Source organism: Pinus tabuliformis, chromosome 5_1, assembly GCF_031772625.1.
Source record: "Pinus tabuliformis cultivar Carrire ecotype Pingquan chromosome 5_1, CPIR1, whole genome shotgun sequence".
Lineage (NCBI taxonomy): Eukaryota > Viridiplantae > Streptophyta > Pinopsida > Pinales > Pinaceae > Pinus > Pinus tabuliformis.
In genome coordinates, this window is record NC_142305.1 from 369,802,425 (window position 1) to 370,090,782 (window position 288,358).

General features: G+C 37.1%; 2 protein-coding genes and 1 pseudogene across 2 annotated transcripts; 2 read left to right on the plus strand and 1 right to left on the minus strand.

The window, feature by feature from the left end:
* Nucleotides 1-68,672: 68,672 nt before the first annotated feature.
* On the plus strand, nt 68,673-207,367 carry LOC149164990 (protein PELOTA 1-like). Its single transcript, XM_089429674.1, has 4 exons — nt 68,673-69,295; nt 75,999-76,031; nt 206,761-206,879; nt 207,090-207,367. The coding sequence occupies exons 1-4, from the start codon at nt 68,673-68,675 to the stop codon at nt 207,365-207,367; spliced, it is 1,053 nt and encodes a 350-aa protein (XP_089285800.1).
* An 11,161-nt stretch (nt 207,368-218,528) lies between these two features.
* Nucleotides 218,529-219,066, plus strand: LOC149164991 (chaperone protein dnaJ 11, chloroplastic-like; annotated as a pseudogene).
* Nucleotides 219,067-252,900: 33,834 nt separating this feature from the next.
* LOC149164992 (lipase-like PAD4) lies at nt 252,901-253,678 on the minus strand. Its single transcript, XM_089429676.1, has 2 exons — nt 253,554-253,678; nt 252,901-253,221 (listed from the first exon to the last, which is right to left on the minus strand). Exons 1-2 carry the CDS (start codon nt 253,596-253,598, stop codon nt 252,901-252,903), a joined length of 366 nt encoding a protein of 121 aa, XP_089285802.1. The 5' UTR covers nt 253,599-253,678.
* Nucleotides 253,679-288,358: the final 34,680 nt, after the last annotated feature.

The following is a 288,358-nucleotide window of genomic DNA, read 5'->3' on the forward strand; positions in this document are numbered from 1 at the left end:
ATCCTGACCATTGGATTGTAAGTTACAAAATTACATAGTAAAGGAACACACTTTACGTAACTCTACACTAGACCAAGTTATACTTAACTATTTCCTATGTGTCGGAATATCCTAACATCCCCCCTTAAGAACAACTTGGGATATGATGGAAGGATGTACAAATATGACACAATAGGAGTAGGAAGGAGCCACTAGAGCCTATCCCCCCTTAGTGACAACTTCCTGAACTCCAACCATAAATTGAAGTTTATTAAACTTCGCCTCTATGAGAACCTTTGTAAAGATGTCTGCAACTTGATCATCTCTTGAACAATATTGCACTTCAAGAACATGGTCATGAATGAGCTTTTTGATGAAGTGCATGTGTATTTCAATGTGTTTTCTGCGTTGATGTTGGACTGGATCTTTGCATAGTTGAATGGCACTTCGATTATCACACCAAAGTGTAGTCGGATGTTGTTGCTGAAAGCCAAACTCTGACAGAATCTGATGAAGCCACACGGCCTCCTTACTAGCTTCTACGACAACACGATATTGTGCTTCTTCTAAAAAAGAGAAATGGCACTTTGTTTATTGCAAGCCCATGTAATAGGTCTTGAACCAAGAGTGAACACATAACTTGCAGTAGAGTTCTGATCATCAGGGTCACCAGCCCAATCGGAACCAGTGAAGCCAACCAATAGAGGAGATGCTTCTCCATTGTAATGAATCCCAAACTGAACTATACCTCGAGCATAACAAAGTATTCTTTTAGCTGCTTTCCAATTACTTTCATGTGGGTTTTTCATAAACCAAGTAATAAGACCAATAACAAAGGAAAGGTCAGGACGAGTATGGGTCAGATACAAAAGTTTTCCTACAAGTTGACGGTATAAGGTAGCATCAACTTCAGCGGAAGTACAAGTGACTAAAAGTTTGGCTGCAGACTGAAAGGGAGAAGGGGCTGCTTACAGTCTTCCATGTGAAAATGGTGTAGAATATCACAGGCATACTTGGACTCAGAAAGGGAAATACCTTCCTTGGATTGCAAGACTTGAAGACCAAGAAAATAATAGAAGTGTCGTAAGTCTGTCATTTCAAACTTCTTTTTAAGGTTGGAATTCACATGGTTTATAAGGTTGGGATCAATACCAGTAAGGATAAGATCATCAACATAAAGGACAAGAATGATAAGAGACTTGCCCACTTTCTTGGTGTAGAGAGTACTGTCATAATGACACCTAGAAAAGCTAGTTTCTAAAAGAAAGCTATCCATTTTGGCATACCAAGCTCGAGGGGCTTGCTTGAGACCATAAAGTGATTTATTAAGCCAACATATAAGGCCGGAGTTTGTTTGTATAAGGCCAGTAGGTTTTTCCATATATGTTTCTTCATTTAAGTCCCCATGCAAGAAGGCAGATTTAACATCCATCTGATGGACTTCCCATTTGAAAGAGGCAGCAAGGGAAAGGAAAGGGCATATAGAGTTCATTTTGGAAATAGGGGAGAAGGTTTTAGTATAGTCAATGCCTTCTACTTGTGAAAAACCCTTAGAAACATGGCAAGCTTTATGTTTATCAACTTTTCCATCTGGTCCATACTTGGTTTTGTAAACCCATTTGCATCTAACAAGTTTTCGTCCATTTGGTAGAGGAACAAGATCCCATGTATCATTTTCCAATAATGAATGATATTCTTCATTCATAGCTACGTCGCAATCGCGATGTCCTAAAGCTTCTACAAAGGTGTCAGGATCATAATTCGCTGAAGCTTCAGCCAATAAAGAAAAGGCTCTATCGAATTGATAACATGTACATCGTTGATCTATAATATCACTGGCAAGAGCACCTGCTGCATCCCGAGTAGCACAAACCCATTTTGGAAGATGAAAAGCTGAAGGAGGATCCTGAGAAGGTGGGGGAGGATTGTCATCCTCACTATCATCATCTGAAGAAGAAATATTTTCAGAAGTAGAAGGGATAGAGAGAGGTGGCACATCCGCTGAACTAGGCTCGTAGGACGATGTATTTTCAGCAAAATTTACATCTCTTCTAATTATAACATTTTTGGACTTAAGTGGGATAAGTATATATCATTTGACATCTTTAGAATATCCAAAAAAAGTACATTTTTCACTCTTAGGTTCTAAAGCATTATGTTTCTCCTCTGGAATATGGGCCCATGCTTCACTTCCAAAAACACGAAAGTGACTTACATCTGGTTTAATTGAGCTCCATGCTTCTTCTAGAGTTATATTCTTTAAAACCTTAGTAGGAGTGCGATTTATTATGTAATTTGCATAATTAATTGCTTCTGCCCAAAAATTAAGACTAGGTCCTTTAGATTGAAGCATACAATTAGCAATTTCCTTTAAGGTGCGATTCTTCCTTTCAGCTACACCATTTTTTTGTGGAGTATATGGAACAATATGTTGCATTTTAATTCCATTCTTAGTGTAAAAGTTGATGAATTTGTTGTTAACATATTCTCCGCCATTATCAGATATTAGCTTAAGAATTTGATGTCCAGATTGTTTTTCAACAAAGGCCTTAAAGGCCAAGAACATGTTAAATACTTCACTCTTGAGTTTTAGGAAGTATACCCAAGTGCGTCTAGAGAAATCATCAATGAAAGTTAAGAAATACTTGTAGCCATAGAATGAAACAACTAGAAGTGGACCACATAAATCACTATGCACAAGCTGTAAAGGGGCTAAGGCGTGCCAAGAGGCACATTTTTCAAAACTATCCCAATGATGTTTTCCAAGTACACTTCTGGAACAAACACTATCTCTGCAAGATACCATTGGAAGACCTGTCACCATAATTTCTTTACGTAGATTCTGAAGGGAGCGATAGTTGAGGTGACCAAATCACTCATGCCAATGTTTTCTCACTTCATCATTATGAGCAACAAATAACGAGGGAAGATTTGATGACCCAAAGTTCTTAAACTTATACAACCTTGTAGAATCATAAGCAATGCCAGTAGCTAAAATATGTCTAGGATCTCTTAGGTCCTTAATTACAACATCGTGAGGTGAAAATTCAACAATTTTACCTTCACCTGAATGGGTTATCTAATATACAGATAGAAGGTTGCAGGATAAGCTTGGAACACATAATACATCATTAAATTGGCCATTGTCTAGATGAACAGTTCCAGTCCCTACAACACTAAGAGATCTATCATCACCAACATATATATTTTTGGTGTTATAATCATTTAAAGAAGAAAACATGGCTTTGTTTTTGGCCAAGTGATAAGAAGCTCCAGAATCAATGAGCCACTCATGAGAATGAGAAGAAGAAGATACATTTAGTGCATAACCAGACCAAGATGCTTGACAACCACATGCAGAAAGTGCTATTCCTGAAGATGAAGTTGAAGTAGAAGAGTGCTCCAAATAGATGTTATGCTTCTTAATTTCTTCTTCCAAGGCTTCCATCTTCTTAAAGCATTTCGATTCTAATTGGCCATCTTGATTACAAAAGTGGCAATGTTTATTAGTCTTATTCCCTTTGTTTTTATTTTCCTTATCATTTTGTTGAAATGATTTTTCATTTTGAGACTAAAATTGCTTAGGACCCTTGTTTGGTTTAGGACCATTCTTTTTAGGATACAGCTTCTTAGGATTCTTTGAATTTGGTTACTGCTGGGTGGCTAAGGCTTTCTTAGAAGATTTTCCAAGATTAAGAAGACCAAGGTGTAAGATTTTTTCTTGTTCTCTTATTAAAGAATCACAAAAGGCATCAAAATAGGGGGACTTGTAGTCTTTTCCTTGAGAAGGAAGGCTTCTCTTGTAAAATGGAAGGTGGAAACAAACACAGAGTAGGCTTGTCCCAACTTAGTAAGAAAGGAATAGATAAGGTTACCATCTTCTTTCTTAACCTTAAAACCTTCCAAGAGAAGTCTAAGGGTCTTGAACTTGGAAAATAAATATTCAATGGAAGAAAAATTATTGGGGTCAAATGTAAGCAACTCATTTTCAAGTTGATGGGCTCTAAATTCATTTTTAATTCCAAAAAAATTAGTGATCTGTTTCATTGCTTCATTAGGAGTATCAAGTTCTGCAATATGGAATCTAAGTTCTTGAGAAATAGGCATCCCTATCAACCCACATGCTTGTTCTTGCCTATTTTCCCATTTGGCTGCCTTATCTTCATCTTTCGGTTTGGTTTCTTGGCTTGAGGCTATTCTGTAAAGACCTTTACTTCTAAGTAAGTCCACAATGTAGGATCACCATTGGAATTAGTTGGTGTTGTCAAGAATAACTTGGCATGGACTTTCCATTTTAACATAAACTAAAGCTATAGATGCTGAAAGTAAGTGTTCCAATGGAAAGATATCAAAAAATTAGGTTGATTAAAAAAAATTGCTCTGAAAACATTTTCTGGATGAAGAAGTTATGTCTTTTTGAAGAAAACTTGTTGAAGATGCCGACAAAGTACATAAATATGCGGAAATAAATGATAATGTTATATAAAAAAAATCCACCCCCTTTCCAAATTTAATATAATTAGCTCACTTTAAAAAAAAATTATGTGACTCACTTTTATGAATAAGTGAAAGTCACTCTTACAATGGTACTTTATGATCTACCCATTAAATTGTAACTTAAATAAAAGATAAAGAGACTTTAGAATTATAAGTGACTCACTTTTTATAATGGGTGAGAACACTTTTACATAAAGTAACTTTAAAACATAAGTTACATATGCTTTTTGAAAAAGTAACTCAACAAAAGGAAAGACTTGAACTCAAGACCTCTATTCTAATAAAGTAACTTTGGACCAAGTGAGCTAGTTTAAAAGGTTGGTAATTTTTTGGAAAAGAGGAAGTAGTTTTTTTTTTAGTCACCAAAGCTTTGGGGTGCGTGCTTACATGAGAAAATTCTTTTTTGCCTACAAAACAAAAACCATAAAACCCAAAATGGACATACAAAAAAAAAACCATATGGTTTGAAGTTAGCTTTACCTGGAAACTAACAATTTTACTCAACGTTTCTGATTTTCCGAGATCACACTAAGGCGCAGTGGAAAAGAGCATACACATGAGAAGAAAAATTCCTTTCTGTTTTCTATTTGCCCATATCGTACAGAGTCGTGGGGCAAAGAGCATACACAAAAATGAAAGGTGTATATTCGGTAATAAAAAACAAAGAGATAAATAAACTGAAATAAATAGAGAGAAAATGACTAGAAACTGCAAATAAACACTATATACCTCCAAATCTTAAAAATGACGTAGCTAGGGCTACCAGAAACCTTTTCGCATGAAACGAAAGGGGTTCTTCACTGGAACAAATGCTCCTAACATAATAGAGTGGTCCTCTCGGCCCGAAAGTAGTCAGAAATAGTAGATCTAGGAAACAACAGTGAGATGCAGTTCTATCGGCTTCAGATTTGGATCACCAATGGATGTGTCCCTCAACTTGGGTCTGATACCTATAGGAATTTATAGGGTAAGTTCCTCAGATAGAACACCAAAGGACAATTCTCACAAACAGATCATAGATCAATACACCAGTATTGTTGACGTGGTTAAAACCCTCAAAGAGGGAAACCGTCCACGACCTAAGCCAACGTGACCACTTCAGGGAATTTTTTAATAAAAGAATGAAAATTTACATAAGCTTCTCTCATGAATGGTTAACCTACAAATGACCCTACATGCTCTTTAAATAGAGATCATGGACCAATCATGTGTTAAGCCATAGATCAAGCGTCGGTAATACCAAGGAGAGAATGAACCGTCAGATCACTTCATGTCTAGAACATATCATGACCATCAGATTGTAAGTTACAAAATTACATAGTAAAGAAACACACTTTACCTAACTCTACACTAGACTAAGTTATACTTAACTATTTCCTATGTGTCGGAATATCCTAACAATTAGTTGAGGGTTGACATGGTTTTTCCTCTAGAATCTCTGATTTGGTTTATGTTTGGTTTATTCCATGAGATCCCACATTCATGCTTTGAATATGACATGGGGCTGATTGACTGAAAGAGATATTTGGTTTAGCCCAATCTATGGTCAGGTGGTTCATGGAAGTCCCTGACTTGGTTGGTATCTTCATATTTTAAAAAGAGTTATTCTTCTATTATGATTCATTTATATTTGTTAGAAATATATTGGTGATATTATGGCTAGGCTTCCATGGTTTATATGTTGGTTATTTTCTGGTTATATGTTGTCAATATGATGTGTATCTTCTAGAGCTCTTGTCATGAATTGTTTAACTATTGATCAGTCGATGAATGAATGGACTAATAAGTGTTGTTGCAACTATGTGGAGAGGGAATAGGGTCTTCTTGGTGATTTTTAGTTGAATCTAAGAATTTTATGACCAAATATGAAGTCATGACCTAATGCTTAAATGTTTTCTATGTGTTTGGAAAATTGTTTGTTATGTTCTAGGTAGTCTAAATCAATTTCCATGTTAAAATGTTTACCCTTGTTTTAATGTCATCAATGATTCTACCAAGTTTCAATAAGTTCAAGGAAACGGTCTAGAGGCTAACCTAGAATTGAGGTTCAGATATGGGGACCACACCCCATGAACTTGACAATTTGGGTCACAACAACATCTAGGGAAGCTTGTGAGTGCGGTTGGAGACCTTCAACCACATGGAGGCCTTTTCATGAATGGGGTTGGTGGTTAAGTTGTATGAAAAGGAGCCCCAACTCAGGGTTTGATCGCTTGGGGTGGTTCTTTGGCCCCTGAGTGTCCATGTAGCCTTGGGGAATGTTGTGAGTTTTTAATGAGTGGTCAGTTTTAGGTTGCACTTCCTTAACAGGAGCTAGGAGGCCACATCATATCATAGTAAATCTTTGTCTCATGTTACCCCTCACAGGGCGATGAAAAATGGCTAAATATGGGAGGGGTGGCTAAATGAGTTTGCATGGTGTTCCCAAGAAGATGATATCGAACAGAGATGCCAATTTCACTTGCAAGTTTAGGAAGTAGTTGTTTGCAGCATTAGGGATAAATTTAACTTCGAGTGTGACTTTTCATCTACAAATGGATGGACAGATAAAGAGGGTTATCAGGATGCTTGAGGACATGTTGAGGATGTATGTCATGCATCAGTAGAGGAAGTGGGAGGAGTATCTTCCGCCGGTATATTTTTCATATAATAAAGGGTATCAAGAATCCTTGAGGATGAGTCCATTTGAGGCTCTCCACGGGCGGATTTGTATTACTCCTATCAGCTGGAGTGATCCAGTGAACAAAGTGTTTATTGGACCAGATATATTGGTGAGATGGAATAGGAGATGTAGGGCATTAAGAAGAATTTAAAGTTATCACGAGACAGGTAGAAGAGTTATGCAAATCAACATAGAGTATTCAAGGAGTTTTAGGTTGGAGAGCATGAGTACTTGCGCATCAAGCCCAAGAGGAGTTCCTTGAGGATTAGATCATGTGCCATGCTAGCGCCTCAGTATTGTCATGTTTTTGATATCCTTAAGAGGATTGGAATAGTGGCCTACTAACTTGCAATGCCGTGAACAGTGAAAGTCCATGATGTTTTCATGTTTCAATTCTTAAGAGATATGTCCATGATGTTGGTCATGTGATTGATTGGTCTATATTACAGGTGGAGCCAGAGGGAGATTGTGATTAAGCAAGATTGTGAATAAAATGTTAAAGTACATTTTTGAACGTGTGCATGAATTTAGCATCATACTCTTAAGACACTCTAATTCTAAAGATTAAACAACTTAAACTTAGTTTCTAAACATATCTACCGGATTTTAGTTAAAGTTAAATAGAAAAATAATCAAAAAAATCATTTCATCTATTAAATAAATTACACTTAAATATATTAAAACTTTGAAAAAAATGAAAAATATAATTTAATATAACGAATAAATTTACAATAAAATAAATAAATAATAATAATAATAATAATATATAGATATATATAATTAATAAATAATAATACATAAAAGAAATATGCCGATATTTAAATTTTGTAATTAAAAATTAAAATTCACATCTGAATTGTTGAAATCTTCTTAAAATAAAAATTATGTAACTGAAGCACGAGAACGAATTTCGAAATGTCAAACAAATTTTTTAATTTAGAGTAGTTAAAGGGTATTCAAAATTTAATATAATATTTCAAAATTAAAATATAAAATTCACTTAAGAATATATAATAATAAAGCATATAAATATTTTATTTTCACAAATATCTAATAGTGAATCGAAATAAATAAATTAGATATATGATAATTAATACTGAAAAGTTTTATTAAAAAATTAAGATGGTTTATGTTTGAATTTTCTATAATACTGAAAAGTTTTATTAAAAAATTAAGATGGTTTCATTCATGCTTGAATTTTCGATAATACTGAAAAGTTATATTAAAAAATTAAGATGGTTTAATTCACGTTTGAATTTTCTTGTTCTACGAAAACGTAAGGGAATTATTTAGACAACTTTTATTTAAATAAAATAAAATTTGATTAATTATTATTATAAATATTAAATTTAACTAGTTGTTATTATAAATTTTAAAGTAAGTGTTAATATAAAATTTATTATTTAAATTTGTGTGTTAAAAGTATTTTTGTTATTATAATGATCTGAATAATTTGTTTCTCTAGTTAGTAAATGAATTTATAATATTTAGAAATTACCCATTCTCCAAAAATTCTCATTAAAATTTTATATAACAACAATCTTCAAAAATTCAATATCCAAAATGACAGCCCTTACAGGAAGAGAACACAATCCTAGCATATATATGTACCGCTAGCAATCCCACTAATAAAAAAGAGTTCGCCTTCATGTTTGCGGCTACTAATGACCGTAGATTTTAAATCGAGACTAGTGAAGTATTCTGATATTTCCTTCTCTTCCTAGCACTTGGGAAGGTCTGCAGGGGAGACTCCAATCTTGCCGAAGGACCGCAACCGTTCTTCACAAGGAAAACCATATTCAATCCCGACGATAAACGGTCGTTTAAATGGCAGTGCACAAACCATACTCCTGTCCAAAGAAACCATTTTTAATATCAAGCTGTAATTAGGGAATAAATTTGGTATGATAATTATCAAATTGAAGAGCGAATGAGTTTATATATATCTAATCTTAGATCTAGATCTATATATATGATCTAGATCTAGATATATGATAATCTTTTCAGACTAGATCTAGATGTAATCTTTTGCCTTTTTCCTCTACGGCTCGGTTCTACAGGGAAGTTAAATATGGCTCCCAGCTTCGCGAAAATAGCTGCTGGCTCAGTGTCGTCAGCTCCTGGAGGGCAAGCTCCTGCCCATATTGTCAGTGAAGCCCCAGCACCCACTATCCAGGTGGTCCAAGCCTCACTCGATGAGGCTTTGAAGTTTTCTGAAAGTGCCCTAATTTGTCGGTTCAATGGTTTTTGGCCGCGACTAACAGCTCTCCACAATTGGATCTCAGAGGTATGGAAGCCTGTAATTTCTGATGAAATTAATATCTACCCCTATGCTAGGGGTTTCTTTATAGTAGATTTTGAAAATCCTGAAAGCAGACAATGTATTATGGATTCTGGCCCTTGGTTTTGGGAAAAATCAGGCTTATTCATGAAGCCATGGAACCCATCATTCGATCCCTCAATAGCAGTGATAACCTTAGCACCAGTTTGGGTGAGATTGCCAAGCCTACCCTTGCATCTCTGGAATCTCTCCTCGCTAAAAGCCATTGGAAATGCAATTGGGAAATTTTATTGCAGGTGTCCAGAAACAGAGGAATATGCCAGAACCACCTATGCACGCATTTGTGTGGAAATGGACTTCAGTGCCGGATTCCCAGCGGAAATAAACCTAACAAGTAAAGATTATGTGTGGAACCAGAAACTCGATTATGAAAGTGTCCTCTTCCGATGTCGATCCTGCTTTGAAACAGGCCATCTAGCCAAAAATTGCCCAAAAGCCTGCCAGAAAAATCCTGGTAAAAAAAGCCACCACAGATCTACTTGGTGGGAAGGAGCACAAAAAGAACACTACACTATCATCAAAGAAGAATACTCTAGAGAAAACTCTGAATCACAAGAAATTGGGCAAGACAGAAACAACTCTCAAGACAAGCATGGAGAAAGCCCTGCCCAACAACAAAAAAGTGCACTCGACAACCCTTCAAGTGTCAACAGTTATGAGGATTCGAATATCGTGCAAAATAAATCTTCATTTAACAACAAAGCAGATCTCCTAGACCAAACCTCTTCTCCGACTATCTTCAAAAGGACGAACACAATTGATCGCGAAGCTAAGACACCATTGTCTCAAGAACCAGAAGAGATGAAGGAGATGCAAGATAAAGGAAGTTGGAAGACCGTAGAGAAAAAAAAGAGAGCTACAACACCAATCTCGCCAAGAAAGACGAGGAGCCAGACAATTAAAAATTAAAAATATTATAGGTCCGATAGACCAATTTGGTCTCAGTGGACGGTAACCACTATCATCATCATCATCATCATATATATTTAATACTTGTCCTTGAAGTATGACAGTGAGCACGGATACTAAATCACTATTTTCACCTTGATGGAGAGAGTTCTTCCAGTAATAAATTTGTAGTTGTTATTCCTTGGTTTACCAGACCTAGATGTAGATTTGGTTTCTTTAGGCCCTCCACTGGATGTAAGAAGCCGCTGCTCTATATAAAGCCCAAGTTACTATGTCCCAAGTTCTCTACTGACATGCCTCTTTCCAAGGTTGTTGAATTGGTGCACGCGGGATAAAATTTGTCAGGTCTTGTTCTTCCTGTCCACTCTACGTGTAGGCTACGGTCATCACAGTCCAAGACACCACATCTTGCTGATGGTTTGCAAACACATTGCATGCTCTGTCTACACTACCAAAATAAACTACAACCATCACAGTCCACGAGCGTACATCTTACACACTCTCGCATTTGTAAAAAAAATGTTTACAAACAGAAACTCCAAAGCCCACCCAATACCAATGCCACATCATGGAAGTCATCGTTCTCGCGCAACACTGACCTTGACATCAGGTGAAAAGACTTGAGCTGCGTCACGAATGCTTAGGTTAGTTATTGAATTTTGAAACGTATGAATTTATTGCCACATTTGAACAGAGATTATATTGTAGATACTCTTTTTTAGATATTCCTTTTTAGCATAAACACAGTTACAAAAATGAAAGTATTCATTGGGGGAGATTGGGAGGGATGTAATTATAATAATGGACAAGGTATAAGTGTTAGTTTTGAATTTTATGTGCATAAAGCTTTGAGTTTGATTGTATTAATCTTCAATTAACCATCTTTTTTAAATTCATTGGGGGTGATTGAGAGGGATGTAATCATAATAATGGGCAAGGTATAAGTGTTTGTTTAGAATTTTATGTGCATAAAGGGTTGAGTTTGATTGTATTAATCTTCAATTAACCATCTTTTTTTAAAGCTAGTTGTTTCATAGCTAATCTTTTTTGACCAAAGCATTTTACAAAATCACAAAATTTTTTGAAATAAAACAATCATAATATAAAATTATTATGTTGTTGGATTAAAACATCTCCATACTTGTATTTAATTTGGTAAAACCAAATATCTTGCAGAGTCACAAAAATGTCTAAGTTGGAAAACCAAGATGTTATTTATAATGACTTTAGGCTCCTTGCAAAAACTTTCGACCATATACCTATGCACCGTGCCTTTCGTTTGTCATTCTTTCTTCTATCTACCTACTAATGTCTAAGTTGGAAAATCAAGATGTTACTTATAATGATTTTAGGCTCCTTGCAAAAACTCCCAACCATATACCTATGCACCATGCCTTTTGTTTTCCACTCTTTCTTCTATCTACCTAAAATGCGAGATGTCAAAGTGACTATGGCTTACTGTGCTCAAATAGAGTCATTGAAACATATTGTCGGCTTCCTCTTCAAATTTATAAACCATTATGACTTACTGTGCTCAAATAGAGTCATTGAAACATGTTGTCGGCTTCCTCTTCAAATTTATAAACATATTTACAAATAATAAGTAATAATTACTATTTATAAATTATATTAATAATTAAGTTATGTTTATAATTTTCATTCTATTACTATTTATACTATCCACTAATAATTAAACTATAGTAAAGTTTTTAATCATAAATAATATTAATTATTATATGAATTTAAAATATCTTTAAAACATAAAGTAGCAATATTCTAAACACAATACATTATTTTTATATAATGAATTAAAATTAATATTAAAATCAGTTTCAAAATCAACCTAATTTAAATATTTTTTTTTAATTTTCATTTTTTACTTAGAAAATACTATATGCATGGTTAAAAACTCTACATTTTGTGACCTTAAGAAATTGCCTATCTAAAGCATGTATTGGTTAAATTAAATTGACACAATCGTAATAGACTAGTAGGCGAGAAACAAAATCAAGCCTCCTAAGGATGGTTGTGTGTTAATAGTCTCAATAATTAATACAATCTCATGGGGAAAGTGAAATCTATGCGAATACCCCATAATGAAAGTCTGATCTCCTAATACTTCTAGGAAATCAACCCATATAACCTGACCCTAATGTTCATTATATGAGCATTGTGTGATTGAATATTTTTTTTAAATCATTAATTTTTAAAAGTGTTTTATATTTATTATTATGCAATTATAAATTAAAAATGAGCATTTACAAAGATGAAAACCATTATTTAAAAGTCAGTCACATAAATTTGGGAAAGAAAAAAAATTCAATTCATATATTAATTATTTACATTATTAAAATAAATTAAAAAATAACAATTTAGTTAATATATAAAAAATAAAGCATAATGTTTTAGTTTTACTAATGAAAAGCTTTTTCTTTGCAATTGTTTTTGTTTTCCCCTAACCATAAAGTTGTTTAGATGTTATTTTAAGAATTTATTTTTCAACATTTAAAGCTTGTTCCATATTTAAGGTTGATATTGTTGTATCTACTCCAATAGTGGCAAAAGCCACATTTGAGAGAACAAAGGTCGTATAAACCTTAGTTTACACATGATCTCGCTATTTTCAATATTCCATTAAGAATAGAATGGAATATTTGGTTGAAATCTTCAATTGATTATGTAAAATTCATTTTAATATTTGACAATTCCACAATTAAGAATGCTTTTGTTTTATCCTCATCAAACTTCTTGATAAATTTCTTTTAAAAATATCCCAACTAGCAATGGAACCACCATAACATTTGTTGAAGCTCCTGAATCTACAAGACAATTGTCAACATTTTGATTGAAAATTTCAGCAGTCAAGAGAAATCAAATCTGCATAACATTAAATTATTCTCATTTCCTAAGGGAAACTCATTTCCTTTAGGGGCAGAGAGAAGGTATGAAAACTAGTCAACAGTTTCTTGGGTGGATGCTCTGTTATTTTTAGGAACCCTACAAAAACAATTCATAAACTTTGAAGTAAATTACCCATAGGTTCATTTCCATTCCTACGTATTATATCAAATTCACTATAAAGTTCTTCATAATCATACTTTTTCTTGAGCAATGACAGAGAGTTCCATGAATTATTCGAACTATGAGCTGATTTAGCTAGTAATGTGTTATGTTTCTAGTGTGTGGGTAATCAATTGACATATTCCACTTTCCTAAACAATTTTTAAATTCTAATATGTAACATTAGAATTGATTAAGATGCCTAAATGAAAATATTGGCTTGTCTTTAGTTGATGGGTCAAAATGAGCTTGGAGAATAACATGTGTTACACTTATTGAAAACATACAATTAGATCAAAATGTAGCTTTGTATCCCTTATTGGGTTGGGTATTTACTAACTATGGTCAAGGTCAACCATTTATGGTTTTCAAAACTAAATAATTTAATGTAGCTAATATAAGATGTAAATGCATTTTCCAGATCTGACTAAAGCAAAAGGAAAACATAGAACCATACATGTTCCTATCAATGACCCATTGATTTAGATTCCTAAGAGTAAATATAAGAATATGAGTAGATAACAACAAACCTAGAATAATCTAGCATTAAAAAAACCATCCATAGACCTATTTTCACATACTTTGACAATTGTTTTTAGAGGATCTCTCAACACATGCAACATATACAACAAAGAATTCATCTTCATGTTAAATTGCTTCTAGTTTTAGGGATAGCATAAATTGTTTAATGCACTCCTCAACAGTTATGAGTCCATCTAGATTAAACTGAAAAATAGGGAAAATATATGACATATGTTTGTACTTATAGTTATCTACAAAAAATATACAAGCTATTGTTGATGTGGAGTAATCTCGATTTGATGGAACAAAGAACAATGAAGGTGGTCAGATGAGGGTTTCATTCAAACATAATATTTAAGAGAAAAAATTATGCGTGTTTGAATATCACTAGAATCTGATTCCAACTAGCCACACAATATGTCTCTTAAGAAACTCTTAAACTAAAAGTACAATGAGAATTGTTTTGGTTTCAGATTTCACAATCAAATAAGAACGTAAACAAAAAACAATTCATAATCTTTGTATGAGAGTAAAAATACACTGCAACATATCATAAGAAATGTTAACATAATATCACAAGATTCAATTAGAGTTGAATATGAATACTGTTATAAAATGAATACCACATGCATCTATTAACTAATAAAAATGATGACATTACATAAGACACATAACTCATAAACAAATTAAATACTGAATTTTGTCTTCAGAAAAGATTAGCCTCAAAAATTGATTATATATTTCAGGCATTCAGTTCCATAGTTCATCGACTCTTACACCAATGTAATAGACCATATAAGTACTAAAATAATTACAAAATATTCAATATTTTCTTTAGTCATTGATGAAGCTAAAAATGAAATAATGTCCTTATCTAAGGATAATTTCCGAGAAAATTGGAAAACTCTTTCAAACTTCCTCTTCATCTTCAGAGTCCTTATATTCAATGGTGAGCTGATGAAGAAAATTTATTTGGATAAATCTTACCCAATCTGTATACACCTGAGAAATGTACAAAAGTGAATTATATGGAAATGAACAATGTTTACTTTGCACATTGATATTAAATTCTAAATAAACCTCTTCCTTTTACTATACTTAACATCAAATTTTGAAATTAGTTTGATTTTTCAAAAGGAAATTGTAGAAAATTTTGGAAAGTTTGTTGGATCCAAATTTTGGTTTCAGTCATCTCTCTCATATATTGTAATGTGTAATATATTTTTTTTGTTGATTCAGAGAACTCAGGACTGCCTCCTTTATTGGTTTCGATCTAGTAATATCAAATACTTCATTGATGTTTTTCCCAATGTCCCATACCTTGATGTAATGTTCAATAGCTTTCTTGGTCCACATTTGGATTTCATTCGCTTTTGTTTCTTTGTGGTTTAATGAAGCATACATGAGTCTCTTCTCCTTCTTAGTGGTTTTTAGGAATGTGCTAATGTTGTAATGAAAATTTTGCTTGAACACTTCTATATTCTTCAACCAAATATTCAATACTTTCATCGATTCACAATCTCATGATAAAGTATACTAATTTTATCCATTCTTCTATAGAATCTAGCTTGGTCATTTTTTAGTGTTTATTTCACCTACACTACTTGTTCTTTGAATACATTCATACTCTGTTTAGCATCATGATCTTGTTTCACTTGACACTATAGAGTTTCAACTTTTTCTTTTTGTGTTGCAGTCATAACTTCAAATTTGCTTTCAACTTCTTCTTTCAATATCTGATTTTCTTGTTCATGTGCCTTTCTCATTTGCTCAATATGTTGGGAATGATTGAGATCTAATTCAATCAATTTAATTTCAAACTAACTTCGTAAGTTGGCTCTTTCAATAGTAAAACATCCAAATAGGGTCACAAAATGAGCTTGACAACTCTCTTCACTAAATTCTTTTCTCTTTTTGATTTGAAATTATAACTCTTTAATTCTTTGCAACTTACTTTTATAAGTTGCTCCAAGTTCATTGTCATGATATTTTTGACTGTTAACAAATGATCCAAGGGCATGTGAAGTTTCTTTAGCATTTTTTCTCACATATCCAGTTGGCTTCTAGCTATGTTCAAACATTGTTTCAAGAGCATTAAGTTTCCTCTTCTTAACCCTTCTTACAACAAATTTTGTTTATGTATGGAAATAATATTCAGCTAAAGATGGAACAATTTCATATACTAGTTCCATCTCAATGACATGGTGAAAAGGAAATGAAGTTAGAGGAATTTTTGAAGAGATGGGAGTCATGGAAATTGTGGGGGATGTTTTTGGTACTAAAAGGTTAGTGGTTTTAGTGTGTTGCTCAATTGACTCTCTCTCTTTTTAAACACTCTTTGTAATTGTTGAATGAACAATTTCTTGTTCATAGTTTTCATCATTCTCCATATCTACATTTTTGTCAACGCCCTTTTTGGAAATTAACTCTTCTTAGGTGATTTATTCACAGGGGTCAAGGACAATAATTTCTTTAGGGAAGAAATTATGCTTGGTTACTTTCTCCTCTCCTTCGTGTTTTTGGTCCTTTACCTTTATTATTATCATGATTTATTTAATGATTTGACCTTGATGTTGTTGTTCTTTAACATTAACATATTTTCCAGCCTTGGGAATCGTTGATTGTTAGACCATAACATAAACATCAAACATATTTTTAATTTGAATTTTTTCAAACTGCTCAAAAGAAGACGATGGTTCTAAAAGTAGCCGAGGAAAATTAACTTTCACACATTAAAAAGATTTCAAATATTCAATTATAATAGAAGTCAAGACACTTTTTTCTTTAGGATAATCTTGATAAGTGTTTTCTCTAAATTCCTAAAGTTTTTCCCTATCCTCAACACTCATTAGTTTTCCTCTTTCAATCACATGATAAAAACTATCATTTTTTATGAAAACATCAACAAAAGGAGGCTTTTGATGAGTAAAAGTTTTTATATAGCTTACAACCTTATAATGTTCATTTATTATTTCACTAGGGTCATAAAAAAATGGGGTAATGAGTGAAAACAAATATTGTTAAGTTATTCAGCTTCTTTGAATGCATGACTTGTGTCCTTCAATTTTATTCTTCTAAACATAATTGGAAAATTTGGCCAAATCTTCTTTGAAAGTTTACTAATTCTTTCTGATTGACCATTTAATGTTGTTTGATTTTCTAATTCTCTAAGAGAAATTATTTCAGGCATCTACCTTGGTAATACATGTGGACCAACCTTACTCCCATATATTCTGATATAGGAAAACAACTCTTCAATGAACTAGTCTCTTATTTGATCAAGTGCATCTTTTAGGTCTTGACTAATCCTTGAAGAAGCACTCCCAAAGAGGAATTGATGTAGAGGGATCATTACATAATTGCAAATATCATAAAATGAAATTTATAATTACTTTCCTATAACACTGAAGCATAATTTTGAATGGGAATCTAATCGTGAGTGGGATAATTCCACTTCATGAGAGGAAAGGGGGTAGTGGAAATAACAATGTCTAGGAGATAAGAAGACATAAAAAAATGTGCTCATAGCCTAGAGGGCATGAAACTGCCAACTTCAAAGTATCTGTCATGTTTTGAGATAGAATATTAGACCAATTGAAATTTGTTGAGTCATGGTGGATACTATGAATCAATGAAAACCATTGAGTTTTGAAATTCTCAATGTCCCTTTCCCCATATAATATAGACAACATTTTGATGATGAACCTAAAAGGCCTTCTGAAAATAACAACAAGGAAATCCTTATATGATTTTAGTTTGAAGCCCTCTTTCTCTTCCTACAACCAATATTCAATCAATTTATCATAACTTTTTCCACTTGTTTTAAAAATTGTGTTGTTGAAATTATCAAGAAACTTAGAAGTAAAGAAGGGGTTAAGAGAACTGATCTTATAAATTACTGAAAGGGTGTTTGACCTCCAAGATTCTATCACATTTCTATTGGAATATGTAATTTTGCATGCATGAATGTCAATATGACCCAAAATCCATTGTATCTGTAGGTTTTGACCTCGTACAAAAATTACCTGCATACGAATTCTAAAACACAGAAAATAAACAATGCGAGATCATAACACATAAAACACATATACACAGAGATTTTCCCTTGGATCTCAAAACCGGGACTACCAGATTGATTTTTTATTATATTCCTTTCAATGTTACAATACATATTTATACATGTTGAAGCATCCAATACCATGGACCAAAAAAGAATCACATCGAGAACCATGGACCGAAAACCATAGGTAGGTTCGCCCATAGTCATGGAAATAATATAACACAACCAAAAATTCTCCAACTTATTGTTTTCTTTCCACGGGGGCCCACAGGAGAGCTTAGTCATTTTTCTAGCCCTGAAACGTCCATTGTTTCTCTACACCAAGAGAAATTCTTAGAGATCACAAATTGTGTCAATGCATCTGCATTATTCTTCAAAGTGCCCGCCTTTACCAGCAACACCTTTTTGTCTTCTATCATATCCCTCACAAAGTGATACTGAACATCAATTTGCTTTGTCTTTGAATGGTATGCAGGGTTCTTTGCCAAGAAAATTATACTTTGGCTGTCACAGTCTATCCTTATAGCTCCCTATACTAACCCCATACTTCAACATAATCTCTGCAACCAAACTGCTTCCTTGCTTGCATGAGTGGCTACCATGTATTTCACCTCTGCAGTTGATAGTGCCACTACAGATTGTTTCTTACTCATCCAACTAACTGCACCTCCAAATAGGTTAAACACATACCCACTTGTAGATCTTCTCTTATCCAAATCTCTAGCCTAATCTGCATCAACAAAGCCACGGATATCCAAAACTATGTCCAATATTGGTCTTCCTTGGTAGCACAAACCATAATCACTAGTGCTATGCAAATACCTAAAAACCCGCTTCACTATTGTCCAGTTCTCCTTCCCTAGTTTTGACATAAGCTTGTTGAATACTCCCATTGCATGTGCAATGTCTGGTCTAGTATAGACCATTTCATACATCAGGCTACTGAATGCACTTGCATATGGAACATGTTGGGTCCCTATAATACTAGTGATTACCCCATTACTATTGTAGTTATACCCCTTATTTATATTGATGTACCCATGTAGTGCCCATATTGTTACTATTGTGCCACATAGAAGCCCACTATTGTCATTGTTGTGCCCTACAATATTATTGTTATGTAGGCTTTGATTGTATTGGGACCACTTAGACTCCTATATATAGAAAGGAGGTATTTGCATTTGTATCATCCAAGAATTGTTCATTTATGTAATGTAAAGGAGGTTGCCCCCTCGAAGAGGCTGAATTATAAGGCGTGGATCTCTCTTTTCTATCTTTTTGTGAGCTGGTTTCATAACATTTGGTATCAGAGCTTTGGATTCTAGGGTTTCGCTGCTCCAAACAGGTCATCGTGGCATTTTCGCTATAACTTTTTATCTATGACGTTTCAGAAGTCGCAAAAAAAACCCATTTGAGAAGACATCGCGCTGAACCTTGGGTCCAAAGTTCAGAGCGTTTCACGTGATATTTTCTGAGATATGATCTCAGGAAGTTGGTCTTTTTGATGACTCCTGAATTACACTCAAAACAGGTGACCTGGGGAAAATCGTCATAACTTTCTTTCTGAGCATCGGATTGAAGTTTTGTAAGAAGGTAAAGAAATAGGACGGACTGTAGTTTCTTGTGGGTGTTTTTCAGATCCAAAGGTCGAAACAGTGACTCGTGGCACGTCATACAACTTCGCTCTACTGAACCAGTCTAAAAGCAAGTCACCGTGGGAGATTTCACATAACTCTTCCTTGGAGAATCCAATTTGGCTCAGACTTGTGGCATCGGAAAGAGGACGCAGAAGGCTACTACAGATAGCAATTTCAGAATTGGATGATCCGAAATTACAGAGATACATCAGATTCAATATCAGGCTTCTATAAAGTGAAAAAAGGTGTGTAGTTTTTATTTTTATTTTTGTGTAAGCTTGGTTTAACGGAATTCAAAGGGCATAGTAAAGCATTATTATTGGTAACTGATGCCCCGAGGAAAGAAAATGCAAACACCTAGTAAGGAACCTAAAAGCTCTAGCATGACTCATGAAGAAGAGGAAGAAATGCTACATGATATATCAAAATTACAAGAACAAGTGCAACAAATGTCATGCTCACAAAAGCTAACAGAAGCTAAGATAAGTGGCGTGGAATCTAAGGTAAATGGCGTGGAATCTAAGATAAAGGGCATGGAAGCTAAGATGGAGGATTCGATGGCAAATTTGAAGATAGATTTGAATACAAACATGGAAGAATTGAAGAAGTTGCTACAAGAAAGGGTCACTAATGGTGAAAAGGTAGTAAAGGAAACTCATGATGAGAACAAAAGAAATGTTAATCATGATTCCATAGACTCTAATGTTGGATCAAAGACTCACCATGTTCCAAAAATCGATATGAGGAAGTTTGATGGCAAGGATCCCGCCACATGGATATTACAGATGGAGCAATTCTTCGATCTCAATAATGTGCAAAACACACAAAAGGTACGTATGGCAACTTTATATTTGGAACCAAATCAGTTTGTATGGTATCAATGGCTTTGTTCTCGTAAACCATTTATCACTTGGGCCATTTTTACGGAAGAATTAATAGCACATTATGAGGATACAAAAAGCAACACTTTTTTTAGCCAATTGATAAGTCTCAAACAAAAGGGTTCAATAATGGAGCACATTGAGGAGTTCCAAAAATTGAACATAAGGGTAAAAGATATTCCAGAAGATCATAGGATTGATGTGTTCATAGGGTCTTTAAAGGATAATATCCAACATGATGTGTGCCTTTGGGAACCTGATTCATTAGAGAAGGCATTCAGGTTAGCAAGAAAAATGGAAAGCAAAATTATGGCAACTAGGAAGCATACCATTCACAACTATAAAGAAGGAAGTGTTGTTGCCCATAGTCTTCCACAACCTACAAGGTTGACACCACAACAATTGGAAGAAAAAAGAGCAAAAGGGCTTTGTTACAATTGTGATAGCAAATACACAAAAGGTCATAAGTGTGCTGAGAAGAAATTATTCTACATAGATTGTGAAGAGGAAGAAGAAAAGGAGCAAGAAAGGTCAAAAGAAGAGGATATATTCCAGGAACAAAGCCTAGATGAAGAACAAATAAATCCGACCATATCTTGTAATGCATTGGCGGGAATTACCACTCCTCAAACCATCAAGATAGAAGGACAAATCAAGAAGAAAAAGGTAATAGTGTTGATTGATTCAGGAAGCACCCACAATTTTATTCATTGTAGGGTAGCAAAAGAATTGAATTGCTTCCTATATCCAGCACCAGAGTGTCAAGTGATGATTGCAAATGGAGGAACAATAAATTGTTCTGGAAAGTGCCATAATATCAAGCTATCCATGGGAGAATATGTATTGACTAGCCCAATGCTTTCCATTCCAATGGGAGGTGCTGATGTTGTACTAGGAGTCCAATGGCTACAATCCTTGGGTACAATAGCTTTTAATTTTCAAGAACTTTTCATGAAATTTTCTGTGGAAGGAAAGGAAGTTGAATTAAGGGGTATTGCAGGGAAACCAGGAAAGATAATCAGCTCTAATGGAATGACAAAGCTTCTAAAAAAGGAGCAAAGAGGTGTAATTGCACAATTATGTTCGCTAGATGTTTCCACATTGGAATCATCTATTTCTCCAGATCTCCAAAAAGTCCTGGACAATCATTCCAAGGTATTTGAGACTCCCAAAGGTCTCCCACCTATGCGTGATCATGATCATGCTATTCATCTGATTCCAGGAAGTGTTCCTCCAAACATCAGGCCGTACAGATATCCATATGTCCAAAAAAGTGAAATTGAACGTATGGTTGCAGAAATGCTAGAGGCTGGTATAATTCAACCGAGTCAAAGTTCTTTCTCAGCTCCAGTAGTATTGGTGCACAAGAAGGATGGATCATGGCGCATGTGTCCAGATTATAGGGAGCTCAACAAGCTCACTATTAAAGATAAGTTCCCCATTCCTGTTATTGATGAATTACTGGATGAATTGCATGGATCAATTTACTTCACCAAGTTGGATCTTCGTTCGGGATATCATCAAATCAGAATGAAGATTGAAGACATTCCGAAAACAGCATTTAGAACTCATGAGGGTCATTATGAATTTTTGGTCATGCCTTTTGGCCTTACCAATGCACCTTCAACATTTCAAGGTTTGATGAATTCAATTTTCAAACCATTCCTTAGAAAATTTGTGTTAGTATTTTTTGATGATATACTAATCTACAGCAAGTCTTGGAAGGATCATGTTGAACATGTTGACAGGGTGCTACAACTATTGGAGGAGAAACAATTATATGCAAAAAGATCCAAATGTTTCTTTGGAGTCCAGGAGGTGGAATATTTGGGTCATATTGTATCTCATGAAGGAGTTAAGGTAGACCCTAGCAAAATTAAAGCCATTAAGGAATGGAAAATCCCCACATCCATAAAGCATCTGCGAGGATTTCTTGGGTTGACAGGGTATTATCGCAAGTTTGTTAAGAATTATGGGAGAATAGCAGCACCTCTAACAACATTATTGAAGAAAGATTCATTTTCATGGACTTCGGAAGCAACAAAGGCCTTTGAACATCTTAAAGAGGCAATGTGCCAAGCACCGGTCTTAGCTACACCGGACTTCACAAAAACCTTTATTGTGGAATGTGATGCTTCAGGAAATGGAATTGGTGCTGTTCTAATGCAAGATGAAAGACCCATTGCTTTTGAAAGTCGTCCAATCAAGGGAAAGTTTTTAAGAAAAGCTATTTATGAGAAGGAAATGTTGGCAATACTCCATGCACTTAAGAAATGGCGACCCTACCTAATGGGAAGACACTTCAAGGTAAAAACGGATCATGATAGCCTTAAATACTTTTTAGAACAAAGATTATCCTCTGAAGAGCAACAAAAGTGGGTCACAAAGATGTTGGGTTATGACTTTGAAATCATCTACAAAAAAGGGAAGCAAAATGTGGTGGCAGATGCACTCTCAAGAAAGGATGAGGATGTGGAAGCATTGTTGTGTGCCATTTCTATTATCCAACCAGATTGGATAAACGAAGCAAGGGAGGAATGGAAGAATGACGAAGAAGTGTGGGCACTTATTCAAAAGCTACAACAAGATTCCAGTACTTCTGATACATTTAGCTGGAAAAATGATTCGTTATGGTACAAAGATCGCTTATACCTCTGTAAGAATTCCCAGCTAAAACAAAAGATTCTTATGGAATTGCACACTTCTCCCTTAGGAGGGCACTCAGGATTTTTAAAAACTTACCACAGGGTTAAGAAGGAATTTTTTTGGGATGGCCTTAAATCAGATATTCAAAAGTTTGTGGCGGAATGTTTGGTTTGCCAGCAAAATAAAGTTGAAACAATTAAGACACCGGGTCTATTACAACCTTTATCCATTCCAAGCCAACGTTGGGAGGAGGTTTCAATGGATTTTATCACAGGTTTACCCAAGTCTGAGGGAAAGAGTGTCATCATGGTGGTAGTTGACAGACTTACCAAGTATGCACACTTTTGTGCATTATCACATCCATTTAAAGCCAGTACAGTTTCTACTGCATTTATGGAAACAGTTCAAAAGCTACATGGAAACCCAAAGATTATTGTAAGTGACAGAGATCCCATTTTCACTGGAAATTTTTGGACAGAATTATTTTCTTGTCTTGGTACTCAGTTAGCTCATAGCTCATCTTATCATCCTCAATCTGATGGGCAAACTGAGATAGTAAACAAATGTTTGGAAGGATATCTTCGTTGCTTTGTATCTGATAAACAGACACAATGGGTCAAATGGTTGCCTCTGGCTGAATGGTGGTATAACACTTCCTCTCATACAGCAACAAAAATGACCCCATTTATGGCACTTTATGGGTATCAACCACCATCCATCACATCATATTTAAGAGAAAATTCTAAGGTTCAGGCAGTGGAACATCACATCGAACATCAACAACAAGTCCTCCAACTCTTAAAGGATAACCTCGTGTTGGCACAGAATAGAATGAAACAACAGGCAGATCAACATCGCAGTGAAAGAAGTTTTGATGTAGGTGATTGGGTATTCCTACGGCTACAACCATATAAGCAAATGTCCCTCAAGCAAGCTAAGAAGGATAATAAATTATCACCAAAGTATTATGGTCCGTACAAGGTGTTGCAAAAGATTGGTACTATGGCATACAAATTGGAGCTTCCTGCAGCTTCTCGATTGCACCCAGTTTTCCATGTTTCATGTTTAAAGAAGGTTATAGGCGACAAGCTCCCAGTTCAAACAATATTGCCAGAACTTGACGAAGAAGGAAAAATTATATTGGAACCGGAAGCAGTCATAGAAACAAGAACTCGACAGCTACGAAATCGATCAATTTCAGAGTACCTTATCAAGTGGAAGAACTTATCCGCTGAAGATTCCACATGGGAGGATGAGAATTTTATGCAGAAGTATCCAGAACTACTCAAGCGTTGAGGACAACACTTTTTTGAAGGAGAGGGGCATGTTGGGTCCCTATAATACTAGTGATTACCCCATTACTATTGTAGTTATACCCCTTATTTATATTGATGTACCCATGTAGTGCCCATATTGTTACTATTGTGCCACATAGAAGCCCACTATTGTTATTGTTGTGCCCTACAATATTATTGTTATGTAGGCTTGATTGTATTGGGACCACTTAGACTCCTATATATAGAAAGGAGGTATTTTCATTTGTATCATCCAAGAATTGTTCATTTATGTAATGTAAAGGAGGTTGCCCCCTCGAAGAGGCTGAATTATAAGGCGTGGATCTCTCTTTTCTATCTTTTTGTGAGCTGGTTTCATAACAGAACACGAGACATATCCTCTTCCTTTTCTTATGTCTTGGGACACTATTTAGCAGATAACTTTACACCTACAGGAATAGGAACCTTCACCGGTTTACTATCTTGCATATTAAACCTCTGTAGTAATGTCTCGACATACTTCCTCTGGGTTAACTAGAGCTTCCTCTTTGCTCGATCTCTTTTAATTTCCATGCCCAAAATATAGTTCGGAACACCATGATCTTTCATGTCAAATTTCGAGGGAAATTGGGTCTTCAAATCCTGGATAATTTCTTTTTCATTTCCAACCAGAAAAGTATCATCCACATACAAGACCAGATAAATAACACAGTCACCAATTAATTTAAAATACAAATTGTGATCTGCTTTGCTTCTGGTGAAGCCAAGTCCCCATATAAATGTATCAAATTTCTGATACCACATGCTTGGTAACTGTTTTAACCCATACAGAGACTTCTTTAACTTGCATACCAGTTCTTTCTTACCCTTCACCACAAACCCTTCAGGTTGCTTCATGTAGATCTCCTCTTCCAGATCCTCGTGAAGAATGTTGTCTTCACATCCATCTATTCTACCTCAAAAGAAAAAGCATCAACAACATATAAAAGTAACCTAATAGAAGTTACCTTGGCAACAGGAGAAAACTATCACCAAAATCAATTCCCGGCACCTGGGAATAACCTTTTGCTACAAACTGAGCTTTGTATTTCTCCACCTTTCCTTCTGCATTTGTCTTCTTCTTGAACACCCATTTGTTGCCAATGGGTTTCCTTCCAGCCAACAACTCCACCAAATCCCAAGCCTCATTTTTGTGCAAAGATGCTATTTCATCAACCATGGCCTCTTTCCAGAGTTTTCCATCCTATGAATCTACTGCTTCCTTCACAGTTCTGGGATAATCATCAGTAATAGATAAAGCAAAATTTGAACAAAAAGTATATGGACTATACCTTTCTGGCTACCTTCTTTCTCGAACTGATCTTCTTACACCCGGAGTTTGTGGCTCTTCATCTTCTGATTCCTTCTCTTCTCTAGAGTATGATTCTTCCTCCTTTATCTCAAACTCTATCTTCTCAGGTTCCTTTGGTTGGAATTCATGTTTAATAACATCTTTCACCTCTCTGAACACCACATCTTGGCTGTACACAACCTTCCTTGTTGCTGGGTTCCAAAGCTTATAACCCTTGAAACCGTCCTTATACCCATTAAAGATGTGTTTTTCAGATTTACTATCCAACTTGGTTCATTTCTCCTTTGGAACATGTACATATGCATCACATCCAAATACCCTCAGATGTGAAAGAGAGGGTTTCTTACCAGTCCATACCTCTTATGGAGTCTTATCCTCCAAAGCTGATGAAGGTGATCTCTTGACCAGGTAACATGTTGTCTACACCGCCTCTACCCAAAATTCCTAGCCTAACCTGGCACCACTTAGCATGCTTCTTTCCCTTTCCATCAATGTCTTGTTCATTCTTTCTGCAACTCCATTTTGCAGAGGTGTATATGGAGTAGCCTTCTTCCATGCTATACCACACTTCTTATAGAATTCTTCAAATTCCTTACTACAAAACTCTCCACTGTTATCTGTCCTTATCACCTTTATCTTCTTCTATGTCTGGTTTTCCACCAAATCCTTAAATTCTTTAAACCTGTCAAAGACTTCATATTTCTTCTTAAGGAAATATATCCATGTATTCCTTGAGAAGTCATCTATAAATGATACATAGTACATAGACTTACCCAGTGATGGAACCTTCATAGGTCCAAACACATCAATGTGCACAAGCTCTAATATTTGTTTCGCCCTCTTACCACCAGAGGGGACACTCACCCGATTCTGCTTCCCTTATACACAATTTTCATAAAAATAAAAATCCATAGAGATATTACTCATACCTTCTACCATACCTATACCATGAAGTATTCAAAGGCCCTTACTCCAATATGTCTAAGCCTTTGATGCCACAGCATGGTCTTCTCTCCAGAGACCACTAGATTTTCTGCTCCACTTTCAGGAACCACAGAACTGTTGCACCCATCAACAATCATGCTACTTTGCAGCTTGTACAAAGTTCTAATCTAAACTCCCCACATCAATACCAGTGCTCCCTGAACCATCTTGTAGGTATCCTTCTCGAACACTGTTTTTACACCAGCATCATCCAACTTGCTTAAAAAAATCAGATTTTTGGCCAATACAGGAATATGCAGAACACCTAGAAGTGTACTAACCCTTCCATCTTGCAACCTCAACTTTACTTTTCCACGACCAACGATTCTATCCTTCCTATCATGCCCTAAGAAGACATCACCACCATCGTATTTCTCATACTCATGGAACCACTCTCTATGGGAAGTGAAGTGAAAGGATGCACTTGAGTCAATCAACCATGCCTCATGATCTACATGTGTACTTGAAGAAGCCAAGTACACATCCCCACCTTCATTTAAGGTGGTTTTTGCCTCTATAGAAGGAGCATCATCAGATCCCTTTCCTTTATCAGGAGCTTTAGATTTACAGTCCCTTTTGCAGTGCCCTTCCTTTCCGCAGTTCCAGCACACCACCTTTACAGATTTTCCTGGAGATTTAGATCTCCCTCTAGATTTATATCTCCCACTCAATGAATTATCTTTGTTTATGTTCAGGGACCATCCTCGTACAGACAAGGCATCACCATTCTGGCTCTCCATATTTTTCCATCTCATTTCCTCTGTCAGAAAGGATGAGACTATTTCATCAAACTGCAAGGCAGTTGCATTGCTACCTATTGTAATAACCAGACTATCCCATGAATCTGGTAGAGAACACAACAATCTGATGCACTTATCTTCATCTGAAATTTTATTATCAACATATGTTAACTGACTTACCACAGTATTAAATGCGTTCAGATGCTCTCTCACCGAGTCTCCATCTTTCATCCTCAAGTTATACAGCTTTTTCCGCAGGAACAATTTATTCACCAGAGACTTAGATTGGTACAAAGTCCCTAACTTGCCCCACAAAGCCTTCGTCGTAGCTTCCCTTGATACATTCAACAATAATGAATCTGAGACACATAATCATATTATGCTCTTTTCCTTCTGATCCAAATTCTTCCATTCTTCATCGGACACTCCCGTTGGTTTAGTACCTGGATCTACTACGATCCACTGATCTCTATCCACCAATAGATCCTCCATATTGGTTTCCACAACTCAAAACTCTGACCATTAAATTTCTTGATCTCTATCTTTCCACTGCTCGTCATTTTCTTTCACCACCAGAATCAATCTCGCAGATCTCCCACTAAACAGGGTCTACCATAGGTTCGAGCGAAACTCCTCTGTAACAAAGGCGTCCCCTTAAAGCCAAAATTTCTCTGATACCAAATGTAGGTTTTAACCCCTTACAGGAATTACCTACACACGAATTCTAAAACACAGAAAATAAACAATGCGAGACCGTAACACATAAAACACATATACACAGATATTTTCCCCTGGATCCCAAAACTGGGACTACCATTGTCCAAGAAGGAATTCCCCAGGGCATTTCCTTGGGCCCCGTAGAGGGGGGCTACCCGCCCCCCTCAAAACCCCCCAAACAGGGGGGGCTACCACCCCCCGTGTGATCCCCCCGTTGAACAATCAGCGCAATGAAGGAGGGGCTTTGCCCCCCCTCTAACCCCCCGGTTCACTACGTAGGTTAGTCGTGGAAAGAATATAACACAACCCAACAATATCATGTCATAATAAGTAGCGATTTTAGCCCTAGTGGAAACCATGTGTAATTCCATCCTTCTAATGTTCTAATATGGTGCATTTTTCTCCTTACTAGAACTTTCTGACTTTAACCACTCCATATTCTCAAAGAAATTATAAATCTCCTCCCATTTCATCACACCTATGTCTTACATTTTGAAAGTGGTGTTGGAAATCAAAGTTGAGTTCAAATAATAACTTCATGGTTCTCAATCTTCTACCCCTTTTAGGTTTTCTTTAATCTATTGAACTCCTGACATTAAAGCAGGGGATTTGTTCTTTTTCCCCATTTTGTGACCTTTATGGGAAATAAAACAAATAATTAAGATTTTTTATGAAGGTAAGTCCAATTGGATAAAATGAAACCTTTTGAAATATCACAACTTACTAAAAGTTGCAGGTTATAGAACAAACTGCCACAATTTAAGTTGAAGTTTATGTTTTCAAGTTGTGCTTGCAAAGAACAATTAACATAGGAGGATTAATCAGAAACACAAGGTTTTGAATGTCTTGGACATCGAGTTGTTTAATTCCCATGACATGGAACAAATTTAAAATTAATGTGAAAATACCTCTCAACCATTTTTTGAAAAACAAGGCAAGATCAACATCGCAGCTGGGAAAACCTATATTTAAAACCTACAACGAAACTAAACAAGTGGCTCATTTTATTAGGTAAAAAAAATTAATGAGTGGCACTCCAGTTGAGAAAAAATATTATTTTATATGCATATGGAGGTCTGAGAAGTTGGGTAGTCGAATAGTTGGAGGTACTTTGAAAAAAATAAATAGATTTATTGGTTCCGACGCCAAGTCAAAACCAAGTCAGGGCAAGGTCTAGGTTCGAAGGTTGGAGGAATTTTTAGGTTGAGAGGTGAGAGCTCAAGAGATTATTTTTTTTAGAAGTAATCATATGTCCAACTTCTCAAAAGGAGTATTGATATATTTAAAGAGGTCAATAAAGGGGAACTCAGTGGCCAACCCTTGCAATTCGAAAGGACCATTGAACGAACCTCATAGTTGGGATGAAGCAAAGTCTGGTCACAAGAAGCACCACAAGGTGAACAAAGACACAACCTCCTGACCTCACATTGTGGGCACAATAGTTATTCAACAGTTCGAGGTGCATGAAAAAAAAAGGAAATGGGGAGAAGGAGGCTCGACTCCCCACGCCATGTCGAGCCTGACATCCAAACCTGTTCTAGTGGGACCCATAGTGGGAGGTTCCCGATCCTGACTAGTTGGAGGTCAAACAATGCTTTCTTTTGACAATGCACATAGTGAGATAACCTTGAATCCCAACTGTGTCATGCACAAGAAGGGGCACTACATAGAAATTTGTGTAAGGATTCATAAAATAGTAAGTTTTTTGTCCTTGTATGTCCCAAGCCATCTACAAAATAATAAATATGATAACACATGGTCCTTATCATGCATTGTATTAATTTAACACCACTACAAATGGATGATCTGGCAATGGTCCACCCTCCTCACTGTACACTGTATCAACTTAACACCCCTCCAAACGAATGATTTGGCTGCACAAATATCGTTGCAAAATAAGACGAAAATCACTTTGAACCAATCATAATGCAAATAGATATATTTAGGAAATAATATATACTTTACAAATTGTTTATTTAATTTTTGGCGAACAGAGAGCCGACCTCCTGGCCTTATGTTTTGGGCTTAGTAGTTAATTGTTAATCCAAGATGTGTGGAAAGAAAATGAAAACGGTGAAGGAGACCCAATTCTCGACCTCAAGTCAACCCCAACCTCCCGACCTGATCTAGTGGGACCTACAGTTGAGGTTGATTATAGTTGGATTCGACAGCGATTGAGGTGTGTTAAGTGAAAGCACGCACCAATCAACCCTAACTCCTAACTTGTTTCCCTTGGGACCCACAAGTACTGTCCCAATGGAATGACCTGAGCTGTAAAGTGTAAGCTCATGATATGTGTCTGTAATTATTTATTTATTTTTGAAAATTTCTCATCTCTTTAGATAAGTTTCATGAATGAATATCCTATCGAGTATTAACAAATCAATTTGTTGCAGTTCGAGAAACACACGTTGGGAGAGTCACATACTTTATTAACAATGTCTTTCCATGGTACAGATTCAATTAAAGCAAGTTTTTCAAAGTTTCACACAAATTTTATCAAGCGTTAAAGATGTAGGTAGTTTCATTAAATGCATAAGATTTCATAAAGTTTAGTGAACATTGTAGTACAATCCATACTAAAAAAAATGATATTTGATTATTATTATTGTAATTATAATTATATTATCATGAATTTTTGTGGGTAGTTGTCAATAATAAATTACTAGTCAAATAAAATAAGTGAACATATGAACCTGTTCCACTACATAATATGGAGTTGGGAGTTGGCAGTGAAACAATTTGGCGAAATGAGAGAAGTCTTAATCCTTGGCTTGCTTTGGGGAATTTTGTCTGTGGAATAATTGTTTGTTTATTACTGTCAGACTCGCACTATCCCCAAATTAAGCCATTGATTTGGCTCAAACAATTATGTTTTTACTATATGGAAACTCTAAATAAAATAAATGCAAATACTAAATCACCATTAGTAGAGAGGTTCTACTATATTAAATTTCCTTGGGATTTTGTAAGGACAATTAATAATAGCTCTCTCAAGAAGATGGAGTGTGTAATTAATGCAATATTGTCTCTATTTACAATGTTAAGTAGGAAAATCCTAATCATTGTAGATTTTGAAATCCTTACTCATTGGAATCATAATTAATTATATGTAATTTATAATAAAAATATAAACTTATTTTTTTAAGAAATGTAATAATAATAAAATTTACGACAATAAATTATTTCCTAAAAAATAATGTTTATGTTAACTAATGGTTTTGGAAATTTTATTATGTATGAAAATTTTTCAAAGTACCATGTAAAACAAATAATTTATTTTTAAAAATAAATAGGAGTATAAAAATTAATTAGTAATAATATAAATTTCAAAGTGCGAAAGCATTCAAAATGTCACCAATACCTAGACTAACTACGATAATGTTTAAAAAAGGACTTATTTTATTGCAAATAATAGGTTACATCAGGGATAGACTTTCAAACTGGTCTATGCGTTGATGAGGGCCACAATCCCATTTTACAGAATGTGAATGTCCATTACAAATTTTGAAGATATTCTTACCTCTTAGATTTTAGGATGTAACTCCACATGAGGGCTTGTGTAAAATGTGTTGGAATGTACTCTCTTGGGTATGGCACAACCTCATGGCAGGAATTGACTTGCATTGGATTGTTGTTGAACTTCTTGAGGCCTGGATCCTTACCCTATGTAGTACCTCAATACTGACTTGACGGGTAGATGAATTCATCCCACCATGATCAATGTGTAGCACATCCCAATTATTGGCAAGAGAGTAGGAGGCCCTTTAGCAGGAATCAAGTTCTTGGTTGGACGCAGCCTACCTAGAATTCCTTATCCTCAAGTGGCAAGTGTGTATAGATCAATAACTCGCCCATTGCACCCTTGTCCATATGGATGATGTTAATTTTGAAACCTTGAGGAGAATTCCACCATCTGTGTGTCGAATTCGAATCTTTATATGTTATTTTTGTATCCTAAGAACCTAGTGGACTCAGAAAGAGTATCCTTTTCATAAACATGGGAGAGATAACACCAATGGAAACTCTAGTGAGTTGTTGTAAGTTTGCAAGGACGATGACCTAGGTCCGGCTCGTAGCAAAACCACTGTAGCAAAGCCATTGCTAAATCCACTCTGGATGGTTAGAGTGCACAAGAAGGGAGCAAGACCTAATAAAAGCCACCTGATCCAAGGCCCAACGAACTACTCTTAACTTGCCAAGACCTCCTTAATCAGACCATAGTAACATCTTGCATAAAGTCACATTTTAGAGAAGCTAACCAAGAATGAAACGTTATATCTCTAATTATATAACCCTTATACATCGAGCCTAACGACGACCTAGTCATGATAATGTTGCATTAGACGCCTATGCATCTCTCTATCATTATGCGATGGAACAAGGAGTGACGTGGTGAGATGCATATTTCTCAAGATGGGCACAAAAAAAAATCATGAGGGGTCAAGGTTTGAGCCCAAAAATAACAAAATTGCATGCACTTATGGATAAGGTCGACCCCGACTGGCCTTTGAGCTGACTACTACCATCTAGGCCATTGAGGCGCTACCATGTGGAAGTTGAATGATGTTGTTACAATGATATATTGCCATGTGGCATGTGTGCATGTGTATATATATATATGTATATAGATATCTATATATATATATATATATATATATATATATATATATAGATATAGATATATATATATTAAACTTAGTCAGGGTCAAGATTGTGCCCGGGTCAAGCAGGTTGATGTACCAGCGAAGGCGATTGATCCTCACTAGGTCAGAGGTTGGGTGTCACGCCCCTACACTAGCGGTACTCTTCCAACCACACTATAGGAGGTGTGGCACCACTAACCATGTTCTTTTTAGCAATACTTGTGATCGTGGACTGTGCCTACTTTATATACTTAGTTTACTTTTCAACTTTCCTAAGTATACTTTCATTAACACAACGGAAACTTTCTTACATCATTCATCATTATTATCTTTTAACATATATGTACAGTAGATAATAAATCGGGAGGGGAAACTCCCTGAAATATGAGTCTTCCTGATAATATAAATACTTCATAAAGTATTCAGTTTTACAGTCTTTGTAGGAAACCCCAAGTTTCCTCAGTACAATCTCTTTCAAATCGTGCAATTCGCCCTACACCATTCAGACTACCCGAACCACCATTCAGAGTGCCCAAGCATACTTCTGCCCATCGCACCTCATTGACTATTGCACTGTTCAGCACATCGTTCAACCGTTCAAGCGAACGCCCTCGTGTTCCCTCGCCCATTCTGTCATTTGGCCCGGCGCCCTCACACGCCCTCGCTCGAACACCTTCGAACGACTTCGCCCATTGGTTCTTTTGGCCCGATGCCCTCGCATGCCCTTGCCTGAAAACCTTCGAATGACTTCACTAGTTCGGTCATTCAGGCAGACACCCTCACTCGAACGCCTTCGAACGATCGTTCACACAAACACCCTCAAACGCCCTCGCACACCCTCGCCCGAACCCCTTCGCACGACATGCGGCTCTGATTTCTCCATATGCTGCGGCTTCATGCTATGACCCAAGAGTCCGCCTGCACTTCGCCTAATTTTAGACTCTCCAAGTAGCTCGCCCTCCGAGCTTGCATAAACACTTGGAAGCTTTACTTGAATGATTTTTGCCACCATCTCAATGCTTTACTTATATGGCGGTTGGCCCATCATTTTAGGTGTCGACTCACCAAGCTGACCCACCATTTCATCCAACTCACTCTAACTTTGCGTCGGCCCATGGTGTGGGTGCCCATGTGCAGGACTGCCCCCACATATAAACATTCCACCACCGAACACTTAGTCATTTTTTTCAAACACACACATGGCAGCAACAGAATATTAAATATAAGCAAGAGAGTACATCTATTATTTGACAATGATATACATTTATATCACATTCATGTGACCATTGGGTTCCACATCCCAAGGTCTCTTGGAGGTTCATGGTTGTTCACATTATAGACCAACCCATAGATGATTAGGTGTCCAGCATTCCCCCCCTTAATCTGAAGGGGTATGTATGAGTCCAAGAAGTGAGTTGTAATACAAAATGTGCAAAACAAATGGTAGCACTAGGCTGAATGTGTTATGAAATCAGCTCACAAAAAGATAGAAAAGATAGATCAACACCTTAGAATTCAGCCTCTTTGAGGGGGCAACCTCCTTTAGATTACATAAATGAACAATTCTTTGATGATTCAAATGACAAAACCTCCTTTCTATATATAGGAGTCTAAGGAGTCACAATATAACCCAGCCGACCTAACAATAATAATATAAAGGCACAAAAATAACAATAGAGGGATTCTATGGGGCATAGTAATAACAATATGGGGAGAATAGAGGCACAACAATATTAATAAGGGATACAACTACACTAGTAATGGGGTAATCACTAGAATTATAGGGACCTAACATGCCCCTCTCCTTCAAAAAAGTGTTGTCCTCGATGCTTGAGAAGTTTTGGATGCTTCTGTATAAAATTCTCATCCTTCCATGTGGAATCTTCATCGGATAAGTTCTTCCACATGACGAGATAATCTGAAATTGAGCGATTTCGTAGCTATCAAGTTCTTGTTTCTATGACTGCTTCTGGTTCCAATATAATTTTTCCTTCCTCATCAAGTTATGGCAATATTGTTTGAAATGGGATCTTGTTGCCTATAACCTTCTTTAAACATGAAACATGGAAAACTCGGTGCACTTGAGAAGCTGCAGGAAGCTCCAATTTGTATGCCATAGTACCAATCTTCTGCAACACCTTGTACGGACCATAATGCTTTGGTGATAATTTATTATCCTTCTTAGCTTTCTTGAGGGACATTTGTTTATATGGTTGTAGTTGTAGGAATACCCAATCACCAACATCAAAACTTCTTTCGCTGTGATGTTGATCTGCATGTTGTTTCATTCTATTCTGCGCCAACACGAGGTTATCCTTTAAGAGTTGGAGGACTTGTTATTGATGCTCGATGTGATGTTCCACTCCCTGAACCTTAGAATTTTCTCTTAAATATGATGTGATGGATGGTGTCTAATATCCATAAAGTGCCATAAATGGGGTCATTTTTGTTGTTGTATGGAAGGAAGTGTTATACGAGGATTCAGCTAGAGGTAGCCATTTGGCCCATTGTGTCTGTTTATTAGATACAAAGCAACGAAGATATCCTTCCAAATATTTGTTTACTATCTCAATTTTCCCATCAGATTAAGGATGATAAGATGAGCTATGAGCTAATTAAGTACCAAGACAAGAAAATAATTCCATCCAAAAATTTCCAATGAAAATGGGATCTCTGTCACTTACAATAATCTTTGGGTTTCCATGTAGCTTTTGAATTGTTTCCATAAATGCAGTAGAAACTTTACTGGCTTTAAATGGATGTGATAATGCACAAAAGTGTGCATACTTGGTAAGTCTGTCAACTAACACCATGCTAACACTCTTTCCCTCATACTTGGTTAAACCTGTGATAAAATCCATTGAAACCTCTTCCAAATGTTGGCTTGGAATGCATAAAGGTTGTAATAGACCCGGTGTCTTAATTGTTTCAACTTTATTTTTTTGGCAAACCAAACATTCCGCCACAAACTTTTGAATATCCGATTTAAGGCCATCCCAAAAAATTCCTTCTTAACCATGTGGTAAGTTTTTAAAAATCCTGAGTGCCCTCCTAAGGGAGAAGTGTGCAACTCCATAAGAATCTTTTGTTTGAGTTGGGAATTATTACAGAGGTATAAGCGATCTTTGTACCATAACGAATCATTTTTCCAGCTAAATGTATCAGATGTACTGGAATCTTGTTGTAACTTTCGAATAAGTGCCCACACTTCTTCATCATTCTTCCATTTCTCCCTTGCTTCGTTTGTCCAATCTGGTTGGATAATAGAAATGGCACACAACAATGCTTCCACATCCTCATCCTTTCTTGAGAGTGCATCTGCCACCACATTTTGCTTCCCCTTTTTGTAGATGATTTCAAAGTCATAACCCAACATCTTTGTGACCCACTTTTGTTGCCCTTCAGAGGATAATCTTTGTTCTAAAACGTATTTAATGCTATCATGATCCATTTTTACCTTGAAGTGTCTTCCCATTAGGTAGGGTAGCCATTTCTTAAGTGCATGTAGTATTGACAACATTTCCTTCTCATAAATAGCTTTGTGTAAAAACTTTCCCTTGATTGGACGACTTTCAAAAGCAATGGGTCTTTCATCTTGCATTAAAATAGCACCAATTCCATTTCCTGAAGCATCACATTCCACAATAAAGGTTTTTGTGAAGTCCGATGTAGCTAAGACCGGTGCTTCGCACATTACCTCTTTAAGATGTTAGAAGGCCTTTGTTGCTCCTGGATTCCATGAAAATGCATCTTTCTTCAATAATGTTGTTAGAGGTGCTACTATTCTCCCATCATTCATAATGTTAGCTAACTATACCAATAGGTTTCATATTTCATGATTGGCAAAGAACGTGCCAAATATGCTATGCTTTGGTGATGCAAAGATCCCATATTTTCAAGAAAAGACAATGTGTGTATATAGCTTGATGTTGACTAAATCTTGATGGGTGGTCCAACAGCTTAATCTGGATCATGCCATGTTTTAATTTTCTGTTGTAGAATAGAGAAAGAAGTCTGTCCAAACTGTTTAATCTTGGCAGACCAGTAGCTTAGGTAGAGAAGTAAGGTTCCCAGCTGCTTAATCTGGGACCTTGGAAGCAATACGGGTAGTTCTAGATAGAAAATCAAAAGAAAAAGCCAAAAGAAAAGAAAAGGCACATAAGGGTCTGCAAGTCTAAGTGCACCCTCCATGAAGAAACAAAAAATGCTAGACAAGTAGATGGGCAGGTAGATGGGGTTGTAGAAATGTCATTAATTTCAACTGAATTTTGTTGGTCCAGCATAAAGGAACATCAATGGATGGAGAAGGTCCTCTTCTCCATCATGTTGCAGCAAAGCAAAGGAGCATGACTAACTTCCTTTCCCCCCCTTTCACATTCATTACTAACATCCCTTCATCAGTTGTGTTCATGAAAGAATTTAAGGCTTTATGTTGGTTCTTATTCCTTTAAAAGCCACATTTCTTGTCTAAAATTCTTTTCATTTTGATCTACTCCCTAAGCTAAGTTGTTTTCATATAAACTTAGTGATATCACTCCTCATTCAGCTCTTCCATTCATATTAACCCCTAACTTCTTATTATCTAAATCCCCTATGTTACCCTTTCCCTATTATTATAAACACTATGGTGTATAAACCCCAAGCATTCTATAAATATCCCTTCCCCTTGGCATTATAGCCATATGTTCACTGTCTGGGATTAAATTGACATCCGGTCAGTTTAAGAACCCAAACCCAACCCCTCTTTCCCCTTCAGAAGTTATCTAAACCATTAACCCCTTCATTTGCTAAAGAACCTTGTAAAAAATCCCATTTTCACCCATAACCCACTTTATTTGCGAAAACACATGAAAAACCCACTTTTTCATTTTACCCAAAGTTTGGGCGCTATGCGTGTTTTTTATAAAAATACATTGAAAACCATATAAATTTGCCAAACTCCAAAGGTTCCCGCTGGGCGCATCTTCCAAAAAATATATTATTTTAATCCCTGCCCGCGTCCGTATCAACCTGGCACCTTAACGATCCGTCGACCGTCAGATCTGACCCTTTTCATCCGACGGCTCTCATGCATTTCGGACCGGGCCCAACGCCCGTAAGTTACCTTCCAAAATTTGTCAGAGGGTGACGTCAGGCCTCTGCCACGCGTCACCCCCAAATCGTATCGGAGCACCCTCTGACAATTCCGCTTCCGTATAGAGAGCGGTGCGATATTATACCGCTTACCGATTCCAGTTTCTGCGAACCCGCTCTGCCAGCGTCACTGCTACATCACCACCACGTCAGCGCCCCCGTCCGCCAATGCTCTGACCTGCCCGCCACCTCACCATCCCCATGGACTACTCTCAAGCCGCCACGTCACTCGATGACGTCATGCTAATGTCATCCGACCGTGACCCCCCTGATGACGTCATGCTGACGTCATCCAAAAAAGGTGCCAAATAACCCAAAAGTCTATATTTTGGCCAAAATTCATGTTTTTCGTTACTTTTGTAAAAAATACTGTTACTCCCCCTGCATGCATTTTACGTCCAATTCCATCGCCGACCAGCTGAAATCAACCAGGAGACCGCCGGCGCTTACATCCCACCTGCATTTGCAAACTTTGCCAAGCAATTCACCAGGTATTTATCAAATTTACCTCCCCTGCGCTTGGTTGTGTCCATAATTGTCGGAAACAAAGTTAAAAGAGTGGGCAAGCTTATAATTTACCGGCAAATCCCCTGTGGCTAGCCTCCATTTTCAATTATAAAATCAAAATTCCTCAGCAGAGCCTTGTTTACCCAAGTTTTCACAAAACATACCGTTGGTTCGCGCATTCATGAACTAAGAACCCAAGCTGCACCAATTCACCCTGAAGAGAGTTTCTTAAAGGCCAAGCATTTGCTCTAGTAGTCCTCGGTGCAATATTTCAATTGCTGCTGTTACAATTTACCCTCTCTTCCTTGCAATTCACATCAATATTGCAAAAATACTCCTCTGTGTTGCTCTGTTCATTAACACCAATTCACATACAAACAGAGCTCTAAAGTAACCATGGATGCACCAGTAGCTCCTGTAGCCTTGAATATTGCTCCATTAAATGCCCCTCAGAGAGAATTGGAATGGCAACCATTAGCAGACCTGGATTATCAGATATCAGAAGAAATGCTAATGCACAGCAAGTACCACATCCACTTGTTAAACGAATTGAAGATTAAACATGAGACTGGAACAGATGTATTGGGCATTTGGGATTCTTTCCTCCCTATTTTCAAGCTCCCTCAGGTCAACCAGTTCCCTGACCTAATCCACCTATGTGCTGACTGCTACGACGCCACTCAGAGGGCTGTGATTGACCCTTCAGGCTCAGTTGTTTTCTATGTCACCCCTGAAGCCATCAGAGAGATGCTGCACTTCAAAACTGAGAAGAAATTAGTTCCTTTATCACTGATTGATTTGATAAAGCAAGGAGCTAAATTGACAGATGCTCAGGTCACCAAACTAAATCAATTGTAAATTGATTCTGACACCGTGAAGTACCCTCCCATTTCTCATGTTTACCTCAACCAATTGGGCAGGGACCTTGTAGACATGATCAGTCCCATTCTGGGCTATAATTCAATTGAGTTTGTTGATGAAACTGTGCTGGTGATGATGCTCATGTTTTCCCCTGGAAAGCCTCCAATATTCTATGACTATGCCACCTACATATCTGACAAAATACATGAGCAACTAATGAACTTGTCAAGAGAAAGGGTGTTCAAATACACCTCCTACATCTACCACTTAATTTTGTATTATCAACATGAGAAATTTCACTTTGCTATGAAGAGAGTGGATGCACAAGGAAATCCAAGGTCAGTGGTTTATTGGTCCTCTGCCTTCCACTACAGATCTTGTTCTCCATACACTTATTGTGAGTTTATAGACCTCTTCATCCATCCAGCCATGTCCCTGCTTCTGAGCTCTCCTCCTCCAAGGCTAACTGATGAGATGCAGAGAGTCCTTCAATTGTCTAAGGTATACAGCATTGGCGATTGGTACTATTACCAAAACCACACCGTCATCAGAATATATGGGTGTGAGTTTCCCCCATTCAGATTGCCCAAATATGTGCCCATGAGATTGTTTGCCCTTAAATACTTCAGGCAGTTTGGGAATGCTGATGTGCTACATTTTTCAGGCAAAGGCAAGAAAGCACAGCTCAAAGTAAGAAACCAATTAGGCCACTTCATTTACAACAAAAGGGAGGAAGGTTGGCAAGAAGCAGACAGAATGCTAGAATCCCTTGGCCTACAGACCAGTTTCCTTTGGAAACCTTATGACCCCAATCACTTCATAACTTTAAGAAGGGTCAAATATAGGCTGGCCAGTTATGACCACGTAAGGTTGCCTCACATAGAAAAATATGCAAATCAAATAAAGTGGAGGAGAGGAACCTTAGAGGAGGCTGCCACACAAGAAGAATTAAATCAAAGAGCAGTTAAAAATCTCCAAAAGATGGTTGACTTAGAGCTTTGTGCACAGGTATTTTCTCTTCCAGGCACTCAAGTGGGAGCAGCTGCCTCATCCTCCACAGCACATCAGCAAGCAGCCAAAGCTACTGATCAAACCTCTAGCAAAGGCAAAGAGAAAGAGATGGAGCTAGAGCAGCCACCTCATGAATAGGTACAGCAGCAGGAAGTGCAGCAACAGCCACAGGTACAACAACAACAAGGGGGGCAGCAAGAAAAGGAACAGCCAGTGCAACAAGAGCAAACATCACAGGCCCCAAAATCCACCGGGCAGCAAGCTCAAGACACTCTGCCTCCTAGGCAGGAGACAACAGTGGAGGCCTCAGTCCTCCAAACCCCACAAAAAGAAGACATAAGTAGAAAGAGGGACAGAGAGACTCCCCTCACAACATCAACAACTCAAGGGGAGAAAAGACACAGAATGAATCCCCTCTCAGAGGAAGAAATGCCTATAGGGCAATCTTTGGGCATGGGCCCACCTAGTATGGAGGCATCTGCAAGTTCCTTCCAGCAGGAACAAGAGAGGATAGTGGGAGGAGAAGTCAGCTCCTCTAGCCAGCAAAGGGAAGCTGAAGCAGGCATCAAACAGCAATTCATTGATATCAAAAGGAGGAATGAGCCACTCAAGATACAGCTCTATAATCATTTATTGAAAATGGCTCCTACTAACCAACAAAGGTTGATGTCTGCATACGATGTACATGAAGGCAAAATGAGGCAAAATGATCATGAGCCACTTCATGCCAACCGCGTTGCAGCCACAATCCCCTGCAGATTACTTAAGGACTAATCTTGAGGTCCTTGCCAAGGACATCCACTCGATGGATCAGATTGAACTACATAAGCAAACGGGTGAGATGGTGTATGCCTCCTTGGCAGATAAAACGTTAGTGAACTACAGGCTGGAAAATAGCCTAAACAACACCACTGCCCAACTTGAGTTGGAGAGAGCATCCTCTCAAGCAAAGGACAACAGAATCAAAGCCTTAGAGGAGATAATCATAGAACTTGGGCATGATCCCATGGGCATCAAGGCTGTACAAGCATTATTGAAGTTAAGAGATGCAGATATGGCAGCGCTAAGGAAAATGGTAAAAGCCCCAGCAACCATTCACCCACAAACTGGAGAAGTTGCCCAGCTGATACATGACCAAGATGCATTAGCTATGTTGGTATCATTATATAAACAGCTGATCCAAACACAAGAAAAATTGGGAGAATCTGAGGCTGCACTGCAGGCAGCATTACAACAAAAAGAAGGAGGAAAAACATCTCAGCCTCCTCCAGAGATAATTAACCTTGAGGAAACTCCTCAAACTACTGCTCCTCCCCCTGAAAAGATAGAACAAACAGCACCATCTACATCAGCACCAGCGCCAACAATAGAGCAGGCTCCAAGCCTGGACATGCAGAAGCTAAGGAGTGAAATCCAAGTCCTGGAGGCCCAAATGACAGAACTAAATGAGGCCAGGGAGAATTTAGTCAAGTTGAATGAAAAATATGATAAATCAAAACAAAATGTAGCTGAGAAAGGAAGAGAGATAAAGGCCCTGAAAGAGAAGATAAAGGAGCTGGAGAAGGAGCTCACCCTTGACAAAGTGACAGTTGAGCTCAAAACAGTTTTTTGGGCCAACATTGGCCAATCCATCACTGATCAATGGCAATACATTGAGACCATTCATGAGCAGATGGAGCTCATAGGGAAAGCACAGAGGGAAATCCAGAGAGCAAGGGCATCTCTAGGCAATATGCCTGAGGTTGCCAATAGAATGATTAATGTGCTTAATAACAGAACAAGTGCTCAGCTGGCAGCAATGGGAATTCCAAACAGGACCGAGACCATCCAGCTGATAAAGAGGGTCCTGACATTAAAAAGCCTGGTACAGACATTGGAAAGAAGAAGCCAGGACATGCAGACAGAGGTTAATAAGTTTATGGACAAATTTACAGTACTACAAGGCAGAGGCCTCCCTGGCTTACTGAACAGCGCAGGGAGACTACTTTCACATGAGCATTATGCCAAAAGGGTCAATACATTTGCTACTAATCAGATCACTGAAAGGCCCAGTACCTCAGAAGAAACAGGACCAGCAACAGGACAAAGTCTCTACAACAGGGTAGAGAACTTATTCTTTATAATGAATGAGATCAAACATTTGTTTGAAGTGCCTCCAAATTTCTATAAATACACAGAGGCAGATGAGACTTTAGAGGCAATTCTAAGACATCAATTGCCCACACAGGAATGGTGGACTAAGACCATACAGATGATATTATAGACAAGAAGCCATTCACCAATTTTTTCATCAAAAAATATAAGTTATCACGCACAGGAAAATTTTGATAAAATCAGCATGCATGGAGAAGAATGGGCTGAGCCAACTCAGCAAAACTATTCGGCCACTAAAGCAGCACTGACAGTCACAGGTGACAGGGCCGAAAAGATACAGGAGGACAGAGCCACAAAGACATGTCATCCAGCATTTATAACAGAACATTCAACCGACTCAGTGGCCTCCAAAGGTCAAAAAAGTCTTCTGACAGAATTGAAGAGCATTTATGTTGTATTCAAAGCTGTAATAACTTCTTATCTGTTGTTCTGTAAAAGTTGGTGAACATATTTATTTCTCAGATGACTCAACGCTTCAGATATTTTGTATGACCATTTGTATATATTCCCCCTCGCATAAGTTTGCAGGGGTTGTTGTTGATTTCTCTTCTAGATTTCTTATGCTGTAAATTTTCAGAGAATTAATACAAAGCTGATGGAATTTCCAAAGCTCTGCGTTATTTGAGGCATTGTGGTGTTTAGCTGAATGTTACAGGATTCCTGCGTATTTCATGGCTCAATAAGTTTTCTTAAAACTCTTCGTTATGTGTTTTTTGTTATCTTTTCATAGCTCATTCATGTTCCGTGTTTCACAGTTAATGGCAAAGAAAAAGAATAGTTCCAGGATTTAATCATAGATTACCCTGAACTCAATCTATGCTATTACAAATGTTTTCTTCAGTTATAGTAATAAAGGTGTAATTCTTAATTGCTGCACCTTCACACTATATCTTTCACAGTGATTATTGTTTCAGGAATTCAAGTTTGCTCCTGTGCAATATATCCCTTTCTTACACCCCAGCTTAGTGGAAAATTCTTAATTGCTTTTCACTGGTTAAACACACTTCATAATCACAATTTCAATTTTGTTTCATGATGTATTTGAATGGCCCTGCAATTTCAGCAACTCAACTCAATATTTCAAACAACCTGTAGCCACAGACTCCATAGCCCAATGGATTAGAACAATCTGAAGATTTCCACCTTAGGTACAAAAACATATCCCTCAACCAAAACATAAAACCAAACCCTGAATTCATAACTAGCCTAAAATCTTCACAAAACAGAGATAAACCTTAAAGAGAGAGCCCTCTCTGATTACAGTTTGGCTAGAAGCTGTAATCCAAAGATTGGTTAGTGGTTACCCCGGCCGTATTCCCTTGGGAGTCAAAGGGAACAACCTGGGTGTTAACATAACTGGCGACTCCACTGGGGAGTTCCTCAGGATTTTCTAATTTCTGTATATTTCTTTAAGCTGCTTCAGTCTATTTTCATGCTAGCTTTAAGATATACACAGTCACTCCATAATCTTGTTTGGCCCTTGTAGACACAAAAATATTCCAAAAAACATACTCAAAAACAAGTTCAGAAGCTGGCTCCCAAGAAGAATCCGCGATATACAAGGTCAAATCCTGACCCCAATCCACCAACTGTTTTTTAAAATCCTAACACAATCCCTAAGATCATTAGGAAGCAGCAAGGACAGGAAACTCTTGCTGATGTAAGTCCTGAGACAGCTTATCCAAACCCTGTTCCAACTCCAATCAAGGTTCTATTTCGATCTACCCTTGATTCCCCCAGTTCACCATCCACATCTCAAAGCCCTTCTTACACACCCCCATCCACTGAACATATTCCCTTGACCAACGCTCTAGTTTCTACTGTTCCCACTACCCCTGTTGTACTGATCATTCATGTTATCCCAGTTATCCCTGTCAACCCTATAAATCCTGCAAATATGGCTAATAGATATGCACCCCTGCAGTTGCCTGCTAATGCTGCAGCTCTACCCCAGGACTACCAATCCAAGATCTCATATTTTGACTCTACTGGCCCTTTCACAGCAATCCAGCATGCCAAGAGGATGCAAGACCATTTTGAGAACTATGAAATAGATGATGATAGTGTGAGAATGAGAATCTTTGTTCAAAGCCTGACAGGGGATATAAGAACTTGGTTTAGATCACTGGCTGTAAATACCATCACAACTCCTGATGAGCTTTATCAAGCCTTTACTAACAGATGGGAGAAAAAGAAAGATCCCCTGCACATACTTGGTGAATATGATACAATCAAACGAGGTCCTCAAGAGACCGTTTTGGAGTATTGTGCAAGATTCAACAACGTATATAACGCAATACCACAGAATTTAAGACCTCCTCCTGATTTAGCCTTGTACAAATTTCCTGATGGTTTTGACCCTGATATGGCATATCAATTGAACGAAAGAGCCCCTGAAACCCTTGAAGATGCCCAAAAGGTTGCTGTCACAGTAGAGGCTAACCTGATTTCCAAAAGAAATAGGGCAAGATTGGAAAAGAGAACCACCTTCAAAGAAGAACCCTCAGCCTTTGATCAAAAACTGGATGCAATACTCACTGGTATGAAGAGATTGGGTGATAGAGTAGAATCAGTTGAGAGAAAGTCATCATGGGAAGCACCACAAAATAACCCTATCAGGAATCCCAATTTTAGGAGAAATCAAAACCCAAACGCTGGCAAGGCCGGTTCTGATCCAGACATAAGACCTCCTTTCCAGGAAAACTATACTGAGGCATCCACTTCGAATGAGCAAACAGATGACACCCACATTAACCTGATGGGCCTGAATGATGAGCAGCACGTTTTACTGAGTCAAGAAGATCATAAGGATGATGACATTCAACAATTCCAAACTAGGTCAGGTGAGTCATTTGACTTTAAACAAGGATATGACACAGCTGTTTATGAAGTTCATAAGCAATACAAGCTAAGAAGCAGAACTATAAATATAACACAGCCTGAAAAAACAAAGGATAGCCAGCAGCCCAAAAGAGGCATAGTCACAGAGCCAAATGACATAGCTGATTCAGTTACAAAAGAAATAACTGTTCAAGAAGTCACTGAACCATTGCCTTCAAAACAACAGCCTAGGGCTACATCACCCTTGCACCCCAATCCAAGTAACACTCCTCAAGAGATGAGTAAGAAGGACAAGCCTCAAGATCAAGAAAAGAATCAAGAAGAATACTTAGTGAACAAGGAAAAGGCTGTCACCCACAACACCAAGATCCCATCTGAAAGACCCTTTGACTTAGAAGCTGAAATTGGCAAATTGAAGGTAGCTATTCCTCTTTCAGAACTAGCCAAGCATGACATTTATAGACAACAAATCAAGAAGTCCCTTCAACTTACTCGTAATAAAGATAATGTCAATGTGTTGGATGACACCCCAGAATTTCTTTTCGGTCCAGAGGTTGATGGAAAGATAGCAGTTACAGGGATCTTACCTTTCTATGTCAGCCTACATGTTCATGATAAGATACTACACAATGCAGTGTTTGACTCAGGTGCCTCTCACAACTTGATGCCTAAATCAGTCATGGAAAGATTGAATCTAGATATTACAAGACCATATAAGGACCTATTCTCATTTGACTCCAGCCAAGTTAAGTTTTTAGGCTTAATAAAAGACTTATGTGTGTCCCTAGTTCAGTACCCAAATAAAACAATTCTAATGGACGTTGTAGTTGCTGATATCCCACCCAAATATGGGATGTTGTTATCAAGATCATGGGGGGCTAAACTCCAAGGTTCCCTACAATTAGACATGTCGTATGCAACCATCTCAGTCTTTGGTCAACCCAAGAGGTTATATAGAGAGTCACTTATGAAATACATGGTCAGCAGTGAAGAAAAACCTCAAAACTTTCCCATATATGTTGTCCATTCTGATATAGATTCATATATTCTCTTCAATGATAATTCAGGTCTTACAAATGATGATGAAACCAAGACACTCAAACAAGATCAGGACATTAATGAACAAGCTGCTGCTCTAGAAATAAAGCTGATCCAATCAAGTGATGAGACTGTCCTAAAAGACAAACTAAATGAAAAACCAGAACTTCAACTCACAATCCCAGATCACAGAGAAGTTATTAAGTCTCCCCTAGAACAAGAGATCCTATGGTTCCTTGAATTTGATGGGTCAGTCAACAAATTAGGGGCAGGAGCTGGAGTTTGGATACATAATGAACTAAACAGTCATGCAGAAGGTCGAGCTTATAGGCTAAATTTCAGATGCACTAATAACATGGCAGAATATGAAGCTCTTCTACTAGGCCTCAAACTGGTAAAATCCTTACAAGCCACAAAGGTTTCAATTATGGGAGATTCAGACTTGATTATCCAACAAGTAAAGGGAAATTTTGTCACTAATGACAAAAGGTTGAGATCTTATAGGTCTGCTGCTGCTGAAATACTAAACTCCTTCACCGAATTCCAAATCACCAAAATCTCTAGAGACCATAATCTTCATGCTCACAGTTTGGCCACATTTGCAAGTACCTGCAAGCTACCTTTTGAGCCCCACCATTGCTTTACAGCTGAGGTAAAACACAGACCTTCTGTCCCAAACAATGTCAAGGACTGGCAAGTATTTGAAGATGATACACAAATAAATAATTTCTTGACCTTGCAACAGGAGTTTGCAGGACTAAATATTGACACTGAGGGAGCAAGTCAATCACAAATACTTGAGGGAGCAAGTCAATCACAAATACTAGATCAACAGAACCACAAGCCAATATCACCCAAAACGGCTAACCAAAGGCTACATCCTACAATCTTCAACAAAGACAACATACAAGAAATTCAACAAATTAGTTGTGAAGAAATAGCTGGTGCTGAAGCTGAAGTGATACAATTGAAAGACAATTTTTTTCCAACAGGCCTAACTCCATTAGAGGATATATTTGATTCAAATGATGTCCCTAGAAAACCGAAAATGCAGCCCCTTAACTCTGCCATTGAAGAATGCAACATTGGAACCATTGAGAAACCCAAGATAATAAAATTGTCTGCATCCTTACCTCCTGATCAGAAGCCCAAATACATTGACCTTTTCAAAGAGTTTCAAGATGTCTTTGCATGGAGTTATGAGGACTTAAAATCCTATGACACCTCTGTTATCCAACACACCATCCCTCTCAAGCCAAATCAAAAACCATTCAAGCAAAAATTGAGAAGAATAAACCCTATACTTCTCCCTGCAATTGAGAAAGAGGTACAAAAAATGTTTAAAGCTGGCATCATAGCACCAATCAGGTTTTCTGATTGGATCTCTAATTTGGTACCTACAAGAAAAAAAACTGGTGAGATAAGACTTTGTGTTGATCTTAGAAATCTAAACCAAGTGTCCCTCAAAGACAACTATCCATTACCTAAGATGGATCACATTCTCCAAAGAGTGGTAGGAGCCTCAAGGATCTCATTACTTGATGGATTCTCAGGCTTTAATCAAATCCTAGTGCACCCTGATGATCAAGACAAAACTGCATTCACAACCCGATGGGGAACTTTCAAATATGTAAAAATGCCGTTTGGATTGAAAAATGCAGGGGCAACATTTCAAAGAGCAATGGATATTGCTTTTGCCAAAGAGATTCATGACTTCCTTGTCATTTATTTGGATGACCTCACACCTTTCTCAAAATCTGACCAAGAACACTTGAAGCATTTAAGGCAGATCTTCTTAACATGTAGGAAATATGGAATTTCCTTGAATCCCAAGAAGTCTCTATTTGGTTTGGAAGAAGGTAAGCTGTTAGGGCATATCATTTCAAAGGATGGCATAAGAATTGACCCAAACAGGATACAAGCTATCTTACAAATGCCCCACCCAAGAAACATCAAAGAATTGCAAGCTTTCTTAGGGAAGATCAATTTCTTAAGAAGGTTTATCCCAAACTTAGCAGAACTGATCAGATTATTGAATAACATGCTAAAGAAAGATTCAAAGTGAAATGGACGGTAGAAGCAAATCAAGCTTTTGAAGGTATAAAATTGGCCCCTTACCCAAACCCCAGTCTTAACAAATCCCCAATTTGATAAAGAATTTATCATCTTCTCTTTTGCCTCCCAGCATACCATTGCTGCTGTTCTATTACAGAAAGATGACCAAGGAAATGAGAAACCCATTGCTTTCTTTAGTAGAGCCCTTAGAGATGCACCTCTGAAGTATCAGATCATGGAGAAACAAGCTTATGCTTTGGTCAAGGCCATTAAAGACTTCAGGATTTACATCCTTTATTCCCATGTTATAGCTTATGTGCCAAGTCCCATTGTGAAAGACATACTCACTCAAGAAAACTTAGAGGGCAGAAGAGGAAAATGGATTGCCAATATTTTGGAATTTGATATTGAAATAAAACCTACAAAACTGATAAAAGGGCAAGGTTTGGCCAAATTAATGACAGAAGCAAACTTCCAAGCCTTAGACATAAACCAGCTGGACAATGAACCGGAGCTGGCGACTCCAAAGATCAATGTAGCCTTTGAACAATCCCCTTGGTATTCTGATATCTGTTATGTGTTACAAAACCTGTGTGCTCCCCCAGGATTGTCCAGAACTAAATGTAGGTTCTTAAAAATGAAAGCTTCAAGATTTTGTGTCATGGAAGGCAATTTATTTTGGAAAAACCATGAGGGTATATTGCTAAACTGCTTGATTGAGAATGAGACTAACAACGTTATGAAAGAATTTCATGCAGGTGAGTGTGGTGGACATTTGTATTGGAATTCCACTATGGACAAAATACGGAGGGCTGGTTACTATTGGCCCACTTTTTTCTCTGATGTCAAGAAATTTACCACCTCATGTCATAAATGTCAAGTGTTTGAGGGAAAGAGAAAGTTACTACCACTTCCTTTGAGGCCTATTGCAACAGAGAGACCTTTCCAACAATGGGGCTTGGATTTGATTGGGGAAATTCATCCCTCATCTTCAGGCCAACATAGATGGATTCTAACAGCTACAGACTACTTTACTAAATGGATTGAAGCTGTTCCATGCAGACAAGCAAATGATTCCACTATCATTCAATTCCTTGAGACCAATATTCTTTCTAGATTTGGTTGTCCTGATAAGATAATAACAGACAATGCTGCGGCATTCAGATCCAAGAAAATGGTGAACTTATGCCACAAGTTCCACATTACCTTGGGCCATTCTACTGCATACTATCAACAAGGAAATGGCCTAGCAGAATCATCAAATAAAAGCCTTGTAAACATCATAAAGAAGGTGTTGGAAGAAAATAAGAAGAATTGGCATAAGAAACTGGTCAATGCCTTATGGGCAGATAGACTGACAACCAAGAGATCAATTGGGATCAGCCCATATGAGTTATTCTATGGGTTAGAAGCCAAATTCCCTTCATCACTAGGAGTTCCTGTTATGAAACTACTTCAAGAAAGTCAAGCAGAGCCAAATAATATGCAAAGAAGGATCAATCAAATGATATGTTTGCAGCAAACTAGAGACCAAGTTTTCAGCAGAGTTCAAGTTTTACAAGAAAAGTTAAAGAAAGCTTTTGATAGAAGGACTAAGGCAGAATATTTCAACATTGGTGACAAAGTCCTCAAGTGGGATTCAAGAAGGGAAGATAAAGGAAAACATGGAAAATTTGATTCCCTTTGGAGAGGACCATTTGCTGTTCAAGAAGTGCAAGGAAATAATACTTACTTCCTTAGGAATCTTGATGAAACTGATTTGGATGAAGGTCCTGTGAATGGCAGGATGTTGAAGCACTATTTTGACTACTATCCATAAGTGCAGCCTGAGTTTCCCTTGTACATATTCAGGTGTATATATTACTTTCTGTTAAAAATGTAAAAATGCAGTTTCTCAAGTTTTATAAGTTATCAGCAAAAGGCAAATAAGTTCAGAGATTTACCAAGATGGGAAGAGCACAATTTTGGCATTTCAAAGAGGAATACTCCAAGTTTTGATACAAGAAGTCAAGGGCCAAGGCATTCTGACCTGCTGTTCTTGGTCTTTCAAATAGAAAAACCATCCCCATGTGGAGCCACTGTTAGCTACCTATACCAATAGGTTTCATATTTCATGATTGGCAAAGAAAGTGCCAAATATGCTCTGCTTTGGTGATGCAAAGATCCCATATTTTCAAGAGAAGACAATGTGTGTATATAGCTTGATGTTGACTAAATCTTGATGGGTGGTCCAACAGCTTAATCTGGATCATGCCATGTTTTAATTTTATGTTGTAGAATAGAGAAAGAAGTCTGTCCAAACTGTTTAATGTTGGCAGACCAGTAGCTTATGTAGAGAAGTAAGGTTCCCAACTGCTTAATCTGGGACCTTGGAAGCAATAAGGGTAGTTCTAAATAGAAAATCAAAAGAAAAGAAAAGGCACATAAGGGTCTGCAAGTGTAAGTGCACCCTCCATGAAGAAACAAAAAATGCTAGACAAGTAGATGGGCAGGTAGGTGGGGTTGCAGAAATGTCATTAATTTCAACTGAATTTTGCTGGTCCAGCATAAAGGAACATCAATGGATGGAGAAGGTCCTCTTCTCCATCATGTTGCAGCAAAGCAAAGGAGCATGACTAACTTCCTTTTCCCCCCTTTCACATTCATTACTAACATCCCTTCATCAGTTGTGTTCATGAAAGAATTTAAGGCTTTATGTTGGTTCTTATTCCTTTAATAGCCGCATTTCTTGTCTAAAATTCTTTTCATTTTGATCTACTCCCTAAGCTAAGTTGTTTTCATATAAACTTAGTGATATCACTCCTCATTTACCTCTTCCATTCATATTAACCCCTAACTTCTTATTATCTAAATCCCCTATGTTACCCTTTCCCTATTATTATAAACACTATGGTGTATAAACCCCAAGCATTCTATAAATATCCCTTCCCCTTGGCATTATAGCCATATGTTCACTGTCTGGGATTAAATTGACATCCGGTCAGTTTAAGAACCCAAACCCAACCCCTCTTTCCCCTTCAGAAGTTATCTAAACCATTAACCCCTTCATTTGCTAAAGAACCTTGTAAAAAATCCCATTTTCACCCATAACCCGCTTTATTTGCGAAAACACATGAAAAACCCACTTTTTCATTTTACCCAAAGTTTGGGCGCTATGCGCGTTTTTTTATAAAAATACATTGAAAACCATATAAATTTGCCAAACTGCAAAGGTTGCCGCTGGGCGCATGTTCCAAAAAATATATTATTTTAATCCCCGCCCGCGTCCATATCAACCTGGCACCTTAACGATCCGTCGACCGTCGGATTTGACCCTTTTCATCCGACGGCTCTCATGCATTTCAGAACCGAGCCCGACGCCCGTAAGTTACCTTCCGAAATTTGTCAGAGGGTGACGTCAGGCCTCTGCCACGCGTCACCCCCAAATCGTATCGGAGCGCCCTCTGACAATTCCGCTTCCGTATAGAGAGCGGTGCGATATTATACCGCTTACCGATTCCGATTTCTGTGAACCCGCTCTGCCAGCGTCACTGCTACATCACCGCCGCGTCAGCGCCCCGTCCGCCAATGCTCTGACATGCCCGCCACCTCACCATCCCCGTGGACTACTCTCAAGCCGCCACGTCACTCGATGACGTCATGCTGATGTCATCCGACCCTGACCCCACCTGATGATGTCATGGTGACGTCATCCAAAAAAGGTGCCAAATAACCCAAAAGTCTATATTTTGGCCAAAATTCATGTTTTTCATTACTTTTGCAAAAAAGACTGTTACTCCCCCTGCATGCATTTTACGTCCAATTCCATCGCCGACCAGCTGAAATCAACCAGGAGACCGCCGGCGCTTCCATCCCACCTGCATTTGCAAACTTTGCCAAGCAATTCACCAGGTATTTATCAAATTTACCTCCCCTGCGCTCGGTTGTGTACATAATTTTCGGAAACAAAGTTAAAAGAGTGGGCAAGCTTATAATTTACCGCCAAATCCCCTGTGGCTAGCCTCCATTTTCAATTATAAAATCAAAATTCCTCGACAGAGCCTTGTTTACCCAAGTTTTCACAAAACATACCGTTGGTTCGCGCATTCATGAACTAAGAACCCAAGCTACACAAATTCACCCTGAAGAGAGTTTCTTAAAGGCCGAGCATTTGCTCTAGTAGTCCTTGGTGCAGTGTTTCAATTGCTGCTGTTACAATTTACCCTCTCTTCCTTGCAATTCACATCTATATTGCAAAAATACTCCTCTGTGTTGCTCTATTCATTAACACCAGTTCACATACAAACAGAGCTCTAAAGTAACCATGGATGCACCAGTAGCTCCTGTAGCCTTGAATATTGCTCCATTAAATGCCCCTCAGAGAGAATTGGAATGGCAACCATTAGCAGACCTGGATTATCAGATATCAGAAGAAATGCTAATGCACAGCAAGTACCACATCCACTTGTTAAACGAATTGAAGATTAAACATGAGACTGGAACAGATGTATTGGGCATTTGGGATTCTTTCCTCCCTATTTTCAAGCTCCCTCAGGTCAACCAGTTCCCTGACCTAATCCACCTATGTGCTGACTGCTACGACGCCACTCAGAGGGCTGTGATTGACCCTTCAGGCTCAGTTGTTTTCTATGTCACCCCTGAAGCCATCAGAGAGATGCTGCACTTCAAAACTGAGAAGAAATTAGTTCCTTTATCACTGATTGATCTGATAAAGCAAGGAGCTAAATTGACAGATGCTCAGGTCACCAAACTAAATCAATTGTACATTGATTCTGACACCGTGAAGTACCCTCCCATTTCTCATGTTTACCTCAACCAATTGGGCAGGGACCTTGTAGACATGATCAGTCCCATTCTGGGCTATAATTCAATTGAGTTTGTTGATGAAACTGTGCTGGTGATGATGCTCATGCTTTCCCCTAACAAGCCTCCAATCTGCTATGACTATGCCACCTACATATCTGACAAAATACATGTGCAACTAATGAACTTGTCAAGAGAAAGGGTGTTCAGATACACCTCCTACATCTACCACTTAATTTTGTATTATCAACATGAGAAATTTCACTTTCCTATGAAGAGAGTGGATGCACAAGGAAATCCAAGGTTAGTGGTTTATTGGTCCTCTACCTTCCACTACAAATCTTGTTCTCCATACACTTATTGTGAGTTTATAGACCTCTTCATCCATCCAGCCATGTCCCTGCTTCTGAGCTCTCCTCCTCCAAGGCTAACTGATGAGATGCAGAGAGTCCTTCAATTGTCTAAGGTATACAGCATTGGGGATTGGTACTATTACCAAAACCACACCGTCATCAGAATATATGGGTGTGAGTTGCCCCCATACAGATTGCCCAAATATGTGCCCATGAGATTGTTTGCCCTTGAATACTTCAGGCAGTTTGGGAATGCTGATGTGCTACATTTTTCAGGCAAAGGCAAGAAAGCACAGCTCAAAGTAAGAAACCAATTAGGCCACTTCATTTACAACAAAAGGGAGGAAGGTTGGCAAGAAGCAGACAGAATGCTAGAATCCCTTGGCCTACAGACCAGTTTCCTTTGGAAACCTTATGACCCCAATCACTTCATAACTTTAATAAGGGTCAAGTATAGGCTGGCCAGTTATGACCACGTAAGGTTGCCTCACATAGAAAAATATGCAAATCAAATAAAGTGGAGGAGAACCTTAGAGGAGGCTGCCACACAAGAAGAATTAAATCAAAGAGCAGTTAAAAATCTCCAAAAGATGGCTGACTTAGAGCTTTGTGCACAGGTATTTTCTCTTCCAGGCACTCAAGTGGGAGCAGCTGCCTCATCCTCCACAGCACATCAGCAAGCAGCCAAAGCTACTGATCAAACCTCTAGCAAAGGCAAAGAGAAAGAGATGGAGCCAGAGCAGCCACCTCATGAACAGGTACAGCAGCAGGAAGTGCAGCAACAGCCATAGGTACAACAGCAACAAGGGGGGCAGCAAGAAAAGGAACAGCCAGTGCAAGAAGAGCAAACATCACAGGCCCCAAAATCCACCGGGCAGCAAGGCCAGGACACTCTCTCTCCTAGGCAGGAGACAACAGTGGAGGCCTCAGTCCTCCAAACCCCACAAAAAGAATACATAAGTAGAAAGAGGGACAGAGAGACTCCCCTCACAACATCAACAACTCAAGGGGAGAAAAGACACAGAATGAATCCCCTCTCAGAGGAAGAAATGCCTATAGGGCAATCTTTGGGCATGGGCCCACCTAGTATGGAGGCATCTGCAAGTTCCTTCCAGCAGGAACAAGAGAGGATAGTGGGAGGAGAAGTCAGCTCCTCCAGCCAGCAAAGGGAAGCTGAAGCAGGCATCAAACAGCAATTCATTGATATCAAAAGGAGGAATGAGCCACTCAAGATATAGCTCTATAATCATTTATTGAAAATGGCTCCTACTAACCAACAAAGGTTGATGTCTGCATACGATGTACATGAAGGAAAAATGATCATGAGCCACTTCATGCCAACCACGTTGCAGCCACAGTCCCCTGCAGATTACTTAAGGACTAATCTTGAGGTCCTTGCCAAGGACATCCACCCGATGGATCAGATTGAACTACATAAGCAAACGGGTGAGATGGTGTATGCCTCCTTGGCAGATAAAACGTTAGTGAACTAAAGGCTGGAAAATAGCCTAAACAACACCACTGCCCAACTTGAGTTGGAGAGAGCATCCTCTCAAGCAAAGGACAACAGAATCAAAGCCTTAGAGGAGATAATCATAGAACTTGGGCATGATCCCAAGGACATCAAGGCTGTACAAGCATTATTGAAGTTAAGAGATGCAGATATGGTAGCGCTAAGGAAAATTGTAAAAGCCCCAGCAACCATTCACCCACAAACTGGAGAAGTTGCCCAGCTGAGACATGACCAAGATGCATCAGCTATGCTGGTATCATTATATAAACAGCTGATCCAAACACAAGAAAAATTGGGAGAATCTGAGGCTGCACTGCAGGCAACATTACAACAAAAAGAAGGAGGACAAACATCTCAGCCTCCTCCAGAGATAATTAACCTTGAGGAAACTCCTCAAACTACTGCTCCTCCCCCTGAAAAGACAGAACAAAGAGCACCATCTACATCAGCACCAGCGCCAACAACAGAGCAGGCTCCAAGCCTGGACATGCAGAAGCTAAGGAGTGAAATCCAAGTCCTGGAGGCCCAAATGACAGAACTAAATGAGGCCAGGGAGAATTTAGTCAAGTTGAATGAAAAATATGATAAATCAAAACAAAATATAGCTGAGAAAGGAAGAGAGATAAAGGCCCTGAAAGAGAAGATAAAGGAGCTGGAGAAGGAGCTCACCCTTGACAAAGTGACAGCTGAGCTCAAAACAGTTTTGTGGGCCAACATTGGCCAATCCATCACTGATCAATGGAAATACATTGAGACCATTCATGAGCAGATGGAGCTCATAGGGAAAGCACAGAGGGAAATCCAGAGAGCAAGGGCATCTCTAGGCAATATGCCTGAGGTTGCCAATAGAATGATAAATGTGCTTAATAACAGAACGAGTGCTCAGCTGGCAGCAATGGGAAATCCAAACAGGACCGAGACCATCCAGTTGATAAAGAGGGTCCTGAAATTAAAAAGCCTGGTACAGACATTGGAAAGAAGAAGCCAGGACATGCAGACAGAGGTTAATAAGTTTATGGACAAATTTGCAGCACTACAGGGCAGAGGTCTTCATGGCTTATTGAACAGCGCAGGGAGACTACTTTCACATGAGCATTATGCCAAGAGGGTCAATACATTTGCTACTAATCAGATCACTGAAAGGCCCAGTACCTCAGAAGAAACAGGACCAGCAACAGGACAAAGTCTCTACAACAGGGTAGAGAACTTATTCTTTATAATGAATGAGATCAAACATTTGTTTGAAGTGCCTCCAAATTTCTATAAATACACAGAGGCAGATGAGACTTTAGAGGCAATTCTAAGACATCAATTGCCCACACAGGAATGGTGGACTAAGACCATACAGATGATATTATAGACAAGAAGCCATTCACCAAGTTTTTCATCAAAAAATATAAGTTATCATGCACAGGAAAATTTTGATAAAATCAGCATGCATGGAGAAGAATGGGCTGAGCCAACTCAGCAAAACTATTCGGCCACTAAAGCAGCACTGACAGTCACAGGTGACAGGGCCGAAAATATATAGGAGGACAGAGCCACAAAGACACGTCATCCAACATTTATAACAGAACATTGAACCGACTCAGTGGCCTCCAGAGGTCAAAAAAGTCTTCTGACAGAATTGAAGAGCATTTATGTTGTATTCAAAGCTGTAATAACTTCTTATCTGTTGTTCTGTAAAAGTTGGTGAACATATTTATTTCTCAGATGACTCAACGCTTCAGATATTTTGTATGACCGTTTGTATATATTCCCCTGGCATAAGTTTGCAGGGGTTGTTGTTGATTTCTCTTCTAGATTTCTTATGCTGTAAATTTTCAGAGAATTAATACAAAGCTGATGGAATTTCCAAAGCTCTACGTTATTTGAGGCATTGTGTGTTAGAAAATTATATATTACGGAGCAATGGAACACATAAAATATTGCAGAAATATAAACACAGAAAACGCACAAAACAAGAGAGACACGGATATACGTGGTTCACCCAGTTTGGGCTACGTCCACCCCGAACAGCCAGTCCTTCCTTTCTATTATCCAGCAAAATGAAGAGATACAACCTACAGCAAAACCGTTGTGATATCCTCTGTTTTCTCTCACAGTCTCACCTCTATGTTTCTCGCTCACCGAATACACATCTATCTCACAGCCTCAAATACAATGCCCTCATATAAAGAGAGGGGTTGCCTTCTAGGGCAAAAAACCCTAAACTAAACATAAGTTCTACCGTCAGATCATCCGCCTAATGAACGGCCCAGATTGACTAGACCCCCCTGGACCCCCCAGGGCAGCGATTATTTTACGGACGGCATTGCCACCCCATTTTGAACTGAGGTCCAATATGCCGGTACTATAGAAGATAATCAGGCTCCACACCCAACAATCTCCCACTTGGAGACTGATTGTAGCAACTCCACCGCTGCTCCATTTACTGGACAATAACTCCTCTTTGGACCTGGCTGTTTCTCATCTTCATCGTCATCCTTGAAGACCAACTGAAACTGAGCATATTCTCAGTTTCTCCCTGGTGACAACTTTTGTTAGCATATCTACAGGGTTCTGGCTAGTGTGTATCTTTTCCAGCTTCAACTCTCCATCTTCCAAAACTGATCGTATGAAATGGTACTTGAGTTGTATGTGTTTTGTCCTGGAATGAAATGCTGAGTTCTTTGCAAGATGAATGGCACTTTGACTATCACTGTATAACGTGCCCATATCATGCTCCTTACCCAATTCACCCATAAACCTTTGTAACCAAATAATTTCTTTACTAGCCTCTGTAGCAGCAACATACTCTGCTTCTGTTGTTGAAAGTGCAACAACACTTTGGATTTTTGAAACCCAACTGACAGCTGTTCCTTCGACAGTAAATACATATCCTGTAGTGCTCCTCCTATTATCTCTATCACCTTCCATATCTGCATCAACATATCCTTGTAGGGATATGTTTGAACCACCAAAGCATAATGCCTGATTTGTGGTACCTCTCAAATATCTGAGAATCCATTTCACTGCCATCCAATGTTCCTTTCCTGGATTGTTCATGTACCTGCTTACAACTCCCACTGCATGTGCAATATCAGGCCTTGTGCAGACCATTGCATACATTAAACTTCCAACTGCTGATGCATATGGAACTTTAGACATATAATCCATGTCTTCTTGGGTCTTTGGGCACATTTCTTTGCTAAGTTTGAAATGGCTAGCAAAAGGTGTACTAACTGGTTTTGCATTTTGCATGTTAAATCTTTTCAACACCTTTTGTATGTACTCATTCTGAGACAATGTTAATTTTCTATTTTTCCTGTCTCTAGTTATTCTCATACCAAGGATTTGTTTTGCAGCACCCAAATCCTTCATTGCAAATGAATTTGCCAATTTTCTTTTGAGCACATTTATTTCCTGCATGTTAGATCCTGCAACAAGCATGTCATCTACATACAATAACAATGTAATATAGCTGCCATCATTTTGCTTTTTCAGATAAACACAATGATTAGAGTGACATCTAGTATAACCTTGTTCAGACATAAACTTGTCAAATTTTAGATACCACTGCCTTGGAGCCTGTTTCAAACCATACAAGCTCTTCTTCAACCTGCACACAAGTTTCTCCTTCCCTTTCACCTCATATCCTTGTGGCTGCTACATATATATCTCTTCCTCCAAATCCCCATGGAGAAAGGCTGTCTTTACATCTAACTGCTCAAGATGCAAATCTTCAGCTGCTACAAGACTTAAAATAGTTCTGATTGAAGTCATTTTAACAACAGGAGAAAATATTTCATCAAAATCAATACCTTTCTTCTGTGCAAACCCCTTCACCACAAGTCTAGCTTTGTACCTTTTCTTTCCTCCATCTTCTTCCTTCAGCCTGTAAACCCATTTATTCTTCAATGTAGTTTTTCCTGCAGGCAACCTGACTAAATCCCAAGTCTGGTTATGCATTAAGGAGTCCATCTCTTCTTCCATGGCTACCTCCCACTTCTTCTTGCTTTCAACCTGCATTGCTTCTTCATAACATTCAGGTTCACCGGAATCAGTCAACAATAAATAATATAATGAAGGAGAGTATCGTTCAGGGGGTCTACTTATCCTGGTAGATCTTCTAACACCACTTTCAGATGTTTCGGGTGCCTGTCGTTGTTGTGGTGGTTGTTGTTGTTGTGGTTGTTGATTATTATTATTTTCAGGCACCTTTACTTTTTCAGTGATTTCATCAAAAACTGTGTATTCCTTGTTTTCCTTTTCCTGTTTCTTTTCTTGCAACTGATTCTTATACAAGACCTTTTCATTGAATATTACATCTCTCCTCCTAATGATTTTGTGATTTTTATAATCATATAAGCGATAACCAAAATCATTAACACCATATCCAATAAAGGTACATTTCTTTGACTTTGCCTCAAGCTTTGTTCTATTTTCTTTATCAATATGGACAAAGGCCTCACAACCAAAAGGTTTTAAAATAGAGTAGTTTACCTTTTTCCCTGTCCATGCTTCCTCTGGAACGCCACCATCCAAGGAACTTGAAGGTCCTCTGTTTATTAAATAAACAGCAGTATCTACAGCATCTGCCCAAAACTGTAAATGCAATCCTGCATGCAATCTCATGCACCTTGCACGCTCCATGATTGTTCTGTTCATCCTTTCTGACACACCATTTTCTTGTGGTGTTCTTGGAACTGTCTTCTCTTTGCGAATTCCATGCTCTGAACAGTACCTATCAAACTCTTTGCTGCAATATTCACCTCCATTGTCTGATCTAAGACACTTCAATTTCTTTCCTGTCTCAATCTCAACCAAAGCTTTCCATTTCTTGAAAGTATCAAATACATCAGATTTATTCTTAATACAATAAATCCAAGTTTTTCTAGTTGCATCATCAATAAAAGTAACATAAAAATTGATAGCCACCGAGAGATGATACCTGAGCAGGTCCCCATACGTCTGTATGCACAAGCTCTAATTTTTCGTTCTTCTTTTCTTTCCCAACTCTGAGAAATCTGACTCTCTTCTGTTTTCCATAAATGCAGTTCTCACAGAAATCCAAATCAACATTCTTCAAACCTGGCAACAAATTCCTTGAGTGAAGAATCTTCATCCCTTTTTCACTCATGTGTCCGAGCCTATGATTCCATAATGCTGCATCTTCTCCTTTGGAAGTCAAAGCATTAACAGAATTAGAAATACCATTGCATAAATACAATGTACCAACCTTTTCACCTTTTGCTATTACCAGGGCTCCTTTTGTGACCTTCCAAGCTTTATCTGTGAAAGTTGTCACACAACCTTCACTGCCTAACTGCCCTGTTGAAATCAGATTTTTCTTTAGATCTCGAACATGCCTTACCTCCTTTAGTAGCCATTGGTTTCCATTCTGCTGTTTTACAAGAACCTTACCCATTCCAACAATTTTACAGGGTTTATCATCACCCAGACGAACTTGTCCAAAATCTCCTTGAACATAGTCATGAAAGTATTTCTTATCAGGTGTGGCATGGAATGAAGCCCCTGAATCTACCACCCAGGAATCAGTAATATTTTCAAAAGAAAGAATCAAAGCATCTTGTAACACCTCACCTGTCACATTTTCTTCATGATTGTTTTCTTGTTGTGCATCTCCTTCTTTTCCCTTCCAAGATCTACAATCTTTCTTTAGGTGTCCTTTCTTTCCACATTTCCAGCACACTATCCCCAATCTGGACTTGGATCTGCCTTTCCTTGATTTACTGCGATATCCTAAGCTCTTTCCTCTTTCCATTTTTCTTCCTCTAGACTCTGCACTCAAAGCATTTCCCGATGTCTCACCGGAGCTTTTCCGTCGCATTTCCTCACTAAGGATAGCACCGACAACATCATCAAACTTTAAAGTACTAGATCCAGAAACAGAGTTACTGAAGGCCATTACCAAACCATTCCAGCTTTCTGGTAATGAGCACAAGAATAACAGAGCTCTAATTTCATCATCAAAGTTTACCCCTACAGAACTTAACTGACTTGTAACTATATTAAAATCATTTAAATGGTCTGCAACAGATCCACCTTCCGACATCTTCATATTAAATAACCGTTTCATAAGAAATACCTTGCTCGAGGCCGAGGGTTTTTCACATAGTTTCGACAACGCCTCCATCAAACCTGCTGTCGTGGTTTCCTTCAAAATGTTGAAAGCGACTGACGCAGCAAGGCACAGCCGTATTGTTCCGAGTGCCTTTCTATCGAGAAGGTTCCATTCTTCATCTTTCATACCCGTCGGCATCTTTGTTTTTCCGCCCAATGGTAGGTATAGATCTTTCTGATACAGATAATCTTCCATCTGCATCTTCCACAGCGAGAAGTTTTGGCCGTTAAATTTCTCGACCCTAAACTTACCATCTTCCGCCATTGCTCCCACTTGAACCAGGAACCCTTCTTTCCTGCGAGTTTATCAGCCAAATAGACCTTCGGCTCTGATACCAGTTGTTAGAAAATTATATATTACGGAGCAATGGAACACATAAAATATTGCAGAAATATAAACACAGAAAACGCACAAAACAAGAGAGACACATATATACGTGGTTCACCCAGTTTGGGCTACGTCCACCCCGAAAAGCCAGTCCTTCCTTTCTATTATCCATCAAAATGAAGAGATACAACCTACAGCAAAACCGCTGTAATATCCTCTGTTTTCTCTCACAGTCTCACCTCTATGTTTCTCGCTCACCGAATACACATCTATCTCACAGCCTCAAATACAATGCCCTCATATAAAGAGAGGGGTTGCCTTCTATGGCAAAAAACCCTAAACTAAACATAAGTTCTACCGTCAGATCATCCGCCTAATGAACGGCCCAGATTGACTAGAAATTACTATACTTTTACAAGGCAATTTTACAGCTGTTTTTAGCTTCGGGGGCGCTACCCCCGAAACCCCCCGCCAGGGGGGGGCGACCCCCCACGGCAGCGATTATTTTATGGACGGCGTTGCCGCCCCATTTTGAACTGAGGTCCAATATTCCGGTACTATAGAAGATAATCAGGCTCCACACCCAACATTGTGGTGTTTAGCTGAATGTTACAGGATTCCTGCGTACTTCATGGCTCAATAAGTTTTCTTAAAACTCTTTGTTATGTGTTTTTTGTTATCTTTTCATAGCTCATTCATGTTCTGTGTTTCACAGTTAATGGCAAAGAAAAAGAATAGTTCCAGGATTTAATCATATATTACCCTGAACTCAATCTATGCTATTACAAATGTTTTCTTCAATTATAGTAATAAAGGTGTAATTCTTAACTGCTGCACCTTCACACTATATCTTTCATAGTGATTATTGTTTCAGGAATTCAAGTTTGCTCCTGTGCAATATACCCCTTTCTTACACCCCAGCTTAGTGGAAAATTCTTAATTGCTTTTCACTGGTTAAACACACTTCATAATCACAATTTCAATTTTGTTTCATGATGTATTTGAATGGCCCTGCAATTTCAGCTACTCAACTCAATATTTCAAACAACCTGCAGCCACAGACTCCATAGCCCAATGGATTAGAACAATCTGAAGATTTCCACCTTAGGTACAGAAAGATATCCCTCAACCAAAACATAAAACCAAAACCCTGAATTCATAACTAGCCTAAAATCTTCACAAAATAGAGATAAACCTTAAAGAGAGAGCCCTCTCTGATTACAGTTTGGCTAGAAGCTGTAATCCAAAGATTAGTTAGTGGTTACCCCGGCCGTATTCCCTTGGGAGTCAAAGGGAACAACCTGGGTGTTAACACATAAAAAACTTGCGATAATACCCTGTCAACCCAAGAAATCCTCGTAGATGCTTTATGGATGTGGGGATTTTCCATTCCTTAATGGCTTTAATTTTGCTAGGGTCTACCTTAACTCCTTCATGAGATACAATATGACCCAGATATTCCACCTCTTGTGCTCCAAAGAAACATTTCGATCTTTTTACATATAATTATTTCTCCTCCAATAGTTGTAGCACCCTATCAACATGTTCAACACGATCCTTCCAAGGCTTGATGTAGATTAGTATATCATCAAACAATACTAACACAAATTCTCTAAGGAAGGGTTTGAAAATGGAATTCATCAAACCTTGAAATGTAGAAGGTGCATTGGTAAGGCCAAAAGGCATGACCAAAAATTCATAATGACCCTCATGAGTTCTAAATGCTATTTTCGGAATGTCTTTAGTCTTCATTCTGATTTGATGATATCCTGAACGAAGATCCAACTTGGTGAAGTAAATTGATCCATGCAATTCATCCAGTAATTCATCAATGACAAGAATGGGAAACTTATCTTTAATAGTGAGCTTGTTGAGCTCCCTATAATCCGGACACATGTGCCATGATCCATCCTTCTTGTGCATCAATAATACTGGAGCAGAGAAACAACTTTGACTAGGTTGAATTATACCAGCCTCTAGCATTACTACAACCATACGCTCAATTTCACTCTTTTGGGCATAGGGATATTTGTACGGCATGATGTTTGGAGGAACACTTCCCGGAATCAGATGAATAGCATGATCATGATCACAAATAGGTGGAAGACCTTTGGGAGTCTCAAATACCTTGTAATGATTGTCCAAGACATTTTGGAGATCTGGAGAAATAGATGATTTCGATGTGGAAACATCTAGCGAACATAATTGTGAAATTATACCTCTTTGTTCCTTTTTTAGAAGCTTTGTCATACTGTTAGAGCCGATTATATTTCCTTATTTCCCTGAAATACCCCTTAATTCAACATCCTTTCCTTCTACAGAAAATTTCATGAAATGTTCTTGAAAATTAAAAGCTATTGTACCCAAGGATTGTAGCCATTGGACTCCTAGTACAACATCAACACCTCCCATTGGAATGGAAAGCATTAGGCTAGTCAATACATATTTTCCCATGGATAGCTTGATATTATGGCACTTTCCAAAGAAATTTATCATTCCTCCATTTTCAACCATCACTTGACACTCTGGTGCTGGATATAGGAAGCAATTCAATTCTTTTGCTACCTTACAATGAATAAAATTGTGGGTACTTCATAAATCAATCAACACTATTACCTTTTTATTCTTGATTTGTCCTTCTATCTTGATGGTTTGAGGAGTGGTAATTCCAGCCAATTCATTACAAGATATGGCCGGATTCATTTCATTTTTATCTAGGCTTTGTTCCTGGAGTATATCCTCTTCTTTTGACCTTTCTTTCTCCTTTTCTTCTTCCCCTTCACAATCTATGTAGAATACTTTCTTCTTAGGACACTTATAACCTTTCGTGTATTTGTTATCACAACTGTAACAAAGACCTTTTGTTCTTCCTTCTTCCAATTGTTGTGGTGTCAACCTTATAGGTTGTGGAAGACTAGGGGCAAGAACACTTCCATCTTTATAGTTGTGAGTGGTATGCTTCCTGGTTGCCACAATTTTGCTTTCCATTTTTCTTGCTAACCTGAATGCCTTCTCTAATGAATCAGGTTCCCAAAGGCGAACATCGTGTTGGATATTATCCTTTAAAGTCCCTATGAACACATTAGTCCTATGCTCCTCTGGAATATTTTTTACCCTTATGTTTAATTTTTGGAACTCCACAATGTGCTCCATTATTGAACCTTTTTGTTTGAGACTTATCAATTGGCTAGAAAAAGTGTTGCTTTTTGTATCCTCATAATGTGTTGTCAATTCTTCCATAAAAATTGCCCAAGTGATAATTTGTTTAGGAGAGAAAAGCCATTGATACAATACAAACTGATTTGGTTCCAAATATAAAGTTGGAATAAGTATCTTCTGTGTGTTTTGCACATTATTGAGATCGAAAAATTGCTCCATCTGTAATATCCATTTTGCGGGATCCTTGCCATCAAACTTCTTCATATTTATTTTTGGAATGTGGTGGGTATTTGATCCGACATTAGATTCTATGAAATCATGGTTAATATTTCTTTTGTTCACATCATGACTTTCCTTTACTACCCTTTCACCATTAGTAAGTATTTCTTGTAGAAAATTTATCAAATCTATCTTCAAATCTACCATACCTGTCTTCAAATCTATCTTCAAATCATCCATCTTAGCTTCCATGCCATTCATCTTAGCTTCCACGCCCTTTATCTTAGCTTCTGTTAGCTTTTGTGAGAGTGAAATTTGTTGTAGCATTTCTTCCTCTTCTTCATGAGTCATTCTAGAGCTTTCAGGTTGCTTACTAGGTGTTTGCATTTTCTTTCCTCGGGGCATCAGTTACCGATAATACTGCTCTACTATGCCCTTTGAATTCCTTCAAAATAATTTTTCAAATCGAGCTTAAGAAATTATTAAAAAAAATACACACCTTTTTTCACTTTGTAGGCACTCGATATTGAATATGATGTATCTATGTAATTTCAAATCTTCCAGTTCTGAAATTTAGACCTACAGTATCCCTCTATGTCCTCTTTACAATGCCACCAATCTGATCGAATTTAGATTCTCCAAGAAAGAGTTATGCACAATCTCCCAAGATGACCTGATTATATACCTTTTCAAAAGAGTGAACTTGTATGAAGTGCCACGTATCACTATTTTGAGCTTCAGGTCTAAAAATTATACACAGGAAACTACAGTCTGTCCTCTTTCTATAACATCTTACGAAATTGAAATCTGATGCTGAAAACAAAAGTTATGACAATTTTCCCACGGTCACTGTCTGGAATGTAATTAAGGAGTTTGCAAAAATACCAACTTCCTCAGATCATATCTCCACAAATATAGTGCGAAAAGCTCTGAAATTCAGACCTGAGGTTCAGTGCAATTTCGTCTCAAACGGGTTTTTTTTTCACTTCTGAAATGTCGTAGAAAAACGTTATAGTGAAAATGCCCCGATGACCTATTTGGAGCAGCGAAACCCTAGAATCCAAACCTCTGATACCAAATGCTATGAAACCAGATCACAAAAAGATATAAAATATAGATCAACGCCTTAGAATTTAGCCTCTTTGAGGGGGCAACCTCCTTTACATTACATAAATGAACAATTCTTTGATGATTCAAATGAAAAAACCTCCTTTCTATATATAGGAGTCTAAGGAGTCACAATATAACCCAACCGACCTAACAATAATAATATAAAGGCACAAAAATAACAATAGAGGGATTCTATGGGCACAGTAATAACAATATGGGGACAATAGGGGCACAAGAATATTAATAAGGGATACAACTACAATAGTAATGGGGCAATCACTAGTATTATAGGGACCTAACAGAATGTGCTCTCTGAAATGTTGGTATAAAGGGTGATGGTTTAAGGATGACCACCAACACTAGAACGCTTAGTGCAGTTCCCAGAACTCTTCCAAGTCTGGCATGAAGCTCAAGTATTCTGCTAGAGGAAGTGCTCTTGATGTTTTGAAGAGGGAAACCTTCAACCAATAAAGGGAGGTCTCAGCCCATATAAAAGGGAGAACCTCAACTTGAAAAGGGATGTCTCAAACCTATGATGGTTTAAGGATTACCAACAACTCTAGAATGCTTAATGAAATTCACAGAAATCTTTCAAAACTGGCAAGAATCTGAAGTATTCTGCTAGAGGAAGTGTCCCCAATTATTTGAAGAGGTATCACAGACTGAAGGCATGCTCAAGGGCATATTTGTCTCTAGATACAACTCTAAATCTGGTGTGGCAGGTTGTGTCTCTGGCTCGCTTGATGTGGCTTTGAAGCTTGTATATGACCATAATTTCCCCCCTGTCAAGCAAAAGGTGAGATGATGGAGAAAACTCAATTGTAAGACTGTTCAATACTCTAGAACAAGTTTTGACATATGACTAGAATATCTTCTTGTTTGTTGATGCCCATTGCCAAGAAGTGATCCATCCAAGATGAATCTTTGTTCTTACAGGAGGTTTTTTTCTGAGGCACCTATTTGAAGAATGACTGGTTTTATGACAGTGCTTACATGGATGAAGATCAAAATAGTGATATTTTAGATGGCCAACTCAGTCACAGTGTTGGCATTTCACAATCTGTTGTTGTGGAAGAGGGGCAGAAGCTGAATGTGAACTATCATGCAGGAATCCAACAGTCTGAAACTGAATGGGCTTTGAGTAGTCTGGAATGTGAAAGGAATCGTCCTTGCCATATCCAAGACCAGTTCTATGCTTGTTGTGGACAAGCTCTTCCCAAGGTCTGGTGACCGACTTGGGAAGTGTAGGTTGAATTTCTGCATCTGCATGTACAACTGCTCCTAAGAGGGGCTTAATGATATGATCAATTTGTTTCTTATGGGAGCCTGTTTAAATGTTCTGAATAGAAACAGGTTCAAAATGCTGACTCCACTTCTGAAATTCTTCTTGCTGAAGCTGAGATTCAAGTTCCAAAAATTCTACCTTTTCGTGGGTATGCTGTAGACATGTTTGAATGTCAACAAGAGTGGTTTTGTTGATTTCGACTATGTTTTCATTAGTGGACATGATTAGAGTTCCTAATAACTCCAATAATCCATGAATTTTTGTCATTATTCAAACAAATCAAGTCAATAAATGACCACAAATGTAATTGTAAAGGAAGATAACTAGAAATGCAATATTTTTCAAAATGTGCCTAATGATAGGAGGGAAATCCACTGAAGAGAAGGATAATCCCATTACTAATTGAAGACTCCTTAAAATAACCAACGCTCCATCAACTTCCAGCCAGAGAACATTCCACTATGATGTTACCATACTTTTAATGGGATTCTGTATACAAATGTTCAAGTGAATTTAGGTAAAGCAATAGCTTCACAGTTTACAGATACCAGGAGATTTGATGTCAAAGGCATGCATGCTGAAATATGAAGGGACTATGTGTTCTAGAATACGAAGAGACTCACACCAAACACGCAAAATTCAAGAGGCATAGTTAGTTATTACTTTGGACAAGGTTGACTAGAAACATTCAATCATGTACCAGCATTCAACACCACCTCTCACCAACAACAAGAAGAAGCTATTCCTAGTGTCCTCTTTTATACCAGCACACTGCATTGAAGGGACGCCATGCATTCCCTTTCACGAAACTAAGCTTACATACAGAATATTAAGCTAATGAATCACTTGGATGCAATGGGAAATCAGTTAGCTTACTCACCATCAATCTGTAACTCAAGGAAGCACAGGCCTAATTCCTTTTTTTCAAGAAATTGACAAAGAACAGTCTCGTTGTGGACACAAACCCCTTCAATAGAATGTACCACGACCAGTGCTCCATTTATGATTCACAGGGTTGATGTAACTCGGTAGAATTCTATAGAAATTTGAGCATGGTCACCATGGGAAGGGTACCACTAGAGCTTCAACTACGTGACTTTCATAATATTCTTGTGGCTTCAACCTCCATGAGTCCTATGGTTAGGCTCACTTGATGTAGGCCTGGTTATACAAGATTTTGAAGCAAACTCTCAAAGCCTCGAAGAATCAACGCAAATTTCAACGGCCTTATAACTATTTGGGAAGTATTACTCTAGATTATTCTCCCGAAATGGATCGAAGTGTGGGAGCTGTATTGAGGATTCATGGAAAAAATGTTGATGAGAATGAGCACATCAATATTGGAGCATTTCATACTCTTGAAATTGATGTGCAACGATCCTTTGTGTTAATAAAGGATGTTTGGGATTCCATGGCTTTGGACACCCTTAAGCAAGCTTGTGATCCTGGAGCAAGCGTTGATCTAGCAATGATCTTAATGCAAGAAGGTCTAGCAAACCTTCTTCTTGTTGAAAAAAATGTGACGACGACAAGAGCCAGGATAGAAACATCAATTTTGCACAGACGTGGTCCAACTATTGCTGGTTACGAGAAGGCTTTAAACAAATTTTTCGAGAATGTTTTGCAGGAAGTTTTGAGACATTGTGACTTCAGTATTTTTCGTTGTCTTGTAATTTCAAGTCCAGGTTTTACAAACGATCAATTCTATAGCCGTTTGTTTCTTGAGGCCAAAAGACGAGAATTAACATCCATTATAGAGAACAAGTCTCAGATTGTTCTTGCACATGCTTCTTTTGGATACAAGCGTAGTCTTGGAGAGGTTATTGATGCTCCTAATGTGATGTCCTTGATAAAAGACACCAAAGCAGCCCATGAGGTAAAAGAACTAAAAGATCCCTCTCTAATTTCAACCAAATTCTACCACCGTTTGTCCCAACAATGGAACTAGGAATAAGACATTCATGTTTTGCATAAAGAAACTAAATTTGGGAAGAAACATTGTACACAGTCTGTTGGGGCAATAGAAATGTCAGAGGAGTTACACTAGAGTTATTGACTGTCACACATATCAGGGATGGTAGGTTTGAGTAGGAAGGAGCGTTCTTTTTCAAAGGAAAGGAATCAACATAGCCTGAACCTTTTAGATTTAATCTTCAACATTGTAACGTTCAATTCAAAGGTCACCCCTACTGTCGCCGGAGTTGAGCACGATGAAAACAACCATGATGAATTCTCTGTTGTAATGTTTGAAATGGCCCATTATATTCAAACAACGGAGTATGGTAGTTATATATATTTAAAAACGTAGTTAAAAATTGCATCTGTTAAACAACGGGAGTGGGAGCAGAGGTATGGGAAACATGGTATATGCATGCAGCGTGGTAATACCACTCTAACAGTCGGGCCCTAGCATCAAGAGAATCATTCAAAGCGTATTAAAGTGGTTCATGAAATTCAAGGTATGGTATAATGTTCAACTCTCGACCAACTAATTCAAGAACAGAGATTTGACAGAGATGGCAGTCTAGAACAGAGGTATAGGACTGACATGTATAGAAAGGCCACAGAAAAACAAGCTCACATAAACAAGTGGATCACACTTGAGTAGGGCAGGAGATCGCTCGCTCTGATACCCTGTCAAACACACACATGGCAACAACAAAATATTATAGAGAAGATGGAGAGTACATCTATTATTTGACAATGATATACATTTTTAGTACATTCATGTGACCACTGGGTTCCACATCCCAAGGTCTCTTGGACTCTCATGATTGTTCACATTCTACACCAACCCATAGAGGATTAGGTGTCCAACAATTTTCATAAGATGAGTTTCGCGTCGCACGTTCCCTTCGTTTGGTGAGCTTGTCACATCGTTCGCATGCACCCTCAACTCATTGTTCAAGCGCTAAGATCATCGCTCGCCCATCATGCGCCCATGCCAACACCCGTTGACCCATCAGTTAAACACACTCGCCTGGAATGCCCAACTCGTGCGCCTAACATACTCCCCCACTCTAAATGATTATCGTCCTCGACAACACCATCATATGACATCGCAAAGTGTCGCTAGCTACAACATCCAAAGAAGCCCACACTACCTGCCTTTGCTCTACCATCACACAAACCATAAATGGTCATGTCTCCATAAATTGGAAAGTCTCCTCAATCCATGATCATTAACCACATCCGTTGCAATCTCCACATGTTGTCCCACCATGGAAGGTTGGTCCCTTCAAATCAAGCTACATTCTCACTGCAACATATCGTGTCGACTCCATCATGTATCGTCATCGTGTGAACTACTGCCATAATACTCCAACACAACTCAAGCATACCTCGGTACACTATTAGCACGCATGAATCAAACTTGTTGGGTAGCTAATCCAACTGTCACGTCCAAACCATGAGAATGAACCTCCTCATGCCATCAGCGGTCATTTCTCTCAGCCTCTTATCAAAACATCGACTCGATCAAGAATCCATCTCCATCTCCATCAAAATGTAAGTCATGCCCAGGTCCATGAAGTAAACTCCATATCGTCTGCAACATACTACCCATGATGTTTGGTGTCGATGTGTTGCATGAAATCAGCTGCATCTATCCCAACATCATCATCCATATGTGTAAAATCCATCTCCTCAAAATGAAGAGATCCTCTCATCAAACCGACTCTCAATGTGCCACACCCAGGTCCATGAAGCAATCTCCATCATATCTGTAATGTGCCTTCCCTCAAGTCTACCACAGAAACAAGTATACACCTGTCTCATCCTCCATGTGCTGCCCATGATCATAGACTAACCAGCTCCCATGTATCAAAAGTGGTTAAGTCTCGGCTCAACCCATGCCCAAGTGTTGCCACCAAGGCATCATCTTCACTGTAACTGTATCACTCCAAAGTGTCTCATATCGATCATCCACATCAAGGCACTCTCTCAAGCACACCCATACGTTTACTCAAAAGTATGCACCCCATACTGCATCAAAGTCCCTGACCTTAGCTCCTCCACACATCAAATCCTCTAAGTCCACCGTAATATAAAGTCCCTAAAAGTCACAACCTCATGTCATCATGAACTCCATGAGTCATCTCCAACCAACATCCTAGAAGGCATGCATGTCTTTGCCCAAAGATCCCTGCAAGATGCCTTAGGCTTTAGCTCTCCATGTAGTACGAATGCTCCATAGTCTACTCACAAATCCAACCAAGTCCATGGCCTTTTTGTACAAGAGTGCACAACATCTCCATCGGCTCATAAGTAAAACACCTCCATGTCACATCAGCAAATCCATCCGCATAACATCCCTACCTTGGCACTCCTTATTGGATGCCCATAAGTGACACCTCTAGAAGTGCTCCTGCATAATTTCCATGCATAAGACTGTGATGCTACATGTCTCCAACTCGATGTCCATGACTCAAGTTCCCCACGTTGTCCAACTAAGTAGACCCATCACAACAATCGATCATCCTCATCCAAGTCTGTAATCCGGTCTAGTGAACTCAGTCACCCAACCCGTATCATCATCACATGAGTCTCTTCCACCATAGCTCCCCCATTGAAGGTTTCACCAAGACTTCCTCTTGGTCTCGACCATGAGAATTCCACCCAAGTATCATCACACTAAAGTGTGTGCCGTTCTCCAATCCATCCATGAGTCATATCAGGCACTTAGCCAATTTCTCCACATGGCTAAATCATGACCCATTCCTTCCGCAATGATCATCACATTCCTCCCTTGTAACGGGTATTTGCACCTTCTACCATAAGGTCACAAACAACCCCAACAAGCTCTGGAATAGTGAATGGTCCTTGCCTCTCCATACAAGGCCTCATCGTAGACATCCATGGTAAGATCCTCCATCGCATCGGCAAACTGATTTTTCCCTTCCTTGCATATGGCCCATCTACCAAAAGCTCAAATGAAACACAAGTATCAGTAGTACTTACTTTATCACGGGGCGCCTCCATGTGAGTTTCCTCATCTCCCAATGTCTACAAACTTCACGATCTTGGTCCAACTTAAACAATTTCTAGTTCATCCTCCATCATTGTCATATCTACAACATCATCAAACATCACGGCTTCCTCTTCTTGGTCATCACAATCTGTAGTTGCAACCTGCTCCATTGCCCAACCAAGTCGAAGAAGTTCATTTTCAACATTCCTTTCCAAGACTTCAAGTTCATCTCGAATCCTTGGCTTCTCTTCTTTTATCTGCTTCAACCTGTATAAGGTCAGTAAGAGCTTCCCTTCGCATTCTTCCAAACCTGCAATGTCCTGTCATTCAGCTTGGTCCAAGCATGATGCTGCATCCCTCCTAAACCTGTCACGAAGTATTACACTTCCTTCGGTAAGTCTAGTTCGACTGAATCAACCTCTGATACCACCTGTCACAAAGTGCAGTGGGATCCATTTTTCTGAAAATCTGATTCTCTGAATCAAGGCTCTAATACCACCTGTCACGCCCTTACATTGACGGTACTCTTCCAACCGCACTATAGGAGGTGCGACACCACCGACCAGTTTATTTTTAACAATACTTGCGATCATGGACTATGCCTGCTTTCTATACTTAGTTTATTTTTCAACTTCCCTAAGTATGCTTTCATTAACACAACGGAAACTTTCTTACATCATTCATCATTATCTTTTAACATATATGCACAACGGATAATAAACTGGGAAGGGTAACTCCCTGAAATATGAATCTGCCCGATAATATCAATACTTCATAAAATATTCAGTTTTACAATCTTTGTAGGAAACCCCAAGTTTCCTTGGTACAATCTCTGTCAAATCGTGCAAGTCGGCTTGCACTGTTCGGACTACCCAAACCACCATTCGAAGTTACCAAGGATACTTCCGCCCATCTCACCTCGTTCATCGTTGCACTGTTCAACACCGTTTAGCCGTTCAGGCGAATGCCCTCGCGTGCCCTCACCCGTTCAGTCGTTCGGGCGGACGCCCTCGCACGCCCTTGCCGGTTCGGTCATTTGGCCCGGCGCCCTTGCACGCCCTTGCCCAAACACCTTAGAACGACTTCGCCCGTTCAGTCGTTCGACCCGGCACCCTCGCACACACTGGCCCGAACACCTTCGAATGACTTCGCGTGTTCGGTCGTTCAGGAAGATGCCCCCGCACACCCTCTCGTGAATGCCATCGAATGATCGTTCAGATAAATGCCCTCAAATGCCCCTGCCCATTTGGTCATTCGGCCTGACGCCCTCGCACACCCATGCCTGAATGCCTTTGCACGACCTGCGGCTCATTTGCTGTGGCTCTGTGCTACGGCCCAAGAGTTCGCCTACACTTCACCTAATTTTAGAGTCTCCAAGTAGCTCACCCTCCTAGCTTGCATAAACGCTTGGAAGCTTAGCTTGAATGATTTTTGCCACCATCCCAACACTTTACTTATATGGTAGTTGGCCCATCGTTTGGGGCATTGACTCACCAAGGCAACCGACCATTTCATCCAACTCGCCCCAAATTCGCGTTGGCCAATGGTGTGGGCACCCATGTGCGGGACCGCCCCCACATATAAACATTCCACCACCCAAAACTTAGTCATTTCCACAAGATGACTTTCGCATCACATGTTTCCTTCATTCGGTCAGCTCGTTGCACCGCTCGTATGCACCCTAAACATGTCGTTCAACTGCCTAGCTCGGCGCTCGCCCGTCATGCAGCTGTGCCAACTCCCGCTGACCCGTCGATTAAACGTGCCCGCCCGGCACGCCCGGCTCGTGGGCCTGACATTAGGGGTCAAGTCGACTAGGTCGACCGAGGTCAGGGCTAGAAATAACAAAACTGGGCATGTGAATGGATAGGGTCGACTGAACAACATTGTTACAATGGTATACTACCACGTGGTGTGTGTGTGTGTGTGTGTATGTATATATTAAATTTACCTAGGGTTAGGACTGTGCTCGAGTCAAGCACCTCATTGTACCAATGAAGGTGACCAACACGATTAGCTCAAAGGTTAGGGGTTGGGCTGAAAAATAACAAAAATGGTTGTGCGAATGGATAGGGTCGACTCCAACCAGCCTTTGAGTTGACTACTCCCACCTAGGCCACTAAGTCATTACCACATAGGAGGTGAACCGCATCGCTACAATGCTATACTCTCACGTGGTCCACTAAATCATTGTCATGTGGTATATATATATATATATATATATATATATATATATATATATATATATATATATATATATATATATATATATATATATATATATATTTCAAAATCTTGTATATTAATATTTTAAATTTTGACGGGGTCAGGACTGTTCCTGGGTCAATCAGTTGAATGTAACAGCAAAGGGGACCGACCCCGACTAGGTCGGAGGTTGGGGGTCAGGCCCACAAATAACAAAAATGAGCCCTAAGAGCTCACAATGCCCCCTGGACCACTCAGCAACTATCACACACAAGATGAAAGGGTTGTTAGAATGCTATACTGCCACGTGGTGTGTGTGTGTGTGTGTGTGTGTGTGTATATATATATATATATATATATATATATATATATATATATATATATATATATATCTGAAGGTCACGACTACACCCGAGTCAAGCAGGTTGATGTACCAACAAAGTAGACCAACCCCGACTAGGTTGGAGGTTGAGGGTTGGGCCCATAAATAAGAAGAATACACTTGTTGGGAGGACAGTCAACCCGTCGGATAGTCAACAATCGGTCACCTAGAGTAAAGCTCATGCAGTGGAGGAATGCCAACTATAGTTGAGTTTGACTCCCAACTTGTGTTGGAACTGTGAGTATTCTACAATTTCATAAGACCGTGCCAAATGAATGTGCATATTTAACATGTGGAGGTAATTTCAAACTTTTAGTCTATGTGTTCATTGTACATGATATTAACTAAACATACCTACAAGCTTACCATCTCCGACACAAGTCATCATTACTAAATAAAACTCCAACCCTCTCAACCAATAAATAGAATTAAAAAAATTAATTATTTACTTGTTTGTGTTGAAGTCTATGAAAAGATTATATAACTTTCAATTTGTGACATTTATAAAATAATTATTAAAATGAGATTTATCTAAAATAATTGTTCTAATATGATACTCAATCTAATATAACTTTAATGGTGACATTTATAAAATAATTGTACTAAGAATAATAATCAATCTCATGTAACAATCACAATAAATAATTTATTCTTTAATTATTTGTCTTTGATTGTGAGATTTATAAAATAATGGTATTAACAATAATATTGAATCTCATGTAATAATAACAATGAATAATTTATTTCATAACAATGAATAATTTATTTCTTTAATTATTTGTCTAGATTCAACTCTACGAAAACATGTTGTAAACTACCGATGTGTAACATTTATTAAATAATTATTATTTATAAAGTGAAATCATGCTGTAACGAACCATGTGTAACATTTATTAAATAATTATTATTTATAAAATAATTGTTAATGAAATAGTTATGTACTAATAATAACAGTGAATCGGATGTAATAATGACACTGCAAATTCCCAGTTCTCCAAAAATTCCTATTCCAATTTTATTATTAAAAAACTCCTCCCTCTTATATTCAATATCCCAAGCGACAATCCGAAAAGGCAACCCTCACATATACATATATATATATATATGCCCTTAGCAATCCCCACCTATAAAAAAACACAGTTAGCCTTCCTGTCTGACGATTATTTTAACTACGCCTCCAACGGCGTTACATTTTACATAGCTTATTCTAACTACGCCACTAATGGCCGTAGATTTTAAATCAATATCGATCCCTCAATGTCTCCAGATTCTGCTATGGTTCTTGATATTTCCTTCTCTCTACCACTCGGGAAGGTCTTCGGGGGGAGCGCACGTTTGCGTAAAAGATAAAATGTATAAGGAGGTCCAGCCTAATGAAAGGAAAGGAAAGGAATTTAACCATTTAATAATCAAAATCAATATTTATACAAACAAACGTTAAACCATCGTCATTATTGAACCATCGTCATTACTGAACAAGCGTTAAGCCATCGTCGTTAAGCGTTAAACCAATATTTTTATTTACATAATAAAAAAGTAATGAGCCAAAAACACCAACTTAAAAATCATATAAAGATGATTTAAAATCAAAATGAAAAAGTAGATGGAGACTGTTGATTCTTTGAAATCATTTAAAGAATCAAAACCGATAGTCATACAATAAACGTTAAACAGACACAAACAAATTTTGGCTATTATTTATTTATTTATTTCATTTTCAAACAATTTCATAGAAAACTTGCCGCTTCATTACGAAACTCCAATCACACAGAAACTTCTGTCTGTAGCCAACTAAATGAAGCAATGTGCCATAAAATAATTCGGTGTCATAATAAATTCATTAGGGTAGGCCGGCGAACATGATAATATTTCAGGTGATTCAGTTGTTTTTTCGTTATAGGCGCATAAATATTTAAATCTTTATCTCTCCAGTGACATTAGATTGTCCCAATTAATCTTCCAGTTTTGGAACAATATAATATAATGAGTTTATCGATGCCTTAATAATTCTCTGACAGAAGAGAGGTTTAAACTTTAATCTTCTTCATTCCGGATGCTGGTTATGTGGTTATGATAATCTCATAATTGTAATTCACAATATCAATATCGTGGAGCGATGAGCCCAATGGTGGGAGTTTCAGAGAGGGACGCAACTTGACTTCACCACGCGGCTCAGTTTAGTTCGACTTCCGGCGTAGCGATCAGATCCTTCATCAGGAAATGCTAAGCTTTGGCTGAGTCATAGCAATTAGCATGGGAAAATATTATTTCTTTTTCTCCATGTAAACTAGACATACAATTTCCTCTCAATGTATGTTTAAAGGACTAAAGTTCTTCAATGAAATTTGAAAATTATAAAAAACCTTCTTCAATGAAAAAAACTAAGAAAAGCCATTTATTACTGACTCTGAAAAATATATGGAACATCAATAAGATATGAATATTAACTTTAAAATTCCTTTCGAATGATAATAGGAAGGTTGAAAAAATAATTTTTTAATTTAATGTATTTTATATATATCAATATATCAAAATAATTTTGATATATATTAAAATTTATATACTAAGTATTTTTAATGTGTAAATACAGAATCATATATTAAGTAGAAATCCAACCCAATCTACGTACTTTCAATTTTTTTTTCAATTCTTATAACCTAAATTATATTTTTTGATGGTACGTGCAGAATTTGATTCCAATTATTGAGCTTTGATTCCACACATAACTGAAGGTTGATGAGACGACAATTATTTTCAAGCAAAGATTTTAAGAAGAAAAACAAGAGCTGAACACTTCAGGGACACTGATGCAAATGATGATAGTAATAATAAATTTATTGAAAATTAATTAACCAATTATGAATGTATTGAAAGTTAATTAACCAGTTATGAGTAGGAGAAATTCAGATCACATAAATTCCTTGTTTTAAGTTAAAATAATACTGGTTTTGATGGAAAATGTGCATTTTCTGATTGAAAATGATTATTGATTTTCTTTTGAGAGCGAAAATCCATGGAAAGACGCGTTTAAAACATTTAAATTACAGTTATTTTCCTCCCGTATATGTTTAAAACATCTAAATTACATTTAAATTACAGTTTTTTTCCTCCAGTATGTGTTTAAAACATCTAAATTACATTTTTACTGCCGAGATGTTAAAAGACTTTCTATTTTGCCAATAGAAAATTATTAATTGTTAGAATGAGAATCTCACTGACACAAAATGGAAGTCATTAAATTTCTTGAGCAATGCCAAGTCTGAAACTTGCAAGAAAAGTAAAGAAGTGAACATCTGTGTTTTATCGTTAGTGCAATATTTATTGTGTTTTGACTTGTTTTCAAATTCTCACACTTCATATCATGAAAAAAAAACTTTCAATTAATGACATTTACGTACAAGAGAAACCCTTTATGTCTGTCTCTTAATTAATTCCATGGTTATTGTGTTCAGAGGTGTCAAAAATGTTTTTCTTTGGTATTTTGAATATAAATGAAATATTTGCATCATTTTAAATTTGGGTTAGTTTTAGATTTTAAATTTGGGTTGGTTTTAGATTTAGATATTTGAAGAAAGTGATTTGTTAAAATACATAAAATATAATAATGTTAACACAATGTTAAAAGAAATGTTATATTTAATTTTCTCAGTAATGTTAATAGATGAATTGGTAAAATATATTAAAATTAGTTAAATTTAAATAAAATAAAATTAGTCGATATAAGTTGATAAAAAAATTAACTATTTAATCAATTTATTCATTTTATTTGTAATTCTTAGAAAAACACAATATTTTGAAGTAAATTTCATTCAATATTGTAATAAATTCAAAAGCATGATACATTTTAATGCAATGAAGTGAGAATAAAAATTAAACATAATTAAAAAAAAATAAGATATGTATTTATAATAATTTCATAATTAAAATAATTATATAAATTAATAAAAATAATTAAAATAGCCACTTAAATTATAACTAATTAAATTAATTATAAAATTAAAACAATTGAAATTAATAAAAAATTAAAATAGCCATCTTAAATAATAAAAATATTTGAAGTTTTAAAAATTAAAGATAACTACATCACCCCAAAAAATGGTATTTCATAAATTTAATATGTATATGCATGGTTTATTATTAAGGTTTTACTTATTAGAATTGTTAATACTAAGTTTAGAATATATGATTTAATAATAATAATAAATGTTATTAATACATTAATATAATTACTAATATTAATATGACATTATTACATTACTAATATTAATAGTACATTATTACTAGAGATTATTGCATTTATTTATAAATTTTCACATTAATAATATGTTAATTTAAACACTAATATATTATAATTATGATCAATCTTTCTGATCAATTTGGTCAAACATAGTGAACATGAAGATCATGTTTAACCATGATAATTGATAGGCATTATGTTTAACATGCTTACAATTAAGCATAGACACATATCTAGAGTCATCATGATGACATAGAGAAAGATATTTAACCTTTGTAGCCAATGTATAAATTGTCAACCATGGTCAATGTTAATCAACTATATGTTGACCATACTCAATGATAGTTAACATTGTTCACTCATAGTCATCCTTAGTCAAACATGGTCAACCATGGTTAATCATGGTCATCCATGGTCGATCATCGCATTGTGACAAATATCAACCATTGCCAATCATCTTTTATAAAATCAATTATGGTCAACCATGGTTAATGATGGTCGACCCTTGTCCAATGACGCATTGTGACAAAGATCATCTCAACATGAAATCAATCATTGTCTCAACCATGTTCTAACATCGCATTATGACAAAGATTGTCTCAATATGTTAATCATGGTCAACCATGTTTTATAAAATCAAACACGGTCATCCATGGTCAATCACGGTCAACCATGGTCAAACATCACATTGTCACAAAGAATGTCTTGATATGAAAATCAACCATGGTTAAGCATGGTCAACCATGGTCCAACATCACATTGTGACAAGGTTTGTCTCGATATGAAAATCAACCATGCTCAACCATTTTTATTTTAGTGTTTATAACATTTATCTTAAGGTTTATATACCTTGGGTTTATATTATTAGTCCCTTGGATTTGGTATTATTCCTTTGGGTTCATTATCCCTCGGGGTTTTAGTGTTAATCCCTTGGGTTTATAATATCAATCCCTTGGGTTTATTATTCCCTTTGGTTTATAATATCAATAATTGTCAGCCATGGTCAATCATAGCCAACGATGGTAAACCATATTTATTTTAGGGTTTATAATATTTACCTTAGCGTTTATATACCTTGGGTTTATAAATTTTTATCCCTTGGGTTTATTAATCTAAGGGTTCATATTCCTAGGGTTTAATATTATTCCCTTAGGTTTATAATCCCTTGGGTTTTTAGTATTAATCCCTGGGGTTTATAATATCAATTATGGTTAACCATGGTCAACCATGTTTTATAAATTCAATCATGGTCAATCGTGGTCAACCATGGTTAATCATGGTCATCCATGGTCGATTGTCGCATTGTGACAAAGATTGTCTCAATATGAAAATCAATCATTGCCTCAACCATGGTCTAATGTCACATTATGACATATTTTTTCAGTATGATAATCATGGTCATCCATGATCAATCATGGGAAATCACTGTCAACCTTGGTAAACCATGTTCAACCATTTCTTATAAAATAACACACGATCATCCATGGTCAATCATGATCAACCATGGTCAAACATCGCGTTGTAAAAAAGGTTGTCTTGATATGAAAATCAACCATGATTAAGCTTAGTCAATCATGGTCCAACATCGCATTTTGAAAAGGATTGTCTCAATATGAAAATCAACTATGGTCAACCATGGTCAATCATGTTTATTTTAGTGTTTATAATATTCATCTTAGGGTTTATATACCTTGGGTATATAATATTTGTTCCCTAGTTTTAATATTATTCCCTTAGGTTCATATGTTGGGTGTGGAGGCTAATTATCTTACTGATTGGTCAGAGGTTTTTGTTTCAGCCGTGTTGGATCTATGTTCCTAACGCGGCAGAAATGCCGCCCATTTATTTTTTGTAAGCGGGCTATAGGGGGGAGCAACAATGATTTTATGAGCCCCCCACCTTGGCGAGGGTTCGAAGGAAACACCCCCAAAGCTAAAAATAGATGAAAACTTTCCTTGTAAAATATTGTAATTTCATAGTCAATATGGGTCATTCATTAGGTGGATGATGTGATGGTAGAAGTTATGTTTATTTATTGGTTTTTTTCCATAGAAGGCAACCCTCGGTTTATATGAGGGAATTGTATTGAGGTTGTGCAATATTAATTTGAGCGAGAGTGAGAGAGGAGGCTATGTGAGAATGAAGAGGGAATTATAACAGATCTGTTGTAGGTTGTATCTCTTCATTTTGTTGGATAATATAAAAGGAAGGAATGGATATTTCTCCATGGTCATAGCCCAAATTGGGTGAACCATGTATATCTTTGTCTCTCTTGTTTTATGCATTTATGTATATGTGTTTCTGCAATATTTTATGTATTTCATTGTTCTGTTAATGAATTTCTAAGGATTGGTATCAGAGTCGAAGGTTTATTTGGCTAATAAACTCGCAGCAAAGAAGGGTTCCTGGTTCGAGTGGGAGCAATGGAAGAAGATGATATGTTTAACGGTCAAAACTACCAACTATGGAAGATGTAAATGGAAAATTATGTGTATCAGAAAGATATGTACCTACTATTGAGCAGAAAATCGAAGAAGCCAACAAGTATGATGGATGTAGAATGGGAGATTGTCGACAGAAAGGCACCACGGACAATACAGTTGTGTCTAGCAGTGTTGGTGGAATTCAACATTTCAAAGGAAACAACAATAAAAGGTTTAATGACAGCATTGGCCAAACTATATGAAAAACCCTCGACCTCAAATAAGGTACTTCTTATAAAGTGTCCATTTAATATGAAGATGTCAAAAGGTGTATCTGTTGCTGATCATTTATATGAATCTAACTTGGTTATGAGTCAGTTAAGTTATCTAGGGGTAAATTTTGATGATGAATTTAGGGCTCTATTATTTCTGTTCTCATTGCTAGAATGTTGGAATGACCTAGTTATGGTTATTAATAACTCTATCTCTCGATATAATACTTTAAAGTTTAATGATGTTGTTGGTGCCATCCTTACCAAGGAAATGCGACGAAAAAACTGTGGTGAAACATCAGGTAATGCTTTCACTTCAAAGACTAGGGGAAGAAAAATGGAAAGTGGAAGGAGCTCAGGAAATTGTAGTAAGTCAAGAAAAGGCAGATACAAATCTAGAGGAAGGATAGTGTGCTAGAAATGTGGGAAAAAAGGACACCTGAAGAAAGAATGAAAATCTCAAAAGGGAAAAGAAGGAGATTAGCAATAAGAGAATAATCATGAAGCGAATGCTCAAGTAATGTGTTGAACGATGCTTTGATTCTTTCATTAGAGAATACTATTGATGCACGGATGGAAGATTTAGGGGCCTCATTCCATGTCACACCTGATAGGAAACATTTTCATGACTATGTTCAAGGATATTTTCGAGAGGTCCGTCTCGATGATGATAAACCATGTAAAATCATTGGAATGGGTAAGGTTTTTATGAAGCAATAGAATGGAAACCAATGGTATTGAAGGAGGTAAGGCATGTTTCAGATATAAATAAAAATATAATTTCAACAAGGCAGTTGGGAGATGAAGGTTGTGTAACTACTTTTATAGACAAAACCTTGAAGGTCACTAAAGGAGCCCTAGAAATAGCAAAAGGAGAAAAACTTGGTACATTGTATTTATGCAATATTATTTCTAAATTTGTTAAGGCTTTAACCTCCACTAGAGTAGATACAACATTGTGCCATTATAGGCTCTGGCAGATGAGTGAGAAGGGGATCTAGATTCTTCAGTCAAGAAATTTGTTGCCAGGTTTGAAACATGTTGATTTGGATCTTTGTGAGAATTTTTTTTATGGAAAGCAAAAGAGAGTCAGACTTATCAGAGTTGGGAAAGAAAAGAAGAGATAAAATTTAGAGCTTGAGCATATATATGTATGGGGGCCTGCTCAGATATCATATCTCGGTGGTTCTCACTATTATGTTACTTTTATTGATGATGCAACTAGAAAAACCTAGATTTATTGTATTTGAAATAAATATGATGTATTTGATACTTTCAATAAATGGCAATATTTGGTTGAGAATGACACAGGAAATAACTTGAAGTGTCTTTGATCAGAAGATGGAGGTGAATATTGTAGCAGAGAGTTTGATAACTACTATTCAGAGCATGGAATTCTCAAAGAGAAGACAATTCCTGAAACACCACAAGAAAATGTTGTGTCATAAATGATGAGTAGGACAATCATGGAGCGTGCAAGGTGCATGATATTGCATGCAAGATTTCCCTTAAAATTTTGGGCATATGTTGTAGATACTATTGTTTATCTAATAAACATATCTCCTTCAAGTTCCTTGGACGGTGGTATTCCAGAGGAGGCATGGATAGGTAAAAAGGTAAACTACTCATTTTTAAAGACTTTTGATTGTGAAGTTTTTGTCCACATCAATAAAGAAAATAGAGAAAAGTTTGAGGAAAAATCAAAGAAATGTACCTTTATTGGATATGATGTTAATGATTTTGGTTATCGCTTATATGATTATGAAAATCATAAAATCATGAGGAGAAGAGATGTCATATTCAATAAAAATGTCTTGTATAAGGATCAAATGCAGGAAAATAAATAGGAAAAGGAAAACAAACAATACACAGTGTTTAATGAGATCACAAAAAAGTAACCACAACAACAACAGGCACCTCAAACACCTAAAAGTGGTGTTAGAATATCTACCAAGATAAGTATACCCCCTAAACGATACTCTCCTTCATTATATTATGTATTGTTGATTGATTCTAGCAAACTAGAAAGATATGAAGAAGAAATGCAGGTAGAAACCAGGAGGAAGTGGGATCAAGCCATGAATGAAGAGATGGACTCCGATAGTGGTAGTTTTAGAGAGAAGGGGTGCAATAATATCATGGAGCGATGAGCCCGATGGTAGGAGTTTCATAGTCAAGGGGCACAACTTGACTTCACCACACAGCTTAGTTTAGTTCGACATTGGGCATACAGATCCTTCATGAAGCAATGCTAAGCTTTGGCTGAGTCATAGGCATTAGCATGGAAAAAGAATTATTTTTTTCCTCTCAACATTGTATGTTCAGAGGATTAAAGTTCTACAATGAAATTTGAAAATTAAGAAATATGATCTTCAATGAAAAAACTAAGAAAAGCCATTTATTACTAACTCTGAAAAGTATATGGAACATCAATAAAATATGAATATTAACTTTAAAATTTCTTTAGAATATACGAATATTATCTTTAAAATTCTTTGTATATGGAACATCAATAAGATATGAATATTAACTTTAAAATTCCTTTCGAATCATAAAAAGAAGGTTGAAAATATAATTTTTATTTTCTTTTATTTTATTATTATTATTATTATTATTATATATATATATATATAGATATATATATATATATATATAATTTAAAATTTATATGTTAAGATTTTTTTTGTATTCTTGGTATTTCATCATGTCTAATATATGAACTCCATTGGAGCAGGGAATTGAACTAGTGACTTCACATTAAGGAGTGTCTTAAGAAAGCACTTGATGAAGGCTATTCAAGACCCGATAAACATATACTAAATATTTTTAATGTGTAAATACAAAATTATATATTAAGTAGAAACCCAACTCAATCTATGTAGTTTCATTTTTTTTCAATTCTTATAACCCAAATTATATTTTTTTGATGGTACCTCATGCAGAATTTGATTCCAATTATTGAACTTGGCTATATGGCTAGATCGTAATAGGAATTATTTTATTGAATAATAATAAGAAGCAGTTCAGGCAATAGAGAAACAATGGTGAAATAAGTTAGTTGGGTTTTCTGTTACAATGGTTCCATATATAACTGAAGGTTGACTAGATGACAATTATTTTCAACAAGAAATTGAGCAAAGATTCTAAGAAGAAAAACAAGATTTGAACACTTCATGGACAATGATGATACTAATAATAAAAGATTCTAAGAAGAAAAACAAGAGCTAAACACTTTATGGGCACTGATGTAAATGATGATACTAATCATAAATTTATTGAAAGTTAATTAACCAATTATAAGTATTAGAAACTCAGATCACATAAATTCCTTTTTTTAAGTTAAAATAATATTGCTTTTATAGCAAATGTGCATTTTCTGATTGAAATTTTCTTATGAGAGCGAAAATCATCGAAAGATGTGTTTAAAATAGTTAAATTTTTTTTTTTCTTCCATATGTGTTTAAAACATTTAAATTACATTTTTACTGCCAAGATGTTAAAAGATTTTCTATTTTGGCAATAGAAAATTATTAGTTGTTAGAATGAGAATCTCACTCACACAAAATGGAAGTCATTAAATTTCTTGAGCAATGACAAGTCTGAAACTTCAAAAATGTAAAGAAGTGAACATCTGTGTTTTATAGTTATTGCATTATTTATTGTGTTTTGACCTATTTTCAATTTCTCACACTTCATATCATGAAAAACAACTTTCAATTAGTGACATTTATTGTACCAGAGAAACCCTTTATGTCTCCTTTCTTAATTAATGCCATGGTTATTGTGTTCGAGAGGTCTCAAAAATGTTGTTCTTCTGAATATAAATGAAATATTTGCATCATTTTAATTTTGGCTTGATTGTAGATTTAGATATTTAAAGAAAGTGATTTGTTAAAATACATACAATTATAATGTTTTAATAATTATAATGCTTACCCAATGTTAAAAGAAATGTTATATTTAATTTTATAAGTAATATTAATAGTAATAGATTATTTGGTAAAATATATTAAAATTAGTTAAATTTAAATAAAATAAAGGTGGTTGACACAAAAATCAACTATTTAATTAATTCATTTTCTTTGTAATTCTTTAACTCAAAGTACACTATTTTGAAGTACATTTCATTCAATATTGTAATAAATTTTGTAGTAAATTCAAAAGCATGATAATACCACATAAATTGTAACTAATTAAATCAGTTATAAAATAAAAAACGAGTAAAATTAATAAAAAAATAAAATAGCTCTCTAAAATAATAAAAATATTTAAAAATTAAAAAATTAAAGATATCTACACCACCCAAAAAAATTGGCATTTGATAACTTGAATATATATATGTATGGTTTATTACTAAGGTTTTTAGAGTATTACTTTTTATAATTTTTAATAGTAAGTTAGTATATATGATTTAATAATAATAATAAATGTTATTAATACATTAATATAATTACTAATATTAATGGTACATTATTACATTATTAATATTAATAGTACGTTATTACTAGAGATTATTACATTGATTTATAAATTTTCACATAAATAATATGTTAATTTAATCACTAATATATTATAATCATGATCAATCTTAGATCAATTTGGTCAAAGATAGTGAACATGAAGATCATGTTGAACAATGATAATTGATAGGCATTATGTGTAACATGCTTACAATTAAGCATAACCTTTGTAGTCAATGTATAAATTGTCAACCATGGTCAATGTTAATCAACTATATGTTTACCATACTCAATGATAGTCAACATTGTTCACTCATAGAGATCCTTAGTCAAACATCGTCAACCATGGTTAATCATGGTCATCCATGGTTGATCGTCGCATTGTGACAAATATTTTATGGATATGAAAGTCAAACATGGTCAATCGTCATCAACCATGGTCAACCATAGTCAACCATATTTTATGAAATCAATCATGGTCAACCATCGTCAATCATATTTTATGAAATCAATCATGGTCAACCATGGTTAATGATGGTCGACCATTGTCTAATGATGCATTGTGACAAAGATCGTCTCAATATGAAAATCAATCATTGTCTCAACAATGCTCCAACATCACATTATGACAAAGATTGTCTCAATATGATAATCATGGTCAACCATGTTCAATGATGTTTTATAAAATCAAGCACGATCATCCATGGTCAATCATGGTCAACCATGGTCAAACATCGTATTGTCACAAAGAATGTCTTGATATGAAAACAAATCATGGTTAAGCGTGGTCAACCATGGTCCAACATCCCATTGTGACAAGGTTTGTCTCAATATGAAAATCAACCATGCTCAACCATTTTTATTTTAGTTTTTATAACATTTATCTTAAGGTTTATATACCTTGGGTTTATATTATTAGTCCCTTGGATTTAGTATTATTCATTTGGGTTCATTATCGATTAGGGTTTTAGTGTTAATCCCTTGGGTTTATAATATCAATCCCTTGGGTTTATTATTCCCATTGGTTTATAATATCAATCATTGTCAACCTTGGTCAATCATAGCCAACGATGGTAAACCATGTTTATTTTAGGGTTTTTAATATTTTTCTTAGCGTTTATATACCCTGGGTTTCTAATTTTTTTATCCCTTGGGTTTATTAATCTAAGGGTTCATATTCCTAGGGTTTAATACTATTCCCTTAGGTTTATAATCCCTTGGGTTTTTAGTATTAATCCCTGGGGTTTATAATATTGATCATGGTCAACCATGTTTTATAAATTCAATCATGGTCAACCATCATCAACCATTTTTTATAAAATCAATGGTGGTCAACCATGCTTAATCATGGTCAACCATGCTCCTACATCACATTGTGACAAAGATTGTCTCAATATGAAAATCAATCATTGTCTCAACCATGGTCCAACTTCACATTATGACAGTAATCAGGGCCATCCATGATCAATCATGGGAAATCACGGCCAACCTTGGTAAACCATTTTCAACCATTTTTTATAAAATCAAACACGGTTATCCATGGTCAATCATGATCAACCATGGTCAAACATCGTGTTGTTACAAAGGTTGTATTGATATCAAAATAAACCATGATTAAGCTTAGACAACCATGGTCCAACATTGGATTTTGAAAAAGATTGTCTCAATATGAAAATCAACTATGGTCAACCAAGGTCAATCATGTTTATTTTAGTGTTTAGAATATTCATCTTAGGGTTTATATACCTTGGGTATATAATATTTGTCCCTTGGTTTTAATATTATTCCCTTGGGTTCATATGTTGGGTGTGGAGGCTAATTATCTTCTTGATTCTTCAAAGTTTTTTTGTTTCAGTCGCATTGGATCCCTGTTCCTAATGGGGCAGAAATTCCTCCCATTTAATTTCTATAAGGGGGGTCTCGGGGGGTAAACAATGATTTTATGAGCCCCCCACCTTGGCGAGGGTAAGAGGGAAGCACCTCTTAAGCTAAAAATAGAAAATTTTCCTTGTAAAATATTATAATTTCATAGTCAATATGGGTTGTTCATTAGGCAAATGATCTGATGGTAGAAGTTATGTTAATTTATGGTTTTTTCAATATAATGAAACCCTCAATTTATATTAGGGAATTGTATTGTGATTGTGCATTATTACTATGAGTGAGAGTGAGAGAGGAGGTTGTGTGAGAATGAAGAGGAAGTTAAAGTGGATCTATTGTAGGTTGTATCTCTTCATTTTGCTGGATAATATAAAAGGAAGGACTGGATGTTTCTCCGTGGTCGTAGCCCAAATTGGGTGAACCACGTATACCTATATCTCTCTTGGTTTATGCATTTATGTATACGTGTTTATGCAATATTTTATGTATTCCATTGTTTCATTAATGAATTTCTAAAAATGGGTATTAGAGTCGAAGGTTTATTTGGCTAATAAACTCGTGGAAAAGAAGGGTTCCTGGTTTGAGTGGGATCAATGGAATAATATGATAGGTTTAACGACCAAAACTACTAGCTATGGAAGATGAAAATGGAATATTATGTGTATCAGAAATATTGTACCTACTATTGAGAAGAAAATCAAAGAATTCAACGAGTATGATGGATGCATAATGGGAGATTCTCGACAGAAAGGCACTGGGAAAAATACAGTTGTGTCTAGAAGCATCAGTGGAATTCAACATTTTAAAGGAAACAACAACAAAAGGTTTAATGACAGCATTGGCTAAACTATATGAAAAACCCTTGGCCTCAAATAAAGTATTTCTTATAAAGCATCTATTTAATATGAATATGTCAGAAGGTGGATATGTTGTTGATTATTTATATGAATTTAACATGGTTATCAATAAGTTAAGTTATGTAGGGGTAAATTTGGATGATGAATTTAGGGCTCTGTTATATCTGTCCTCATTGCTAGAAAGTTGGAATGACCTAGTTATGACTATTAGTAACTATGTCTCTCGATCTAGTACTTTAAAGTTTAATGATGTTGTTGGTGCCATCGTTAATGAGGAAATGTGATGAAAAATATGCGGTGAGACATCAGGTAATGCTTTGACTAAAAAGACTAGGGGAAGAAAAATGGAAAGAGGAAGGAGCTCAAGAAATCGTAGTAAGTCAAGAAAACGCAGATATAAATCCAGATCAAGGATAGTGTGCTGGAAATGTGGGAAGAGAGGACACTAAAGAAAGAATACAAATATCGGAAGGGAAAAGAAGGAGATGGGCAGTAAGGGAATAATCATGAAGCAAATGCGACAAGTGATGTGTTGAAAGATTCTTTGATTCTTTCATTAGAGAATATTATATTGATGCCTGGATGGTAGATTCAGGGGCCTCATTCCATGCCACACCTGATAAGAACCATTTTCATGACTATGTTCAAGGATATTTTGGAGAGGTTCGTCTGGGTGATGATAAACCCTGTAAAATCATTGGAATGGGTAAGGCATGTTCAAGATCTAAAGAAAAATCTAATTTCAACAGGGCAGTTGGGAGGTGAAGGATATGTAACTACTTTTACAGACAAATCCTGGAAGGTCACTAAAGGAGCCCTAGCATTAGAAAAAGGAGAAAACGTTGGTACATTGTATTTATGCAATATCATTTCTAAATTTGTTAAGGATTTAACCTCCACTCAAGTAGATATGACATTGTGGCATTATAGGCTCGGGCCACATGAGTGAGAAGGGAATGCAGATTCCTCACTCAAGAAATTTGTTGTCAGGTTTGAAGCATGTTGATTTGGATTTCTATGAGAATTGTGTTTATGGAAAGTGTAAGTGAGTCAGACTTATCAGAGTTGGGAAAGAAAACAAGAGATAGAAACTAGAGCTTGTGCATACAGATGTATGGGGGCTTGCTCAAATATCATCTCTCAGTGTCTCTCACTATTATGTTACTTTTATTGATGATGCAACTAGAAAAACCTAGATTTATTGTATTCGAAATAAATTTGATGTATTTGATACTTTCAAGAAATGGAAATCTTTGGTTGAGAATAAGACATGAGAGAATTTCAAGTGTCTTTGATTAGAATATGTAGGTGAATATTGTAGCAAGAGTTTGATAACTACTATTCAGAGCATGGAATTCTCAGAGAGAAGAAAGTTCCTGGAACACCATAGGAAAATGGTGTGTCATAAAGGATGAGCATGACAATCATGGAGCGTGCAAGGTGCATGAGATTTCATGCAAGATTTCCCTTAAAATTTTGGGCAGATGTTGTATATACTATTGTCTATCTAATAAACATAGGGCCTTTAAGTTCCTTGGATGGTGGTATTCTGGAGGAGGCATGGACATGTAAAAAGGTAAACTGCTCATTTTTAAAGACTTTTGATTGTGAAGCCTTTTTCCACATCAATAAAGAAAATAGAACAAAGCTTGAGGAAAAATCAAAGAAATGTACCTTTATTGGATATGGTGTTATTGAGTTTGGTTATCACTTATATGATTATGAAAATCATAAAATCATTAGGAGCAGAGATGGCATATTCAATGAAAATGTCTTGTATAAGGATCGAATGCAGGAAAAGAAATAGGAAAGGAAAACAAACAATACATAGTGATTGATGAGATCACAGAAAAAGTAAGGGTGCCTGAAAATTATAATGATCAACAACCACAACAAAAACAACAACAACTATAATAGAAACATGCACGTCAAACACCTGAAAGTGGTGTTAGAATATCTACTAGGATAAGTAGACCCCCTAAATGATATTTTCCTTCATTATATTATGTATTGTTGACTAATTCTAGTGAACCAGAAAGATATGAAGCAGCAATGAAGGTAGAAACCATGAGGAAATGGGATCAAGTCATGAATGAAGAGATGGACTCCTTGATGCATAACCATACTTGGGACTTATTCAAGTTGCTTGTAGGTAAAACAACATTGTAGAATAAATGGGTTTACAGGTTGAAGGAAGAAGATAGAGGAAAAAAGAGGTATAAGGCTAGACTTGTGGTGAAGGGGTTTGCACAAAAGAAAGGTGTAGACTTTGATGAAAAATTTTCTTGTGTTGTTAAAATGACTTCAATCAGAACTATTTTAAGTCTAGTGGTAACATAATATTTGCATCTGGAGTAGTTAGATGTAAAGACAACCTTTCTCTATGGGGATTTGGAGGAGAAAATATATATGCAACAACCATAAGGGTATGAGGTAAAAGGAAAGGAGTAATTAGTGTGCAAATTGAGGAAGAGATTATATGTTAAAACATACTTCAAGGAAGTGATATCTAAAATCTGACAAGTTTATGCCTGAACAAATTTATACTAGATGTCACTCTGACCATTGTGTTTATCTTAAAAAGAAAAATGATGGTGGTATATTCTATTGTTATTGTATGTAGATGGCATGCTTGCTGTAGGGTCTAACGTGCAGGAAATAAATGTTCTCAAAGGAAAATTGGCAAATTCATTTTCAATAAAGGATTTGTGCATTGCTAGACAAATCCTTGGTATGAGAATAACTAGAGACAGGAAAAATCGCAAATTAACATTGTCTCGGAGTGACTACATAGAAAAGGTGCTAGAAAAATTTAATATGCAGAATGCAAAACCAGTTAGTACACGTTTGGCTAGCCATTTCAAACTAAGTAGGGATATGTGTCCCAAGACTTAATAAGAGATGGATTATATGTGTAAATTTTCATATGTATTAGCAGTTGGAAACATAATGTATGAAACAATTTTCACAAGGCCTAATATTGCACATGGAGTGGGAGTTGTAAGAATGCATATGAAAAAAATAGGAAAAGAGTATTGAATGGAAGTGAAGTGGATTCTTAGGTATTTCAGAGGTACCAAAAATCGAGCATTATGATTTGGTGGTTCGAATATCTATCCACAGGGTTTGTTGATGCAAATATGGCAGGCAATAGAGATAACAAGTGGAGCACCATAGGGTATGTGTTTACTATAGGTGCAACATCTGTTAGTAGGGTTATAAAATGCAATAAAATATTGAATTTTCAAAAATAGAAGCAGAGTATGTTTTTGTTGTAGAGGCTAGTAAAAAAGTGATTTGGTTACAAAGGTTTATGGATGAATTCGGCAAGAAGTAGGAGATGGGCAGGTTATATAGTGACAGCCAGAGTGCCATTCATCTTGCAAAGAACTCAACATTTCATCCCAATATTAAACATATACAAGTCAATTACCATTTCATACAGTCAATGTTGGAAGATGGATAGTTTAAGCTAGAAAATATACACACTAGGCAGAATCCTACAGATATGTTACCGAAAGTTGTAACCAGGGAGAAAATAAGATTTTGCTCAATTTCAATTGGTCTTCAAGTATGATGGTGAAGATGAGAGATAACTAGGTCCAAGTGGAGTCATTGTTTAGTAAGTGAAGCAACAATGGAGTTTATATAATCAGTCTCCAAGTGGGAGATCGTTGGGTGTGGAGCCTGATTATCTTCCCGATTGTTCAAATTCTTTTTGTTTCAGTCACACTGGATGCCTATTCCTAACGGGGCAGAAACACCTCCTATTTAATCATTGTCAGGGGGGTCCGGGGGGGTGACGATGATTTTATGAGCCAGCCCCCCATCTGAAGCTAAAAATAGATGAAAATTTGCCTTGTAAAATATTGTAATTTCATAGTCAATCTGGATCGTTCATTAGGAAGATGATCTGATGGTAGAAGTTATGTTAATTTAGGGTTTTTTCCCTAGAAGGCAACCCTCAGTTTATATGAGGGAATTGTATTGTGGTTTTGCATTATTATTCTGAGCGAGAGTGAGAGAGGAGGTTGTGTGAGAGAAAAGAGGAAATTACAGTGGATTTGTTATAGGTTGTATCTCTTCATTTTGATGGATAATATAAAAGGAAGGACTACTTTTTTCTCCGTAGACGTAGCCCAAATTGGGTGAACAATGTATATTTGTGTCTTTCTTATTTTATTTTTTTCTTTATTTGTGTTTCCCTGATAGTTTATGTATTTCATGGTTCTGTTAATTAATTTCTAACAACATAATCCCTTGGAGTTTTATTATTAATCCCTTGGGTTTATAATATCAACCATGGTCTACATGATCAATCATAGCCAACCATGGTCAACCATGGTGGAATGTCTAATTGTGACAATTATTGTCTCAATATGAAAATCAACCATGGCTCAACATCGCATTATGATAAGATTATCTCAATATGAAAATTAATCATGGTCAACCATGGTCCAAATTTGCATTATGACAAGGATTGTCTTAATATGGAAATCAACCATGGTCAACCATGTTTATTTTAGGGTTTATAATATTTATATTAGGGTTTATATACCTTGGGTTTAAAAAATTATTGCGTGGGTTTATTGTTCCGTTAGGTTTATTTTTTTATTTTATTTTCTTGGTAGGTAAGCACCCACGAGGGATTTGAACCAGTGACCTATCGGAAGGAGTGCCTTAATAATGCACCCATTCAGCGTTAATCCAAAGCCCCGTGGGCTATTCCCTTAGGTTTATAATCCCTTGGGTTTTTAGTATTAATCCCTAGGTTTTATTATTCCCTTGGGTTTATAATATCGAACATGGTCAACATTGGTCAACCCTGTTTTATAAATTCAATCATGGTCAACCATCATCAATCATATTTTATAAAATCAATCATGGTCAACCATGGTTAGCCATGCTCCTATGTCACATTGTGACAAAGATTGTCTCAATATGAAAATCAATCATTGTTTCAACCATGGTCCAACATCATATTATGACAGTGATTGTTTCAATATGATAATCATGGTCAACCATGATCAACCATTTTCAATCATGTTCAACCTTAGTAAACCATGTTAAACTATGTTTTATAAAATTAAACATTGGCATCCATGGTCAATCATGGTCAACCATGGTCGAATGTCGCAGTGTGACAAAGATTGTGTTGATATGAAAATCAACGATGATTAAGCATGGTCAAGCATGGTCCAACATCGCATTGTGATAAGGATTGTCTCAATATGAAAATAAACCATGCTCAAACATTATAAACCAGGCTTAGTTTAGTGTTTATAATATTTATCTTAGGGTTTATATACCTTAGGTTTATAATATTAGTCCCTTGGGTTTAATATCATTCTTTTGGGTTCATAATCCCTTGGGGTTTTAGTATTAATCCCTTGTGTTTATTATTCGCTTGGGTTTATAATATCAATAATTGTCAACCATGGTTAATCATAGACAACCATGGTTGAATGTCACATTGTGAGAATGATTGTCTCAATATGAAAATCAACCATGGTCAACCATTTTCCAACATCACATTGTGACAAATATTGTCTTAATATGAAAATCAATCATAATCAAGCATGGTCAACCATGGTCCAATGTTGTGTTGTGACGACAATTATCTCAATATGAAAATTAATCATGGTCAACCATGTTTATTGAAGAGGCTCATCAATAGGTACATTATAAGGGTCATGATGCCATCCTATAGCTTTAGAATTGTCTCTTTCTCACATTTATTTACATTTTTTGTTATATTATGCCTAGTGAGAAGGATAAAACATGTTTTTCATGTCATGTGGCCTAACATACTTTAATTACAGGAAATGGAGCAATTCATGAGATGATTTCGATGCAGGGGCTCGGAGTAGACAACAAGGAGAGAATCTAGGATGTTTTCCACCTCTTTAACTCCCTCAACTAACCCAATATCACAACACTCTCTCTCTAATTGGCTCAAGGTCATTGGTAACCAAGTAAGCGACAATAATGAGGAACATGATCCACCATTCTTGAGTTGTAGGAGACAAATATTCCTACTTTCTAGGGAGCTGATAGTAGCTACCCTCTTGTATAAATAAGCATGTAGAAGAGGCCATGATGATTCAAGTTTTGTTTTCAGCTAGGTAGATATTGAGCTCAACAACTTCACACTGTTATTTTGACTGTTATTTGCTGTATTAGACTTTGATTCAATGATAATGAGAAGTTTCTTGTTGATTCATTATTGAGTTAGCTCCATAGGGCTGAGGCTCTTGGTTTGGGCCCAACCCAGTGGATTAGGTCTCTCTTTTGTATTTGTATCTCTTTTAGTTTCAGATTATTGTTTAGTTTCTTGCATTTCAGTAGAGAATAATCCATCTAAATCTGTGATTGCAGCCTCTACCTCATCTCTCTCATGGGAGCATGAATAGAAGGATTTACAACCATAGCCTAAAAGTATTATGTTTATGATTTCTTGGAAGAATATTTTTGTTAGTCATCTTATTTTTCATGTTCTTGTTGTAGCTTAGGAGTTGGTTTATTTATTATATCAGAGTTCTCCAATAGATTAGATAACATTTAAATTCAACTCATATTTTCACTACTAGTTGTTTCATTTTCTCAATGATAAGTGGGTGTACGCCTGTGATGGTTGCAGGCTTGTTTGAATTTGCATAGAAGGAAACCTTCACCACCTCCATCTTGGAATCCCTCACCTTCTCTTTTGAAACCCAAATTTTGTCCCTAAAATTACATTTCATGAGAACATTTTCCTAGGGTCTCTAAGAGCATCCCTCCTAGTGAAAAACAGGCCTTCAAAAGGCTATGCACTTGGCTAGGGGTTTTTTTCACCTTTCACTCATTCATCTCAACCTCCACCCACCTTTTCCATGCACTTAAACCATCATTTTCACCTCTTAAACCTTCTCGGAAGCCCTCCTATAGCATTACATGCCCTCCTATAGCAATACAAGGCACGTGTAGAAGCCTCTTGTAGCAGACTTGTAACAACATTTTTCTTCACTATTTTTTATCCTTACTGCAACTTGGACTTAGTTTAGAAGGATGTTGACCCCCAGTTGTGACTTCATGATCAAAGCAGGCTCCTAGGCCACTGCAAACCCTCTTTTTCCTTTACTGCAAAAATAAAATAGTGTTATTTTACTTATCAAAAATTTGGCACAGATAGAACATTGATTTACATGCAAGTGGGATCTAGTTAGATGGTACATAGAATCTTGGATTATCGTTTGATAGGTTAGCTTCCTTTCTACAAGAATATATGATAATTAGATGGATGATTGCAAGATAATGTAGTTCCCTTTCTACAAGTAATTTAGCTCTTGCATTTTCATGAATTGTTTCAATAACATTTGCAAGTTGAAGTTAATAACATTTTCCTTTTCATTGTTAGAGGTAGCTTCTAAATTTCACCTTCATTAGCTAGCTTTCATCCTAATTGAGTAGGAGTAATGGTCTTGGAGCACTATTGATCAAATGTCCTAGTTGAGGGTGGCATGAGTAGAATCCCATCTATTGTGCATATAACACTGTCACCTCAAAGTTTATACAAACCGCGGGTTGATAAATAGAGTTGAGGAGCCCTGGGATTTGCATCACTCTTGGTGCAATACTAGGGCTCACCATTTATTTAAGGGTTTATAATATTTATCTTAGGGTTTATATACCATGGGATTATAGATTTTATCCCTTGGGTTTATTATTCCCGTAGGTTTATTAATCTAAGGGTTCATATTCCTAGGGTTTAATATTATTCCCTTAGGTTTATAATCCCTTCAATTTTTAGTATCAATCCCTAGGGTTTATAATATAAATCATGGTCAACTATATTTTATAACATCAATCATGGTCAACCATGGTCCAACATCGTATTGTGACAAGTATTGTCTCAATATGAGAATCAACCATGGTTAAACATGGTCAACCATGCTCCAACATCGTATTGTGACAAATATTTTCTAAATATGAGAATCAACCATGGTCAACCATGGTCTAATGTCACATTCTGAGAAAGATTCTGTCAGTTTCAAAATAAATCATGGTCAAGGATGGTCAACCATGGTCTAATGTCACATTGTGACAAGGATTGTCTCAGTATGAAAATCGACCATGGTCAACCATGTTTATTTTGGTGTATAATATTTATCTTAGGGTTTATATACCTTGTGTTTATAATATTTGTCCATTGGGTTTAATATTATTCAACTATGATCAACCATGTTTTATAAAATCAATCGTGGTCAACCATGGTCCAATGTCACATTATGACAAATTAATTAATTCATTCATTCATAATTAGTAATTAATAATTAATTCATAATTAATAAATAATTTCTAATTAACAAATATTTAATATTTAATAAATAATTAATAATGATTTATTAAAAATAATTATTAATAATAATATGAATTAATAATTAAATATTATTAGAAGAAATATTGTTATTAGGATTATTATTATTTATTAATATTACTACTTGGATGTTTTTTAAAAGAATGGATACAAAAGACACCAAGGTATCAATGCTTTCAAGAAAGCTGAGAATCCCAGAAACAAACAACATATGGATGATTATGCTGGTAAGGTTCACCTTCCCTACATTCTAGGCACCACTGATAAGATTTTACAAATTTTAGAAAAGACTAATATAAAAACCACTTTCAAACCCATGAATAGAATTAACAGATGTCTAAAATCAGTAAAATATCGTATTGATCTTAAACATCACAAAGGGGTTTATTTGCTCCCTTGTTCATGTGGTGAGGCCAACATTGGTGAAACCAGTCGTTCTATATTAACTAGGATTCAAGAACATGTTGTAGACATTAAGCATAACCGCTCCAAAACCTCAGGTTTGGCTGAGCACTCTAGTAAACCAATCATCACATTTGCATTGAAAACTCCTGTGTTGCGGCCAAAATTGAGCAGTACCACCATAGAAAATTTAGAGAAGCTATCGAAACATGGAAACACCCCAATAACCTCAACCGTGATGATGTTTGGAAAATAAGTGATAATTGGATTCCTACGCTAACAAGGGATTCTACCATCTCCTAGACGATCCCGACCCCATCCTTTCTCTTTCATTCCTTAAAACTTTAGTAAGATTAAACTCATTTAATTTCATTTAACCCATTAGTTAACCTAATTCTAGTATAATTCAATACATAACATTAATCTAGCATCTAGAACTTATGAACTTCATTAAAATATCTTAATAATTATTAATTAATATAGATTTAATATACCTTAACATTATCAAGATTAAACTCATTTAATTATATTTAATCCTTAGTTAACCTTATCTTGTATTGGTATTAACATTAATCTAGTATAAATCATACAGAATATTAATCTAGCATCTATAACTTATGAACTTAGAATATCTTAATAAATATTAATTAATATAGATTTAATATCTCTCAACATTAAAACATTAAATTCTAATAACTATTAAATCAAGGTTTAAGTAAAAACATTATTAACATTCAAGTAGTAATTTAATAGTTTAATTATGTTCGATGAGATCTTGCAATACAAAGCTAATCAAGCATTAATATCTCATTGGAAACAAGAACTAATTAAAAACAACAAATACTTAGTTATTACACAAACCATTAATTATACATACATACATACATACATACATACATACATACATACATACATACATACATACATACATACATACATACATACATATATATATATATATATATACATATACATAATTTAATTAAAACCATACCATTATCAAACCTGTTGGATCTTTACATTACCATCCCTACCATATCCTCTATTTATTACACATCAATCTCTGACTTCTTCACATATCTAATCCTGATGATGAACCATAGAGGATGGTTCAAAACGTCGATACAAAAAACAGTAAATGCAATGACTCCGAAAGACATAACCACACAAAATGCAGATTGCAGAAGTCTCAAATCTATTAATATTACTACTATTATCAAATATGCATAATTTAAAATTAAATAATAATAAATACATTTAATATTAAATAATAATTAATATATATTATTAATTATAATGAGAATAATAATATTTTTATTGTAATGGCTTTTTTTTGTAATATTATTTCTACTATTATATATTTGTCAATAGTACATACAACTAAAGTCTTTGGCTTATATCAACCACATTAATATTTTTAATATGGTTGTCCTAGTTTAATTGTTTTAATTTTATATAGTTTTAACAAACTAATGTTACATAGCGGAATTTAATTTTTATATATAAATATTTTTTTTAAAAATTAAATAAAAATTTGTGGGTAGTGTAATTCAATACAATTAAAATGATTAGAAATTATTTATTTTATACATTCAAAAAAACATAAAACAGACTATCATTTTACATCGAACATATGATATAAAGCATGTGTCTTGCAGATTGTTAAATGGACATAAACAATTAATTAATACACCCGAACAAAATCTGAATCAAATGAGAATAAAACATTAGGCAAGATTTGATGGTGTGCCTAAATGATACCATAAACATGATACGTGGTGATAATACTAATTTGGTATAGAGATAAATTAGCATACCCATGAAGCAAGGGAAGGGAACACCAAATAGGAAGATATTAATTATTAAATTAATTTTGATGATGGGTAAATTTTTTATTATATGAAATGTATTGAATGCAAAATTAACAATTCACTTAAAATAAGTGTTGCTTAGAAATTATGCTCTAGAAAAAATTGTAAAAATATTATAACTTGCACTGGTCAATGCTAAATTAATAATTGTTAATAGGCAAATCAAATCCTATAGTCTTGATTTGGAATGCACTGATAAGATGAGATGTCTACACATTTACAAATTTACTCCTATATAAATAATGATGGGAAGTATATTTTGCTAAGTATGCAAAAGTTGACTTAAAGTATGGTGGGAAGTAATTGATTAACAACTTAAGAGAGACAAAAAATTGATAGGAGTATATATCTACACCTTATTGGCCACTAAATAATAATAATCCTATTTTGAATCCACTAGAAAATAATAATGTGTCAAACCACATTCTCATTATAATAAGTGTTCTTATTAACTAACCAATAATTTATAATAAATATAACCAATTTAAAAACAATAATTTTATGAAGATAGAAAAACTACCGAAACATTACACATTTATAAACTTCTACATAGTTAAAAACTTGAGATTTTGGCTTATTTGTTTATACTATTTTCCTTGAAAGTGTCTTTGACAACCAAATACATAAAAATGGTGCATGAGAACTCCTTATTTGTGAAACAATAAATCAACTTCCACATTATAATTTGATTGTTAAAATTTACTAAATATACATACAACAATATAAATAATATCAATTTAATTTACATTTTAAATTTTTTTATTTAAAATTCAAATATTATATAATTAATTAGATCACTAGACAAATTAACTTTAAAAAAATAATACAAAAGATAAAAATAACATATTTTATTTATTTCTTTATTTAAATCTTGCTTATAAGGAATTATATATAATATCCAGACTAGTTTATAAATATCAATATGAATTTATAATTTATTTTATACCTTTACTTTTATTTATTTATTTTAGTTTACACTTTAAATTTATTTACTCAAAATTTAATCGTTGTATAATTTAAAACACATTAAATAAATTAAAAAATTGATTTTCTTTTTTCTATAAATGGAAAGGTAATAACACATTATTATCCATAATTTCATATGAAATTCCCACGAGTATGTCCAAGAGCACATTGTGAAAAACATCCACCAATAGTTATTTCAAGATTTCAAGTGACAAGTAGGAAAACAACTACTAGCTTCTTTTAAGTGATGGGTCTTACATCTTCTTCATAGAGCTCATGAAAGCCTTTAACAAAACATTAGCTTCATCAATATAATCTACCATCATTGTTTCATCTAAGGTTAGCTAGGGAAAAAAACATAGAGAGTAACGATTATCCATTTTTCACTGGTAAAATGCGAAAATCGTAATTTAAAAGAAATATTAAATAAAATAATATGCATGTGAACCTCATGTAAGGGAGGCGCTTCTGTGAGGCCCACCTAGCATCTCCACTAAAATCTCACACTTAACAGACCGCTTACATTTCAATCGCTTGCGTTCTTCACTAACCAAGTAATATCCATAATGAACCTTGTTTGTGGTTGGTTGGGGTTAGTGGGCTACTACTATAAGGTCACAAAGTGGACAACTATAGTTTAGTTCCCCATGTTATCATAAATAAATGGAGCTTTCTCTTTCTATTGTGTATTGTAGGTACCATTCCATTCAACATACATAATGACCAAAGAAAACTAGTATTGTCTTATTACCATGCTTAGATTCTATGGTTCTATTGTGTAATGCCAAAAATGCACTATCCAAAGTCTTGGTTTCCTATTATCCTTTGTTCAAGAAGTTTAAGAAGATCACGTGACTTTAAAAACAAGTGAAATGGTAGGTTAGAGTTCATCTGCAACGGATAAGGGGTTTTATTTGTTGAAGCTTCCACGAATTTGACCATCAAAAAATTCCATCACGTCAGAAGTCTTGCAAGACTTGGAAGAAGCTATTGTATAAGGTCGATGTTGATAACTTTGTGGGAATTCCACCACGGGTGGTTCTGGTAACTTTTTCTCCTATTTAAGAAACAAATATAGAAAATATGTGATAGGTTAACTCGATAATGCAATATAAATCAAAGCAAAATACTATAACCTACTTCTACTATCAATTTGCGGAAGCTTAAAGATCGAGCTGAATAATATAACCAGAAGAAGAAGAATCAATGGCACAATACACATGAAAATACTTTGGGGAAAGTCTCAAATAAAAACCCCACACTATTATATTATCATACATAGTGGAAATACATAGGAATTATACAAAGCCTTAGCTTCCACAGCTAGCCAGCTCTCAATACAATCCTCACAGATGCTCAAAGAAACCTTGGCTTCTCTCCAACCTTCCTCTCTGCCCTCCAAGCTCCTATTTCCTTGCGTTGTTTCTTATGGATGATTAACCTATTTCCAAGTGGAGAAAACAAGCCTTCAAAACTACGCAATCCTCAAGGATGAATCCTTGACTGCATGCATGAGTTTTCTCCATGGGAAAATACATGCAACTGATAGTACATTGTCCTTGAACATATCAACTAGGTCTTTCTCAGAATAGACATGCATGAGTTTTTGATGAGGGAATCTTCAGTTAACTGGAGTAGCACTAGTTGAGTGCATTAATGCATCAGCTGACTGTTAACTCACTATTGGTTTCTCAAATAATTTGGAACTAATTTAATTGGACTTAACTCAGTAACTGAGTTAACTAATTACAACTCAAATATAACTCAATCTTATCTCCTTAATTTAAGGGATAGCTCTTGCATGACTTCCGAAAGACTTCTAACTTTAATTTCTGCAACTAATTAATTTAAAATTAATTAATTAATTATTTCCACATAGCTATTAAGAATAAATTTGATTTTAATTCACAATTTAATTCAAGGAAAAATTAAATTGGAATATTCTTGTTGCCATATTTCAACACTCCCTCTCAACAAGAAAGGAATTATCTGCCACCTCGATCTTGTCTCTATGGAACTCGAATTTACACTTTGACAATGCCTTTGTCAAAATGTCAACATCTTGCTCCTCTATCGAAATATACGGCAGCAACAAGATCCTCCTTGCTACAAAGTCTTTGAGACGATGATACCAGACGTTGATGTGGTTAGACCTATCATGAAATACAGGATTCTTAGAGAGTTTGATACAACTCTGATTATCACAATAGATCACAGTTGGATCCATCCTCTGATCAAACAAATCAACTAGGATTTTCCGCATCCAGGTGGTCTCACATGTTGCCTCACTTTCAGCCATGTGTTCTACCTATGCCGAGATGAGTGCAACTGACCTCTGTTTCCTATTGTACCAAGAAGCTGCCGCTGACCCAAGGTTAAAAATCCCTCTTGATGTGCTCTTCCGATTTGATGTACTCCCTGCCCAATCTGCATGAGTAAAGCCTTGTACCTTCACTCCCTCTGTCTATCTGTACCATAATCCATACTCAGATGTGCCTCTGAGGTATCTCAATACATGCTTTTCCGCCTTCCAAAACGTCTTGGTAGGTTGAACCATCGCTTGACTCAATTGGTTCACCACATAGCACAAATCTAGTCATGTGTTCATTAAGTACATCAGTGAACCCACAAGCTACCTGTACACAGTAGCCTCTACCACTTCTCTTGAAGTAGCAAACTCATTCCTCCAGTTACCTGCTAGAGGAGTCTGCATGGGCTTGCACTTCTCCAAGTGGAATCATTTGAGTATCTCGTTGGCATACTTGCTCTGAGATACAAACAACTCCCCATCCTTCTACCACACTTCCATGCCAAGGAAGTAATGCATGAGACCCATGTCTTTCATCTCGAATTCTCTTGCAAGGTCCTCCTTGCAAGACACGACCAACTAATCATCACCAATCAATATGAGATCATCAACATAAAGTACGATGATCAAGAGCTTACCTTTCACCACGATGTGGTTCAGGTTCACATCCACTTCACTCTTTGTGAAGCCCAACATGGTGAAGTAGTTGTCTATCCTTGTGTACCGAGCACAAGGTTCTTTCTTCAGCCTGTATAGCGCTCTCTTGAGTTGGCACACATGCGACTCATGATCGAAGGTCTCAAAACTTTCTGGTTTCTCTATGTATACCTCTTCCTCAATGTGGCCATTAAGGAATGCAGTCTTCACATCCATCTGATGGATCTTACAACCCATCTGTGCTGATAGTGCCAACATAGATCTGATAGATGAGTACCTTGGGACAGGAGAAAAAGTCTCATCATAGTCAATCCCCTCGACCTATGAAAAGCCACGAGCAACAAATATTGCCTTATGCTTCTCCGCACTACCATCAACAGCTTTCTTTACCTTGTAAAGCCAATGAGAACTCATAACTGACTTGTTCTTCATTCTTGGAACCACGTCCCAAACACTATTATGAACTATGGAGTCATACTCCTCGACCATAGCATCAACCCAAATTGGCTATTGCACTGCTTCCTCAAAGGAATATGGCTCGGTCTCAACACATTCCCTACTAAGGGCCATATATCCAGTGTACCTCTCAGGTGACCTCCTCTATCTGCACTAAGAAGATGCTGCTCCCACATTCTCTCTCACATCCTCCAACAATCTGTCAGCTACTCTTGTGTGCTTTCGTCCATCTCTAGAAGACTCTGGTTGAGTGGATGTCTTCACTCTTAGAACCTCTACATGCGGCTGCTCCACATCATTCTAAGGCTCCTCATCCTTAGGAACCAATAGTTCCTCCACAACTTGTAGTTGGAGCTCCCTATCAAGGGAAACTCGCATGGCCTTCTACTCATCAAACTTGAGATCTGTGTGAACCACTGTCCTCCGACTGGTAGGCAAGTACACTCGATAGATGTGAGGTGTATCAGTGTACCTCACAAATATCCCCAACTCTACTATTGGCTCAAGCTTCCTTCGAGCATCCTTTGTCACATGGCAATATACCGATGAGACAAATATCTTGAAGTGACCCACATCTGGTCTCTTACCATAGAAAGCTTCCTCTAGTGTCTTCATCCCATGTATGCGATGCAGGCTTCTATTCTATCTTCCTCCTCTCGGCCACCCCATTCTACTGTGGGTTATGAGGTGTCGTCAACTCCCATTTAATTCCTTATGCTAAACAAAATTCCTTAAACTCTTGAGAGACATATTCTCCATCATTGTCACCTCTTAAGGCCTTGATCTTCTTCCCTAACTCTTTCTCGACCAAAGATTTGAACTCACAAAACTTTGTGAATGTTTGGTCCTTCTGCATGAAATAAATCCAGCATTTACGAGAATAGTCATCAATGAAAATCACATAATACCTTTGCTTTGATGTGGATGCCATTGAGAATGGTCCACACAAATCAGTATGAACTCGCTCTAAGATAGCCTCTTCTCAACTGTCTCGATAATGAAAGGAAGACTTGGTGTACTTTCCCAAGGTACAACCTTTGCATGTGTCAACTTGCTCAAGTTTACCTTTGGGAAGTCTTGTAGATATCTATTGCATTATCTTCAAAGCCCCATGATGAAAATGGCCCAACCGCCTCTGCCACAACTCGCCAATGTCTTGGCTTTGTACCAATTCTGCTTTCGTACTCAATGCTGCATAATCATCTACCTCTGGTTTATAGAGATTCTTCACTTGAATCCCTATCCTCTTGGTTTGATCCATTGCTATGTGTCTTAGGAACGCCTTTCCTTTAGTGAAGACAACATCATAGCCTTTGTCCTCCAACATCATGACCGATACCAAGTTCTTCTTCAGTCAAGGCACATACATCACATCTGTCAAGGTGATAGGAGCTCCATGCTCCCTCTGAAAAGCAATTGTGCCCACTCCTGAAACACTATACCTTCCATCGTCTCCCATCTCTATGCGCATCTTGAGGTCTTTTTCCTCCAAGGAACTGAATAAATTTTTATCACCATTCATGTGGAATGAGGCTCCAATGTCAAGATACTAGACACATCCCATCATCGATGACACCATGCATGTGATGAGGGTAAAGTCCATTTTGAACTGAGAGGGTAATGCCTCACCTTCCGATCCTTCCGAGGATCCCTTCTTGGACTTCCTCAATGGGAAATTAGTCGCATAATGTCCCATCTTGTGCCAGTTAAAGCATCTTACTTTAGACATGTCACCCTTCTTCCCTCCATGAGAAGAATTCAATTTGAAATGGGAAGCCTTCCCCTTTGCTTTGCTTCCCTTACTTGCTAAGGCCAGATTTTCTTCATCATCATTCTTGGATGAAGAACCATCTCGTGTGCTCCTCCTGATCTCCTTGTGCATAAGATCTGACCATAGTCATTCCCAATCTGGCAGTTTCTCCCTTCCATTCACAGAGTCCTCGTAGCTATTCCAACTCTTTGGAAGGCCAAGGAGAGCGGGGCTCACCATATCATCATCGACAATAGTTATTCCCACACTTCCAAGCTCATCTCTGCAGGTGGTGAGCTTCTTCAGATATGTGGAAATAGTATCGCCCTTCTCCATCTTGATTCTTCGAAGCTTATCCTTGAGCACCAATTTCCTCTGGTCGCTACTGTTCTAGTAGAGGTCCTTCAATGTCTTCCACATTGAAAATGGAGTATCCTTCCCATGGAGACTCGAGACAATATGGTCTCGAACTCCCTCAAGGATGATCTGTCTTGCCTTCACCACACACTTCTTCCACTCAACCAACTCTTGTGCATTAGTTGAAGTTGGCTTTGGAATTTCTTGATCAATGAATTCCTTCAAGCCATTTTCTTATAATACAACCTCCATTCTATCTTTCCATGCTATGTAATTCAAGCTACCTTCCAAGACATACTCAAGTCTCAAGCCATAGAACGCCATTGGCAAACCTTGAAGTATGATATGAATTCGATTTGCACCTGCAACCCTGAACTTCAAACTTTGAATTCTCTTCTCAGTATATTTTTCACACCTCTGATACCATGTAGAAAATCTATGATAGGTTAACTCGATAATGCAATATAAATCAAAGCATAATACTATAACCTACTTTTACTATCAATTTGAGGAAACTTAAAGATCGAGTTGAACAATATAACCAGAAGAAGATGAATCAATGGCACAATACACATGACAATACTTTGGGGAAAGTCTAAAATAAAAACCCCACACTATTGTATTATCATACATGGTGGAAATACATAGGAATTATACAAAGCCTTAGCTCTCATAGCTAGCCAAGTCTGAGTACAATCCTCACAGATGCTCATAGGAAATCTTGGCTTCTCTCCAACCTTCCTCTCTGCCCTTCAAGCTCCTATTTCCTTGCATTGTTCCTTGTGGATGATTAGCTTATTTCCAAGTGGAAAAAACAAGCCTTTAAAACTGCGCAATCCTCAAGGATGAATCCTTGACTTCATGCATGAGTTTTCTCCATGAGAAAACACATGCAACTTATACAGCGAGCCCCAACCTAATTATTAAATATATATGATGATGACCTTTAGTGAGGGTGGCAAGGGTGTAGCCTACCACCCCAACTTTTATATATTTTTTTATTTTTTTAATATTAATAGTTAAAATTTTGGTGGAAATTTTTAAGGGTCACTGGAAAAACTAAAGAGGTGACAAATTCGCAGTCAATTCCATGCGACGACCCTTTGCCAAATTGTTGCCTTGTTAGTGACTACCACAGGGCCTAATTTGATCAAAACTTTGACCAACTATATCTTGAGCATATGAAATCAGATTTGGGTGTCATTCATGCCGTTGGAATTAGGCTGATGAGAACCATCCAGGCCTTGGTTCAATCGGTCGAGGCATCCAAACATCAAATATTAAAGATATCCACTACTTGAGCCTGTAGGTGAAGTCTTTCATTCTTTGCTTATGGTCTATCTGGCTAAAAACTTCAAACTGGCTAAAAAGAAAAACTTACAATGAAGGTATATCTGTGGAGGTCTGCATTTGTAATGGCAGCCAAACAAGCAACAAATGAGATTAGAAAAACAAGCCTGAATGCACATACTGGTTGCAATGACATGATTACAACGCTTGCAAACGCTGAAAATGATATATAACTAACGTCCTTCACTGTCTTAATAAATAAACGAATGAATCCTTCAGCTGCGGGCAACAGCACTCGATACTGGTCTGTGTTTCTGCTAACGAAGACCGAATATATATATATCAAAACCAAAATTTTGTAACAAGTTGTTAGAAATAATTGTAACAAGTGGAACGACAGGACAAGTGGCATTATCAATGATTGTGAAGAACCGTAGAGGCTTTCATCATCTGAATTTTTAATCCAATCATGATAGCTACTGGCAGGAGGAAAAAGTTGCAGCTTCATAGCTGGCATCTCTGATGAGCCCCAATTTTGGTACAATTTGGGCTCATTCTTGGCCTATTTTGCTTGCTCAAACCATTCATTTTTATTGTTTATGCATACACTTCTTAGTTTATTCATGTTGTTTGTAGGAGAAAGGATAGGCACTTTATCTACATAGCTAATGCATTGTGATTCCAGGTTTTGGCATTAAAAGGGAGCAAAAGACAACGAAAAGGTGGCAAGGAGACAACGAGTTGGCATTGCTGACGTAAGGAGAGGTTGTCCACGGTCTTGGGGGACATTCCTCGTGATCCTCACCAAGAACTCCGAGCCCCACTCCATCCTCCCTCCGAGCTTAATACACGGCCAGCTGTTCTACAGGAACAGCAGTTCAAAACTGCTCTACAGGAAACAGCATTTATGATCATCCTACAGGATCAGCAGTTAAACTATAGATTGAACAGCCGAGCTCCTAGAATCATGGATACTTGTTGGAGCATCGTTTTGTATAAGTATAGAGGCCTTAGCCTTGGTTAGGTTGTTAAAACTCTCGTATTACTATTGTAATTTTGGAGCACAGCTCAAGTTTCGTTCTCTTTTGTAAGCCAATTTGGCATGTTATCAGATCATGAATAAAGAAGGCCACTTTTGAGTTAGTTCTGAGTTTTCCCAAGGAGCTATAGCTCTCAGGTTAGGGCCCAACCTGAGAGCCATAGACCTCCTCAGTGTTGTAATGCATTTACCATTAGTTCCAGCACCTAAGTTTGTTTAGTTTCCTATGCAATTCGGATTTCCAGCTTGTTAGTTTAATTGTTTCCATTAGCATAGATAGGACTGGTATGATGCTTTGCTTTCAGTATTCAAGTTTGATAGGTTGGTAGAATAAATCTCTTGGAGCTCCAATAAAAACAGGTTGTAAAGGCTCACTGCCATCTCACTGTTTGGGATTGGGGTGTAGACCATGATCAGCCACCAAAAAGAACAACAGTCGTTTCATATCCACGCAAGTTGCCACATGAACGTTTTTCATTAAGGATTTATTCATACATTCTCGACATTGATCCATACTGCACTCTCACGCATTAGTTTCATTTCTTGTTTTCCATTTCGGATTTATAGGTTTCATGGCATAATAGGTTAATGAATTTCTCGTTTTGATGCACAGGTCATTTGCTTCATTTACACTGCTCTTTCTCAAGCGATTTCCTTCGTCGTTTTCTTCATCCACCTGCAAGTTCTATTCACCTTCTATCTCACTCACTTGCCCTCCAACTCTCTCATTTCACGTACAGCTCCATCTCCTTCAATCTCGTTGATTCCACCTTTCCAAAACATCAACCCATTGCATGCACCCTTCCTTCGTCTGACTTGCCATCTCCTAAGATATCATTAGGTCCATCTCCATCTCCCTTAGCCTCCCACACCACTCCAACACTCCATCAACTCCTAAAAACCTCCACGGCCAACCATCCTGTAGACGTGCATAGCCATCCTGTAGAAAACAGAGTATCCTGTAGGATCCCCTGCAACCTTCCTGTAGGAGGCCATTCACTTCGTTGCCAAGCTTCTGAATGTGAGGGACCTCTGTGGATGGGTGCTAAGGATCCTTAGGAACCTTTCCTAGCCTCCCCAACCTGTCCCACACTTTCCTTCCTTCTACATCCCACCTGCACAATCAACCCTAATTAGGTCAAGTTCACACTCATTCCACACACCTAAAGGAAAAACACAAAAACACATTTCTCATGATGCAAGTAGCTTAGACCCATGCATTTACACTTGTTAGAGGTAATGACAGCATTCATAGGAGTTGCATCCACATTCTTTGCATTATAGAGGGTAGACTAGTTAAATTAGGGTTTCATAGATTTACATGCTTTAGATTGCTTTTGATTCAGTTTGTCAAGTAGAGTAGCCTTCCTTTGAGTTAGCTTTCGTCCATCATTGATAAAGCTTCTTCTGTGAGCCTATAGAAGTTGGCTTAAGCCCTAGTGGACTTGTGCCAGCTGACCAAGTGACAGCTGCGACAAGGGCTAGTACTTGTGCATACAGCACCGTCGCTTCCAAGTTTGTACGAACTACCGGGTTGATAAAATTAAGAGACAGGAAGCCCCAGGAGTTGTAGCATTATTGCTACAATACTGGAGCTCACCATATTTTTGGCGCCGTTGCCGGGGAAGCGTCAGAGTATTAGTAATTGTTGCTTTTCTTCTACTTTCGTACTCTTACTTCTGCTAAGTAGTTTGCTTCATTTCCATTCTGCAAAAGTAGCATAGACTTTCCTACTTTCCTAGACTAATCTTTCCTGCTTTCTTAGATTAGTATTTCCTGCTTTCTTAGATTAGTATTTCCTGCTTTCCTAGATTAATCTTTCCTGCTTTCCTAGATTAATATTTCCTGCTCTCCTAGATTAATCTTTCCTGCTTTCCTAGATTAATATTTCCTGCTTTCCTAGATTAATATTTCCAATTCCGCAAATTTCATTTGAGTAATCTAGTTAGTTGTAGATCACTTTGTTTCAGTTTTGCAGGTACAAGAAAAAAAACAAAAGCACTAAAAACAGAGAAGAGTCCTTTCCCTTTCATGCCTCGTAGGAACCGAGATAGATCAGGCAAATTCCTACCAAACACCCCCACCACATCACTTAGTCACCCTTCACTCTTCGGTGGTGACATTGATTCAGAGGAAACTATAGGTGAACATCCCAAGACATACCGAAATCCTATAGAAGAAGAAGAGTTAGAGACCACTCCACCTAAAGCTATGGCTGACAATAGAGAGGATGAGAGGATAGAAGGAGCTTTCCCCATCCGAGAGACCAATGGTGAGATGAAAATGAAAAACATTAGCCCCTCTGCTTTGCCTCACTTCCATGGAATGACCACTGAGGATCCTGATACCTTCCTATTTGAGTTTGTTGTCCTCTGTAGGACCTATGACTATACTGAGGATGAACAAAAGCTAAAACTTTTCCCTTCTACTCTCAAGGATGCAGCACTACGCTGGTTCATGGGTTTGCCTGGGAATAGTATCACCACATGGGCTCAGATGCAGCAAGCCTTCAACACCAAGTACCAGGATTATTGTAGGTCCAAGGAAACAAAGGGGGAAATCTTTCGGATGACCATGGGGAACGATGAATCTTGAGAGGACTATGAGGAAAGGTTCCAACTCAGTTACAAGCGGGCCAGGTGCACACTTGACCCTGAATCCCTTAAGTTGGTTCTGCTCCGAGGAGTACCTGAAGATCTCTTAGATACCCTTCACATGTTAGCTGGGGGGGACATTTACCAACTGCCTTATGAGGACATCAAAACTGTGTTTAGAAATAATTCTAGGGCAGCTAGGAAACGAGGTAGAGGAAACCTCCTCTCCACTGGTGTCCCTTTCTCCAAACATGAGTTTACAAACCAATTAGAAGATCTTAAGAGTGAGGTGAGACATACCATCGCCATGCAGCTGGACACATTCAGGATCCAGCAAAAGAAAGAAGAAGCTGAGAGAGCCCTGGCTGTCTTCTGCCCTAGGTGCACAAGAAGACATCCTAAGAACGAATGCCCATTGCATTCGGTTGAAGTGTGTTTTGTTTGTGAGGAGGACCATCCTACCAATCAGTGTCCTACCTTACCTGGGTTTAAAGCCATGTACCAAGGGACTGAAGCCCCCACTGAACCTCTCTACTTCATCAACCAAAGGAGGACACAAGGATCTAGACCCTATCAGCAGGGAATGCAAGGGGCACCACAAGCCTATTACAACCCCAACCAATCGATTCCTATGCCTTCCTGGGGTCCCCCTGCTCATCCTTCTTGGTCCATGCCTCCGCCATGGTCTTATCCACCTCAGTATCCTACTCAACCCACTACTCATTCATATCACTCACCTTCTCAGTCACAGCCTCAGTGGAATGCACCTCAGTCGGGGTGGAGGCCCCAGTACAACAATCCTCCCGCCATTCTTCCTCCACCTCCAGTTCAGCCACAACCATTACCTCCTGCTCCTCCAAGGCAACCTCAAATGCCTGCTCAACCGAACCCGAACCCCAATAATAGACAGGCTCAGCAGGTATATACTGGGGAGACCTCATGCCCTACCTATGCTGTGGAGATCCAGGAGATCAATCTTAGATCTGGAAAGACTCTTCCAGATCACCAACCTCCTCCCCCAGAGAATGAGGAAAACCATCAGGAGAGTGAACCAAAACCTATTCCACCCTTTCCTGAGACACTTACAGCCACCACACAACCCAACCCGGAGGAAGATGAGCTTCTGGGAGAGCTCAAGCAGTTGTGTGTGAAGATACCCCTTCTCCAGGCCATCAAGGATGTGCCAATCTATAACAAACTGGTTAAGGAGAAGTGTTTCAAACATCCAGGCAGACGGAAGAAAGATGCTTCAACTATCAATGTCATAGGACAACTGTCTGACCTTATGCTAGGACAAGTCATCTGCCCAAAGTACTTAGATCCTGGAAGTCCTGTAGTAGATGTCCACATCAATGGCACCATCATACCCCACACCCTGATTGATCTGGGGGCTGCCATTAATGTAATGACCAGGGATACCATGTGCAAGCTCAATCTTCAAGGTTCCTTGAGGAAGACCTCGACAGTACTGCAATTAGCAGATCGCTCCACTGTGACTCCCGAAGGAATTGTGGAGGATGTCTTGGTCTCTATTGACTCTTGGGAGTATCCTGCAGACTTCCTGGTTCTGCAACCAAAGGCTAAGCTTACTGGATATCCCCTCATTTTGGGAAGGCCTTGGTTAGCCACTGCAGATGCCTATATCAGTTGTCGTGCCGGAAATATGACCATCAAAAATGGTCCTATGTCCAAGCAACTTGTCCTATACCCTCCTGCCCAACCCTCTTTAGAGCATGACTTACCACTCTGGTTGGAAGAAGGAGAAGAAGACGAGGTGTATTCAGCACCTCTATGTACCATAGAAACCAATAGAAGAAATCCCCCAACCGAGGATGATTTGATCGAGAACTTGATCCAAAACCCACCTACCAGTGCACTACCTTTAGAAAAATTGGTGGAGGATGCCCAAGCCAGCACCTTAGTGGATCTTTGTACAACCACCCCTGTCACTCCCAAAGTTAAGAATGTGGAATTCGGCCCTGAGAGAGCATTGAAAATCAGCTCCTCCCTATCTCCTTCTCAGGAAAAGGAGCTGTGCAACCTGTTGGCCAGCCACTTAGATGCTTTTGCTTGGAGCTATAAGGAGATGAAAGGAGTCCATCCCTCGGTCTGTACTCATCATATATACATCAAAGAGGATTGTAAACCAGTTAGGCAACCCCAGAGGAGAATGAATCCAGCCCTTAAAGACATTGTCAAGGAAGAATTGCAAAAACTGTTAGATGCCAAATTCATCTACCCCATCTTAGATAGTGAATGGGTGTCCCCTCTAGTGTTGGTTCCCAAGAAGAATGGGAAGTGGAGGATCTGTGTAGATTACCGGGAGCTGAACAAAGCTACCAAGAAAGACCATTTCCCTCTACCTTTCATAGATCAAGTGTTGGATGGACTGGCAGGAAAGAAGTTCTTCTCTTTCTTGGATGGGTTTAGCGGGTACAATCAAATCCAAATCAGCCCAGAAGACCAAGATAAGACCACCTTCACTTGCCCTTGGGGTACCTTTGCCTACCGAGTCCTTCCCTTTGGGCTATGCAATGCTCCTGCTACTTTCCAGAGAGCTGTCCTAAGCATCTTCTCGGAGCTGGCCCATGATACAGTGGAAATCTATATGGATGACTTTACTCCTTATGGGGCCAACTTCCAGGAAGCATTGTCCAATTTGGGAAAAGTCCTCACCAAATGCATTGAGATGAACCTGTCCCTCAGTCCCGAAAAATGTGAATTCCTGATGACTGAAGGGACCGTGCTAGGCCACACCATCTCTAGCCAAGGATTACAGGTGGATCCTAACAAAATTGCTCTAATCAAGAAGGTTCCACCTCCACAAAAAGTAAGGGATGTTAGGAGTTTTTTGGGATTAGCAGGATACTACAGGAGATTCATTAAGGACTTCAGCAAGCTCGCCTCGCCATTGTTTGGCTTGTTGGCAAAAGATGTGGAGTTTAAGTGGACTGACGCTTGTCAGAAGAGTTTGAATGAGTTAAAGGACAAGTTGGTGTCAGCACCAATCTTGAGAGGTCCAAACTGGGCCCTACCTTTCCACATCCACACTGATGCCTCAAACAAAGCCATAGGGGCATCTTTAGGACAAATTGAGGAAAAACTTCCATATGCCATTTACTTCGTTAGTAAGAACTTGTCCAAAGCTGAGCTGAATTACACTGTAACCGAGAAAGAGTTCTTAGCTGTAGTCCATGCACTAAACAAGTTCCGTCATTACATTACCGGATATCAAACATTTGTACATACTGACCATGCTGCTATTAGATATTTGATGAATAAACCAGATGTGAATGCTCGTATCATTAGATGGTTACTTTTATTGCAGCAGTTTGATCTAACCATTGTTGATAAACCAGGAAAAGAAAATGTTGTTGCTGACTTCTTGTCTAGATTGGATTTGTCTGCAGATGAAGATGGGACGGTGGATGACCAGATGCCTGATGAGCATCTGTTTGCTATCTCAGTACTCTCTCCATGGTTTGCTGATATAGCAAACTACCTTGTTTCAGCTCAGTTCCCTCCGCACCTCTCTTCAAAAGAGAAGAGCAAAATCATCAGAAAGAGTGCCTCATTTACATGGATTGGGGGCAACCTGTTCAAGCTTGGCCCCGATCAGATCTTAAGGCGTTGTGTAAGGGAGGAGGAAGTCTTTGACATTCTCCTCACCTGTCATGATGGGCCTTGTGGAGGACATTTTGCAGCAAAGAGAACTGCCTTCAAGATCCTGCAGGCAGGCTACTATTGGCCCACACTTCATCAAGATGTCAGAAGATATGTTAGCCAGTGTGACCAATGCCAAAGAATGGGGAAACCGACCCAAAGGGATGAGATGCCTCTCCAACCTCAAGTGACTCTCGAGCCATTTGAGAAGTGGGGCATGGACTTTGTGGGCCCAATCAATCCCTCTTCGAGGCAGAGATCCTACATCATAGTGTGTACTGACTACTTGACAAAGTGGGCAGAGACTAAAGCAATCAAAGCAGCAACTGAAGAAAAGGTGGTCGAGTTCTTAAGAGAAAACATCTTCTACAAGTTTGGCTACCCAAGAGAGCTGGTGACCGATCAAGGGAGCCAGTTCACATCCAATTTGGTTGAAGATCTACTAGCTCATCACAAGATCAAGCATAGGACTTCCACCCCCTATCATCCTCAAGCAAATGGGCAGGTGGAAGTCACCAATAGAGCATTAGAAGGGATCTTGACCAAAGTGGTGAGCAGCAGCAGAAAAGACTGGGCAGATCGCCTAGTTGAGGCCACATGGGCTTACAACACCACTTGGAAGACCACCACCGGCTTCACACCTTATGAGCTGGTCTATGGGAAGAAAGCTTTGCTGTCCATTGAGTTTGAGTATAACACTTTGAGGTTGGCAGCTCAGTTGGACCTAGATCTCAGCCATGCACAGCAAGAAAGGTTATTGCAGCTGAATGGATTGGATGAACACCACATGCAGGCCCTCCTTCACTCAGAAGTGGTTCAACTTCAGAGGAAGGTGTGGCATGACCAACATCTCCATGACAAGCAATTTCAGCTGGGAGATTGGGCTTTGTTGTATGATTCCAGATTCAAATATTTCAAGGGGAAGTTGAGAACCAGATGGCTAGGACCATATGTGGTGGAACAGTGCCATGACAATGGATCTGTCCTCATTCGAACCATTGATGAGGAATCCATTCCCATGCTTGTCAATGGGCACCGATTGAAGATCTATAGAAGACCTCTCTGAAGACAAGAGTTTATCAGCACTATGGAGAAATCTGTTTTGGTCATAGAGAAGGGTTCTGCCTCCACTTTGGGCATACCCTGAAAGATCTAAAACACACAAAAAAAAAAAAAAAAAAAAAAAAAAAGATCCTTGGGTGAAAACCTCTCTGAGGCGCCCAAGGCAGGCAGTAGGGGTGAAAACCTCATTGAGGCGCTCCTATTGACTCTCAAAAAAGAAAAGAGAGAAAAATAAAGATCCTTGGGTGAAAACCTCTCTGAGGCGCCCAAGGCAGGCAGTAAGGGTGAAAACCTCATTGAGGCGCTCCTATTGTCTTTCTAAAAAAAAAGAAAAGGGAAAAAGCAATCAGCATCATAAAAGGTTTGCATGCAGATGTTCTATGGAGCAGAAGAAGCCTCTCCACTCCAAGCCAGGGGCCTTCATCATGCTAGCAAAGGATGTCATCAGCACCACCTCCAAGAACAGCAATGTTTTTAAGGTATGTGCAATTATTATCATGCTTTGGATCTTCTACAGGAGGATACAATTTTTCTACAGGAACAGACAGTCTTCCTATAGGAAGACGCGGATCTTCTACAGAAAAGTGCCAATTTTCTACAGGAAGCTCTGTGTTCTACAGGAAACTTCCTGTAGAAGGTTACGATGGCCGAAATGTGTTTCAAATGAAGATCTAGCGACTGAGGAGTGGATTGAATGCATGCATGCCAATGATGGCACCCCTGAACATTGCCATTATCGTCCTCCACCATCCTCGTCGCCATGCAACCAAGATCCCTGCAGCAGCACAACAAAGTAATCAGCTCTCGTGAGAAAGCATCTGTCAAAGAAAAACTAGGCACCGAGAACCATACCACATCCATGTTGATACATCAGAAGCGCTGGGATCGTGATCGAGAAGCCAGAACCGCCAGCATGCAGCATACACCCGAGGAGAAAGAACGGTGACAAGACCCCTCGCGGGGATCCTGTAACAGTTCAACCTGCTCAAGTGAAGACCGTTCACAGCACCGCCATCTGAGATCAAACACGGGCGCATGAACGCAGAACCATTCACTCCATCGCCAGTATCCTGTAACCACGAGCCTACAGGAATGTGCAGCCACATGCGGCAGGTAGATCCATCACTCAAAAAACTGGAAATCATGTGCAGCCGCACGCAGGTAAGTGTTCTAATCCTTCTCTCCATCAAACTGCATGATTATTACTTCGATTTGTTTTGCATGGCATAAAGGTGAATGGTTGAGCGGCCTAAAGGCTAGTGATTGGCCATGTCGGTTAGTAAAGGGATAGTCAGAGGACGAGGTGGCAGCCACGACGAAAGAAACACGCAGCAAGCACGTGAAGATCAGTCCCGTCAACCGAGAAGTGAAGTTTAACCGAAAAGGGCAGCGGCAGATCTGTGGGAATGAATGTGGCAACAAACGAATGTGCAGGCGGATGATGGGTGACGTCACCCAACGGTCCGGCGGGGACAGCTCACCCCAGCGCCACGAGCTGCGCCGATTCAAAATCTAATCGGCTCAATTAAGCGTGTATATCCATCAACTCCACTTCAAAACTTGAGTAACTCTTTTGATTGCCTCTGTATGTTGATACGTCGAGCTCTCGGCTACCTGAACGCTGGTAAAGCACCTCTTGACCGCCAGCCAACTAAAGCTCTTCCCGAAGCCTGCGCACTGCTCCTACAGGAACAGTTTCTACAGGAACGCCGTCCTACAGGAAGCAGTTCCTACAGGAACGCGGCTCTACAGGAAGGTGAAGTCTTCACGTAAAAAAGGTGGCAGAAAAGAGGTAACCCAAAAACTCCTTCCGCAATTGTTTTTTAAAGGTGGCAAGGCCTTTAGTCACAGTGTGGTCATAAAAATTGGATTGCCGTGCCTATACTATCGCTCCTACAGGATAGCTGTATAATCAACTGTGGTCTGAAAATTCATTGCACGTTCTGTCTTTAGACCGAATTTTCTGTGTATCCACCACCTCTGGTATAAACCACTATGTTCATCATGCCTGGCGGGTTTATCAGGCGAGAGCCCACTAATTCAAATGCATTAAGGAGAACCCCGGCAGTGGTTGAGCTCTTCACTAGAGCGCAATGGATGCCTTTCTGTGATAAACTACAGGGCTACGATGATGAAGTAGCCGAGGAATTTTTGCAGGCTTTGCAGCCTAAATCACAGACATTGGCCACGGTAACCTTCAGAGGTCTCAACCTCGAACTCACCCCAAAGCATATCAGTCGGATTACAGAGCTGCCCATGGGTCTGCTGTGGGACAAAGAAGAGCGGAAGATGAGCCAGCAAGCAAAGAAGGATTTCTTCCCACCGGAAGAGTCATTCACCGAAGACAAAAATGGAGTCAAAAGGGCAAGCCTGTTGCCGCCATGGAACGAAGTCAGTCTACAAATTATGAAATATATCACCTGTGAGGGTCGATATAGCATTGTATATGCGTATCACTTCAGGCTGCTTAACGAACTAAGACACCAGATTGACCTCCCTGCAGCACAGAGGCTGAGCATTCCTTACTTTTTACTGCAGTCCTTGATAGAGTGCTCTACAAAGCTCAAGGACAGAATCCCTGATCAGATAGCCCATCATGGGCTGATAAAATTGCTCGTGGAGGATGCTCTCCGCTCATATAAAGTCCCCCTCGCATGGGAATCATTTAGGAACTTAACAAGAGAAGGGGACATAAAAATATTGCTTGGAGAGACAGGGTCCTCTAGCGGTGAAGAAGAAGAGCCTGTAGCCAAGAGTAAGAAAGGGAAAAGCAAAAAGGCCCCGACTCCATCACAGAAGAAAGAACGAAAAGAGAAGGAGGAGGGAGAGGATGACAAAGCAAAAGAAGACACCCCCATCCTGTCAGCAAGGGAACAGAGGTTGAAAAGCATGGCAGTCAAAACTGAGGTGGTCCCTGCCAGCCCAAGCATCTCGTCAGCTCCTACAGGCAAAACCAAAAGCAAAATCCATGCAGCCAAGAAAGAAAAGGTGGCGGAAGTTGCATCTACAGGAACGCAAGCGCAGGCTTCTACAGGAAGCCCGAAAACACAAAAACAAGCTTCTACAGGAAGCCCGAAAACAGAGACAAAGGCTTCTACGGGAAGCCCAAGAGCAACAACCAAGGCTTCTACAGGAAGCCCAAAAATCATTGGAGGACAGGCTTCTACAGGAGGCCCAAAAACGGAGAAAGAGGCTTCTACAGGAAGGCCGAAAGTGCAACCCCGGGTTTCTATAGGAAGCCCGAAGACAGAGACAGGGGCTTCTACAAGAAGCCCAAGATTGGAAAGAGGGGCTTCTACAAGAGGCCCGAAGGTCATTGAGAAACAGCCTCCTATAGAGAGTTCGAAGACAAAGAAAGAGTCTTCTACAGGAAGCCCGGAAGCAGGCAAAGCAGGGTCTTCCACAGGAAGCCTGAAATCAAAAAAGGAGGGACCTTCTACAAGGAGCTCCGAGGGAGCAAAAAACAAGAAAGAGAAGGCTGACATCCTCGATAAGGAGGCAGCAGCGGCACTGGCTGCCCTCAGCACACCTCCAAAACCGAAAGAGAAAAGGGAGAGGGAGACCCCTCTGCCACCTGAAGCCAGGAGAAGCAAGAGGATGTCCCCGAGCAAGCCACAGCCTTCACCCAGCGGCCATACCACTTCAAGGGATGTACCTACTTCACCCAGTGCAAGAACCCCCTCTAAACCATCAGCTACCCCCGAAAAGGGGAGCCCAAAAATAACTTCCTGGACACGAAAGATAGGCCAGTCGCCTTCTGAAGCCCGACTCAAAGAAATAGAAAAAGGGAAGGAAGCATCACCCTCATCACCATCAGGGGCAGAAAAGGCAGGGCCATCAAAAGCAGAAAAGAAACAGCCTGTTCCGGTCCCGAGTCCTCGACCAAGGACGAGGAGCAGGGGCAAGGTTGCTCAAGGATGAGCAAATGGTTCAGCTAGGGGGTGATGATGAGCCCCAATTTTGGTACAATTTGGGCTCATTCTTGGCCTATTTTGCTTGCTCAAACCATTCATTTTTATTGTTTATGCATACACTTCTTAGTTTATTCATGTTGTTTGTAGGAGAAAGGATAGGCACTTTATCTACGTAGCTAATGCATTGTGATTCCAGGTTTTGGCATTAAAAGGGAGCAAATGACAACGAAAAGGTGGCAAGGAGACAACGAGTTGGCATTGCTGACGTAAGGAGAGGTTGTCCACGGTCTTGGGGGACATTCCTCGTGATCCTCACCAAGATCTCCGAGCCCCACTCCATCCTCCCTCCGAGCTTAATACACGGCCAGCTGTTCTACAGGAACAGCAGTTCAAAACTGCTCTACAGGAAACAGCATTTATGATCATCCTACAGGATCAGCAGTTAAACTATAGATTGAACAGCCGAGCTCCTAGAATCATGGATACTTGTTGGAGCATCGTTTTGTATAAGTATAGAGGCCTTAGCCTTGGTTAGGTTGTTGAAACTCTCGTATTAGTATTGTAATTTTGGAGCACAGCTCAAGTTTCGTTCTCTTTTGTAAGCCAATTTGGCATGTTATCAGATCATGAATAAAGAAGGCCACTTTTGAGTTAGTTCTGAGTTTTCCCAAGGAGCTATAGCTCTCAGGTTAGGGCCCAACCTGAGAGCCATAGACCTCCTCAGTGTTGTAATGCATTTACCATTAGTTCCAGCACCTGAGTTTGTTTAGTTTCCTATGCAATTCGGATTTCCAGCTTGTTAGTTTAATTGTTTCCATTAGCATAGATAGGACTGGTATGATGCTTTGCTTTCAATATTCAAGTTTGATAGGTTGGTAGAATAAATCTCTTGGAGCTCCAATAAAAACAGGTTGTAAAGGCTCACTGCCATCTCACTGTTTGGGATTGGGGTGTAGACCATGATCAGCCACCAAAAAGAACAGCAGTCGTTTCATCTCCACGCAAGTTGCCACATGAACGTTTTTCATTAAGGATTTATTCATACATTCTTGACATTGATCCATACTGCACTCTCACGCATTAGTTTCATTTCTTGTTTTCCATTTCGGATTTATAGGTTTCATGGCATAATAGGTTAATGAATTTCTCGTTTTGATGCACAGGTCATTTGCTTCATTTACACTGCTCTTTCTCAAGTGATTTCCTTCGTCGTTTTCTTCATCCACCTGCAAGTTCTATTCACCTTCTATCTCACTCACTTGCCCTCCAACTCTCTCATTTCACGTACAGCTCCATCTCCTTCACTCTCGTTGATTCCACCTTTCCAAAACATCAACCCATTGCATGCACCCTTCCTTCGTCTGACTTGCCATCTCCTAAGATATCATTAGGTCCATCTCCATCTCCCTTAGCCTCCCACACCACTCCAACACTCCATCAACTCCTAAAAACCTCCACGGCCAACCATCCTGTAGACGTGCACAGCCATCCTGTAGAAAACAGAGTATCCTGTAGGATCCCCTGCAGCCTTCCTGTAGGAGGCCATTCACTTCGTTGCCGAGCTTCTAAATGTGAGGGACCTCTGTGGATGGGTGCTAAGGATCCTTAGGAACCTTTCCTAGCCTCCCCAACCTGTCCCACACTTTCCTTCCTTCTACATCCCACCTGCACAATCAACCCTAATTAGGTCAAGTTCACACTCATTCCACACACCTAAAGGAAAAGCACAAAAACACATTTCTCATGATGCAAGTAGCTTAGACCCATGCATTTACACTTGTTAGAGGTAATGACAGCATTCATAGGAGTTGCATCCACATTCTTTGCATTATAGAGGGTAGACTAGTTAAATTAGGGTTTCATAGATTTACATGCTTTAGATTGCTTTTGATTCAGTTTGTCAAGTAGAGTAGCCTTCCTTTGTGTTAGCTTTCATCCATCATTGATAAAGATTCTTCTGTGAGCCTATAGAAGTTGGCTTAAGCCCTAGCGGACTTGTGCCAGCTGACCAAGTGACAGCTGCAACAAGGGCTAGTACTTGTGCATACAGCACCGTCGCTTCCAAGTTTGTACGAACTACCGGGTTGATAAAATTAAGAGACAGGAAGCCCCAGGAGTTGTAGCATTATTGCTACAATACTGGAGCTCACCAATCTCCACAGTTCTTATCTTTTATAGATTTTGCTTCCATGCTGTAACATCTCCCACAACTTGTTCTAATAAATTTTTATAGGTTTTACTTAATATATTTATATGCTGTAACATCTAATGCAACTTTTTCTGATATATTTATAGGTTTTGCTTAATATGTTGATAGGTTTTTGCTTGTAGTTGTGGCATCTCTTGAAATCACGTTTTCCGTCCTGGAATCTGTAACAAGTCAAGCATCGTGTTTGAGGCGAACGTTTGCGATAGACTAATGAAAGGAAAGAAATGGACTTTAATCATTTAATAATCAAAACCAATATTTATGAAAGAAAACGTTAAAGCATCGTCATTATTGGATACAAATTTATGGAGACCATTGAAACCACAGAAATAAACTTTGAAATCATTTAAAGAATCAAACCTATAGTCATACCATAAACGTTAAACACAAACAAATTTGGGCTCTATTATTTATGTTTAATTTCATTTTCAAGCAATTTCATGGAAAACTTGGCGCTTCATTACAAAACTCCAATCACACAGAAATTTCTGTCTGTCTAAAGTTTTTCTATGTGCCATAATACAAGTCGGTGTCATAATAAATTCATTAGGGTAGAGCGGCGAACATGATAATATTCGAGGTGATCGAGTTGGTATTTTTTGTAATAGGTTAAGACTTCCCACGAAACAAATATTAAGGATTAAAAAAATGATTAAAAAATAGTTTAATATGACATTTACAGAAGCGGTCCACTATGATTCGCTGGCATTCAATGTCTTTGGTCACAATGTCACAAGCATGGAGTTTAAACCATTGTTAACATTCACGTTTCTGGAGCATCCCAAAGTTAAATTTGAGGGTAAGGTATAAAAGAAAGATTTGGCTTGTGACGAATGTAAATTTCGAAGATATTGTAACTTTTTAAATTTAGATTGCCTTTCTCAATCCATAAATAGATAGTTACTGCAATTTTTATTTAAATTATGCTACTTGACTATAAATGCAGTTGACATCATAAAAACATGTGAAACATGATCTAAAAATATAAACCTGAAAAATCACAACTTAAAAGAGTTAAAATAGGCACATGGTCAACCATGGTTAATCATGGTCAACTATGGTCATCCTTAATCGAACATGGTCAACCATGGTTAATCATGATCACGCATGGTCCATCACTGCATTGTGACAAATATTTTATGGATATGAAAGTCAACCATGGTCAACCATTTCCAATCATATTTTATAAAATCAATCATGGTCAACCATGGTTAATGATGGTTGACCATTTTCAAATGACCCATTGTGACAAAGATCGTCTCAATATGAAATCAATCATTTTCTCAACCATGTTCCAACGTCGCATTATGACAAAGATTGTCTCAATATGATAATCATGGTCAACCATGTTCAACCATGTTTTATAAAATCAAACACGGTCATCCATGGTCAACATTGGTTGAACATCGCATTGTCACAAAGAATGTCTTGATATGAAAATCAACTATGGTTAACCATGGCCAACCATGGTCCAACATCACATTGTCACAAGGTTTGTCTCGATATGAAAATCAACTATGCTCAACCATGCTCAACCATTTTTATTTTAGTATTTACAACATTCATCTTAAGGTTTATGTACCGTGGGTTTATATTATTAGTCCCTTGGATTTAGTATTATTCCTTTGGGTTCATTATCCCTCAGGGTTTTAGTGTTAATCCCTTGGGTTTAATGTTCCCTTGGGTTTATAATATCAATCCCTTGGGTTTATTATTCCCTTTGGTTTATAATATCAATCATTGTCAACCATGGTCAATCATAGCCAATGATGGTAAAGCATGTTTATTTTAGGGTTTATAATATTTACCTTAGCATTTATATACCTTGGGTTTATAATTTCTTATCCCTTGGGTTTGTAATATCAATCCCTTGGGTTTATTAATCTAAGGGTTCATATTCCTAGGGTTTAATATTATTCCCTTAGGTTTATAATCACTTGGGTTTTTAGTATTAATCCATGGGTTTATAATATCGATCATGGTCAACCATGTTTTATAAATTCAATCATGGTCAACCATCAGCAACCATATCTTATAAAATCAATCGTGATCAACCATGGTTAATCATGGTCATCCATAGTCGATCATCGCATTGTGACAAAGATTGTCTCAATATGAAAATCAATGATTGTCTTAACCATGGTCTAATGTCACATTATGACAGATTTTTTCAGAATGATAATCATGGTCATCCATGATCAATCATGGGAAATCACGGTCAACCTTGGTAAACAATTTTCAACCATTTTTTATAAAAATCAAACATGGTCATCAATTGTCAGTCATGATCAACCATGGTCAAACATTGTGTTGTAACAAAGGTTTTCTTTATGTTAAAATCAACCATGATTAAGCTTAGTCAATCATGGTCCAACATCACATTTTGAAAAGGTTTGTCTCAATATGGAAATCAACTATGGTCAACCATGGCCAATCATGTTTATTTTAGTGTTTAAAATATTCATCTTAGGGTTTATATACCTTGGGTATATAATATTTGGCCCCTGGTTTTAATAGTATTCCCTCGGGTTCATATGTTGGGTGTGGAGGCTAATTATCTTCCTGATTGGTTGGAGCTTTTCTGTTTCATCTGTGTTGAATCTATGTTCCTAACGTGACGGAAATGTCACCGATTTAATTTTTAAATGTCGGGTCTCAAGGGGAAACAATGATTTTATGAGCCCCCGACCTTGGCAAGGGTTCGAGGGAAACACCCCGGAAGCTTAAAATAGATGAAAATTTGCATTGTAAAATATTGTAATTTCATAGTCAATATGGGTCATTCATTAGGTGGATGATCTGATGGTAGAAGTTATGTTTATTTATGGCTTATTTCCCTAGAAGGCAACCCTTGGTTTATATGAGGGAATTGTATTGTGGCTGTGCATTATTACTCTGAGAGAGAGTGAGAGAGGACGTTGTGTGAGAATGAAGAGGGAATTATAATGGATCTGTTGTAGGTTGTATCTTTTCATTTTTTTGGATAATATAAATGGAAGGACTGGCTATTTTTCCATGGTCATAGCCCAAATTGGGTGAACAATGTATATATTTGTCTCTCTTGTTTTATGTGTTTATGTATATTCGTTTCCGCAATATTTTATGTATTTCATTGCTTTGTTAATGAATTTCTAATAACTGATATCAGAGTCGAAGGTTTATTTGGCTAATAAACTCACAGCAGAGAAGGGTTCCTGGTTCGAGTGGGATAAATGGGAGAAGATGATAGGTTTAACGACCAAAACTACTAACTACAAAAGATGCAAATGGAAAATTAGGTGTATCAGAAATATATGTACCTACTAATAAGCATAAAATCAAAGAAGCCAATGAGTATGATGGATCTAGAATGGGAGATTCTCGACAGAAAGGCACCAAGAACAATACAGTTGTGATTGGCAACGTTGGTGGAATTCAACATTTCAAGGGAAACAACAATAAAAGGTTTAATGATAGCATTGGCCAAAATATATGAAAAACCCTCAGCCTCAAATAAGGTATTTCTTATAAAGTGTCTATTTAATATGAAGATGTCAGAAGGTGGATCTGTTGCTGATCATTTATATGAATTTAACATTGTTATCAGTCAGTTAAGTTATCTAGGGGTAAATTTTGATGATGAATTTAGGGCTCTATTATTTATGTCCTCATTTCTAGAAATTTGGAATGACCTATTTATGTCTATTAATAACTCTATCTCTCGATCTAGTACATTAAAATTTAATGATGTTGTTGGTGCTATCCTAAGCGAGGAAGTGCAACGAAAAAACTTCAGTGAGACATCAAGTAATGCTTTCACATTAGAGACTGGGGGGAGAAAAATGGAAAGAGGAAGGAGCTTAGGAAATCGTAGCAAGTCAAGAAAACACAGATACAAATCTAGATCAATGATAGTGTGCTAGAAATTTCTCAAGAAAGGACACCTGAAGAAAGAATGAAAATCTCAGAAAGGAAAAGAAGGAGATGGGAAGTAAGAGAATAATCATGAAGTGAATGTGCAAGTGATGTGTTGAAATATTCTTTGATTCTTTCATTATAGAATATTATTGATGCCTGGATGGCATATTCAGGAGCCTCATTCCATGTCACACCTGATAGGAAACATTTTCACGACTATGTTCAAGGATATTTAGGAAAGGTTTGTCTCAGTGATTATAAACCCTCTAAAATCGTTGGAATGGGTAAGGTTTTTATAAAGAAATAGAATGGAAACCAATGGTAATTGAAGGAGGTGAGGCATGTTCCATATATAAACAAAAATCTAATTTCAGCAGGGAAGTTGGGAGGTGAAGGCTATATAACTACTTTTACAGACAAGACCTAGAAGGTCACTAAAGGAGCCCTAGCTATAGCAAAAGGATAAAAAGTTGGTACATTGTATATATGCAATATCATTTGTAAATTTGTTAAGGCTTTAACCTCCACTAGAGTAGATACGACATTGTGGCATTATAGGCTTGGGCAGATGAGTGAGAAGAGGATGTAGATTCTTCACTCAAGAAATTTGTTTCCAGGTTTGAAGCATGTTGATTTGGATTTCTATGAGAATTGTGTTTATGGAAAGCAAAAGAGAGTGAGACTTATCAGAGTTGGGAAAGAAAATAAGAGATAAAAATTAGAGCTTGGGCATACAGATGTATGGGGGCCTACTCAGATATCATCTCTTGATGGCTCTCACTATTATGTTACTTTTATTGATGATGCAACTAGAAAAACCTAGATTTATTGTATTCAAAATAAATCTGATGTATTTGAAACTTTCAAGAAATGGCAATATTTGGTTGATAATGAAACAGGAAATAATTTGAAGTGTCTTTGATCAAAAAATGGAGGTGAATATTGTATCAAAGTTTTTGATAACTACTATTCAGAGCATGGAATTCTCAAGGAGAAGACAATTCCCGAAACACCGCAAGAAATTGTTGTTTCAAAAATAATGCGCAGGACAATCATGTACCATGCAAGGTGCATGATATTCCATGCAATATTTCCCTTAAACATTTGGGCATATGTTGTAGATACTATTTTTTAGCTAATAAACATAGGTTCTTCAAGTTCCTTGGATGGTGGTATTCCGAAGGAGGCATGTGTCACATGGAATAATTCGATCTTGCGACAAGATAGACTTTCCTAGAATCTAAGAAGACCTAATGACAAGCAAACCAACCAGACACTATCTTTCTCTAAATATGCTTTGATAAACAATAGAAAACAAGTGTTTTTAGGGCATACCTTAGGTCCAACGCGAGCTTGTGGATGCCCTCGCTCCTTCGATCCAAATGAGCTCCTTTTCGCGAATCTACAAACACAAACAAGGAAAAAAAATTAAATAGCACCTGAAAAGCCAATTGCATAAAACATATTTAACATAAAAGTCAAGGAGTCCATGAAACAAATAACATAAGATACTTGTTGAGAAAAATGAGTTTGATTGTATTAATTCAAAAGAAGAAGAACTTTACAACCTTTGCATTGACGCTGTAGAAGCTCCTCCCAGGGTCCAGCAAGAAGTCTCCTCTACTTTGACAAGTTTCAATCACTCCCCAATGAAGCCAAAAAGATGTGTGATCTCTCCTCTTAAGCTCAACTAGGAAGTCTTGATTTCACCAGCATTTACCCTAAAAAATGTTCAGCTTCTAACCTCCCTAGCAACCAACCCAATGCCTGTATTTATAGTGCAATGGAGGGAGGTTACTAGGTCCTCATTCAAAGGGATAAAGCCATCCTTAAAAGGATTAGCTCCTCTCATCAAGGGATTAGCTCCTTCTCTTTTGGGATGCATGAACCACCTCAGAGTGAACAATCCACGTCAAAATTCCTTCTAGAAACCTCTAGAATTAACCCAAAGTGAGTTTTTTAAGATAAAATTTGCGCCTTTTGACTTTCACAGGGGTACGCACCTACACCGTTAGGGACAGAGCGGGCAGGTCCGCAGTTTTTGTACATAGAAGGTGCGGGACCACAGGTGACCATGAGAGAAAGTGCGGAACCAGAGTTACATTGATTTTTAATGTCTTTCTCTCATTTCCAAAGCTTCATTTGAAGAGCTGAGGTCTGAGACTTGCATACGAGGATAGTACAAGTGATGATAGACCCATACTGACTGCAAATAATCATGATGACGATATTTTTGTGTAATAGATTGCCCCCTAAAGTGCGAAGTCTGTAGTAGATGAGGATTTCTTATCATTTAGGAAGAGTGAAGTACTTTATCATTTCGAGGATCATCTTGTGGAGAACCCGGTTGGAACCTGTAAAAACATTCAATGCAAGTTATATATATGAGATCATATCATCGCTGAGGTAGGCATTCCCATACTCAGATCAAAACTAACTAGAAAACTATCTAATACTCTAATATAGGAATGATCTTGTAATACATCACAAGTATAGACTCATGTGGACATAGTATGGATGCAGCCATCTGTTTATGAATAGTCCATTATATAATGAATACAAAATTCCTCGCAGCCTGGATTGTGGAAACTAGATCCAGGGTTTTCATTTCTACTTCCCGAAATAGTACTATCCTATCCATGCGAATAAATGTGTTGAAGTCGAACATGGTAGAAACCACTTGATTACCAGTCAATGATGTAAACTGTTACCGAGTGTGAGAGAAACCACCAGTGATGTCAATGGCTCTCAAAGTACCCAGTACAATCCATGAGATGTGAATAGATGTGTTGATGTCGAGCATGTCACAGAATCCTTTGATCAAAGGTCAATGGTGCAAACTATCATCAAAGGCGAGAAATATACCATTGAGGCATGCAGATCCCAAGGTACTGACGATTTCTAGATCATCTTTCTAGATAATGAGCTGAAGTCGATAGAAAGTGATCCATCATAGGCAAGCCCACAACACGAAATCATAGAAAAATTTAAAGAAATTTAGTTGCAAGAACTGACTCAGGGATGTTCAAGATGGATGACAGATATTTTGCAGATGAATGGCTTATTGGCAGTGACCTCTTGAACACATAACGACACGAAAGATGGTTTGGTGACAATTGACCCAAAGTTAATACCCAAAAACCGGCTGAAGACTTTCAATGTGGTTTGATCAACTGTTAGACAAAGGATTTCCCAACCCAGGTGAATAAAAGTGTCGTGTTCAAGAGTGGTTACAAAGTATGACAAACAGGCTCATTTTTCTCTCTTTTCCCCCACCATTTCTGGCAAGTACCTCTTTATTTTTGACAAGCTTGAGGAGGATAACATTTGCTTGATTATAAGTTCATCCTTCGGATGAGTCCAACTTAGGTTAAATTCGAACACTAAGAAGGAGTGGTTCATTCCTGTTTGTAATTGAACAGGTCCTTTATTGTGAAATTTTAACGAGTCCAGTATAGGAGAAACTCGGCGTCTTTCAATTTTTAGAGAGTCTGAAAAAACTTAAGAAGACTCCAGGGTTGACCTTTTTCGTAAATTTGTGTCTCCCAAGCCCGAAAAAGTATAAAATAATACTTGAGAGAACCGCTTGATCTTTTACGATGAAGGAGTACTTTTCATTACTAGTTCCTTTGACCCGAAAAAGTAAAAAAGCGATCAATGACACGTCATTTTATAACCAATATCGAATTTGAAACGACAAAAATCCGGTAATCTTTTCATGTTTTACGGTCGGAAAAGAGCTGTAAGTGGACCGTCTTTTAATTCCATTTTAACGAGTTTAAAAGAAAAGCTCGGCAATCTTTTCATTTTTCAGGAGTCAGAAAAGAGCTTAAAGGTGACTCTAAATGTTTCACTTTTTCATGAGTTTTAACAAGTTCGAAAAAATGATAAAAATGTACTCATGGTTTTCACGTTTTCGTAAGTTTTAATGAGTTTGAAAAAATGATAAAAATGTACTCGTATGGCCGACTTTCAATTTAATTTACGAGCAAGAAAAGACAGAAATAACTCGGCATTTTCATTTGTTTTACGAGAATGAAAGATAGAAAAATAATCTTGGGATTTTCATGAGTTTAACGAGTCTTGAAAATAATTGAAATTAACTCGAGATAGGTTTCATTTTTACAAAAGCTTGAAACAGAGAAAAACTATGCTTCAAAGTAGTTTCATTTTTACACAATCTTGAAACAGAGAGAAAACTGTGCTTGATGCCCCCTAATCATAACTGCTAGAGTGCATGCATTTTGTCACACGGAATAAGTCGATCTTGCAGACAAGATAGACCTTCCTAGAATCTAAGAAGACCTAATGACAAGCAAACCAACTAGACACTATCTTTCTCTAAATATGCTTTGATAAACAATAGCAAACAAGTGTTTTTAGGGCCTACCTTAGGTCCAACGCAAGCTTGTGGATGCCCTCGATCCTTCGATCCAAATGAGCTCCTTTTCGCGAATCTGCAAACACAAACAAGGCAAACAAATTAAATAGCACCTGAAAAGCCAATTGCATAAAACATATTTAACATGAAAGTCAAGGAGTCCATGAAACAAATAACATAAGATACTTGTTGATAAAAATGAGTTTGATTGTATTAATTCAAAGGAAGAAGAACTTTACAACCTTTGCCTTGACGTTGTACAAGCTCCTCCCAGGGTCCAGCAAGAAGTCTCCTCTACTTTGATAGGTTTCACTCACTCCCCAAAGAAGCCCAAAAGATGTGTGATCTCTCCTCTTAAGCTCAACTAGGAAGTCTTGGTTTCACCAGCATTTACCCTCAAAAATGTTCAACTTCTAACCTCCCTAGCAACCAACCCAATGCCTGTATTTATAGTGCAATGGAGGGAGGTTATTAGGTCCTCCTTCAAAGGGATAGCTCTTCTCATCAAGGGATTAGCTCCTTCTCTTTTGGGATGCATGAACCACCTCAGAGCGAACAATCCACGTAGAAATTCCTTCTAGAAACCTCTAGAATTAACCCAAAGTGAGTTTTTTAAGATAAAATTTGCGCCTTTTGACTTTCACAGGGGTACGCACCTACACCGTTAGGGACAGAGCGGGCAGGTCCGTAGTTTTTGTACATAGAAGGTGCGGGACCGTAGGTGACCATTAGAGAAAGTGTGGAACCATAGTTACATTGATTTTTAATGTCTCTCTCTCATTTCCAAAGCTTGATTTGAAGAGTTGAGGTCTGAGACTTGCTTAGGAGGACAGTACAAGTGATGATAGACCCATACTGACTGCAAATAATCATGATGACGATATTTTTGTGTAATAGATTGCCCCCCAAAGTGCGAAGTCCGTAGTAGATGAGGATTTCTTATCATTTAGGAAGAGTGAAGTACTTTATCATTTCGAGGATCATCTTGTGGAGAGCCCGGTTGGAACCTGTAAAAACATTCAATGCAAGATATATATATGAGATCATATCATCGCTGAGGTAGGCATTCAAATACTCAGATCAAAACTAACTAGAAAACTATCTACTGCTCTGATATAGGAATGATCTTGTAATACATCACAAGTATAGACTCATGTGGACACAGTATGGACGCAGCCATCTGTTTATGAATAGTCCATTATATAATGAATACAAAATTCCTCGCAGCCTGGATTGTGGAAACTAGATCCAGGGTCTTCATTTCTACTTCTCGAAATAGTACGATCCTATCCATGCGAATAAATGTGTTGAAGTCGAACATGGTAGAAACCACTTGATTACCAGTCAATGATGTAAACTGTTAACAAGTGTGAGAGAAACCACCAGTGATGTCAATGGCTCTCAAAGTACCCAGTACAGTCCATGAGATGTGAATAGATGTGTTGATGTCGAACATGTCACGGAATCCTTTGATCGAAGGTCAATGATGCAAACTTTCATCAAAGGCGAGAAATCTGCCATTGAGGCATGCAGATCCCAAGGTACTGACGATTTCTGGATCATCTTGATAGATAATGAGCTGAAGTCGATAGAAAGTGATCCGTCGTAGGAAAGCCCACAACACGAAATCATAGAACAAGTTGAAGAAACTTAGTTGCAAGAACTGACTCAGGGATGGTCAAGATGGATGACAGATATTTTGCAGATGAATGGCTTATTGGTCGTGACCTCTTGAACACATAACGACACGACAGATGGTTTGGTGACAATTGACCCAAAGTTAATACCCAAAAACCGGCTGAAGACTTTCAATGTGGTTTGATCAATTGTTAGGCAAAGGATTCCCCAACCCAGGTGAATAAAAGTGTCGTGTTCAAGAGTGGTTACAAAGTATGACAAATAGGCTCATTTTTCTCTCTTTTCCCCCACCATTTCTGGCAAGTACCTCTTTATTTTTGACAAGCTTGAGGAGGATAACATTTGCTTGATTATAAGCTCATCCTTCGGATGAGTCCAACTTAGTTTAAATTCGAACCCTAAGAAGGAGTGGTTCATTCGTGTTTGTAATTGAACATGTCTTTATTGTGAAATTTTAATGAGTCTAGTATAGGAGAAACTCGGCGTTTTTCAATTTTTAGAGAGTCTGAAAAAACTTAAGAAGACTCTAGGGTTGAATTTTTTCGTAAATTTGTGTCTCCCAAGCCCGAAAAAGTATAAAATAATACTTGAGAGAATCGCTTGATCTTTTACGATCAAGGAGTACTTTTCGTTACTAGTGCCTTTGACCCGAAAAAGTAAAAAAGCGATCAATGGCACGTCGTTTTATAACCAATATCGAATTTGAAACGAAAAAGATCCGGCAATCTTTTCATGTTTTTATGGTCGTAAAAGAGTTGTAAGTGGACCGTCTTTTAATTCTGTTTTAACGAGTTTAAAGGTAGAACTCGCCAATCTTTTCATTTTTCAGGAGTCAGAAAAGTGCTTAAAGGTGACTCTAAATGTTTCACTTTTTCATGAGCTTTAACGAGTTCAAAAAAATGATAAAAATGTACTCATGGTTTTCACTTTTTCGTAAGTTTTAATGAGTTTGAAAAAATGATAAAAATCTACTCATATGGCCGACTTTCAATTTAATTTACGAGCAAGAAAAGACAGAAAGAACTCGGCATTTTCATTTGTTTTACGAGAATGAAAGATAGCAAAATAATCTCGGGATTTTCATGAGTTTAACGAGTCTTGAAAATAACTGAAATTGACTCGAGATAGGTTTCATTTTTACAAAAGCTTGAAACATAGAAAAACTATGCTTCAAAGTAGTTTCATTTTTACACAAGCTTGAAACAGAGAGAAAACTGTGCTTGATGCCCCTTAAGCATAACTACTAGAGCACATGCATTTTGTCACACAGAATAAGTCGATGTTGCGGACAAGATAGACCTTCCTAGAATCTAGGAAGACCCAATGACAAGCAAACCAACCAGACACTATCTTTCTCTAAATATGCTTTGATAAACAATAGCAAACAAGTGTTTTTAGGGCGTACCTTAGGTCCAATGCAAGCTTGTGGATTCCCTCTCTCCTTCGATCCAAATGAGCTCATTTTCGTGAATCTGCAAACACAAACAAGGCAAACAAATTAAATAGCACCTGAAAAGCCAATTGCATAAAACATATTTAACATGAAAGTCAAGGAGTCCATGAAACAAATTGTTAGGCCCCTATACTACTAGTGTAACCCCTTATTGTTATTAGTAAAACCCACTTATTATATTGATGTACCCATGTAGTTCCCATATTGTTACTAATGTACCCCATAGAAGCCCACTATTGTTATTATTGTGCCCTTACATTATTATTGTTATGTCGGCTTTGATTATGTTATGATCCCTTAGACTCCTATATATAGAAAGGAGGTCTTTTCATTTGTATCATCCAAGAATTGTTCATTTATGTAATGTAAAGGAGGTTTCCCCCTCAAAGAGGCTGAATTCTAAGGCGTTGATCTATCTTTTCTATCTTTTCTTGAGCTGGTTTCATAACATTTGGTATCAGAGCTTTGGATTCTAGGGTTTCGCTGCTCCAAACAGGTCATCGTGGCATTTTTGCTATAACTTTTTTCTGTGATGTTTCAGAAGTCGCAAAAAAAAACCCATTTGAGAAGAAATCACGCTGAACCTTGGGTCCAAATTTCATAGCTTTTCGCGTGATATTTACGGAGATATGATCCGAGGAAGTTGGTCTTTTTGCAGACTCCTGAATTACATTCAAAACAGGTGACCTAGGGAAAATCGTCATAACTTTCTCTCTGAGGATCGGATTGAAATTTCGTAAGAAGGTACAGAAAGAGGACGGACTATAGTTTCTTGTATATCGTTTTCAGAGCCAAAAGTCGAAAAATTGACACGTGGCACTTCATACAAGTTCGCTCTTCTGGAAAGGTCTATAATCAGGTCACCTTGGGAGATTATGCATAACTCTTTTTTGGAGAATCCAATTTGGATCACACTAGTGGCATTGGAAAGAGGACAAAGAGGGCTACTATAGGTACCAATTTCAGAACTTAAATATCCACAAGTACAGAGTTATACTTGTTTCAAGATCGAGGTCCTAAAATCAAGAAAAAGCAAGATGAGGAAGTTTGATGGCAAGGATCCAGTAAATTGGATATTTCAGATGGAGCAATATTTTGATCTACATGGTGTACAACTGTTACAAAAGGTATGTATTGCATCTTCATATTTAGAACCAGATCAATTTTTATGGTACAAAGGGATTTGTTCTCGTAAACAACTTGTTACATGGTCAATTTTCACGGAGGAAATGATAACACATTATGAGGTTACAAAGAGAAACACCTTCTTTAGAGCAACACCACAACAATTGGAAAGAGTAAAAGGGCTTTCTGACATAGTGGAAAGTAAAATTATGGAAAGCGGGAAGCGTACCCCTCACAACTATAAAGATGGAAGTGTTGTTTCTCCTAGCCTTCCACAACCTACAAGAGTTACACCACAACAATTGGAAGAAAAAAGAGAAAAAGGGCTTTGTTACAATTGTGATAGCAAATGCACTAAAGGTCATAAGTGTGCTAAGAAGAAATTATTTTATATAGAATATGAAGAGGAGGAAGAAAAGGATCAAGAAACATCAAAAGAAGAAGATATACGCTAGGACCCCACCCCAGAGAAAGAAGAAATGAATCAGACCATATCTTGTAAAGCATTAGCAAGAATTACCACTCCTCAAACTCTCAAGATAGAAGGACATATCAAGAAGAAAAAGGTGCAAGAAGTGAAAGATCACATTGAGAAAGAAGAAATGAATCCAACCATATCTTGTAATTCATTGTTCGAAATTACCACTCCTCAAACTATCAAGATAGAAGGACATATCAAGAAGAAAAATGTTCAAGAAGTGAAAGATCACATCAAGCATCAAGAAATAAATCTGACCATATCTTGTAAAGGATTGGAAGAAATTACCACTCCTCAAACTCTAGAGATAGAAGGACATATCAAGAAGAAAAAGGTTCAAGCAGTGAAAGATCACATCGAGCATCAACAACAAGTTCTCCAACTTTTAAAGGATAACACCACTTCAGTGCAAAATCAAAAGAAACAACAGGTAGATCAACATCGTAGTGAAAAATGTTTTGATGTAGGTGATTGGGTATTTTTACTACTACATCTCAAGCAAGATATTTATGAGAAGGAAATGTTGGCAATACTACATGCACTTAAAAAATGGCGACCTTACCGAATGGGATAAACGAAGCAAAGGATCAATGGAAGAAGGACAAAGAAGTATGGCCACTTATTCAAAAGTTGCAAAAGATCCCAATTCAAACAATATTTCCAGATTGAAAAGGAAGGAAAAATCATATTGGAACCTGGAGCAGTGACAGAAACAAGAACCCGATAGCTACGAAATCGATCAATTTCAGAGTATCTCATCAAGTGGAAGAACTTACCCGTTGAATATTCCACATGGGAGGACAAGAATTTTATACAGAAGCATCAAGAACTACTCAAGCGTTGAGGACCATGCTTTTTGAAGGAGAGGGGAATGTTAGGCCCCTATACTACTAGTGTAACCCGTTATTGTTATTAGTAAAACCCACTTATTATATTGATGTACCCATGTAGTGCCCATATTATTACTAATGTACCCCATAGAAGCCCACTATTGTTATTATTGTGCCCTTACATTATTATTGTTATGTCGGCTCTGATTATGTTATGATCCCTTAGACTCCTATCTATAGAAAGGAGGTCTTTTCTTTTGTATCATCCAAGAATTGTTCATTTATGTAATGTAAAGGAGGTTGCCCCCTCGAAGAGGCTGAATTCTAAGGCGTTGATCTATCTTTTCTATCTTTTCTTGAGCTGGTTTCATAACACAAATAACATAAGATACTTGTTGAGAAAAATGAGTTTGATTGTATTAATTCAAAAGAAGAAGAACTTTACAACCTTTGCCTTGACGCTGTACAAGCTCCTCCCAGGGTCCAGCAAGAAGTCTCCTCTACTTTGACAAGTTTCACTCACTCCCCAATGAAGCCAAAAAGATGTGTGATCTCTCCTCTTAAGCTCAACTAGGAAGTCTTGATTTCACCAGCATTTACCCTAAAAAATGTTCAGCTTCTAACCTCCCTAGCAACCAGCCCAATGCCTGTATTTATAGTGCAATGGAGGGAGGTTACTAGGTCCTCCTTCAAAGGGATAAAGCCCTCCTTCAAAGGAATAGCTCCTCTCATCAAGGGATTAGCTCCTTCTCTTTTGGGATGCATGAACCACCTCAGAGCGAACAACCCACGTCAAAATTCCTTCTAGAAACCTCTAGAATTAACCCAAAGTGAGTTTTTTAAGATAAAATTTGCGCCTTTTGACTTTCACAAGGGTACGCACCTACACCGTTAGGGACAGAGCAGGCAGGTCCGCAGTTTTTGTACATAGAAGGTGTGGGACCGCAGGTGACCATTAGAGAAAGTGCAGAATGAGAGTTACATTAATTTTTAATGTCTTTCTCTCTTTTCCAAAGCTTCATTTGAAGAGATGAGGTCTGAGACTTGCTTACGAGGACAGTACAAGTGATGATAGACCCAATACTGACTGCAAATAATCATGATGACGATATTTTTGTGGAACAGATTGCCCCCTAAAGTGCGAAGTCTGTCGTAGATGAGGATTTCTTATCATTTAGGAAGAGTGAAGTACTTTATCATTTCGAGGATCATCTTGTGGAGATCCTGGTTGGAACCTGTAAAAACATTCAATGCAAGATATATATATAAGATCATATCATCACTGAGGTAGGCATTCCCATACACAGATCAAAACTAACTAGAAAACTATCTACTGCTCTGATATAGGAATGATCTTATAATACATCACAAGTATAGACTCATGTGGACACAGTATGGATGCAGCCATCTGTTTATGAATAGTCCATTATATAATGAATACAAAATTCCTCGCAGCCTGGATTGTGGAAACTAGATCCAGGGTCTTTTTTCTACTTCCCGAAATAGTACGATCCTATCCATGCGAATAAATGTGTTGAAGTCGAACATGGTAGAAACCACTTGATTACCAGTCAATGATGTAAACTATTAACAAGTGTGAGAGAAACCACCAGTGATGTCAATGGCTCTCAAAGTACCCAGTACAATCCATGAGATGTGAATAGATGTGTTGATATCGAACATGTCACGGAATCCTTTGATCGAAGGTCAATGATGCAACCTGTCGTCAAAGGCGAGAAATCTGCCATTGAGGCATGAAGATCCCAAGGTACTGATGATTTCTAGATCATCTTTCTATATAATGAGCTGAAGTCGATAGAAAGTGATCCGTCATAGGCAAGCCAACAACACGAAATCATAGAACAAGTTGAAGAAATTTAGTTGCAAGAACTGACTCAGGGATGGTCAAGATGGATGACAGATATTTTGCAGATGAATGGCTTACTGGTAGTGACCTCTTGAACACATAATGACACGACAGATGGTTTGGTGACAATTGACCCAAAGTTAATACCCAGAAACCAGCTGAAGACTTTCAATGTGGTTTATGAACTGTTAGGCAAAGGATTTCCCAACCCAGGTGAATAAAAGTGTCGTGTTCAAGAGTGGTTACAAAGTATGACAAACAGGCTCATTTTTCTCTCTTTTCCCCCACCATTTCTGGCAAGTACCTCTTTATTTTTGACAAGCTTGAGGAGCATAACATTTGCTTGATTATAAGCTCATCCTTCGGATGAGTCCAACTTAGTTTAAATTCGAACCCTAAGAAGGAGTGGTTCATTCCTATTTGTAATTGAATAGGTCCTTTACTGTGAAATTTTAACGAGTCCAGTATAGGAGAAACTGGGCGTTTTTCAATTTTTAGAGAGTCTGAAAAAACTTAAGAAGACTCCAGGGTTGACCTTTTTCGTAAATTTGTGTCTCCTAAGCCCGAAAAAGTATAAAATAATACTTGAGAGAACCGTTTGATCTTTTAGGATCAAGGAGTACTTTTCGTTACTAGTGCCTTTGAACTAAAAAAGTAAAAAAGCGATCAATGACACGTCATTTTATAACCAATATCGAATTTGAAACGACAAAAATCCAGCAATCTTTTCATGTTTTTACAGTTGGAAAAGAGCTGTAAGTGGACTGTCTTTTAATTCCGTTTTAACGAGTTTAAAAGAAAAACTCGGCAATCTTTTCATTTTTCAGGAGACAGAAAATAGCTTAAAGGTGACTCTAAATGTTTCACTTTTTCATGAATTTTAACAAGTTCGAAAAAATGATAAAAACGTACTCATGGTTTTCACTTTTTCGTAAGTTTTAATGAGTTTGAAAAAATGATAAAAATGTACTGATATGGCCGACTTTCAATTTAATTTACGAGCAAGAAAAGATGGAAAGAACTCAGAATTTTTATTTGTTTTACGAGAATGAAAGATAGCAAAATAATCTCAGGATTTTCATGAGTTTAACGAGTCTTGAAAATAACTGAAATTGACTCGAGATAGGTTTCATTTTTACAAAAGCTTGAAACAGAGAAAAACTATGCTTCAAAGTAGTTTCATTTTTACCCAAGCTTGAAACAGAGAGAAAACTGTGCTTGATGCCCCCTAAGCATAACTGCTAGAGCGCATGCATTTTGTCACACGGAATAAGTCGATCTTGTGGACAAGATAGACCCTCCTAGAATCTAAGAAGACCTAATGACAAGCAAACCAACCAGACACTATCTTTCTCTAAATATGCTTTGATAAACAATAGCAAACAAGTTTTTTTAGGGCCTACCTTAGGTCCAACGCAAGCTTGTGGATGCCCTCGCTCCTTCGATCCAAATGAGCTCCTTTTCGCGGATCTGCAAACACAAACAAGGCAAACAAATTAAATACCACCTGAAATGCCAATTTCATAAAACATATTTAACATGAAATTCAAGGAGTCCATGAAACAAATAACATAAGATACTTGTTGAGAAAAATGAGTTTGATTGTATTAATTCAAAAGAAGAAGAACTTTACAACCTTTGCCTTGACGCTGTACAAGCTCCTCCCAGGGTCCAGCAAGAAGTATCCTCTACTTTGACAAGTTTCACTCACTCCCCAATGAAGCAAAAAAGATGTGTGATCTCTCCTCTTAAGCTCAACTAGGAAGTCTTGATTTCACCAGCATTTACCCCCAAAAAGGTTCAGCTTCTAACCTCCCTAGCAACCAGCCCAATTGCTTTATTTTTAGTGCAATGGAGGGAGGTTACTAGGTCCTCCTTCAAAGGGATAAAGCCCTCCTTCAAAGGAATAGCTCCTCTCATCAAGGGATTAGCTCCTTCTCTTTTGGGATGCATGAACCACCTCAGAGCGAACAATCCACGTCAAAAGTCCTTCTAGAAACCTCTAGAATTAACCCAAAGTGAGTTTTTTAAGATAAAATTTGTGCCTTTTTACTTTCACAGGGGTACGCACCTACACCATTAGGGACAGAGCGGGCAGGTCCGCAGTTTTTTTACATAGAAGGTGCGGGACCGCAGGTGACCATAAGAGAAAGTGTGGAACCCGAGTTACATTGATTTTTAATGTCTTTCTCTGATTTCCAAAGCTTGATTTGAAGAGCTGAGGTCTGAGACTTGCTTAGGAGGACAGTACAAGTGATGATAGACCCATATTGACTACAAATAATCATGATGACGATATTTTTATGTAACAGCATGGATAGGTAAAAAGGTAAACTAATCATTTTTAAAAACTTTTGATTGTGAGGCCTGTGTCCACATCAATAAAGAAAATAGAGAAAAGCTTGAGGAAAAATCAGAGAAATGTACCTTTATTAGATATGGTGTTAATGATTTTGGTTATCACTTATATGATTATGAAAATCATAAAATTATTAGGATAAGAGATGTCATATTCAATGAAAATGTCTTGTATAAGCAGCAAATGAAAGAAAAAAAATAGGAAAAGGAAAACAAACAATACACAGTGTCTGATGAGATCAGAGAAAGAGTAAAGGTGCTTGAAAATTATAATGATCAGCAACCACAACAATAACAAAACCCACAACACCAACAGACACCTAAAACACCTAAATGTGGTGTTAGAATATCTACCAGGATAAGTAAACCCCCTGAATGATACTCTCCTTAATTATATTATGTATTTTTATTGATTCTAGAGAGCCAGAAAGATATGAAGAAGTAATGTAGGTACAAACTAGGAGGAAGTGGGAGCAAGCCATGAATGAAGAGATGGACTCCTTAATACATAACCATACTTGGGACTTAATCAAGTTGCTTGCAGGTAAAACAACATTGCATAATAAATGGGTTTATAGGTTGAAGGAAGAAGATAGAGGAAAACATAGGTATAAGGCTAGACTTATGGTGAAGGGGTTTGCACAAAAGAAAGGTATAGACTTTGATGAAATTTTTTCTTCTGTTCTTAAAATGACTTCAATCAAAACTATTTTAAGTCTAGTGGTAAAAAAGATTTGCATCTTAAGATGTAAAGACAACCTTTCAACATGGGGTTTTGGAGGAGGAAATATATATGAAGAAACCACAAGGGTATGAGGTCAATGGGAAGGAGAAATTAGTGTGAAAATTGAAGAAGAGTTGTATGGATTAAAACAAACTCCAATGAAGTGATATCTAAAATTTGATATGTTTATGTCTGAACAAAGTTATACTAGATGTCACTCTGACCATTGTGTTTATCTTAAAAAGAAAAATGATGGCACTATATTATATTGTTATTGTGTGTAGATGACATGCTTGTTATAGGGTCTAACATGCAGGAAATATATTTTCTCAAAGGAAAATTGGCAAATTCATTTGCAATGAAGGATTTGGGTGCTGCAAAACAAATCCTTGGAATGAGAATAACTAGAAATAAGAAAAATCACAAATTAACATTGTCTCAGAGTGAGTACATAGAAAAGTTGTTGGGAAAAGTTGATATGAAAAATGCAAAACCAGTTAGTACACCTTTGGATATTCATTTCAAACTAAGTAAGGAGATGTGTCCCAAGACTTAAGAAGAGATGAATTATACATGTAAAGTTCCATATGCATCAGTAGTTGGAAGCTTAATGTATGCAATGGTTTGCACAAGGCCTAATATTGCACATGCAATGGGAGTTGTAAGAATGCATATCAACAATCAAAGATAAGAGTATTGGATGGCAGTGAAATGGATTATTAGGTGTTTGAGGGGTACCACAAATCAAGAATTATGCTTTGGTGGTTCAAATATCTCTCTGCAGGGATATGTTGATGCAGATATGGCAAGTGATAGAGATAACATGATGAGCACCACAAGGTATGTGTTTACTATAGGTGGAACATATGTCAGTTGGGTTTCAAAATTGCAAAATATTATTTCACTTTCAACAATAGAAGTAGATTACGTTGCTACTACAGTGGCTAGTAAACAAGTGATTTGGTTACAAAGGTTTATGGATGAATTCGGCAAGGGGCAAGAGATGGGCAGGTTATATAGTGATAGCTAGAGTGTCATTTATCTTGCAAAAAACTCAACATTTCATCCCAATATTAAAATATAGAACTCAATTACCATTTCACACAGCCAATGTTGGAAAATGGACAGTTGAAGCTAGAAAATATACACACTAGACAAAATCCTACAGATATGTTAGCAAAAGTTGTAACTAGGGAGAAAATGAGATTATGCTCAGTTTCAATTGGTATTAAAGTATGATCGTGAAGAGGAGAGACAACCAGGTCCAAGTGGAGTCATTGTCCAGCAAGTGAAGCAACAATGGAGTTTATATAATCGTTCTCCAAGTGGGAAATCGTTGGGTGTGGAGCCTGATTATCTTCCTAATCGTTCAAATTATTTTTGTTTCAGTCATGGTGGATCCCTATTTCTAACAGGGCAACAACACCTCATGTTTAATTGTTGTGGGGGGGGTATAGGGGGGAAATGATGATTTTATGAGCCACCCCCTCCCCCCCCAAAGAAAAAAATAGATGAAAAATTACCTTGCAAAATATTGTAATTTCATAGTCAATTTGGGTCGTTCATTAGGCAAATGATATGATGGTAGAAGTTATGTTAATTTAGGGTTTTTTTCCTAGAAGTAAACCCTTGGTTTATATGAGGGAATTTTATTGCGGTTCTACATTATTATTCTAAGTGAGACTAGGAGAGGAGTTTGTGTGAGAGCGAAGAGGAAATTACAACAAATCTCTTATAGGTTGTATCTCTTCATTTTCCTAGATAATATAAAAGGAAAGATTGGTTGTTTCGCCATAGACGTAGCCCAAATTAGGTGAACCAAGTACATTTATGTCTCTCTTGTTTTATGAATTTCTTTATTTGCGTTTCCGCGATTTTTTATGTATTTCATTGTTCTGTTAATTAATTCTAACAACATAATTCCTTCAAGTTTTAGTATTAATCCCTTGGTTTTATAATATCAACCATGGTCTACCATAGTTAATCATAGCCAACCATGGTCAACCATAGTCAAATATCGCATTGTGAAAATGATTTTCTCAATATGAAAATCAACCATGGTCCAACATCGCATTATGATAGGATTCTCTCAATATGAAAATCAATCATGGTCAACTATGGTCCAAAATTGCATTGTGACAAGGATTGTCTTAATATGGAAATAAACTATGGTCAACCATGTTTATTTTAGGGTTTATAATATTTATCTCAAGGTTTATAATTTTTATCATTTGGGTTTATAATATCAATCCCTTTGGTTTATTAATCTAAGGGTTCATATTCCTAGGGCTTAATATTGTTCCCTTGGGTTCATAATCCCTTCGATTTTTAGTATTAATCCCTATGGTTTATTATTCCCTTGGGTTTATAATATATATCATGGTCAACATTGGTCAGCCCTATTTTAAAAATTCAATCACTGTCAACCATCGTTAATCATATTTTATAAAATCATTCGTGGTCAAACATGGTTAGTCATGGTTAGCCATGCTCTTACGTCACATTGTGACAAAGATTATCTCAATATCAAAATCAATCATTGTTTCAACCATGGTCCAACATCATATTATGAAAAAGATTGTTTCAATATGATAATCAAGGTCAACCATGGGCGATTGTCACATTGTGATAAATATTGTGTTGATATGAAAATCAACCACGATTAAGCATGGTCAACCATGTTCCAACATCGCATTGTGACAAGCATTGTCTCAATATGGAAATAAACCATGCTCAACCATTATAAACAAGGTTTATTTTAGTGTTTATAATATTTATCTTAGAGTTTATATACCTCAGGTTTATAATATTAGTCCCTTGGGTTTAATATTATTCCTTCGGGTTCATAATCCCTTAGGCTTTTTGTATTAATCCCTTGTGTTTATTATTCCCTTGGGTTTATAATATCAATCATCGTCAACCATGTTCAATCAAAGCCAACCATGATTGAAGGTCGCATTGTGACAATGATTGTCTTAATATGAAAATCAACCATGGTCAACCATTTTCCAATGTCACATTGTGATAAATATTGTCTTTATATGAAAATCAATCATAGTTAAGCATGGTTAACCATGGTCCAATGTTGCGTTGTGCCAAGGATTATCTCATTATGAAAATTAACCATGGTCAACCATGTTTATTGATGAGGCTCATCAATAGGTACATTAGAAGAGTCATGATTCCATCCTCCATCTTTAGAACTATCTCTTCCTCACATTTATTTACATTTTTTGTTATATTATGCTTAGTGAGAAGGATAAAATATGTTTGTCATGTCATGTGGCCTAATATGGCTTAATTGCAAGAAATGGAACAACTTTTGAGATGATTTCAATGTAGGGCTCGGAGTAGACAACAAGGAGATAATCTATCATGTTGTCCACCTCTTTAACTCCCTCAATTAATCCAAGATCACAACACTCTCTCTCTCATTAGCTCGAGGTCATTAGCAGCCAAGTAAGTGAAAGTACTGAGGAACATGATCCACCATTCTTGAGTTGTAGGAGACAAATATTCTTATTTTCTAGGGAGCTTCTAGTAGCCACCCTCAAGTATAAATAAGCCTGTAGAAGAGCTGAAGAGGATTTGAGTTTTATTTTCAACTAGGCAGCTATTGAGCTTAAGAACTTCATATTGTTATTTGATTTATTAGACTTTGATTCAATGATAATGATAAGTTGCTTGTTGATTAATCATTGAGTTAGTTCCATAGGGATGAGGCTCTTGGGTTTGGGCCCAACCCAGTGGATTAGGTCTCTCTTTTGTATTTGTATCTCTTTTAGTTCCAGGGTATTGCTTAGTTTCTTTCATTTCAGTAGAGAATAATCCATCAAAATCTATGATCGTAGCCTCTACCTCATCTCTCTCATGGGAGCATGAATAGAAGTATTCACAACCATAGCCCAAAAGTATTATGTTTATGATTAATTGGAAGAATATTTGTGTTAGACACCTTATTTTTCATGTCCTTGTTGTAGCTTAGGAGTATTTTTATTGATTAGATTAGATTTCTGACATATATTAGATAACATTCAAATTCAACTCATATTTTCCACTGCTAGTTGTTTCATTTTCTCAATGATAAATGGGTGTACGCATGTGATGATTGCATGGTTGTTTGAATCTGTAGACAAGGGCACCTTCACCACCTCCATCTTGGACTCCCTCATCTTCTATTTTAAACCCTAAATTTTGTCCCAAAAATTATGTTTAATGAGACTATTTTCCTAGGGTCACTAAGAGCATCCCTCCTAGTGCAAAACAGGCCCTGAAAAGGCTCTGAGCTTGCCTAGGGGATTTGGCCACCCTTCACTCATTTACCTCAACCTCCATCCACCTTTTCCATAACCTTAAACCATCATTTTCACCTCTTAAACCTTCTCGATAGTCCTCCTGTAGCATTACAAGCCCTCATGTAGGAATACAGGGCACCTGTAGTAGCCTCTTGTAGCACACTTGTAGCAGCATTTTTCTTCACCATTTTTTATCCTTACTGCAACTTTGACTTATTTTAGAAGTATGTTGACCCCCAGTCGTGATTTCATGATCAAGAGAGGCTCCTAGGCTACTGCAAACCCTCATCTTCCTTTACTGCAAAAGCATAATAGTGTTAGTTTCGTTATCACAGATTTCACACAAATAGAACATTGATTTACATGCATATAACATTGTCACCTTGAAGTTTGTGCAAACCCAAGGTTGATAAATAGAATTGAGAATCCATGGGAGTTGCATCACTCTTGGTGCAATACCAGGGCTCACCACTTATTTAAGGGTTTATAATATTTATGTTAGGGTACATATATGTTGGGTTTATAATTTTTATCCCTTGGGCTTATTAATCCCTTAAGTTTATTAATCTAAGGGTTCATATTCCTAGTGTTTAATATTATTCCCATAGATTTATAATCCCTTCATTGTTTTGTATTAATCTCTAAGGTTTATTATTCCCTTGGGTTTATAATATAAGTCATGGTCAACTATGTTTTATAACCTCAATCACGGTCAACCATGGTCCAACATCACATTGTGACAAATATTGTCTCAATATGAGAATCAACCATGGTACAATGTCACATTGTGAGAAAGATTCTGTCAATTTGAAAATAAATTCTGGCCAAGGATGGTCAACCATGGTCCAACGTCACATTGCGACAAGAATTGTCTCAGTATGAAAATCGACCATGGTCAACCATGTTTATTTTAGTGTATAATATCTATCTTAGGGTTTTTATACCTTGCGTTTATAATATTAGTCCCTTGGGTTTAATATTATTCAACTATGATCAACCATGTTCTATAAATTCAATTATGGTCAACCATGGTTCAATTTCACATTGTAACAAATTAAGTAATCCATTCATTCACAATTAGTAATTCATAATTATTTGATAATTAATAAATATTTAATAACTATTAACTAATAACTAATTAATAATGATTTTTAATAATAATATGAATTAGTAATTAATAATGAATTAATAATTAAAGATTATTATAATCATTTTAATTATTGTTGTTAAGATTATTATTATTTATTATTATTACTACTATTATCAAATAAATATTATAAAACAAGTAATGTATATTACATCATTTAAATTAAATAATAATAAATTACATTTAATATTCAATAGTACTTAATATATATTATTAATTATAATGAGAATAATAATATTTTTATTGTAATAGCTTTTCTCGTAATATCATTTCTATTATTATATATTTATCAATGGTAGATACAACTGAAATCTTCGGCTTATGTCAATCACATTAATATTTTTAATATAGTTGTGTTAATTTAATTGTTTTAATTTTATATAGTTTTAATAAACTAATCTTACATAACTTAGTTCAATTTTTAGTTCAATTTTTATATATGAATAAAATTTGTTTTAAATTAAATAAAAATTTGTGGATTGTGTAATTCAATACCATTAAAATTATTAAAAATTATTTATTTTATACATTCAAAAAAACATAAAACAAACTATCATTTTACATCAAACATATGATATAAAGCACATGTCTTGCAGGCTGTTAAATGGACATAAATAGTTCATTAATACATGCAAACAAAATCTGACCCGAATGGGAATAAAAAATTAAGAAAGATTGGATGGTGTGCATAAATGATACCATCAACGTGGTACATGGTGGTAATATTAATTTGGTATAGAGATAAATTAGCATACCCCTGAAGCAAGGGAAGGGAACACCGAAGAGGAAGATATTAATTATTAAATAAATATTGATGATGGTTAAATTTTTTATTATATGAAATGTATTGAATGTAAAATTAACAATTCATTTAAAATAAATGTTGCTTATAAATTATACTCTAGAAAAAATTACAAAAATATTATAACTTGCATTGGTCAATGCTAAATTAATAATGGTTAATAGGCAAATCAAATCCTATAGTCTTGATTTGGAAGGAACTGATAAAATGAGATGTCTACACATTTACAAATTTACTCCTATATAAATAATGATGAGAAGTATATTTTGATAAGTATGCAAAGGTTGACTTAAAGTATGGTGGGAAGTAATTGATTAACAACTTAAGAAAGAGAAAAAATTGATAGGAGTGTATATCTACACCTTATTGGCCACTATATAATAATAATCATATTTTTAATCCACTAGATAATAATAATGTGTCAAACCACATTCTCATTATAATAAGCGTCCTTATTAACTAACCAATAATTTATAATAAATATAACCAATTTAAAAACAATAATTCTATGAAGATAGAAAAACTACCAAAACATTACACGTTTATAAACTTCTACATAGATAAAATCTTTGAGATTTTGGCTTACTTGTTGATAATATTTTCCTTGAAAGTGTCTTTGACCACCAAATACATAAAATTGGTGTGTCAGACCTCCTTATTTGTGAAACAATAAATCAACTTCCACATAATAACTTGATTACTAAAATTTACTAAATATACATACAATAATATAAATAATATCAATTTATAATGTAATCACTTTAGTTTACATTTTAATTTTTTTATTTAAAATTCAAATATTATATAATCAATGAAATCACTAAATGTATTAACTTAAAAAATAATACAAAACATAAAAATAACATCTTTTATTTCTTTCTTTCCATCTCCCTTATAAGACATTATATATAATATCCACACTAGTTTATAAATATCAATATAAATTTATAATTTATTTTATACCTTTAATTTTATTTATTTATTTTAATTTATACTTTAAATTTATTTATTCAAAATTTAGTCGTTGTATAATTTAAAACATATTTAAAAAATTTAAAAAATATCTTTTTTTAATTGATTTGTTTTTTTATATAGATGAAAAGGTAATAAAACATTATTATCCAAAACTTCATATGAACTTCCCACGAGTACGTCCATGAGCAAGTTGTGAAAAACAATCACCAATAGTTACTTCAAGATTTTAAGTGACAAGTAAGAAAACAACTACTAGTTGCTTTTAGGTGGTGGGTCTTACATCTTCTTCATAGAGCTCATGAAAGCCTTTAGCAAAACATCAGCTTCGCTCAACCTAATCTACCATCATTGTTTCATCTAAAGTTAGTTAGGGAAAAAACATAGAGAGTAACAACCCTCCATTTTTCACTGGTGAAATGTGAAAATCTTAATTTAAAAAGAAATATTGAATAAAAGAACATGCATATGGACCTCATGCAAGGGAGATCCTTGTGTGAGGCCCACCTGGGGTCTCCATTAAAATATCAAACCTAACATACTGCTTACATTCCAATCCCTGTGTTCTTCACTAACTGAGCAATATCCATAATGAACCTTGTTTGTGCTTGGGGTGAGTGAACTACTACTATAAGGTCACAAAGTGGAAAATTATAGTTTACTTCCCCATGTTATCATAAATAAATGGAGTTTTCTCTTTCTTTTGTGTATTGTGGGGTACCATTCCATTCAACATACCGAATGAACAAAGCAAAATGATATTGTCTTATTACCATGCTTAGATTCTATGGTTTTATTTCTTCTCGAGATGAGAATGGTAATGCCAAAAAAGCACTCTCCAAAGTCTTGGTTTCCTATTATCCTTTGTTTAGGAAGTCCAAGAAGATCATGTGACTTGCAAAACAAGAGAAATGGTAGGTTAGAGTTCATCTGCAATGGAGAAGGGGTTGTATTTGTTGAAGCTTCTACGAATTTGACTATCGAAAATTTCCATAGTGTCAGAAGTCTTGCAAGACTTGGAAGAAGCTACTTTATAAGGTCGATATTGATAATTTTGTGGGAATTCCACCATGAGTGGTTCAGGTAAATTTGTCTCCTATTAAAGAAACAACTAAGTGTATATATGTATGTGAATGATCTGTAACATTCGTTTGTTAGTGTAGGTCATGCGACTGAGATCTAGAGGGTTTGTTTTCCGTGTGGGATTTATCCACTGCTTGTGTGATGGGATAGGAAGTTCACAATTTCTTCATGCATGGGTGGAGAAGGATAGAGGGGGAACCATGGTTTTAGCTCATCCTATGTTGATCCACGTCACTCCAAAAATGCTCAAAATTTAGAAGTGGCCTTGGAAAAGCTCAAAAATTAAAGTTGTTGGATTTATTTCAAACCAGGACCAAATCATATCGCTTGTCATCCTAATTCCAATAGTGTGAACAACACTAATATATGGGTTCGTATGCTCAAGATATAACTGGTCAAACTCAGCATAATGGCAGTCACTAACGAGGCAAAATTTTGGTAAAGTGTCGGCGCATGGAATTTAGTGGTCGAAACGAGGAATTTTGTTGCAAATTTGTAGCCACCACCAATGGTTAAAAAATGTTGATCGTCTCCTTATTTAGACCACGTGCCAACGGTTTAACAAAACACACCATAAAAAATTAAAAATGCGTGTTATTTAATGGAGGTCCATGGACTTGACCCTGGGACCTTCGCCCTCTAATCCAAATAACCTAGCCATATGCCAAAATGGGCTTTCCTTGTATTCTCTGCCCGCCAAGGTGTTTATAAACTGAGTTAATTCATTGGCGCAGAGCAGAGGAAGTGAAGGCCGAGTGAAACCAAGAGCCGAGGCAGAACTCCACCAGGTCAGGAACATTTTTTGAGACAAGAATACTCCAAGGGAATATTCCCTATAATATTCTACAAAATATTTCATGAAACATTGAGGAATCTAAAAGATTCCCTGGAGGGTAATTTTTTACATTGTCTGATTCATGTCAACTTTATACTCAAAAGAACTATAATTTCATAGGGAACGTGATGATGTGGTCCATTTCCTCATCTGAGGAGAAGACTTTCAGGCACTCAGTAATGAGGAATCTTTACAAAATCTTGAGGAATCTAAAATATTCCCTTGGAGACTAATTTTTGAAAGAGGTGGAAAGATGTCAACTTTATAGTCATTTTTCTTAGAATTTCGTAGGAAGCACAGATGTGTGCTCAAAATTTTCATCTGAGCACCACATTTTTTTCCCACATCCATGAAGGAATCTTTGGGGAATCTTCATGATTCTCGAGGGTTTAGATTTCGATGATGTCAAAAAGGGGCCAAGTTTATAGTTGTTTGACAAGATTTTGTGCTACATATCAAATGGTGATGTCCGTTTCTGTAGTTGATACTTTCATTTTCAGTCCACGCTCGAAAATGGAGGTGTAAGGGTCATTTATGTAAATTTTATTGTAATTTATTTTTGTTGTCATTTTGTGAAAGAACCCCACCAACATTGAGCAATCCAGGAGATGTAGCCCACACTGGGTGAGCTTTATAATCAAATCATCTTATGCATTTGACCTTATGTTTCTTTTGATTTCCGCTTATTTTCATGTGTCTATGTTACTTGGTTACATGCTCTTTTAAATGCAATTGTGTATGAATCCATGAAGTAAAATATCTCGGTAAAGTTTGGTATCAGAGCAGGTCTTCTTGATGTGAGTTGCATGAGTGAATGCTAACCAAGAAAAAGCTCAAAAGATGAGAAGGAAAACTCAATTCCTTTGATTTAGAAGTAGGGCGTGCAACACGAAGACAGAACATGGCAGACGAAGAAGCTTGATTGGAGGAAGAGAAAAATTTTCGCAAGATCTTCTTCACCATGGCAGAGAAAGTTGACAAGTTGTTTGCAGAATATGATAAGACAATCAAGCCTGAGAAGAAAGAACCAGATGATCATGCTTCGGTAAATCATGAAGGGGGGAGGAGAAGAGCCCCTCCCTCTCCGTCCTCCAGTGAAAGTTCTTCTTCTTCCTCCTCCCATAATTCTTGCAGACATCATAGGAATGCATATAAAAATCCCTTTTTCAAGCTGGATGTCAAGTTTGATTTACCTATATTTAGTGGAGAATCTAATGCAGAAAAGCTACATAACTAGATAAGACAAGTTGAAGTATATTTCCGCATACAACAAATCAAAGAGGATGAAGCCAAGATCCATCTAGCATCCCTTCAATTGAGTCATAGTGCTCTCGTTTGGTAGGAGAGCAAGTTTCAACAATGTGGTAAGAGTAGTCATAAAATTCTTTCATCTTGGTCTGAGTTCATTTATGCTTTAAGAGAACAATTTTATCCATTGGGTTATAAATAGAAGGCTATGATGGAATGGAAACATTTGAACAAATTAAAGGTCAAATTGTTTAGAATCTTACAGAGGAGTTTAGAAAACAAGTATTAGCGTTGACTATTCCACTAGACAGTTATGAGACGTTGATGAAATATATTTTCTTTTTGCATAGTTATTTACATAATTCATTTTTATTATTTGAACCTAAGTCTCTTGATGAAGCTAGTGTGAAGGTTGCACATATTGAAAGGAGGGGGAAGCATGAGCAAGATTACCACTCGAAGAGGGCAGCAACAACTAAGAGAAGAGAAGAAAGATCCTCTTGTCCTCATTGTGAGAAAGAAGGGCATGATGAGGAGAATTGTTGGAAACTACATCAAGAATTGAGGCCTAAGAAGAACGATAGAAAAGAGAAGCAAAAGACAGTTGGAACTGTGCAACAAGACCAAGAAGCTGAATCAGAGGAAGACGAGAGGATCAAATCTGTGGGGTTTGTAGGTGTTGGAACAATTGACCTGGGATTGGACTCCAATGATGAAATGAAGATTGCAGCTCTTGGGATTTGATAACATGGACCTATCAAATTGGTTTCCCATTAGGGCGATGAGACAAATATTTCAGTAGATGTTGTGCCAAAAATAAAAAGGGCACCAAATGTGGCATGGATCCAAGAACTCAAAGAGGTCAACCAAATAATTCAAGCAGAGAATTTTTAACTAAGAAAACTTCTACAAGAAACATAGAAGGAGAAAAAAATGTTACAGCATCAGTTACAAGCCAAGGACGAGGCTCTAGAAATGTTGCAACATAACAAGCCTGAGGCAAAAAGTGATTCTTTAATTTCATGTACTTTTTATGACAATGATTTCGCTTCTTTTGAGAAACATACCACAAGAATTGGATCAAAATTTTTGAAGAAGATGGGGTATCAAGGGAAGGGCCTCAACATTAATGACGAGGGAATTGTGAATCCCATCAAAGTGGAGGAATTATGTCCTTATGCAGGACTTGGGTATTTTAGAAAAGAGGTTGGAGAATGCTCCAAGGTAACCAGTGACCAACCAATGATGAATGATGCAAGAAACTCATCAAGTTCTAGTGATAGTGAGGATTCCATGGGCAATTATTAGAGGCACACCAGGAATAAGCATTATGTGACGATACAAAAATTTTGGTGGAGGAAGAATCATTGTAGTTACTGCAATGAGGATGGACACCATGGAGTCACGTATTAGATACTCCATGCCCATAAAGCATCGTTAAGGAAACTAACTGGTAAAGATGTTCAATAAGATAATCTACCACATTCTTGGAGGTTCACTTTGTTGAGTAGGAGATGGCTTTACTAGATATCCTAGCTTGTCGTGGCTGCATTTTGCAAACCATGTTTTGCAAATAATTGTAAAAATGATGATGTGTTTTCCATCACTTAAAAAACCAATGATGTTTTTGACCTTTTGTTGATAGTTGGGGTATTGGTTTCTATTATTATATAAACTTGACCAAAGAGTGTGTGTTATAAACTCTTGACAAGTATGGGGTTGTTTGAGTCATGTGTGGTTTTGTATGTGACAGCAAAGAATGTACCAGATTTGCATGGAATATAGATGTTGAAAGTATGGTTTGACATGGAAACATGCAGTTTCATATTATGTTCATGCTTTTGGAGGACCAAAATCTCCTTAGTGCGGAGGAATGATCTAGGTGGCTCGAGAAATGCTCATAATTCAGAAGTGGTCTTGGAAATGTTCAAAAATAAAAGTTGTTGGATTGAAGTCAAACTCGGAGCTGATCGTAGTTATTTTCATCATGATTCGAATGACGTGAACAACACTCAAATCCGAGTTTGTATGTTCAAGATATAGTTCATCAATTTTTTGTCCAAAATATGCGCAATAGTAGTCACTAATGAGGAAACAATTGGGCAAAAAGTTGACACATGGAATCTGATGATTGGAACAGGAAAATTGGTCACCTCTTTAATTTTCCCAGTGACCCATAAAACTTTCCACCGAAATTTTAACTATTAATATAAAAATATATATATAAAAGCTGGGGTGGCAGGCTGCCACCCCTGCCACCCTCACTAAAGGTCATTATCATATATATTTCATAATTGGGTCAGGGCCCGCGACTGACCCAAGTCCCCGCCCACGGCCCATGGTCGTTAGAACCATATGACGCATATATTAAATATAACCGGGGCCGACGAGGTTTGAACCTGCTCAACCATCTGGTCGGCCCGCCACCCGGGTAGCCCCATACCATAACACAACACACAAAGTTCTAACCACTTGTCGGCAACCCCTTCCAATGATTAAATCAATGTCGACCACCTCCCTATTCAAAACATTCATCTACGGTTTAACAAAATGTGCCAAAAAAAATTAAAAAGACATGTTATTTCGGGGAGGTGCACAAGCTTGATTATCCCAATTGGATCCATGAAGAATAATAAAAACACCATGGTTGTACCAAAACAGGATAGGCTTCAAATAATTATGAGCACAGAGCAATGAGGAATACCTCTAAACAGTGGTATTCGGTAGCCAACAAGGAACGACGAGGACCTCGGTCAAAGCGCACTGACCGAGGCCCATGGAGTCTGCACAAGAGGTGAAACCAGCACCTTGGAAGCCCGGATTGGGAAAAGGAGGCAGTTTTTGATGAGGCAATTTCTAATCACACATCGCTGGGAAAAACCCCTTGAAAAGGAGGAGCCCTGAGCACTTGGTCGCATGGAAGCTGGGAAAACCATGGAGAAAGCGCTGAAGGCTAAAGGCAGGACACATGCTCCAAAACCGGCGGTATATTAGGGGCACCCTTGGGCAGTAAGCAGATTTGGCTGAAACCTAGCGATTCCATTCAGCACCCGATGCATGGCAGGCAGAGGAAAGAGAAAACCGTCGCTCATTGCATGCTAACGGTCGAGCAAGTCAACCGCGTGAAATGAGCGAATGACGTTGGATCTAGTGGCTCCATATCTAACAGTTGAGAATGCGCTTGATGAAAGACCTGGATTTGATAGCGGATTGAGCCACGACGTATAACCATTTGAGGTCCGATTTGACCGCTGAGGTGGCACACGAGTCATTTCCCAACGTAACCAAAGGACCGAACCGACGAGGAAAAGTTAGTGTTGTTCGTAGGAGGACAAGTGGCCACTCCCTGTGAGCCGTAGATGATGACGTTGAGACAGGAAACTCCAAGCGAGCAGTGGTAGGCGATCCGACGGGGGCGGAAGAGGAAACAAGCAGTCATGAGAGTGACTTGCTTTAAAGCCATGAACAGAGAACAAAATACAGAGAGAGAACACCTAGAGGAAGAACCGAAGAAAGAAGAAGACATAGACAGAGAACGAAGAGACAATGAAGCAAAGAGCAGAATGACAGAGAGCCGAGCTGACCTGCAGCATAAGGCATCATCGAGCAATCCCTGAGAGGATCTATCGGGGAACTGAGCAAACCATTGGGCTCCTCCCATTAAAGACCAGAGAGGTCAAGAGCTGGTAAGGAGAAGAGTTTGTGCACTCTAGTGGCTTGGGGAATCCAAGAACCACCCTACCAAGCAATTCTGTTTCAGGTTACTCAGATTGAGCTCCTCATTGTAAATCTCTGCTCTAAAGACACAGTAAAAGAAGGCCACCATTGAAATATGGACTGGAGACGTAGCCCTGGAGGATAGGGTGAACTCCTTATTAATTTTTGTGTTCTTGCATTTTCTTACTGTGTTTCTCTGTTGTTTTCCATATTTCCAGTGTTTGTGTATTTTGCAATCTGATAGATATGTTGCCTAAAATAACATAGACACACATTAGTACATGAGTCTGTCATACCTTCATTCATTCATTAATTAACTGAGGTCACTCAAGGGTGGTTTTCAGAGGAAGTGGTATCAGAGCTCTAGGCTATAAAGGTTAGACAAGCTTGTGTTGGTTTAGCTGTTGAATGCTCACTAGATCAAAGCTCAAATTAGGAGAAGGAGAGTTGATTGAAACTAATCCTGAAATTGGGAGAGTCTATCCTCGAAAGACAATGTCAGGGGAAGGTTCTATGCGGCCAGACCCTCAATTCATAGAAATGTTTCTAGCCATAAAGTCCATGGTAGAAGAATTGTATAGGGACTTTAGAAAACATAAGGATGAAGACTCATCAAGCTCTAAACAAGACAAAGAAGAAGATGAGTCTCACTTCCATGACCACTCCAAAGGAAAAGGGAAAGAGGAAAGCTTCCTCACACCTCCTAATAGCCCTGTGCATAACAAGAAAGCATCTTTGATCAAACTAGATGTTAAATTTGATTTGCCTATATATGATGGAGAGTTAAATGCAGAAAAGTTGGACAATTGGATTAGAAAAATTGATGTTTATTGCAGAGTACAGAACATCGACTTAGAGAAGAGCAAGATTCAGCTGGCAAGCCTATGCCTAGGAGGCACTGCCTCGGCTTGGTGGGAAGGCAGAACCCAAGCTGATATGAAAAGACATGGTAAGACTATCTCTATCCGAAGTGAATTTGTTTTTGCAATCAAAAATCAGTTCTATCCATTGGCCTACATGCAACAAGCCATGATGAGCTGGCAAACTCTTTGGCAGTTGAAAGGGCAAAGTGTGCAAGGGTACACACAAGAATTTAGAAAGAGAGCATTGATTCTAGGAATCTCATTAGACTCACCAGAGACTATGTTGAAGTACATTGGTGTTCTACATAGCTACATGAGGCATACCATCCTCATGTTTAATCCCACTAGTATAAATGAGGTATATGTACAAGCTACTCATCTAGAAGCTAGAGGAAAGAATGGAAATCCAGAAGTTGGGGGACCATCCCAACCCACTGCAAGCAAGAGCAAGGAGAAAAGAAAGCAGAAGTGGAAGGCAAGGAAGGCTAACACTGCACATAAAAGCAAAGCTTCATGCACTCACTGTAAAAAGGATGGGCATGATGATGAGCATTGTTGGATTCTGCATCCAGAGCTAAGACCTAAGAAGTTTAAGGGAAAGAAGAAGAAGATTGTTGCAGCTATTCAGAAAGATTTGGGGTCAGACTCAGGAGATGAAACAACTATTGCAGCAACATGTATAAAAGGTAAGAATTCTGAAGCATCTACTTGTAATTCTGCACAATCTATTACTAATGAAGAAAATGAGAGAAAAAGACATGAGCTTTTCCATATTCGAGTTATTTCCAAACATCAAAAGATTGATACATTGTTTGATAGTGGCTCAAAAGTAAATCTAATTTCTGAAGCAATTGTAAAGAAATTGGGATTAGCAACTACACCTCACAAGAAACCATACCCATTAGGATGGTTGAATGATAAAGCACAACTACAAGTGACTAGACAGTGCAAACTCAAGTTTTCTTTTGGGTCAACATTTGTAGATGAGGTTGAGTTAGACATAATTCCTTTGTATATATGTGGAATTCTTTTAGGAAGTCCTTACTTGTATGATAGAAACGTTGTTCTCTATAGGGTTGAGAACAAGTATCTACTTGTCAAAGATGAAATTGAATACTTTGTAAGAGCTCATAAGCTCAAGAATAATTATACTCTCATAAACTCAGGGAAGATGAAAAGAATGATAAATTCATGCAAACAATTCTCACTGATGGTTGTAAATGAAAAGAAACATGAAAAAACCAATGTATTTGAGGGTTGTAATGTTAAACAACAAGCTGATTTAGAAAAGGTTTTTTCAGAGTATGATATCTTGTTTCAAGAACCTAAAGGTCTGCCACCCAAAAAGGAAATAGTACATGATATTATTTTGTAGCAAGATGCTCCATTGCCTAACATTGGAATTTACAGGTTTTCTTCTTTAAAGAATGCTGAAATCAAGTAGCAGGTGCAGGAGTTGCTCGAGAAGGGGTTCATCAGGCCTAGGACATCACCATGTGGGTCACCAATAATTTTGCTGAGAAAGAAATATGGCTCGTGGATAATGTGCATTGACTACCGAGAACTGAATAAGATAACAATAAAAAATTGTTATCCCCTCCCTCGCATAGATGATCTTTTTGATCAATTGAAAGAAACTATTTATTTCACCAAGCTAGACTTGCACAGCGGATACAATTAGGTCAGGGTTGCAGAACAAGATGCATGGAAGACTGCTTTCAAGACAAAGCAGGGATTGTATGAGTGGTTAGTTATGCCTTTTGGCTTGACTAATGCTCCTGCTACTTTCATGACATTAATGAATGATGTACTCAGACCTTTTCCTGATGATTTTGTTATTGTATATCTGGATGACGTTCTAATTTTTAGTAAAACGTGGGAAGAACACTTAAAGCATGTTAAGCATACACTATATGTTTTGAAAAGAGAAAAACTTCATGTTAAACTTTCAAAATGTGAATTTGGCAAAACATCTCTAAATTATTTCGGTCATATAGTAGGGGGTGGTGAATTGAAAATAGATCCCTCTAAAGTGGCAATCATTGTGAACTAGCCTAAACCCAGGTCTGCTACTGAAGTGAGAAGCTTCTTAGGGGTGGCATAGTATTGGAGGAAGTTTATTTCTAACTTTTCCTCAATTTCAGCTCCCTTACATGCTTTAACAGGATTGAACAAGGTGTTTCAGTGGGGAGGCAAACATCAGAAAGCCTTCGACACCTTGAAAGAAAAGATTAGTACAACACTTGTACTAGCACTACCTAATCTGCAGAGACCATTTGAGATTCAAATAGATACCAGTGGCTATGCCATGGGAGCAGTGTTGACACAACATGGTAAACCCATATGTTATCATTCTGAGACTTTTAATCCTACAGTAGTTAACTATTCTACATATGATAAAGAATTGTATGCATTAGTTCAAAGTGTGAAAAAGTGGAAACATTACTTAATGGGCAAAGAGAGAGTAATACATATTGATCATCAACCACTTCAATATCTACACCCCCAAACTAAGTTGTAGTAATGAAGACACTATAGATGGATGGTTTTTGTATAACAATTTCATTTAGTCATCAGATATAAAAAGGGCATACATAAGAAAGTTGTAGACATGTTATCTAGACTCATTATAAATACATCTACCATACTTAAGCATAATTATGTGCTACATGGAAAGCTACATTGAACAATATGCTCAAGATATAGACTTTAAAGATGTATATGAAACTTTGAGTCAAGGAAAACGAGTAGAAGAATTGGATTATCATGTAAAGGACTGACTCTTATACCATTCTGGGAAACTCTAAATTACACAAACTGAGAGAGTAAAGATAATTAGAGAAGCACACACTTCTCCGATATCAGGTCACTTTGGGGTAAATAAAACAGTTGCACAGCTGGAAAGGTTTTGTTATTGGCCAAAAATGAACGAGACAGTTTCTAGATATGTAAGATGGTGTACTATGTGTGCTAAAAGCAAGCCCAGCAATAGAAAGCTAGGCTTGTACACTCCACTACCAGTGCCTTCTCACCCTTGGGAAAGTGTTTCCAGGGATTTTGTTGGAGGACTGGATAAATCTAGGAAAGGTCATGATTATCTATATGTTTTTGTGGATAGGTTCAACAAAATGTGTATTTTTATACCTGGTAACAAACAGATTACACCTGAACAAACTGCGAAATTGTTCTTTGAACATGTATGGGTTCATTTTGGACTACCCGCTTCCATTGTATCTGATTGAGACACGCGATTTGTGGGAAGGTTTTGGTCAAGTCTGTGGGAACTGATGGACACCAAACTGAAGAGAAGCACAACTTTTCATCCACAAACTGATCACTAGACAGAAGTAGTTAACATGACAGTGATCCAGTTACTTAGAGGATATTGCAGCAAACATCCTAAGCTTTGGGATGAACATTTGTGTTATATGCAGCATGCTTACAACAGAGCAACACATTCTTCTACACAGAGATCTCCTTTTGAGACCTGTTTTGGTTTCACACCAAGGTCTCCTTTTGATTTTGTCTTTGATAAAGATACCGCAGTTGATGGACATAGTGATGTGGACAAGGAAACTAGGTTCATTGAACAAATCCAGGAGATCCACCAGGTAGTACACGAATAGCTAGAAAAGGGCCAAGCCAAATACAAGGCTAGGCATGACAAGCATCGGATAGATCATAGTTTTTAGGTTGGTGACAAAGTCTGGCTGTATATCAACAAAGACAGAATGCAAGGTGAAGGTAAGAAGCTAAAGCCTATCATATATGGACCTTTTAGAATGCTTGAGAAGATTGGTGAGAATGCTTTTTTCCTTGATCTACTAGCTCACATGCACATCTACTCAGTTGTAAATGGAGATTGCTTGAGATTGTTTGAACCCTCTCTAATTGAGGATCCTCAAGAGCAGAGTCAGTTGCCTTATATTAATGACTTGCTACCTGAATATCTGAATGAATTGCAGGAAGACACGGTTTTAGACAGGAAGGTGAGGACGACACGCGGGGGAGATGTTGAGTACCTCAGAATTGGACTCAAGGGTTCAAATCTGAGCAGTGTAAAGTGGATAGAGATTGGACAAGTGAGACAATTGTACCCTCACTTAGTCGATGCCTGAAAACCAACTTGTGGTGGTCCAAAAACTTTTTCAGTAGGAAGGCCATGATCCGAATTGGATCCATGAAGAATAATCAAAACACCATGGTTGTACCAAAATAGGACAGACTTCAAAGAATTATGAGCACAGAGCGATCAGGAAGATCTCTGAAGAGTGGCAGTTGGCAGCGCGGGAGGAATGAAGAGGACCTCAGTGAAAGCACGTTGACCGAGGCCCATAGAGACCACACATGAGGCAAAATTGGCACCTGGGAAGCCTGGATCAGGAAAAGGAGGCAGTATCTGATGCGCGATTAGCGCTCATCACGCATTGCTGGGAAAAACTGCTCGAGAAGGAGAGGCCCCGATCGCTCGATCGCATGGAAGTCAGGAAAACTGTGGGTAAAGCGCTGAAGGCTAAAGGTGGGACCCGCGATCCAAAACCGGAGATATATTAGGAGCACCCTTGGGCAGTAAGTGGATTTGGCTAAAACCTAGGGATTCCATTCAGCGCCCGATGCGTTGCAGGCAGAGGAGAGAAAAAACCGCCACTCATCGCACGCTAACGGTCGAGCAAGTTAACCACGCGAAATGAGCGCATGACGTCAAATTTAGGGGCTCCGGATCTAACGGTTGAGAATGCGCACAGTGAAAGAACTGGATTTGACAAGGGATTGAGCCGCGATGTATAAGGATTTGAGGTCCTATTTGACCGCTGAGGTGGCGGACAAGTCATTTCCCGACGCAACCAAAGAATAGAATCGATCAGGAAAAGCTGGCGCAGTTCGTAGGAGGACAAGTGGCCACTCTCTGTGAGCTGTTGATGATGGCGCTAAGATAGGGAACTCCAAGCGAGTAGTAGCAGGCGATCCGAAGGGGCGGAAGAGGAAACGAGCAGTCATGAGAGCGACTGGCTTTAAAGCCATGAACAAAGAACAAATGATAGATAGAGGACACTGAGAGGAAGAATCGGAGAAAGAAGAAGACACAGACAGAGAACGAAGAGATAGAGAAGCAAAGCACAGAAGGACAGAGAGCAGAGCTGACCTGCAGCATAAGGCAGCATCGAGCCATCCCTGAGAGGATCTGTCAGGGACTAAGCACGGTATTGGGCTCCTCCGATTAATGACCAGAGAGGTCAAGCGCTGGTAAGGAGAAGAGTCTCTGCACTCTAGTGGCTTGGGGAATCCAAGAACCACCTTGCCAAGCAATTCTGTTTCAGGAGACTCAGATTGAGCTCCTCATTGTAAATCTCTGCTCTAAAGACACAATAAAAGAAGGCAACCACTAAAAACTGGACCAGAGACGTAGCCTTGGAGGATAGGGTGAAATCCTTATTAATTGTTGTGTTCTTAGATTTGCTTACTGTGTTTCTCTGTTGTTTTCCATATTTTCAGTGTCTGTGTATTTTGCAATCTGATCAATCTGTTGCCCAAAATAACATAAACACACACCAGCACATGAGTCTATAATACCTTCATTCATTAATTAATTAACTAAGGTCACTCAAGGGTGAATTTCAATTCAGTTGACCCCAGGACCTCCACCTTCCAAGCCAAATGACGTAGCCATAGTCCCAAATGGGCTTTCCTTGTATTCTCCACCCAACAAGGTGTTTATAAACCAAGTTAATTCATTGGCCCATAGGACAGGAAGCAAAGGTCAAGTGGAACCCGTTGCTGAGGAAGAACTGTGCGAGGTCAGGGACATTTTTCGAGATGAGAATATTCCAATGGAATATCCCTTAGAATATTCCATGCAGTAGTGAGGAATCTAAAAGATTCCCTAGAGGGTGATTTTTCACAGTGTTAGTTTCATGTCAAATTTATACTCAAATGAACTAGAATTTCATAGGGAATATGATGATGTGGTCCATTTCCTGATATGAGTAGCAGAATTTCAGGTAGTCAGCAGTGAGAAATCTCTACAAAATCTTGAGGAATCTAAAAGATTCCATTGGAGGTTGATTTTTGACAGAGGCAGAAATATGTCGACTTTATAATCATTTTTCTCAGAATTTCACAAGAAGCACATTGGTGTGCTTAGAATTTTCATCCGAGCAGCGTATTTTTTGCCAATCTCTAGGAAGGAATCTTTGGGGGAATCTTCGAGATTCTCGAGGGTCCATATTTCGCCTATGTCAGAAAGTGGCAAATTTTTTATTCGTTTAACATGATTTCATGCCACAAATCCAACGATGATGCTTATTTCTGCAACTGAGCTTTGCATTTTCAATCAATGCTAGAAAATGGAGGTGTAAGGGTCATTTATGTAAAGTTGATTGTAGTTTATTTTTGTTGCCATTTAATGAACGATGCCCCATTCCCCCCTCCCCACATTCAATAGGACTCAGAGATGTAGCCCACACTAGCTGAACTTCCTAATCAAATCATCTTGTGGCTTTGATCTCATGTTGCATTTGATTTCTGCTTCTTTTCATGTGTCTATGTTACCTAGTTACATGCTCTCTTAAATGCAATTATATATGCATCCATGAAGTAAAAGATCTGTATCAGATGTGATGGAGGCATATGCTTCACCCTAGGTGTCCACCTTGGGTTGATTACTTACATCCTAAATTTAAACAACTCTAAAATTTTGTAATTTAAAGGAGCGATTAAGATGGTTTACCATTATTGATAGCTCCATATGCTTAAGAAAATTGTTTCTAGGGATTTGATTTGTAAATGCATGTCCTTTGACATGGTCTTCACTCATTTCCGTAAATGTTGGATCAAAGCCATGGACATTCTGAGTGTGCAGACCATCAAACTTCTCTTTCGCATGAATGTTCGAAATAGAATTTAGCCTCAACTTCCTGAAGGTTTCTTCGGAAACAAGTTTGTGCTAGCATGCGCTCAAACCACAGTGAAAGAGATGAGTGTGATTTCTCTATCATACGTGGTGAAGCTAGTGTAAAGTAACACACATCCTCTCTTTGATTTTCGACGCGCAACTGTTTAATTGGCCGACCTCTTGTCATTTTATTCGAAAACATTCACATGTTGATAATATGCTGACAACAAAAGTGCAAACATGTGTCCTTTTTCGATAGGGTAGGGACAAACTACGATAGGTGGGCGAACATTGATAGTTTTTCAAGGCCACTTTCTATATATAATAACTTATATAATGAAAACGTGTTAAAGCTTGCATGTTCTCATGAGTGGGTAAAGATGTACGTGTTATACAATATACGTTAATTATAAAATCACACTTGCCATTGTTTAACTTTTGATTTAATAATATTATTTCCACATGAGATATGAATGGAATTTTTTTCATATTTTAATAATTTATTATTTAAAATTTAAAAATAATATATATATGATTTTTTTATTAAAAAGGAAATAAAATGATGGACTTCTTAGAGGACGTTTCCCTCTAACTAAATAATTAAAATCAATCTCTGTAATAATCTTCTCCAAAACATCTAATATGATATGCATAACTAAACATTAGTAATATATATTTTTAGGAAGAAACACATGAATAGAAAGTTGGGCATTTAATATTATATTTAAAAATAATGTATTAAATTTTTCTCATAATTAAATGATTTATAAGAATTCAAATATACTTTTATTTATTAAATTTTTAATTAATATTTTTTATAAAATATATATATAATTAAAAATTAAAATTTTATATATTTATTAAAATTTTAATTAATATATATCTATATATATGTGGGGGGATTTAACTCATTAATTTAATATTTTATAAAAAAATTATATGTAGAGTCATTTTATTAGTTTATTTCACACGATTAATTCACTCTTTTGATTAATACTTTTTGCTTTATGTGATTATACTTTTGGTGCACTTGGTAAATAACATATGTGAAGTTGTCGAAAAAATATAAAGCATTTGAACCAAGAAAAAATTAAGTATTAAGCATATATTAACAAACGATGACATAATGCAGCTATCATTAATCAAAAAACACCATTGGCTTAAATCGCTATTCATATCTTGAGAGCATGGACATTCGACCAAGGTTTTATGCATTTTCAACAAATGGCTAGAGAAAAGAACACGTTGTTTTTATTCAATGGTTGGGGTTTTGATCGGAGTTAACTTTAATCATGCCTTGCAGATATGTTTATACCTAAGCTTGGGTGCTCGGGTTAAGACCTAGACTTGGGTGCTCATGTTAAGAGAAATTTCTTTGTTGGGTTGGAGAAACTTGCTTGATATATTTGGGGAACGATTAACGCATGAGAATTTATAGGGTATTTTTCATTCAAGACATATGCTGGAAACAAAAATTAATGAAGCAAAAAAATTCAATATGTGATCTCTTTTAATTGGATATGGATACACAATGAAAGGGCCATGGGAACTCTCTCTTTACATTATTGGAGTTTTGAGGTCTAAAATGGACATCCTAAGGAAATTATAAAATAATAGTGGAAATAATAAAATAACATTAAATTACATTATCAAATTTAGAGGGAAAAAAGAAAAAACTATTTTTTCAACTCATATTTTAGACTTATATCCCTAAGGGTTTACTCAAATTTCAAGAGACAACACTCGCTATATGAAGAATTTGATTGCTCATCCAAGGAGTACCCATGTTGGATACTTTTGATGGACCCTACTACACGAAAAATAATAAATACATGAAAAATGTGATTGCAATCATGCTTTTTCATGTATTTCTCATTTTTTGTGTAGCAGGGTCTATTGAAAGTATGCAACATGGATACTCCTTGGATGAGGAATTAAATTTTGCATCTAATGAAAACTCCTGCTTGAAATTTGAGTAAAATATTATGGAGATAAGTTGAAAATATGAGTTGAAAAAAAAGTTTTATTATTTTATTATTTTTTAATCTTTTTACCTTTTTACTCCAAAAATGGTGAATCATCCCCCATGGTTGACATCATCATATTGAATCATATTCGTTCTTATAAAGTTTATTTCGGTTTTACTTTTTCTTAAGAGACCCATTTTAGACCTCAAAACTCCACTATTAAAAATACCTTCGGTGTGATTAGAATGAGAATAATAATATAAAATTCTTGCAGATAAACTTCACCTCTAATACATGGGATATACATGCAAGACTTCAAGAAAATCTTTAGAGCAGTCTAGCACATGTGATATACCTCCAAGGTACCAACTGACTTGATGGGATTTCCTACCACAAAGGTATTGATACTAGAAAAGAATAGGCCAATAGGGTAGATGAGCATCATGGTATAGTTAGAGTGTCATTAAGGGAAAGTGTGTCGCCCCACTTGGTATTATTGATTGGATTGATCGCCCTGAATTCACAACCTACCTTATGTTATGATACATATGGTATTTACTTTTTAAAATGGGTGTTAATTTATTTATAATTTGATTGAAAATGATAAAGAATATATAATTATTAAAATTCACTTAGTTGTTAAGTTGATATAAATTGATAGAATTATTTTATTATAATGTCAAAATATTTTAAAATAAAATTTACTTTTAATGTTTATGTATAAAAAATTACATATAAGGTGTACTTGCCTGAGAGGTATAATGACAGAAATGCCAAGGAATTCTATGAGCTAAATATGGGTTCCATGATAGATGAAGAGTACATGAACAAGTTTATGGAGTTGTTGAGGTATGTGCCCTACCTCAAGGATGAGAAGACAAAGGTCCAAAGGTTCATCAGTGAACTACCTTTAGCATTTAAAAAGCAGATTGAGTATGATGAGTCTCAGTGATTAAAGGAAGTCATCAGCAAGCTAAAGCATTATTATGAGTAGTCTAAGTGCAATTATAAGCCTAAACGAGATTTGAAGGGTAGTGAGAAGACGAAAGGAAAGTGGACTAAGAAGTGAGGAATTCCACAAGATGCAGGTGATAAGGAGAACGTAGCACCTTATAAGAAGTTCAATGCAGTTGATAGGGGACATGGATTTCAGTCGAAGGAGCAGAATAAGGATAATGGTAGGAAACCTTTGAGGTGTTGGACTTGTGGTGGAGAGCATCACGAGTGTGAGTGCCCATCGTACCAGGGTGGCAGACCTCAGATTTACAATGCTTAGGAGGCACAAACAGTTGGGTAGGTTGGGAAGAGTATTCCTTGGATTGATGCAGCATTGGATGGTAATCTTTGTGATAAAGTTGTTTCCATTTTGATTAATCCTAGAACTAGTTATAGTTATATCAGTATTGGCCTAGTGGATAAGTGTTGCTTGAAAAAATAAGTGCACGTTGAATCTTGGTTGGTGTAGTTGGCTATAGGGACTAAGAGAATAGTTTATCATTGGTTAAGATCTTGTGCATTTGAGTTTAATGGTATGGATACATTAACACATCTAAATGGGCTTCCTTTGGAATCATATTGTATGCTTTTGGGCATGATTGGTTGTTCATTCACAAGACTAAATTGGACTTTTATGACAAGGCTATCAAGCACCTACTGGTGATGGGGAAACAAGCGTCTTGTAGATAAAGAAGAAACCTACATCAGTGAGAATGGGTACAGTTATGCAGACAAAGCGTAGTCTTCAAAAATGATGTTTGTTGTTTGTAGTGCATATTTCAAATGACAAAGGGAAGTTTGTCGAGGATGAAGAAGTCTTGAAGAGGTATCATATTTTGCAATAGTTTCAAGATGCGTTTCCTACAAAGATTTCAGAGTTTCCTCCTCATAGAGAGGTGACCTTTTCTATTGAGTTGATCGTAGATGTAGCACCAACATCTAAGGCATCTTATAGGATGATCACTCTAATCTGAATCTTGGGGAGGGGCCCCTAAGATCTAAAATATTGAAATGGATCTTGGGCTGGGAGGCCCCCAAGATCTGAAAAATTGAATTGCCAAAATAGAAGGAAGAGAACGCCTAATAAACAAAACCACAAAGAAACATTTTTTTATCAAAACATAAAATAACTATAAAGACTACATTGTGGTGGACAATCTGTCCTTTTAACAAATGTGACTTGTTACTTATATCCTTTTTTGGTTACAATACCACGGGTAAATTCCATGGGTGAATGAATAACATGGGTGTATGTCACAATACCATGGGAAAATACCATGGGTGAATGAATAACATGGCTGGATGAATACCATGGGTTGATGCCATTTTCCATTCAGATCATTCCTCCCTCATTAAGAAGAAATGGTCTCCATTGCGTGAAGTTCCCGCTTGTGAAGCCTTTGTTGAAGATGAAGAGCCATAGAAGAGAAGGGTTTTATGTGGTCAACCCATAACCATAATGAACAAAGATCAGAGGATAGAGATACCCTGTAATGCTTGTGGCCAACTATGATACTGACAGTGTGAAACCTAGCAAATGGACTTCAATGAAGTGCGGGTTTCTGGATGACCCATAACCATGATGAACGAAGATCTGAGGATAGACATACCTTGTAATGTTTGTGACCAATTGTGATACTGACAGTGTGCGGCCTAGTAAATGGACTTCGATGAAGTGTGAGTTTACGGATGACCAATAACCATGAAAAACGAAGATCCGAGGATAAAGATACCCTGTAGTGCTTGTGACCAGCTATGATACTAACAATGTGCGCCCAGTAAATGGACTTCAATGACAAGGATTTTGTGTGGTTGACCCATAATCGTGATGTTGATTGTTGATCAAGTAGCAGGTTCCTACATAGCCTAGGGTGGGACGACATGTATCTGAAGAACCCAAGCCAGATGTTGCTATGTTGAAACTGATGAATGTGAAGAAGGTGCCTACTAAAGCGAGGTGGGAGGGAACGTCTCCAAAGGGAACCCGCTATGAATGTTTCTCCTGATTTAAAATGGGCATGCATTGGTCAATATAACTTAGAATATTTATTATAACCTTGTTTTGGAAATAAATTGTCCACCACAATGTAGTCTTTACAGTTATTTTATGTTTTAATAAAAAAAAATTCTTTATGGTTTTGTTTATTGGGCGTTCTCCTCCTTTTCTTTTGGAAATTTAATTTTTCAGATCTTCGGGGTGTCCCTCCCGAAGATCCATTTCAATATTTTAGATCTTGGGGGCCTCCCCCCAAGATTCATATCACACTCCGAAGTAGGTGGAATTGAAGTTGCAACTTAAGAAAATTCTTGATAAAGAACACATAAGGCCAAGTGTATTTCCTTGGGGTGCACCAATATTGTTTGTAAATAACAAGGATGGTTCTCTCGAATTATGCATCGATTACAGGCAGTTGAATAAGGTGACTATCAAGAATATTTATCCATTGGCACAAATTGATGATTTGCTTGCTCAGTTGAAGGGAGTTGTAGTATTCTCAAAGATTGGTATGATATTGGGATATCATCAAGAGTGCATCAAAGAAGAATAAATCTACAAGATTGAATTTGGTACAAGGTATGGACATTATGAGTTTATGGTGCTTCCTTTTGGTCTTACCAATGCTCCAACCACTTTCATGTTTTTGATGAACAATGTGTTACATCCTTACTTGGACGATTTTGTGATAGTTCTTATTGATGATATATTGATATACTCCAAGAATGAAGAAGAACATGTAGAGAACCACGCACCATCGTTGAGATTATTGAGAGAGCATCGGTTGTGTGCCAAGCTCAGCAAGTGTAGTTCTTTCAGTCTCAGATTCACTACTTGGGACATGATGTTTCAAACGAAGGGAAAGTAGTGGACCCAGAAAAGATTAAAGATATCATGGTGTGTCCAACTCCTAGGAAAGTAGATGAGGTCATATCATTCATGATACTAGCATGTTATTACAAGAATTTCATTGGGAACTTCTTACGAATTGACTATCCTATTACATCTTTGCAGAGAAAAGGGAAAAAGTTTGAATGGACTGATGAGTGTGCATCTAGTTTTGAACAATTGAAGTGTTTACTCACAAATTCTCCTATTTTGAAGATTGTAGATCTTGATAACGAGTGTGTGGTTTGTACATATGCTTGCAAGGAAGGACTTGGTGGAGTTTTGATGGAGGAAGGGAAAGTGGTATGCTATGAGTCAAGGAAGTTTATGTGAGGTCATTTCCATGGACTTCATTACAGATTTTCCGAGGACATTGAGACAACATGATTCCATCATGGTTGTGGTTGATAGGTTGAGCAAGGTAGCTCACTTCATTGCAATGAAGTGTACGAATTCAACTAGTAAGGTAGTTTATATCTTCATGAGGGAGATAGTGAGGTGTAGCAACCCCTGGTAGATTTCCTATGTAAACAAAACTAATACCAAGGAGGGTTGAGGTATTTTTTCCCCTACAAGCCCTAGTTTAGTTTTTGTTGGGTTTATTCCATGAGATCCCACATTCATTCTTAGAATATGGCATGAGAGTGATTGGATGAAAGAGAGATTTGACTCAATGCAATATATGGTCGGGTGGTACATGGAGGTCCCTGACATGGTTTGTATTCTCATCTGTTAATAAGAGTTATTATTCTATTGTGATTCATGTATATTTGTTGAAACATGTTGGTGATATTATAGTTGGGTTTCTATGGTTTATATGCTGGTTATTTTATGGTTATACGTTGTTCATATGATGTGTCTCTTCTATGGCTCTTGTAATGAATTGTTTACTTATTTATCAGTGGATGAATGTATAGACTAATAAGTGTTGTTACAAATATGTGGAGAGGGGATAGGACCTTCTCGGTGATTCTCAGTTGAATCTCAGAATTTTGTGATTAATAATGCATTCATGCCCTATAACTTACATGTTTTCCATGTGTTTGACGAAAAGTTTGTTATGTTCTAGGAAGTTGTTGCAGCGGCTGCAACGCCCTCCAAAATTTTCTCTAGCACTCAATTTTCGAAGACTTCCTTTGCTTTTCCTTTATGGTTGCAAACATTCGGGCTCATTTCCTAAGCTCCCTTTGAATTTTTTCACCCCATTTGCATGTTTGACCAACTGTCATCTTTTGGCATGTTGATTGCTTTTTCATGAGTTTCGATCCCGTTCTAGTGATTTCAAATATTTTTCTTTCTGTTTTTGAGTTGTCCTAGATATTTATACATCTTTCGTACTCATACAAAAAGTTGTAAGCATTGTCTTGAAATTTTCATCACCATCGTTCCAAGGTCTATCTCAAGTGTCGCACTTGTCGCTGTTAACTCTAGATGGTCTCAAAGAGGGAAATGATTTGTCTTCTTGTCCTGGTGGTCAATGTTATCATGTTTTCAAAGTATGCTAAGTGTGTGAATACATTTTTGATTCCTCACAGGTACACTTGCTTCCCACACTTAGCCATTTTCCTGTAAATCCTTCCGACTATACAACCCCGCTCTCACTGGACCCTGACTGGGTTGCACTGCATAGTATCAACCCATAGTGATGTTGCTCTATTTCATGGAACTGCATAGTGCTTGAGGTTTTCATTCAGGACAGTTGCACTGCATAATCACAAAGGTGAGGAACTTTCCTTCTTTCCCAAAATTGCACAAAAATTGCCTTAGAGCCTGACCTGAACTGTGCACTTCACAAGATCAGTCATCAAGCCTCCTCCCTGCCTACTAAAACCTCAAAATGGGCATAGGACTGAGCTTTCTTTTCCTCCAAGAACTATGCAGAGGTGTCGTCCTAGTGTCTTCCCTTAGCTGGGACTCACTGCTCTCAGAAACTACTCATAACTGTCGTCTCTAGTCCTGTGACTACCTTATCTTGTCTTCCACCAAAAATTATGAAAAGGTACCCCCAAGGTCCCACCTTATAGCTGTTAGTGATGACCTTAGCTATGAAATCCTACCTCCCAGTGGCCACCGCACAGTTTTGCTCGACAGTGAAAACTATGCTCCAGAGTTCCTCATCCAATCTTGAGTTGTGCTATGTGTAGTCTCAGTGACCAACCTCCCTTCGTGTCACCTGGAACTATGCATTTCATAGTTACTGGGCCCTCTTCCCACCCTGTCATCTATCTTAGTTCTGGACCATGAAAAGCAATGCATCATCTTAGACTAGGAGTTTTTGGATTTGATGTCGTCCCGTCATGAGTGAATTGGAGGAACAAGTACACTGATAGATCATGTCGAGATGACAAATGGGATGAAGGAGGAGCGCAGATGCTAGAAGAATCACTTGTAGCTAGATAGACGAAATAATATCATCAAAGAGAAACTAAAATAAGCACATACATTTAACCATATTACAAGACCAACACCATTTGATACCCCACAACATCAAGTCATACAGAGGAAAAAACAAACCACATCCAAGAGCACAATCATCACTTAGAAACAACATCAGCTTGACATTTCCACCACAGGTAGCTAGTCCATGTCAGTAGTGTCATGTCAAGTTGTTTCATGAGTTGTCAAGGCCACATCACTACTACGGGCCATATATGTTGTAATCAAATGTAATGTAACACAAAATTCCAAAATACACACACATGAAGATGAAGAGTTATGTCAGTTCAAAATTCATAGGTAGTTGAATTTTGAACTACCTATGAGGGGGAGCGCAGATGCTAGAAGAATCACTTGTAGCTAGATAGACGAAAGAATATCATCAAAGAGAAACTAAAATAAGCACATACATTTAACCATATTACAAGATCAACACCATTTGATACCCCACAACATCAAGTCATACAGAGGAAAATACAAACCACATCCAAGAGCACAACCATCACTTAGAAACAACATCAGCTTGACATTTCCACCACAGGTAGCTAGTCCATGTCAGTAGTGTCATGTCAAGTTGTTTCATGAGTTGTCAAGGCCACATCACTACTACGGGCCATATATGTTGTAATCAAATGTACTGTAACATGAAATTCCAACATACACACACATGAAGATGAAGTGTTATGTCAGTTCAAAATTCATAGGTAGTTGAACGGTCATGTGAGTAGTCCAAGAGTCATAAGGATCAAGCATCGCCCTTGTTTATATATACCCCTCCCATTGTATGAGCAAGGGATTTTCACCTTGGCTCCTCCCACATAGCCTTCAGAGTTTTAGTTAGTTCTTTGAGGAGCGAGGAGTGGCTCCAATGTCCCACTACTGGGACTAGTGATGTATGGTGTATAGATGTGTCTTGGAACTTTTTCTTAATACAAAAGCCTCTTAAGGCCAACACGTTTTCATGCATTTTTTGTAGATGTTTTAAGACTATTCTTTCGGTATTTCTAATGCATGTTTGTTTCACCTGTACTAAGATAGTTGAACTACTTCGATTGTTTTAGTACTTACATTGTTGGGAATGTGCTATATTGGTTATCACTATTGTCTCATCCTTGTGGACTAGCCCAGAGGATATTAGACATACATTTCTTATTTACTGGTTATAATGATCATCACATTCTTGTGGACTACTCTGAAGGGTGGTGTACGTCTTTTCCCTTGTACTTTAGTTGTAACGATTGTCGCATCCATTGTGGACTACTACATTAGATGTTTGACATACCTCTTTTGGTTCACGTGTGTCTCTTCCTGGGTGGTACTACTACCTCTCACTTAGAGTCTAACTTTCCTCTCTCCCTTTGCAGTAAGCAAACCTAGACAAAAGTTACATTACACACTCACCAGGCACACTCACTTCACTTTTCAAAGATACAAGCATAACACTCTCATGTACTGAACATCAAGAGCTAAGGAAAATATCTAAGAGAATGGAAATTGGGTCATCGTACTAGATGGGACTCCTACACCAAATGGTGTGAGGTCTAGTTGGGACTTCATACTGCGAATATCCTCTGAATGTTGGCGGGTGTAGCACCATCAACATTTTTTGGTGTTAGAATGAGGGCCACTAGTAGTTTATGGATGATTGTCCCACCGAACCCACTCATCCATCATCTAGTAGAGGGAGTAACATACACTCCCTATCCCCTACATGCAATTATGAAGTTCGTCATTTCTCACCTCCTAGACCCGAATGTGAAATCCCATATCATCATATCCGAGTTGTCTGTCCCATCACCCATTAATTTGTAAAAGTTGTTGCACTAATTTTTGGAGTGTACACTATTCCATATTTTCAGAGGAAGAAAAAGACTACCCCTACAGGAGTGGTAGTTTCATTTGTAGAAGAATCGATCTTTGCCACTCATGAAGAGCTGGAAGAAGTTGTGGAAAAAGAAGAGGAACCTCCAATCTTTCAAAAGGAAGAAGAAGACAACCTCTTACTCTCAAGCTCAAGTTTTGGTGGAGGAGGCGAAGGGGAAGGAAATGAAGGAGTACGAGAAGAGAAAGAAGAAACAATAGAAGAAGAAAAGGAACCATCATATGCGGAAGAGGAGGAGGAGGAGGACGAAGAGGAGAACATGGCAGAAACAAATATGGAATGGATGACTTAGGACCCATTGTCACTCCTGGATGTCCTGCATAAGATGTTGAGACACGTAGAGAATATTTTAATAAAATATGACCTTCATAAGATAGTGAAGGCAGAATATCACTTGGACACATTCTACCTACATATCCAAACACTCAAGGTACGTTATGAAATCATTGCATGCATATTGTTTCCATGTACCTTAGATGGAATAATAGTTGTATGGTACCAAAATGTTCCACCAAATTCCATCCAGAACTAGGGGGTGTTTAAATGGATATTTCTTGAAACGTTTGCCGAAGACAAGACCCCCGCCATGTTGCTGAAAGATTTGGGTAGTCTCAATATGGAGCATAAAGAAAATGTTAAATATTTCAATCAGAGGTTTAAATGCATTCTGAAGAAGATCGCAAGAGACACCAAACCTCATGACTCTATCACCATCGAATAATACACGTCTATACTATTGACCAGTATTGCGTAGTTTTTCAAGTGATCTGTGAGAGTAACATTGATTGAGAATTGTGAAGAGGTTATTTCCATAAAGAAATACTTGTGCACTATTGGAGTCATTGTAGATGATGAATCCACTAAGGACTCCAAAGACATGGGAAAGAGGCCTCAGACCTCTATGAGTAAGGTTAAGGAAAAGGAAGAAAATGACATTGAGTGCCTTACTCATCTGGTCAAGTCCCTCACCACTGAAGTTTCTAAGCATAAACAACAGATGAGCAAGACAACCGTGAGTAGCAGTCCATATCGGTACCCACAAAAGAAGAATGTAGCTTCAAAAAACAACAACAACCAGATGGCAAAATCTACGCAGAGCTCCAATCTGGTTCTAAACCTTGACCAGCTTGCGATAGATTCATACTGCACATTTCACCATGACAATCACTCAGAAATAATGTGCCTAGAATGGAACTATGGAATGATAAGCATCGCTACATAGTTGTCCAATGCCATCATGGCTAATGAGAAGGCTGAGATTGACAATGAAGAAGAAGAAGATGATGCATCTGATGAAGCCCCAAGTATTGGGCATCTAATAAATTTGTATCAATGTACTCTCGCAACCCAAAATACTGCCACCGATAAGGAGCCTCTGAGTGACGGTCCGGACCCAAAGAAAAACAATCGATATAACTTGAGAATGCAATGGTTCCCCACTGTGTTTGAGATATCGAGAGATAAAATAAGACTATATATGTTAAGGATAATATGTCTGTTATAGACATTTTTGTGCCTTACAGCATTGAGCATGAAATGTCCATAATCTAAGGGATCCAAAGTCCCTAAACATGTTGTTCCTACCCCTAGAGGAACAAGGCTAACAAACCACAGAATTCACAGAAGTTCTCCACCAGAAACTGCTCAAAAACAAGTCAATTCAGGATCAGTTCAAGAGCTCCACTAGCTGTCTACGCTAAAATGCAAAGTCTGAACTGGCTACGTGCACTGCAACGCAGGTAGAATCACTACCAGGGTGCGCTGAGCGGGAATTGACAAATGGAAAGTTCATTCAACAAGGTGTCAAGACCCTGGAAGCTTCCAGAATCTTCCTCAATGACACTTGCCTCAGTGAATTCGACTAGTGATAAGTAAGAGGTTCTCAACCTCCAAGTGGAAGCAAGAATCTCCAAGTGGAAACAAGAACTGACAGAGGGAGAGGACACTAGTCAGATCTCAAGCTGACTCATCCTCTCTCCAAACATCTATATATGGATCTCTCCTCCATGAGATCTAGAGGCTGGAATTTTGTTATTGCAAAGAATTGTTGTTGGTTTGAGATTGGAATCATTGGGTGCTTAATGCTTTGAAGGGAGGTGAAGATAGGAATTCCATTTGCTGGGAAGGAGATGCTGGATTGGAGTCTTCTTGGTTGTATCTCTTCCTGAACCTTGTTATTCATCAATAAAGCTATCTTGGTTTCTCCTATATACTGATGTATCTTTGATGTATGATTGCATTAGTATGTTTAGTTTATTTCTAATCCTGAACTAGTTATGAATATGAATCTATGTCTTTGTGTAGTGTTCTCTTCTTGTGATCTTGCAGAGACCTGTTGAAGCTGGGTGAGCGAGAAGGCAAGTAGCTGGGAACTCTCAAAGAGAAGAGAAATCGGATCGAGGGACAAACATAAGACACCGGTTAGTCCATCCATCTCTCTTCATTCTTAATTCATAAAGGAATAATACTAGAATAGCTATATCTGTTTGTTGCTAAGGCACTGTCACACCTTAGGTGGATAGGATCGTCCTGCATAGGCATTTTTCCCCACAACAAATTCGCGACTCCGCTGGGGAGATCTGTTTAGTCATTTTATTTGTGTCTCTATCATTGTTTGTTTCATAGACTCCACAGCAACAATCGAACTGCATCTGCTATTCTCAGATGCAAAGTAGATAGCTGTTGCTTTGATCCAATCACTGGATTTGTCTATGAACTGAACAATGGACTCACAAATGATTTGATGATCCTTTGTGATAGATCTTAGTCCTCCCTCAAAGCATCCCTTTGATTTTACCTTGCTTGTTGCTTTTATTTGGCCTGAAACCATAGATTAATCAGCAAACTGTGACCCAGAACCTAGTGAGAAACTCTCGTTTCTCCTTCAGCGCAGACCCTGTGAAGAGGTTCTGCATTTCAACGGAGGTCCCGTGAAGGCTGCCTGCGCTGAATGTCAAAACCTCTGTGTTGAGGGTGCATTGATCCAGTTAGGCCTTGTGCAGCTGGGGTTCTCTGCTCTGTTTTGCCTTGTTTTGATCTCTGTTTTTTGCAGCTTGTAACCAGCATAGGTACCAGTCTGATAACTCCTTTTCTCTGCTTAAATTCCGCCTCCTTTTGTACAAAAAGACTGTAAGTGTTTTTATGTGTTTGTGGCGTCATTTATAGTTTTCCTTTGCAAGAGTGAAATAATCATCCTGTAGCCCTTGATTCAGATCTGTTGATTGTGATCTTAGGAGAGAGTTCATTGGCTGTTTACAGTTGATTATACATTTACTTTTGCTTTTGGTTTGAGTTTGTCTCTTTTAAGTGTCGAAACAAGTGTTCATTTCGAAAGTCGTAAAGTGTTGTATTCTCTTCTACCCTTTCTGATTTCGAAAAAGTAAACTTGTTTGTATTTGTCATTTAAAAGCAAATTCAAAGTTGTACAAAAAAGCTTTCTTTTTAGGCATCAATATTAAGAAAGCGGAAAACAAACACCTGCATTGTGCATTTTCATTTTGATAGTTTGCATGCTTGATTTAGGAAAAGTGCATTAGAGTGTGCTGATTGCTCTTTGAGAAAAGATGGTGTCTTTCTTTTCCCTTTGTAGCTAGGATTTTCATAGTTGAAAAGATATAAAGCTTGCTTATCATCTTTAGACTGCATTTAGGAATTGTATCATACATCTCGTGGTGATCCAGAAAGGCAAACTTCTAAAAATATCAACCTAAAATAAATCGAATGAACTTAACAACGCTTTGCAACATAACGCACAACATAGAGGTCTAGGCTAGAGACGTGTTCCGGCGTCGTAAAACATGGTCACTGGTCGCCTCACTGATGGTTGGGTGATTCCTCCTGAGGGACGATTAGTACCAGTACGGATTGTTCTCCCACGTACCGTCGCGTATATATTGGGAGACCCCTATAGGAATATAACCTTTATCCTTAGGAATTCGTGTCGGCCGCCCTACTGATCGCAATGCACTGAACACAGCATTCAGGAAGATTGACCGCCTGTACCCTAAAAAGTATTCCGCGGTTTTGCGAAAAGTTTGGCACACCCTCTGCCTAGAACTCCAGAGCAGTTCCTTTTGGCCTTTTTCAGACTCTATAATGGAAAAAGTCCATCCGAGCATTTGTCACTTCAGGCTCGTTAAAACATCGAAGGAGACTAGAGTCATCTTTAGCTTTTTCGCGACTCTTTAAAGGTGAAAAAGCAAGTTGTGTCTAAGCGTCATTAAAAATTTATTTTAAACGGAACAATCACCCTTTATTCCTGCGTTGATCTTTAGGTTGAGAAAATGGAGCCCACCAACTAAGGAATTCCCCTTGGTGGAAATCCTAGTCCCTTCTCCTCTTGGGGAGATGTTGGTGTGCCCCATATGGCCACATTGTCGCTTCCAGGACTGACAATTGGCTTGCCGGTCTGGCTCTTTTCAACCAATGTCGTTCAGAACACCACTATTCCTGAACAGTCGAACCAACAGTTAGACCAGACCAGAGTTACCCTCCAGCCTTCTACTTCATCTAATTCTTCCTCTCCTCCTTCCTCTTCGCTTGACGGAACTGGTAAAACAAAAAACCAAATTCCTAAGGAGAAGAAGGAAAAGAAGAAGAAAGAGAAGAAGAAGAAGGAGCCAAAAGTGACTGGGGGCAAACAAGTGTCGTCTGACAAAAATCCACACACAGCACTGACTAGGACTAAATCGCCATGTGTCATATGCAAGGGAGACCACTTCCACAGAGATTCTCCCTGCATCCCTCGGATACTAAGGGACTGGTCTCCCCGTTTGCACAATTCGGTGGCGTCAACCTCTGATATCCATGTTGACAGCACACCGTCAACTACTGAAAGTGAAGCCACAGGATAGAGAGGGAAAGCTAGATTTCCCTGCAAACTGTGTGAAGGCGACCATGCCATCCACCGTTGTCCCTTCTTAGACGAGGCTAAAAGAGTTTTGGAAGATCGCCTGATTTTACGAGTGCAACTTCCTCCTGGATATCAAAAACTCCTGCCAAGTCCTTCACTAGCTGAGAACCCGGCTGGCCCGCTCAGGTGGTCAGCTGAAGCACCTATCATTGAAGATGAACCGTCTGAATCCATACCTGACGAAAGTCAAAAGGTTGAGGCGGCAGTTGACCCGTTTTTGCCTTCAGAGGCTCTATCTTCGAATGATACCATCACAGAAGAGAATAAAGACGACACCGTCCAAATTCTCTTCATCAGCACAGACTCCAACGAACAAGGGGGCAATTTGCCCATTCCTTTATCGCAGGAAGGAACTTCGTCAGAGTCATACCCGGCCGTCTATTCGGTCCCACCACCAAGCAACCTAGTTGTATCCTTCGACTGGAATCAACTAGGCAGACCCCAGTTGCCAGCAAGCATACCATTCAGAATTATCGTTCAAATATACAGAATGGTAATGGCTAGCACCATCATTGATGAGGGGGCATCTGTGAGTCTCCTTTCCTCTATTGCTTGGAAAGCGCTTGGTTCGCCAGCGCTTTTGCCTGAAATGAGAAATCTGACAGGCTTTGATAAAGGAACCAGTCGACCTTTAGGGATCCTCTCCAATGTGCCTATCACATTGAAAGGGAAGACCGTTCAAATGAACGTGATAGTCATTCAAGGACCCTTGGATTATAACCTACTCCTTGGACGAGACTATATATATTGCATGGGAGCCATTGTCTCCTCACTATTTAGAGTAATGTGTTTTCCGCACGAAGGAAGAGTGGTCAAGCTCGTGGACCAACTTTCATTTCCCGGATCACGCATCGCAAATAGTCATACACCATCCCTAAATGGTCTATTCGTGCAAGAAATGTCTCAACCCATGGTCCGTCCTCTCGATGAGCACGAGTGATTCAGAAGGATATGACTGGAACCCAGGGGGCATGCGTCCTGGTCTGCTTTGGCAGGAAAACTTTGGGTATAGGGTAGATTTCCGCGAGAGAATATGACTAGTCTGTACCCCGTCCGACATGGAAGAGGGGTTGTTCTAGAATAAGATTCTTTTGTCAAAGTTATGTGAGTTGGCGGGCATCATCGCTCACCTTTGTTTATCTCGGTAGACATCGCCGAAGAAGTGTTTTGTTTGAAAGATTAATGGAACAATCTTTGGGTAACCTGAAAGAGGTAGGCCTCTCTCGGTAAAACAAATGTTTTGGCGGAAGTGAAGTAGGGGTAACCTTGAAATCGTACTTTATACTTGGGGGCATGCAAACCTTTTGGAGTGCAAGCAAGGGGCGACTATTTATTTTTTAAATTTTTAGGACCTCTAACCCTTCAAACTCGTAGGATTGGTCGTTTCCAAACTTGCATAAAGAAAGGATTCCAAAGTAAAGCTTTGTAAGATGAAGCTCCATAAAAAATAGAATCTTAATGAGACTTTCTTATCATATGACTGGATAATCGAGCAGTTTTAGCACACAGTTCATGCTCGTTAAAAAATAAACGCAAGATCCGAGTAGTTTTAGCACATAGTTCATGCTCGTTAAAAAATAAACATAAGATCGAGCAAGTGTTTCAATCCGCGTTTAAGCTCGTTAAAAAATGAACTACCTAGTAAATAACCACTGTGAATGTAACATTATTAGCCATTAAAGCCTTGGTCGTGTTTGCACCGTCACCTCCACTTTTGCATTGGCCGATCATTCACCTCCATATGATTGTTTACCCATTTTGAGGAACAACTACGAAGAGTGATTACACTAGCCATCCTTGTGACACTGCCGTGATTGGAAAATTCTAACCTATACCTGGAATCAGCTGCTATCCCATTTTATCACTCGTTCCTCAAAAGACGAGTCTTCTTTAAGCTCTTTTCACCTGACTTGTAAAATATGAAAAGATTGCCGAGTTTTGGCCTTCTAGCTCGTTAAAGCGACCGGAAGTGCTATCCCTCCTCTAGATTTTAATCTTTTTGGACCTGAGGGATTATTGCACAAAAAGATCGAGCGCTTGTTTTGTTCGGCTCGTTAAAACTATCGAAAACTCATCCCTTCTGTATTGTTTTATACTTTTTCGGACTTAAGGGATTAGATGACGAAAAAGGAACTTTCAGACTTGGCTTTACGTACCTTTTCATACTCTCTAAAAATGAAAAGGACCGAGTTATCTTTGTCGTTAGACTCGTTAAAATCATTAAATAGCGACAAACTTGTCTTTAGACGAGAACGAGTTTCACTATCGCTAGGCTCGTTAAAACATAGTGATGGGCTTGCCCGAAGGGCAAGTTATAGAACAAGCATATGTTATCCTCCTCAAGCTTGACAAAAATAAAGAGGTACTGGTCAGAAATGACTAGGGAAAATTGGGAGAAACTCAAGAAAACTTTGATGGTAGCAAGTCGCTCTTGAATATGACACTTTTCCTCCGTACCACAATTGGGTTGGGTTGTTTCATTCACCGGTCACATCACCATGGTCTCGCCATACCATCCATATTTGGGGTAATGCTACCGATCCATCACATAAGTGTCGCCATATGTTCAAGAGAAGTCGTTCAGAGAAGTCAACCGTGTCCCATCCACTGCCGTACATTATCCTTCATCCTTTCATGACCGCCACCCTGAATCATATGTCATCAGATCATTTTCACCTCCATCAAAATCATTAGCTCCGTTCCGTGTCATTGATGTGGGATTCATTAAGGCCCTCCTTTGACGGATCGCTTCTTGTCGACATCAGCTCATTATCCAAGAAGTTGATCTAGGAACACCCCCTTCAGTACTTTGAAGCTTGCATGCCTCAATGGCAAGTTTCTCACTTCCGGCGACATGTATACATCAATGACCTTCGACCGAAAGATTTTGCGTGGTGTTCGACGCCAAGTCCTTTATTCACACCACGTGAATTGTACTGTAGTACCTTGAGGGTCATTATCATTATCGGTGATTCCTCTCGCGCTTGTTAACGGTTTACCTCATTGAGCGGTAATCAAGCGATGTCTTTCCATGTTCGACTTCAGAACATTTCTCACATGGATCGACTTGTACTTAGAGTGAAGATCGAACGAGTTTGAAGACCCCGGATCTAGTTTCATCCATCCGGGCTGCGATATATATTCAGGAAAGATAAAGACATTGACATGTACATCATTGCAGCAGATAATCATCCTACCCAAAGGATGATAATTTCATCAGAATTATCAGTCTACCATCAGACGATTGTCTGTTCTATGTACAGAAAAATGAATTTATAAAGCTGAGCATGGGAATGCCCGCCTTAGCTAGATCATGAAAGCAGTATGAAAAATAATGTATTGTATTGTATCTTATTACAGGTCTCCTCCCAGCATTGGATGAACTTCGGATCCTCCTAATAAAGCATTTCACCCGATAAACAACCTCATACTTTAGGGGGCAACTGTTATAGACATTTTTGTGCCTTACAGCATTGAGCATGAAATGTCCATAATCTAAGGGATCCAAAGTCCCTAAACATGTTGTTCCTACCCCTAGAGGAACAAGGCTAACAAACCACAGCAATTCACAGAAGTTCTCCACCAGAAACTGCTCAAAAACAAGTCAATTCAAGATCAGTTCAAGAGCTCCACTAGCTGTCTGCGCTGAAATGCAAAGTCTGAACTGGCTACCTGCACTGCAACGTAGGTAGAAGCACTACCAGGGTGCGCTGAGTGGGAATTGACAAATGGCAAGTTCATTCAACAAGGTGTCAAGACCCTGGAAGCTTCCAGAATCTTCCTCAATGACACTTGCCTCAGTGAATTCGACTAGTGATGAGTAAGAGGTTCTCAACCTCCAAGTGGAAGCAAGAATCTCCAGGTGGAAACAAGAATTGACAAAGGGAGAGGACACTAGTCAGATCTCAAGCTGACTCATCCTCTCTCCAAACATCTATATACGGATCTCTCCTCCATGAGATCTAGAGGCTGGAATTTTGTTATTGCAAAGAATTGTTGTTGGTTTGAGATTGGAATCATTGGGTGCTTAATGCTTTGAAGGGAGGTGAAGGTAGGAATTCCATTTACTGGGAAGGAGATGCTGGATTGGAGTCTTCTTGGTTGTATCTCTTCCTGAACCTTGTTATTCATCAATAAAGCTATCTTGGTTTCTCCTATATACTGATGTATCTTTGATGTATGATTGCATTAGTATGTTTAGTTTATTTCTAATCCTGAACTAGTTATGAATATGAATCTATGTCTTTGTGTAGTGTTCTCTTCTTCTGATCTTGCAGAGACCTGTTGAAGCTGGGTGAGCGGGAAGGCAAGTAGCTGGGAACTCTCAAAGAGAAGAGAAATCGGATCGAGGGACAAACGGAAGACACCGGTTAGTCCATCCATCTCTCTTCATTCTTAATTCATAAAGGAAGAATACTAGAATAGCTGTGTCTGTTTGTTGCTAAGGCACTGTCACACCTTAGCTGGATAGGATCGTCCTGCATAGGCATTTTTCCCCACAACAATGTCCACCAGTTAACTAACACAGAAAACTCAGAGCAAGTCCGGGAAGACAACTATAACAAAGACTGTATCAACGAGCAACAAAGACAGAAGTAGCCCACCAAAAATCACAAACTTAGTTTCACCCTTGGATACCTTGGTGAGTCTCCTCACCTTAGACTATAACATTGTGGAAGACATGAATAAGAATTGTGCAAAAATATATTTGTATGAGCTAACCAGAATCACGAGTTAGCGGTACATTCTTCTACAAGCACTTGGGAAAACCTCTACTGGTGATTCTACCTCTTCCAACAAGGGAGAAAGTAAGTTTCTTGACACTCTCGCATATTTTCTTAACGTGCTCCACGTGGAGGAGGCAAACTTGCTACGCTCACCATTTCTATTGTCATTTGAAATCTTCAACTTCAATGTTCACAACTGATTGGTTGATCCTGGCGCATCAGTCAATGTCATGCCACTCTCCATTTATAAGAATATCAATGCTCAATGGAGTAGGACAGGTGCACAGATCATCGAACTAGACAAGACATGTGTACCATCCATTGGTGAGCTGAGTGATGTGATCATCCGATTATTGTCTGATGACTGAGCTCATCAATGCATCAATATTGTAATTGTGGACATCCTAGAATCATATGACATGTTTCTTAGTAGAGACTGGTCAAGAAAGATGCAAGGATACATTACCACTAACTGGTCACACTTATGGCTTTTGTACAAGGGCAGAAACAACCAGATCTGGGTGTTGTCAGAGAGATACATGAAACACATCGTGACTCCCTTGAATGGAGAAGATGAACCGTTGGCTTTCACAGAACTTATGTTCAACAATTGATTTTGGGAAACACAGTTGGGGTGCTATCTAGCAGAGTCATCCCATGCCCCACTAGGCACACAATTGGTTCTCCTTCCATGCCCAACTAGCGAGAATGGAACTTGTACAGTAGTTTGTAACAGTAGTAGCAATAGTGATAGTAGTACTAGTGTTGCAAGTGGTCCTTGTATAGATGATATGTGGACCATGCACTTTGATGGATCCAAGATGTCGAAGGGATCTAGAGCTGATTTTGTTTTAACAGACCCATTCCAGAGAAAACACTTAATATCTAGCCGCTTGGAGTTTGAGTGTACAAAAAATACCGCCAAGTATGAATCACTTGTCTTGGGCTTACAGAAAGCCATTAGCCTCAACATTATTTTTCTAAAAGTGGTAGTTGACTCAGAGATCATGGTACGTTAGGTATGTAACACTATACATTGTGTGTCACCCTGTATTAAGAGTTATCAACAAGAGATATGGCAACTTCTCTCTCAATTCCATGATTTTAATATTATTTCAGTGCCAAGAATGTGTAATTCAGCGGCAAATGCTTTAACAAATGTAGTTGCTAGGATGTCACCATTGAGGGATAGATTTTCTATTGAAATTTTGAATAAACCATCTGTCTTAGATAATATCACTAATTTATATATTTTGTATGATGACCAATAGATATTTCATTTCATGGCTAATGCTAACATCTTCAAAGATGTAGTGATAGACGAGGACGAGCACGAGCAGTCTATCCAGGACACATCTGATGCAAGCAAAGTAAACCTCATCCCAAAGGGTGTGGTATCCCTTTAGAAGCTGCATGACTTACAGAACCACTTTTGGGGAACCGTGAATGCCAAAACCTAAAACTCTACATTGTTGCAAAAATAGATTAATCTAGGAATGGACGAGGATTTGAATTTTATAAATCTTGGTACATGTTATACATTGTAAGAGTAGCAAGATTTCATCTACCTTTTAAGACAACACCATGATGTATTCGTGTGGATGTATGAATATCTCAAGACATATAAGACATGAATAATCCAACACATAATACTAATCAAGGAAGGGGCCAAACCTTTTCCAAAAAAGCTACGAAAAGTTCATCCATCACTTGAGCCCCTCATACAGAAATAACTAACCAAGTTGTTGGATGCGCAGATCATCTACAAAGTTTGACATTCAACATGGGTGTCCAATTTAGACCCCCCCAAAAAAAAGTTCGGGGAGATCCACCTGTGCGTAAATTTATGTAATCTCAATCTCGCCTCGGACAAGGACAACTACCCAGTGTCATGCATGGAGAATATACTGTAGACAGTATCTGGAGCAGAGATGTTTTCTTTGCTTGATGATTTTCCAGGATACAACTAGGTTTTGGTAGTAGAGCCTAACAAACTTAAAACAAACTTTTGTACCAGGTGGGGTATGTTCACTTTCCACAGAATGCCATTTGGTTTGGTGAACGCAGGTGCAAAATTTGATTATGCAATGGACATCATCTTCTGTGGGCTCGTTAGATAAAGCATAGTGGTATACCTCAATAATGTGGCAATCCTCTCAAGAGATTGGTGAGACCACCTGTGCCATCTTAAGAAATTTTTTGAGTGATGTTGAAAATATCGGATATCCTTGAGTCCTAAGAAGAGCATCTTTGCAGTGTCTGATGGTAACCTTGTTGGAAACATCATTGCCAAAAGTATGATCAAGGTAGATCTGGACAGAGTTCGAACCATCACGTAGATTCCTCACCCTGTAAACAAGAAAGCCATGTAGTATTTCTTGGGGAAGATCAACTTCCTCAGAAAGTTTATCTCTAATTATGTGTAGATTGTTAAACCCATTCAAGAGATGATCAAGAAGGACAAAATTTACGGTTGGGGAAAGAAGGAAAAGGAATTATTCACCCGTATCAAGTAAGAAATAGTAGAGGCACCAATAATTTGCAACCCAAACTTCAACAAAGATTTATTTCTCTATACTTTTGCTTCTGACACTTCAATCGCTACGACGCTCACTTAGAAGGATGAGGTGAACAATGAGCAGCCCATCTCCTTCATAAGTGGGATCCTGCAAGGACCAGACCTCAACTATCTTGCCATGGAAAAACAAGAATATGTTGTGTACAAGGCGGTGACGCATTTCAAACCCTACTTATTGGAAAACCATTTCATTATCTATGTGTCACACGTAGCAGTCAGATCACTGCATTTTCAACAAGTGCTGGGTGAAAGAAGGGTGAACTAGATGACAAGACTATAAGAGTATGATCTTGACATAATCTAGTTCACACCATCAAGGGTCATGGTATTTGCAGACTAGAAGCGAAAGAAGTACATGCGTAGGAGGAAGAAGAAGAGCTTGTAGGCTGGGAGCAAGAAATATAAATGTACAATGTGGAGCGAACCTCTCCCACTTCACACAGAAACTGTTGGTATGCAAAATTACAGCACCATTCCCTCTCATTTTTCTAGGTGGCAGAAGAGGGCACTCTGATTGAAAGCTCTATCTTACCAGCTAGTGCATGGGGTGCTTTACATAAAGCACCACAATGGTATTTTTCTTTGGTGTTTGGAGGCACAGGATTCAGAAAAGGTTTTATGTTATCTCCATGACAGACCAACCGGAGGACAATTTGCAGGTAACACAATAATGCACAAGGTTATGTGGGTTGGTTTCTACTAGCCTACATTATTCAAGGATGCACACACTTATGCCCGTAGGTGTCCAATCTGTCAGAGATGTGCCAATAGAAATCAAAGGTTAGCAGCCTCTCTCAAACTTATTACATTGGAACAACCATTCCAACAGTGGGGCTTGGATATCAATGGGGATATTTTCCCACATTCATCAACAAAGCACCACTATATTTTGACTGCAATAGATTACTTCATGCGGTGGATAGGAAAAGTTCCGTTGGAACAAGTGAATGATCAAGAAGTCATCAGCTTCCTACAGTAGAACGTCATATCCAGGTTTGGCATTCCCACTTCACTTGTTTTTGACAATGCAATGTGCCCTTCTTCATCAAATTTTTGTGACTTTTCATTTGAAAATGGTATTGTTTTGAAGGATTCTACTAATTACTACCTGTAGGGAAATGGTCTTGTCGAATCTGCAAACAACAATCTCATTCGTATCATAAAAAATATCATTTACTCTAAACAAAAAAACTTGAACTCTGCTTTGGTGAATGCTTTATGGGATGACCAAGTCACACCTAAGCCTTCTCTGAATACCTCCCCCTACTTCTTGTATATAGAAAAGAAGCCATTCTCCCACCGAACATTTACTTGCGTGCACTCTAGTTGTCCCAAGAATCCCAAGGCAAGTCATGTCTTTTAGTTCACTGTAGGATGGACGCACTACACAAGTTATAGGATAAAGGATGAAAGCAAAAGAAAAATTTACACTCCACTAGAACCGTATCAAGAGATGGTCATATAGAAAGTATGCATGGAGTATTAGCTTCAGTGTCAGTGACAGCCTTAAAGTGGGATAAAGCCCACGAGGACAAAGGAAAGCACACAAAGTTTCAATCCCTATGGATCAGTCCTTTTATAGTCCACAAGAAGCTTGGGCAGCACACATATCATCTGTAATCACTTGATGGGAATATTGACTCTCTCCCTGTCAATGACCAAGACTTAAAGTGTTATTTTCAATGAGATCTGCAGCTGCACCCCGCACTATGTACATAGTCTTTTCATTTCTTGTTGTGTTGTTTTGTTTTCTTTGCTTTTCTGTTGTTTCTCCTTATGTAAATAACTGTTGTACCTCACTCCATTTTTTCTTCTAAAAGTGTATGTGGTTGAAGTTCAAAGAGTCTTGTGACACTGCAATGTTTGGCTAGTCTTATGTATATCTTCCTTGTGTTTGGCTGTAACTTTTGGCTGATGAAGTCCTGATCGAAAATACGATCAATTTGTAATGAGAGTTTTGGTCAAACCATGAACTTGTGCCCAAACTCGGAAACCTCATGCCTACACTTAGTTTCCTCCTATGGTGTGTTCAAGGTCATCCAACTAGTAGAAAAGAAGAAGGGGAAAATTATAAATGAGAAAACATGAATGAGAGGTATTCATGTGCATCTCTGAAGGAAAAGCCTCTCCTGCTATCAATAAGTCAGGATCCCTCTTCCACTGTAAAAATATATGTGTCTATGCACAGTTCTCTTTTAAAAATAACAAAGGCCAAAGAAGAGAAGGGATTCCTACATAAAGAGGTGAAGAAGGCAACACAACCATAATACTGTAGGAATTTATAGGGTAAGTTGCTCAGATAGAACACCGAAGGACACCGCTCAAAACATATCACAAATCAATACACCAGTATCCTTGACATGGTTAAAACCCTCAAAGAGAGAAACAATCCATGACCTGAGCCAATGCAGCCACTTTAGGCAATTTATTAATGTAAAAGAAAGAAAATTTACATAGGCCTCTATCATGAATGGTCACCTAACAAATGACACTTCATGCTCTTTAAATAGAGATCATGTACCAATTAGGTGTTAAGCCATGGATCAAGTGTTGGTAATACCGAGGAGAGAATGAATCGTCAGATCACATCATGTTTAGAACATATCGTGACTGTCAAATTGTAAGTTACAAAAAGTACATACTAAAGAAACACACTTTACCTAACTATACACTAAACCAAGTTATACTTAATTATTTCCTATGTGTCGGAATATCCTAACATCCCCCCTTAAGAAAAACTTGGGATACGATTGAAGGATGTAAGAAGATGACACACTAGGAGAAGGAAGGAGGAATTATAGCTATCCCCCCTTAGTGACAACTTCTTGAATTCCAACCATAAATCAAAGTTTAGTAAACTTCACCTCTATGAGAGCCTTTGTAAAGATGTTTGTAACTTGATCACCGGTTGAACAATAGTGCACTTCAAGAACATGGTCATAAATGAGCCTTTTGATGAAGTGAATGTGTGGTTCATTTTGTTTGTTGCACTGATGTTGGACTGGATCTTTGCATAGTTGAATGGAACTTTGATTATCACACCAAAGTGTAGTCAGATGTTGCTGTTGAAAACCAAACTCTGACAGGATCTAACGAAGCCACAGGGCTTCCTTACTAGCTTCAACGGCGCCATGATTGTTAGGATATTCCAACACATAGGAAATAGTTAAGTACAACTTGGTCTAGTGTAGAGTTAGGTAAAGTGTGTTTCTTTACCGTTGTACACTTTGTAACTTACAATCCGACGGTCACAATATGTAGTGATCCGACGCTTCATTCTCTCCTCAGTATTACCGACACTTGATTCGTGGCTTGACACCCGATTGGTCCATGAATTCTATTTAAAGCGCATGGAGGGTCATTTGTAGGGTAATCCGTGCATGACAGAAACATATGTAAATTTTCATTCTTTTACTTATTAATTGCCTGAAGTGGCCGCGTTGGCTCAGGCCGTGGATTGTTTCCCTCTTTGAGGGTTTTAACCATGTCAAAAATACTGGTGTATTGATCTGCGATCTGGTTGTGAGCAGTGTCCTTTGGTGTTCTGTCTGAGGAACTTACCCTGTGAATTCCTACATGGTATCAGAGCTATTTGAGGGCCGCGTCCATTGGTGATCCAAATCTGAAGCCGGTAGAACTGCATCCGACTGCTGTTTCCTAGATCTGTTTTTTCTGGCTGCTTTCGGGCCGAGAGGACTGCTCTGTTGTGTTGGGAGAATCTGTTCCAGTGAGGAACCCCTTTCGTTTCACGCGAAAAGGTTTCCGGTAGCCCTAGCTGCGTCATTTTTAAGATCTGGAGGTATACAGTGTTTATTTGTAGTTTACTGTTATTTTCTCTCTGCTTATTTTGGTTTCGGTTTATTTAGCTTTTTTTTTAACCGGATCTATACCTTTCATTTCTACGTATGCTCTTTGCCCTGCGACTCTGTGTGATCTGGGCAAATTAGAAACATAAAGGAAGGATTTTTCTCATGCGTATGCTCTTTTCCCTGCACCTTAGTGTGATCTCGGAAAATCAGAAACGTTGAGAAAAATATTTAGTTTTTCAGCTAAAGCTAACTTTGAGCCGCAAGGTTCATTTTTGAAAATATTTAGTTTTTCGGCTAAAGCTAACTTCGAGCCGTAAGTTTCGTCTTCTTTGCATGTCCATGTTGGGTTTTGTGTTTTTTGTTTTGTAGGGAAAAAGAGCTTTCTCAAAGCAAGCACGCAACCCAAAGCACCCCCCCCCCCTCTCTCTCTCTCTCAAATTTTTTGTATAGATCAATTGGTTCAAAGCTATTTTAAGAGAGTAGAGGTCTTGGGTTCAAGTATCCATTTTGTGGGGGCGAACTTTTTCATTTCCGCACATTCCCGCACTTCGTCGGCAACTTCAACAGCTTTTTTTCAAAAAACCATAACTTCTTCATCCGGAAGCCGTTTTCAGAGCCGTTTTTTTTAAACCAGCCTAATTTTTCAAGATCTATCCATTGGAACACTTATTTTCAGCATCTTTAGCTTCAGTTTCCATTGAAATGGAAAGTCAATACCAAGTTGTACTTAACTATTTCCTATGTGTCGGAATATCCTAACATCCCCCCTTAAGAACAACTTGGGATTGGATTGAAGGATTTACAAATATGACACAATAGGAGAAGGAAGGAGGCACTAGAGCCTATATTTCGACTCTAGCCTTGTATGTCGACTTAAGAAATCCCTTTATTGTCTCAAGCAAGCTCCTCGGGCTTGGTATGCCAAAATGGATAGCTTTCTTTTAGAATCTGGCTTTTCTAGGTGTCATTCTGACAATACTGTCTACACCAAGAAAGTGGGCAACTCTCTTATCATCCTTGTTCTTTATGTTGATGATCTTATCCTTACTGGTAGTGATCCCAACCTTATAAACCATGTGAGCCTTAAAAGGAAATTTGAAATGATAGACTTAGGACACTTACACTATTTTCTCGGTCTTCAAGTCTTGCAATCCAAGGAGGGTATTTCCCTTTCCCAGTCCAAGTATGCTTGTGATATTCTATGTCATTCTCACATGGAAGACTGTAAGCCAGCCCCTTCTCCCTTTCAGTCTGGAGTCAAACTTTTAGTCACTTGTACTTCTCCTGAAGTTGATGCTACCTTATACCGTCAACTTGTAGGAAAACTTTTGTATCTAACCCATACTCGTCCTGACCTTTCCTTTGTTGTTGGCCTTGTTGCTCGGTTCATGCAAAACCCCCGTGAAAGTCATTGGAAAGCAGCTAAAAGAATACTTCGTTATGTTCGAGGTACAGTTCAGTTTGGAATTCATTACAGTGCCAAAGCAGCTCCTCTATTGGTTGGTTTCACTGATTCTGATTGGGCTGGTGACCCTGATGATCGGAAGTCTAATGTCGGTTATGTGTTCACTCTTGGTTCAGGACCTATCACATGGGCTTGTAAGAAACAAGCTGCCATTTCTCTTTCATCAGCAGAAGCAGAGTATCGTGGTGTTGTAGAAGCTAGTAAGGAAGCCTTGTGGCTTCGTCAGATCCTGTTAGAGTTTGGCTTTGAGCAGCAGCATCCGACTACACTTTGGTGTGATAATCAAAGTGCCATTCAGCTATGCAAAGATCCAGTCCAACATCAGTGCAGAAAACACATTGAACTGCACATGCATTTCATCAGAAAGCTCATTCACGACCATGTTCTTGAAGTGCAATATTGTTCAACAGATGATCAAGTTGCAGACATCTTCACAAAGGCTCTCACAGAGGCGAAGTACACTAAGCTTCGATTTATGGTTGGAGTTCAGGAAGTTGTCACTGAGGGGGGATAGTCTCTAGTGCCTCCTTCCTTCTCCTATTGTGTCATATTTATAAATTCTTCAATCCTATCCCAAGTTGTTCTTAAGGGGGGATGTTAGGATATTCCGACACATAGGAAATAGTTAAGTACAACTTGGTCTAGTGTAGAGTTAGGTAAAGTGTGTTTCTTTACCATTGTACATTTTGTAACTTACAATCCGACGGTCACGATATGTAGTGATCCGACGGTTCATTCTCTCCTCGGTATTACCAACACTTCATCCGTGGCTTGACACTCGATTGGTCCATGAATTCTATTTAAAGCGCATGGAGGGTCATTTGTAGGGTAATCCGTGCATGAGAGAAACATATGTAAATTTTCATTCTTTTATTAATAAATTGCCTGAAGTGGCCGTGTTGGCTCAGGCCATGGACTGTTTCCCTCTTTGAGGGTTTTAACCACGTCAAAAATACTGGTGTATTGATCTGCGATCTGGTTGTCAGCGGTGTCCTTTGGTGTTCTGTCTGAGGAACTTACCCTGTGAATTCCTACAATGATACTCTACTTCTACTCAGAAAAGAGAAATGACACTTTGTTTCTTGCAATTCCATGTAATAGGTCTAGAACCAAGAGTCAATACATTAACCTGCAGTAGACTTCCAATCATCAGGGTCACCAGCCCAATTAGAATAAGTGAAACCAACCAATAGAGGAGATGCTTCTGCATTGTAATGAATCCCAAAATGAACTATACCCTGAACATAATTAAGTATTCTTTTAGCTTATTTCCAATGAATTTCATGTGGGTTTTTCATAAACCAAGTAGCGAGGCCAGCAACAAAGGAAAGCTTAGGATATGTATGGGTCTAATACAAAATTTTTCCAACAAGCTGATAGTATAAGGTAGCATCAACTTCAGGGTAAGTACAAGTGATTTAAATTTTGGCTCTATATTAAAAGGGAGAAGGGGTTGTATTACAATCTTCCATGTGAAAGTGGCGTATAAGATCACAACCACACTTGGATTGGGAAAGGAAAATACCTTCTTCGGATTGCAAGACTTGAAGACAAGAAAAATAATACAAGTGTCCTAAGTCTGTGATTTGAAACTACTTTTTAAGGATGGAATTCACATGGTTTATAAGGTTGGGATCACTACCAGTAAAGATAATATCATCAACATAAAGAACCAAAATGATAAGAGACCTACCCACTTTCTTGGTGTATACAATATTGTCAGAATGACACCTAGAAAATCCAATATCTGAAAGAAATCTATCCATTTTGGCATACCAAGCCCAAGGTGCTTTCTTGAGACCATAAATGGATTTCTTAAGCCGACATACAAGGCTAGAGTATTTTTGTATAAATCCAAGAGGTTGTTCCATAAATATTTCTTCATGTAAGACCCCATGCAAGAAGGTAGATTTAACATCCATCTGATGGACTTCCCATTTGAAAGAGGTAGGAAGGGAAAGAATAAAGTGCATAGAGTTCATTTTGGAAACATCAGAGAGGGTTTCAGTATAGTCAATGCCTTAAACTTGTGAGAACCCCTTAGCAATAAGACAGTCTTTATGTTTATCAACTTTCCATCAGGTCCAAACTTGGTTCCATAAACCCTTTTTCATCTAACAAGTTTTCGTCCCTTTGGAAGAGGAACGAGGTCCCATGTATCATTTGGAAATAAAGAAGGATATTCTTTGTTCATAGATATGTCCTAATATGGATGGCCTAAAGCTTCTGCAAAGGTGTCAAGATCATAATTTGTTGAAGCTTGAGCCAGTGTATAAGAGGCTCTATCAAACTTAGAACATGTATAATGCTAATATGTAGGATCACCTGCAAGAGCACCTACTACATCCCGAGTAGCGTGGACCCATTTTGCAAGCTGAGGGACTAAAGGAGGATCCCGAGAAGGTGGGGGGGGATTTTCATCCTCACTGTCATCATCTGAAGAAGAAATATTTTTAGAAGTAGAATGGATAGAGAGAGGTGGCACATCCACCAAACTAGGCTCGTAGGCCAATATATTTTCAACAAACTTTACATCTCTTCTAATAATAACATTTTTGGATATAGGTTTAAGAAGTCTATATCCTTTGATATATTCAGATTATACAACATAAATACATTTTTCACTCTTTGGTTCTAAGGCTTTATGTTTCTCATCTAGAATATGGGCCCATGCTTCACTTCCGAAAACGAGCGTTAGTAACTTACATCTGGTTTAATTGAATTCCATGCTTCTTCTAGAGTTATATTCTTTAAAACCTTAGTAGGAGTGTGATTTACTACGTAATCTAAACATTTAATTGCTGATGCCCAAAAATTAAGACTAAGTCCTTTAGATTGAAGCATACAATTAGCGATTTCCTTTAAGTTGTGATTCTTTCATTCATCTACACCATTTTGTTGTGGAGTATATGGAACAATATGTTGCAATGGAATTCCATGCTCAGTGCAAGAGTTGATGAATTTTTTTTTAACATATTCTCAGCCATTTTCAAATCTTAGCTTAAGAATTTGATTTCTAGATTGTTTCTAAATAAAGGCCTTAAAGACCAAGAACATGTTAAAGACTTCACTCTTAAGTTTTAAGAAATATATCCAAGTGCATATTGATAAATCATCAATGAAAGTTAAGAAATACTTGTAGCCAAATAATGAAACAACTCAAAGTGGACCACATACATCACTGTGCACAAGTTGTAAAGGCACTAAGGCATGCCAAGTGGCACATTTTTCAAAACTATCCTGATGATGTTTTCCGAGTACACATCTGGAACAAACACCATCTTTGCAAGATATCATAGGAAGAAATGCCACAATATTTTCTTTACATAGATTTTGAAGGGAGCGATAGTTTACGTGACCAAATCACTCATGCCAAAGTTTTCTCACTTCATCATTATGAGCAACAAATACAGAGGGAAGAGTTGATGACCCAAAGTTGATAAACTTATACAAACTTGTAGAATCATCTGTTGGGTGTGGAGCCTGATTATCTTCTGTATTCAAAGGTTTCAGCTGGACGTATACCCAGGAAGAATGTACACCCCTCCATGCAGGGGCGTTAATCCCCCCCGGCTGGGGGGTCCGGGGGCCAGCGGTCCCCGGCGGGGGTTCAGGGGCAGCACCCCTGAAGCTAAAAAATAGATGTAAAATTGCCTTGTAAATGTCTAGTCAATCTAGGCCGTTCATTAGGCAGATGATCTGACGGTAGAAGTTATGTTTAATTTATAGTTTTTTGCCCTAGAAGCCACCCCCTCACTATATATGAGGGGATTGTATTACGTCTATGCACATCTGTATTCTAAGTGAGGAAGAGAGAGGAGATTGAGAGCGAAGAGGGTGTTACAGTGGATCTGTTGTAAGTTGTATCTCTTCAGTTTTCTGGATAATATAATAAAGAAGGGCTGCCTATTTCTCCGTGGGTGTAGCCCAAACTGGGTGAACCACGTATATCTGTGTCTCTCTTGTTTTATGTGTTTCCTGTGTTAATATTTCTGTAATATTTTATGTGTTCCATTGCTCTGTAATATAAATTTTGTAAGAACTGGTATCAGAGCCAAAGGTCTATTTGGCTAATAAACACGCACGAAAGAAGGGTTCTTGGTTCAAGTGTGAGCAATGGCAGAAGATGGTAGGTTTAGGGTCAAAATATTCAATAGCCAAAACTACCATCTGTGGAAGATGCAGATGGAAGATTATTTGTATAAGGGAGATCTGTACCTACCACTGAGCGAAAAGACAAAGAAGCTGACGAGTATGACAGACACAGAATGGGATATTCTCGACAGGAAGGCACTTGGAATAATACAATTGTGCCTAGCGGCGTCGGTAGCGTTCAATATTTCAAAGGAAACAACAACATAGGGGTTAATGTCGGCATTAGCCAAACTATATGAAAAACCCTTAGTGTCAAATAAGGTATTTCTTATGAAGCATTTATTTAATATGAAAATGTGAGAGGGTGGATCTGTTGCTGATCATTTAAATTATTTTAATACAGTTACAAGTTAGTTAAGTTCTCTAGGGGTAAATTTTGATGATGAAGTTAGGGCTCTGTTATTTCTGTGCTCATTGCCAGAAATTTGGAATGGTTTAGTTATGGCCATTAGTAACTTTGTCTCTGGATTTAGTACTTTAAAGTTTGATGATGTTGTCGGTGCAATCCTTGGTGAGAAAATGCGACGAAAAGCTCTGATGAGACATCAGGTAATGCTTTGACTGTAGAGATTAGGGGAAGAAAAATGGAAAGAGGAAAGAGCATGAAATATCGCAGTAAGTCAAGAAAAGGCAGATCCAAGTCCAGATCGGGGATAGTGTGCTGGAAATGTAGGAAGAAAGAACACCTGAAGAAAGACTGCAAGTCTCGGAAGGGAAAAGAAGGAGAGGCACAACAAGAAACTAATCATGAAGTGAGTGTGATATGTGATGTGTCGCAAGATGCTTTGATTCTTTCATTAGAAAATATTATTGATGCCTGGGTGGTAGATTCAGGGGCCTCATTCCATGCCACACCTGATAGGAAACATTTCATGATTATGTTCAAGGAGATTTTGGACAGGTTCGATTGGGTGATGATAAACTCTGTAAAATCATTGGAATGGGTACAGTTTTCATAAAACAACATAATGGAAATCAATGGCTATTGAAGGAGGTAAGGCATGTTCCAGATCTGAAGAAAAATTTGATTTCAACAGGTTAGTTGGGAGGTGAAGGTTGCATAAGTACCTTCACAGATAAAACATGGAAGGTCACTAAAGGATCCTTGGTAATAGCGAAAGGAGGAAAGGTTGGTACATTGTATTTATACAATGGTATTTCTAATTTTGTTAATGCTTTAACCTCTACAGGAGAAGATACGACATTGTGGCATCATAGTCTCGGGCACATGAGTGAGAAGTGGATGCAAATTCCTCACTCAAGAAATTTCTTGCCAGGTTTGAAGCATGTCGATTTAAAATTATGTGAGAATCGTGTTTATGGAAAACAGAAGAGAGTCAGATTCCTTAGAGTTGGGAAAGAAAAGAAGAGTGAAAAATTAGAGCTTGTGCATACTAATGTATGGGTACCTGCTCAAGTATCATCTCTTGTTGGCTCTCGTTATTATGTTACTTTTATTGATGATGCAACCATAAAAACCTGGATTTATTGTATTCGAAATAAATCTGACGTATTTGATACTTTCAAGAAATGGAAATATTTGGTTGAAAATGAGACAGGGAAAAGGTTGAAGTGTCTTAGATCAGATAATGGAGGTGAATATTGCAGCAAAGAGTCTGATAGGTACTATTCAGAGAATGTAATTTTAAGAGAGAAGAGAGTTCCAAGAACACCACAAGAAAATGGTGTGTCGGAAAGGATGAACAGGGCAATCATGAAGCGTGCAAGGTGCATGAGATTGCATGCAGGATTGCCTTTACAATTTTGGGCAGATGTTGTAGATATTTTTGTTTATCTAATAAACAGAGGGCCTTCAAGCTCCTTGGATGGTGGTATTCCAGAGGAGGCATGGATAAGTAAAAAAGTAAACTACTCATTTTTAAAGAGTTTTGGTTGTGAAGCCTTTGTCCACATTAACAAAGAAAATACAACAAAGCTTGAGGCAAAATCAAAGAAATGTACCTTTATTGGATATGGTGTTAATGATTTTGGTTATCACTTATATGATTATGAAAATCACAAAATCATTAGGAGCAAAGATGTAATATTCAATGAAAAGGTCTTGTATAAGAATCAGTTACAAGAAAATAAACAAGGAAAAGAAAACAAAGAATACACAATGCTTGACGATATCACAGGAAAAGTGATGGTGCCTAAAAATCATAATGATCAACAGCCAGAAAAACAACCACAACAGCAACGAGCACTTCAAACACCTGAAAGTGGTGTTAGAAGATCTACTAGGATAAGTAGACCCCCTGAACGATACTCTCCTTCATTATATTATGTATTGTTGACTGATTCTGGTGAACCAGAATGTTATGAAGAAGTAGTGCATGTAGAAACCAGGAAGAAGTGGGTGCAAGCCATGAAAGAAGAGATGGACTCCTTAGCACATAAATAGACTTGGGACTTAGTCAGTTTGCCCGCAGGTAAAACAACATTAGAGAATAAATGGGTTTACAGGGTGAAGGAAGAAGGTGGAGGAAAACAGAGGTACAAAGCTAGGCTTGTGGTGAAGGGGTTTGCACAGAAGAAAGGTATTGATTTTAATCAAATATTTTCTCCTGTTATTAAAATGACTTCAATCAGAACTATTTTAAGTCTAGTAGCAGCTGAAGACTTGCATCTTGAGCAGTTAGATGTAAAGATAGCCTTTCTCCACGGGGATTTGGAGGAAGAGATACATATGCAACAACGACAAGGATATGAGGTAAAAGGGAAGGAGAAACTAGTGTGCAGGTTGAATAAGAGCTTGTATGGCTTAAAACAGGCTCCAAGGCAGTGGTATCTAAAATTTGACAGGTTTATGTCTGAACAAGGTTATACTAGATGTCACTTTGATCATTGTGTTTATCTCAAAAGTCAAAATGATGGCAGCTATATTATATTGTTATTGTATGTAGATGACATGCCTGTTGCAGGTTCTAACATGCAGGAAATAAATGTGCTCAAAAGGATGTTGGCAAACTCATTTGCAGTGAAGGATTTGGGTGCTGCAAAAGAAATCCTTGGTATGAGAATAAATAGAGACAAGAAGAATCACAAATTAACATTGTGTCAAAGTGAGTACATAGAAAAGGTGTTGAAAAGGTTTAATATGCAGAATCCAAAAACAATTAGTATACCTTTGGCTAGCCATTGCAAATTAAGTAAGGAGGCGTGTCCCAATACTCTGGAAGAAATGGCTCATATGTCTAAAGTTCCATATGCATCAGAAGTTGGAAGCTCAATGTATGCAATGGTCTGCACAAGGCATGATATTGCACATGCAATGGGAGTTGTAAGTAGGTACATGAACAATCCAGGAAAATAACATTGGATGGCAGTGAAGTGGATTCTCAGGTATTTGAGAGGTACCATAAATCAAGCATTATGCTTTGGTGGTTCAAACATTACTCTACAGGGATATGTTGATGGAGATATGGCAGGTGATAGAGATAATAGGAGGAGCACAACAGGGTATGTGTTTACTGTAGGTGGAAAAACTGTCAGTTGGGTTTCAAAAATCCAAAGTGTTGTTGCACTTTCAACAATAGAAGTAGAGTATGTTGCTGCTACAGAGGCTAGTAAAGAAATGATTTGGTTACAAAGGTTTATGGATGAACTGGGCAAGAAGCAGGAGTTGGGCAGGTTATACAGTGAGAGCCAGAGTGCCATACATCTTGCAAAGAACTCTACATTTCATTCCAAGACTAAACATATACAACTCAAGTACCATTTCATACGGTCAGCATTGGAAGATGGATAGTTGAAGTTGGAAAAGATACACACTAGCCAGAATCTTACAGTTTCAAATGGTCTTCAAGTATGATGAAGAAGATGAGAAAAAACTAGGTGCAAAGTGGAGTTATTGTCTAGCAAATGAAGCAGTGGTGGAGTTCCTATAATCAGTCTCCAAGTGGGAGATTGTTCGGTGTGGAGCCTGATTATCTTTTGTATTCAAAGGTTTCAGCTGGATGTATACCCCAGGAAGACTGTACACTCCTCCATACGGGGGAGTGTAGGGGGGCTAATCCCCCTTGGCTGGGGGGTCCGGGGGCCAGCGGTACCCTGGTGGGGGTTCGGGGGCAATGCCCCCAAAGCTAAAAAATAGATGTAAAATTGCCTTGTAAAAGTCTAGTAATTTCTAGTCAATCTAGGTCGTTCATTAGGCGGATGATCTGACGGTAGAAGTTATGTTTAATTTAGGGTTTTTTTCCCTAGAAGGCAACCCCTCACTATATATGAGGGAATTGTATTGTGTCTATGCACATCTGTATTCTGAGTGAGGAAGAGAGAGGAGATTGAGAGCGAAGAGGGTGTTACAACGGATCTACTGTAGGTTGTATCTCTTCAGTTTGCTGGATAATATAATAAAGAAGGACTGGCTGTTTCTCCGTGGATGTAGCCCAAACTGGGTGAACCACGTATATCTGTGTCTCTCTTGTTTTATGTGTTTTCTGTGTTTATATTTCTGCAATATTTTATGTGTTCCATTGCTTTGTAATATATAATTTTCTAACATCATCAACAATACCAGTAGCTAAAATTTGTCCAGGATCTGTTAGGTCCCTAATTACAACATCATGAGGTGAAAATTCAATGGTTTTACCTTCACCTGAATGAGTTATCTAATATGCTGAGAGAAGGTTGCAGGATAAGGTAGGAACACATAATACATCGTTGAATTGACCATTGTCTAGATGAATAGTTCTAGCCCCTACAACACTGAGAGATATATCATCACCAACATATATATTTTTGGTGCAATCATTTAAAGAAGAAAACATGGGTTTGTTTTTGGCCATGTGATAAGAAGCTCCAGAATCAACAAGCCACTCACGAGAATGAGAAGAATAAGATACATTTAGTGCATAACCAGATCGAGATGCTTGACAGCCACACGTAGGAAGTGTTATTCCTGAAGATGAAGTTGAAGTTGAAGAGTGGTTCAAATGGATGTTATGCTTCTTAATTTATTCTTCCAAGGCTTCCATCTTCTTAAATCATTTGGATTCTATGTGGTCATCACAATTACAAAAGATGCAATGTCTATCAGTCTTCTTCCCTTTTTTTAGTTTTCTTATCATTTTGTTGAGTTGATTTATCTTTGTGAGGGTGAAATTGCTTAGGAACCTTGTTTGGTTTAGGACCATTCTTTTTAGGATGTTGCTTCTTTGTATTCTTTGAACTTAGTTGATGTTGGCTTGTTAAGGCTTTCTTAGAAGTCTTTCCACTATTAAGCAGACCAAGATGTAAGATTTTTTCTTGCTCTCTTCTTAAAGAATCACAAAAGGCATCGAAATACGGGGACTTATAGTTTTTTCCTTGAGAAATGTAGGCTTCTCTAGTAGAATGAAGGTGGAAACAAACACAGAGTAGGATGGTCCTTAGTAAGAATAGAATAGATAAGACTACCATTTTCTTTCTTAACCTTAACACTTTCCAAGAGATGTCTAAAGGTCTTGAATTTGGACAAAAAATATTCAATGGAAGAAAAACTATTTCCGTCCAACGTAAGAAACTCATTTTCGAGTTGATGGGATCAAGGATAATTTTAGGGGCGAATGTTCACCCTTTGGCGAAATTAAGGGGTTTTAAATTTTTAGTGGGCGAATATTTTGTATCATAGTACATTTTTACAAATCACCTCAAATAGCCCACCTTATTTTAAGGGAGAGGGTAAAAAAGGTAAATTTAGCCCTTGAAATTAGGACTTACAACCTTCCGTTCGCCCATTTTCAAGAATAGGTTTTATTTAAGTGAATCCATTCGCCCATTTTCAAGAATAGGTTTTATTTAAGTGAATCCTATGGGCCAAATACCATATTTATAAAAGAGGTATGGTAAATTAATAAAAATATAAATAAATGAGAGGTATGGTAAATAAATAAAACATTTTTTATATTTACTCCATAAGTCACCTTATATACATGTAACGGTGTAAACAAATAAAAATATAAGTAAAGTGGAGGTATGGTAAATAAATAAAACGTCTTTTTATACTTACTCAAACGGTATGGTAAATAAATAAAAATATAAATAAACTAGACCTATCGTAAATAAATAAAACCTCTTTTTATATTTAGTCCATAACCCTCGTTCTATTTGTGAAGGCTCAAGAAAGAGATTTTATTTAAGTGAATCCTATGGGCCAAATACCATATTTGTAAAAGAGGTATGGTAAATTAATAAAAATATAAATAAACGAGAGGTATGGTAAACAAATACAACATTTTTTTATATTTACTCCATAAGCCACCTTATATTTACGAACACTCAAAAAATGGGTTATATTTAGGTGAAACCTATGGCCAAAATACTATGGGACAAATACCATGGACTAGATTGTTATTAATACCATGCAAAAAACCATTATTAACCCTAATATTATAATTAATAAAAATAAAAATGGCACATGGTATTGACCCATGGTATTCACCAAAATGGCACATGGTATTGACCCATGGTATTCACCTGGGATGTAGCCTATTTAAATGGGGGAATTAAACCAGCATGTAGCCTATGCTAAGATTCACTAGGACTTTACAAAGTTTTATTATTTAGTGAAAGACTCGCCAAGATCTTACAAGATTTTATAATTGAGTAAAATATTCGCCATGCCTGGTGAGAGATTCGCCAAAAAATTATATATACATATTATATTATTGATAAAATCGCCTTCCATTTTTCCTATATACCATGGAGATTCGCCCATTTATTATATTTATAAATTTAGGGGGGGTTCTTAAAATTTTCCCTGGATGGGATCTAATTTCATTTTTAATTCCAAAATTTTTATTGAGTTGTTTCATTGCTTCGTCAGGGGGTATCAATTTTTGCGATATGGAATCTAAGGTCTGGAGAAATAGACATCCCTATCAACCCACGTGCTTGATATTTCTTATTTTCCCATTTGGCTTGCTTGTCTTCATATTTAGGTTTATACTCTTAGCCTGAGGCTATTTTATAAAGACCTTTATTTCTAAGTAAATCCACAATGTAGGATAGCCATTGGAAGTACTTGGTGATGTCAAGAATAACTAGGCATGGAATTTCCATTTTAAAAGAAACTAAAGATGTATATGCTGAAACTAAGTGTTCCAATGGAAAGCTCTCGAAAAATTAGGCCGATTAAAAAAAAAGGCTCTAAAAATGTCTTCTAGATGAAGAAGTTATGGTTTTTTGAAAAAAAGTTGTTGAAGATGCCGACGAACTACATGAATGTTGGGAAGTGAATGATAATGTAATATTAAAAAAAAAATCTGCCCCTTTCCAAACTTAATCTAATTAGCTCACTTTAAAAAAATTATTGAGCCACTTTTTTAAATAAGTGAAAGTCACTTTTACAATGGTACTTTATGAACTATCCACTAAATTGTAACTTAAATAAAAGATAAGTTTAGAATTATAAGTGACTCACATTTTATAGTGCGTGCGAACACTTTTACAAAAAATAAATTTAAAACATAAGTTACATGTGTTTTTTGAAAAAGTAACTGAACAAAAAGAAATACTTGAAACCAAAGTCTCTATTCTCATAAAGTAACTTTGGACCAAGTGAGCTAGTTTAAAAGCTTAGTAATCTTTTGAAAGGAGTAAGGGGTTCTTTTTGTTTTTTTGTTTTCACTGAAGCTTTAAAGTGTGTGCTTACTTGGAAAAAACCTTTTTTCCTACAAAATAAAAAAAAACCACAAAACCCAAAACGAATAAGCAAAAGTAATCCGAGTCTTATGGCTTAAAGTTAGATTTGATAGAAAAATAAATATTTTTCTCAATGTTTCTGATTTTTTGATATCACACTAAGGCACGAAGAAAAAGAGCATACGCATGACAAAAATCATTTATTTTTGTTTCTGGTTTTCCCATATTGCATAGAGTCGGGGGGTAAAGAGCATATGCAAAAATCAAGGGTATAAATCTGATAAATAAAAAAATTATACAGGCTTATAGACCGAAATAAACAGAAAGATAAATAACTATAATTGCAAATAAAGACTGTATACCTCCAGATCTTAAAAATGACGTAGCTAGGGCTACCGGAAACCTTTTCGCGTGAAACAAAATGGGTTCCTCACTGGAACAGATGCTCCTAACACAATAGAGCAGTCCTCTCAGCCCAAAAGTTGTCAAAAATAATTAATCTAGGAAATGGCAGTTGGATGTAGTTTACCGGCTTTAGATTTGGATCACCAATGGATTTGACCCTCAAATAGCTCTGATACCATGTAGGAATTTACAGGGTACATTCCTCAGATAGAACACAAAAAGACACCTCTCACAAACAGATCACAAATCAATACACCAGTATTCTTGACATAGTCCCTGAAAGAGGGAAACTGTCCACGGTCTAAGCTAATGCGACCACCTTAGGCAATTTATTAATGTAAAATAAAGAAAATTTACATAAGCTTCTCTCATGAACGATCACCTAACAAATGACCCTCCATGCTTTTTAAATAGAGATCATGGACCAATCAGGTGTTAAGCCACAGATCAAGTGTCGGTAATATTGAGGAGAGAATGAACTATCAGATCACTTCATGTCTAGAACATATCGTGATTGCCGTATTGTAAGTTAAAAAAAAGTGCGTACTAAAGAAACACAGTTTAGCTAACTATACGCTAGACCAAGTCATACTTAATTATTTCCTATGTGTCAGAATATCCTAACACGTACTGTCCAGGCTCGCTTGAAGTGGAGCAATGCTTGTATTCCTGCGTGACTCCACTGGGGTACTGTCCAGGCAAGCTGGAAGTGGAGAAATGCTTGTATTCCTATGTGACTCCACTAGGGTACTGTCCAGGTCTGCTGACAATGGAGCAACATTAGAGATGAAAAGCTATACTCTGAAAATATTAAGCTCATGAGCCAAACTACCCTACCCGATTTGAAACAATGTGATCTAGCTGAATCTTATGTTGTGTTCAACTGAGAAGGTACAAGGTGAACCATTTGTATCCATGGGGTAAGTGGGGAAGCTGAATAAATTTGCATGATGAATCAATACTCCCCGAAGTACCAAGGCCGTGCACCAAAAATGAACCAAAACAGAGAAGTTGGTATTCAACCAATGTGTCGCCAAGTGTTGTAGTGGATGCAACACCGTCCAAAATTTTGGCTAGCACTCAATTTTTGGAGCCTTCCTTGGTTTTTCCTTTATGGTTGTAAACATTCGGGGTTATTTTGTGAGATCCCTTTGAGTTTTTTCACCCTATTTTCTTGTTTGACCAATTTTCATCTTCTTTCGTGTTGATTTCTTTTTCATGAATTGTTGTACTTTTCTGGTGATTTCAAAGGTTGTCCTTTGTTTGTTTGAGTTTTCCTAGCTATGTATACATCTGTTGCACTCATACACAAATTTGTAAGCACTATCGCGCAAGTTTCGTAACAGTCGTCTGAAGGTCTACCTCAAGTGTCGCACTTGTCGCTCTTAGCTCTAAACAGTCTCACAGAGGGCAATGCTTTGCCTTGTTGTCCCAGTGGTCAATTCCATCATGTTGTCGAAGTCTGTTAAGTGTGTGCTCAAATTTTTGAGTTGTCACAAGTACACTTACTTCCCACACTTAGCCATTTTCCTAAAAATCCTTTCGACTGGACAACCCCCTTTCACCAGATCCTGAATGGGATGTATTGCATAGTATCAGCCCACAATGATGTTGTTATGCTACCTAGAACTTTGCAGTGCTTGAGGTTTTCCTCTAGGATAGTTGTACTGTGAAATCCCATTGGTGAGCATCGTGCCTTCCTTCCAAGAATTGTGTAGGAACTGCCTCAGATCCCGACTTGAACTATGCACTTCATAAGATCAATCATTAAGTGTTTTGCCTTCCTGCTAGAACCCCAAAATGCGCATAGACCTAAGGTTTTTTTTCCTCCAAGAAATGTGCAGAGGTGTCCTCCCAGTATCTTCCCTTACCCCAGACTCACTACTCTCAGAAGCAGTGCAGAACATTCCTCTTTTGTCTTGTTACTACCCTCAATTGTCTTTCCTTAGAAAACTATGTAGGGGTGCCTCCCAAGGTCCTACCTTGTAGCTGCCACTAGTGACCTTAGTTGCACAATCCTGCCTCCTAGTGGCTGCTGCGCAGTTTTTCCCGACAGTGAAGACTGTGCCCCAGAGTTCCTCATCCAAGCATGAGTTACGCTCTGTGGAGTCTCAATGACCAGCCTCCCTCCCTATCACCTGGAACTGTGTAGTGTGCACTTAATGGGCCTTCTTCACAGCCTACCATTTGTCCTAGGCCCGAACCATGGAAAGCAATACACCATCTTAGACTAGGATGTTTTGGATTTGATTTCATCCTGTCATGAGTGAATTGTAGGAACATGTACATTGATAGGTCATCGTGAGATAATGAATGGAATGAAGGAGGAGCACACCTACTAGAAGACTCACTTGCAGATGGATGGGAAAAATAAGCTCATCAAAGATAAAGAAAAAGGAGCACATGCATGTAAGCCTCTGACAAGACCAAGACCATTGAATACCCTGCAACATCAAGCCATGCAGAGGAAAAGTCGAAGTGAATCCAAGAGAACATCCATCACTCAACAACAACAACAACTGGACATTGCCACCATAGTCACCGAGTCCATCTTAGCAGTGTCATGTCAAGTTGTTTCATGAGTTGTCAAGACCACATCACTACGATGGGCCATATATGTTGTAATCGAATGTAATGTAAAGTGAAAGTCCAACAGACACACACATGAATATGAAGACTCATGTCAGTTGAAAATTCATAGGAAGTTTAACGGTCATGAGGGTAGTCCAAGAGTCACAAGGGTCAAGCATCACCCTTCCCTATATATATCCCTCCCATTTTATGAGCAAGGGATTTTCACCTGGGCTTCTCCCACATAGCATTGGTAGCTTTAGTCAATTCTTTGAGGAGCAAGGAGTGGCTCCAATGTACCACTACTAGGACTACTGATATATGGTGTACAGATGTGTCTTGGAACTTTTGCTTAATACAAAAGCCCGTTAAGGCCAATACGTTTTCATGCATGTTTTATAGATGTTTGTAAGACTATTCTTTTGGCATTTGTAATGCATGTTTGTTTCACTTGTACTAAGATAGTTGAACTAATTTAGTTGTTTTAGTAATTATTATATTGGCTATCACTTATGTCTCATCCTTGTGGATTACTCTGTAGGATATTAGAAACAAAACTTTCTTGTTTACTGCCTATAACGACCGTCATATCCATGTGGACTACTTTGCTAGATGGTGTACATGTTTTCCCTTAGAATTCAGTTTTAACGACTGTTGGATCCATTATGGACTACTCCAATGGATGTTGGACAAACATTTTTTGGTTTAGGTGTGTCTCTTCCTGGGTGGTACTATTACCTCTCACTTTACTCCCCCCGTTTGCAGTATGAGAACCTAGGCACAAGTTACATTATGCACTCACTAGGAACACTCGAATATACCAACATAACACTCTCATGTGCTGAATAACAAGAGCTAAGGAAAATCTCTAAGAGAATGGCAACAAGGCCATCGTAGTGGATGGGACTCCTATACACCGAATGGTGTGAGGTCTAGTTGGGACTTCATACTGGGGAGATACCCTAAATGTTGTTGGGTCCAACACCGTCAACAGAAGTCTAGGGCAAGTTATGCCTTCAAGTTTGTATGTTTAGCCTTGTTGTCATGACATAAATTATTCCTATTAGTTTCAGGAAGTTTTGAGCATTCATGTGTAGGCTAACATGGAATTGAGGCTTATATCTTGGGACCGGACCCTCTTAACTAGAAAATTTGGGTCACAGCCGCACCCATGAAGGCATATGATTGTGATTGGAGGCCTTAAATCACATGGATGCATTGTCATGCATGCGTTTGGGGGTTAATCTATGTGAGAAGGAGTCTGAGCTCAGGGTTTGGTCACCTGGGGTGTTTCTTTAGCCCTTGAGTGTCCCTTTAGCCCTGTTGAATGTTGTGAGTTGTTAGTCAGTGGTCAGTTGTAGGCCCCACTTACTTAACTAGAGTTAGGAGGTAAGGTCATGTCATAGTAACTCTTCATCTCATGTTTACTCTGACAAGCCAGTGAAAATTGGGTAAGTATGGGAGGGGTGGTTACAGATTGGTATCGGACCTCTCAGGTTCAAACACTTGGAGTAGATGGGCATAATATGTTTGTCATGCATGCATGTTAGTTGTTGATGTGTTCATTATGCATGCATTGTGATGGCCATTGTTGCAGTTGTGTCGTCATGTGTAAGTTGATGATGTTGATGTTGATATGATTGATTTCATTATATATACATGTGTTGTGCTAATTTGGATTGATTTTGTAGATGTGAGAGCCTCCCCTAAAATTCACTGAGTTATGTTGGTAATGTTTATCTAACATGGTATGTTTGCAGGAAGAAGAAGATCAACATGACAAGAAAAATGATGGACTACAGTTCAAGTTATTATCCCTACAAATCATATGAGAAACATGGAGATGAGTACTCCCATGACATAGCAGATGCATTGAGAAGTTTGAAAGCAGAGATCGAAATTTGTAAGGAAGATAATGACATGATCATTCAATTACAAGAAATACTTGCCAGGGAACATGAAAAGCAAGTGGAAGTTAATATAGTCATCCTTCAGAGTCTATCATATTTGTAGAAATAGGGACCACTTAGGATCAATCATGGACATGAGGAAAGGACTAATAGGGAATATGGTAGCATATGTCAATCAGGATACATGTTTGATAAGGATGACACAATAAAAGATAGTAGGTTCTTAAATACACCTGAAAGAAGGGGTAATGACTATGGGTTCTATTCTAGTTCTAGTTCAGAGAGACAACATCGTCATCACCTTCACCATCCATATAAGAGTAGTGAGAAGCAGTACATTCCAGAGGAATTCAAGAAAGAGAAGCCTCTTATATTTGATGGAGAAATGAAGAAGACACAAGATGAAGAAGCTTGGTTGCTTGGGATGAATAAGTTTTTCAGATTGAATGATTATTGAGAAAATATGAAAGCCAGCATAACTAATTTTAGTCTTAAAGGAAAAGAAGACATTTGTTTGGAAGATGTGAATAATGTCAGAGGAATTCGAGAAGAGGAGCTAAATTGGAGTGATTTTGAAATACTTTTAAGGAAGAAGTATTTATTTGAAAGATACTATGATGACAAGGAAAAGGTGTTATGTGAGGTGAAGATGGGATCTATGACTGACGAGGAGTCTACTAGAATATTTTTGGAGTTATTGATATATGTCCCTTATCTTAAGGAGGAGAAAGAAAATATTTAGAGATTAATCAGTGGGTTTTTGACATCATTCAAAGATAGGATTGAGTTTGATGAGCCTAGGTTGTTGGAGGAAGCTATCAGAAAGTTGAAGCACTATTATGAGAAACTGAAGCACAATCCTGAGTCTAAGCAGGATTGGAATGGTAATGATAATAATAAAGGAAAGTGGGCCAAGAAGAGAGGGAAACCTCAAGATACAGATGACAAGAAAAATGCAGCAATGTATAAGAAATTTAATGATGATAAAAGAGGATATGGAATTCAATTTGAGGAAAATAAAAAGGGTGATGGTAGGAAACCTTTACAGTGTTGTACTTGTGGCAAGGATCATCACAAAAGATATTGTTCACAACAATAGGGTGGAAGACCAAAGATCTACAGTGCTCAAGAGGCACAAACAATTGGGGATGTTGGACAGAGTATTCCTCGGATTCATGTATCATTGGATAATAGGTAGGTTGATCATCAGGAATTTATTATCGAGATGGAAGGTAAGCTTTGTGATCAAGTTTTTTATATTGTTATTAAACTTGGATCTAACTATAGTTATATCAGTCCTCACCTGGTGGAAAAGTGTTCCTTGAATAAAGAAGTGCATGCAGAGTCTTGGTTAGTGCAGTTGGCTACAGTTACTAAGAAAAGAGCTCATCATTGGGTAAGATCTTGTGCATTTGAACTAAATGGTATGTCTACATAATTGCATCTAAATGTGCTTCCATTGGGATCATACAATATATTTTGGGGTATAGATTGGTTGTACATTAATAGTACTAAGGTGAATTACTATGACAAGGGTATTGAGTGCTTGGATTATGACTAAGAGAAGAGAATCAAGCCTACATCAATGAGAATGGTTACAGATGTGCAGGAAAAGCATAGTAGCAGGAAAGGATGTGAATTACTTGCAGTTCATATTTCTAGCGATAAAGGTAAGGATGCCGAGTTTGAAAAATTCTTGAATAGGTATTAGGTTTTGCAACAATTTTAGTATGTATTTTCAACAGAGATCTGAAAGTTACCGCCTTGTAGGGAAGTGGATTTTTCTAATGAGTTGATGTCGGGAGAAACACCAACATTGAAGGCACCATACATAATGAGCACCATAGATTTAGTGGAACTGAAGTTGCAGTTCAAGGAAATGCTTGATAAGGGATACATTAGGCCAAGTGTGATGCCTTGGGGTGCACCAGTATTGTTCATGAAGAAGAAGGATGGTACTCTTAGATTGTGCATTGATTACAGGAAATTGAAGAAGGTGATGATGAAGAATAGGTGCCCTTTTCTGCGGATTGATGGTGTGTTTGATTAGTTGAAGGGAGTAGCAACAAGGAAAATTTTAGTGGCTAATACTCGCAAGTGGGCTAATTTTGCATGTTTTTTCCAAAAAAAGATTCACACGTTTTCCATTTTTTCTAAAAATGATTCGCCCAAATTTTATAGTACAAAATTATTTTACCTCAAAAATTGCCAAAACTTTATATAAACTAATATAAAATCATTAGAGATATAAATATTTCTACAAAATTATTATCAAACTCTATGGGATGTTTGTTTACTTCCGGTTTGTAAGCCCCACTTCCATACCTGGAATTTGGAGGTTGGGTCATATCGTAGTGGCATACAATTCATGTTTACCCTAGAGAGCTTGTAAAAGTGGGTAAATGTGTGAGGAAGTCATTACAGCTAGTTGTCTAATGCAAATAATCAAGTGGAGTATATTTCTAAGAGCTTGATATTAAGGGAGCTCTTCCAAAAATATGTTGAACAACCTTCAAATTAAGGATGAGTTATTCTTTCTCATTCCTTTTTCATATTATGCTCATATGAATTAGATCAAATAGGAAAAATGTGATAATTTGTTGTACAATCTATCTTTCGGTATGATAAAGTTAGAAAGAAAATCTATTTATATATAGATGAATTTCTCTATAGAAATGAGTTTATCCATAACAAGTGTGGCACAATGGGGATAATGAGCCTATAATACTATTTCTTGTTAATTCGACATTAGCACATGATTACACCTTTATCATTAAACATTACACCAAAATAGAATTACTTATCATAAACCATAGATGATTACATTTATTAAATCACACACACACACACATACATGCTTTGGAAAGTAAATATCTAATAAAAAATCATCATTGAAGATGATTTCAATTAAGAACATAAAGTACTCAAAGTTTAGCCTAAACATAGCTAACACAGCATAAACTTAATTATAACTAGTAAAAGGGAGGACACCACCTGCTACTAACCATCCACAACTAGTCACCAAAAAAAATTCAACCATTTTCTATGGAAACCAAAACTATTAACAAATGAGTAGAAAAAGCCACTAGAAAATCAACCACCTGATATCTATACCCACTATGAAATGTTATAAAAACCAATTCAATCTCATATATATATATATATATTTTGGGTTCAATCTATCAATGACTTTTTCACTAGAATTTGAGGATACAAATTTAAGCAAGATTGTGATTTAAATGTTTAAAATATATTTTTCAATGTATACATGGATTCACATCCTCAAAACTATTAAGACACTCTAATCCTAAAGATTAAACCACTTAAACTTATGTTTTAAAAATATCTACGAAATTTTGGTTATAGTTAAATAGAAAAATACCCTAAAAAAATCATTTCATCTATTAAGTAGACTACTGTTAAATATTTTAGAACTTAAAAAAATGAAAATATAATTTAATGTAACATTACCAATTAAAAATAAAAATAAAAAAATACTTTACAATAAAATAAATAGAAAAATAATAATTATTATTATTATATTTTTTTATAAATAATTAATAAATAATAAGAAATCAGAAATATTATTCACATCTCAATCTTTGAAATCTTCTTAAAATAAAAATTATATAACTGAAGCACGGGAACGAATTTCGAAATGTCAAACAATTTTTCAAATTTAAAGTAGTTAAAGGGTATTTACAATTTAATATAATATTTCAAAATTAAAATATAAAATTGACTTAGGAATATATAATAATGAAGCATATAAATATTCTATTTCCACAAATATCTAATCGTAATCAAAATAAATGAACAAATTAGATATGTGATAATTAATACTGAAAAGTTTTATTAAAAAATTAAGATGGTCTGATTCATGTTTGAATTTTCTTGTTCCACGAAAATATAAGGGAATTATTTAGATAATTTTTATTTAAATAAAATAATATTTGCTTAATTTTATTATAAATATTAAATTTAATGAATTATTATTATAAATTTTAAAATGAATATTAATATAATATTTATTATTTAAATTTTTGTGTTAAAATATATTAGTTTGAGTGGTTCTGTGCTGAGGTGAATAATTTGTGTCCTCAATTAGACATGTTATAATTCATCAATTTATAATATTTATAAAATATTTTTACATGTTACATTTTGAGAAATTACCAATTCTCTAAAACTTTTCATTTAAATTTTATTAAAAAGAAATCTATGGCATATAAATATTTATTTAATAAAAATGAATTTAACTTAATATCCAAAATCAAAATCCTTACTAGAAAAAAATATTTTATTTTATATATATATTTCTATTTCAATTTTATAAAAAATAAAAAATAAATCTCCTCCATGTGAAAATTTATTTAATAAAAGATGAGGTGAATTCAAAATCCAAAATGAAAATCCTTGAGCTAAGAAAATATTCCCATTAAAATTATATTTATATATATATATATATATATATATATATCTATATATATATATAATTATTTAATAAAACCTAAAGTGAATTCAATTTCCAAAATGACAGTACTTGCGAGAAGAAAAGACAATCCTAGCCTATATATGTGCCATGAGCAATCCCACGACTAAAAAATGTTGTAGTCTATAATGAGACTTTTTGGAATTCACATGACCATGTGTCTGGATGGTTATACATATATGTCATGGATATTTCGGCGAATTCCATTAACTGATAAGGTCGTTTTATGTCCAATGTACAACACTCAGGATTGAATGCCTATTTCCACCTCTATAGACCCATTAATACACCTTAAATACACTTTTGGAGAAGGACTCTGACATCAGTTTTGACTGTCAATTCGTGGACATAATTTCTTCGGCAAATACTTTCCAGGAGTTGGGTTGATGTCTTTGTAAATCATCCATCCATGACTTATGCCAATGCGAGATGCATCATCCCCATGCGCATGATACATGTGAACTCAATTAATTTAAACCACTACCGAGATTTGAATTTTCCCACCAAGTTTTGAAATTTGCCCGCCCACATTATTTTGAATTTGGCCGTGTATACTATGTGTCCGTAATGCGTCTGGTAGTGCCAAGACAGGTGGCTTGGGATCTCCATCATATTTCGCTCACACTTGGAATAGCTGCATATCGTGTCCTGCACTTCGAACTTCGACAGGGTTTGGGAAAAGGAATCTACCGACGCCCCATATGCACTCTGTTGAAATGTAATTCCAATTGTAGCATTTATTGCAGAAAACCACCATTTCCTCCTCGCACTGCTTTTATGGAAGTCTGGTATTTTTCCAAGGGGCAACGATCAAAATCATCAATTGACACGTGTCTCAACAGTCCTTTACAAAACCACCATTCCCCAGCACATAAAGATCATTTTTTTTGGCTGTTCGATATTGTCGTCAGTGGTCCAATTAACTTGGGGCAGATCTACGGTTAAGAGAGCAGTGGCACATGTTTTTTGTTGGACCTCCATACCACTGACAAGACCGTATGCAAGGCTGACTGAAAAGAGGTGAAGGACGAGAAATTAATTTACCGCCATGTTATGTAATTAATATAATTCATTTTGGTCAGTAAATGTAGGTGAAGTTTTAATTCACGGGAGTAATTTCTTTTTCAAAGTAATATGTAATGTTATTTTTTGTTGTTGTTCCTTGAAAAAGGGGCAGTGTAATGTAATGCATAGCAGTGCGAAGTAAAAAAAAGGGAGAACAAAGCAGCGTGAATGTAAAAGATAGAATTTTACACACAACAGTGTAGGTTTTTTTTTGTAGAGGATATCTTGGCTAATCTTTCGTTCAAGTGGTGAAATGTAAAAACGCAGCAGCGTGAATGAAAAAAAATTACAGAGCAGTGTTGATTTTATTTTGTGAGAGACAGAGTGAATTTTCAAAGCAGAGACAGAGTAATGTTTTGTGTGGAACTAAAGCGTTCCTCTTGTAATCCCTCTCGAAGAGGAAGACCTTTTTTTTTGTAACAAGCAGTTTTATTAATGAATATAAGTTTGTATGTGCATATGTAAAACTCTGTTCTTCAGCCAAACAATTTTAACTTCCCTGTGTCAAAAACAGAGCATTATTCTCTGTTCTTTTGTTTCGGAATTATCAGAAATTCCCAACATGGTATCGAAGCTCGTCCAGGCTCTTTGAAGGTGTCAAAGAAGCTGAAGGAAGGATTTCTTAGTGCAGCAAGTTCTCGAGCAGAATGAAGACTCAGTCAAGAAAGAATCCAAGGTATTTATTAGATTAGTTTTTGTGTTACTGTCCTCACACTCAGTTAATCTAAATACACAGTCAAGTATTTTGAAGCATAGTTAAGAGTGCAAGAATGGCTGGAGCCAACACTAGCATGGGTATCTGTAATACTAAGCTCCCACAATTTAATGGGAAAAACAATGACTATTGGGCAATAACTATGAGAGTCTTGCTTGCTTCCCAAGACTTATGGGAATTAGTTGAAGATGGTTTTGAAGAACCAGCAAATGAAATGAGTTTAATAAATTAACTCAGGCAAAGAAAGAGCTATTGAAGAGCAACAAGAAGAAGGATTCTAAAGGCCTCTACTTTTTGTATCAAGTAGTGCATGAGAGTGTGTTTCCAAGGATAGCAGTAGCAAAGAGATCCAAAGAAGCTTGGAAAACTCTAAAGATAGCCTATCAAGGCATGGAGAAAGTGAAGACAACAAAACTACAGTTGCTGAGGAGAGATTTTGAGACTCTCTGCATGAAGGAGTCAAATACCATTGACTCATTCCTCACACATGTGATTGGTGTGGTCACACAGATAAGGTCTCATGGAGAGATTCTTGAAGAAGGGAGGATTGTGGAGAAACTATTGAGGATTCTACCCTCAAGGTTCGATGTGATTGTCTCCACCATAGAAGAAATAAAGGATCTCACAAACTTCTCAGTTGATGAACTACATGCATCACTGATAACACATGAGCAGAGATTGAGTAGAAATGAAAACTCATCTCTAGAACATGACTTCAAGACCCAGATGTTCTTTGGAAGAGGAAGAGGTCAAGGTAGAGGAAAAAAGAGAGGAAGAGGCAGAAGCCAAAAATAGAGGTGGAAGAAACAGTCCAGCAAATGCTCAAGGAAAAGGCAGCAATCCAAATCAGAACCAAGGCCAAGGCAGCAGCCAACAAAGTGGACAACATCATGCTCAAGGACAAAGGTATGATAAATCCAATGTCCAATGTCACTATTGTAAAAAATATGGGCATTATGCAAATGAATGTAGGAAGAAGCAGCATGATATGAGTAATATAACTAGTGCAAATTTTACTAGAGAAAATATCAGCCAAGATAATTTGTTTTTAGCCTATAATATGACTGAAGAAAAGAGTGAAGATGTATGGTTTCTAGACTCCAGTTGCAGTAACCATATGACAGGAAACATAGCCCTGTTTTGTAAGTTATATCAGAATGTGAAGTCACAAGTCACACTAGGGACAGATAGTAAAGCTTCTGTTATGGGAAAAGGAGAAGTAAATGTCTTAACAAGGAAAGGTGAAAAGAAAACCATAGGAGATGTTTATTATTTTCCTGGAATGAAATGTAACCTCTTAAGCATTTGAAAACTTATTCAAAAGGGGTACAATGTTTTCTTTGCGGATGATGTATGCACCATCATGGATAAAACACCCAGCAAACGATGTATTGTTGAAGTGAAGATGACAAGGAACATGATGTTCCCTATCTGGATGAAAGCAGATTTAGAAGATGGAGAAGAAATAGAGGCAGTGACACAAGAGGCTTTCCAAAGCTAACCAAAAGATGAAAATTGGTTGTGGCACTTGAGATTCGGATATCTCAACTTTGGAGGTCTTAACTTGTTGAATAGAAAAGGAATGGTAAGAGGATTACCATTGATAGAGAAACCAGACAACCTTTCTGAAGGTTGTATCTTGGGGAAACAACACAGAGAAAGTTTTCCATCTGGGAAAAGCATAAGGGTAAAAGCACCCTTAGAGACTGTCCACTCATATTTATGTGGACCGATGCAAACTCCATCACTTGCAGGAAGCCACTATATTCTAACATCTATTGATGATTTTACTAGAAAAACTTGGGCTTATTTCCTGAAGAACAAAAGTGAAGTGTTTGAAAGATTTTGCAATTTCAAAGCACTTGTAGAAAACCAAAGTGGGCTGCATATCAAGGTTCTAAGAACTAATAGAGGAGGTGAGTATATCTCCAAGGAACTTCTACGATTATGTAGAGAAAATGGAATTCATTGGCTTGCCACTAGGTAACTCCATAGCAAAATGGAGATGCCGAAAGGAAGAATAGGACAATCATGGATATGGCGAGGAGTATGTTAAAGGCAAAGCATTTTCCAAATGATTATTGGGCTAAAGATGTACATTGTGCAGCGTACATTTTGAATCTATGCCTTACAAAAGCAGTCGTGAACAGAGTGCCGAAAGAAGCATGGAGTGGGACAAAGCAAGGAGTCACCCACATGAAAATTTTTGGATGTGTGGCTTATGCACACATTCCAAATCAACTAAGGAAGAAGTTGGATAGGAAAGGGGAGAAATGTATTTTCATTGGATATAGTGAGGAATCCAAAGCTTATAGGTTGTATAATGCATCCACCAAGAAGCTTATTGTGAGTAGAGATGTTCAATTCATTGAGGAGGAAGCTTGGGATCGAAGCATAGAGAAGACAGTGAATGCTAAAAACTCTTTGTCACATGATGAAGATGATGAGGAGATGGCTGAAATACATCCCCAAATAGCAGCACCAACACAAGGGCAGCAAGAGACACCCTTGAGGAGAAATGAAAGTGCTTCTCCAAGCACACCACAAGGAGGAAATTCAAGTGTTTCTTCAAACACTTGTACACCAAATGAAAGAGGTAAGAAGTTTAGAAATTTAATTGACATTTATGAACAAGAGGCAGCAAATGAAGGTATGAACTTTTTGTTTGCTTTATATTGTCATGTTGATGACCCTGTTCATTTCAAAGAAGCAATTAAGGATAGGAAATGGATAGAAGCTATGGATGAGGAGACCAATGCCATAGAAAGAAACAAGACATGGATTTAGTTGAACTACAGAAAGGAAAAGAAGTCATTGGAGTTAAATGGGTCTACAAGACCAAGAGTAATGATGAAGGAAAAATAGAAAGACACAAGGCAAGACTTGTTGTCAAAGGATATAAGCAGCAGTATGGGAGAGACTATGAAGAAACTTTTGCACCTGTTTCTAGAATGGAAACTGTGAGAGCAGTGTTGTCCATAGTAGTACAAAACAAATGGAAAGTTTACCAAATGGACGTGAAGTCATCATTCCTAAATGGAGTGTGAATGGAAGAGGTTTACATTGAACAACCTTTGGGCTATGAAAAGAAAGGCCAAGAGCATAAAGTGTGCATATTGAAGAAAGCTCTTTATGGGTTGAAGCAAGCACCAAGAGCATGGTACAGTAGGATAGATTCCTATCTACTGGAAAATGGATTTGAAAAGTGTGAGGGAGAACTCAGCCTCTACATCAAAGAAAATGATGGTAAAATACTAATTATTGTGTTATATGTTGATGATGTTATTTTCACAGGTAATGATGATTACCTTATTGAAAATTTCAAAACAGTCATGAAAGAAGAATTTGAAATGACTGACATGGCTTTGCTGAGATACTTCTTAGGAATAAAAGTAGAACAAAATGGAAATGGGATTTTTATTTCACAAACAAAATATTTTAATGAAGTTTTCGAAAGATTTAATATGCAAGAGAGCATAGCAGCAATCACTCCCACAGTGATGGGATTAAAAATCAGCAAAGAGAACAACAACAAGGATTTTGATCCTAGTTTGTACAAGGGCATAGTTGGCAGCCTCATGTATTTGACTGCAACTAGGCCGGATATAATGCATACTATTAGTTTAATTTCCAGATTCATGTTGAGGCCAAAAGAAGCACATTGGCAGGCAACAAAAAGGATTCTAAGGTATGTTAAAGGTACTAAAAGGTTTGGTATTTTATATACTGCTTCAGAATGTTCAAATTTAATTGGATACACTGAATGTGATTGGGCTGGAAGTGTAGATGATCGGAAAAGCACATCCGGTAATATTTTTCACATGGGTTCAGGAGCCATTTCATGGGCTTCTAAAAAACAGCCTATTGTAGCGTTGCCTACATCAGAGGTAGAATATGTGGCAGCTACAGCAACAACATGTCAAGCAATTTGGATGAGAAGGATGTTAAGGAGTTTATGCCAAGAGCAAGCAAAAGGAGCTGTGATTTTTTGTGACAATAGCTCAGCTATTGCATTATCCAAGAATTTTGTGTTTCATAAGAGAACGAAACACATTGACACAAAGTTTCATTACATCAGGGAATTGGTAAACAATGGAGAAATTTTTTTAAAACACTGCAGAACTTAGGAGCACGTTGCTGATATTCTGACCAAACCATTGGGGCATAAAAGTTTTGAATTTATGAGGAAATGTCTGGGTATGACTGATAATCCATCAGTTGAAATTAAAGGGGAGTGTTGAAATGTAATTCCAACTGCGACATTTATTGAAGAAAACCACCAGTTCCTCCCCGCACCACTTTTACGGAAGGCTGGTATTTTTCCAAGGGGCAATGATCACAATCATCAATTCACACGTGTCTGGGAAGTCCTTTACCAAACCACCATTCCCCGGCATGTAAAGATCGTTGTTTTTGGCTGTGCGATATTGTCATCAGTGGTCCGATTAACATGGGGCAGATCTACGGTTAAGAGAGTAGTGGCACATGTTTTTTGTTGGGCCTCCGTATGACTGACAAGACCATATGCAAGGATGACTGAAAAGAGGTGAAGGAAGAGAAATTAATTTACCGCGATGTTATGTAATTCATATAATTCATTTCGGTCCATAAATGTAGGTGAAGTTTTAATTCACTGGAGTAATTTCTTTTTCAAAGTAATATGTAATTTTATTTTTTGTTGTTTTTCATTGAAAAAGGGGCAATGTAATGTAATGCACAGTAGTGCGAAGTAAAAAAAAAGGGGAGAACAGAGCAACGTGATTGTAAGAGATAGAATTTTACACACAGCAGTGTAGGTTTTTTTTTGTAGAGGATATCTTGGCTCATCTTTCGTTTAAGTGATGAAATGTAAAAACACAGCAGCGTGAATGAAAAAAAATTACACAACAGTGTTGATTTTATTTTGTGAGAAACAGAGTGAATTTTCAAAGCAGAGACAGAGTAATTTTTTGTGTGGAAGTGAAGTGTTCCTGTTGTAATCCCTCTGGAAGAGGAAGGCCTTTTTTTTTGTAACACCCAGTTTTATTAATGAATATAAATTTGTCTGTGCATATGTAAAACTTTGTTCTTTAGCCAAAGAATTTTAGCTTTCATGTGTAAAAACCAGAGCATTATTCTCTGTTCTTTTGTTTAGAAATTATCAGAAATTCCCAACACACTCACCGAGATAACAAGATTTTTTCTGAAAGGATAACAAGACTACGTGACCCCTGAAAGCTTTATATCTGTCCTCTTCTCCGCATCTTCCTTGGCTTCTTTTGTCTATATAATTAAAACCTCACCCTTGGCGTAAGACTTCACATTTCATATCAATCTTATTGAAAGTAATACCCACTTTGCTGTTCAGAATCATATGCCAGTAATGGCTTTCTCTCTTACGTTTTCCTCACATGTTTTCTCATCCAGTAAATCGCCCAGCGCTGGTCATATGGGCCGCCAAACACCGCCCGCGGTATGGAGCAGCTGGAGCAGAAATGTTAGATTTCAGCGGTGTTCCAAGGTTAGAGGACTTCCCGCAGAGGGGCTAATTTCAGAGCCCGGTCGCATGGAATCAAAGAATTTGTATGATATACTAGAGATAAGCCCTGCCGCTACCTTAAAAGATATAAAGAAGGCTTACAGAACTCTGGCTCGGGAGTTTCATCCGGATCAGGCAACTTCTCCTGAAGGGAAAATCGAGAGCACCTAGATATTTTTGAGTATACACAATGCGTATGTGACCCTCTCGGATCCACAAGACCGTTCACAATATGACTACCAGATTTCAAGTCAAGTGCGGGGCTTTGCTGAGCAGAGATGGGGTAAAGCGACCGGTGAACGAGCTCCCACATATAGATATCGTGGTCATGTGGGGCGAAGTTGGGAAACAGACCAATGTTGGTGATCTTCCTCTGTAATATGAGTTTTGAAGGCGAATCTGTAAAGAACTGTAAAAAGAAATATGTGCATTCCTCCGTGTACATACATTCTTTTAATACATGAATTCATTCAATAGCCCCTTTGTTATATGATAATGCGATTTGTCATGATTATGGGATTCCCGTTCAGAATCATAATAATGTCTTCTTCACTTTCTTAGAATGAATGTTGGTGGCTTACTTAATAATGGAAGAGATTACGTTTTTAAGGAGCGATTGGTTTGATAACAATTCAATGGGCAATCCCCTGAAAACTGTTGTCCATTTGAAAGGGGTTTTGTTTTTCCAAAGTCGACCATTTAACATCACTCAACTCTGCAGGGGCTATGCCCCATCATACGCGGCTTCAGCGCAATTAGGTCTCTACTCAACGCATATATTTTTTGTTTTTTTGTGTCTTAAGACAACATGACACCTGGAAGTTTTTTATCCCCTCTTCTCCGCATCTTCGTCGGCTTCGTTTGCCTATATCATTGTAACTCTCCCTTAATTTAATGCTCTGCATGATCCTATGATGTATCACTCTTTCGTATGCTTTTAGTGATCGATCCTCCAACTTTCGTTTATCCATAGTTTCAGCAAATGATTCTTCAGAATATCAATCTTATATAAAGTAGTATTATGGAAAAATAGTTATATATCAGTAATGGCTGCTTTACTTGTATTTTCCTTGAATGTTTCGCATACGATGAATCGCCAAGCAGTGGTCATATGGGCAGCCAGTTATCGCCTGCGGAATAGAGAGAGCAATGCAAGCCTCTTCTGGCCTAGGCAGTAATTTCAGAGGTAGGTTACTTGCCTTCAAAGAAGTTGTATACAGTTTGAGTAGGTTTAATATACAGTTTGAGTAGGGTTAAGAGGTGTGTTTCAGCCTAAAAGGTCACAGGTTCAAAACGAGAGAGGTAGAGTATGTATGCCTTCATAGACTTAGCAGTCAAATCCCTAAATGGAGGTAGGCCCCTTGTCCCATAAACAGGAGATCTCTCATACATCAATTTGGTGGTGTGTGACTTGGGATGACCTTAAAATTAGATAATAATAATGAAGTACTGGAAATTAGCCCTACAAAATCTTAAAATTAGATAATAATAATGAAATACTAGAAATTATCCCTATGGCTAAAAAGAGTTTACAAAAAGCTTTCTTATCCCATAAACAAAAAGCTGATGCTGAGTTTCATGTGGATGCGAAGGCAAGAATAAACAATGGCATCTATAGGTTTTTTTTTGTTATTCTTATATTGATGGAGATTCTTAGAATATTTTTGAATTTGATGGATTGATCCCTCTTAATTGTCATAATAAGATATTCCTCAAATATACATTCAATATAAATTCACAGTTTATTTGAGCATTATTTTAAATTGCAAATTTTTAGACTATATAAATTCACAGTTTATTTGAGTATTATTTTAAATTGCAAATTTTTAGACTATTTAAGATTCTTAAAATATTTAAAGATATGATAATTTCGTCCCTCTCCTCTCCTCTCCTCTCCTCTCCTTCTCCTCTCCTCTCCTCTCCTTTCGTAATCACCAGTTTCCAAAATATTTCATAAATCTACGATCAATACTTTTCATTTTTCAAAATATTTCCCAAATCTACCATCAGTGGTTTTCAGTTTTCAGGGTACACAATGCGTATTTGAGTCTTTAGGTCCATGGTACCGTGATTAATATAAACTCTAGTTTTTGGGCGTTGAATTTAGTTGGATCTTTTGCGATAGTACAAATAAAACTTCACTCTCACCCTGCTCAATCTAATTCCAAAAGTGTTGAATTTATTCTCATCTATCTAATTCCAGTGTTGAAATTATATGGACCGTTAATTTTAAGAATGTCTATGGAATCGAACTGGTCGACCAATGGACTGTGGTCATGTGGGGGCGAAGTTGTGAAACAGGTCAGTGTCGGTGGTCTTCCTCTGTAATATCAGTTTTGAAGATGATTCTGTACAGAAAACAGTATTGAAAGAATATCCGCATTGACTCGGATTAATTATTTATTGAAATTTATTTAATTCAACTTTATTTCCCTTTTGTCGCTTTATTTTATTTATTAGGAGTATTTTAAAGTCAGTTTTTGTTTAAGGGATGTGATGTTATTTGTTGGTAGTTAATTTGAATGGGATAATAATGAGATAAATTTAATTTTTATTATTTTTTAGATTATTTAAATTTTAAGAAAAAAGGTTGAAGGTGGGAATTTATTGTGGAAGTGATGGGTGTTACATTATTTTAATAAATATTTAAATTCAATTGAGTTTAAAATATTATTAGTGACATAATTTCAATATTAAACAAATTATTTTTCTATTTTACATATAAATTAACTTTAACCTAAACTTAAAATAGCAATTAAAAAATATATAATTTCATAAATCAAATTTCTAAAAAAAATAGTATCCTCATGAGATTTGAAGACTTTTAAATTAATATAAAACCCCTAAAAATCTACTATAAACCTCACACTATATTTAAATTTTTTATCATGATTTCTAAATTAATATAAAACCTCTAAAAATCTACCATAAACATCACACTATATTTAAATTTTTGCTTCATCAAATTGTAATATAAAGTTTTATATTTTTAGTATTTATTATTATAATATTTTTTTTCTTTGTAAATATTAATTCTATTAAAAAAGGGGAAAAAATATATACAATAAGGTCAAGACCTCATAGGAGGCCGAGGCCATTCCTCAACCAGAAACTGGGGAACATTACAGTTCAGGCTTTCAACCAAATTTACAATAGAGACTTCAAAATTTTGACTTTGGGCTCTGACATACTAAAAATTTTTACCAAGACTGCAATCGTCATGCCCCTTCACTGACAAAAAAGCAGAAGAGCAACTAGCATAGCCATATTTATAACAAAAAGTAGACCCTATATTGGTTGTTGCCACTACCTGTAGCATGAGAATGAACCAGACACAAACATCTAACTTCAGAATCAAAGACACAAAACCAAAATTGCATAGCATATAGGCTAGAAGGCCACCCACATGATTAATCTGCATGTTTTGGTGAAGTTGGCGTGTCCTCATTCACCTGGCTAGTAGAAGCTTCCCAGGTCACGAAACCGTCTTCATCATGTGCCAATGCGCCTCCATCAGGAGTAGTTACCAGATGTAAAATACCAACTGCCCTTTGAGATGGCCCGCAGACTAGAATATCACTCTGAGTCGGATCCACTGGCTGCTGAGGCGCTTTCGAAACAGGGGCATCCTCTTGCATGTGATCCGCATTGAACACCATCCCTGTCAAGTCCCCTAGTAGAACACTATCTTCCAGAGAGTGGGAGGAGATAGATGGAGTCAAACTCAGCTAGTTGCTCTCCTCCTCCGAGACAATTATGGTAATACTTGCTGTCACAGTAGGCCTGTTGAGCCGACTTTGAAACGTAAACCTGGAGGCCTGGAATGAATTGTTCGGGATAGGCGTAGCTTGATCCAGAGGCGGAGAAGAAAGAGGAGCTGAGGTGATGGGAGCAACATTCTGAGGAGTAGGGTGAGAAGGGCAACCTCTGTTCCCTGTGTGGCTGCCTCGACGTGGGATTCCTCGGCTGCGAGGCATAATCAAAGAAGCAAATGTGCCGGGAGAGTGATTGAGGCAAAGCAGACCAGAAACAATAAGAGCACTGAAAGTTTCAGGGAGCTTCCAAATCCAAGCTAACAGCCAGACACGAAAGACCAGGCAGGGGAGCTGAAGCGGCACTGCTTCATAATAAAAAGAGCCATTAACTGCGACAGGGGCATTGAGCGGATCCATGCCAATAAGCCAGCTTGTTTGCAGTGCAACCATGCTCACATTAATGCCAGACCATAATCGAGACTGCTCGATATTTACTTCATCTGCCCTTAACTTAATACGCCATCCTACGACGCGTATCCTCCGGACCATCTGCCTGCCATCCGTCAGGCCAGATGTCTGAATAGCGCAGTTTATCATTGATTGCTGTTAGTGCCACCCGCATCCCGGTATTTATTTTTATAATATTATCTAAACTATTTTTAATAAAAAAATATAATATAAAGAATATAAAGTTTATATTTTTAAGAAGTTTTAATAATATGGTTAAAAAGTTTGTGTGTTTATTAAATAACATTTATAAAGGGGAAAATTTTTAATTTCAAAAAAATTATAATACTTATCTTATTTTTAAAATTTCAATAAATTATTATTTCTTTCTTAATGGAAAATATAATTTTGTCAAACTACTTTGTTGTTATAAATTTTTTATATTTTCAATTGAATTTTAAAAAATAATACTTTTTATTTAAAATTTTAATTACAATGAAAACAAGACTCATCTGGTGGTGGTGATGTGATTGTCTCTACCTATATGACCCTTATTTTTTAATACAAGATTGCAATAGAAAAAAAGTTGTGGGAGATTATGGGTAAGAAGATCATAATTGAGGGATTTGTTGACTCCTAGCTCTAACAAAATGAAAACCCAATTTTCAATTACAAAAATTTCTAGTTATATTTTTTGAATTTTATTTTCTTTATTTGTCATTTACATCTCTCGTTAATAATGCTTTATTTTTTCTAATCATAATAAAATTATATAGTTTTATATCTACATTTTAAATAAAGAAATGAATCATAAAATTAAAAAATATATTTAAATACTTAAAATTATTTATATTAAAAGTTTTATTTTATTATTCAAACAAGATTTGTTGAGATTGGAAAGTACTCTCTTGGTTAAAAGCATTATTTGGAACTATGCAATTATTTAGAAATCAAACAAAAACTAAATTTACTAAATAAAAAAGAGTTTTAAGATATGATTTGATGATTATGCTTTTTGTTTATTTTTTTAGTTTCAATATCATTTCATTTCATGATTTTTTTCCGATAGTATTTAATATAGTGGATGTTAAGTGAAGTATGTTGATCTGAAAAAAAAAATAACTATTAATAAATAAAGCTAATATGAAATGAATCATAATAGAATGGTTAAGTATCAAATAATACATACTTAAAATTTTCCAATAATACAATTTGTGAATGCACAATAATTTGAGTGCTAATTAGTGGGTTACTGGGTTCTATTCTCCCAATATTATAGAAATTACCAATGCATGTAAATCTATAAAATTATTCTAGAAGCATAATTGAAACAAATAACTTAATTTCAAATTTTTGGAGAAATAATGATTCTTCTTTGCACTGAGTAACCACTCTTAATGAAGTTTGAAAAACCACTCAATATTCGAAAGCAATGGTATATTCACAATTCACCATAGTCAAGAAATTCCCTGGTTTTGGTTCCCATGTTCCTTAAATTCGAAGGGCCCACTTTCTAGCAAAAAAAATTGAGCTAACAATCAAGTGAGAGTTTTGGCTAAATATTTCAATGGCCATTACTCCCATGAGTAGATCTTTCAGTGGTTTGTTGTTTTTTATTTTATGGCAGACAAGGTCAAATTCCTGATATATTTGAACTTAGAGGCCAATGTCAATAAAACTTATTATGAAACTCAACATGCCAAGTTACACATTGAAAAAGAGCACTACTTTGCTTTCAAATTTCAATCAATCACATGTCTAGATTCTGTTTTCCAAGACAAGTGAGAGCAATTGACAACTCATCTCTATATCCAAATCTTCTAATGGTAACCGTGACATAATTTTTCTATACTTGACATTAACTAGAGAGAGTCTTATAAATGGAAGACTTCTAGGATTCCTAAATGTCTTTCCTCTAGCCAAATTGAATTTTTCATTATGTTGAATATGTCTCTAATCACCTATAATTTTTTTTATTTATTAACAATTACAAGTAATAAATTTTCAATAGAGGTAAATATTTCCTAACTTCATCAAATATTTGTCAATAATAAAGAGAAAAAAAACATATATAACTAAATAATATAGTATGTAAACTCTTTTGATTTCCAACCATAAAAAAATTAGTTTTTTATTAATCTCTTTCCTAGTTTAACAAATTAGAGGTTAAGGTGGTAATTCACTGGAAAAACATTTGGACAACAAAGAAATGACATTGCTAGCATATTTCGAAAATTTATTTATATAATATTTAGCATGGATAACAAATGCTCAGTGAAATTTCCAAGAACTTATATGCGAATCTTCACTTGTTTTGTATTTGCTATCTGTTATTTGCATTGGGAGTAAGAACCATAAAAAAAATACACGAAGTTAAGGTGTCACTAAGAAGTTATAGGCCATTCCAGAAATTGGGATATATTTGCCATTTTGTGCTCAATTCTTCCTTGATTTCTAAGGTCCTGCTCAGCTTAATTCGAAAGATCCATGATGTTTTTCTCCTAACTATTAGTACCTGTTCACCTGTTCGTATGACAATAATGACTTTGTAGACCATGTCATAATGGCCTTTGTGTAGGAGATTATCTATAATTATCGGAATGTCTAAGAATAAAAGTATTTTTGTTTTCCTACCGTTGTTACAGTAGGGTCCTCGGGCCCTTGGAGTTTTATTTATTTTGTAAGAGGTTGAAAGGTATTAAAGTTGCGAGTAGTGTGCATCCCATGAGAATGTTGAAGAATATGTGACCCGTCACATTTCCTTCAAGCCCAATAGCCATTCTCATGATTGTTCCCAAACTAATGCTTAATGCCTTTGGTTGAGTTTTAAATTTTTCTCAACTGCATGCCTTTTTTATATTCAACTCTTATAACTCAGTTACCATTCAACCTAACTTCAAAACATGTTTAAAAAGCAATTTTGATTTTACAAAACTCCATTTTCACTGATCTATTTAGGTTTTGTTTTTGTCATATGTTTAAAAAGCAATTTTGATTTTACAAAACTCCATTTTTCACCGATCTATTTAGGTTTTTTTTGTCATAGTTTAATTATTCAAGGTTGTGGAGGTTTTTAAGGTATATTTCTAGTTAAATTTATTCCAAATTCAATTGGAATTTATTGAAATCATATATTTGATTCATAAACTCTGCACATAAATTCAGATAAAGACTTAAAAGTGTGAAATAAAAATAGTATTTTTAACCTATAAGTTCAGTTTGAAAAAGTGTAGGAGTTCAACCTCATGTGAAATGGATATTACTCCATTTATTATTCAACATATAGCTATCAAAAGAATTGGTGTAAAGAAAAAATGATGATGTTTGAATTAGGATCCATTGCATAGGACTTTTAAAAGTTGATGGTAGATGCTATGTTTTATTTGTTTAAGTGACAAGATACAATGATCATTCAACTACTAGAAAGGATACTACCAATTTTAGATGCTATTTAATGTCCAATAATTACATCAAATTTTATGAGGTTGTGAACAAGAGTACTCTACAAAATACATATTATGGCACATAGTATATATCATATACTACAAGATAACCACTTGTACTCAAGAAGGATACGATAATATTGGGCATTGTTTATAAGGAAATATCATCTTTTTCAATCCCAATTAAATTTATAGAAGGTTAAGAAGCCATAGGATGAAGAATTAAGATCCTTAATTGTTACATGGAAGAAAATGATCTTCCAGTTTAGGGCACAATTTCCACCAAAGGAAGTACTTGAGATGAAAGATAAATCTATATGAAATAATGAAAAGGACAAGGAAGCATTAATTTAATTAAATCCCTAAAAGAATGACATTTAAGGATGCCTCATAAAATAATGACACAAAACATAAATCTCTAAGACTAATGTCCTCAATAAAGAAAGGGGCATCGTAATATACATAACCATAGGACATAACACCATCCAAGAGTAAAGGAATAAGAGAGCTTTGGGTTTTCAAGGGGTTGAATCCATATATACATTTAAAAACAAATTTTAAACAACATAAAACAAAGATCCAACCAAAAACTATTTCTCTAAATTTCTAAAAAAATAATAATTAAGCAACACTTTATTTTTGTGCCACTACATTCTACATAATAAAAAATAATCTCTTTTCTAATATTTCAATATTATATTTTAGTTATCTAAATAATAAAATCAGCATATAAAGTATAGTACCATCATTATTTTAATAAATTTACCCTGTATTTGAAGTGGCTTTCCTTATGTGAATGTCTTGCAAGTTGTCCTTAAAGAAGTATAGTTCACATAAAATTTCTTATTATTTGTTTAAATTTTAAGGAAGTCTAGTCCACATAAAATTTATTATTATTTGTTTAAATTTTAAAAGATGTCTAGTCCAAATAAATTATTTTAAAAGATGTTCAAAGTTTATTGAGTATGGATCATTCATTTTATTCAAAAGTACAACTAAATTCAATATAAATTTCATCTATCAAGTAATTAAAAGGTTCTTATAAATTACAACAATCTTATAATTTTTAAAATAAAATAAAATTATTGTAAAATTTTATATTTAAAAGACTAGAATAAACCTTCGAACGCACAACTTAGTGTTTTGAAAAGTAGTCTACATGGATATAAGTTCTTGTAAGAAGTCACATTAGTGATATTTCATAGCCTCTTCAAAATAACTGTGATGCTCGCTTTTGGGGATGATAATTTGAAGCATCCATTTGGAAATGTACTTTTCATATGTTTTCCGAGATGATATTATGTTTTCCACAGATGGTGCACTGAACATGAAATTCCACACCAACATTGTTATGAAACCAGCTCACAAAAAGATAGAAAAGATAGACCAACGCCTTAGAATTTAGCCTCTTCGAGGGGGAAACCTCCTTTACATTGCATAAATGAACAATTCTTAGATGATTCAAATGAAAAAACCTCCTTTCTATATATAGGAGTCTAAGGAGTCACAATATAACCCAGCCGACCTAACAATAATAACATAAAGTCACAAAAATAAACATAGAGGGATTTTATGGGGCACAGTAATAACAATATGGGGACAATAGGGGCACAACAATGTTAATAAGGGATACAACTACAATAGTAATGGGGTAATCACTAGTATTATAGGGACCTAACATGCCACTCTCCTTCAAACAAGTGTTGTCCTCAACGCTTGAGTAGTTCTGGATGGTTCTCTATAAAATTCTCATCCTCCCATGTGGAATCTTTAGTGGATAAGTTCTTCCACTTGATGAGATACTCCGAACTTGATCGATTTCGTAGCTGTCGAGTTCTTGTTTCTGTGACTTCTTCTAGTTCCAATATAAATTTTCCTTCCTCGTTATGTTTTGGCAATATTGTTTGAACTGGGATCTTGTCGCCTATAACCTTCTTTAAACATGAAACATGGAAAACTGGGTGCACTCAAGAAGCTACAGGAAGCTCCCATTTGTATGCCATAGTACCAATCTTTTGCAACACCTTGTACAGACCATAATACTTTGGTGATAATTTATTATCCTTCTTAGCCTACTTGAGGGACATTTGTTTATATGGTTGTAACCGTAGGAATACCAAATCACCTACATCATAACTTCTTTCGCTGTGATGTTGATCTGCCTTTTGTTTCATTCTATTCTGTGCCAACATGAGGTTATCCTTTAAGAGTTGGAGAACTTGTTGTTGATGTTTGATGTGATGTTCCACTACTTGAACCTTAAAATTTTCTCTTAAATATGATGTGATGGATGATGGCTGATATCCATAAAGTGCCACAAATGGGGTCATTTTTGTTGTTGCATGGAAGGAAGTGTTATACCACCATTCAGCCAGAGGAAACCATTTGACCCATTGTGTCTGTTTATCAGATATAAAGAAACGAAGATATCCTTCCAAACATTTGTTTACTATCTCAGTTTGCCCATCAGATTGAGGATGATAAGATGAGCTATGAGCTAACTAAGTACGAAGACAAGAAAATAACTCTGTCTAAAAATTTCCAGTGAAAATGGGATCTTTGTCACTTACAATAATCTTTGGGTTTCCATGCAGCTTTTGAATTGTTTCCATAAATGTAGTAGAAACTGTACTAGCTTTAAATGGATATGATAATGCACAAAAGTGTGCATACTTGGTAAGGCTGTCAACTATCACCATGATGACACTCTTTCCCTCAGACTTGGGTAAACCTATGATAAATTCCATTGAAACATCCTCCCAACGTTAGCTTGGAATGGATAAAGGTTGTAATAGACCCAGGGTCTTAATTGTTTCAACTTTATTTTGTTGGAAAACCAAAACATTCCGCCACAAACTTTTGAATATCCAATTTCAGGGCATCCCCAAAAAATTCCTTCTTAACCCTATGGTAAGTTTTTAAGAATCCTAAGTGCCCTCCTAAGGGAGAAGTGTGCAATTCCATAAGAATCTTTTGTTTGGGTTGGGAATTCTTACAGAGGTATAAGTGATCTTTGTACCATAATGAATCATTTTTCCAGCTAAATGTATCAGATGTACTGGAATCTTGTTGTAACTTTCGAATAAGTGCCCACACTTCATCATTCTTCCATTCCTCCCTTGCTTCGTTTATCCAATCTGGTTGGATAATAGAAATGCCACACAACAATGCTTCCACATCCTCATCCTTTCTTAAGAGTGCATCTCCCACCACATTTTGCTTCCCTTTTTTGTAGATGATTTCAAAGCCATAACCAAACATCTTTGTGACCCACTTTTGTTGCTCTTCAAAGGATAATCTTTTTTCTAAAAAGTATTAAGGCTATCATGATCCGTTTTTACCTTGAAGTGTCTTCCCATTAGGTAGGGTCGCCATTTCTTAAGTGCATGTAGTATTGCCAACATTTCCTTCTCATAAATAGCTTTGTGTAAAAACTTTCCCTTGACTGGATGAATTTCAAAAGCAATGGTTCTTTCATCTTGCATTAAAATAGCACCAATTCCATTTCTTGAAGCATCACATTCTACAATAAAGGTTTTTGTGAAGTCCGGTGTAGCTAAGACTGGTGCTTGGCACATTGCCACTTTAAGATGTTCGAAGGCCTTTGTTGCTTCTGGAGTCCATGAAAATGCATCTTTCTTCAATAATGTTGTTAGAGGTGCTGCTATTCTCCCATATTTCTTAGCAAACTTGTGATAATACCTTGTCAACCCGAGAAATCCTCGTAGATGCTTTATGGATGTGGGGATTTTCCATTCCTTAATGGCTTTAATTTTGCTAGGATCTACCTTAACTCCTTCATGAAATACAATATAACCCAGATATTCCACCACTTGTACTCCAAAGAAACATTTGAATTGTTTTGCATATAATTGTTTCTCCTCCAATAGTTGTAGCACCCTGTCAACATGTTCAACATGATCCTTCCAAGACTTGCTGTAGATTAGTATATCATCAAAAAATACTAACACAAATTTTCTAAGGAAGGGTTTGAAAATGGAATTCATCAAACCTTGAAATGTATAAGGTGCAATTGTAAGGGATTGGTAAGGCATTGGTGAATGGGAAAATTATCTTTAATAGTGAGCTTGTTGAGCTCCCTATAATCTGGACACATGCGCCATGATCCTTTGCACCAATACTACTGGAGCAGAGAAAGAACTTTGACTAGGTTGAATTATACCAGCCTCTAACATTTTTGCAACCATACGTTCAATTTCACTCTTTTGGGCATATGGATATCTGTACGGCCTGATGTTTGGAGGAACACTTCCTGGAATTAGATGAATACCATGATCATGATCATGAATAGGTGGGAGACCTTTGGGAGTCTCAAATACCTTGGAATGATTGTCCAAGACTTTTTAGAGATTTGGAGAAATAGGTGATTCCGATGTGGAAACATATAGCGAACATAATTGTGCAATTACACCTTTTTGTTCCTTTCTAGAAGTTTTGTCATACTGTTAGAGCTTATTATCTTTCCCGGTTTCCCTGCAATACCCCTTAATTCAACTTCCTTTTCCTCCGCAGAAAATGTCATGAAAAGTTCTTGAAAATTAAAAGCTATTGTACCCAAGGATTGTAGCCATTAGACTCCTAGTACAACATCAACACCTCCCATTGGAATGGAAAGCACTGGGATAGTCAATACATATTCTCCCATGGATAGCTTGATATTATGGCACTTTCCAGAGAAATTTATCGTTCCTCCATTTACAACCATCACTTGACACTCTGGTGCTGGATACAGGAAGCAATCCAATTCTTTTTCTATCTTACAATGAATAAAATTGTGGGTACTTCCTGAATCAATCAACACTATTACCTTCTTCTTCTTGATTTGTCCTTGTATCTTGATGGTTTGAGGAGTGGTAATTCCAGTCAATGCATTACAAGATATGGTCGGATTCATTTCTTCTTTATCTAGGCTTTGTTGCTGGAGTATATCCTCTTCTTTTGACCTTTCTTGCTCCTTTTCTTCTTCCTCTTCACAATCTATGTAGAATAATTTCTTCTCAGCACACTTATGACCTTTAGTGTATTTGCTATCACAACTGTAACAAAGCTCTTTTGCTCTTTTTTCTTCCAATTGTTGTGGTGTCAACCTTATAGGTTGTGGAAGACTAGGGGCAACAACACTTCCATCTTTATAGTTGTGAGTGGTATGCTCCCTGGTTGCCATAATTTTGCTTTCCATTTTTCTTGCTAACCTGAATGCCTTCTCTAATGAATCAGATTCCCAAAAGCGAACGTCATGTTGGATATTATCCTTTAAAGTCCCTATGAACACATCAATCCTATGCTCCTCTAGAATATTTTTTACCCTTATGTTCAATTTTTGGAACTCCTCAATGTGCTCCATTATTGAACCCTTTTGTTTGAGACTAATCAATTAGCTAGAAAAAGTGTTACTTTTTGTATCCTCATAATGTGCTGTCAATTATTCCGTAAAAATTTCCCAAGTGATAATTTGTTTACGAGAGAAAAGCCATTGATACCATACAAACTGATTTGGTTCCAAATATAAAGTTGCAATACATACCTTTTGTGTGTTTTGTACATTATTAAGATCGAAAAATTGCTCCATCTGTAATATCCATGTTGTGGGATCCTTGCCATCAAACTTCCTCATATCGATTTTTGGAATATGGTGGGTCTTCGGTCCAACATTAGAGTCTATGAAATCATGATTAACATTTATTCTGTTCTCATCATGAGTTTCCTTTATTACCCTTTCACCATTAGTAAGCATTTCTTGTAGAAACTTTGTCAAATTTGTCTTCAAATCTATCTTCAAATCTTCCATGCCTGTCTTCAAATCTATCGCTTCCACGTCATTCATCTTAGCTTCTACGCCTTTCTTTAAACAATCCATCTTACCTTCTACGCCCTTCTTTAAACCATCCATCTTAGCTTCTACATATTTCTTTAAACCATCCATCTTAGATTCTATTACCTTTTGTGCAAGTGACACTTGTTGCACTTGGTCTCATAATTTTGATATATCATGTTGCATTTCTTCCTCTTCTTCATGAGTCATGCTAGAGCTTTCAGGTTGCTTACGAGGTGTTTGAATTTTCTTTCCTTAGGGCATCAATTGCTGATAATAATGCTTTACTATGCCCTTTGAATTTCTTCAAACTAATTTTTCAAACCAAGCTTATGTAAAAATTAAAAAAAAACTACACACCTTTTTTCACTTTGTAGGAGCTTGATATTGAATCTAATGTATCTCAGTAATTTCGCATCATCGAATTCTGAAATTACGATATGCAATAACCCTCTGCGTCTTCTTTCCAATGCCATGAGTCTGATACAAATTGGATTCTCCAGGGAAGAGTTATGCCAAATCTCCCACAGTGACCTGATTATAGACTAGTTCAATAGAGCAAACTCGTATGACGTGCCCGAGTCACTGTTTCGACATATGGCTCTAAAAAATATATACAAGAAACTACAGCCTGTCCTCTTTTTGTACCTTCTTACGGATTTCAATCCGATGCCTAGAGAGAAAGTTATGATGATTTTTCCCAGGTCACCTGTTTGGAATGTAATTCAGGAGTCTGCAAAAAAACCAACTTCCTCAGATCATATCTCCACAAATTTAGTGCCAAAAGCTTCCAAATTAGGACCCGAGGTTCAATGCGATTTCGTCTCAAATGGGTTTTTTCTTTAGCTTCTGAAACATCGCAGAAAAAAAGTTATAGTGAAAATTCCACGATGACCTATTTGGAGCAGCGAAACACTAGAATCCAAAGCTCTCATACCAAATGTGATGAAACCAGCTCACAGAAAGATAGAAAAGATAGATCAACGCCTTATAATTCAGCCTCTTCGAGGGGGAAACCTCCTTTACATTACATAAATGAACAATTCTTTGATGATTCAAATGAGAAAACCTCCTTTCTATATATAGGAGTCTAAGGAGTCACAATATAACCTAACTGACCTAGCAATAATAATATAAAGTCATAAAAATAACCATAGAGGGATTCTATGGGGCACAGTAATAACAATATGGGGATAATAGGGGCACAAAAATACTAATAAGGGATACAACTACAATAATAATGGGGTAATGACTAGTATTATAGGGACCTAACAAACATTGTTGTTAAAATACTATGTCCATCTGGAAACTACATTGTACATCTGACTATCATGCAAAGCAAGTGCTTTTGATTCATGGAAACACACATTTCACATTGTTCAAATTCAAGGTAACTCCAACTTTTCAACGTCTATCCTAAACCATGCCCAGACTCATGGAAATTTATTTTTCCAGGAATGTAAACAGTCAACAAATGTTGTTGTCCCTATAATGCCTGCGAGAAACTCTAATGGCTAGAGTTGTGCAAACTGGGGTAGTCAGGAGTTTTTGTTCAGTATGTTTTAGAGGTTGAGAGGATGAAAACAATGAAATTTTGAGCTCGTTGCGCTCCATCCCTTGCTTTCAAGCTAGCTTTTTGTGCTATGTCTGTCAATTTCAAGCTAGGGACGAAGCTTTTGAAATAGAGGATGTTGTTCCAAAGGCAGAAGCTGGAGGTAAATTCTCATGCTCTGTTCCTAATCTCAACCAGTATAAGAAAGTCGTTGGCAGAAATTGCTAACAAATTTTACCATAATGATATATATACGGGAATCATGATTTTTTAATGACAGGGTTGTCATTCAATGAGCATTGCATGTGGTGGTCACCGATTGTGCAAATTGAAGACAAGTCGTTGGCGAAAATTGCTAATTTTTGGCCAAGTGCTTATATAAGCATGGCTTTACCAAGGTTGTTGATCTTTTGATTTACACAGCCTTTTAAATTCCCTCTAAGAAGAGGAATTGGCTGTAGAAATCCTCTATGCCTCTACCCCCACACAGAGCTTCAAAGTCAATGGAAAACATGTTGAGGCCCTTATGTGCCATGATATGGCGGGTGGATATAATGATGACAAATGGATCTAGGGAAACAAAAATAATGATGTGTATGCGACATGGCATTGGCATTTGAATGACATATTTTTCTATTTCTTACACAAGCTGATTACATTACCTCCACATTGCTGGAACAATACTACTATGGGCCATACTTGTTGTAATCAATGTAATGTAAAGTGGAAGTCCAAGAGACCAACATATGAAGTAAAAAAGTCATAAGAATTCAAATAGTCATGAGGGAAGTTGAAGAGTAACAAGGGTCAGTTATACCCCCTTGGCTATATATACCCCCTCATTGTATGAGCAAAGGACTTTTCACCTTAGCTCCTCCCACATAGCCTTGAGAGTTTGTAGTATGTTCTTTGAGGAGCAAGGAGTGGCTCCATTGTCCCACTACTGGGACTAGTGATGTATGGTGTACAAATGTGTCTTGGATATTTTTCTTAATTCAGAAGCCTGTCTCAGGCCAACACGTTTTCACGCATGTTTTCTATCCGTTTGTAAGACTACTCTTTAAACATTTGTAATGCATGTTTTCTTAACCTGTACTAAGATAGTTGAACTACTCTGATACGTAGGTGGTGGCATGATAGTTAGTATTATATTGCCATTCAGCTAGAGGTAACCACTATACCCATAGATGTTGCTTTTCTAAAGTGAAACACCTGAGGTAGGTCTCCAGACATTTGTTCACTGCTTCAGTTTGACCATCAGTCTGGGGATGATAAGAAGTACTGAGTTGTAGTTGGGTACCTTGTAGCCTGAAGAGTTCCTTCCAAAAGCTACTCGTGAAGATCAAGTCATGATTAGACACAATGGAAGTGGGCATGCCATGCAATTTGAAGATTTGGTCCATGAAAGATTGAGCTACCAAAGCTAGCGTAAAAGGGTGGGGTAGGGTGCAAAAATGAGCATACATAGAAAGTTTGTCCACAACCACCATGATGACTGACTTGTTTCCTGACTTCGGAAGACTCGTAATGAAATCCATAAAAACCTACGTCCAGATTGAGACAGGGATGGGTAATGGTTGTAATTTCCCTGGGGATTTGACTGTTTCTCCTTTGTAGTGTTGACACACATCACACTCAGCTACAAAAGTAAGAATGTCCTTTTCCATGTCTATCCAAAAGAATGAACGTTGAGTGTGAGCATAAGTCTTTTGAAAGCCTGAATGGCCTGCAGTGGGAGATGAGTGCAACTCTGCCAAAATGTGACTTTTATTAGTTAATCCGCTTGTGGAATTTGGATCTGCTTGCAATTTATTAATGAGTTGGGAGAGCAAAGGATGTGAAAACCATTCCTTGCGAGCCTCTTCAATCCACTCTGGAGTAGGAAGAGATATTGCTAACAGGGTGCTTTCCTCCTCAAATTGGCGTGATAAAGCATCCGCTATGACATTTTCTCACCCTTTCTTGTAAATTATCTCATAATCATATCCCAAAATTTTGGCTAGCCATTTATTTTATTGTGGTGAGGATAGGTGTTGCTCCAAAAAATATTTAAGGATTTAATTGCCTATGCGGATTTGGAAACGCTGCCCCAATAAGTATGGTCACTAGGTATCCACTACATGTAAGATGGCCATCATCTCCTTCTCATAGGTAGATTGTCCTAGATTTGTCCCACTTATTTTTTGGCTAGTGGAGGCCAAGGGTCGACATTCCTGCATTAAGACAGCCCCAATACCCATACCTAAAGCATCACATTCAATCACAAAAGATTTGGTGAAGTTGGGTAGTGCCAATACAGGAATGGAACACATGGCCTGTTTGAGAGCTACAAATGCCTGTTGCGCTTCATCATTCCAGAGGAATGAATTTTTCTTGAGAAGGTGAGTGAGGGGTCTAGCAATGTGACCATAATTGCGGAAAAATTTGCGATAGTAGCTAGTGAGACCCAAAAATCCTCTCAAGCTCTTCAAGGTCTTTGGTTGAGGCCAGTCCTACATTGCCTGGATCTTTTTGGGATCCACCCTGACACCTTCACGCCCCATAATGTGGCCCAAATACTCAACTTCTTCCATTCCAAAAGAGCACTTGGACAATTTGACAAATAATTTATGCTTCCGGAGTAGTTGCAAGAGCAGATCTACATGTTGAAGATGTTTTTCCAAGGTGAGGCTTTAGATGAGGATGTCATCAAAGAAAACAAGGACAATTTTTCTAAGATATGGTTTGAGCAGGTTATTCATGAGGCTCTCGAAAGTGGATGGGGCATTACAGAGACCAAATGGAATGACCAGAAATTCATAATGGCTTTCATGAGTTCAGAAAGAAGTCTTTGGAATGTCTACTTCTTTCATGCGAATTTGGTGATAGCCCGAGCAAAGGTCAAGCTTAGTAAAGAATTGAGCCCCATTTAGTTCATCCAGCAAATCATCAAAAACCGGGATGGGAAACTTATCTTTGACCATCAGCTTGTTGAGGGCCCTGATGTCTGGACACATTCGCCATCTTTCTTGAGCACCATGACCACAGGGGATGAATAAGGACTAATGCAAGGATGAATGACACCGGCTTTGAGGAGTTCCTTGATGTTTTTTTCAATTTCATTCTTTTGGGCGAAAGGATATCTATATGGGCGCACATTTGGTGGTTGTGCCCCTGGGACCAAAGTAATTCTATGATCATGTTCCCCTCTCGAGGGTGGAAGCTCATGAGGCTTATCAAAGACCTGCAGATGGTTGTTTAAGACCTATTGCATGTCAGGATGAATATGAAGAGAAGTGGGTTCGAAGGTCTGGATGGCGTTAAATTGGGATATAACTCCATGGTGGCGCTTTTTTAACAATTTTTCCATCCTATGCGAGATGATGATAGAAGGAGCACCTGCCTGGAGTCCGCGGAGGGTGTGTGTGTGGTTATTCTGCTTGAAGCTCATATATAACTCTTGGAAATCCATTGTGATTGGGTCGAGTGTGCAGAGTCATTCAGCACCCAAGACAATGTCACACCCACCCATGTTGATGGCAAACATGTGGGTCTTTAGGTGATAATCCCCCATTTGTTTGACATTTTCATAGCAGCCTTCACATTTCATTGTCCCCCCATCAACAATCTGCACCTGGAAACTAGAGACTACTCTAACAAAACAATGCACTACTTCAGCGACTCTTTGATGGATAAAGTTATCCGTATTGCCACACTATCAATCAAGTATACTATAGGGCGATGCTTAATAAAACTTCTTATTTTGAGAGTTTGGGTGTTATAGAAATTTTTGTGCCTTACAGCATGAAGCATGGAATGTCAATAATATCAGGGATCCAAAGTCCCTAAACATGTTGTTCCTACCCCTAGAGGAACAAGGTCAGTAAACCACAGCACTGAAAATCAGTTCTCCACCTGAAAACACTCAAAAACAAGCAATTCCGGGATCATGTCAACTGCTCCACTGAGCATCTGTGCTGAATGTCAACTTCCCTTCTCTGCACCTGCGTTGAATGTCAAATCCAACAAAGGCTACCTGCGCTGAGCGAGATTGGACAAGTGGCACAGTCATTCTTCAAGGTGTCAATGCCGAGGAAGCTTCCAAAATGACACTTGGATCAGGGAATTCGCCTAGTGATGAGTAAGAGGTTCTTAAACTCCAAGTGGAAGCAAGGATCTCCAAGTGGACTCAAGAACTGAAGTATAACTGAAGTGGGAGAGGACACTAGTCAGCTCTCAAGCTGACTCATCCTTTCTCCAAAACTCCTATATATAGAGCTCTCTCATGAGGTCTAGGGAGGCTGGAATTTTATGAATGCAAGGAAGTGCTGTTGGTTTGAGTTTAGAGCTATTGGGTGATTTCTTTGAAGGAGGTGAAGAGGAGATTTCTTTCTGCTGGGAAGTGTTGCTGGATTGGGCCTCTTATGGTTGTAACACTCTCAGAACTTTACTTCTTCCATTAATAAAGCATTTGAGGTTCTTCTATATGCATGTGTCTCAATGGTGTATTGTTATACTTGTGTATTTTATTTATTCTAATCCTTGAATCAATTATGAATGTATGCTTCTTGTAGTTTCCCTCTCTTGCCTTTTTGCAGGATCTTTATGTAGCTGGGACAGTGAAAGAGCAAGGAGCTGGGAGCGAGCAGCAAGGAGAGAAGATTGGATCAATCATTAGCGGAAGACATCGGTTAGTGGATCTCTTTCTCCCCTATTCTACTTTCATAAAGAAGAAACCTTAGATAGCTTTGCTTTCAGTTGTTGCTGAGGTACTATCACCCTTAGAGTGGGATAGGGTCATTCCGTATTGGATACTTTTCCCTACAACAAATTGGCGACTCCGCTGGGGAAACGTATCTTGTTGGTTGTTTGTGTTTTTTGCTATTCATTTCATAAACACAGGGAGTACCGAATCGAACTGCATTTGGATCTTTCAAATGCAAAGTAGAGGGCAGCTACTCTAGCTCAGTTTCTGGGCATGTTTATGATTTGAAGAGCTGATCCACAAGGACTCTGAACAGCTCTTAGTGATAGCTTTTCATCCTCCTAATTACCCTTTAGTGTGTACTTGACTGATAGCTTCTGATTTGGCCAAAAACTGTGAATTTTTGAGCAATCTGTGACCCGGAAACCAAGAGAAACGAAAGTTTTGTTCTTCAGTGCAGGCTGTGTGAAGGCTGTCTGGATTTCAGCGCAGTTCCCGAAGGGGCTACCTGCGCTGAATGTCAAACTGACAGTGTACTACCTGCGCTGAACTAGTCTTGCCTTGTGCTACTGGGGTTTCCTGCTGTTTCTTGCCCTGTTTTCACTCTTGTTTTTGCAGCCCGTTGCCAGTCAATGTACCTATCTGAAACCAACTTTCCTTGCCACTATTCCGCCTCGGTTGTATAAAAAAACTGTGATTGTTCTTTGTGTATTTCTTGCTTCACTTACAGTTTCCCATAACGAAAAGCGAACTAGTCTTGCTGTGGCCTCTTAGATCCAGAACTGTGATAAGTGTCGTAGTGATCTTAAGAGTTAGTTTGATTGCTATTCATAGCTGATTGAGCTTTTGCTTTCGTCATATGGTTTGAATTTACATATTTCTAGTGTCGAAACAAGTAAATCTTAAGGTGTCTTTTGATTTTGGGCAAAGCTTGTTTGCTTTCACTTGAAATTGAATTCAAAATTGTACAACATCTTTCTTTTTGCAATACACCAACATTAAGAAAGAGAAAAGAAATCCCTGCATTGTGCATGTGCATTTTGACAGATTGCATGTTGATTTAGGAAAAAGTGCATTAGTGTGTGCTCTATGATCTGTGTGAAAAGATGATGTCTTTCTTTTCCCTCAGTAGTTAAGATTTTCAAAGTTGAAAGATTGAAAAGCTTGCTTATCATCTTAGACTGCATCTAGGAAGTTGTATATACATCTCGTGGTGATCCTTAAAGGCAAACTGCTAAACAAGATCAACTTAAAATGAATTGAATTTACATAACAACGCATTGAAACATAACACAAACACATAGAGGTCTAAGCTAGAGACGTGTTCCGGCGTCGTTAAACGTGATATCTTAGCGTTGAGTGGTTGGGTGATTCCTCCACGGTGAAGCGATAAGTATCAATACGGACTTGTGCTCCCACGTACCGTCGCGTATATATTGGGAGACCCCTATAGGAATAAAGCCTTTATCCTTAGGAAGCCGTGTCGGCCGCCCTACTGATCGCGATGCAGTGAACACAGCATTCACGAAGATCGACCACCCGTACCGTAAAACGTATTCTGTGGTTTCGCGAAAGGTTTGGCACACCCTCTGCCTAGATCTCCAGAGCAGTTTCTTTTGGCCTTTTTCAAACTCTATAACTGAAAAAGTCCAACCGAGCATTTGTCACTTCGGGCTCGTTAAAACATCGAAGGAGACTAGAGTCATCTTTAGCTTTTTCTCGACTCTTAAAAAGTGAAAAAGCAAGTTGTGTCTAAAGCGTCGTTATAAAATTCATTTTAAACGGAACATAATCACCTCTTATTCCCGCGTTGATCTGTAGGTTGAGAGCATGGAACGCCCCAACCAAGGAATTCCACATGATGGAAATCCTAGTCCTTTCTCCTCTTGGGGAGAAGTTGGTGCGCCCCATATGGCCACATTGTCGCTTCCAGGATTGACAATTGGCCTGCCAATTTGGCTATTCTCAACTAATGTAGTTCAGAACACCATGGTTCCTGAGCAGTCGAGTCAACAGTTAGATCAGTCTAGAGCTGCCCACCAGCCTTCTACTTCCTATAACTCTTCCTCCAATCCTTCGTCTTCGCAAGGTAGAGCCGGCAAAAGCCAAGCTCCCATGGAGAAGAAGGAGAAGAAGAAGAAAGAGAAGAAGAAGAAGGAGCCTAAGGCGACTGGGGGCAAGCAAAAGACATCTAACAAAAATCCACACACAGCACAGACCGGGCCTAAATCGCCATGTGTCATATGTAGAGGGGACCACTTCCATAGAGATTGTCCCTGTATTCCCCGGATACTAAGGGACTGGTCCCCTCGTTTGCACAATTCGGGAGCATCAACCTCTGATAGCCATGTTGAATGCTTACCATCAACCAGCGAAAGTGAAGGTTCAAGACAAAGAGGAGGAGTAAAATCCCCCTACAGACTGTGTGAAGGCGATCACGCCATCCACCGTTGTCCCTTCTTAGACGAAGCGAAGAGAGTTTTGGAAGATCGTCCGGTTTCACCGTTGAGACTTCCTCCTGGATACAAAAAACTCGTGCCAAGTCCTTCGTTGGTTGAGAATACAGCTGGCCCGCTCAAGTGGTCGGCTGAAGCGTCAGTCACTGAAAATGAACCTACTGAATCCAGACCGGACGAAAGTCCAAAGGTCGATACGGCAGTTGACCCGGTTCTCCCTTCAGAAGTTTCATCTTCAAATGACACCGTCACTGAAGATTCATCTTCAAATGACACCCTCACTGAAGAGAATAAGGATGACACCATCCAGATTCTTTTCATCAGCACAGACTCTGATGAGCATCAGGGCAATGCACCCATTCCTTTATCGCAGGAAGGAACATCGTCAGGGTCATATCCGGCCGTGTATTCGGTCCCACCACCAAGCAACCTGGTTGTATCCTTTGATTGGAATCAACTAGGCAGACCCCAGTTGCCAGCCAGTATACCATTCAGAATCATTGTCCAAATCTACAGGATGGTAATGGCCGGCACTATCATTGATGAAGGGGCATCTGTGAGTATCCTTTCCTCTATTGCTTGGAAAGCACTGGGTTCCCCGGCGCTTTTACCTGAGATAAGAAATCTCTCGGGTTTTGATAAAGGAACCAGTCGACCATTAGGGATCCTCCCCAATGTGCCTGTTACATTGAAAGGGAAGACCGTTCAAATGAACGTGATGGTCGTTCAAGGACCCTTGGATTATAACCTACTCCTTGGACGAGACTATATATATTGCATGGGAGCAATAGTCTCCTCACTCTTTAGAGTAATGTGTTTTCCACACGAAGGAAGAGTGGTCAAGCTCGTAGACCAACTTTCATTTCCGGGATCACGCATCGCAAATAGTCAAATACCAACCCTGAATGGTCTATTCACTCAAGAAATGTCTCCACCCCCAGTCCTCCTTCCCGATGAGTGCGAGTGATTCGGAAATATGGACTGGAACCCAGGGGGCATGCATCCTGGTCTGCTTCAGGCAGAAGAAACCCTGGGTATAAGGTAGAATTTCCGCGGGAGAATATGACTAGTCCGTACCCCGTCCGTGGATGGAAGAGGGGTTGTTCTAGAATAGGATTCTTTTGTCAAAGTTACGTGTTTGACAAAGGTCATTCACCCTTGTCTATTTCGGTAGACATTGCCGAGGAAGTGTTCAGTTTGAAAGATTAACAGAATAATCTTTGGGTAACCTGAAAGAGGTAAGCCTCACCCTTTAAAACAAATGTTTTATCGGATAAGTAGGGGCAGCCTTGAAATTGTATTTTATACCTGGGGGCATGCAAACCTTTTGGAGTGCAAGCTAGGAGCAGTTATTTATCTGTTTTTGGGATTAGCCGTTTCCGAACTTGCACAAAGAAAGGATGAGATGGAGTAAAGCTTAGTGAAGATGAAACTCCTTAAAAAATAGAGATCTCACAGGAGACATTTCTTATCTTATGACTGGTATATCGAGCAGTTTTAGCATAAAGTTCATGCTCGTTAAAAAATAAACGCAAGATCCGAGCAGTTTTAACGCGGTCTTCATGCTCGTTAAAAAATAAATAAAAGCAGTGAGCAATGTTTCCTCCAGAGTTTAAGCTCATTTTTATCTAAAAAAAGAACCTATCCCGGTAAATAACCTCTGTGATCATAAATTTATCAGCCATAAAAGCCTTGGTCGTGTTTGCACCCGCCACCTCCACCGCCATTTGGCCGATCGTTCACCTCCATATGATTGTTTACCCATTTTGAGGAACAGTTGCGAAGAGTGATTTCACCTAGCCATCCTTGTGACACTGCCATGATTGGAGAATTCCAACCTGTACCTGGAATCTACTGCTATCCCTGTTTATCACTCGTTCCTCAAAAGACGAGTCTTCTTTGAGCTCTTTTCATCTGACTCGTAAAATATGAAAAGTTTGCCGAGTTTTGACCTTCCAGCTCGTTAAAGGACCGGAAGAGCTATCCCTCCTCTAGATTTTGATATTTTTGGACCTGAGGGATTATTGCACAAAAAGGTCGAGCGCTTGTTTTATTCGGCTCGTTAAAAGTACCGAACACTCATCCCTTCTGTATTGTTTTATACTTTTTCGGACTTAAGGGATTAGATGACGAAAAAGGAATTTTGGAGTTAACTTTCTGTACCTTTTCAGACTCTCTAAAAATGAAAAGGACCGAGTTTTCCTTGTCGTTAGACTCGTTAAAATGATTAATTAGCGACAAACTTGTCTTTAGACGAGAACGAGTTTCCCTATCGCTAGGCTCGTTAAAACATAGCGATGGGCTTGCCCGAAGGGCAGGTTATAGAATAAGCATATGTTATCCTCCTCAAGCTTGACAAAAATAAAGAGGTACTGGTCAGAAATGACTGGGGAAAAATTGGGAGAACCTCAAAGCTTTAATGGTAGCAAGTCGCTCTTGAACATGACACTTTTCCTCCGTACCACATCGGGTTGGGTTGTTTCATTCACCGGTCTCATCACCATGGTCTTCGCCAAACCATCCATTTGGGGTAATGCTATCGATCCATCGCATCAGTGTCGTTATATGTTCAAGAGATGTCGTTCAGAAAGAGTCAACCGTGTCCCATCCACTGCCATACATTATCCTTCATCCATTCATGATCGCCACCCTGAGTCATATGTCACAGTTTGTTTTCGCCTCCACTAAAATCATTAGCTCCGTTCCGTGTCACTGATGTGGGATTCATTAAGGCCCTCCTTTGACGGATCGCTTCTTGTCGACTTCAGCTCATTATCCAAGAAGTTGATCTAGGAACAACCCCTTCAGTACTTTGAAGCTTGCATGCCTCAATGGCAAGTTTCTCACTTCCGGCGACAGGTATACATCAATGACCTTCGACCAGAAGATTTTGCGTGGTGTTTGACGCCAAGTCCTTTATTCACACCACGTGAATTGTACTGCAGTACCTTGAGGGTCATTATCATTATTGGTGATTCCTCTCGCACTTGTTAATGGTTTACATCATTGACCGGTAATCAAGCGATGTCTTTCCATGTTCGACTTCAGCGCAATTCTCACATGGATCAACTTGTACTTAGAGTGAAGATCGAACGAGTTTGAAGACCCCGGATCTAGTTTCATCCATCCGGGCTGCGATATATATTCAGGAAATATAAAGACATTTGTCATGTACATCATTGCAGCAGATGATCATCCTATTCAAAGGATGATAATTTCAACAGAGAATTATCAGTCTACCATCAGACGATCGTCTGTTCTATGTACCAAAATGAATTTATAAAGCTGAGCATGGGAATGCCCGCCTCAGCTAGATCATGAAAGCAGAATGAAAAATAATGTATTGTATTTTATTTTATTACAGGTCACCTCTCAGCGATTGAATGAACTTCGGATCCTCTGGATAAAGCATTTCACCCGATAAACGACCTCATACTTTAGGGGGCAACTGTTATAGACATTTTTGTGCCTTACAGCATGAAGCATGGAATGTCAATAATATCAGGGATCCAAAGTCCCTAAACATGTTGTTCCTACCCCTAGAGGAACAAGGTCAGCAAACCACAGCACTGAAAATCAGTTCTCCACCTGAAAACACTCAAAAACAAGCAATTTCGGGATCATGTCAACTGCTCCACTGAGCATCTGCGTTGAATGTGAACTGCCCTTCTCTGTACCTGCGTTGAATGTCAAATCCAACAAAGGCTACCTGCGCTGAGCGAGATTGGACAAGTGGCACAGTCATTCTTCAAGGTGTCAATGCCCAGGAAGCTTCCAAAATGACACTTGGATCAGGGAATTCGCCTAGTGATGAGTAAGAGGTTCTTAAACTCCAAGTGGAAGCAAGGATCTCCAAGTGGACTCAAGAACTGAAGTATAACTGAAGTGGGAGAGGACACTAGTCAGCTCTCAAGTTACTCATCCTTTCTCCAAAACTCTTATATATAGAGCTCTCTCATGAGGTCTAGGGAGGCTGGAATTTTGTGAATGCAAGGAAGTGCTGTTTGTTTGAGTTTAGAGCTATTGGGTGATTGCTTTGAAGGAGGTGAAGAGGAGATTTCTTTCTGCTGGGAAGTGTTGCTGGATTGGGCCTCTTATGGTTGTAACACTCTCAGAACTTTACTTCTTCCATTAATAAAGCATTTGAGGTTCTTCTATATGCATGTGTCTCAATGGTGTATTGTTATACTTGTGTATTTGATTTATTCTAATCCTTGAATCAATTATGAATGTATGCTTCTTGTAGTTTCCCTCTCTTGCCTTTTTGCAGGATCTTTGTGTAGCTGGGCCAGTGAAAGAGCAAGGAGCTGGGAGCGAGCAGCAAGGAGAGAAGATTGGATCAATCATTAGCGGAAGACATTGGTTAGTGGATCTCTTTCTCCCCTATTCTACTTTCATAAAGAAGAAACCTTAGATAGCTTTGCTTTCAGTTGTTGCTGAGGTACTATCACCCTTAGAGTGGGATAGGGTCATTCCGTATTGGATACTTTTCCCTACAACATTGGGGAGAAGAAATTCCTACCAAAGCATGAAGCAAGATAACTGGTTCTTCAAGTGTAGCTGGGAGCTCATTGTTTGACTGGTTGTCCTCATCTTCCTCCTCTGGTCCCTCCAATGGTGGGGTTTCCTCAGATGAACTGTGATCAGTAGCATCAATTTCAAAGAATTTGGGTCTTGCATTTATGCCCCAGGGAGAATTTCTCATTACAGCAGTAACACAATCCTTTCCTTCTTCTTTTTGCCATTTCCGCTGGTGACACTTTTTGAACCTTAAGTGTTTGGGTAGTGCTCAGAGACTCGATGGAGCGTCCCTTGGCTATGAAATTTGGATGAGTCGACTGGGCCGCTAACGCGCGTTCTACTTCACGAGCTATCTTTCAAGCTGCCATCCATGAGACTAGGTGTTGTAGTCGGACGTGGGCTTGTATGGCATCTATGAGACCATTGATAAAACATTCCAAGTAGAATTCATCTACTAGACCTCATGTGCAGAAGGCTAATACTTCAAAGGCTTTAATATATTCTTGCACTGTGCCAGTCTATCGGAACTTTGTAAGATGACCCAAAAAGTTAGATTCATGGTCAAAGCAATCAGAAAGGTCTTTTGAGAATATCTGTCAAGTCAGTGGCATTGCATAGCAGCGTTGATGCCACTGCCACCATTGCCATCTTTCTTGGTCCAAGTACAACCTTCCCACACTTAGATTAGTTGCATCATCTCTGATGTGATTCAATGTAAAATATTGCTCCATTTGTGTTAACCATATGGGTGGATGAGAGCCATCAAATTTATACATGTCCAGCTTGGGTGGTCGAAGCTAGGACTGTTGGTGGTTTCCTTAGAAGTGAAAAGAATGGCTAGAATCGCCCTCAAGGTTTTCATTAAAAGCATATGCCTCTGATTGTTCCCCCGACTTGCCCTTTGTGATTGTGTCAGTTAAGGTCTGGATCTGCTTTGTTAATGCATGCAACATTTGTTCAAGGGTGTCAATCTTCTCATTGGCCACAGCTTGAGCTCTAGTTTGTACCATGCACTGACCTGGTGCACTGGTCATTATTGTGAAAAGAATTTGGGACCACCCGAAATTTTGACGGTGATAAGTGAATGGTACCACCTCACTCAGCCCATCGACCTGATTCTTATGGGCTAAGTCTCTTATAAATGTCCCGGGAGGGTCTCAGACTTTTGAAAGAAGTTTTACTTCTCGCTTAGGAATACTGCAGTAGCCGATTCCCAGAAAAGCTAATTCTGTCCAATGTCCTGCAAGAATCATACCCAGTATAGGAGCCACATAAATAGTCAGTTTTGTCGGCGAAACCCTCAACTGCAGAGTATGGGTAGGAATCTGGCAGCGATCGAACCCCTGCTGCTAGATCTGAATGGAGGATCTGATTGTTGCGACTGCTACAGAACCCAAACTACTAGATCTGAATGGTAGATCTGATAGATCTGACTGGCAGATCTGATAGATCTAAATGGCGGATCTGATAGATCTGAATGGCGAAACTGATTATTGTGGCAGCGACAGAACCCAAGCTGCTAGATCTAATCTGGAAAATATGATGCATGATCTAGAGAGAGACAAGAGAACTATGGTCTCAAGGAGTTTCAGGTGCTACAGATCGCAATATACATAAGGGTCCAACAGTAGTATTGGGCCCAATCTTTCAAGGCACTAACCAAGGAGGATGAACCATACCCTTAGTTGTACAACCCGACTACCCTAAAATACGTGCGAGTAATCTCCCCGAGTGATGTTATCGGTGTACTATAGCAGGAAGACGGGTGACGGTTTATCTATGGCGAGGTTTCGAGAGAGCCTAGGGGGCTTCCGATATACCCAGAAGGTACTTGGAACATAGTCCGTGCACAGTTCTGTCAAATGTGCTACTACTCAAAGGGGTACCCATAGGGATTACAAGGGAGTCCAACAAGTGTGACCACCTCTTGTATTTCCTTTGTGCATGCCTCCCCAAATCCACAGGTTTATGCACTCAATGACAGATCTCATGGTTTAAAGACGTCGGAACATGTCTCTAGCCAAAAAAAATTCTGCTAAAAATGGATATCCCACCAGCCCTAGAAAGTGCTCTGATACCACTTGTTATGCTCTTAGCCTGCAAGAAGATACCAAAATATGAAATATGTGAAGAAATATACTTAGAACATAGAAAAATAAGAAATAACGACATGTATTTTATTATTTAGAAAGGAAAGCAATGTTCACTTGGATCTTCGAGGGGGCAACCTCCAATAGAGCTGGGCTCAATTACAAAATAAGACACGACCCTCCTCAAGGGGATTCTCTATCTTTTATATAGGATTCATACATGCAATACCATGAGTCAGTACCATGGTTCTTATTAATACCATCTATCTAATACCATGGCCCATTTGCAACTAACTATGGTCCCTTCTTTAAATGCGGGTCAACCACTTACAATTATTAATATGGGCTCTATTGACTCTTAGCTAAATATAACTATGACTCGACTCTATTACATAAATAAGGGGGTTAGGGTTGGACACTAACATATTACAGGTTGCTATGAGAATAGAATTTCGATTTAATTCCTAATTTAATTCAAGGACAAATTAAATTTGGATTTCTTTTTGCTATTTTAAACAAAATCCTCCATGATTTATGCCCCAAGATGGATATGATTGTAAATACTAACAAAATTAAAGTCATGATAATTAAATCCAAAAGATCACCCCTATGATACTTTCATTTATGACAATGACTCCTTGAAGGAAGTTCCTTCATACAAATATGTAGGAATTAACATCCACCATAAGTTCAATTGGAATTATAACATTGATAAAATGATAAATGGAGATTATAAAGCTAACTATGGGCTTGAAAACAATTGTAAGTCGGTCAATATTTAAATTTGGGATAAAAAGAAGCTCGTATTTGAGAGTCTTCTCACTCTTGTTATTATATATCACTGTGAGGTTTGTGCTTGTAGTATATTGAAAGAGTCATAGAGGAAGATTGAACAAATATAAAAGCAATTTAAAACCTACAACCTTAAGATTAAAGAGAATACTCCCTGCCATATCCTCTTGATTGGAGTAAGCCTTGGGCCCTGTTGATAGTATGGCTATGACTAGGTATCTTATGTGAAGAAGTTGTGCAACATGGATGCCAAAAGGTTTTCTAAAATTGCTTCTAACTCTAGCCAAAACCCCTACCTTTGACACAAACAAGGGTGGCATAAGGATGCCCAATCTACACAAGGATGCCAAATCTTGGCTAGACCATTGGGATATAAAAAAAAATATCTTCTTGCAAGATTGAGATAATATTAAAAATATTATTACTTCCAAATTTAAGGAGAAATTGTGGAGAAATAAAGAGTTGGAGGGAAAAAGGAAACTGTGATATAATATGGAAGTGATTAACCACAATCTTGAAAATCAAAATTATCTCTCTGTCATGAGTAGTGTTAAGAAAAATAAACGTTGCCAAAATTAGAACTAATTCTTATGAGCTTCATACTGAAATTGGGTGTTGGTCAATTCCCAAAACACCATGAGAATCATGAAAGAGTTTGTCACTTGTGTGATCTTGGGGAGGATTGAAAATGAAAATCACTTTCTCTTAGTTTGTCCATCTTATACTCACATACAATCTAATTTTCAAAATATTAGTCACACTGTTAGTATTCCAAGAAACTCTCCTAGGTTGTAGCTCGGAGATACCTGGTAACATATAAATTCAACTATTGTTGCAAGTTTAATGGAAGGAATGATGGTTTGGTTCAAGCCAGATAACCACTTCTACTTTGTTTCACTCTATACATGCGTGAACACCCTCAGACTACAAGGGTTTAGACCACATGCTCACAATTTTAGATATTAGGTGAATATGGAGAATACTAACCACACCAGCAGATGCACAAGACCATGTGATGGTCGGCTGCAACTAGTAAAAAAACCTGTAAATCTAATCTACTAATGCAAAGACCGGATGACAGCTCTCCTGCAATAGATAGAAAGAAACCTGGGCAACCTATTCAATGATGCATACAATATTCTAACATAGAGATAAGATGAAAGTTATCTAGTGCTAAACATCAAGAGATCAAGAACACATCATATGAGGTACAAGCTTAGAACATAGGAAAATGGAAAGTGAGTAGTTAAAAGAAAAAGAAGCTTGTATTAGCTGAAAATGAAGACGAGACACTACAAGTGACAAAATGTCTATAGTCTCCAGAAGTTGAACCTTACATCAAATGCCAACATTAATTACATCTTGTTTCTCGCTATTTATAGATTTACATTACAAGAGAACTTGGTCGTTTTAGGTATGGAGGAGTCATAACTGGCCACCAACTGCATTTAACTACCTAATGGAGTCTCTGAATGAGGTGGCTTGCTTCAGTGGGTGAATTCGATCTGTTCAGGTGTAGTGCTGTTCTTTTAGGCGGTTGGAGTGCTCGTACCAGGTGAGTCCATGACTGGTAAATTCAGTTACAGAGTCGTGCTATGTCCTTTTCTCCCTTGGCCATGCTTTCTGTTAAATATGGTGGTTGGGGGTCTGACTGCGACTGATGATGGCGGAGCTAGTCATCTCCTTCTTAGGGAAACAAAATGGTCAGAGGACGTGGAACACTTGGGTGGGTGGATGATCTCGGTGAACGGGAATAATGACCATCGGATCGGGGAAATTGACGGTGGAGATGGCTCAGCGGAGGCTATCGGCCAAGTTGTGAGCAGGGTGACTAAGGGCTGTTGGATCTTTAGCGGACAGATTGGACGGTCATTGGGCTATGGAGCTGCATGGATGTTTAATGGGCGAGGAAGATTGGTCGGGCGGTAATGGTTTCCATCGCACTGCTTTCGGGCGTAAAGTGGTAAAAGCCCGGGGCGTGCGATTATATTCAATGATCGACACGTAGCAGCGGATGGGAGAGAAAAGCCGCTCTCATCGCGCATTAATTCTCGATTAATTTACTGGAACGATGAAAGCAAAGACCTTCAGATCTTGGCGGAGATGATCTAACGGTGGGGAATGGTAGATAGGTCGCCTTTATTGGACGCGACGGGAGCCATTTCATCGGTGGGGAATGACCAATGGCGGGGAATGATCAACGACGGTGAAATGATGAGGGGTTTATGAGCGCGTGAGGGCATATGGATGTGGTTTTATGGTGGGTTTTGACTTTGCACTTGGGGCTATGGCCAAAGAAAGGGGCTTACTCTGTCGGATTTAGGAGACAAATAGGATAACAGAAGTAATGGAGAGTAAGCGGGTTAGGAGGAGAAGGGAAAATGACCTATGAGGGGCCTCTTTAAAGACACCATCAAACAAACCAAGCTTTCTTCCGACATTATAAAGTGAGCGTTGCATAGTTGAGCTAACACACACTACCAACCTTTTTGACCTTTTAAGTCAACAAAACTATGATAATTTGAGAGTGCTTCTCTCACTTCTTTTAAGCATAAAAATAAAATGTTAAAAAATCATCATAAATCTCGTCTTTTAAAAATCTCATAAATCTTAATCAAAATCAATCATCACTATCATTATCATAATATTTTTTCATCATAATATATTTTTATCTGTATAATATATTTGTATAAATCACATAATAATAACATCATTTAAAAATTTAAAAAAATACAATAATTTTCTTACCTAAACAATATTTGAAAGTTAAATTCAAAGATAATATTTGAAAGTAAAATATATATTTGTATAAATCACATAATAATAACATCATTTAAAAATTTAAAAAATACAATAAAATTTTTACCTAAACAATATTTGAAAGTTATATTCAAAGTTTAAGTATATCAACATAGAAATCATGCTGATGCACTGTTTGTTCACGAACAAAACTCTCACCATTGAATTGTGTCAAAATAACTCTCAAGATGTTATATTAGAATGAAAAGCTATCGACATAAAAATCATTGATCCACTGTTTGTTCACCAACACAACTCTCACCATTGAATGGTCTCAAAATAACTCTTTTTACCTAAACAATATTTGAAAGTTATATTCAAAGTTTAAGTATATCAACATAGAAATCATGCTGATGCGCTGTTTGTTCACCGACAAAACTCTCACCATTGAATTGTGTCAAAATAACTCTCAAGATGTTATATTAGAATGAAAAGCTATCGACATAAAAATCATTGATCCACTGTTTGTTCACCAACACAACTCTCACCATTGAATGGTCTCAAAATAACTCTTGAAGAGGTTATATTAAAATGAAAAGATTTCATCTTAAAACACACTTCTTGTATATAACTTTTTCTTAAAAATGAAATCCATTAAATACAGGTTTTAAGGTTTTTGTTTTTTTGGGTTTTGTGTGAGCTATCAAACGGAAAAGGATGACACGCACAAATCCAGAAATCTATTCAAATTTGAAAATGTGCACCGCACAAGCATAAAATTCAATTCTCCCTGGGCTATTGTATGTCTTAATTGGGTCAATAAATCACCCACTTAAATGCATTTCTTATTCTAAAACACTCTGCACCATTCTGGTTCTTGATTGTCTCAATGAATTTCCCACTTCCAAAATTAAAGTAAAATGTGTTTCTTATTCTAAAACACTCTGCACCATTCTGGTTCTTGATTGCCTTAATGGATTTCCCACTTCGAATATTAAAGCAAAATGCATTTCTCCATCCAAATTTTTTGGGCCATTCTCATTTCTCATTGTTTAGTAAATCTCATTTTGAAAATTTAAGTAAAATGTATTTCTAAACCCAATAGTTCTTTATTGTCTCAATAAAATCTCAAATTTGAGTATTCAACCAAAATACATTTCTTAATCCAATTCTCTCTGTACATTCTGGTTCATGATAGTCTCAAAATATATCCCACATTGAAAATTTAGGCAAAATGCATTGTTAATCCAATTCTCTGTCATTATGGTTCTTAATTATCTCAATAAATTCCCCATTTTGCAATAAAAATAAGATACGTTCGTTCATTAACCATTAGTATATTACATTACAGCAATCACACTATTTTAAACCTTTGAAAGGAAATTACATCTCAAAAATAGGAAACCTAATTGGAACAAAGTTTCACTAATATGCAAATTTAACCTTTACAACCTTCCGTTTCCATTATTTCATGCAGAGTAGATCTCTACTCCGGGAATCGATTGTTCTTATATTCTTTCCACTCTTTCCACCACTCCATGAAGCTGCTCCCTTCCAAGAAAACATGTGAGGAAATGTTGCGATCATTGATCATTTTTGTCACATAACCTTCGAACATTTCAAGACTTCCAAACTGTTGCTGCTGCCCCTATTCCAGATTTTTCATTTCTTTCAAAGCCTCTTCTACTTGTGCCCAAAAGCATGAGTCCTGAGTGAGGGATGCAAACTTTGTGCGACTGCTCCGACCTTTTGAACTCCGAGTTTTTCCTTTCTCTTCCATCCATTTCTCAATAACTTTATGACGAGTGGGCCTTCCATCCGAAAGATAGTTGCGTTTACCGTCTGAAAAGCGATAATAATGTGCAATATCTAGAGGCTCCACAAATCTTCAATAAGCAGTGCCAGCGTTTATCCACTTATTTTGAGATTGGAAATCACTGGGCAACTCATGTTTCTTCCACATCTCAATAATCTCATCCCAAAACCCATCCAGCCTTTCCCATCCCAAACTAGTATCAATATCCTCATGTTTCCTGAAGGAATCATAATATGTTAAGGCATTTTCCTTCTCACAACGCTCTTTAGACCACTCAAGCTCTGCCATAATACATTGTTTCTCACTTAATTCAATTGCTATCTTAGCAATGTTTGTGTTATGCTTGTTTTCAATATCCCTGGCCATTTGTAGGGCAATTGGTGCATCATCGTTCTGCAGAAAGTCCAATTTGCCAATTCAAGAGCACAAGTCTCAGTGAGTAGCTGAAATTAAAATTAATTTTCATAGATGCAGATAAAATTCAGTGTCACATCATAATTTAATATCAAACTTTTTCGCAATAAAAAACTAGAAGAGCTTTCAGTCAAGCTAAGAGGATATCCTTTTTTTTCTTATCAAAGACGAGTAAATCAACAGTGAACTTTTATATATATATATATAACACGTATAATGTGGATGTATGTTAGTTCATAATACTTAGGCAATTTATTTATATAAAAACTAACTTTAACATTAAATATTTTTTATTTGTTTTTTCAAATTACCTGAGCACCAACACCAATGGCTTCCAGCTGCAATGACAGTCCCATCTTGTCAGAAGATTCTGAATCAGGTTTTGCAGTTCTTCTCCCACTTATGGACTTTTCTATGACATGATTCAAAACAGAACCATACTCTACAGAGAGCTGACGAGCTCAGCTGGCTCTTGGATTCTGGAATGGATCTTTTCCCCTTTAATGCACAAAGAGCATTTAATTTACAAGATATTCTGGAATGGATATTTTTCTCTTTAATGCACAAAGAGCATTTAATTTACAAAATATACAAACAAAAGATATAATGATAAATTAATTCAAACTGCTATAAAAAATAATACTAATAAATTTACAAAAATAAAGAAAGGACGGTTTGAGCCCAGATCCAACGAATGAATATAAAAACATTTAGTGGAAAATGAACAATAAATTTAGATACCTCAATGGAATACACTCGGAATTGGCTTTCAGCCTGGTGGCATGATTTAACTCCCCATTCTCAGCTCAGTTTCTTCAATTATAATTTAAGCTCCGGAAGATTCAAATTCTATTCAGCCTCCAACCTTTAGAACTTTACAATTTCACATATACAACACACACAAGACATATGACATGAAACAAACACAAAAAGCAATTGCAAATAATTCACGGGGATCACAATGAAGACTTATGACATGAAACAAACACAAGAAGGCGACTACGAACAAAAAAAATAAAATTAAAGACTTTTACCAACATTCTACGAACAAAATTAATTTCATTAAGCCCCTTTACTAACACGCTGCCGGTCAAACAAAAAAAATTCACTTCACGTCAAGTCATAAATGACTCCATGGTGCAGGCCTGTATGCAACCGTTGATCTAATCCAACGGCTGTCAAACCATATCGCACGGACCATTCTTACAAACTTTAAGCTCCGGGGAAAGGTTGTTTTGGAAGAGTTGCTGTGGCCACGTGCGAGCAGATCCGTATGCTCGCTGCCCTCTGGAAGAAAACCAGCGTTCGTGAAAGGCGGTGTGGGGAGATATGTTGGTGGTTTTGATTGTCGCATGGCAGTTGAAATTAATATTACAACACTCCCCTTTAATTTCAATTCTTGGGTTATCAGTTATCAGTCATACCCAGACATTTCCTCAAAAACTCAAAACTTTTCTGCCCCAATGGTTTGGTCAGAATGTCTGCAACCTGCTCCTGAGTTCTGCAGCTTTTTAAGATAATTTCTCCATTGTTTACAAATTCCCTGATGTAATGAAACTTTGTGTCAATGTGTTTCGTTCTCTTATGAAACACAGAATTCTTGGATAATGCAATAGCTGAGCTATTGTCACAAAAAATCACAGTTTCTTTTCCTTGTTCTTGGCATAAGCTCCTTAACATCCTTCTCATCCAAGTTGCTTGACACGTTGCTGCTGTAGCTGCCACATATTCTGCCTCTGCTGTAAACAATGCTACAATAGGCTGTTTTTTAGAAGCCCGTGAAAGGGCTCCTGAACCCATGTGAAAAACATAACCGGATGTGTTTTTCCAATCATCTACACTTCTAGCCCAATCACTATCAGTGTATCCAATTTTGAAACAGTATATAAAATGACAAACCTTTTAGTACCTTTAACATACCTCAAAATTCTTTTTGCTACCTGCCAATGTGCTTCTTTTGGCCTCTCCATGAATCTGGAAATTAAACTAACAACATGAATTATATTCAGCCTAGTTGCAGTCAAATACATGAGGCTACCAACTATGCTATTGTACAAACTAGGATCAAAATCCTTACTGTTGTCCTCTTTGCTGAGTTTTAATCCCATCACTGTGGGAGTGATTGCTGCTTTGCTCTCTTGCATATTAAATCTTTCCATCACTTCATTAGCATATTTCGCTTGTGAGATAAAAATCCCATTTCCATTTTGTTCTACTTCTATTCCTAAGAAGTATCTCAGCAAACCCATGTCAGTCATTTCAAATTATTCTTTCATGACTATTTTGTAATTTTCAATAAGATAATCATCATTACCTGTGAAAATAACATCATCAACATATAATACAACAATTAGTAATTTACCATCATTTTCTTTGATGTAGAGAGTGGGTTCTCCCTCACACTTTTCAAATCTATTTTCCAATAGATAGAAATCTATCCTACTGTACCATGCTCTTGGTGCTTGCTTCAACCCATAAAGAGCTTTCTTCAATCTGCACACTTTGTGCTCTTGGCCTTTCTTTTCATAGCCTAGAGGTTGTTCAATATAAACCTCTTCCATTAACACTCCATTTAGGAATGCTAACTTCCCGTCCATTTGGTAAACTTTCCACTTGTTTTGTGCTGCTATGGACATCACAGCTCTCACGTTTTCCATTCTAGCAACCGGTGCAAAAGTTTCCTCATAGTATCTCCCATACTGCTGCTTATATCCTTTGACAACAAGTCTTACCTTCTGTCTTTCTATTTTTCCTTCAACATTACTCTTGGTCTTGTAGACCCATTTAACTCCAATGACTTCCTTTCCTTTTGGTAGTTCAACTAACTCCCATGTCTTATTTCTTTCTATGGCATTGATCTCCTCATCCATAGCTTCTATCCATTTCCTACCTTAATTGCTTCTTCGAAATGAACATGGTCATCAAAATGACAATATAAAACAAACAAAGAGTTCATACCTTCATTTGTTGCCTCTTGTTCATAAATGTCACTTAATTTTCTGAACTTCTTACCTCTTCCATTTGGTGTACAAGTGCTTGAAGAAGAACTTGAATTTCCTCCTTGTGGTGTGCTTGGAGAAGCACTTTCATTTCTCCTCCAGGGTGTTTCTTGCTACCCTTGTGTTGGTGCTGCTGTTTGGGGATGTATTTCAGCCATCTCCTCATCATCTTCATCATGAGACAGAGTTTTTAACATTCACTGTTTTTTCTATGCTTCCATCTCAAGCTTCCTCCTCAATGAACTGAACATCTCTACTCACAATAAGCTTCTTGGTGGATGGGTTATACAACCTATAAGCTTTGGATTCTTCACTGTATCCAATGAAAATACATTTCTCCCCTTTGCTGTCCAACTTCTTTCTTAGTTGATCTGGAATGTGTGCATAAGCCACACATCCAAAAACTTTCATGTGGGTGACTCCTTGCTTTGTTCCACTCCATGCTTCTTCTGGCACTCTGTTCATGACTGCTTTTGTAGGGCATCTATTCAAAATGTACGTTGCACAGTGTACAACTTTTGCCCAATAATCATTTGGCAAATGCTTTGCCTTTAACATACTCCTCACCATATCTATGATTGTCCTATTCTTCCTTTTGGCAACTCCATTTTGTTGTGGAGTGTACCTAGTGGCAAACTGCTTATGAATTCCATTTTCTCTACAAAAATATAGAAATTCTTTGGAGATATACTCACCTCCTCTATCAGTTCTTAAAACTTTGATATGCAGCCCACTTTGATTTTCTACAAGTGCTTTGAAATTGCAAAATCTTTCAAACACTTCACTTTTGTTCTTAAGGAAATAAACCCAAGTTTTTCTAGTAAAATCATCAATAAATGTTAGAATATAGCGGCTGCCTGCCAGTGATGGAGTTTGCATCGGTCCACATAAATCTTAGTGGACAATCTCTAAGGCTGTTTTTGCCCTTATGCTTTTCCTAGATGGAAAACTTTCTCTGTGTTGTTTCCCAAAGATACAACCTTCACAAAGACTGTCTAGTTTCTCTATCAATGACAATCCTCTTACCATTCCTTTTCTATTCAACAAGTTAAGACCTCCAAAGTTGAGATGTCCAAATCTCAAGTGCCCCAAACAATTTTCATCCTTTGGTTCGCTTTGGAAAGCCTCTTGTGTCACTGCTGCTATTTCTTCTCCATTTTTCAAATCTACTTTCATTCTGAGAGGGAATATCATGTTCCTTGTCATATTCACTTTAGAAATACATTGTTCGTTGGGTGTTTTATCCATGATGGTGCATACATCATCCACAAAGAAAACATTATACCCCTTTTGAACAAGTTGTCCAATACTTAAGAGGTTACATTTCATTCCAGGAACATAATAAACATTTGATATGGTTTTCTTTTAACCTTTCTTTGTTAATACATTTACTTCTCCCTTTCCCATAACAGAAACTTTACTATCACTTCCTAGTGTGACTTGTGACTTCACACTCTGATCTAACATAGAAAACAGGGCTATGTTTCCTATCATATGGTTACTGCAATCGAAGTCTAGAAACCATACATGTTCACTCTTTTCTTCAGTCATATTATAGGCTAAAAACAAATTATCTTGACTGATATTTTCTCTAGTGAAATTTGCACTAGTTCTATTACTCATATCATGTTGCTTCTTCCTACACTCATTTGCATAATGCCCATATATTTTAGAATAGTGACATTGGACATTGGATTTATCATACCTTTGTCCTTGGGCATGATGTTGTCCACTTTGTTGGCTGTTGCCTTGGCCTTGGTTCTGATTTGGATTGTTGCCTCTTCCTTGAGCATTTGCTAGACTGTTTCTTCCACCTCTGTTTTGGCTTCTGCCTCTTCCTCTCTTGTTTCCTCTGCTTTGACCTCTTCCTCTTCTAAAGAACATCTGGGTCTTAAATGCATGCTCTAGAGATGATTTTTCATTTCTACTCAATCTTTGCTCATGTGTTATCAGTGATGCATGTAGTTCATCAACTGAGAAGTTTGTGAGATCCTTTGTCTCTTCTATGGTGGTGACAATCACATCGAACCTTGAGGGTAGTATCCTCAATAGTTTCTCTACAATCCTCCTTTCTTCAAGAATCTCTCCATGAGACCTTATCTATGTGACCACACCAATCACATGTGTGAAGAATGAGTCAATATTATCTGACTCTTTCATGCAGAGATTCTCAAAATCTCTCCTCAACAACTGTAGTTTTGTTGTCTTCACTTTCTCCATGCCTTGATAGGCTATCTTGAGAGTCTCCCATGCTTCTTTGGATCTCTTAGCTGCTGCTATCCTTGGAAACACACTCTTATGCACTGCTTGATACAAAAAGTAGAGGGCTTTTGAATCCTTCTCCTTATTGTTCTTCAACAGATCTTTCTCTCCTTAAGTTAAATTATTAAACTCATTTTCATCTGTTGGTTCTTCAAAGCCATCCTCAACAAATTCCCATAAGTCTTGGGTAGCAAGCAAATCTCTCATAGTTATTTCCCAATAGTCATAGTTTTTCCCATTAAATTGTGGGAGCTAAGTATTACAGATACCCATGCTAGTGCTGGCTCCAGCCATTTTTGCACTGTTAACTATGCTTCAAAATACTTGACTGTGTATTTAAAATAGCTGACTGTGAGGAGAGTAACACAAAAACTAACTTGAGAAATACCTTGGATTATTTTTTGACTCAGTCTTCACTCTACTCGAGAAGCTGCTGCAATAAGAAATCCTTCCTTCAGCTTCTTTGACACCTTCAAAGAGCCTAGACAAGCCCCGATACGATGTTGGAAATTTCTGATAATTCCAAACAAAATGAAACTGAACAGAGCAGAGAATAGTGCTCTATTTTTAACATAGTGGAAACTAAAATTATTTTCTGGGAAGAACAGAGTTCACACATACACAAGAAAACCTTGTATTCTTTAATAAAAACAACAGTTGTTACACATTCCTTCCTCTCTCAGAGGGATTACAACTAGGAACGCTTCAGTTCCACAAAAAAATTTACTCTGTCTTTCCTGAAAAATACTCTGTCTCTGCTTGCATAATATTACATTATTGTGTGTAAAATTTCAATACATTCACGCCGCTGTGTCTCCCATTACATTTGTTCAATCAACAAAAAACATTACATTCGCTGCTGCGAATTCCCTTTCATTTTCACTCCTTGCCCATTTTTTTTTATTCACGCTACTGTGTGCTCCGTTGCATTTCAACGAACAAAAAAAAAAACATAACAATACATATTTCTATGCTATACTCCCGTGAGTTTAAAAGAAATAAAATTAAAGACTTTTACCAACATTCTACGAACACAATTAATTTCATTAAACCACTTTACTGACAAGCTGTCGGTCAAACAAAAAAAAATTCACTTCACGTCAAGTCGTAAATGACTCCATGGTGCAGGCCTGTACGCAACCATTGATCTAATTCGACGATTGTCAAACCATATCGCATGGACCATTCTTACGAACTTTAAGCTCCGGGGAAACGCTGTTTTGGAATAGTTGTTGTGGCCACGTGCCAGGAGATTTGTATGCTCGCTGCCCTCCTGAGGAAAACCATCGTTCGTGAAAGGCAGTGCGTAGAGATATGTTGGCGGTTTTGACTCATGAAAGTTGAAATTAATATTTCAACGAGCTCGCCGGTTGATTACAACACTGCACAATTATTCTTCATCTTTATCACTGGGCACCTCCCCGGATGACACAACACCCGGATTTGAGCGTCCTCGTGAGGACAGAAACAAAGGTCCACAAGCCACAAAAATCGAAATGAAGACGCGTTACAGACACATAGTATACACGTCCAAATTCAAAATAATGTGGGCGAGCAAATTTCAAAACTTGTTACGAAAATCAAATCTCGGTAGTGGTCTAAATTAATTCAGTTCACATGTATCATGTGGATGGGGATGATGCATCTCGGATTGGCATAAGTCATGGATGGATGATTTATAAAAACATTAACCCAATCTCTGGAAAGTATTTGTTGGAGACATTATGTCCACGAATTGACGGGCAAAACTGATGTCAGAGTCATTCTCCAAAAGTCTATTTAAAGTGTATTAATGGGTCTATAGGGGTGGAAATAGGGCTCGCCGGTTTCTTTGGAGGTACACAATCAATTCTTGTGAGTACCCAAAAATTTGAATGTTCATTCCGCGCCGAGGATTTCAAACAAAAGAGTTTCTCGGGAAAATTTTGAAATGAGCTTATTGCAAATGCCAAATATACCTTCCTTCTCCTTGACTGGATCTATAAGTACCTTATGCTTTATTTTTCTTTTACCAGTTTCAGAACTTTTTTCTTATTTTTTCAGTTTCCTAAGTTTAGAACCTTTGTTTCTGCTTTTCTTTTGTGCAGCTTTTAGGTATAAGAAGGATCAACACAATGCGGTTCAGGTAAATAAGCCCAACTACAATAACTTCACAACTAACTACAATAACTTCACAACTAACAATGCAACCCGAAATTGGAGCAACGACAAGGATTTCCTCTTCCTCAATGAGTCGAAACGCTATTATTACATCGATGACAGGGGCAGGTGCTCACTTTATTTTTACAGAATCCTGCGCCTCCCTTGCATAGACAAATCTGTTCATGGATACCATGAAGACATCATTACTTAAAAAATAATGACAGATGGCGAAACTCATTTCGCATGGTCGCCAGTTGGTGAGACGAGCATCTTCTGCAGGGTATCAATTAGCCATGGCGGTCTCACATCAGTTTCATCAGAGAGCTATGCAATCACCAACCTGGTTTTGGTATTTCAGAAAGGAGTTGTTTCTTATTTCAGTTTTTGGAATTCGACTGTTTAGGAAGAAACTTAATGACAACCTTTTCAATTCAAAATCATCCATCTACAGTACACAGCCAAATTATAGCATAGTGGATCAAAACTGTCTTTGTACCAAACCATGAAGTATTTGATTTTAACGCATTTGAATCATGCACATCATTAACTTGTTGATGCTACGACCCAGAGCGAGGGTCCAGATGCTAGATGCGAGCTCAGCCCGTCGGATTAACAGTGTTTGAGTTGCTTATGCTCTCTGGAGAAACATTACTTATATTCAATCTGTATCTTGTAAATACAACATTGTTTTTCTGCTGTATTATTTTACTTATTTCTCATCCTCGTCACCTGGAATTACAGAGAGAAACCAAATAAAGCTAAATTAACAAAAACAAAATCTGCATTAATTCATATCTAATGTTTTGACTATGTTGCCAACCATGGGGTGAATGCCTGCAGGTTACCTATATGGATCACTTTATTGGTTAGGCCGTGAACGTATTTTCATTTATTTGTTTCAGCTCTATTACATTTAGATTTGTTTCAGTGCTCACTATCTCTATTACATTTAGATTTGTTTCAGTGGTCACTATCTCTATTACATCTAGATGTGGATTTTTGGAAAACTAACCTCTCTCAGGATAGTCACATTGTCTTTTGCTTTGTTTTGCAAAGTAAAAAAATTCTAAAGTAACATTCCCTAATTTTTTGTGACTTAATTTTTTTTAAAGTAACATTCTCAATTTTTTTTGTTTTGCCGAGTAAAAAGTTGTTTGAATGAATATTCATTACACATGTGATTACCTGGAAATTATCATCTTATATAAAATAAAATAAAAAGTCATTATCACTAATCTTACAAAAAATATTTTTCGGCGAAGATCACATGAGACATCATTTGTCGACGCGTTTCGAACCAACCAGTGTGGTTCATGTCAGGACAAGTTGAAGAAACAGATCTAGCTTAGCATGTTAAATAGACCGAGCAGAGCCACCAACGACTAATTTGACCAACTAACGACTAATTTGACCAACTGCTAATATTGACTATTGGACCGGAATCAAAACTTTTTTAATAATTAAAAAAAAAAAGAAGAGATAAGTTATACAGGGGACCAATCCCTTAATAAATAAATAAAATAATTTAAATTATTAATAATAGTTAGTTAAAAGTTATTAATAAATAGTTAAAAATTATAGGTTAATTATTATTTAAAAGGAAATTAGTTGTAAAGGACCTGGCCTATGAATAAATTAAATGAGAATACAAGTTAAAACATATATATATATATAAATAATAATAATAATAAATAAAATAATAAATAAATAATAATAATAATAATAATAAAATAAAATAAAATAAATAAATAAATAAATAAATAAATAAAATAAATAATAATAATAATAATATCATTATTTATTTATTTATTTATTTATTGTTATATAATAATAATAATAATAATAAAATAAATAACAATAAATAAATAAATAATGATATTATTATTATTATTATTATTTTTAGTTTTAGTTTTATTATTTTTATAAATAAATAAATAAACAATAAATAATTAAATAATTAAAATAAATAAAAATAAAAATAATAATAATAATAATAATAATATTTTTATTTATTTATTTATTTATCTATTTATTTATCTATCTATTTATTGTTTATTTTTGTTGTTATTTATTATTATTATTATTATTATTATTATTTATTTATTTATTTATTTTATTATTATTATTATTATTATTTTTATTTTTATTTTTATTTATATGTTTTAACTTGTATTCTTATTTAATTTATTCATAGGCGAGGTCCTTTACAACTAATTTCCTTTTAAATAATAATTAACCTATAATTTTTAACTATTTATTAATAACTTTTAACTAACTATTATCACTAATTTAAATTATTTTATTTATTTATTAAGGGATTGGCCCCCTCTATGACTTATCTCTTTTTTTTTTCTTTTTTCTTTTTTATTATTAAAAAAGTTTTGATCCTGGTCCAATAGTCAATATTAGTGGTTGGTCAAATTAGCCGTTGGAGGCTCTACTCGGTCTATTTAACATGCTAAGCTAGATCTGTTTCTTCAACTTGTCCTGACGATGAACCACACTAGTTGGTTCGAAACGCGTCGACAAATGATGTCTCATGTGATCTTCGCCGAAAAATATTTTTTGTAAACTTGGTATGGATCACAGAAGCGTAAACTCTATCACTAATCTTATAGACTTTCTTTAGAGTTAGTGCGTGAGTGAATGATGGATGAATACTATTACAAAAGAAAATGAAACAATCAATGATAATCAAAATGTATATAGCTAACATTGTAAAAAAAATTCCATTAAAAAAAACACAAGATGAATACCATTACAAAATAAAAATCAAAATGTATATCAATAACATTGTCAAAAAAATTCCAATGAATGTAAATTAAAAAAAAAAAAGGGTTGAAAGTTTTTGATTAAAAATTATAAATAAAATTTATAACATAGTTTTACTTTATATTTGAAATATTAATATAATGATTTAATAGGCTAATTTTAAATGTGGAAAGGAAATTACAGCAAACTAATATGCTGGATTTTTTAAACCTAAAAATATATATATTTTAGGGTAGTTTTTCTAGTTTTTTAAAAATGGTTTTCGGTTTTCTATGTGCACATAAGTTGAAAAAGGTGTATGGTTTCTTTTGTTTATGGAAAAAAAAAGGCAACAAGCTAAACAATAAACTTACATGCTTAATTAATATGAATAAGATATGTTCTCTTTTAAATAAGTAATTTAAGAGCTAAGAGTTAAGTTTTATCACTAATGTACTAAAAGGGAAATTACATCTAGATGTGGATTTTTAGAAGAAAACTACCTTCCATCATGATAGTAAAATTGTCCATCTTTTTTTGTTTTGCAAAGTAAAAACTTCTTTGAAGTAACATTGTGTATATTTCTTTGTCTTGAAAAGTAAAAACTAGTTTGAATGAATTTTCATTACACATGTGATTATCTGGAAATTCTCATCTTATAAAAAATAAAAAAATAAGTCATTATCACTAATCTTATAGACTTTCATTAGAAATTCTTTTAGAGTTAGTGTGTGAGTGAACAATGGATGAATACTATTACAATAGAAAAAGAAACAACCAATGATAATCAAAATGTATATCAATAGAATTATCAAAAAGATTCCAATGAATGTAAATTAAAAAAAGAGAAAAAGAAAAAAACAAGCTTGAAAGTGTTCTAGGCAAAAGAATATGCATGGAAAAAATGGTAGAGTGTTATACTCATAGTAATGTAATTATGGATTAAAGATTTTAAATAAAATTTATGATAAATTTTTACTTTATATTTGAAATATTAATATAATGATTTAATAGACTAATTTTAAATGTGAAAGGGAAATTACAACAAACTAAGTGCTTGATTTTTTTAACGTAAAAAATATATTTTTAGGGTAGTTTTTCTAGTTTTTTAAAAATGGTTTTTGGTTTTCTATGTGCACATAAGTTGAAAAAGGTGTATGGTTTCTTTTATTTATGGAAAAAAATAGGCAACAAGCTAAACAATAATCCTGCGTGCTTAATTAATATGACTAAGATATGTTCTCTTTTAAATAAGTAATTTAAGAGCTAAGAGTTAATTAATGGCTTAATAGAGTAGAAAATATAAGTGGAAGAAGCAAGTAGAGTGGAAGAAATAATTGCTAAAGAATCACATGATTGTTTTCAATGCCAAGGGTTGTAGGAAGAACATAACCCTTTACAAGTTCGAACAAAAAAAACTTAAGTACAATATTCTCCAATTGATTGGGATATCTACACTCATGATCCAACCAAAATGTATCCAATCATCATAGTACACAAAAAAGAAATTAAGTACAATCTTCCCCCATTGATTAGGATATGTACACTCATGATCCAACCAAAAAGTATCCAATCATCATAGTACAATATGTTAGTGCTCAAATCCTTTTTTCAAGAAAAAAATAAGAAATGAAAGGGGCAAAGGCACTAATCAACTAAGATCACTAATCAACTAAGATCAGAAACTTGATCTTGGCACATGTATTATTATGCGGGGATAAATGGTTTGGTAATTTCTTGAAAATGTTATTCATATAATTACATTCATAAGTTACAACACATGCTTAGGTGGATAGGTGATTCAATGGTAGATAATGTCTCATAATTACAAGTTGTTCATTATGGTATTCGCACCAGGTATGGGAGGTCAAATATTCCAAAAGATATGATTAGGTTGGTTTTGCATGGTCATTTCCTTTGATGTTTGATTATAGGTTTGAACATCCCTTGGGAGATTTGTATGGAGTTCAAATTTCAAGAAAAACTACAAATTTTTTATTTTTAATAATTTCTAATTTTATCCATTTTTAAAGTTGTCCAATGAACGAGATAATTACATATGTGAGGACTCAATTGGGAGATATTCTTGTGGTTTAAGTTTCCTCAGATTTCGAGGTGTTGCTATTTTAGTGGGGTGAATATACTTTTGAGATACCTAGTGTGACATTCAACATCATAGTATAATTCCAAGTCTTTCCAAGCACTTTCAAGTTTAAACCATTGATTGCGTTTTAACATGGTCTGTATTGGGCTTGTGGGCCAACATGGAGATGTTTTCTATTTTTAGATAATAATGAGCCTAAAGAGATTCTCATATGGTCGCAAATCATGGGCCCTCGTTAATGAGTTCCTAGTCCAATTCATGAGATCTAATTTATCATTATACTAAGCATAAAGCTTTATTCACCCTCTTAGATAACCACTTACTAATTTTGAGATGCATATATTTAATAGGAAGAAGATGGCTAGAATTAGCACTTAGGGAGTACTTGCATGAGCCCACAGTGGTTATTTTTGTGTAATGATTTTTTCTTTTTTGTCATTAGAATGCACCTTACTTTAGAGACTTTCTTACTATTTTAAGAGTTTTTATTTTCCTAAAATGAGGCTTGTTGCCATGTTATTGTTGGCCTTTACCTGTTACCTATTTTAGGCTTGAAATTTGATAGTTTCCCTTCTTAGACCCATGTTCCCTAGCCTTGGAGTATATTTCCACGTTTTAGCATGGCTGAAATTTGGGAGTTTCCCCTCTTAAACCCACGCACCCTAGTCTTGGAGTAAATTTTTAGCATGGTAAAGTCTATCCTTGGAGGATTCAACATAGAAGTCGTATCTCACACTTAGCGCCACTTTTTAGGGAATTGAATTTGTCATTAGTAATGAGAAAAGTATGTCGTAGAATGGGTAGGGGTGGTGGTCATAAAAATGTGATTACTATGTTTGGAGGAAGTTGTCCTCTTGAAGGAGGTTATTCATGTAGCTACTATTTTATAATATGAAGAATGGTATATTTCCAACATTCTAGATCTTAGTTGATTAGTTCCTTTGCCCCTTTCATTTCTTGAGAAAATGATTTGAGCACTAACATATTGTACATATTGTACTATGATGATTGGATACTTTTTGGTTGGATCACGAGTGTCCATTTTCCATTCAATTGGGGAGGATTGTACTTAAGTTCTTTTTTGTTCGAAATTGTAAAGGGTTATGTTCTTCCTGCAACCCTTGGTAATGAAAACAATCATGTGATTATTTACCAACTATTTCTTCCACTCTACTTTGTTCTTCCACTTATATGTTTGACTCTATTAAGCCATTAATTAACTCTTAGCTCTTCAATTACTTATATAAAAGAGAACATATCTTAGTCATATTAATTAAACATGTAGGTTTATTGTTTAGCTTGTTGCCTATTTTTTTTCCATAAATAAAAGAAACCATACACCTTTTTCAACTTATGTGCACATAGAAAACCAAAAACCATTTCTAAAAAACTAGAAAAACTACCCTAAAAATATACTTTTTACCTTAAAAAAATCAATCACATCAGTTTATTGTAATTTCCCTTTCACATTTAAAATTAGTCTATTAAATCATTATATTAATATTTCAAATATAAAGTAAAATTATGTTATAAAATTTTATTTATATTTTTTAGTCCATAATTACGGTTACTATGAGTATACAATTCTACCATTTTTTCCATGACCTAGAACACTTTCAAACTTGTTTTTTTTGTTTTTTTTTTAAATTACATTCGTTAGAATCTTTTTGACAATTCTATTGATATACATTTTGATTATTATTAATTGTTTTTTTTATAGTATTCATCCATTGTTTAGTAACGCACTAACTCAAAAAGAAAATCTAAAAGATTAGTGATAATGACTTATTTTTTATTTTCTATAAGATGAGAATTTCCAGATAATTACATGTGCTTTGAACTTAAAAAAAATAAAAAGATGAACATTGTTACTTCAAACAAGTTTTTACAAAGATGAATATTATTACCATCGTCTCATTAAGTAACACAAACACCGTTAATCCGATGGGTGGAGCTCGCATCCAGCATCTGGACCCTCTCTCTGGATCGTAGCATCTCTTTGGGTTGTAGCATCAACAAGGTAATATTGCACAAGATTTAAATGCGTTAAAATCAAATACTACATGGGTTGGTACAGAGACAATTTTGATCCCCATGCCATAATTTGGTTGTTAAGTAACACAAACATCGTTAATCCGATGGGTGGAGCTCGCATCCAGCATCTGGACCCTCTCTCTGGATCGTAGCATCTCTTTGGGCTGTAGCATCAACAAGGTAATATTGCACAAGATTTAAATGCGTTAAAATCAAATACTACATGGGTTGGTACAGAGACAATTTTGATCCCCATGCCATAATTTGGTTGTGTATTGTAGATGGTTGTTTTTGAATTGAAAAGGCTGTCATTTAGTTTCTTCATAAACGGTCGAATTCCAAAAACTGAAATAAAAATCAATTCCAACCAGGTTGGTGATTGCACAGCTCTCTGATGAAACTAATGTGAGACCACCATCGCTAACTGATACCCTGCAGAAGATGCTAGTCAGCGAAATGAGTTTCACCATCTGTCATTATTTTTAAAGTAATGACGTCTTCCTAGTATCCACGAACAGATTATCCATGAACAGATTTGTCTTTGCAATGGAGGTGCAGGATTCTGTAAAAAGAAAGTGAGCACCTGCCCCTGCCATTGATGTAATAATAGCGTTTCGACTCATTGAGGAAGAGGAAATCCTTGTCGTTGTCGTTGCTCCAATTGCGGGTTGCATTGTTAGTTGTGAAGTTGTTTTAGTTGGGCTTATTTACCTGAACAGCATTTTATTAATTCTTCTAATACCTAAAAGCTGCAAAAAAGAAAATCAGAAACAAAGGTTAGAAACTCAGCGAACTGAAAACCTAAGAAAAGAGGTCCGAGTTCCAAACCGGGTAAAAGCAAAACAAAGCATGATCTAGTCGAGGAGAACGAAGGTATGTTTGGCATTTGTAATAGGCTCATTTCAAAATTTTCCGGAAAAAACTCTATTGTTTGAAATCTTGGGCGGCGAACGAACATTTGAATTTTTGAGTACTAACCAGAATTGATAGGTACGTTGAAAGAAATCGCTAGAGTTGTACATTGGACGGAAAATGACCTTATCAGTTAATGGAAGCCGCCAAAATATCCATGACATATATGTATAACCATCCATACACATGGTCATGTCAATTCCAAAAAATCGCATTATAGACTATTCCCAAAAAAAAAACAGTTCGCCTTCATGTTTGGGGCTTATTTTAACTATGACGGTCTCTACTAACATGCCTATTTCCAAGGTTTTTGAATTGGTGCACGCAGGATAAACCTTGTCCGATCTTGTTCTTCCTGCCCACTATACGTATAGGCTGCGGTCATCACAGTCCAATACACCATAGCCCATCAAATATGAATGCCACATCAGGTAAGTCATCGTTCTCGTGCAACATTGACCTTGACAGCAGGTGAAAAGACTTGAGGTGCGTCAGGAGAAAGCACCAGCTGCAGGAATCCCATGGCATGACACCCTAAAATGTCATGGCCCTGTAGTGTCCCAAAATGTGCCTACCATATGGTTTCTTCATTGGTGGATTTGTGTTTCTAAAGAATTTTCTCTTTGAGAAGAACTCTCCATTTTTCATCTATGAAAAGTTGTCAAACAATTATTTTGTTTGTTATGAGCATTTAAATTCCATTGAGCTTAGAAACTTATTTTAGAATAGAGAATGAGAAGATGTGTAAGTTTGTCTGTTTTTCTAACTCCTTTTTAAAAAAAATAAAAAATAAAAATTATGTTCTAAATAGAAAAATAATGTCACCTATAATTAAAAAGAAATGAATATGTCGTAAATTAATTAAAAGTAAAAAAATGTGTGAATCAAACTTAAATTTTATATTTTTCAAAAATATTTCAACAACAATTTAAAAAAACTATTTGAAGATCCATGCTAGTTAACCTATGTAAATATCAACTTCATATATATCTACATATAGAAAAACATTAATATTTATGATTAAAATTTTTATTTGGTCGGATATATACTCTATTTAGTATTCAAAAATACAATTTAAACAATTAAAAATAATAGATTGTATTTTGCACTCTAAAAAAATTTGCACATGAAGAAATTTGATCTCTTTTGGCTCATGTTAGATTGTACTTAAGATGGATTTACTTTGGTTATAATATGTTAACAAAGAACAATAAATTATTTTATCAAGCCATTAATAGACAAGGCAAAATAGCTAGCTTTCCCGCGCTTAGCCTAATTATTGCATTTTGAAAGGTATGAATTCATTGCCACATTTGAACACAATGGCTACAATGTAGATACTCTTTCTTAGCATAAATATAGTTACAAAAACAAAGAATTCATTGGGGGTGATTGAGAGGGATGTAATCATAATAATGGGCAAGGTATAAGTGTTAGTTTTGAATTTTATGTGCATAAAGCATTGAGTTTGATTTTATTAACCTTCAATTAACCATCTTTTTTAAAGCTAGTTGTTTCGTAGCTAATATTTTTTTAACCAAAGCATTTTACAAAATCACAAAGTTTTTTGAAATAGGACAATCATAATATAAAATTATCATGTTGTTGGATTGAAACATCTCCATACTTGTATTTAATTTGGTAAAACCAAGTATCTTGCATAGTCACAAAAATGTCTATGTTGGAAAATCCATATTTTAGTTATAATGACTTTAGGCTCCTTGCAAAAACATCCAACCATATACCTATGCACCATGCCTTTTCATTGTCGTTCCTTCTCCTATCTACCTACTATGCCAGATGTCAAAGCTATTATGGCTTGAGTCATGGAAACATGTTGTCGGCTTCCTCTTCAAATTTATAATCATATTTACAAATAATAAGTAATAATTACTATATGCACCATGCCTTTTCTTTGTAGTTCCTTCTCCTATCTACCTAGTTCCTTCTCCTATCTACCTACTATGGCAAATGTCAAAGCGATTATGGGTTGAGTCATGGAAACGTGTTGTCGGCTTCCTTTTCATATTTATCACTGTATTTATAAATACAAAATAATGATTATTATTTATAAATTCTATTAATAATTAAGTTATATTTAGAATTTTCATTCTATACAATAATAATTGCTATTTATACTATTGACTAATAATTAAACTATAGTAATGTTTTTAATCATAAATAATAATAATTATTAAAATCATAATATTAATTATTATATGACTTTAAGTTTTAAAATCAGTTTCAAAAAAACATAAAAGAACACAAGTTTTATTATTTTTTTTAAATTTCTCAGTTTTTCCTTTAAAATGAGTACTAATTGCATGGTCGAAAACTCTACATTTTGTGACCTTTCTCAATTTTCTATTTAAAACATACATTGGTTAAATTAGATTGGCGCAATCATAATAGACTATAATAGACTAGTAGGCAAGAAACAAAATCAGGCCTCCAAAAGATGGTTGTGTGTCAATAATCTCAATAATTAATACAATCTCATGTGGGCAATCAAATCTATTGGAAGACGCCATAATAAGGGTCATATCCTAATTCTTTTGTAGGAAATCAACCCACAGAACCTAACCCTAATATCTATGCGAAGGCGCCATAGTAAGGGTCATCTCCTAATACTTTTCTAAGGAAATCAACCCACAGAACCTAACACTAATATCTATGCGAAGGCGCCATAGTAAGGGTCATCTCCTAATACCTTTCTAGAAAATCAACCCATAGAACCTGACCCTAATGTTGCATATCATGAGCATTGTGTGATTGAATACTTCTTAAAAACTCATTATTTTTTAAAATTGTTGTATATTTATTATTATGAAATTATAAATTAATAATAAGCATTTAAAAAAAACCATTACTTGAAAGTTAGCCCAATAAATTTGGGAAAACAACAAAACGCAATTCATATATTAATTATTTATATTATTAAAATAAATTAAAACATAATAATTTAATTAATATATAAGAATAAATAAAACGTAATATTTTAGTTTTACTACTTAAAATTTCTTTTGGCAATTGTTTTGGTTTTACTCTAAACATAAAGTTGTTTAGATGCTATTTTATGAATTTATTTTGCAGCGTATAAAGTTTGTTCCATATTTAAGACTGATATTGTTGTATCTATTCCAATAGTGGCAAAAGCCACATTTGAGGGAAGGGCAGTAGTATAAACCTTAGTTAACACATGATTTCCCTATTTTCAATATTCTATTAAGAATAAAATGTAATCTTTGGTTGAAATCTTCAATTGATTCAGTAAAATTCATTTAAATATTTGAGATTTCAACAATTAAGAATGCTTTTGTTTTGTCTTCATCAAACATCTTATTCCATTAAAAATAGAATGGAACCTTTGGTAGAAATCTTCAATTGATTGAGTAAAATTCGTTTTAATATTTGACATTTCCACAATTAAGAATGCTTTTGTTTTATCTTCACCAAACTTCTTGATAAATTGCTTTTCAAAAATATCCCAACTAGAAATGGAACCACCATAACATTTGTTGAAGGTCCTAAATCTACATGATAATTGTGAACCTTTTGATTGAAATTTTCAGAAGTAAAAAAAAATCAATTCTACATAACATTAAATTATTCTCATTCCCTAAGGGAAACTCATCTTCTTTAGGGGCAGAGAGAAGGTATGAAAACTAGTCAACAATTTATTGGGTGGATGCTCTGTTATTTTTAGGAATCCTACAAAAAAAAATTCATAATCTTTGAAGTAAATTACCCATAGGTTGATTTCCATTCCTATGTATTGTATCAAATTCACTATAAATTTATTCATAATCATACTATTGCTTGAGAAATGACAAAGCGTTCCATGAATTATTTCCAAATATGAGTTGATTTCACTAGTAATGTGCTATGTTTCTAGTGTGCAGGTAATCAATTGACATATTCCACTTTCCCAAACAATTTTTAAATTCTAATATGTAACATTATAATTTATTAAGATGCCTAAATGAAAAGATTGGCTTGTCTTTAGTTGATGCATCAAAATAAGCTTGGATAATAGCATGTGTTACGCTTACTGAAAACATATCATTAGATCAGAATGTCGCTTTGTCTCCATTACTAGGTTGGGTATTTGCTAACTATGGTCTGTGTCAACCATTTATGGTTTTCAAAACTAAATAATTAAATGTAGTTAATCCGAGGTGTAAATTAATTTGTCCAGATCTGACTAAAGCAAAAGGAAAACATATAGCCATGCATGTTCCTATCAATGACTTACTGATTTACATTCCTAAGTGTAAATACAAAAATATTAGTAGATAACAATAAACCTAAAATAATCTAGCATTGAAAACACCATCCATAGACTTATCTTCGGAGATTTTGGCAAATTTTTTTAGAGGATCTCTCAACACGTGCAACATATACAACAAAGAATTCATCTTCATGTTAAGTGAGTTCTAGTTTCTAGGATAACATAAATTATTTAATGCACTCCTCAACAATTACGAGTCCATCTAGATTAAACTAAAAAATAGGGAAAATATATGGCATATGTTTTTACTTACAGTTATCTAAAAAATATACAAACTATTGTTGATACGCAATAATCTCGATTTGATGGAAAAAAGAATAGTGAAGGTGGTGGGATGAGGGTTTCATTCAAACATAATATTTAAGAGAAAAAATTATGCGTGTTTGAATATCACTAGAATCTAGTTCCATCTAGGCACACAAGATGTTTCTTAAGACACCATTAAAATAAAAGTACAATGAAAGTTGTTTTGGTTTCAGATTTCACCATCAAATAAGAATGTAAACAAGAAAGAATTCATAATCTTTGTATGATAGTAGAAATACATTGCAACATATCTTAAGAAATGTTAACAAAATATCACAAGATTCAATTAGAGTTGAATATGAATAATTTTAGTAAATGAATACCACATGGATCTATTAACTAATAAAAATGATGACAAGACATAAGACACATAACTCATAAACAAATTTAGTGTTTAATTTTGTCTTGAGAAAAGATTAGCCTCAAAAATTGATTATAGATTTCACGCATTGAGTTCCACAACTCATCGACTCTTACACCAATGTAATAGACCATATAAATACTAAAATAATTTCAAAATGTTTAAGATTTTCTTTAGTCATTGATTATGCTAAAAATGAAATAATGTCCTTATATAAGGATAATTTCCCAAAAGAAGTGGAAAACTCTTTCAAACTTCCTCTTCATCGTAAGAGTCCTTATATTCAATGGTGAGTTGATGAAGATAATTTGTTTGGATAAAAATTGCCCAATCTATATACACCTGAGAAATTGTAGAAAAGTGAATAAGATGGAAATGGAAAATGTTGACTTGGCACATTGACATTAAATTCTAAATAAACCTTTTCTTTTTACTATACTTAACATCAAATTTTGAAATTAGTTTGATTTGTTCAAAATAAATTGCAAAAACTTTTGGAAAGTTTGTTGCACCCAAATTTTGGTTTCAGTCATCTCTCTCATATCTTCTATTGTGCAATCTTTTTTTTGTTGTTGATTCAGAGAACCCGGGACTGCCTCCCTTATTGGTTTGGATCCAGGAAGATAAATTTCTTCATTGAAGTTTGTCCCAATCTCCCATACCTTGATGTAATGTTTAATGTCTTTCTTGGTCCACATTTGGATCTCCTTTTTTTTGTTTCTCTTTGGTATAATGGGTTAGGTCGCTATACTACTATTGTAACCCTTTATTGTTATTAGTACAAACCCCCTTATTATATTGTTGTGCCCCAAAGAAACCCACTATTGTTATTATTGTGCCCTTACATTATTATTGTTATGTCGGCTCTAATTATATTATGACCCCTTAGACTCTTATATATAGAAACGAGGTCTTGTCATTTGTGTCATCCAAGAATTGTTCATTTTTGTAATGTAAATGAGGTTTCCCCCTCGAAGAGGCTAGTTTCTAATTCGATTATCTATCTTTCCTATCTTTTGTGAGATGGATTCATAACATTTGGTATTAGAGCTTTGGATTCTAAGGTTTCGCTGCTCCAAACAGGTCATCGTGGAATTTTCGCCATAAATTTTTCGCTACATAGTTTCAGAAGCTAAAAAAACCCATTTGAGAAGAAATCAATCTGAACCTCGGGTCCAAATTTCAGATCTTTTATCTCTATATTTTCGGAGATATGATCTGAGGAAATTAGGGTTTTTCCAAGCTCCAAAATTCCATCTCAAACATGTCATCGTGCAATTTTTTCTATAATGTTTTCCCTACAAATTTTCGAAATCTAAAAAAAAAACCCATTTGAGAAGAAATCGTTCTGAACCTTAGGACAGAATTTCAAATCCTGTCTCGCCATATTTTCAGAGATATGAGCTATGGAAATTAGGGTTTTTGCAGACTCCCGAATTACAATTCAAACAGGTGACCTTGGGAAAATCGTCATAACCTTCTTTGTGAGCATCAGATTGAAATTTCGTAAAAAGTTGCAGAAATAGGACAGACTGTAGTTTTAGTGTATCAGTTTGAGGCCTTAAGGTTGAAACAGTGACATGTGGCACTTCGTACAAGTTTTCTCTATTGAACGAGTCTATAATCAGGTCGTCGTGGGAGATTTGATATAACGCTTCCTTACAGAATCAAATCTTGATCAAAATTGTGGGGTTATAAAGAGGACTCAGAGGGCTACTACAGGTTAGAATTTCAGACCCTAGAGATCCTCAGTTTTAGGGATACAACAGATTCAAGATCGAGGTCCTAAAATCACGAAACAAAATGACTTGAATCAGGAAAATAGAAACACCTAGTAATCAAAATTGGATGCATAATTTGAAGAATGTGATCGAAGCTAAGATAAATAGTTTTATCTATTCCATGGAAGTTGATATCGATGATATGAAAGCATATTGGAAGAAATGCGAGGAAGATTTTAAAAAAGACATGGAAGGTTTAAAGGAAGGTGGGACAAAGTTCCTACAAGAAAGGCCTCCTAATGGTGAAAAGGTAGTAGAGGAAACTCATGATGAGAGAAAAATTAATGTTAATCATGATTTCATATAATCTAGCATTGGATTGAAGACCCAGCATATTCCAAAGGTAGATATGAGGAAGTTTGATGGCAAGGATCTCGTAACATGGATACTACAGATGGAGAATTATTTTGATCTACATAATGTACGAAACACACAAAAGGTACATATTGCATTTTTATATTTAGAACCGAATCAATTTTTATGGTATAGAGGTATTTTTTTCTCATAAACAACTTGTCACCTGGTCAATTTTCGTGGAGGAAATGATAGTACATAATGAGGATACAAAGAGAAACACCTTCTTTAGCCAAATGATAAATCTCAAACAAAAGGGTTCAATAGTAGAGCACATTGAGGACTTCCAAAAATTGAATATAACGGTAAATGATATTCTAGAGAAGCATAGGATTGAAGTCTTCATAGGGACTTTAAATGATAACATCCAACATGAGGTTCGCCTTTGGGAACCTAATTCATTGGAGAAGGCATACAGGTTGGCAAGAAAAATTGAAAGCAAAATTATGGCAACAAGGAAGCCTACCGCTCATAGTTATAAAGATAGAAATCTTGTTGCTCCTATTCATTCATCACCTACAAGGTTGACACCAAAACAATTGGAAGAAAAAAGAGCAAAAGGGATTTGTTACAATTGTGATACAAAATACGCTAAAGGTCATAAGTGTGCGAAGAAGAAATTAATTTACATAGATGGGGAAGAGGAGCAAGAAAAGGAACAAGAAACATTGAAAGAAGAGGATATACACTAGGAACCAATCCCAGAGAAAGATGAAATTAATCTAACCATATCTTGTAATTCATTGATAGGAATTACCACTCCTCAAACTCTCAAGATAGAAGGGCATATCAAGAAGAAAAAGGTAATAGTGTTGATTGATTCGAGTAGTACCCATAATTTTATTCATTATAAAATAGCCAAGGAATTGAATTGCTTCCTATATCCAACACCAGAGCGCCAAGTGATGGTTGCAATTGGACGAACCATAAATTGATCTAAAAAGTACCATAATATCAAGCTATCCATACGTGAATATGTATTGAATAGCCCAATGCTTTCCATTCCAATGGGTGGTGCTGATGTTATGCTATGAGTCCAATGGCTATAATCCTTGGGTACAATAGCTTTTAATTTTTAAGAATGTTTCATGAAATTTTCTTCGGAAGGAAAGGAAGTTGAATTAAGGGGTATCACAGGGAAACAAGGAAAGATAATCAGCTCTAACAAGATGACAAAGCTTCTAAAGAAAGAACAATGAGGCATAATTGCATAATTATGTTCGCTAGAGGTTCCCACATCGAAATCATCTATTTTTCCAGATCTCCAAAAAGTCTTGCATAATCATTCCAAGGTATTTGGGACTCCCAAGGGCCTCCCACCTATTTTTGATCATGGCAATGCTATTCATTTGATTCCAAGAAGTGTTCCTCCAAACATCATGCCTTACAAATATCCATATGCCCAAAGGAATGAAATTGAACGTATGATTGAAGAAATTCTAGAGGTTGGTATAATTATCCAACCAAATTCGATAAACAAAGCAAGCGATGAATGGCAGATTGACAAAGCAGGGTGGGAACTCATTCAAAATTTGTAGAAGATCCCACTTCAAACAATATTGCCAGAACTTGACGAGGAAGGAAAAATCATATTGGAACCCAGAGTATAGGGGAATGTTAGGTCCCTATACTACTAGTGTAACCCCTTATTGTTATTACTATGACCCCCTTTTGATATTGTTGTGCCAATTATTCCCCATATTATTATTATTGTGCCCCAATGAAGCCCACTATTGTTATTATTGTGCCCTTACATTATTATTGTTACGTCGGCTATGATTATATTATGACCCCTTAGACTCCTATATATAGAAAGGAGGTCTTGTCATTTGTATCATCCAAGAATCGTTCATTCGTGTAATGTAAACGAGGTTTCCCCCTCAAAGAGGCTAGTTTCTAAGGCGTTTATCTATCTTTTATATCTTTTGTGAGTTGGTTTCATAACATAATGAAGCATACATGAGTCTCTTTTCCTTCTTAGTGGTTTTAGGAAGGTGTTGAGGTTGTAATTTTTTTCCCATTGGAGAATTATGAAAAAATTCTTTAACACTTCTATCTTCTTCAACTGAAGATTCAATACTGTCATTGATTGAAAATCTCATGATAAAATATACAATTTTTACCCATTATTCTGTAGAATCTAGCTTGGTATTTTTCAGTGTTTAGTTAACATACAATACTTGTTCTTTGAATAAATTCAGACACTGTTTAGCATCATGATCCTGTTTCACTTGAGACTCTAGAGTTTCAACTTTTTCTTTAGTGTTGCAGTCATAACTTCAACTTTTCTTTGAGCTTCTTCTTTCAATATCTGATTTTATTTTTCATGTGACTTTCTCATTCGCTCAATATACTGGGAATTCTTGAGGTCTAATTCATTCAGTTTAATTTCAAACTAAATGTTTAAGTTGGCTCTTTCAATAGTAAAAAATCCAACCAGAGTCGCAAAATGAGATTGCCAACACTCTTCACTAAATCCTTTGCTCTTTTTTATTTTATTCTTTGCAACTTACTTTCATAAGTTGCTCCAAGTTCATTGGCATGATATTGTTGATTGTTAACAAATGCTCTGAGGGCATGTGAATTTTCTTCAACTTTTTATCTCACATCTCCAGTTGGCTTCCATCTATGTTCAAACATTTTTCAACAGTGTTAAGTTTCCTCTTCTTAGCCCTTGTTACAATGTATTTTGTTTGTGTATGGAAATAATATTCAGTTAAAGATGGAACAATTTAATATACTAGTTCCATCTCAATGACATAGTGAAAAGGAAATGAATTTAGAGGGATTCTTGTGGATATGGGAGTCACGGAAACTGTGGGGGATGTTTATGGTACTGGAAGCTTAGTGGTTTTAGTGTGTTGTTCAATTGAATTTGTCTCTTTCTCAACACTCTTTTTAACTGTTGAATGAATAACTTCTTGTTCATACCTTTCATCAATCTCCATATCTACATTTTTTTCAACGTCTTTTTTGGATTGTAAGTCTTCTTGGATGCATTCTTCAGGATGTTCAAGGACAATAATGTCTTTAGGGAAGACATTCTGCTTGGTTACTTGCTCCCCTGCTTCATGTTTCTGGTCCTTGACCTCTATTATTATCATGATTTATTTAATGATTTGACCATGTTGTTGTTGTTCTTTAACATTAATATCTTTGCTAGCCTCTGGAATTGTCATTGTTGGACCGTAATAGAAACATTAGGCATATTTTCAATTTGAATTTTTTGAAACTGCTAGGAAGAAGACGCTAGTTCTAAAAGCAGCTGAGAAAAAATAACTTCCAGACATTAAAAATATTTCAAATCTTCAATTATAATAGAATACAAGACAATTTTTTGTTTAAGATAATATTCATGAGTGTTTTCTCTAAATGCTAATTTTTTTCCCTATCCTTAACACTCCTTAGTTTTCCTCTTTCAATCACATGATCAAACCTATCACTTTTTATGAAAACATCATCAAAAGGAGGCTTTTGATGAATAAAAGATTTTATATAGCTTAAAGCCTTATAATGGTCATTTATCATTCCACTAGGGTCATAAAAAAATGTGGTAATGAGTGAAACCAAATATTTTTAAGTTCTTTAGATTCCTTGAATGCGTGATCTGTGTCCTTCATTTTTATTCTTCTAAACATAATCGAAAAATTTCGCCAAATCTTCTTCTGAAGTTTACTCTTTTTTTGTGCTTGACCATTTAATGTTGTTTGATTTTCTACTTCTCTCAGAGAAATTATTTCAGGACTCTACCTTGGCAATACATGTGGACCAACCTCACTCCCATATATTTTGATATAGGAAAACAACTCTTCAATGAACCAATATCATATTCGATCAAGTGCCTCTTTCAGCACTTGGCTAATCCTTGAAGAAGCACTGCTAAAGAGGACTTCATGTAGAGGGATCATTACATAATTGCAAATGTCATAAAAATGAAATTTATAATTACTTTCCCATAACATTGAAGCATAATTTTGAATGGGAAGCTAATCGTTAGTGGGATAATTCCACTTCATGAGAGGAAAGGAGGCAGTGGAAATCACAATGTCTAGGAGATAAGTAGACACAAAAAATGTGTTTATAGCCTGGAGGGCATGAAACTACTAACGTCAAAGCATCTCTCATTTTTTGAGAGAGAATGCCATCCCAATTGAAACATTTTGAGTCATGGTGGATACTGTGAATCAACAACAACCACTAAGTTTTGTAATGTTCAATGTCCTTTTCCCCATATAATATAGACAACATTTTGATGATGAACCTAAAAGGCCTTTTGAAAATAACAACAGGGAAATCCTTAGATGATTTGAGTTTGAAGCCATCTTTCTCTTCCTACATCCAATATTCAATCAATTTATCATAATTTTTTCCACTTGGTTTAAAAATTGTCTTGTTGAAATTATCAAGAAACTTAGAAGTAAAGAAGGGGTTAGGAGAACTGATCTTATAAATTATTGAAAGGGTGTCTCACCTCCAAGATGCTATCACACTTCTATTGGAATATGTAATTGTGCATGTATGAATGTCAATATGAACAAAATCTGTTATCTCATGTCATAATAAGGAAATATTTTAGCACTAGCAACGACCATGTGTAATTTTGTCCTTCTATTGTTCTCGTATGGTGCGTTTTTATCCGTACTAGAACCTTCTGACTTTAGCCACTCCCTATTCTCAAAGAAATTATAAATTTCCTCCCATTTCATCGCACCTGTGTCTTGCATTCTAAAAGTGGTGTTGGAAATCAAAGCTATGTTCAAATGATAACTTCCTGGCTCTGGATCTTTTACCTCTTTTAGTTTTTCTTTAATCTATTGAACTTTGTACATTGAGGGAGGGGATTTGTGTTGGCATTATGATTCAAGTGTTGTCCTTGATGGCAACTCACTCAGAGGTTGGTACAGGTGCTCAGAGGTTGGTACAGGTGATGGCAACTTAATCAGAGGACAGATCTTAGTACAACATGGCAAGAAAGTTCATACACGCAGGTTCGTTAAGCCCAAGTCGCGTGTACACGCAGGTTGGCTTCAGCAAACGCGCGTGTATGTGGAAAAGTACCTTTGGTCCATGGCGGTTAGTCCTTGGAAGTTGTGCCTATGGTTTCGGACCATAATGTCTCGACGGACGTGTTGATCCCTAGTTTCGAGGTTGATGGTATTGTGTTTCTATGGTTTTGGCTCTTGGTATTGAACAAGGCCTAAGGCTATATAAGGAGAAGATCACTAGGCAAAGGTGCATGGACCGTGAGTGTCTGACGCAGTGAGAGGATCTGGTATTGCTGGTTATCTGTTCGGGACGCTTGGCAAGGGTCGGATCTGACAGCGAAGGCAGAAGTAATCATTTCTAGATCTGCACGCGGGTTGCCTTTGGAGAAAGAGCGTATACACGCGGTTTTGGTACAGTGAAGTAGCGTATGCATGATAAGGGTTAATATTTCAGGTTGCTGCTGATTCTGGTGGTTGTTACAGAGTTCTGGATTCTGGTTTGGGTTCTGTGTTCTTGATGACAGGGTTTCAGTGATTCGGTATTGGGTTGTTTAATGAATTATGATGCAAGTATAAGTTGATGATTGTATTGCGGTAATGTTTGCTTTGTATTCTTGGATCCAGTCTGAAAATTGATGAAACGTGGTCCCTGAAGGTTGTAGGGTCAGCACCTACGTACTAGTAAATGGATCAGCTAGTACAAGAGCTGAGGGGGTTGTAACTCCCTTCCAGAAGTAGTTGGAAAACGAGAGAGGGTTGTAGCCCTCTGCAGGTTGTAGCCTGCGTACTGGTAAAGGACTGCACCAGTACATTGTAAAAGAAGTTTCTCATTAAAGAAGAAAGAGACGAATTGCAGCAGGTGGTTTTCACCCACATTGGGTTTCTACCTTATATCATGGTGTTCATGTGTGTGGCTCTTGTGTGATGTTCTGTTCTGTTATACTGCGCCTGTTTACTGTTAAATTGCTTAATAATGTTCTGATGCATTTACTGAAGATTAAGCTAACTGAATTATAATATCTCTGGGTATACGCTAGTTGCATTAGACACAGTCGCGTGTACACGCGGGTTCACTTATCTGAAGTCGCGTATATGTTTCTGAGTATGAAATTGAAAAGTTTTATCTGATCTGATAATACTGATTCACCCTCCCCTCTCAGTATTATTTTCAACAATTGGTATCAGAGCAGGACCTTCAGAAGAAGCTTGATCGCTTGAAGGAAAAGATCCATCAAAATGGCTAATCCAGAAAGAGAGGCACGCATCAGGCCACCAGTCTTTGACGGGAACAATTTTACTCACTGGAAGATAAGAACCACTGCATATCTACAGTCTCTTGGAGCAGAAGCTTGGGGAATCGTAGAAGGAGGATACAAATTCCCATCAGCAACTCCTACAGATCCAGCAGAGAAAAAGCAATATGAGCTCAATGCCAAAGTAGTTACTGTCCTATTGAGTACTTTGACTCAATCAGAATTTATGAAGATCATGCATTTCAAATCAGCTAAGGAAATATGGGACAAAATCGTTACAAGCTACGAAGGAGATGATCAGGTAAAAATAGCAAAGCTTCAAACTCTCAGAATACGGTATGAAACTCTTAAGATGCGAAGTAATGAAAGCATAGCTAATTATTTCCTGTGTATGGATGAGATTGTGAATTGTATGAGGGATCTGGGTGAAGAATTTGAGGAAGTTGTCTTAGTTCAAAAGGTTTTGAGATCTCTGTCTACTAAATTTGATTCTAAAGTATCTGCCATAGAAGAAAAGGAGAATGTGCAGAAAATTACCATGTCACAGCTTCACGGGATCTTAACTGCTTTTGAAATGCGACAAGAGGTACCACCAGAGGCCGCATTCGAAGTGTCAGAGGAAGAAGATGAGGTAAATTTTGTCAAGAATCTTGAACGGGGAACTGGACGGTTCAAAGATAAGCTACCTTTCAAATGTTTTCTATGTGGTAGAGTTGGTCACTATGCTGCTAGATGTCCTCATAACAAAGGAAAGATATATGAAGAAGATGGTAGAAGCTATTATACCCATATTAAAAGTACATTAAATGATAGTGAAGATATTAGAAGTCTCATGGCACATAAGAAGAAGAATGCTTCATCCAATAATAGCGAGGATATTAAAAGTCTCATGGCACATGAAGAGAAGAATGCAGAAACTGAAGAAGTTGCCAAATTAAAGGAACAATTGGAGACAGAAACCAGGGTAAGGGAGAAATTGCAGGATATAGCAAAAGATCAGAGCACAACTATTCAGAGACTTGAATCAAAGATCCTCTCTCTAAAAGAAGATCTTGAAGATCAAAAACATGAAGTGATCAAACTAAAGCGACAAGTGGAAGAAGGGAGAAAAGTTGAAGAAAACCTAAGGAAGCAGCATCTGAAAAAGGAAGAAAAACATCAAGTTGAGGTAAATATCTTGAAAGGTAAACTAGAAGAAAAGGATAAGCTCTTACGATTTCAAGATAGTTCTAAAGTCTTGGATGATATTCTTAATAGTCAAAGATCTCCTGCTATCAAGACTGGTCTTGGTTTTCATGAATATGTTGAAGGTGAATCTAGTTCACAAGGTGAGGCAAGAAACTCTAATGAGAAATCTGAAATGCTCAAGGAACAACCAAGGAAAGAAATTCCTCAAGGACGATCCTTTACTCCTAACTATGGACGTGACAGACGATTATTTCCTCCGCTGAATAATGTTGAATGTTATGTATGTCATAATCTTGGACATGTTGCAGCCAGATGCAGAAGTAGAATGGTTCAAGAAAGATCATCGCATCCCAGGTATTTCAGAGGGTATTGCTTTGCCTGTAATGCATATGGACACAAAGCAATTGATTGTGATAGAAGGAACATGAAAAATATAAGGTGTTATACATGCAACAACTATGGGCATAAAGCAAGGGAATGCAGAAGCAGATTTCAAAATTCAAGACAAGGGGACCATACATCATCACAGTTGCAGGAATTGAAGAAGACAGAGATAGAAAGGTGTGGGATAACTCAGTCAGCTGACATAACAGACACAGGGGAATCTGAAAGTGATGAAATTCAGTATTCCATCCTGCATACACTGATATAATGAAGACAAGTTGCGTATATACGCGAGTTACAGGCTGCAAAGTCGCGTATATGGAGAAAGGGCAGCAGAACAGACCCAGGTTCAGTCATGGTTGGCTCAGGCTCAGGGGGAGCAGAACAGACTCAGGAAATGGTTCAGACATGGTTGGCTCACACTCAGGGGGAGAATATTCTTCAAATAATTCATTGTTGGCACTATGGTTAGAAGTTGATGATACATCTTGTTGTTTGATCAAAGGAATGGTATTGCAGGCTGATGCTTATGATACAGATCTGAATGGCTGGTCTTAGAACTTGCATCTGCTCAAGGGGAGCGTGGATAGATTGGTACACTTTGGCATATACAAAGGGGGAGTCAAATCAGAAACTTCAGCATGTACTCAGGGGGAGTATGGACAGCAGTATGGACAGTAGAAGGTATACCAAAGAAGAGCATATCTTGGTACGCCCTTTGCCCTTGATGTCAAAGGGGGAGAGTGACTTGGTGTGGTGGTTGCCATCAAGTCCAAAGGGGGAGATTGTTGGCATTATGATTCAAGTGTTGTCCTTGATGGCAACTCACTCAGAGGTTGGTACAGGTGCTCAGAGGTTGGTACAGGTGATGGCAACTTAATCAGAGGACAGATCTTAGTACAACATGGCAAGAAAGTTCATACACGCAGGTTCGTTAAGCCCAAGTCGCGTGTACACGCAGGTTGGCTTCAGCAAAAGCGCGTGTATGTGGAAAAGTACCTTTGGTCCATGGCGGTTAGTCCTTGGAAGTTGTGCCTATGGTTTCGGACCATAATGTCTCGACGGACGTGTTGATCCCTAGTTTCGAGGTTGATGGTATTGTGTTTCTATGGTTTTGGCTCTTGGTATTGAACAAGGCCTAAGGCTATATAAGGAGAAGATCACTAGGCAAAGGTGCATGGACTGTGAGTGTCTGACGCAGTGAGAGGATCTGGTATTGCTGGTTATCTGTTCGGGACGCTTGGCAAGGGTCGGATCTGACAGCGAAGGCAGAAGTAATCATTTCTAGATCTGCACGCGGGTTGCCTTTGGAGAAAGAGCGTATACACGCGGTTTTGGTACAGTGAAGTAGCGTATGCATGATAAGGGTTAATATTTCAGGTTGCTGCTGATTCTGGTGGTTGTTACAGAGTTCTGGATTCTGGTTTGTGTTCTGTGTTCTTGATGACAGGGTTTCAGTGATTCGGTATTGGGTTGTTTAATGAATTATGATGCAAGTATAAGTTGATGATTGTATTGCGGTAATGTTTGCTTTGTATTCTTGGATCCAGTCTGAAAATTGATGAAACGTGGTCCCTGAAGGTTGTAGGGTCAGCACCTACGTACTAGTAAATGGATCAGCTAGTACAAGAGCTGAGGGGGTTGTAACTCCCTTCCAGAAGTAGTTGGAAAATGAGAGAGGGTTGTAGCCCTCTGCAGGTTGTAGCCTGCGTACTGGTAAAGGACTGCACCAGTACATTGTAAAAGAAGTTTCTCATTAAAGAAGAAAGAGACGAATTGCAGCAGGTGGTTTTCACCCACATTGGGTTTCCACCTTATATCATGGTGTTCATGTGTGTGGCTCTTGTGTGATGTTCTGTTCTGTTATACTGCGCCTGTTTACTGTTAAATTGCTTAATAATGTTCTGATGCATTTACTGAAGATTAAGCTAACTGAATTATAATATCTCTGGGTATACGCTAGTTGCATTAGACACAGTCGCGTGTACACGCGGGTTCACTTATCTGAAGTCGCGTATATGTTTCTGAGTATGAAATTGAAAAGTTTTATCTGATCTGATAATACTGATTCACCCCCCCCCCTCTCAGTATTATTTCCAACAATTTGTTCCTTTTCCACATTTTATGAAATTTATTGGAAATAAAACAAATAATTAAGAATTTTTATGAAGGTCAGTCCAATTGAATAAAAGGAAACCTGTTGAAATATCACCACTTACCAAAATTTGCAGGTTATAGAGAAAACTGCTACAATTTAAGTTGAAGTTCATGTTTTCAGGTTGTGTCTTTAGAGAACAATTGACATAGGAGGTTTAATCAGAAACAAAAGGGTTTGAAAGTATTGTACATCGAGTTGTTTAATTCGCATAACATGTAACGAATTTCAAATTAATGTGAAAATACATCTCAACCATTTTTCAAAAAACAAGGCAAGATTAACATCACAGTTGGGAAAACCTATATTTAAAACCTACAACGAAACTAAGCAAATGACTCATTTATCAGAAAAAAAAGGAAAAAATTAAGAATAATGAAAGGCGCTCCAGTGAGAAAAAATATTATTTTATTTGTAGATGGAGGACCCAGAAGTTGGGTAGTCGAATAATCAGAGGTACTTTGAAAAAATTAAATAGATTTATCGGTTCCAACGCCAACTCAAAACTGAGTCAGGGCAAGGTCTAGGTTTGAGGGTCGGAGGAATTTTCAAGTTGAGAGGTCGGAGCTTGAGAGATGAATTTCTTTTAAAAATAATCATATGTCAAACTTCTCAAAATGAGAATTGATATATTTAAAGAGGTCAATAAAGGGGAAGTGAGGGGCCAATCCTTGCAAGAAGAAGGATCATCGAATGAATCTCATAGCTGGGATTGAAGCAAAGTTGGGTCACAAGAAGCGCTACAAGGTGAACAAAGACACAACCTCCTGACCTCACGTTGTGGGCCCAATAGTTATTCAACAGTTCGAGGTGCATGGAAAAAAAGGAAACGGGGAGAAGGAGGCTCGACTCCCTATGCCATGTCAAGCCCAACCTACCAACCTGTTATATTGGGACCCGCAGTGGGATGTCCATGACCCTTACTAGTCGGAGGTCAGATAATGATTTTTTTGTACAATGCATAAATTGATATAACCCCAACTCCCAACCCTGTTGTGCAAAATAAGAGGAAGTACATATAAATTTTTGTAAATATTCATAAATTAGTAAAAAAAAAATGTCCACATATGTCCCAAGCCATCTACGAAATAATAAATATGATAACACGTGGTCCTTATCATGCGTTGTATTAATTCAACACCACTATAAATGGATGATCTGACAATAGTCCACCCTCCTCACCATACACTCTATCAACTCCAGACCCCTCCAAATGGATGATTTGGTGGCTAAAATATCATTGTGAAAGAAGACGAAAAGCACTCTGAACCAATCAGAATGTAAACAAATATAATTAAGAAATAAATAAATAAATAAATATATATATATATATATATATATATATATATATATATATATATATATACTTTTTTTCTAATGTTTACTTTACAAATTGTTTGTTTAACTTTTAGCCAACAGAGAACCGACCTCCCGACCTTATGTTTTGGGCTTGGTAGTTAATCAACAGTCGAAGGTTCATGGAAAAAAAAATAAAAAAGGAGAAGGAGGCCCGATCCTTGACCTCCCAACCTGTTCTGGTGGGACCCGAAGTCGAGGTTGATTATAGTCGGGCTCGATAGCGATTGAGGTGCATTAAGCGAAAGCACACACTAGTCAACCCCAACTCCCAACTTGTTTCCCTTGGGAACCACAAATATTGTCCTAATGGAATGACCTAAGTTGTAAAGGGTGTAAGCATATGATATGTGTCTGTAATTTTTTATTTATTTTTCAAATTTCTCATCTCTTTAGATAAGTTTTAAGAATGAATATCCTATCGAGTATTAATGAATCAATTTGGTGCAGTTCGAAAAACACACACTGGGAGAGTCACATTCTTTTAATTAATTGTTTCTTTTGATGGTACAAATTCAATTGCAATAAGTTTTTCAAAGTTGCACACAAATTTTATCAAGTGTTAAAGATGTAGGTAATTTCATTAAATGAATGATATTGCATAAAGTTTAGTGAACATTGCACTATAATCCATATTTTAAAAAAATTGATATTTGTTTATTATTATTATAATTATAATGATATTACCATGAATTTTTGTGGGTAGATGTCAATAATAACTTACTAGTCAAATAAAATAAGTGAACACATGAACCTGTTGTGCTACATAATCCGACATCGGGAGTTAGCAGTGAAACAATTTGGCGAAAGGAGAGAAGTCTTGACCCCTGACTTGCTTTAGGGAATTCTGGTTGTGGCATAATTGTTTGTTTATTACTGTCACACTCACACTACCCCTAAATTAGGCCATTGATTTGGCTCAAACAATTATGTTTTCACTACATGGAAACTATAAATAAAATAAATGCAAATATTAAAACACCACTAGTAGAGAGGTTCTACTATATTAAATTTCCTTGAGATTTTGTACGGACAATTAATAATGGCTCAGTCAAGAAGATGGACTGTGTAATTAATGCAATATTGCCTCTATTTACAATGTTAAGAAAGAAAATCCTAATTGTTGTAGATTTTGAAATCCTTACTCATTGGAGTCGTAATTAATTTATATGTAATTTATAATAAAAATATAAACTTATTTTTTTAAGCAATGTAATAACAATAAAATTTATGGTGGTAAATTCTTTACTAGAAAATATTGTTCATGTTAACTAATGGTTTTGGAAATTTTATTATTTATGAAAATTTTTCAAAGTAGCATATAAAACAAATAATTTGTTTTTAAAAATAAATAGAAATATAAAGAATAATTAATAATAATATAAATTGCATAGCACGAAAGCATTCATAGAGTCCATTGTAGAGTCCAAGGACTGTGTTACCTTGACACCCTTTTTGCCTATACTTCTTCCTTTTTCCCTATACCTATCACCTAAAT

Coding starts and splice junctions, on each gene's coding strand:
- LOC149164992 (XM_089429676.1), bottom strand. CDS start 253,598: ATGGGACTGTCATTGCAGCTGGAAGCCATTGGTGTTGGTGCTCAG. Junction 253,222..253,553: donor CCATTGGTGTTGGTGCTCAG/GTAATTTGAAAA, acceptor GACTTTCTGCAG/AACGATGATGCACCAATTGC.
- LOC149164990 (XM_089429674.1), top strand. CDS start 68,673: ATGGATCGAAGTGTGGGAGCTGTATTGAGGATTCATGGAAAAAATGTT. Junction 69,296..75,998: donor GAGGTAAAAGAACTAAAAGA/TCCCTCTCTAAT, acceptor ACTCCTCCCTCT/TATATTCAATATCCCAAGCG. Junction 76,032..206,760: donor CCAAGCGACAATCCGAAAAG/GCAACCCTCACA, acceptor GTATGTTTGCAG/GAAGAAGAAGATCAACATGA.